Source organism: Rhamphochromis longiceps, linkage group LG12 (genome assembly GCF_057381845.1).
Source record: "Rhamphochromis longiceps isolate RC_006_pf linkage group LG12, R_longiceps_female_GT1.1, whole genome shotgun sequence".
NCBI lineage: Eukaryota > Metazoa > Chordata > Actinopteri > Cichliformes > Cichlidae > Rhamphochromis > Rhamphochromis longiceps.
In genome coordinates this window covers 34,810,194-35,031,870 of record NC_140568.1, presented here as the reverse complement: position 1 = coordinate 35,031,870, position 221,677 = coordinate 34,810,194, and the positions used below count along the sequence as shown (strand labels likewise).

The following is a 221,677-nucleotide window of genomic DNA, read 5'->3' as shown; positions in this document are numbered from 1 at the left end:
ACAAGTTAAAAAAAGAGACTTTTCCATTTGATTACATTTTGTATGATAGATTATGCAGAAAAAGTAGAATTGGACTGAAAGATCTATCGCTTTATCACCTCTTCGGGTTGTAAATCGTGTTTTTAAAAGGTAACTAAGTAACTAAGTAACTAAGTAATTAATTACTTTTGAAAATAAGTAATCAGTAAAGTAACGGGATTACTTTTGGGGGAAGTAATCAGTAATTAGTTACTGATTACTTTTTTCAAGTAACTTGACCAACACTGAAAGGGACACACACACACACACACCTTGTGATTGCTTTAGTTGCTAGCAGATTTCTGCGGACACTTGTAGTTCCCATGAAAACACTGACTTGTCTGTGAATGCTCACTACAAGCTGTGCAGTAGTAAAATTTGTGCAACAGTTCCTGCAGACAAGTCAGTTTTTTCCATGCAAACTTCTGGCAATGAGCAATCAAAAGGAAATTCTCACCAACTAGCGACTAGTGGATATCATTGTCATTGGGACCCAGCCCATCTAGGCCTCTGTGACTGAGGTGTCATTGACATAACCTAAGTTAGCATCATGTGGTTAGTGGACATGCGATTGCAAAACCTCAATCAAGAAAACTTTTACTTTATTACAGCTGACACAAGGACTCTATGAGGACTGACTCCCTTGTAGCCATTAGAGGAACTGCAACTGTGGGACTTGATTTTCACAGGAAAAACACAGCTGACTATGAGAGTGGGGCTTTTTTCTATCATTGTTTTTGTTCTTTTTTACCCTTTAAAATAGTTCAGTGATTCGGTCATGGAGCAGGCACTGGTGCACAGAATTTTTATAGATTTACTTAATTAAAGCCTCAGTGTTGGGCAATTGTTTTGCAGAAACAATAATCTAGCTTGGGTAACAGTAATGTAATAAAATGAAATGTAATATCTAACTGTGTGTTTAAACCAATGACTGTAGAAAATGTTTTCTACAGTCATTGGTTTAAACAATTACAAGTAAACTGAAACTAGTACAGCAAACAGTCTGCAGGACAAGCAGATTCTGCAGGGGTAACAGAGGCTGAATAAATCAGACTAAATCACCCATCTAAAATCACAAGACCAATGAAGGAAACAGATAATAAGCTCAACTAACAATTACAAGACAGCACACAACAAATCACAGCTATGTCTGGATCCACAATCAAAATTTTCAAAGAAAAATGCCACATTTTAAATAAAGTTTAACCCTCTTAAGACCCGATGTGGAGGACACCGCCAGTTATTCCTCACGATGTCATAATCCATTGTTTACTGATGTCTATCAGAGTAGCTTCCTTTGAACGAGGACTGGAGCACAATAGCTTTATTGCAAGGTGTCCCATTCTGTTAAGTGAGAAAAGGATGACCAGATGCTCTTGGAAAAGCAGATGTCCGATAGGTATCTCCTAATTACCAGAATGAGTCCTTTCGTTTGACAGCTTGTGTATTTTGTTGGTTTTTTCCCCCACTTGACCGATGCCATAACCAGAGCCATCAGGGGTATTTGGGTGCCTCTCCTTGACTCACACAACAGGAAAATATTGCCCATCTTATAGGAAACAGCTCCCGAGGACATTGATCGATGTAAATGGTATAACTGGAAGAAGAATAAGGAAACGTTTGTTCTAGCTGTCACCCCAGATACACTATATGCTTATCACAGTGCTATGTAGAAAAATACAAGCTCTTTGGAGATGTTTAACCTGCACGCTGTTCTCTCACCATCCCTAGAAACCCGGGTGTCACTAAGCTTGCCTTGCAGGTTCCCAAGGGTATTTATATTTTATCAGCCATTTAAGTATAATGTCTTAGTCATAAACTGTAACCTTGCTTTTATCAACTCCATACCTCATGGGATTTAGTTGCTGTTGACTATAAATAAAAATGAGGCTCACTCATTTCCCCACTTCTTTTAAAAAAGATTAAAAAAAAAAAAAAAAAGACAAACAGGACAATAAGTGTTTTCCTTTCATTGGTCCCCTGAACAGTACTCATGCAGTACAAGCCTTAACCACTCTTTCTCTGTGGTTGTGTTTGTATGTGAATGGATTTGAAGCTCAGGTTTATTTGATGCTGTTAATCTGCACTGACAGAGTGCAAAACAGAATTTGACCCATGTAATGTCCTTTTTAATCAGCGGTAATTGACATAGATAGCCCTTCATCACATCTGCATATGCCCTTGTCAACCAAACATGAAGCTTGTAGTTTGATTCCTGTGTGTCTCCATGTTTCCCTACAACTGCACCTTCATTGTGAAATAGTTATGAAGAAAGAAATGTTTCAATTGGGAACAACATGGGCAAAACGAACCCTCTAACTCTTATAGAAATCTCGCAGAACTGCTCTCTAAACATCTTCTGTTGCATATTAAGCTGTACTGCTCTCTTCAAGCTCCCTTTTTGGTTAGGCCTGCACAGTTATTTGAGAACTTTGTGCCACTGGATGGTTCAATTAATATACAGTAACCAGTTTCTCCTTTTACCCTCCAATCTCCTCCCTCCCCTGCTGAGGGGAAAAATGTGTCTCATTCCAATTTAATGCATGGCCAATTCCCACCTCGACAGAGGAGTAATTAAAATCTGAACGCAAAGCCCCATTCATCAGTGGAGATGACAGAGAGAAGAGAGGTGGGGGACCGAGGGCTCTGTGCTGTACCCTTGAATTTAGGAGTCCAAACTAGCTCGGGAAGAGTAGAGAAGTGAGCAGGAAGAAGCTGATGCTGATTTCTCCACACACGTGATTCATGTTGTTTTCAGTTCTGTACTCATTCCTGAAGCGACCACATGCCCAAAGCGTGCTTGTGCGTGAAAATGAATTTGTGCGCGCACATAAACATGTTATATTCCTCTGTAATTGGAGCTGTGCTTATGCTTCATCTTCCAGTACCTGCAGTGTTGTCGTCTCATTAGCGTAGCACCCAGGAGTTTAAAGCCCCGCCCATCATTTCAGTAATTTCTCCCCTTCCTTATTATGGATCCCCCACCTTTTTCACCCCATGGCAGATTTTCTGTTTTGACAGAAGCCCTGCTGGGCCTGCTTTACACACACACACACACACACACAGACACATACAAACACTCAGAGCACAAGCACTGCATGACCGTGACCCTCAGGGAGACCTGTGCATATCCACAATGTCCTACATGGGTGTGGGGACACCAGTGTGTGTGTGTCATTGTTTGCTGTCTGTGATTGCGCGTGTCGCCACCCAGCAGCTGTTTGCATGTTTTATCCTGCTGTCTATCTGCTCAAGGTTGGGGCCAGCTCTGGCGCCTTGGTGACATCACAAATCTTAAAAAGAAACTGCACAACAAAAATCTCCGGTAGTAGATTTTTCCATCATTTTTAATAAGACATGAAAAATCAAAGAGGACTCTATTCAACAGGAATTAAATTATGGGGGGAAATGTGCACTGCAGCTTTTTGATCCGCACAAATGTTTCCAAAAGAAAGATTTTAGATGCAGCCATGCAGTGTCTTCAGTCCCAGTGGTGGTGGCATATGTCCAAGGCTTTTACGCCACCCTTTCTCCCCCCTTCTCTCTGTCTGCTCCTTTTCTCTCTATCCTGCAGTGGACTGCACTTGAGCTTGAATGGTCAGAGCAGGATAGGCAGCTGCCTGGTCCCTGTGCACCAGAGAGAGGACAGGAGGGGAGAAGGGGGTGCACAGATTTTAATGAGATGCACAGTGTCAATGGCCACTCTCTCTGAAGAGGGCAAGAAGAAAAGGGTGCTCTCTTTTTCTCTCCACTCCCCTCTCCTCTGTGCCCCTTCCTTCCCTCTCTCTGTATCTCCTGCCCTCCTCCCCAGCTGGCGAGGGGCTTTGTTAGGCGCCAGATGATACCCCAGATGCCCCAGCCCAGCCGCCCCTTTTTAGCTACATTCACCAGCCTCCCCTCAGGTCAGAGGTCACCACCGGGCATCTGAATGGGTCTCCGTGGCAACAGTGGCCATGGTGGTTGAGAGAGTGGCAGAGGCTTTTTGTTGTTGACTGGTTATGGACAGTGCTGAATTAATCTGATCCAGGCTCTATGGGGAAAACTGAAATATGATTTGGGGCACGAAAAACAAACAAACAAACAAACAAACTAAAAGTCATTGTTTTGCTGCAAAGGCATCTTTATTCTTATTTAATGTGGAAATTTGTTTAGGTCGTAGCAGTTAAGTGGAAAAGGAGAGTAAGCTGAGTGTTTTGGAGAAGCCTTGCACATTTCATACCCAGCACCTAGCTGGTTGGGATGTACTAGAGTTTATATTCTGATGTTCCTATACACTGATCCTGTTCTAGCCCTCTGCTGGGTAAATATGCAACAGCATGATGCAGCTGCCCCAAGGCAACTAATAAAATGTAAAATGGGTCAATTAAAACCTAATTTTAATGACTGAAAAAATGCTGATTAATTCTGTTTTTACAGCCATGAAAGGTTTTTTTATTGCAGGGATCCCAGCTGACTGGAAATTCTTACAGATACTTGTGTGTGTGTGGTTTTGTTTTTGTTTTTGAACAAACCATACCATGACAGAAATTGCACAGAAATTTATTTTATGAGAAGAAAAGCTTCTGATAGGAGTTTTGCTTGTTTTGTGTTTTTTTGTTTTGTTTTAACAGTCAGAGGTAGGTTTACATCCTGAGTACAGTGAGTAGGTCGGTAGTATGTTTACGGCACAACTTATATGAAAGCACAAAGGCAAACTTTGATTTGCGAGTCATGGTTTGATATTTTGATATCAATACAGACCTCATAAAGAAGACAAACCTTTACATACCACAGATTTATTTATTTTTCTTTTTTATCTTCTTAAAGAAATGATTTAATCTGATTTTAAACTTTTACAGACAAAATGTGCCAGCTTCTCTCTGCTGTGACTCAAGTAGTTGTGCTGCAGTTCTTCTGTCGGTCACGCTGTCCAAACAGATCAAAGGTCACATGATAAGGAGTGGGTGAACACTGGTTTCCATTCAGCAGCCCAACAAATAGCGTTTAACACGTGGGCATCGAGAGAGAAAAAGAAGCTTTGGCTCCAGTGTGTGTCCTGACAGGCGTCTAGGTAGAGGAACTTTTTCAGCCACTGATTTGTTATGCAAATACGGTATTTTCTACTAAATACAGTGGAATATACCATTGTGATGGATTTAGTCTCACTGTGCGTGCTGGATGTGTGTGCATACACATGTATGTTTGTGTAAATGTTTGCTACCCACAGGGAAACAGTGACTCTGTGCTTTTCTTTAGTCATCACAACCTTAGATAACAAAACTGATCCGCGTCGGCAGCACAGACGAGAGGCTGCCCCTGCAAAATGCAGCCTCATAAAAAAAAAATGTGACCAATTACAAGGAGTTTTTTCCCCCTTCTGATAGTTTACTCAGCTGACAGTTTTAGTAGAAAGCTTAAGCACAAAAGTCTTTGCAATGAATGTTACCTTCAGGAAGGCTTTATAAATAAGTTCAGTTTTTTAAGAATGGCATTAAACAAACTGTAATTGTAGTTTGTTGTGTTTTTAGGAAGCTGTTCACTATTTTCCAAATATTCAGTTCTTGTATACTGCTGTACATGCAAGTGTAGGCGTGCAATCCAAAGATGGATTGGGAGGTTTGACATTAGCTTATTAATTGTAAACGGCAAAATTAGTGACTTAATATATATGCAAATTACAACATGTGCTATTAATAGACCAGCTGTCCATCATTGGGGAAACCTGCTTGCTGTCCTTTTAAACACCCATAATCTAAGCTAAGTCACGCAAACATCAGGGTGCAATGCATTTTGAAGTTGCACACAGAGATAATTATGAAAGCAGTTTTTCTCACCCCAGATAGATGGGAATAATATTGAAGTTTCTGACTAAACTCAATGGCTTTCATCTGTTTCTATTTCTTCTATTTCTTCAGTAATAATTTGGTCTCGAGGTCTGTGAAGTAGGTAATATGATCCAGTAATCCATTCGAAGCTACAACGAAGGGCAGATACTATAGTATTTATTGGAAATTTCAAGGATAAAAAAAAGTAATAATAAAAATTTAAAGAAATGTGACTTTAGTGTGGCACTGGTTTCACCCATGAAAAAAAAATGAATCAGCACTGCTATTCGCCACCCTGCAGCCACTATTCCTGATTAGCTCCAGCTTCTCATTAAAAGGCCTAACTGTCTGCTCTGGGCATTTGGACAAATAGCCCTTTCTACTCAACTCCACTCCTCACATCTGTGATGGCTGGAACAATTGAGAGAAGAGTTAAATATTGCAGAGCACATGGCAGGCATGCAGGGCTGCTGACGTTCAGGAGGCACGAATATGTCACAAGGAAGCCTTCAGAGCGATACAGAGCCACATCATCTGTCTGTTTAGAGACAGACAAAGGAAAACACATCACAGGGTTTTCACCAGTTAGAGGCTCATCCAGAAAACCACAATGTGTGGTCAATTTCTAACACGTGCTGACATTTTTATACCAATCACTCCATCACAAGTAGCAACCTAATGGCATTTAGCATCCACAGACTAAGACATTAACTCAACTGCACTTCATACTGTCAGCATCAAAATACATCCAGTGTGAAATCCGTATCTAATGCTCAAAGCATCGTTCTCTTTTTGTGATTTTCCCCATTTGCACACATAAAACAAACAAAACATTATTTGAATGAAAGACAGGTTGTGGGAAACAGATATGTGCCAGTCTGGTGTCATTTAGACACTTGCACTGAGTAATAGATGGACATTATGATGGCTCTTAGGTGCAAAATGCAACAATATAACACCAAATAAAACACAAAACAAAAAGCTAAAGACAACTTTTCACTAGCTTTTCTAAAGGGTCATTGAACATTTTGAAATCTTGTCTTTTCTGTTTTGCATTTGTTGTTTTTTCTGTCTTATTGTGTTTTCTATAATAATGTGTTAGGGCCACAATAAATGTGAAAAAAATAAATGAAAATAAACGAATGTAGATAGATAGATAGATAGATAGATAGATAGATAGATAGATAGATAGATAGATAGATAGATAGATAGATAGATAGATAGATAGATAGATAGATAGATAGATAGATAGATAGATAGATAGATAGATAGATAGATAGATAGATAGATAGATAGATAGATAGATAGATAGATAGATAGATAGATAGATAGATAGATAGATAGATAGATAGATAGATAGATATACATATATATACGTACAAAGATCCTAACTTTGAATCTCTTGTATGGTCAAGGTGTGTTGCAGTGATGCAGCAACATCAAAATTACATCAGTGTGTTCCTCTCCTGTGAATCAGTACACAATAAAATTTTAACCAAACAGAGTGTGACGAGTACACCAACATGTAACCATCAGCATCTTTTTTCCCACATTGAAATATGTAGACGTTTGATGAAAATCACTGCAAAAAAGTAGAAGAAAAAACTAAGCAAGTGTGTTGTCATGGGATCTTTGCCACAATCACTCACTGCATCTGACTGGTTGGTTCCAGCGTGTGCTGACCCTGAGCTGGTTCGGCTCGATCACTCCCACACAGCAAAATCTCCAGTGTTAAATTAACACTGGAGAGTGTCTATATGGGTCCACACCTCTGAGTGTTAAATACAACACTGTTGAGTGTTAAATTAACACTTTTGACAGTGTTATATGTTTAAAAGTAACCTAGTCAGTTTTGAAGATTAACAAAGACTAACACTGAGCAGTGCTGATTTTCTAACACTGGAATATTTCTAACATTTTGAGTTATTTTCCAGTGTTAGAAAATCAGCACTGCTCAGTGTTAGTCTTTGTTAATCTTCAAAACTGACTAGGTTACTTTTAAACATATAACACTGTCAGAAGTGTTAATTTAACACTCAACAGTGTTGTATTTAACACTCAGAGGTGTGGACCCATATAGACACTCTCCAGTGTTAATTTAACACTGGAGATTTTGCTGTGCATCTGGTAATGCAACCAGCAGCCCACTCCAAATGTACTCTAAGCTGCAGTCTATAAAGGCTGCCCGTTTAAAAGTTACATAAATAAGTCACATAAGCAGACTTGGCTGAAACTTCATTTCTAAACAGAAAATTTAGATTATTTTTCCAACTTCATCTTTTATTAGCTGTCGGACTATTGTTTTTGACGCATGTGTCCGATTATTCACCTAGAGCTGCTGTATGAATCTGAAGTAAAACCTTGGTGTATTAGAGTATTTCATACGCTCCATACAGCAGAAACAGGAGTGTACAAGTTCACCTCCATTTAAAGTCAAGCTGCTGTCAGAGGGCACCATGTTCTCCAAAAGCAGAATCTGTCAGTGCATCTCTAAATGCTTGAAGCACACTTGAGGTCACTTTTATTAGAGGGAAAAGGTTTGGTAGCATTCTTGTTAGTGTGTTATGACAGAAATCAGCAGTATCTTTTTGAGCAGCTCGAGAACTTGGACACAGATTAAATGATGCCAGTATGTGCTGCCCTCTGGTGGATATACAACCAACTGTTAAATCAGGGCTTTTTAACAGAAACGAATCACAGATCGTCCCGTGATCACAGTACTATTTGTTGGCCACAAAAGTGATGGTTTCATGATAAAGTGATTATCCAATACTGGGTATATAGCACGCCTGTCATCTATGATACATTCACTACATGGTGGTTAGTGTGTATCTGTGATCAGTAATACAAGGTCGTGGTCTGGACTTTGGACATTGCAAAACCTTGATTATTTTCTTTTTCAGCCGTTGTGTTGCTGGATATTTGATATGAGGTGTTTGTGCTGATATGCTGTTTGGCTTTCACCAGTTGATGTGCTGTGCAAATGGCCAAATGTCTTAACTTTGTTCTCATCTGTCCTACAAGAGGAGAATTTCTCAGATGTAACTTTGCAAATCTACGCTGTTTGTTTTTAGAGATACAGCTTATTTGGTTCCCAGGAGAAAATGTATTTGCTCGATCTTTTCGTAATTGTACTTTAATGAACAAATAACAGCTGCAGCTCTTGGGGTTTATGCAGTTTCTTTACTGGCCTTGGGACAAATCTGCTGGGACATCCACTCCTGGGAAGACTGTGGCATTGTGTAAGTACACCTCAATGTTCCAGACCAGCAAAATGCCAAAACATCTGGTTTAATAGAGGTGCTCACACTTACTTGTGATCAGTTAATTAAGTGCATTTTACCAGGAGCACCTAGCTGCTACTTACTCTCTTAATTCCCATGGAAGCAGTCAGTTTTTAACAGGACTGAATAGAGTTGTTTTCACACGACTGTATCACTCTGACTCACTTCCCCTGCTGTTGGCTTTGTCTGAATTATTTCTTCAGTGCAAGTTAATTAACTTCTGTTCACTTGATCCTCTCTTGCTTGATAAGTTCTACCTAAAGAAGTCATACTGTAGCAAATCTGAGCAGTCAAATTGCATGATAAATCAATTTAAATATAAATATTGGCATTTTGCACCAATATAATCATATACTGCTTAATATTTTGTTTCAACTTTACAGTACCACCAAGTGTAACGCCTTCTGTTCTGGTCAGTTTGTTTCACAAGGCATCAAGAAATACTGTGATAATTCTTTATTTGATTTCATATCTTATGCATTCTCATTCAAAAGGCATGAAGATAGAAAAGGAGACAGAAAATGGGTCATGGCTATAAATATATAAAGAGGCAAAATCTTTACAACCAGTAACAATACATGAAGGCTTACGCTGACCGTACAGAAATGGGGCACGGCACTGTGGATTGCTAAAATATCTTTGAACAAAAGCCACATTGGACACAGGCTACATGGTAGTTAACATTTAACTTCATGCAACTGCCCAACAATGAAGCTGTGCCTTACCTTCACAGACAAACAATAGAAAAGACTGACTTATAACCATTTATTACCCCTCCCCATTTGGCAATGCTAAATATACAAATCTCAGCCCCAGTGTTTCCCAGAACATGTGAGCATCATTTCTTCTGTTGAAAGTGGAAATATGAAAAATACATACAGTGTAACTCACGTCTATACAGTCAAGTCTCACTGTAAATACAAGTACCATGCCACAGATCAAAGTACTCTGACTGGTCCATTAAAAAGAGAAGCACAGTAGTACAGTCAAGTACGAGATGACAGAATAGGCCACAATGGTCAGAACTGAAACTGGTCTACTTTAGCTACTTTAAGTATCCAATTACATTTCAAACCCCACCTTAAAATCAACAGAAAGCACATTCACGGACATTATAAATTATTTAAATTTGGCACAAATGCTAATAAAGTATTTTACTTAACGTGCAGATTAACAAGCATTTTTTTTTCTAAGTACACAGAAGTCAAGATGCCAGTGCAATAGAATAATAATTAATAATATAATTGATTTTCACATGACATAATAAATAAGAGAAAATGCAATGTAAATGTAAAGCAAAGACATTTTTATAATTAAACAAGACGCTGAAACAAACACAAGGGACAGCAGCCAACAATCAGCAAAAACAGTGAGCCACAATCTTCATTGGTGAACATCATCAAAGGCACACACGCAAACTCACGCACGCACACACTATGTACCAGCCAATATATGCACATGCTTAGGCACAAATGTTTAATATGGGATCTGGTTTTGGTAATACTGGAGCATGTCGTAGGTCCTACTCCTGTTTAACACAAAGGGAAAAAAAGAAGGATGCAATCAGAACTCTATATATACATATTTTTTTCTTAAACATAGAAATAAAATCTACCAACCTGTTGCTGAGGAAGCAATTCTGGATGACTTTGATGATGAAAGATGCTGCATCTTTTTCACTCAACCCTGGGTTGAATCGCTGCCTAGATGAGGAAACAAGATTTTTAACAACAACAGCAACTAGCATTGAAGGTTCTAATCAGCTTATTCATATCAGCACGAAATGCAAAAACATTCTCACTCACTTGAGCAATTTGATGGTCTGTCCTCTGAAGCAGGGAAGACCCGTGTCCAGCATGAGCGTGACCAAGGAGACGACTGCATCCATGTAGGGCCTGATTCACCACAGAAACTCGTCTTAATGTTACATGTTACTATTCAAAGATCAGTTATTATTTTCTACAGCACTCACCTGACCGCCAGGTATCCCCTAACGCACATCTCCATGAACCACTTGAAGGGTGTCGCCTCCATTTTTCCACCCATGATCATCACCATTTCATCAGTTATCTTGATATCTGGCTCCCAGCCGAGGTTTCCACCGGGAGAACTTTCAAACATGAACCCAAAGTCTGGAAACAAATAAGCACACAGATGTAATTTCAATAAATTAATAGTTTTTTAAAAAAAAATAGGAGTTTGGTTGGGAAAAGATAATTTTATGTAAAATTTATACAACTATGAATATTCAGAAGAGTTTTCACAAACTGCAGTCAGAACTTTGGATGAAAGCCATCTTTTACATTTTTCTAAAGCATTTTTCTCTATGCCACACAGTAATTGCTTTTTATTGATGTATAAATGTTTGTAGAGCCTTAAAATTCTTTTAAGAATGATAAACTACTAAACAGCTGGACTTTCATCATAGATTAGTGAGACACAGTTCATGGGAAAAAACTGGCAATTTTACTTGAAAATCAAAAAAAGCAACCGAAATGACAGTTTCAATAAGAGAACCACACAGAGAAACACACTGAATACACACCAATGTGAATGAGGTGGCCCTGGCTGTCCAGCATGATGTTGCCATTGTGTCTGTCTTTTATTTGCAGCAGGAAGAGCAGCAAGCTGTAAGCTGCCATACTGCGAATGAAGTTGTACCGTGCCTGAAAGGACAAGAGTTGGAGGGAATATGAAAAAAATCTGTCAATAGGAAAATGGTCTTTTAACTGACAGATTACTAGAAAAAAAACTAAGATTCAGTATTTACCTTCTGGAAGGCTAGAGTGGATTCATCTCCGTACTGGTTCCTGAAATAGTCGTACATGCCAAAGTCTGTCTGTCGGCCCAGTTGGTCACGAGACTTGCAGTCAGGGATGCACTCAATCACTCCACACTGTGGCACAACATCGGAAAGAGGAGGAATAAGAGGAAGTATAGATTTGCACATTCAGTAGTTCATGTAAGGAAGGAGTTGGTGTGAACTTACTCCTGGAGCAGTGGCCACCACCCTGTACGGAAACACATAGAGGTCAAGGCCCACCATCTGGAAGATGTTCTTAAAGAGGCTGATGATCTGAAGGGCCAGCATGTCCTGTGAACACAAATCAGCAAATAGTAGAGAAAATTAAATCGGGCTAAAATAGAGATAGCAATGATAATTAGGGAGAGGTTAATTATCAGGAGTATGAAAGTGAGACCTGTCTGCAATCATCTCCAACTTTGAAGATGGCTGCCTGCCAACAGATCCTCTTTGCCTCCTCTTCACTCTTCCCCTCATCCACCGAATCGGAGCGACACAGTAGACCTGAGGGAGAAACGTTATGGCACACTTTTAATCTCAGCGCAACTTTAATAAATATTTGTACAGCAGTTTTAATGCACCTTAAAGATAAGCGTACATATCTAACAAACAAACACACAGTCAGACACATGATCGTACACTCATCCTTCAAACAGATTCACACACACACACAAGAGGCAAAAGAATAATGGGCGAAAGATTAAGGAAGAGCTAATTCTTAGAAATTAGTTTTCAGCAGTCATTTAAAACAAAGCACAAATGTATCTGAATCTATTAGATTTAACAAATATTACAATTATGTATAAAGAAAAGAGATATGAACCAAGGATTAAGCCCTGGGTGATTCCACATACGGGTGGTGCTGATGACGACGACATACAGTTGTTAATATGAATTCTGATGTGTCTGTCAGATAAGTGTGACGAGAACCACATGACCAGTTTCAGAAGCATTAAAACTACTCCCTATCCCCTGTTCACTCAGAAATTGTGTTTTGGTCCTTACTGCGCTCGAGCTTCATCATACAGAATAATGCCTGTTTAGAGTTTGAGTCTAAGATTTGCATCAATAACACAAATTATCTGAAAGCCAATCCCAGTCCAATAGATCTAACTAAAGGAAAATTAAAACCCTGCATTACACACTGAAGAGAGACTTTAAGTGATGCAGGACTAATCTTGTAACCAGTAAACACTTTATGATTGGAGGAACTTCAGTTAATTTGTAACAAGTTAACTGAAACACACATTGTTGTGCACAGCAGAGCAGCACATGTTTGAAAGAGCCCTTTAACATAACCAGTACCTTCTTTTTCCAGCTCAATGACTCCACACCTCTTAACTTTGAATTTGGCCAGGTAGGGAGCCTTGGCAGCACTAAACAAAAACACAAAGAGTAGAAGAGCATATTTTTACACTTTAACATTTCACTGTTTTATTTTAATTCTAAAAAAAAATGTAAAAGTTGGTTAGTATGCCCACCTCTGCATAGGAGTACCAGATTTGTAATCTATATCCAAAACTATGGCCTCTGGGTTACTGGGCAGATAACAGCCAGGCTGGACTTTGATCTGTGACATGGCTTCCAGACAGGCCCTCTTCCTCTCCTCTCCTTTGGGAAAGGGTCTGACAAGGACAAACAAAACAACTTAAACTCACAGAGTTACAACACTTGTAGGTCTATTACCTCTGTTACTTAGAAAAGCATGCATGGGTATCTCCATGAATGACTCCAGATCATATGTGACAGCCAGGCTCTGCTGTTAACCACAGAGGGGAGCTGCCAGGATAGAGTTTTGAAGTCAGGGGACAGACCCTTCTCCCCTGGCTTGTTGCAATTAGTGCTGTAATAAGGGCAGAGGGGAATTTCCCAACCTCTAGTGGCCTGACAAAACACTCTCTGTATCAAGGTTGTCAGAAAACAGCTCATCAGCTGCAGAGTGTACACACTAGTGGACAGGCGGTCGGGGGCTGGGGAAACACAGCATAGCCTGTTTTCCAAAATTAAGTATGATGGGAGTGACAGCGAAGCAACAAATAGACAAATAAATGAACAACAAAGGGATTTAAAGAGCAGAACACTGGAGCCAGAGGAAGGAACAAAGCTTCTTGGCTCATGGGAATAAGTGTTATCACTTCATGAACACTTTGCAGATTACCAAGAGGGCTTGGATCTTTTTAAACAGAAAGGCTCAACTCCAGCAGTTACTTTGAAATCTCTGAAAAAAGTCAGAACATTAACTTGATATTTTTCATCTTTTGTCTCAGGTGTTCATGAGTTTTGAGATTGAGGAACATAGTTAAGGACAAAAGAAGAAAAAATAACTTAAGGAAGCAACACTGTAGCAAAAGTTCACTTTGGAAACTCCCTAAAACGTAAACAACTTAAAATTCATAAAAGCACAGTGAAATAAATAGTGTTTTCATACTTTATAATGGCTGACACATTGGTTATTTCATTGAAGAAGTCAAACTCCCTCTGGTAGAAGTCTTTGGCCGGGCCAGACAGTGAATTGATGATCTCCTCCACCATCTGTTCCAACAGTTCTCCTATGTCAGCTGCAGGACAGAAGATCTTGAGTTTTTGCAACTGTAACAACATATTGCAATATTTACACTGAACATTTCACATCTGGTAGTTGCAGCAACCAAATGGTCACCCAGAGGTTGAACATGCAATACTTTCAATGGCAGATTGCCTGGTGAAGGTTGCCCAACCTCCAGACAAACCGGTGAAGGTTTGCAAATAACTTCCATGCCAACTGGTTGTATTCTGGTTATAATCCTATATAAAAGAAAGGCTATGCATTTATGTCATTTTGCAGTTAAATCATAATCCTGCAGCAATCTGCGAGGTTCTGTAGTTAATACGATAGCAAAAGATTTGTGGTTTCTGAAGATGTAACATGGGTAACCACTGTATTCTCATAAAGAGATTGCATGTGATTTCCAAGTTGACCCAAACTGACAGAAGACCGTCTTTATTAATGTTTTATCGCCATCTTGAGGCACCAAGATGCTTTGGAGAAAACATCAGACTGTGAGTGGTCACAGATGTGGTCTGGTCCATTTCAAAAGGCAACAAGATTATTGGTCATTGCACATGTTCTAGACCCACTGCTTTTTTTAGTGTGAGTGTGGCATAGTGAAGAAATAATGAAGGTGAGCATCTCACGATCTTTTTGGTTTCCTTCCTCATCCAGGTATATGTTCGTCTTCATGTTCCAGATGAACTGGTGAGCCAGCAGCTGAGACTTCTGAGCAGCCCACAGGATGTACTCTCTCACATAACCCATCTGCACCAGGATGCAAACAGGGAAATTCGATCATTTATTCATGTTACGAGGGCTCTGAATGTATTTGCTGACTCAGAAAATATGATAATTACCTTGTCATAACGAAGAGCTTGTACAATTTGAGGAATGTAAAACAAAATGGCATCCTAAAAAGAGAATAAAAACAAAAAGTAATTAACACTACACCAACAATTTAGCTTATTACAGTAAACTTCACTCAAACGTCATTTCTAATCATGTTTAAAGGAAAGGAAATTTGTAAGGGGAAATGAAGGTACTTTCCCAACCCTTTTTCATCAGATAACCTAAAAACCGTCTATCATGCATATAAATCTTCTTTAATATCAACATTAGAAATAAAATAAAACTATAAATTTTCTGTAAACTGCATCTGGACAACCATTAGCCCACCACTACTCAATTGTAACTGTAGCTACTGTATTTAAACTGTTATTCTTGAGGTTTTTTCAAACTGATAACATCATTTGTCGATCTATAGCAGCCATTACCAAAGTCGAGCCGTGGCCCACTTAAATCCAGAAAACCCCATGGGGCCCACCCAATCTTAATCTTCACTCTAATCAAAATACAACAGAAAGTGATGTGTTTCCTTAAAAAGGAACACAGGCGGTTGGCTATAAATTGCTAATGCAACCGAGTTATCTGCAAAGTGTTATGGCTAATGTGTGACCCACCTGCCACAGGGAGGTGGGTCACACATTTCACGAACCTCAATGAAAGAGCAGTAAATTTAGGTGAGAGTAATATCACAAACAACCTCCTATTACCCAAAAAACAATTTTTATTCACTTTTTATATAAATAAATGAATAAATGTTTATAAATCTACATACTTGTAATTTCTTCCTGAATTTCTCTTATTAATTTGTCCCACCAGGAGACCTCACCCCACGGTTTGGGAATCATTGATCCATACAATTAACTTACATGATCAACTAGCTATACATTTGTTCATCCTCCATTTAAATGTACTGTTTTCCACTGGAAGTTCAACTTCTACCACCATGTTTGCAGATGTGGAATTGTTATTTGAAGGCCCTGTCTCTCTCCTATAATTTCTATGGTTAACCTACACTGTTATCCCACACTTTAATAACTTATTTTAACTGTTTATCCGACCGTATTAACTGTTTTCAAGTTTAATTGTTTGCCGACAGTATCAGATGTTATTTTCAACTGTTAAACCAGTCCCATGAGATTTATGGCTAACTATCCACTCACTTTTTAACCATCTAGTTAACAGTTATGAATTTCCTGTCGCTGCTCATTTCAACACTTTATCCATTTCTGGTAGTCAAATCTTAACTTTTCTTGAATTAACTGTAACAGCTGGGTTCATCTTTACACCCATGTGAAAAAAATGAAAATAATTGTATATCTCTACACACGGGAGGAAAGGAGCGGAGCACTTTGACCCCATACTGGGCTGTGAGGGGATGAGGAGGGTACATGGACGAGAAGTAGGATAGTCCAGTTGGTGGATCTGCTGGAGCCCAGCACAGGATATGACTCAGCTCTGGAGAATCAGCATCAATTGTGTGCCATGTCACCAGAAACTGCAGAAAAACATCAAAAAGTATTAAAATTGAATCCACCCAAAGGTGGATTACTATGATAGGTCCCATATAATGTATCACAGAATCAGCCCTGATTGTGTGCTAACTAGCCACCAGAGGAAACTGTGTTTATTAGTTACTAAATTAACTGGAATAAACAAGTATGATCTGCCAAAGAGCATTATCTGCAAAATCACAGTGGTCATTGGGGAAAGCTGTGTTTTTCCTCCACTGCTCCTTCTTTAAACAGGTACAAGACTCATTAAGAGTTCAATCACGCAAAACTAAACACAAAGGACTGAAGAGGGCTGGAGGGAAAACGATTACTCAATAACACAATTTCTCATGTGACACTATAGCCACTTAAAAAAAAACACTAAGTGACAAACAAAAACTTTTTAGTTTGTTCATAAAATGTGTTAGTTTCATGATGACAGTTACTGTGTCAGTGGTACTTTGTTCTGGAGGTTTAAGCCTTTACTGAAAACCAGCTGAGTTACAGTACTTTAAACCATTCACTCTAAGTTTGTTCTTGCACACATGATGTTTGCGCGACACTAAAATAAAAGCATCATGAATTAAACCAAACAGACAATTGTCACAATCCACCTGGTGGTTTGTGAAGACAGGTGGTAGATCTCACCTTGACTGCCTCAGGAACGTCACACACAGCAGCTGGATCCATTCGCACTAAACGAGTCACCTCAGAGACAATAGCCTCTGTGTTTTTGAACCTGAAACAAAATAAATAAATAAAAATCAATAAATGGCTTATGTCTATCCATAAATGACACATGACACTTACCTTATTTCAACAACAAAATTATTTAAGTTGCTAAACAAGCCAAAGTCAGCCATCTGTTGCTGTCTCATGTTATTTTAAAGCAGTTTCATGGCCAATGAGTTTTTTTCCCTTGATGTTTTATTCATATTTTGATATTTAATTACCAATAACTAGATTTTTAATTTAGCAATGGTGAAGATGAGTGTCAGAGGTGACTTGCGACAGCAAGAAGTGCAAGAATGAAAGGGAAGAATTTACAAAAAAAAAAAAAAAACTGTTAGTGAAAACTGCCATCATGTACGGTTTGGAAACGATGGCACTGACAAAAATACAGAAAGCCAAGGTGAACATGTGATGTTAACATTTTCAGTGGGAGACCAAGATGGACAAGACTAAAAATGAGTCTCTCAGAGGGACGGCTCAGTTTAAGCATTTTAGAGACAAAGTCAGAAAGGCGATGCTGAGATGGTTTGGACATGTGCAGAGGAAGGATGGTGGATACACCAAACATTATTTTATTATTTCAGAATTTAAAACAAGATTTTTTTTTTAATTTATGCTTTTTACTTTAACTGTTTTCTGTTGAACACAAGCATTCAAGTTTTTCAAATTTTCAAATTAGACAGAATGTATTACATTTATGAAACAGGATGCAAAGCACTTTGATGTTCTGTGTACCTGGCAGGCAGCTGGAGGGCAAGGTAGGGTGCTATGCTCCACGCTAGATTGACGTTGTCCTTCCACTGTTTCTCCGTCAGACTGATGTATCTGGATCTCCAGTTAGCAATACTTGTCTCCACTGACTGTTCTGTAGTAATGGCAAGCTCTTGAGTGGATAAGGGATTGTACCATATTGTCAGCCGCTCAACCTCACTGGCCTGGAAAGAAACATACAAGTTTAGATCAGTTGGATTTCATGTAATTTGCATTATGAAGATTGTGAAACATAAAGTAGCTAAAGTAGAAGCCCAAATTAAAAAGATGACCTATTATGCTTATTTACATTTGTTATTATTGAACTCCACTTGAATGATTTCCAGTTCAATTTAACCCTTATTTATGTCATTCAAGTTTATTGTCTCCCTGAAACAAGTTCCTCAATGTTCAAGCCACTCTCCCTGCAAGTCAACTACTTCTTACTGGCTGCCCAGTCAGAGAGTTTGAAGAGCAGACAAGTGGAACTGCTGTGCCTGAACTGACCATATTAAGGCTACCCGCTGTCAGTGACATCATGCAGAACCAAGAGTAGAAAAAAAAGTCTAAAACCTGAGCTTATGGCTCATAGAGAATACTTGTATATACTCTGACTTCAGGATTTTTACATTTTATTCATGTTTAATATAATCATGCAGCACTGTAACAGAAAAAGCATAATAGGTCAACTTGCAACTATCTATTCATAAAAAGAAAAATATACTAAAGCATGCGCTTCACTTTATTGCCACATATTTGTGAATAATAATACTTGTTGAAATACCAGTAAAGCCAGAAGAAGAGTCCTGCGTTTCATGTAATACTTGTGCAGCTGGGTGCCTCTATTGCTTTTTTTAGACAGTCCTGAAATGTATAAAGAAAGAGTGGTGAAAAAGAAGTCACTGCATATATAATTTTAACACACTGCGTGTTTTACCTGATTTCTTGGATATGGTGGACATCCCTGAGGACAGAGGGTATGTGTTGATCCATCCCTGAGCGACCTGCTGCCTCTGACCCACTGCTACGTCGAGACTGCTTCGGCTGTCTGTCACTGCCACTACAGACAGGCTGTTCACAGACATGTCTTGGGGATCTGTGTAACAATAAATACCATCAGGCCCAGATCTAAACATCAAAACATAAACTTTAAGAAAATAATACTGATGACTGAAATCCTGTGACTGTTTTTTTCTGTTCAAAGCATCAGTATAACATCACAGAGTGATGACAATGGCTGTACAAAATAGTAATTCATTAATAATTACTGAAGTTATACCTGGAGGAACCAGCTGGTTGGCAGTCAGATATTTCTTGTCAGACTGCAGGCTGGCATAAAACTTGATCATTATACTGATGTCTTCTCTCAGCCTTTTATCTGTTTGAGTTGGAAATCTGGGAGCAACACTACACAGAAACAAACATAAAAATAAGTCATTAAACAGCTTTAAAGACACTAAACAGAGTTTTCTTTATCGCAAATAAAACTAGTTTAATTACCTGAAGTAATCAAAAGCTGTGGAATAGATTTTTTCTCGCAGTACGTTCCTGATGGTAGCATTTGTCACCACATCAGCATGCAGAAGATTAAGACCAAGAGTCAACAGCCTGAAATAAAGCAACAGTTTAGGATTATGCATATGGCGATGCTGCTGATAGATTAGAATAGAATAAAATAGAATAGAATTCAACTTCATTGTTATTGCACATGTTACAAGTACAAGCCAACGAAATGCAGTTTGCATCCATCCAGAAAGTGTTTTAGCAATAATATAGATTTAATACAGAATATAGATCTATTATAGGTATGTTACAACGTACACGGTATGAAGGTGTGTTCTGAGTATACTATAACTATAAGTATGTACAGGCTATAGCCGTAGTGAGTGTACAAGCTATGTACAGGCTATGAATAGGTTATACATGTAGTTAAAAATATGAAAACTATACAGATTGTAGATTACAATTGTCTATTTATACTCGCAATTGTATAACAGTTGTATTTGTAAACAAATACTATGATTGCCACAGTATTTCAAAGTAAACACCTGAATCTTGGTCCAATGGCAGCAATATGTTTGTTTATGCTGCTTTTGGATCCTCCTACATTCAAAGACAGAGATCGCTGTAAAATGGCGGTGAAAATCTCCACTTGGTCAGCACTGGAGTACTTGGCTATCTCGAACCTCTGCACCAGAAACTTGAAGAAAGAAAGAAAAAGAAAATGTTTATGTCTCCAACCTTTACCAGTTTGTAGAAACAAATAAGCTTTGTAGGTGATGAGATCCAAAATTCTTGGGCTGATCGACTCTTCCAGATGTAGCATATTAAAATAGATTTAAAAACTGATCAGTATTGACCTACAATATGCTGGACTCACTCAGCACCGTCTTTAATTAGATATCTATCCATTAAAAGTCAGGACAAGTGATGAAAAACATTCAGCAAAGAAACAGTTCAAAAGCAGCTAGATGGCCACATTACTTTTAAAAATGAACATTAAACAGCAAACAACACAATATTATTCTGTATAACTGACCTCTATCCAGAGGAAGTGAGGCACGACATCAGGAGCACAGGGTGTAGGTTGACTCTCCTCTGAGACAGCCAGAGGGCCAGCCTCGACCTTAGCCTCCAAGAATAAACCCATTTTCAGCTCTACTGTCATCTGCCAAGCTCCTGCCATTTCACGCATGAACTAAAAAGAAACATTAAAGATAATCAACTTAAACTAAACATGCATTCATGTAATTATTTAAACGATTTTAAGAGAAGTGACACATACTGGCACTTCCACCCCATTGTGCGCAGCCAGTAGCCATTCCCAGCAGGCAATGGCAGTTTCCATGCCATGTTCTGTAAACATCTTCAGAGGAGACCAACAAAGATGGTGCAAGAGCAGTGGATCGCAGTCTGAAAGCCAGACATAAAAACAAGAAAATTACTAATGAAAAGTGAACTTTATATAATAATTAAATGAATAAATAAATAACAGGCGTGATTTAAGAGAAGCAGAGCTGCTTACTTTTGGTAGTTATAAGGAGGGCAGCCATCTTGAACATGGCCTGGGTGAAGGCCTCGGGGTCTTTTTTATCTAGAGCACTGGTCATCTGATGGATCATCAACTTGTTGAGATCCGACTGGCTGTGAGTCGCCTCTGAGAACTGGATCATACCAGCCACCTAGACAGTACATAAAAAAGACAGGAGATAGCATCAGAGAGCAGAAGAGAATAGGAGTAGCTGTGCTTTTAAATATTCCCAGTATAGTTTACCTCTCCTGTGTACCGGTTTCGCAGATTGAGTGACGCCATGAAGTTGGAGTAGTCTTTTTTCACACATGCTGGTCTCTCTGTCAGCTGGGTGGTCTGAAGGGGGGAAAAAAAACACAATGTAACTGCCAAATAACTGCATGGAAACTATGGAAGCATGAGCGACAGCTTTAATGTCACACTTGGATATACTGAGGGTGTCATGCCTGAGGCCTTTTTCTCTGTATTTAGTGATCAGACCAACCTGAGGGAAAGCAGCCTATGGTTGGGCACATGGTGGAGGACAGTACCGGCATAACCAGTAAGCCAAATGGGCAACCAGCCAGCCAGCCAACCAACCCACCAGTCCATTGCAGGTAAGTAACCAGGTAACCAGCAAATCCGTACACAGGCCAAGCAACCAGGTAGGTAGTTCGGTGCAGTTTAATAAAGACAAAATACAACAAATGAAGCAAATGAAAAGACAGATATAGCAGAATGCAGGCCCAAAGAAAATATAAGAAATGCCTAGCAAGCAAAATAATGTCACACAGACTAGTAAGCATGCACACATGAACATAGACATCTACAAATTGTTTAAAAAGCAACTAAATAAAACACACAAGCTATATGTGCACAACAAAAAAAATCAACAAGGACCTTTTTCTGAATACAAACAAAAAGCCGACGTCTTTGGCAAAGCTGCTAAATTGCACATGGCATGTTAAAAAGCACTTTATGTTGGACAGCTGTTAATGAGCATTCAATCAACAAACCTGGGAGGCCATTTAGAATTAAACATTCTTAGTTTGCAGTTTGCTCCAAGTACAGTGTGTTACTAAAATGCTCTTTCTCCTGTCATCTACTGTGCTCTAAGAATTCTGACTACACATATCTTTGGTAGAACTGTGTCTTTGCACTAATTTGCATCTAAACTATATGTTAAAAAAAATACCGTATTGGTTTAGTGAATGTTATCTTTCTGCAGAATTGCTAAAATGCAGTAGATTCTATCTCACCATCAGTTTGGTTCATTTTGTCTACATTTATCTTGACATTTAGTTGGGGGTTAAATCCAATATTTACAGTATGATAACTGCGGTGATCAGAAGGATTTGTGTGAAGCCGTGGCTGTAAGTGTATCTGTGACTCACGCCTAGTGTAGTACTCTGTCTGTTGTAGCCTGCAAAGTGAAGTATGCTCTCTGTGGCCATTGCAAGGCCAGTGTGCTGTGACAGTCCTGACACCCAGATCTGATGCTTGTTCAGATACTCCTGCAAGAAAAATCGAAATAGCAGATATGACAAGAATCATTTACAGTCACTTATGCCTTGTTTACTCAAAGTAAACACTCCTTTTCAAAATGCAGAGGTAAAAGTTAATTGCTTGCTTAAAATAAATTAATAGTGGCCATCTATTAAATAAAAACTTAAAAGAAACTAACCTGTAGGTGGGACTTTGTGACCGAAGGAGCCCATTTCATTGCTTCTTTCAGGATCTCACCACAGCGAGCAGCAAAGTCTTTTACTATGCTCTAAAAGGAGTTGGGAAATAAAGGCATAGTGCTACTTTATTAAGAACAAGAGTGGCAATAATATTCAATATTTAGTATTTACTGTTATATTCACATAGATCATTGCAATGATGTTGTTTATTATATTGCTCTCTTTTTCTTTGCTTGTTTTCTCTTTTTTCTTTCTCAACAGGTGATCCAGGTGATTGATATGTGTATTTTTTGTCTGTTTGTTTTGTTGGTTTTTGTTTTTTTGCCCTTCATCACCGTTCCTCTTCCCCGCTGTTTTTCTTTCCCTACCTCTCTTTCTTTCTCCCTTTTCTTTCCCCCAGTCTGTCTGTCCCGTGTGTAGCAAGTGAAAATAAAATAAAATAAACAAAAATAAACAAAAGGTGAATCAAATAGACCGATACGGCAAGGCCGGGATGGTTCATTTGGTAAAGTAAATTCATTGGGCATCTTTCTTCTGATGGCAAAAAGAGTGGCGGACATTCACTGAGTAAAATAAATTCTAGCACAAACCAAATGCCACTTGTTTATTTAACTTCTACATTTTTTTAAGAGCCCAAACCTCAGTCCACCATTAAAATACAGTTTACACTTGATATGATAAAAAAGAACTCTCTCCCTACTATTGTTGAAGCCCATACTGTGCTGTCCTCTAGTGGTCAGAAGTGTAATAACAGCCCAAACTCACCTCTCTGGCTTCGTATGTGTCAGGAACAGTGATCCTGTATGGGGTGTCGGGAATGTCATAGTATGGCTGGTCCTTATGAATGTCCTAAAGTAAAGGAGAATACATTTTGTTCACATGAAGTCTATATTTGCATCTATTTAAACACTTCCATGAGATCTAACTTAAAACCTCTTTTATTCGACCACAGCACACCGACTTGCTGACTCTGCATTATGTTATCGGTACAGGGACCGAGAACCAGGCACTCAAACAGAGAACCTGGCACTCTGTCTATCACATCAACCCTCTCCTCATACTCACAGCACTTAGTGACAGAGAGAGTGTCTGCAAAATGTCCAACATGGTCTTTAACACACGACCGCTCCAGAGTAGATGAGGGAATCTGGTTCAGAAAGAAGGATGTAAAAATACTTAGAAAAAATGATAAGCGAGAAAAAAGCAGACAAGGTAACTAAATGATTTCTACTCACGTCTCAGCCAAACCAGAGAGGTATTTGTCTGCTACTCTGCGGATCCTCTTGTGGGTATGATTAAAGTTCACCAACAAGAATTGGGCATGACGCTCTAATTCTTCTTCGTGTTCTTTGGTCTTTGCCTGAAAACATTAGAAACAAAATGATTTTTTAAAATCTGAACTTAATTAAATGTTGCAAGCTCCACATATTTTACTATTTAAATACCCCCTACCTTCTCAGCCATCATCTGAAGGAAAACATCAAATACCTTGTCGCCAACACAAATGATGCACTGCATCATGCCTGCAAAAAAGGAAAACTGAGAAAATGGGTTCCATATATTAAAAAGACAACAGGATGATTAAATTGATTCGGGCACAAAGCTCTCACCAGATTTGTCTTTCTGGATGGCTTTGTCTTCAAAGTATCGAAACATGACCTGGAACCTATCAGGATCATTGGATCGCAGCATCCTGAGAGAGATAACAGGACGAAATTATATTTTTGCACATTTTGACCTCGCTTAAGCAATCAAAGTGAGAAAAGATAAGGAAATTAAGCTCATGCCAATAGAGCTGACCTCATGTATTCTAATCGGTAGACGGAGAGCAGGTATGTGGACATGGCAAAGTCTAGCTTGTTAATGAGGGCAGACCCTTCAGGAGGTGGGTCAAGGAGATTGCTGATGGTTGCCCGCAGTTCACTCAACTCCGCCTGGAGGAAAAAAAGATTTGAACACCTAAAGATTCATTCTGGTATTCCTTTAATTAAAAAAAAATAATCAAAACTATTTTGAACACTGTACCGGGGTGACTGTGTCGTTTTTCAGAGCCGAGTTGTACTGTAGCTCAGACCGCAGAGGTTCTCCACTGGGGAAGGTGAGAAGAGGAGACTTGGTAGCAATCTCACACACACCTTCATACCACTCCTCTGGCCAAAGCCCTAAAAAGACAAAATATATTTCAAGAAATACAGAAACATGTTGGTTTGCTGCTGTGAGCCTTTTTCATTCCACATATCAACACAGCTGTGGCAGATGTACCGGGACAAAAAAAAAAATAAGCTGAATCCATTTTGAACAGAATTTGGAACGTTTCTTTTATTTTTAGAATTTTACTTAATTTAACATCTATTACTGATCAGTTTCACTGATTTATCCTCAAAGTTTGTGCAACAACTTTGTTTTCAGAATCAGAATACTTTATTAATCTCTAAGGAAATTATACACAATCATGTTTAATAATTTTACTGTAAGCCAGCAATTTCATTCTAATTTATAACTGTTAATGTATTTCTTTTAATAACTTCTGACTACAATGTACTACTGACTATGCATCTATTACCTTTCCCTTCTAGATCTTGTTAAATTCTACTCAGTTCTTCACTCCACATACCCCTGGCTACTGCAGAAGCACCTCCTAGTACTTCTGGTTAGACACTGACACAGACCTATGAATCTTATGTTTATGGTGAATCTTAAAATTAAATTAAGTTTGTGACAATTGATCTATCTTTATATTTTTGGTATAAAATCTTCATGATTATTATATTTCTTGTAATTGTGCTTGTTTAAGTCTAAACCAACAACTACATGATCTATGTTTTATAAATGAAAGCTACAGATGCCTTGAGATTCCAAAACATCAGTGCTGAACAAGGCAAGGAGCCTCATCATGGGAGGAGCTTAACATATGAGCTTAGCATATGAAAATTACTTAATTCTTTGCTTACCTGATCCTTCCACAGCAAAACCCATGACCACTGAGTACAACCAGAAGTCCCTAAACAGCTTCTGGAGGCGGGGCTTGGCCTCTTTGATTGGTGGAAGCCTCCTGGTCAACTATGAGTCAAAAAAGCCAGACAAGACAGATAACAATGATTGATTTAGAGCAATTATCGCTTAAATCAATAATTTTATGCAAAAAGTGAATATAAAAAAAATCCCCCAAAATACTGGTACTTCCTTTGAGTACAAAAGGTTATTACACACTGGATATTATGCATACTAAAAAAGTGTAAGGCTTACAAATAAATTAACAGCTGCAAACAATGTGTTACTGAACTACAGGAGATTTAACTGTTAGTAAAATATATTCTTAACAAGTGAGCAGAATGGTGAAGAGTTAAAGGTTTGAGTCAGTCACAGGACGTTTTGGTCTGTTTGATCTGGTTTATTTGTTCAAGAGAAGCCCACATCAAAGTTCAGTGGTGTATTCAATTCTTTGCTCTTAGTCCTACAAACAGAAGCAACAGAAGACTTTACACCACGACTCGGTAAAGGTAAGACATTACCGTTATTATAGACAAACTGCTGTTATCATTAAAAAACTAGGTTAAATTTTTCAACAGCAAGCAAATTATTTCACATCTACAGATTTTTCAGCATCTAATTGAATCAAATCTATTTAAAGTGGTCGTGCTAAATATGCATTTCCTCTGCCTCAGCCATTAGGATGTGGGTCATCACTCTCATCTCAGCAGTCTGTCTGCTGGCTAGTCCATCTCGGGCTGGAATCAAAGATCTCAGCTCTCACTTCAGTGACCCCAAACCCGACCCCAGAGGCTTCGAAGCAGATGGCACAGTGGACATAGAGTCCCTACCCTTGGAGTACCACAAGGAAAACACTGTCACTAATGACCTATTTGATGGCTTTGAGGATGAAGATTATATTGATTTCGATAAGATCCTAGCAGCAGGCAGTGATGACTACATGTAAGAATTAGTGATTTTTTTTTTTTACTAGGGTGGATTGTTTAAATATGTTTTTGTAAAAATACTTAAAGTGTATATTAACTGAAGTTAGTTTACAACATAAACACTTGTACACTTGTGATATTTTTCTTGGTAGTGTTGATGATGTAACTGTGTATACACATCACCTATGGGACACATGAACAAACCACAATAAACAGTTACTTATTATTCTACTTTTAAATGTTTAGATGATGACTCTAAGCATGTCTTTCAGTGAAGGGGATGAGGTCGATGAGATCGCCACACCAGCCCCCGACATTGACATCTTTGCCGAACCCTCTGACCCAAAGATTCGGCGTGCCAGACTTCTGCGACTGTTCCACGGTCGTTCTCGCCTTCAGCGCCTCAACATGGTGAATGGCCGCTTTGGCTTTAACCTCTATCGAAGTCTTCGAAACAACGTCAACCAAACTGACAACATCCTGCTAGCACCCGCTGGGATCTCCATTGCCATGGGGATGATGTCTTTAGGAGCGAGATCTGAAACCCATGATCAGATCTACAAAGTTCTGGGATTCGCTGAGTTTGTCAACGCCAGTCATCACTATGACAACACAACGGTGCACAAGCTATTCAGGAAGCTGACACACAGGCTCTTCAGGAGGAACTTTGGCTACACATTGCGCTCTGTAAATGACGTCTACGTCAAGAACAGCATCTCTGTGAAAGATACTTTCCGTGCAGAGACAAAGAATTACTATTTTGCAGAGCCTCAGTCAGTGGACTTCAGAGACCCTGCATTTCTGGCTAAGGCAAACCAACGCATACAAAAGCTGACCAAAGGGCTGATTCGGGAACCACTGAAGAGTGTGGACCCAAATATGGTGCTGATGCTACTCAACTACCTGTACTTCAAAGGTGAGAAAAAAAAATATGACATGCTTTCAAAAGACCCCTATGATTTCAACATGGCTATTTGACTTGATTTGTTTGACTAAACAGGAACTTGGGAGCAAAAATTCCCTAAAGAAATGACTCACTATCGCAACTTCAGAGTTAATGAAAAAACAAATGTACGTGTGCCAATGATGACAAACAAGGGGAACTATCTAGCTGCTGCCGATCACGATTTAGACTGTGATATCCTACAGGTGGGTGGCCAATCTTTAACAAAAATGTTCTCCCAAACAGGGACGCGTAAACAGCACCACAAAAAGATCAAATTTCCTTTTTTCAGCTCCCATACACAGGAAACATCAGCATGCTCATCGCCTTGCCAAGGAAGCTCACTGGCATGAGGTCTTTGGAGCAGGAAATCTCTCCCACGGTTGTCAATAAGTGGCTCAAAAACATGACAAACAGGTCAGCAGCTGAGACATTCAATAATGTTTTTCAGTAGAGGATCTTTTAAAGCTACTGGTTTATGTGGAAAAGTGGGAAAAAAAGTTCAGATATTGTTGCGATTTAAAACGATTCAACTATGACAAACTTCTATGTCCCCTTCAGGACACGTGAGATTGTGCTACCTCGGTTTAAACTGGAGCAAAACTATGACTTGATTGAAAACATGAAGAAGATGGGCCTCACTGGCATGTTTGAGGAGACTGCCGATTTCTCTGGCATGACCTCTGAAAGAGTTTCCATGAACTGGGTGAGCAACACTAAATCGCTGACAAATAATCTTGATCTGTGATCCATTCAGTCACTTGGACATCTTATTAACAGCACGCAATACTTCCTTTCAAAGTAATGTACAGATTCTGATTTCTCTCTGTAGCTGAAGCACCAAGGAATCATCACTGTGAACGAAGAGGGAACAGAAGCTGCTGCTCTGACTCAGGTGGGCTTCATGCCGCTCTCCTCTCAGATTCGCTTCGTCATCGATCACCCCTTCCTCTTCCTGATCTACGAGCACCGCACGAACTGCCTTGTGTTCATGGGCCGGGTGGCCAATCCCTCCCAGAGCTAAACAAAAAGTTGTGTTGCACAGCTAAACTATTCATGACAAGCCTGCTTAGAATGACCGACTAGATTTGGTTGATTCTAGAAGTTGACATCAAGTAAAGAATTTTTCATGCGAGTATAGCCTCTAGCTGAACATTTAAAGTTCTCCCTTATATAATTCAAAGCACAGAGTGTCTCTGAATAACTCAATAAATTCTTATCAGTCTGTTAACGTTTTATCTTCTGCAATGACACTAATGTAGAAGCGTGCTCAGAAAACAGAATTATGAAAATGTTCTTACTCTAAGGCTGAAGTGAAACAGTCAATTCTGTGAATAAAGCTTAATCTTGTAAAATTACTTTTTTTTTTAACAAAAGGGGGGGTGCTCTAAAAAAGAAAATTTCAACTTTACTATTTAAATATTTAATATGTTAAGACCTAAAACTATTACTATTAATGGAAAGTACTAACTAGCACACAAGTGGAGGTCTATATATACACACTAAAAAAATACAAACTGAATAGATTGTATTATAATATTACAGTAGGCGCATAATGTTTGGGGGGGCTTAAAGCAGTAGCATTCAGCATTGAACTATAACACCGATGTCTGTACTGCAACTGACTTGGTAAATATTTGTTCATACAGTTAAAACCTAACTGACTAACACTTTGTATTCCCTTGCAAGAACTCAAACATTGATGTAGCTACCTCAGCTAACCTACGTATGGGTATTTTAACACTTACAAAAAGAGCCGTTAAAAGGAAACCCCCTATAACGGCTACTCACCACAGCAATGACTGGAATGAGGACTCCAAGATTTCCAGCACTACTTGATGCCTAGGGTGATAGAGAGAGCTATTAGCATGCCATCAATGTGGCTGTTACCAATTTCCTGTGGTGTTTGGATGTTTATGTCAGGAACCACGTACCTTTAGTGCGGGGCCCTTGTCAGAGGCCCTCTCGCTGGCTCTCTTTCCTTCAAGGCCCAGTTGAACAAACAGTTCTAAAAGGTTCACCAACAGTTCGTCCACAAGCTGCTCCCCCTGCAGGTTGGCTGCAATGTTGGCAAGTGCATTTATCACTGCCAGAGAGCAGTGCCTTGATGGGGAAACAACAGCACAGATGGAGGAAAAAGTTCAACACAGCTGCAGTACATATAGCCATAAATGTAACCAAGATAAACAAGCCTGTAATAACTAATCAGGCAGAAGTATAACATAGAAGTCTAGAACTGTAAGAACAAAGAAGAAGAATTTTTAAACACTGTTGCAGCCGCTGGTCACTCGTTGAAAAATGTGAGAGCAGATGCTGACCTGTAGCCATGATCTCTGTAGTCTTTGGTGGCTGAGTAGACCACTGAACTTGCTTTCACACTGATCTGCTGGAACAGATTCCACACCTCCTGGTAGATGTATTGCTACAAACAAAGAGACAAATAAAGACATGGTTAAAAGCTGGAATGTAAGAACCAGTTTTTAATAGTGGGAGAATGACAAGATAACACGGTGCTGCTTACAAAAGTTACAATTTCCTCAACAATAAACATTAGTGGTAATAAAATGCAAAAGATCTATATCAGTTGGGCATTTTTGGTGAGATCTATTTTCAGTACTTTTTTTTAAAATGTTGTTTGTCAGAATGAGGGCGGGCTTTTTCCAGAGCACCTGGTTACACTCCAGTGGAGTGTCATTAGTAATCTTGGAATCCTTTCTTAAAGCTTAAGTGCACTGAAGAAATAAACACCAGCTGACAAGTTTACAATAATTACGATGTGTCAGCATCTTCAGCAAAAGGAGCTCGAATTAACGCCTCTGTATTCCTCTACCACCAAATCAAGCTGCAGTTTACATCAGGGTAACCTCAATCGCCACTTCATTAGGTATACTTGTTCAACTTCCTGATAACATAAATATCTAGTCAGCCAATCACATGCCAGGAATTCAGTTAACTTAAGCATGTAGACACTGTCAAGATGGCCTGTTGACTGAGCATCAGAAAGGTGATTTAAGTGATTCAAACATGAAAAGGTTGTTAGCGCCAGACAGACTGATCTTGTTTCAGAAACTTCTGATCTACTGGGATTTTCCCCACACAGCCACCTCTAGGGTTTATCGAGAATGGTTGGGGGGGGGGGGGGGAGAATATATCCAGTGAGCAGCATTGCTCTGGGTGAAAATGTTTTATTCATGCCTGTGGTCAAAGGGGAATGGCCGGACTATTTTGAGCTGACAGGAAGGCAACAGTAATTCAAATAACCACTCTTCACCAACCAACGTATGCTGGAGACATTAAACCAGCACATTAAACCTTGAAGTAGGTGAGCTAAAACAGTAGAAGACCGCACAAGGTGCCATTTCTGTCAGTCACAAAGAGGACACTGAGGCTATAATTGGCACAGGCTAACTAAAGTTGGATACCAGAAGACTAGAAAAATGTTTCCTGATCTAAGGAGTCTCAGTTTCTGTTGTGATATTTGGATGATGTGATCAGAATATGGCACAAACAAAATGAAAGCTTCAGATCCTTCAGTCAGACTGGTGGTGGTGATGGCTTGTATCATAGATGTGCAGCCAACTAATCTTTTAATGGGTCAAAATCTCTGAGTAATGTTTTAAGCACCTTCTTGTATCTTTGCCACAAATAATTAAAGGCAGTTTTGAAGGTAAAAGGGGGACTAACCTGGTACTAGCATGGTGAACCTAATGAACGGGCTGATGAGTTTATATGTACTACACATTTTGTAGGCATTTAAGAGCGTGGGACCAAATATTATGTAAACAGCTCAGTAGCCCATCAAATAATAAGTATGGTCACAATCTCCTTTTCTGTCTGTGGTGTTGAATAAAGCCAAGTAAAGTGTCAAAAGTTGAATATTATAAAGCTGCAAAACAATCTTTGATCTTTTATGTAGAAATATTTACAGCTTAATCATTTTATCCTGACAGACATTGATTTGATATTTTGTGATAATTAGTATATGAATTCCTGAGTTGTCAGTCTTATGTTTAGTCCAAGTGTAAGGTTTGTGCCAATCTTAAAGGAATTCCCTCAAAGCGTTCCTGAGGTATAAATATGAAGGACAGGATGACATCAGGATAGACATACCAACCAAAAACATGTCCAACACCACCGCTGTCGTGGGTTGGCGTAGCAGCACAAAAAGGGTTACTTTTGTTAGTATTTATACTTTTGGTATATTTAAGCAATAGCAATTACCAGAAGCTAGCAGTATTGTTAGGGAACATAGATTTTGTTAGGGCAAGCAGTTCACCTATGGTTTAATTTGTTAGATAATTATTTACTCCTTTCCCTATATGCCCTGTCCACCATGAAGACATCTAAAAATTGGGAGCAAGTTTCTCTGCAATGTCTACATACATTTCCTGTAATGACCATACAGCCAAGCTGGTCTATGATGAGCACATCCAGCTGTGAAGGAGGCTGGCAGAACTTTTGCTGAAGGATCTGAAGAATGTGCTCCATGACTTTCGGAGTGTCTCTCAGAGCTACTGCAATGTGGCCAAGTGCTCGAATGGTGTGATCTGGAATTAGATGGGCATCCCTGGAAGAAATTAGATTATTTATTTTTAAAGCAGTTCATCAGGGTATCTGTGTCAAGGACTTGGATATCACTTGGGTGATTCTAAAGCCTAAAGTATTTTGTTTTTACTAGAAATGTTGCTCACTTGTCATTCTCCTGTGAAATGTATAGACGGTTTGAAAGACTAGCCAAGAAAGCCTCGACTATGACATTGTCCATTGTCAAACCAGCTTTCAGACATCTGAGAGAGAAAAGGACAAAAATGTAAAAACAGAAAGTTAAAAAAAAAACAGTTGAATTATTTTTTAAATCTCAGAGGAGCAGTGCTAGGTGTGTTTGTATCCAACCTGCAGATGTTGTCAATGGAAATATCTCTGAGCTGTTCGTACATGGAAGGCTGGTCTTTCCTGTTTGACAGTAAGTTGAAGGTGGACTGAGAGTGCTCATTGGTCACATTTATCCTAATTTCTCCTGTGCCTGAAAGAAGTGTATCAGCAGCACAAACACATAAATATTAGCGCAAACAGAATACAAGTTATAACACTATGTAAAACCAAGCCAAGTGTAAAATCTAAAGAGCGCATTTTGTAATTTATAAATTAAATGACTTGTCTATAAAAACACAGCACTCTGTGGTCAGGCAAAAATCTATACCCTGAATTACATTTACAACTGTTCTGAGTCTGTAGCCACTCATCAATGAACATGTCTAGGCACGACAGGCGCTGTTAACAATGACATTGTTATTGATGCATATTTGTCATTGTGCTCTTAGCAATATGACTCATTGATCTTTGCACCAACTGTGCTGTTCTTTGAATAAGATAGATGTGTGCTGGATGCTGTTTTCAAAGTGGCAATTGAAATATTAATTTCACTGTACTTTCACGCAGAAGTTGCAGGTTTACCGCAGCACAGTCATAGGAAACTTTGGTGCTATTAACCCGTGTTCAACTTAGAAAACGTCCTTTCTGTGTGAAGACTTGGTAGAGACTATGCTCTTTAAATTAAACTATATATATTTGCTGTGAAAAAAAATCCTAATTATGCTTCATGGTGTTTTTAGAGCAAAATTCTTATGAGGATAGGAGTTTTGAGTCTTAGCTCAGACGTGGATTTGAAGAAACCATTTTACACAGTAAGCACCTGTGTTGTACTGGCTGTGGTACTTGTAGAGTTTTATAAGAACAGGAGAAGGAACCACCAGGAAATCCTTGAGAGAGGTTGTGGCAGAGTGAGCAACTACTGGAAACCTTTCACACAGGCGACCCAGGCCCTGAAATGAAGTAGAAGACAGTCATAAAACCATTAAACCAATGCCCAGCACAGAAACAAAATGTCCAGAACCTTCTGTAACACTGTACTTTTCTACATTTGTATTAATATTATTATACCTGTAGGCAACAGATGAGCAGAGGCATATGAGCAATGATGACTTTACTGGAGGTTTTTGACTGCAGTTTCTCTGACAGTTTGGTACACAAATTCTCAGCTCCTGAAGAAAAAAAATATAACAGCATCAGCACCAGCAAACACATCCAGATCCCTCTGATTATGATGTCTGAATACACACTGTTCACTTTCTGCTGCAATCCATTACCTTGCTCATCTTTAACGGCCCACACCATAAGGTCCACGCATGCAGCGTTGGCTTGGCAACGAAGCTTGAGGGGGCTTTGTTCCCCTGGCAGCCCTCCAGTGTCATGAAGAACCCTCTGCAGCTCCGACTGACTGCTGCTAAACTGTTCCAGTACAAAATCGTGCACTTCCCGCACAAACGTTGGCTGCAGAGCTTTAAAAACATAAAGAGAGAATGAGTATTTGTAAAATAGTGTTCAGCACAAAATTGGCTGGCAAACAGAACAATAGCAACGGCAGGGCTGCCTGCTGTCAATGCATAATAAATACGCTCTCTTTGTTGTTTTACCTTTCATGTAATATAGTGTGTCCCGCAGCATTTTGAACACACACACATAGAGAGGGTCACTGAAGGTTTTGTAATAGAGGTTGATTCCAGGATTACACTTAACAACAAACAGAGGAGACATTGACAGAACAGATTACTTAACTGATAAGATCCTGTGTCTAACTTTGAATTTACCATTTACAATTCTGCACCGACAGCGGTCATATGCTTACCTCTATGACTTCTGTCATTGTGGCATCCAGAGTTTTCAAAAAGGACTCGGACACAAACTTCTTCACCTGCAAGCCAACATTGCACACAACTACTGTAAAGGCTCAAGATACATATACTGGATAAGAAGCAAAAGTAAAAGATTTAAAGGGTTGTAAGCGGTGTACGGGTAGTAGGCTACTGCACCATGGCAAGGAGCTGTCGGAGCAGATCCACAGGCACCTCCACCTCATTTTCTCCTTCCCCCAGGAAGAGTGGAGATACCGAGAAACTGGAGCTGACTGTAGAGAAATAGTAGTCAGGGTCGACTGTGTTGCTGTCTGGAAAATAGGCACCTGAAATCAGTGGGAGCAGAAGAATTATTAACAAAAACAAGTAGGATGAAATATGACTGTTTCCATTAGATCTCAGTGGGTACTATTTCAATAATATAGAATTAGTTCACTTTGGAAAATAAGGGTTTTTTTGTTGCACATTATTCTACTGAATCTACATTCCATAGCAACAATTAAACCTTTCTGTGTAACAGATTATGGCTTGTAATACTGCAGATTATAAGTGTAGAATTACTGAAATAAAACACTTTTTGAGTCTGTCCCAGACAGTTTACAAAAAACACATTCCCTGAGTTTGGAATGCAACATAGTTAACAGGAAATCTGTGGAAATACAGCAAATGTTACAAAACTCTTAATCTGACCACAAACAACGAATGAATTGGCATTTCCAAAATTATAGAGTAATACAGGATTGGAAATACTACTTCAGGCATAAAGCAATTAAAGGCCAATCTGGCATAACGTAGCAGCTATAAAACTCGGCATGAACCCAAACAAAAAAAGGCTAACTACAGTTACAATGTTTTTATAGTCTGGCTTATTACAAAGTTACAATATGGGGGATATTGCAGTTCACCCTAACAAACCTAAAAAAAAGTGCCCAGTTGTTACATAATGTTGACAGCTGATAATAATAAGCTGAGCTGAATTGCCAGACTAAACTAAAAACTAAGACACAAATATTTTTAAAGTAACTTCTGTTTCTTCAGTTTTACCTTCCAAGTAATGTGGACTAGGAGTTGTAGGAGAGCAGGGTGAGTGGCCTCCTGGATCTGTACTGATCTGTTTGAAAGCACATTACACAACTTTAATGGGTAACGAAACATACCACCATTATCACTGAATAATATGAATTAACAAAGCAAATAAAACTATGATTGCTCTGGATTGTCCCCTAATTATCCTGAACAAGCAAAACACGTCTGGAATCCGGCAACATGTACCGACCTGTGCAGATGAATCTAGGTTGGTCCCGGTGCGTCTGCGCAGAGTATCACTCTGGCACACTGTAAGAAGTGAGGACGGCAGAATAGAACGAAAGTCATTGAAGGATCTGCGCCGTACACCCTCTGTTTCCTCTGTAACGCATCGTGCCTGCGGAGAATCTTTGGGGAACAACTTGGATAACAGAGCTTCATCTGTGTGGCTGTAGCGGCCAAATGCCCGAGTCATGCCAAGCAGGCTGGGAACAATATACTTGCACAGGAAGACTGCAGACAAAAAAGAGCAGCGTTAAGGTTCTTTTTTTGTTTTAAAAGCTAAAGTCAGAATGTTTGTTGCATTTCTATCTATACCTTTGTCATGATTATCCGGTGTTTGGCACATATCCTGTAACGCCTGCATGACCTCCATTATAGTGTTCAAGATCTATAGTGAAAACAGTGCAAAAACAGTGAGTTAGCACTTAAATGCAATGCACCCCAACCCTGTGAATAATATAACGATTTATCACCACTTTTTAAACAGACCTCTTGTCTTGAGTCTGGATCCTTCTGAGCCACATCTGACAGAAGAGTCACTAGACAGAAGCTGAAGTTGTCTGCTACGGGGAGAAATTCTGAGGAGCAGAAAGTTACACAGACACAGTTGAATTGAATGCCTCATAAGGTTGAACAAAAGAAAAGAAATAATGATAAGCAGATTTGCCAAAAATGTAAACATCAAAATTAGAGCAACAGAGCGTTATGCTGAACAGAAACAGCAGTTCACAATATGCAATTCAAGTATAAATGAACCCATCTGTCTAGTGTAATATATCTCAACACAGTACAATTAATTAATAAGAATTGCTAGAAATTCTACTGCCACAAGTAAAAGGAGTCTATTGTAAAACTAAAAGCTTCACTATAAGAGGATTCTTCTTACCCTTTCCTTTCTTTCCTGAGCTTTCCTCGATCCATTGGACCCGTGGCAGCCCTCTCAGTAGGCTCAGCAAGTAAGAAACAAGTATGTCTTTGTGCTGCAGGAGTAAAACAAATCATTACACACCACAAACAACTGCACTCTGCAGCATAAAATCAGGACTTTTGCATGCCTGACAAGCACTGACGGATCAAAACAACGAGGTTATCTCACACAAGAAAATCTGGGTCAAAGAAAGTGTATCACAGCTTTAAAAATAAAAGTAAGGCATCCAGCACTATGCTGTCAAACAGAAGGGAAGCTTTCCCAACTGTGTCTAAGTGTGATGAGGTTAGAGGCTTACACGGCTAACTGCATGTCTAATCGCCAGATTAATCAGATTATGAGAATAAGCTTATCACAGGGATACATGTAGTCAGAGGAGAGCACAGGAGCAAACGTGGACTAATAGTTCTAATACAATATTACCATTGCTATACCTGTGAAACAGAGTTTGATAAGCAGTTAGGAAAATAGAAAATTAGTATTGTGTCAATATGCAATGCCAATACTTCACTATCTAATGAACTAAACTATGAAATCTTAAATCCACTGTATTACCAGAACAGCTTGAAGCGAAATGAAAACTGCTCAGCTTTTTACTGACATCCACCCACCTGTAAGCCAGATTCCACCAAAAACACAGCCAATGCAATAACAGCATCTCTGCGACGCACATCCAGAGTGAACACACCACGGACTTCCACTGGACACATACATTGCAGCTTCTGAACCTAAAAGGCCAAAAATAAATATTAAAGTAACAGTCCAGGCTGCTAATATTCACACATCAAGCTGATTTATCTCACTTGACAGCCCAGTGTGTTTGTGTCACACAGCATATGAAAACATAACACTACAGGATTAGACAATATGTCAAGTGTTAAAACCTGTTTGTATACTGAAAAACAAGCATGTGTTACCATCCATAAGTCAAAATTTTGGGGTTATTTTCTCAAGTATTAGCCTTAATGACTTGAAATTTCAAGTTATTTTCTAATACGTATAACTTACTAAGGAAAAGGTTTGAGATACCAAAAATTTAAAATTTTAGATAATTACCAAAGATTTGGACTTACAGATGGCAAAATACTTTTTTTCAGTGGCGGAAGCAAACTTCCAGATGTTTCAGAGTGAGTGTGTGGTTCAATGAGAGTAATATTTGTTAGTCTTACACTGTTCAATTAAGTTCTACTACACTAATAGAGAGAAATCCCCAACAATCAGACAACCCTCCTATGAGCAAGCAAAAGTAGCAAGGAAAAACTCCCTTTCAACAAAAATAAACCTCAAGAAGAACCAGACTCTGGGAAGGGCAGCCATCTGCCAAGACAGCTTGGGGTGGGGAGTGGGAAACAGGACAAAAGACACTGTGAAGGAGAGCCAGATATTAATAATAACTAAGGGTTAAAAGTAAAGGGAGATATAAACACAGGGAAAGTGAAAAGAAGAAGAAGAAGAAGAAGAAACAGTGCATCACGAGAAGCCTCCATCACCTTACCCTATTGCAACTAAGGGATGGCTCAGGGTCACCTGATCATCTACCGGAAGACATCTGGAATCTGTACACTGCTATGCACACTGTATAACCCAGCAAGCAAGCAAGATACAAGCATTTATGATATCTGATAAAGTGCCAGGCAGTTTCCTCCCTACAGCTCAAACACACAGTGGAACTGGGCATTACATAACATAACCCATGATAAAGTTACAACTCTTGGTGACAGCTTTTTGATAATGGCTTCATTTGTTCCCTTCTAACCCTTTACTTTCATTTACAAAATTTACCCATTGTTTTTTTGTTTTTCAAAATTAAAAACCTTTCCTATATTGGTAAGACCCAACTATCAATCTGCAACAGGTTTCCAACTATATAACACATGTAGGCGGATTTTGGTAGCAGTAAAGACAAACAGAGCAGCCTGTGAATGAACTCCTGTCTCAAAGATTTCTCTGTAAACCTGTTTGACTGCAGTGCCGATCAAGCTTGACCGCTCTGTCCGTCCGATGCAGTAACAGGCACCACACAGCGACGCCACTTTCCTCTGCACTGCCCACTTTTCTGATTCAGTGTTTTGGAGACCACTGCTCGCGTTTTAGAGATTTCTAACCACGGAGACTCGCACACAAGCACACGAGCATAACTGTTAAATGTTAGCTTGGTTGTCATGTCGTTGATCAAAATAAGCCACCGCCTGTGCGGAAGCGCAGCTACACCCTGAACAACCCTGCCACTGCTTCTAATTACTAACATGGTTAATTATTGCGTGTTTTGGAGCTCACGCTTGTTTTCTCACCTTTTCGACCGGTGCGGGGCGGTGAGCGGCTAAAGAGCGGGCCAGCGACAGGACTGTGTTAAAATAAAACCCCCTCGTACCACCTCCCATTACGGACATGTTTACCCCTACATTAAACCAGCGCAATTCATCGCTGAGAGGAAACAAGCGAGCGGGGCTGCCTGGGAGAGCCGCAGTACGGCAACTCAGCAGGGACATTTCTAACAGGGGCTCTTCGTTACCGCAGCAACTCACTCACAAAGGGCTTGAAATAGATCAAATTAAGCAAATGTATGGATTGTAGTTTTATTATTTACATTACAACCTGCGTGGGTTTTTATCAGTGAGTAACCCCAATATCGCCCTGGTGTGCGTTTCCTTTACGCAAGATCAGCTGTCGCGAAAGTGTGTGTGCAACGTCATCAAACGTGATAGGAAGAGTTCAGTCAGCTGATAGAGTAACAACATCGTCTGCCGCGGCTCCTGTGGTCAAAGGTTTGTCTGTTAAGTTAATCGTTACTGTGTCTTTTTTTATTATTTTACACTTTTAGACAGCATTTGTTCAATAAGAGAAAACTGCCTGTGGTGACTCTTGCGGATGTGTTCGTTTAGTTGACTGGCAGTTAAGCTAACGGTTGACTAGCAGACCAACACCCCGGCGATACATCAAACATTTCTTGACTTGCAATACTGTTTTATTTTTCTCCTCTTAATATAACACAGCAGGTATTGTTGCAGATGATTAATGTGAAATACGTTGACAAACCTAACTCTTGCTCGAATTACTTGTTGGACAACGTTGAAGTTAGCCGAAGCTAACACGCTGGAGCTTTCGTAATCGCACGAGTTCAGACAAGTTTCGAAATGAACAATTAACCTTCTTTTATCAACAAAAACGTACTGTTTTAATAAAACTAATTATTATCTAAATAGCAGATGTATTATGTTACGCATCGTTTAATTATTCAGCTATCCGATCCCAAAATATAATAAATAACGTTTCTTCCCGACGAGGTGCGATCTATCTATCGATCTATCCATTTTCCTCCGCCTATTCAGTTCATGGAATTCAACATGTTGTGCCAAAGAGTCTCCTATGTGTTAGCTCTGCATTTCTCCCTATGACTCCTGAGATGGGTTCCAGTCCACCGTATGACCCTGAATTTGATAACCAGAAGAAAATAGATGGAATGGCTAGATGTGTGTGCAGCTGATCTGCAGATGCCTGTCCTTAACTGAGCCTGGTTCTGCCGGAGGTCTCTTCCAGTAAAAATTGAGGGCAGGGGAGGGTAGGGGATCTCCTTTGGGTTATCTCTCTACTATTATAGGCTTTACCTTGCAATCCAAAGCACCTTGAGACAACTGTTGCTTTTGCGAATTTAGTTGAAGTCAAGATAAATAACACTCAGACTGTTTGAAGGATTTAATCAGTGAATAAGTGAACTTAAAAGATTATCAAGTTTTGGGAGACAATGTTTAAGAGGTGTAGTTGAGATGGTTTTGATATATGTGCAGAGGAGGGATATTAGATTCATTGGACAAAGCATGTTAAAGATGAAGCTGCCAGGCAAGAGGAAAAACAAGAAGACCATAGAGAAGATTCATAGATACAGCGAAGGAGGACATGCAGAGGGTTGGTGTGGCAGAAGAGGATGCCAGGGAGAGGGTCAGATTGTGGCAGATAATCTGTTTAGGGAACCCCTAAAGGGAGCAGCTGAAAAAAGCCAAAGATCATCAAGACTGGAACCAAATATATTATCTTTTATTAACCTGTTTATAGTTTGATTGTGTTCCAAGAAGTTGTTCCAGTTTTAAGCAATGTAAAATCCATTATTTACAGGTAACAAAAACTCCTTGTTGTGAAGAAAAGCTCATTCTTAAACTGCATGTAACTTGATGCTTATAGTCCTTTAGCTAAAATTACCAAAACATTTGTTTCTGCTCCACAGATGGCCTACCCTAAATCCCACAACCCGTTTGCAGATGATGATGATGAGGAGGATTTCAAGCCTAAAAGTAGGGGGTTTGATGACGAGCCAAGTGACAGTGGGTTGAGTGAAGCAGAGAGGAGGCAGAGATGCCTCCAGCAGGAAGTGATGCGTACAGCGCAGTCTGCTGTGGATAGCAGTTACCGCTCACTTGGCCTCATCTATGAATCGGAGAAGATGGGTGTGGAAACTGCAGAGGTATCTTAAATGAATAAGGTTCACACTACTATACAAAGAATTGACACTGTCTGTGAAAAGGTCATAGTCAACAAAGAGTTATTTTTAAAGGCCCCGTCTTCCCATACCTCATCCTGAATTAGTCTCTTCTTGTCTGCAGGAGCTGATGCGACAGGGTGAGGCTATAAAGAGGGCAGACAAGATGCTGGATAACATGGATCAAGACCTGAAGACCAGTCAAAGGCACATTAACAGTATTAAGAGTGTGTGGGGCGGCCTTGTCAATTATTTTAAGGGAACGCCAGAGACAAAGCCACCACCTGAGCAGCCAAAGGCCTACAAGGCCAGTGAAGGGTAAGTTTGTTTTTATTCTCTGTGTCAGTGAGGTGTGGTAGCATCATCCAGTTTCATTTCTGCATGTTTGAACTCCTAAACAAATCAAGGAGTTCTGTGATTTAGAGGACTTTCAATATATTAAAGATTGATATGCTGTTATGTGTAGGGACAAGTTATCATATTTTACAACAAAGCATGAAAACAGTTACTCTGAATTTGTGTTAAAGTAATGTTCACTTCTTTTAGAAGTTCAGGTAATTCATTTTTATTTTTTACTTTCATGCGTACAACTTGTTATTGACCGTCTCTCCCAAAATGTTTGAACAATTCTTATCTGACTTTCTCAGATTACAGACTGCCTTGTCCAGCAGCAGAGAAAATGAAGATAAGTACCAAGCTAGCCACCCCAACCTAAGAAAACTGGATACAGGAGGTAAGTGCTGGAACAAGAACCTCAGCATTACGGTATCTTCCCACCACTTACTGGCTCTCACTATTTCTTACTTCATTGTTTTAGGATTTGGAGCTACTGCATCAATAGATGATGGCTCATCTCAACAGAATGGATACCCTAAGAACAGATACCTGAAGGAGGCTCACCACACTCTTGACAAAAATTTGGGTAGGGAAATTCTGCACTTATTTAGTTACATACCACGTTTTTTTATATAAAGTTTGTCTGCTGTAATTGAACTGATGTCTTTTGTGAATGTCTTAGATGAGATGTGTGTAGGCTTGGGTAGACTGAAGAATCTTGGGCTTGGTCTGCAGTCTGAAATTGATGCTCAGGACGACTCCATTGATGCTCTGCTAAATAAAGTGGACAAAATGGATACAAAGATCCACAACACAAACCAACAGATGAAAAAACTGTAATAAACACTTGGATTCAACTCAAGGAAACCAAAACTGACCGCAGATCATCCTCTCACCTGGGCCTTCATTTTTTTTCTCCACCACCTTCTTTTAAAGGAAAGACTATTCACTGCTTGTTTTGGATGTCACTGTCTGTCTCTTTCTGCACTGGAGTTGTTTATTTTCTCTGTTAAGTTTCTCTCAAACTCTATCTGAATGTATGTAGTTGAACTTTCATTGATTCCATTCTGTTTTTATTGATCACCTTAGGTGTTTAATTGGCTGTTGGTTTGCTCATCATTCGTGCTGAACAAACAAATTCTGTTACAAATGAGGAAATTAATTTTAATGATTAAATATTCACTTAAAGGAGAGTAACTGGATCATTTTTTTGTGTGACATTCATATGTCAGTGCTAACTGTGATTCCTAGGCCTGCCACGCCACAATTATATTAAAAAAAAAAAAAAATACAAGCAAGCAGCTAGCCTAGCTCAAGTCACATTTGCCTTATGTGTAATTTGTATGTACAGTAGACTAGCTTTTGAAGCTGTGCCAAGTCCATGTCACCACTGGCACCGCTCACCATGTGAAGCTTCCCTCTGACATTTCTGAAATTTGTTTTTGAAGTTTATTCTTGTTTTTGAAGGATTTGATTAGCCTTATATAAATCCTGTGTATTTATGGTTATTCATTGAATGCTGCATTATTGGACAAATAATGTGAACAAGCTCATGTTAATATAAAAACTGTCACAGAAGGAATATAGCCCTTATACTACTTATTGTTGTATCTTCCATTTCTGACTAAAAGAACCACTTTTTTTTAAGTAAAACACAACGCTATTCTACTAAGATGATTAAAAATATGGTTTTATGGTTATAATGTCTTATTTTTGCCATGTTTATCATTTGTTGTAATCAAGTCTGCATAGCCAATAAAGCGTATAGAACAAGTCTGAGATGTCCTGTACATTGTTTGTTACAAGTGAAGCAGGAAGCCCAAAGCACCACAGAGGGGCGCCACATTCCCAGGAATTAATTTCTCTAGATTTTTGGGTAGTATGTGTCTTACTTTTGCATGGGCTGATAGCAAGAGAGAGATTTGGTTTGTTTTTTTGTTTTTCAGATCAAAGAAAGGATTTTGTTAGGAATTTACATACAATTCACAAATATAGTTATTTGTTTCCGTTTTCCTAATTTTGTCATGTGAGGATGTGTGAGAGTTTGTTGTATGGCTGTGTACCACTTGTGTCGTGCTCAGCCGTCTATTCATTATCATTCCTCTGTGTTAGACCAGCTGCTCCTACAGAGGCACCAAGCATTTATTAGGATAACTACTAATTACAGTACATGCATCCTGAAACCACATGCAGGCTATATACAAAGAAACAGAGGTACCAGCTACCCAAGGGCCCCAAGCTGACACTCTGCGCACATGTAGTGCACACATACAAACCAGTAAACAAAGCAAATGGAAGTGCTGGGTAAATGTGGCATCATTAGCACAAGACATGGGGAAGAAATCAAGAAACAAGGCAAGGAAAACACTATGAAACTTTGCAATTAAATGGAATAAATATTTTTGCATGTGCAGGATGAAATGTTGAAACAAAGTTTTATTATCATCAGGGCAATGTCAAATGTGAAGTTAAGATGGTCGTGCAGTAGCAGAAGAAGGGGCCTCAGGCCAAGTCCAGCGATGCCACCAGTAAACGGAAGTCACCTTTGGGTTCTTTCCCTTTACGCCCTACGCTGGGGCCAGGAGGGCTTTGAACAGCTGTCTTGTCAAAAGTAAACAGTGGCCATGCTGTGACAAAAGCCACCAGTGCTGGAATGCCCCCCTTTTCAGTGGCTGTAATCCCAGAACACACTGCTGTCGGAGCCCATCAGGCACCGGGCCAGAGATGGGCCTTCCTGCCCTTTGCAAAGCAGGTTAGCAGCAGTGGCAGAGCAGCACAGGGGATGCACTGGTCAGGCAGACAGCACTGCCGCTGTTGTAGTACGAGAAAATAAAGAGTTGTGCTGACGAAGGGGAGTTTAGTAGTGAGCTAGGATGAGGAATCAGGGAGGAGAGCAGAGAAAGGGGGAGGAAGGCTGGAGAGATTGATGGAGGAGGTGAAGTTCAAGTACTTCTGACATGAAGTAGCCATGCACTAGTTTTTTTAAGGAATCGATGTGTTGGAGTCTGGTTGTTTCACATCATTGAGAGCCAAACCAGCCTGAGCTTTTGTACATAAAGATTTACCTGTACATATGATGGCACTCATAATATTGGTCATGTTATGAGCATTCACCCTTGTAACAGTGCTAATTCATGCTTAGGTGGAGGCTGGAGCCTATCTGAGCTTCTACAGCATAACAGGTCTATCACAGGACCTAACATGCATGTCTGGGGACTAGGAGGAAGTCAGAGTAACTGGACAAAATCCATGCAAGCAAAGGGAGACCAAGCAAACTCCACACAGAGGAAATGGTTACAAATAAAGTTAGAATTATGGGGAACAAAGAAGCCTCTGATAATGTGGTTTAATTGGTATTATTTATGTGACATATGGTTGGAAAAAAATTAAAAACTGCCAAGAGTGACAAAAAGCACAAGCTTTGTAAACATGAAGAGTTGCAGCCTTTCAGAGTGAATCTCAAGGTTCATCCATCCCAGCTGTCATAGGGCGAGTCTCAAGGTTCAAACATCCCTTTCTCCATATACACTTAACTAGTCTATATATCACCTAAATGAGGAGGCAAACTGGCTATCAGAATATGCAATCCGCAAAACCAAACCAAATACCAGTATGAAGATACTTTTACATATGACGTAAGCTGCCACATCTGTCATGTTTCGTCTACACATAATTACACATAGTATATATACATATACACAAAATTCCCAGAATTTACATGACAAGAACATACCCCAAATTTCAGTAGAGTGTAACAACAAAACATGATTATACACATTAGTTGTCATTTTGTTTGTCGTCATCCCGTTTACAGCCCACGCAAAAATGCCAAGAATGCCAGAAAATATGTTAATGGACATGTTTGCGTTGAAATGGTGTGAAATGCTGCTTGTAAACTCAGGAATATACTTATCAGTGTCATGCTGATGCTAGTAGTTACTGCACAGGGGAGAAGTCAGATATGTTGTAGGTGTGTAAAGGAAAACAGTGGCAAGGATTTGCAAACTGAATGCAATGATGCAGTGAAATCCACACATCAATAGAAATACAATAGAGGGAGATATGGCGGTATAGTTTTCTTTATTTCACTAATGGACAGTGTACAGAAAATGCTGTGCTGCACTTATAAAATTACCACATGGTTTATAATAAATAAACACACAAACACAGACATGGGGGATGTAAAGAGAAAGTAACAGGTTTCCATAACATGACTGCACCTGCCTTCTTCTTAACCCAACAGCAAAAGAGATGCAGGAATTTATGCTGTGTCGTTTAACTCAAGAAGGTAAAGCTGTAGTTAGTCTGTATTTTATTTGAGGGAAAACACAGAGTCAACAGAGACAACAAAAACAGAACTGAAAAAAGTAAAGGAACTGTAGGGAGCGCTGGGAGGAGATTCGGTTAATTAAAAATATAGGAGTTGGCTGTTCACGATATTTATCTTGGATCATACTCTTCTGATAAAACTCCCCCGTGAGCAGGGCGAGTAATCATGAAGCATTTTTTAAGTCTTGGACACAAGACAGACAGAACCACAGTGAATTCGCTTATATGGCTCTTTTTCCTCTCCAGCAATATTAAGTCTAAACAGATGTGATTGATCTCCGCTATGAGTCATGTTACTGAAAACATCTGTGACTGACCACCAGAAGAGGCAGACATGAATGAGACTTGAAATCTAAGCACCTGAGAATCAGTACCTGATATTCAACTTTGCACTTTGGGATAAAAAAAGATACAACATCAAAATACTGAGCGAAGGATCCTAGTTTGGATATGACTTTGATGATCAGTTTTAGTATCTCCAAAACCACTGATGACTTAGGACTGTTTGGGGATAAATGACAGATGTCTGATGTTTACACTGTTGGATACAAATTATTGAAGCTATATAGACACATATACATTACATAAACCAATCATAAGTAGAAAATGTATAAAGCAAAATAATATATTTCTATATTTATACATTATGCATTAGAAAATGCACTTGTATTGATGGAGGTAGATAGCAAAGACTCAGAGGTAAAAAGGCAAATAGATGCTGTGCTTTAGAGGAGAATTACGTGGCTGTAAAATCAGACGTTAAATGCAAGAATTTATGTGTGCTTTAAGAGTTTATACAGTACAGAATATGAGGTGAAAGAAAAAAAAGTGGCAGGATGCTGCTAATATCCTTGAGTTACCCATCCAGTAATCTGGATTGGAGGGTCTGGCTTGGCTGGCAGGGCTGTCCTGCACTTGGCAGGATGCTGAGAGTAGCGTGCCGCCTCAAACAAAGAGGAAAGAGTTGTCAGAACACTGGCAGCGCTCAGAAGAAAACTGTCGAATCCAGGAACCGTGACAGCCCGCGACTGAAGCTGCTGACCAGAAGGTCCTAAAGAACAGAGGAGCCCATCAGGCATGTAACAAATTCCTTTTAACTTAAGCTTGAGTTAGGAATGTAATGGATGAACATATCTTCAGTTATCTTTAAGTTAGCTTGTTTACCTGGTGCCCCTTACACCATCGCCTCCACAGCGATCTGACTTTGCCATGGCATCACTTTGACACTCCACACAGACAGCAGTCTCTCTCATCAGTCGAGCGGTCCACAGTTTGAGTCTACATGCCGCACTAGCCTGTTTCACTTGCAGATGCACACAGTAACTGCAAGCAAGGGTAAAGAAAGGGAAAGAAGGTGTCAAAGTAGAAGACTCTGTTTACCTGCATTCATTATCAAGTCAAAAATATAATGCTCAAAGGCAAATAATATATTTGAGACTCAGAAACACATCAATGATCCAGTCAATCACATCATTCATGCTCACATATGAAACCAGAGCATTTCAAACAGAAAACACAGATGGAAAATGTTCAGATGAAGAAACAGGGGCATGTGCCAGTTTTAAGCTTTCCAGTTTCTGAAAAATATCCTGCTTTGTTTAAAGTTACACTAATGGTACAAACAAAGTATCTCTTCTTTGAATTAAGAGGTTTTACATATCAAGGCATAATAATCATCTGGTCCTTAGCTGGTCTTAAAATTAATTAAATACAACCTCAGGTGAATAAAATGTGACATATTACACTCTGTCTTTGTTTACTTAACAAAAATAAAAGCCAACATGCAGACGCACTGTGTGATAAACTTATAGCTTAACCCTTCACCCCAAGATCAGACTGTGCAATGCTCAGAGAAACTGCATCTCAGACTTTAAAGTTCTCAGTTAGAATGCTAAATGTTAAAACTCGTGACAATACAATCAGAAAAAGTCTGAAGAAATATGGATGGTTTGTAATGATTGACAGGGAAAAGCCTCTTCTCTCTAAAAGGAACGTGGCAGCATGGCTTAGTTTTGCAGAGTTGAGATGTTTTGCACATCTAAATGCAGCAAATCAGCACAAACACCTCATACCAACTCTCAAGATATTGCTGCTAAATATGCTTTCACAAACTATAAAATCGTTGGGTGTGCTTATTTTTCACATTTTGCTTCTTCTTCTTTGTCTTTTCACTTGGTGCTTTTTAAATAAATAATGACATGGAGTAATATCTCATGCATTGCTGTTTATCTGACACTGTTTTATTCCCTGATACTTAAAAAATTAAAATTCAAAAAGGTGTACTTTACTTTTATCGTGACTGTATCTGGTGACCCAAGTTTAATACTTTAATTACTTAACAAAGTAAAAATTTGCTGATAAGTAACACAAGTGATTCACTTGTGTCTTGATCGCCTGGATTATCCCATCATAATCACAGCTCAGTCTGCACAGTAAAAGGGACAAATAAAGCCTTGTTTTTCTGATAAATGGGTTAATTCCGCTATTTATTTTGCAGCTGATTCAGACAGGTGTGACAAAATATTACCCAAATTTGGGTGACTTGTCAAAGAAAACATGAAGTTTCCCTTTATTTCTTCCTCAGATTATTTCAGAAATATTTCAGAAAGTTGTAAATATGTATGAAATCCTTACTCTGTTTGCCTGTAAGACATAAAGTATATGTCTGCATGTCTGTAGTGGGATGTCTCTGCTTTGTTTCCTTAACTTTTCCACAGTGAAACCTTCTGTTAAATACTTGTTTTTTTGACTAAAATTTCTGTCTTAAAAATTGCAGACAGATATTATTTTCTTTTGCTGAGCTTTTACAAGCTAAATCTGCACAACAGCCTTGTGTTATGGTCCATCCTCCCTTATTTTATAATGACCTTGTCTTAATGTCCAGTCTCTAATATCCACTAATATCCAGATTTAAATATACATCCAAAGACAACTGATCATCATTTCACTGTTATCGCTGTTAACCCTCACTTCTTCAATTAATTTCAAAGACACCACTATTAATATACCAGATGTCTGTGTGAAATTGCTCTTACTCTGTAAAATTCATGCTGAATCAATGCCATTTATGAGTAATGCACTCCCAGTCCCCTGATGTTTTGTTTCAGTCAAAACAAAAGTATCCAATGTCCATTTTAATTACTGAGAAAAGCTGTAAGCTGTCAGGAAGCCAGCTCAGATTTTTTCCCAGAGAACATAATGAGAAGATTTGTAATCAGCTTAGATCAAAGATCAAATTTATACAGCGAAGGCTTTTCTTTTTAAATTGATTACGTCTGACTTATCAGGAAAGGTCAGCTCCTGATGCAAATATTCAATGACAGAGTTCATGTTACACACCCAAAGTAATTTTGAGGACGTGCTTGCTATAGCAACCTCAGTCTTTGCCAGTATTCCCTAATCTTTTGGTGCTCAGAGTTGACCTTTAAATAAAGGAAAAACTGGGGGAAAATATGGTATGAACCTGTTGTGAAATCCACCAGCCTTGGAGTTAGCGGAAGCAAGGAAAATGTTGAATAAGTGCCTTTATTCTTGAGTGAGATGCATCTGAAAGTTTGCTGGCAAGAAAAGAAAGGCTACTGTTTGTATAATTACGGTGATGGTATGAACTCAAATATGCATATTAAATATTTAATCAAAGGTTCTACAGCAGTGCTGACTGACCTGCCAACTATTTTGCAATTCACAAAAAAAACTGTTTAAAGAAGTTCCAGCTATAATCAATGCTGAAAAAATATTTCAGACACAACCAAAGCACTTGCAACTAAAATGTAGTTCAAGCTACTGAAAGTACATAAAAGATTTTATATTTTAATAAAATCTTTTATGTAATTTCTATGTAATAATTTCGCCAGACAAAGCCGTTAACCATGACTCACAGGCTAAAATAACTCAAGTAAATTACCAAACATTTAAAAAAGGGCATCTGTAATCACCTGCCACTGCCCCGACAAATCCTACACTAGAGACATGAAACAAAGCTGGTATCTTGCGGTTTGATATTAAGGACTTACCTGGCCTTCTCCTCCTTCATCAGCATGTGTGGTCTCCTCCAAGGGTCCTTGAAGTTCCTCTTGAAAGAATTAGGCAAGATTTTTGCGACTTCTGGAAGTCAGGTATAAGCACGGGCAGATGAGAATTAAAAAGAGGGCAAATAGGTCTAATAAGCTGTTGCATCCAGTAAAGATCATACTTATAAAGGCATCTACTGTTTAATCTGAGCAACTCAGCTCTAAGGTAAAGTGAGTTCAGCTTTCCTTGTAAGTTTTCAAAATGTTTTCCTGTCTTAAGGTTTTTTAATTACTTGGAAAAGTGCACAGCTGAAGACAGAATAGAAATATCCTTTATTATTCCTCAGTGGGGAAATTCAGTTGTTCCATCAGCAAAGTGACAGGCAGATGGAGCATGCAGACTCAAGATTAGTTTCTTACAGCAAAAGAAAGTTAACAGTTGTCCCAGATAATACCAAAGCGCTTGTTTAATTTGTAACAGTGCTAGTGAACTGAACTCTGTAACATACATAAATGCAGAAAAAGTCAGGCTGTCACCTTTCGCGGTGCTGCATATGGCGTTGTTTCCGAAGCATCCTCGACGTTGTTTGAGATCAGGACAGGGTGTACCTCCATTTCTAGGGGGAACAGATACTTGGCGACTCCTTTCCGTGCTACCAATTCCACATGAAGATGTGCATGATGACCAGGGACCCCATGATCCCACCACACAGTCAATGGCTGCTAGGGAATCAGAAAGCCATAGATTAGCTTAAGATTGCAGGAGTTAAATGGATTATAAAGTAATATTTCTTCATAGATTCTTCAGTGTTACTGGTTGTTTAATAAAGTTAGGGGATTCAAGGTGAGATTTACATTTATTTAAAAAGACTGAGGTGTTTAAGAAGAAAAATACCCTTCTTTCTGATATAGTAAAACAAGAGGTCTAATTATGAAAAAGAATTTATCTGTAGTCCAGAGGGAGCTGCAAACTTTCCCCTAATCTTTGCTGTCATGTACCATACAGCTTAAAGTGTAGCTGCAACAGATGCCCTGATATAGACTTTGATGCCAGTCCACTGAACATTTACTTGGGTAGGTAGGTGGCGAGTGACTGGGTCACTACCATGTACTTATTTCAGATCAGCCTAACCCCAGACTCAGGAAGTCTGGAACTGAGGTCAAATGTGGGGGGACCATTTAAATAAGAGGCTAATTTTGCATCCTGTTCTCTCTGGTTTCCCTCTACCCCACACTTACACGCAAACACACACACGGACGCCCGTGAACTCAGCACGCCACATAAACACAGCAGTTTTAGTAATCATACTTCCTGTTCAGTAGGCTGATTTAGTTAATTACATCAAGCAAAGAGGAAGCTGTATCACTTAGATGACTGCCTTGATCAAAGCCCCAAAACTCCAGCAGTAATCAAGAGCTTTTCAGCACAGAGATTAAATAGGAGCAGACATTTTAATAGTCTTGTTTTTACAAGGAAGGGCATACTTCACAAACACATAAACAAATCAGGTAAGTTCAACACAACAGTGAACAGCTGTAAGCATGTATACACCATAATATTTTTAGAAAGCCTGACATTTGTGGTTTAGAGCTTTTTCTGTTTTCATCCTTTAAAATAAAAGTTTGCGACAATAAGAGCAGGTGCACCCAGCTTGAAGCTTGTAGACGTTGGTGGTGAAATTACAGGGAATGGGCGGATAAATATACCATAACTGAATCTAATCCTCCCTCTTCATTTAATCTCCCTTACACTGTCTTTATAATAGACACTCACCCCACTATACAATGTCGTGAGTGAATAATTATGTGTGTGAACATGAGACAGAGAGAGAGAGAGAGGGAGAGAGTGCTTTCAAGATGCCGCCTGTTTGGTTCATTCCCATGGTCCTGTTGGGGGTTCGGAGAGGAGGGGGGGGGGGGGGGGGCAGCTGCCTCAGTGACACAGCCGATCCACAAAGCCACAGTGGAATCTCTGCATTCCTGCACATTAGTGCTGCCCACCTGACACTCGCCTTTCCCAGATCACCACACACAGCAAACAATTTCTGTCTGATAAATCATCCCACTTAAACCTCTTCTATCCTTTCCCTAAAATACACAGGCATGCTCATTTGCCTCTGTAAACGTGATGAGATACATGCACTTTCTTGAAAGATTACTCAGGGTGGGATGGCATTAGACACTACAACCGTATCAGCTTCCTACCCTTGCCTCCTCCACCTCTTCTTATCCTTGCTCCTGTCTTCTTGCCTTTCCTTCCCGCTGCTACATCCTCTGACGTTCACGGGCAGCTTTCATGCCGCTGTTTTCCTTTCTCATGGTGGGAAAAACACAAGCAAGGAGTCCAGTTGAGGTATTTGCTTCATAGCAGAGCGTGCAGTGAAATCAATAGGGTTGGCTAGTTCCCACACCCGGAGGAGAAACAGCTATTATCCCTGTGATCGACACCGACATACACATAAGCAGGACTAAGGCCCTGTCTGGGAGTCTCAGCCATTTGGGCTGATTTGCCAGAGGTCAGAAGGCAATTACCAAGCTGTGGTGGTCCCTCAGTCTGCTTCTGGCACAACCAGTGCAACAATTCCACCACCCACATGTCAACCCTGCTGACAGTCTGACAGCCTAACCCACATAGTCACTCTTGTCCCCTGTTTGCATTGTTAATGAGAAAGTCTTCAGTTCGAAAGCTTGCCACCACCTCTGACCTCTGACCCCAATACAGGAAACAAATGGCACTTGTTCCCAGCATGTTCAGCTTTTGTCTTTTGGAAAAGCTGATATTTTTAACAGAGTTTCTGAGATAGATTTTAGATGTGCGTTTTCTTATTTTTGGAGAGCAATTTAACTGCATTATTCTGTCCAGGTTAAATCTATTTTTGTAATTTAACTAATGATATTTCTCTATTTTCTGTTTTCATCAAGATTATTTTCACCAGTTTACCGTAAGTGTCATTAATATGGAAAACAGGGAAGTCGTCCGTTTCAGTGAACCAGCAGCACCACAGTACAAATCTGGTTGCTGTCAAAGTTTAAAGTGAAAGGACTTTGCTTGTCTATGACTAATTTTTCAGGCAGCAGGCAAAGCCTCAGACAGCATTAAACTAAACAGAACCAATGACCAATGATCCAACATAAGCACTTTTATCTCTCAACTTCTGCCAAACTCCAGTCACTCTTGTTTCAGTGGGATAATAGCCTTTTGGGATGGCATTCCTTTGCCTTTCCTTTTATTCTCCTTGAACTCTACCTCCATTTTAGGGTCTCAGACCTGCCTGCCCAATTTGCTTTATCTTCCACTCCTTTGATTACGTTGTCCCCCACTCTCCCTTGTTCTTCCCCCCCATCTGTCTCCTTTTTTTGGTTCTGAGCTTCACTCACTCACCCACCCCCTCCCTTTCCTTCCAGCCCCATCTCTTCTCTGATGAGACCCAGATGTCCAGCTGCTCTGGAGGACCACTGCACCTCAAAGCCTCCACGGTCACCCTCCCTTCCCTGTCTGGGCCTTGGTCCCATCAGACAAGCCTTATAATCTTCACCAAAACAGGAACCTCAAGCCTGTTAATAGGAGTTGAGAAGACTGGACTGAGCCCTAATAGCAGGTGAATGTTTCCTATATACAAGCAGGAAGGGCGGCCATCTGCTGCAAATGGCTGGGGTTGAGGGGAGAAAGACAGGACAAAGACATGCTGTGGAAAAGAGCCAGAGATTAATAATATCTAATGCTTAAATGCAGGAACTTGTATAAACACATAGTGTGTGAAAAAAAAGGTAAGTGAAGAAGAAAAACTATAACAAGAAAGAAAAAGAAGAATTACAGTTAGAGGCTTCACAGATAAGGCGATCTTTGTCTGTCTGTGAAACACGATTAAATTTTTCCTTTCAGGAATGGAAGCATTAACAAAGTTGAGTAGATTACTCGTGTAGTTGCTTCAACTGAGCTTCGGATTTGACATACACTAAAAAAAATGGAAGTGCTGACAAAAAATAAAGATTATCTTTGTATTTTTCGTCAAACAAAAAGGTTCTCTGTGTGAAAATGCTCACTATTTGCTCACCAACACCATTAGTCTGACAAAAACCTTGAAGCTGCAGAGGAAAGAAGTCTAGAAAAAGGGAATAATGTACTGAAATTACCTTGACCTTTACCTGATGATAGGTGGACAGAGTCAAACACAGCAATCAAACACTACAGACAGCCAAGGCAGGAGTTTCCCTTTGCAAGCCCCCTTCGATTTAGTGATATGCATATGCACCTTCATTTGTGCGTACAGTAAGTGAGTGAAAACTGTTAATGCCCTTCAAGCTCAGCAGTGTTTTCCTGTCAAGAAGAAACCAGATGCTGCACATCAGATTTGCAAAATGTAGCATGTGAGTGCCAAGAGGTGTTTAACATATTTGTCCCCAAAAAAAAAAAAATCCAACAGCTGGCCTGTTTAGTCTTCATTATGTAAAGACATTCCCTACTAGCAGAACAGAGAACATGTGGGATGCAAGGAAGAAAAAGAGGGAGTGAACTTAGGTGGAAAGAGGGAAACATTGTGGCATGACAACATACTGCACAGTGCCCTAGAGAAAATAAAGAGAAACAGAGAGGAGAGAGAGAGATGAATGATGAGCAAAAGTCTCATGTACCAAATGCAGAGGCTTTAATGTATTTTCCTGTTAGGGTGAGAACCACCAGAGGCTGCAGTAGAAGAGAGAAGCTGCCCCTTCTTGCTTCATACTGCCCCAAATGATCTCTAGAGTCAATGAAGAGGAATGGGAGCTTATCGTAATGGGAACCATAGAGTTAAGATTGAAACTGGTGTATGAAAATCACTTCTATAACAGGAGACAACATCAAAGTCCTTCTGGAAGCAAGTGTTACCACGCTTCAACCATCCTTTAATGCCTCTGAGACCTTATTTGGCAGTTGTTTGGGGGCATTATCCAGTTTAATTTCATACATGAATGGAATAAACAGAGAAATCTGACAAAACCAACTTAAAAGGTGTGTTGATTTTGACCAATACAAAGTATGTCTTTAAAAACTCATTTCCTCCTGGTAGTTAAATATCTATCACAATCTTTGCCAATGCAAAAACCTTTCAAAGATTTCAAATAAAGATTTGGCACGTCTCTATAAAATATAAGCAAATTTTCTGAGGTGCTGATGCCAGAAGCAAAAGCTCATTGTTCCTTGGTTCTTAATCTTACTGTGAGATGTTTTCCTTTCAGATAAACATTAATTAGTGAGAGGTTTAAACTTTTACTTTTGTTTGTGGCTAGAATAATAAAAAAAATGGTGGCCAACAGCTCGACCTGCTAAACCAGCCAAAAGATGCCTACAAGTAGTTTTTGCTGTGAGGTGTACATTTGGAAATTAATAGCCTGCAACTACTGAAGTTATATAAGCCAGACTGATGACCAAAACATGAAGTTCATAAAATAGAAAAATCATGTCAGCTTGCTATATGTTATAACAAGTTGATTTTGCTCAATCATTACTTTAACTTGTACAGTGTCCTTCTGTGTTTACACACAGTTCACACTCCTGTCAGATCCTTCATTTTAACAACATCTCTGAGTGTTTATATCCATGTTTTTTTCTGTGTCTGCTCTGATGTCACCCACTCAAAGCACTGTGTTGAGCTCCAGCAAACAGGAGGTAATTACAGCCTCCAATAGTGTCACACACAAACTGCTTGATGTGTTGCAGAGCTTCAGGATCAACTCTGAGTGTTAAGTGGGTGAGGACATATCAGGGGGCTAGGATGGAGCAGAGCCAAGCCTGACGATAAATGCTGTGTTTTTACTGTAAAGATTTTCAGATTGCATACAAAATGTTTATTGATCCATGTGGGTTCGTTCTTATGTTCAGACTGTGAAATAAAAATTAAAAAAAACTGCACAGGGCAGCTGTGAGCTGTGATAAGAGCTGAGATAAGAGGCTGTTACAATGATGGCTCCACACTAACCTGAGCTCATTTCCTGTTAACATTCAGCTTGTCAGACACATGGATCTGGTTTGTGAATGGCAAAATGATGTTTCTGAATGGCAATCTAGCTGATTGTTAAATTAAAAAGAAATCTGGGTCTGTTCACAAAGTGTTGCTTCCTCCCTTGCTTTCAAAAAGTCACATCTCTGGTTTTACAAACACTGTAGAGTTTATTTATTTAGTTAAAAAAAATCCACTTTCTAATGTTTCCATAACAATAAAAACAGCTTGGCATTGAGAGCAAAGCCAAAAGAAAAACTCATGTGTATGTTAATCTTAACTCTTTCATGTGCAATTTAAAGTAATATACTGATGTTTATGAATACTTTAGCTTATCTACCCCCATTTCAATTTCAGTCCAACATTTCCACCACACTGCAGTAAAGGACCACATCACTACAACAGTACTGTAAACAAAATAAAAGCAGACATGGCACTTACTGAGATGAATTGCTTCACTTGAGCATATTTAAAGACAAACAAACTCAAGTCTAATTCAGCCTAAATTTACAGAAACTCAATTGTTTAATTTAAAGTAAAGAATCCTGAAAATGCAAAAATGGCTTAAACCTAATGATGCAAAAGGACTAAAGATGCAATAGGGTAAATCAAAAAAGGAGAATTTTTTTTAAAGTAGAAGAAAAAAACCTCCCAATGTTTGGAAATAAGCAGTCCTCTCTTTTCTAAGCCCCTCCCACGTAACTAGAACCAGCATACGCAGGTGGCTGAAAAGGGGAGTTAATACTGACCTTTGGTTTCGCAATGCATTCAAAATTCTTCTCTCTACTTGTTTACTAATATGTCTTCATTCCTGAATAATCCTCTTCATCCTTCATGCTACTTTATGCCACCAGCCTGATCTGTTTTAAAGACATTGAGTGAAGTCTCCTGTCATGGCCTAGCTTTTCTAAAGCCTGACAATACAGCAAAGATGAAATGCTGGATCCTTATTCCATTTTAGATCCCTTGTATTACCATATGCTCCTTAGCTGAGCTTTAACCTGTACAAAAACTAGTGTAGCTCTGATAACGGCAGTATTACAGCTAAAATTGATTAGCAGGTGTTTATGGGCTCTTTATAGTAAACAGTGAGGTCTAATGAAGTGTATTACAACTGTCCTTGTGTTAGTTGTGTACACAGTTTTAAGTTAGTGATTGAAGTCTGGATGGGGCAGCCTATTCACATCACAGAACAGATAAAATACTCAAACCAGCTTGTATATAATAGTGGGATTGCTCCACAGTTTAAAAGCTCTTTTCCCTTTAGGACTGACCCCTCAAGTGTGCTTAAGAGGGTCACATTCTCAGGGTATTTATGCCAGAGAAATCTCTTTGTGAACTTGAGTAGTGCCAAATACTTCACTATAAGAGTTGCTTTTGTTACAGGTCAGAGTGTTTCCTGTCTGTCACATCTAAGACATAGCTCCACTGTAATTCTGACCATCTTTGGCAGTCTGTTTCCATGGTGTCTGTTCCCTCATTTGTCCATATATAGCAAAAGCCTGGTTGATGATGGGGGGTTGCCCACAAATACGTTTTAAGGAATAAGCAAATGAGTGTTTCTAATTTAAGGTCATTTTTCTGGCTTTAAGACGAAACTAATGTTGTTATGGTCTCTCAGACCACTTAATGTCCAGGCTGTGCAATGTGAAGCTGTGATGTGAAGGTCATGAGTCGAAGCTACAAATGTAAAACCACACAAGGCAGACAGTAGTCACCTCTCGCTGGTCACTTAAAACAAAGAGCCATATTGGGCATATTAAAAACAGCTACGTGTAGTATGTCTCACTCCCTACGTGTCACCTCAGTGGCAGCCACCCCTCCCCAAAACTAAACAACAATGAACAGCAGCAGTCATTGGATAGGATTCAAAACATATATACACTACATACCTTATTTCTTCCTCGCTCTTTGAGCTTTCAAACTTCAAATAGACAAAACTGCTGTTATCTGATATCAAATGTCAGCGAGCTCAACAGAGCAAACAACTCACCAGATATTTGGCAAACGCTCTGATAGTCCTCGCAACAGTCTCTTGTTTTCTGACAGTAGGTATCGCAGTAACACACTGTTTTCCTCCTGGAGTACTCAAAACATTCGTTGTTCCGGCCGGTGCAGCAGTTTGGGCTCTCTCGCTCCCTGCAGCCTGCTTCAGCCTGTGGAACAAATTCTCCGCAGAAAAATGCCAAAAATCCCCAAACGACAAAGCCAAGACGCGCTGAGCTCCATCCATACGCTCCCATGACGGAAATCTTTCTGGGACCACTTGCTCCACACACGCTGTTGCTGCTCTGTGCTGTTGTTGCCTTTTTTAAAAATAATAATAATAATCAAATAATGTTATTAAGGTGAAATTTGTATTTTCTATATAAAATCCAAGTGCAGCATGGTCCTGCTTGTGCAGAAAACGAGGTATCTTCTGTGTAAACGCCTGGACGAACAAGTGACGCGTAAAATTTAAGTGGAGTCGTGCGCGCTCACTAACTCCTCTTTTAGTGAGCAGGACACCGCCCCCAAGCTACTGTTCGGTACTTACAGACTTACAGCACCAACCTTGCGCTCTCTCTCTAGCTTGTGTGTGAGGTTTCAGATACATAAATAAATATATGAGTTTCAAAATATTTTGGCCCTCTGCTGCTGCCAAGATTACAGTGGAAAAGTAAAATAAGCCTCAATGAGGGCCTGTATAAGGTCTGGAATCAGACACATTTCAATAAAACAGCTGCATACACCTGAAATGAAAAATGCATGCTACGCGATTTCTGTTGCAGTGAGTGTAAATATTGTGTAACAGGTTTTTGTCCATATCAGCTCTTCCGATCACAAAATCGAATTCAGCACCACGGACAGCGGCCTGGTCATTTTAATGTTACGTTAAAACTAAACGAAAGAGAAATCAACATTCAGTCTGCAGCCACCGTGCAATTTGACGAGGTCCTTTTGAGCCGCAGCAACAAAATAATGTCCACTCATGCCGAAGAACTAAGTGCATCCATCCCGCTGAGAGAAAGACTGGAGAACAATGAAATTACTTTCTCTTCACTGGCTCTGGCTGGAGAAAAACAGCCATGGCGGATACTGTAAAAGCACAAATGCAAAGACAATAGCTTTCCTCCACTTTAGTTACGGTCACAAACGTATAGAAAATGCTGGATCTGCAACTCTTTGTCCTGCTTTTGAATCCAGCGGTATCTGATGTACAAATCTGTATGAAGTATTCTAAGGAGTTGCGAGTCCTTTTTGGAGCTTTGTTAATTATTCAAGCTCCATGTTCTAAAATTGCTTGTTTTAATGCATTGCTTTATAACCATGAAAAGATTCAAACATGTTTGCCCTCGAGAAATATTTAAGTAAAAAGTTGTGTGGGGGGCTGGGGTTAGGGGGGCAGTAGAGTGAGACATAAACTTGCGCTAATTCTTTGGAAATGTTTTTCATTAAACATACTCAGTTCGTTTAACCGCCTACAAGCTGCAAGTTGGCAACACAATCAAGCTACTCTCAAGAAACAATTTTTTTTTTTATTGTTTATTGCTCGTTGCCGAGCAGCAGAAAGGGAGAAGAAGAGGAAGACAGCGTTATGATGCCGCTCCTCATAAAGCCCTATTGTGCGCACTCGAAGGGGCTGGGAGGGGGGGAGGAGGGGGCGTTCTCGTCGGTGAAGTGTGTACGCGTGTTTGATAAACAGCGCCCCCTAGTGCTTAAAGCAGATGAAATGTGTAGTATACAGTACTTCAGTTCATTTCCTTTGAACTATATTCATGTATAATCACCAACTTGAATAATCTGTTTTTGTGATAAAGGTGCAAAGTTTAGTTTCTGTCAGGAAAAACAGCATTTGGCTGTCAATGTTTGTTTTAGGTTTGTTTTTGTTTTTTGTTTGTTTCTTTGTTGCCCTGAGAAAGAAATCAAATATCCACTGTGATTGAAAATGAGTGTGAATCTGTGTGGAGGCCATAAATGCAGGATGTGTAAGATAAACGTATACAATGATGAGAATGAATTACAGTAGAAACAGGAGAAAAAGAATTAATAAAATCAGAGAAAAATGTTTTTAGATCCTGAAATTAGGATAGCATTTAAAAGAAAAAAGAAAAAGGAAAAAGAAGGGAAAAACCAAAAAAAACATGAGACAGAAAATATCACAAGACTGCACAAATGACACAGGCTGTGTGTGAGAGAGAGACACATGAAACAAAACTAATCTTCAAAGTAACACAGGGAATAAACCAAAGACAAATACTAAACAGGGAGATCAGAAGGATCACAGTAGACATGAAAGAAACAGAGGAACAGTCATTAACAAGACATGAGAGAGAGAAAACTATCAGTAGACTAGTCATAAGGTAAAACCAGGAATCACAGACTCAAAAGCACATAAACTAACACTCACTCACAAAATACTGGAATAATAAAATAATAGTAGGTTTAACCTTGTTTTCTCAAGGTTAAAGAAACAAACAACTTAAAATTCTAACATAATAACAGAACTGAAACAAAAACCTAAAGTGAAGTTATTCACAAAATTTTCAAATCCCAGAAACACAAAACCCCAGGACCATGACAACGAGCCCAGAATTGGATTGTACATCACATTTGTTTAAAGTCAGCATTTCACACGTGCTCCTCTATTACCGTAAAATTGTGAGTGTAAAGGAATATCCTCAAGATGTTTGCACACAGCATGCATTCCTTCCACCTACTGATACTGAACAACATCTCTGGAGATGCTTTTATCACACTCCAAGGAGACCTTCGGTGTTTGCGCACACCAGTTCCTAGGCCTTTCTAATGTCACCCACTAAAAGCTCTTTGTTGAGTTTCAGCTAAGATGAGTTAATTACAGAGTGAGACAGAACATTTACAAACACCTTGATGTGCTGAAGGACTGCAGGATCTGGATCAAGTGATGTCCGGGAGTAAAGCGTGTGAGAAAATGTCAGGGTGCTTCGATGGAACTGAGCCAAGCCACAAGAATCTTTATACTGTAAAGATGTTGAGGTTGCACAAGGGGGAAGTCAAGGAATTATATCACAAACATCACAAACGCAACATTATGACCCAATTAATGGATTTATTACAGTACTGCATTAGATAGCTTCAAGTTTAGCTGGACTCTCCCAAAGAAGAAGAATTCCCCACAGTGAGTACTTTTTTTTTTTACTTTGTTGCTTGAGTTTTACTTATGAGTCCTTCTACTTCCTCATTCAAACTAAAAATTTCAAGTCATCTTCTGCAGAGAGCTGTGCATTCCTGAACCAGTGTTTTGAATAATGCGTGAGAGAGAGAGTAACGAAATGAGTAAGAAAGAGAGAGAGAGAAAGCATGGATAGTTACAGTTCACTGTACAGGCACAAGAGCCAAAACTAGAAGAACGAGTTCCTTGTTCGATTCCTCCCCTACCTGCCTGCCCCCCCCCCTTTGTCCTGATGTTATCTGCAGTGAGGAAAAGGGCAGAATAACAGTTAACGAGTGAGGAGGGCAACAAAAACAACCAGACTGCATGCTTCAATGTTTCAGATGTTTATTTTGATTTGTTTTCAAATCCCCCTACAACAAACAACTTTACATTAAAGCACAGACATTAAGTAAGGGACATTTATTGCACAAGCTTCATCAACATGACCCACACACACACGCACACAAACACACAATTCCATATACACAGCATTGGAATACACTGATTTATTATCACAGTATAATGTTCTCTTGGTTGCCTGGCAGTGGTGAACATGAGTACTTTGTCTAGCTGCGCAGAAAATACAGAATAATAATAATAATATTTTCATGAATATTAAATAAAAGACAATTTTGAGAATTACAATACTCGAACAGTGGTAACAACTAGAACAAGCAGACCCCTTGTTGTTATTATAAAAACATGTCCGGACCACACAGTTTTCTTGTATGATGATTAAAGAGCAGGTTAATTAAACATGAAATAAGCTATTGTCACACCTAAAAGGACAGAACAGGGTGAATGCCAGTCAAAAAACAACATTCATGAGTGTTTACAGAAACGTTAAAAATTAAGGTTTCTGGATTTGATGGCATGATGTTGGTTATGTAAACGTTAACCGTTTTAACCACCACAGAAATTACTGTCACCCTGGTGAAGCTGGATAGTGCATGAGGATACTGGTCAAGATGTTTTCGCCAACAAACACACCCGCAAAAGGCACATGGAGTTCAACTTTGAATGAAACATGGCACTGAAACAGAATGACGCTGGAAACTGAACAAACTGATTTCCAACAATCATCCAAAAATTTGTATAAGAAACAATTACTGCCCAGAAAAAAAAAAGTCACCACCTGGAATGAAGCAAATAGTTAGCATCCTTCCATTGGACAGATAGTGAAGTTTCAGATGGCAATAGATTGAACCCTAATTGATGCAGTGAGTAATTTCTCTTTCTTAAAGAATCGTGTGATATCCTGTGGTCGTGAACTTGATTTAATGCCACTTCAGGAGGATAACAATTTAACTCTGGAGCATTGTAAAAAATAAATAAATAAAAGGCATTTCGTCTGATGAGGTCCCTGTTCCAGAGTCATTGGTGCACTGGGGTAAGAAAAGAGGCGGATGAAGTGATGCATACATCATGGCGAATGCCTCGCACGGGGGCAGTGTTATGATCTGAGCAGTTTGAGTTTCAGCAGCATTACTTGCCCAAATAATGACGTCAGCACATGACCTGAACATCCTCCAGGTTTTTTCAGTAATGTTTGTTTCTTTCCTGATAGCACGGTCAGATTCCAAGATGACAATGCCAGGATTTGTCAGGCTCATATTGTGAAAGAGCAGGTCAGGGAACACAAATCATTGTTTTCACACATGACTTGGCCGCAGACTCATTGAGAATCTTTGTGATGTTCACAGTGGCCTGACACTGCTATCATCAAGATCCTGGCAAAAAAAAATTAAAAATTAAACCAACCCTGGATAGAAATAAATGCTGTGATATTCCATAAGCTTATCAAAACCATGCCCTGATGATTGCATGCTGTTATCAAAGCTAAAGCCGGTCCAATAAAATATTAGAATTTGTAATTTTTTTTATTTATTTATTTTTTTTAATTTGGCCGAGCAGTGTATTTAGCAGGAAAAAATAAATAAATAAAATAAAAAGTAAAACTGTATCTAATGTAAACAGAACAAAAATCCACACTGGGTGGAGTCAGGTTGGTAAAATATGACCCAGTTAGAAGTGTTGTTTCCACTAAAAGCAAAATAGAAGCCCGATGTTACTTTGTCTAAACAACTCATTGTGTCTTGTAGACTCACAGTGATCTTAAAAAAACCCCAAACATTTATACACCCGATAAAGAAAAAAAAAAAAAAACAACAACAGTGTGGCACAGATTAACAGCAAATATTCTCTTAATTCTCTATTTAATAATTCACTTCCAAAAATTATGTATCTCACAGTACATAGTCATAATATTTACTATTCTCTTAAGATAATTAGGTTACTTTTGCTTTCTTCTGAACAGACTTTCATAACACAATAGGTTTGACATTTGGCACAGGATTTAAAATATATAATATTCTGTAAGTTATCAATAAATTAAATTGAATCTACACTGTATAAAAATACATGGCAGGTTATAAACCAATTTTATTTAAGGCCCAACTATGGAAGTTGCTGCAGCTTGTGTGACTGCAAACTGCAACCAGTTGCACTCTGGCTCCTCTGGACTTTTAGAAGAGACAGAAAGCAACGCAAACTCAAGAAAATCCAGCCGGATATCTGCATATTTGCAGTAAAACAGCTGTGAATGACTACATATAATGCTCTTCCCTGACAGAGGCTTACAGAGAAAGTAAACCAGATAACTTAAAATAAAGGTGCTGCTGCTGGCGATGCTATTGGCCAGTATTTTATCTATATATTTATAAACTGGTGATGCATCTTTAGAATAAAGGTTCTTTTTATTATTATTTAATTATCATTTATCTTTCTTTTTCTTCAATCTTGTCAGGGAATGTTGATGCTGAGCATCACTTACACCAGGTGTAGGTGACGCCAGGCCCCCTTTTCTTCTTTTGTCTCCGAGTATATTGACTTCCTGCTCTGCATACAACACTAATCTAAGTTCAGCTCTCTTTTTCACCCCTTCTGCTGTTGGTTTCATGACACAAAAGAGGCCTGCTGAAGTCAGATCTATGTCTGATGCTTGTGAAGGAGGAAGTTGCCACCTTCGTCGTATGTCCAACCACCTATTCTGTTTTCCAGACCATATTCAGAACCTTTACGACCTCCTCATAGATGATGAAAACTATGGCCACATCAAGACATACACGGCCAAGCCGGGGAACTGTTCCTTTATAGAACCTGTAGAGGGATAAAGAAAGAGGGAGGAGTATGTAAGACATTAATTGTTTAGGGTGGAGCCATATTTATCTGCGGTTAGGGTTATATTTTCCAGTATTTTGATTAGTTTTTGTTTTTTTTAATCATTTGGCACATTCTTATTCTTAAAGTGTTTAAGTTTAGATTTTTTCATTCAAGTTCTTTAGAGTAATAAACTAAAGCCAAAAAGCATTTCTTATACAGTGTTGACAGTAGAATCTGTGAAATAAAGAAAGACACATTGTTTTTTTTAAAGCTGTGTTGTTTTAAATCAGCTGTGAAACCAACACTACAAGCCAAACCAAACGAAATAAAACATGGAGGTGTACTTACGCTGCCAACCCTTCATATCTCAAGATCTTCATGGCACAGTCCAGCGTGCTTTTATATTTATGTGCTTCTAGACCCTTTAGAAAAAGCAGAAGAGCATTAGTACATCTGTCCACGGGTTGCAAGTTCGTATTTGAAAACACAAGTAAGAAAAAGCGTGTGATTTGTAGCATCTGTTGCATTATGTACCTGCATCCTTGTCTTGATGACATCTAGTGGAGTGTTTCCAAATACACTGGCTGCTCCTGCTGTGGCTCCAAAGAGTCCAGTCACCAGTGGATTTATTGCTTTGTTGGGGTTATCACCTTATGAATGTGACAGAGCAGTATGAAGGGTGGGGTTAGCTCTAAATCAGAGTTAGTTCTAAACTCATTAACATGAAGGATACTAATGTGCTAATTAATTTCACATCATAAATATTAAAAGAAATACTCTATATATATATATCAATCTCCACACACTGTATTATTACTATGCAAAACAGCCTTTGGAAACCCAACTGGGGTTCAAAGAACTGCACAATGACCTACAATAACCCTTCAGACCATTTGCAGAGTTGGTCTCTTTTTATTAAATATTGTTTATAGTAATAACAAACCAGCTGTACTCGTGTACACGCACCTTTGTACCAGTTCTTGAGAGAAGTCATCACGAAAAATCGAATAGCCTGGTTGGAGCCTTGCTTCAAGACTGTTGCAGTTAGACCCTGATATGTCCCTCTTAATCCTGTTCAACCCGGAAGCCAGAGGATAAGTTAATAAATCCTTCTTCAATTAAATTAGACAGCACATTGAATAGAAAAGAACCTGAATACCACAGTCCAATCCCAATTTCCAACTTAAGGGCTAAGAACTAAAAGCCTCACAATCTTAACTGACATCACATCTCAGTGTTTCAGTATGAGAGGCTGTAAATGTTGTTGGAGGGGGAGGGCAGGGGGGCAGTCTGTCTGATGATTTACACAATGATATGAGAGTGAATATTGTTGTTGATGCTTGACCAGGGTCAGTGTTTCCCAGTGCATTACCCTAACCAACCAGCAGATGTCAGGTGAATGTCATGCATGAAGCCCACGTTTACCTTGAGCCCTGATCATCTCTCTGACTCCGTGGAAGAATCCCTTGTATTTGGGGTTGGCTGATGTCTGGTCATGAATGAATTTAACCTTGGGAGATTAAAGACACAAAAATACAGACGATACATTTTACAGATGTGGGAGTGAAAACTGAAGAGGTTTAGTGTAGTTCTCTTACAAAGAATATTTCTCTAAAAAGGTTGGTAACTTTAACCTTCAGTCAGTGGTTTTCAACTAGTTTTACTTCATAAGCCGAAGACACAATATGACAAAAATTATGATGAGAATAATTTATAAGTCATTCTTAACAATTCTTCATAGACTCTGATAAAATTGTTGCTATATCAAACTGTATACAAGCCACAGCCTGCACAGAATGTGGCACACATTATTTTATCTCAGTAATCTTTTAATAATCGCTGGAATCCAAAATTGCAGCCGAAATAGCCGCAGTCTCTCACAGGGCTAAAACAGTGAAGCAGAACACCGCACCCTCTCACATCCACACAACCAAACCTGTCTTTGAGCTGTGGGAGGAAATCCTCACAGACACAGCGACACACATGCACACTCCCCACAGAAAGGCCCCAGCAGACAAAAATTACAACCAGAAACCTTATTGAGGTTTTTCAGGTGATGTGAGCTCTAACTGCTGCACCATCATGCTGCCCACTTTCTGAAAACGGTCACATTTAACAAACGGTCCATTTAGACAACAGATTATGAACATCCCAAGATGTCCATCTTTGCACTGAAGTCCCTCTAACATGAAGTGATTTTAAAATGCACAAATATCTCTTATCCCATTTAGTAAAATTTCATTATTTGCAGTTCATAATTTATAGATTATAATTCACAGTGGACCTACAAAGGCACCAAACTATTGCACTTTATCTAAGTTTTTATACATTTTCATACATTGACACTGTTGCTCTCTCTATATTTGAGGGTCAGCTCAGATGAGCTTCAGTAACACACCTTGACTGTTTCCATTGGGCAGACCACCAGAACAGCCTCCATGACCCCGGCTCCAAGCCCACACAGCAGGCCTTTGGTGCTGTCCAGTCGACCGGACTCATCCTTGGCGTGGTTACTGAGGAACTCAAACACCCCAAACCTAACAAGTAGGAAAAAAGCCAGCAAAGAATTATGGGAAATGTAGACATAGGAGTGTCTGAGAAAAACAGACTGAATAACAAAGTTAATCTCATTTAATAATTACATGTGGGCAATCTTTGTGATTACACTGTGAACTGTGAAATAATTTCTTCTACAAATACTCAGATTATTTCAGTCTTTCACATGGCAACACTGCAAGTTCAAAGTTGGTTTAAGAAATTAAACTACCCACTGTAGTCACGTTTGTTTTTACTAAAATTGAGTAAACTAAATAAATTCAAATAGATAGTAATACTGCAGGCAAAGGTAAGGGTTTTCATGTCTCAGTGAGCACAGATGAAATTAGAAAGCTTCTTCCAACTCAGATTTTTGGAGAAAGCAAACTGCTGTAACAGCCTAATGTGTTCAGGCGTTTTATTTTATCGTCCTGCATCCTCATTAAAGATGAACCAATAAACTGCAGAGTCTCAGTAACCAATGTGTGACCAGCAACAGCTGCCATGGAAGCCAGCCCAGCTACAGAGAGGTGTGGTTTGTGTTTCTCTGCAAATGGTGTGCCAGCAAGTCCTTTGCAAGAAAGGTTATTTATAGATGGAATTGAATTGTGGCGGCGGGAGGACACTGCCTGGTACATTTAGCAAAGAGGAGGGGGAGCACAGACATTAGGTCTTGATGAATGCTTTGTTTTCCTCTCTTTTCTCAGTCTGCTTGAACCATTTACCTGCTGTTGTAACAGGTCTAAAAAATAAAAAAAAACTAGACTCGCTTCATCGGATTTTAGTTTTCTTCTCCATCTGCCGTTCTAACCAAGACTTACTTCTGCTCATTAACTCTCCACATCTGTTCCTGTCTCACTACTCGCACTGATTCAGATTGCTTTGAAAGACAGGCTCCCCACAATAAACTGAATCCTTAGCAGCACCTAACAGTACATAAACATAAATTCCTGTCTTTTCTCACACCATTTGCTGACTACAAACGCTGTTTTAGCTTAGGGCAAATTAAAAAATAAAGCTCTTCCGCACAGCATGCTAGAATGATGGCAGAGCACTTAATGACTAACCTTGTGAAACAAATGCTATTCATTAAAGTCTGCCGAGGAGAAATATGCTACTGTCAGGCTCTCTCCTTTGCCAATTTACTCTATAGCCTCTCCCCGACTCATTTAACAAGTGGACTAAACTTTACAGTCAGAATGTGACACATCGTTTGGCTGACATCCACAGTCACAGATGAGTCATCCTAGATAGTGGACTGCTGCCCAGTCTTCGTTAGGGGGTCGTTTTTATAGGGTCACTTTTTTCTGTCGAGAAGACGAAGGAAAGGAAAGGGAAGGGAGAAGAAAGAATGCTGATGCTGATATGGATGAAGAGCTAAGGAGAGACAAAGGTCAAAAGCTCTCTTGCATGTCCCTCTCTTACCTCCCTGACAACCTTCCAGCATACTCCATGGCACATGAGGGTGCACAGGCAATCAGTTAATGGAATGAGCGGGCTGGAAGAAAAGGAGTGATGGAAAAGACGAAGGGGAAAGAAGATGGAGGAAGTAAGAAAAAAAAAGGCAGGGGGTAGAAAAACTAAGCAGACCAAGCAGTGCTTAATAGAAAAGTGTCAAGGTATTCTCCATTAATCAAAACTAACTTTCCAAATCTCAGCAGTTTTTAATTTCTCATATTCATTTTTCTTTTTCTTTTTTTTTTAACTCAAGTATTTATTTTCTGCAGTATTTTGAAGTCACTGGTTTTCCCTCTGATCCTTTTAAATATACAGCTTTTGCAGATTTAATTATAACTATAATAATCATTATTATTAGACATTTAAAGGGGTAAGAATCTTAAATGAAAAAGACCAAAAGACATGTAGACAATGGAGACAAAGGCATTTCATACACATTTCTGTATAAAATGTGACCACTTGTATGCAGTTTTAATTTTCAAAGTAGGCTGATCTCAAGAGCAGAAATAGAAGATGACCTTACCCATCACAAAAAGTCAAAATATCCTTATCAGTTTGTTTAGTCTCTTCTATTTCAGTAGCAAGTAGAAAAAGCATTTTTGAAGGACCATTTATGTGTTTCAAATCTGCCTTTAATTTTGTCCTTTTTGTGATTTTATTAAGAATTTTTAATATTTTTTCTTTAGGGCTGACAAAGTATAAAAAAAGTTAAACAGCTGATTATAGTCAACAGCTAAATGGGTCACAAGCTTAAAAGATTCCTGGCCTAAATGTGTATACACCACAGAGAGCATGTTATACGAATGCTAATATGCAATGTGGCCATTTATAAAGATTTTTAAACTTCACTGCACAGTAGAAAGTGTCCAAAATCCATATATAAATGACATCATATTCCCTTATAACATTTCTATGGCAATAAACGGCTTTTCGCCACCCTGCCATATTCCCTCACAGAAAATTCTCCTTTGAGCTGAAACAAAACCATTCAGACTCACTCTTAAAATGATGCTAAAGGCTGATTGACACACACACAAACATATACACTGTGCATCAGCATAAACACACCCAAGTCTCCCTGTTTGTAACCCTATTGAGACCCTGTCGGAGTTTGAGTGGCATCTTTGCGCCGCCTGGCTGGGCCTGTCTCTCTATTGTACAGACACACGTTACCCTCCAGCATAACACACACACACACACACACACACACACACACACTTAGTTTTTTGTTCTTCATTTTAATCGTTTCCCCTCTCTCTTTTCTTTATTTTGTGTGTGTATACGTATGTATGTAGAACCATCTTTATGAGGATCAGTTTGAGTTTTAGAACAATGGAGTGAGGACACAGTGAGGAAGTGAAGATTTTTCATTTTCCCACACCCCTTCAAAGGGCTGTTTGAGGGTTAATACTTTCACTTTCAATCTCTGTCAGTCTGCCCCAGGGCAGCTGTGGCTACAACTGTAGCTTGCCTTCACCAGTGTGTGAATGTGAGAATGAATGAATAGTGGTATTGTAAAGCGCTTTGAGGGGTCCCGAAAAGCACTATGTAAAATGCAATCCATTATTATTATTATTATTATGATAAAAGGTAAGAGTTAGGTTTCTATTGGGTAAGGCACTAGGGAGTGTAATATGTCCATAAATGTTCTCACAAAAATAGCTACACAAATATGTGTGTGTGTGTGTGTGTGTGTGTGTGTGTGTGTGTGTGTGTGTGTGTGTTCACACTTGTCTGAAGATAAATGTCACTGCTACAAAAGAATAACATAATTATACTGAATGCTAGTGTGGCATTTATGCCTTGCCTTGTGGGTAATGGACTAGAATAATTGGAGTGTGTGAGTTAATGGTTTCAGGTAGAAGGGTTCCTTTCATTCCACGTTCCTTCAGTGCATTTATATTTGTACATATGTACTCTCTACCAGTTTGTGATTATTAGAATATAAGCATGCGATCTAAGATTTTAATCAACAAAGTTAAAAGCAAAAACTTTTTTAGAAAGCTTTGAGTTCAAGTGTCATTTCTGTCTGATATCAAGAAAAATGTCAATGAGAAGAAAGACGGGAAAAAGCTTTAAAAAAATGACACATGGGTTAAATTAAAATGATTCTTATTTTATGTTCTTATTATTATTTATAGAATGATGCAAGCAATCTGAGGAAAGGGTGTATCCCATACATAGCATAAAAGCTGGGTGTAGCTTCTAGGTCTAAAAAAATGAAGCCACTGAGCAAGTAACTTAAACCTCCATTCTATCTAATAGACAGCAGGGGTGATTCCTCACGTTGCAGGTTACTGTTGTATAGAAGTCTATGGGAAAACAGCCCTCAGCTCAGTTGCTCTGTAACCTCAGTAAACACTTTCCTGATGAATTTATGAGCTCAGTCTTTTGTTTCAGAAATGAAGATAGTCTCACTATGCTGTCAATCCACCCTTTGCTCGTCAGGTACTTTCAAAACACCATGACGAAAATGCTCTACCCTAGACCTCAAAACAGGACTTTCATAACAAATGGTCACCATGGCTACCTCTGCCTTTAATGCTGTGTACATGCTCAGTTAATTAACAAAGTGAAGGTATCTAAAATGTGTCCTCTAAAACAATTCCTTCACACTAACTGCTGTGTCATGTGAAAATAGATCTGCTGACCACACATCCTCCTAAAGACAATCAAAAAAGTTTTTTTTTAAAACAAACAAACAAAAAAACTGATTTTATACAATGATGATGAGGAAGAAAGGAGAACTAAGAGGGGCAGAAGGAGGAGGAGTATATACAGCATCACTGCGATTCCATTTTTGATTCCATTTTCTTACACCGTAACAAAGTAGAAGTGCAGTAAATCTGCAAGCAGCATTTACTGTGTTGTGACTGTGGACATTGCTCTTTACGTCAGCCATATTTTAACTTAATAAACTGAGAATATTACATCACAAATTATGCTCAAGCAAATGTATTTACCTTGCACATGACAGACCTCTGCTTTATAACATACCTGACAGCAGATTTGGGTATGGATCCATACAGCAGAGAGCTGAGACCTCTGTACAGCCCTTTGATACCGTGACTCTGTACTGTCTGTTTCACACAGTCACCTAAAGCAGGTACACAAGCAGCAAATATTATAGAATGAACATGATATGCATATTTGCATACAACACAGTTTGCTTTCTAATTTTCAAATATAAAAATTCTACAATTTGTCTGTTTTTCAGGCTGAGTGCATTAACCCTTTAGAGAATACACCAATACACTTGTCATTTACACCTCAATCATCAACATCACAAAAGAGCATGTAGCAACAGTAATTAAATATAACATATATATGCCGCAGATAGGCTGAACCTCAGCTGATATTTTCACAAAATCTGGTGTTTTACTTTAAGCTTTTTCCTGGCTCTTGGCTGCATCAGTCCAGCAATCAAAGTTCTCCAATGAAGCCAACTGAACAAGAAAAGCAGCAGCTGTCTTGAGTGCTCATTAGCACGGTCTCCAATCCTCAAATCCTCAAATGATATCCACAGATCTTGGGTGTGTTTGTGTACACTCGTATGCATGGATGGCGAGTGTGCATTGGTCTGATCTAAGTCATATAAACAAGCACAGTGACAGCCTGCCAGAATCACTAATGTACCTGGGGATGATGGGTAATTAGATAATGAGCTCCCGAGAGTGTTGCTTTTATTGGATTATTGTATGTTTTTTTTATCATTCTTTATGCTCTCTTGCTGCAGAAATACTGTTTATTTTATTAGGTTTTGCTGAAAATTTGAATAAAAGTAATAAAGAATACTGTTTTTGAGCCTGTAGTAGATGTCTGCCACCAGATTAAATCCTGCACTCCCTGGTCACTTCATTAGGTACACCATGCTAGTGTTTTGACTTGCTCAAATGCCACGAATAGAGTTGTGCTTCCAATTTTATAAATATTAACAAAAGCTTAACAGATTCAATAATAAACATAATGTCTGTAAGTACATATCATTGGTGTAAAGCAGTCCATTGATGGGTTGATGAAATGTGTTGCATGTAAAAAAACAAAAATTTAAATGATAACGCAACCAAAAAGAACCAGACAGGATGACATGGGCCGTGCATGCACTGTGGTCATAAAAGGACAGACATGGCCAGGCTGTTTTATGTAAAGCGTTCCATCATCTTTTGTCAACTACCCTAGATTAATCCCAGAAAGTTGATTTTGTGCATCTGGATGTTGAAACTGAAGAAGCCACTTGGATGACTGACGAAGAGTAACAGAATCAACTTTCTGGGATTTCCTTGCCTGGATGATTGAGCATGCATCGAGACATTTTTATCCCATATTAAATTCACATTGTAATTCGTGAGTCTGTTTTCCCCCAATTGAGTTATTGCTATCACTTCCTGTTTTATTCTGATCGTTACTCTTTTTCAGTGTGTAGTGTTTAGTTGTCTTTCTCCTCCTTATTTTCACCTGTCTCTCAATACCCTGCTGTGTCCACATATGCTAATTACCCTCATATTTCTGTTACTGCCCCTGTGTGTCTAACAGTTTTTGAAGTGCTATGAGTTTTGAGTTCCTCTAATCAGCCTAAATAAACGTTTGCCTTCTGTTTACATCTGCCTGCTGATGAGTCTGTCCTCTTCTCTCATAATTCATGTGACTCTTGGTTTGAACTTCAGGAGGTTGGCCATATTTACATGCTCAAATGCACTGAGCTGCTGCTATGTGATTAGCTAATTAGATGTTCACATTAATGTGTGACTGAACAAGCATATCCAATGAAGTGGCTGGTGAATGAATTCCACTCATTTTACACTATTCCACTCACTGCATACAAACCTATTCCTCTATATTTTGGTGGATTGGCCTTCTCATCCAGCTGTAACTGGGTCTTGACATACTCTGTGGGAAAGGTGATGCAGATCTCTATGCCACCTGCGATTCCACCTGGAAACACAAAAGAAATCAGACCCTATCATCATTCATTCAGAGAACATACAAGAACTGCCACAGACAAAAGTGGCACCAATTTAAAAGTGAACACTGAAGAAAGAAAACCAGCTGCTGTGTCTGTTTGGGTGCAGCCTTACTTAGACTGCTGCTCCCCTTAAGAATTACAAGGTACGCCATTACATCATGGATCATTACAGTGACTCCACAAATGGCTCTCCCTCCATAAACATTAAAAGCGCTGCTGTAGAGGGAGGAAGAGTAACGAGCTGGGCAAAAATGAATCAACTGTTCCTGTCTCAATGAAGAATGAATAAACTAGAAGGAGGTTGTGCAAGAAAATTCAGCTGCCACTTACACGTTTGACTATTTTCTTTACCTAAAGCATTAAATGAGTGTTTGGAGAAAGAAAAATAGGCAGAAAGAAAGCAAGAAAAGGGTGATTCTTAAGTGATTCTTGCAGGGTTTGGCCTGAAACCAGCCAAAGACAGTGAGTTACTGCAAGTAGATGAGGACAAGTGTTCAAAGCCAAAGAATAACACAGATGAGTCACAAGGAAAGGAGGAGGGATGGAGAGACGGTTGACATTATTAAATTATCCACGGCCTACAGGGAGGGGTTCCATTACCGAGGCCAAGACCCTCCATTAACTCAATGACACAGATGAACACACATGAACAGCGTGCACGAGAGGCACAAGCAAGTCACGGGTTTACACAGACACTTACAGAAATTAGTGCTTGAAAAAAAAATCTAATCAGAAATGAGAAACCTCTTACAGTAACACATCTAAATTTGAGCAAAGACCAAAACAATTTCCCCAAAGACCACAGGAATCCAACACAGTGAAAATCAAATCATCTCACTCAAAGTGAAGTACTGACGTCATACAAAGTGCAGGAAATGGACATTTTAAAATCAATATTGGGTGTGACGACCATTTGCCTTTAAAACAGCATCAACTTTTAGCATTAGTTGACTCACTCGTGCTGGGACACCAGGAAAATGTGAAGAAAGCATGTATTTTCACCACTATTTTTGACAACAAAATACATTTTAAGAATGCAAAATCATGACGTTTTCACGTTGATATATTGACCATAACAATGAGTAACATGAGGGTCCCCGTAATCAGATTCTGTAAATATGGGAGAAATATTTAGTGGGGAAACCTTCCTGGTTTCCAGTCTAGTTTCTAGCCTTTAGTTCAAGTACTATTCACCATTTATGTGCATGCTGTTGACCTTTGAGCTTCAAGTAGGTGCCTCTTAAAGAAAAACTTAGCAGCACATGTACTTTTTTCACAAACTTTGTGGTGTTTATGTTTCATTGAATCTACTCTTACATCCACATTTGCCTGGTACATGTCACTGAACCTTAAAAAAATAAAAGTAGACTGCAAGGTATCATCAACGTGTGCAGCAACATTGCACATGAGCCTAGGACTTCCAAGAAGCCCAGTCAGTCGTGGCTGATCTTGGCCCTTTTTCTGAGGAGCTCACGTTGCTTCTGTTTGACTTCAGACACAGTATACCAACACAAATGGCAAAGACTAAACCTTATCTGCCTCGGCTGCCACTGGCCTTTTAAATGACACACTAACTTTATAATAATCCTACTTTATTCTGGACTTCTACATTTTTAGTAAGTTTTCATGTTTCACTTGTTGTTTATTTAAGACTGCGTACTTGAAACCCTCTGTGCGACTTCTTCTGACTGTACAACAAATTGCCCATTAAGGTAGATAAAGGCACGTTTGGTCCTTGAATGTTTAATCCACCAACTATGAGTTAAACTTTTTATTAGCTTTAATATTTTATGTGCTTTTATAAACAATGACCCGGAAACAGGTGATTGTTAATTAACTTTTCAGCAACATATTTCATTATTAGCAATTTTCCATTTAGCTGCCCTTGATTCTCAGGAGTCTGCTAAGCCGAATGCCAATGTAGCTGCCCATGCTAAACCAAATTCTAACCTCATCTCTAAAATCAAGCATGACAAACTGTCCTCAGATCTGAAAGCCAAACACAAGATCACCACACACAGACAGACATACATTTTAATCAGGAGGCTCGTGAGCTGTAATGCTGCTAATCCTGCTGGAGTAGTAAGTAATCGTACGCCAGCTGAGGTGTAACAGAAATCACATGAGCTTTACAATACTCCATTCAGCGACATCCATCCTGATCCAGGATCAGTGGCCCAGTGTGTCTTGGATAGAAGACTAAACAATCAACATTATTCTTCTGCTTTGTGCCAAGACGTCTCTGCATGTAAAACCAACCAGCACTCACTCAGAACACAGCGACTCAGCAGCAGAGACAAACACAAGATCAATCCTCATCAGACACAGCGCCTGCGGAGGAGAAGCTGCCCGTTTGTCTCCTAGTCCATTTTGCAGCATATACCCAGTACTGAGGCACACACGTGCCTCTACACACATTTACAGATGACACCCTAAATGACTCCTGTGAGCTGCCAAAACTGGGATACATGAGAAAAATGGCCATTAATCTTTATCGTCCCGGGCTCGCTCTCCCTCTCCTGCTCTTAATTTTTCTCTCGGCAGCACCTTCCTTCCTCTCTCCTCATCCCCCCACTACTCTTCTTCACTCTGTGTCATAAAATCGATGCATCGATATGGATTTCTGACACTTAATATTACAAGAAAGAAAATTGAAAAGAGTAAGCTGAACCCAGAAGAGGGTAAAAAAAAAAAAAAAAAAAAAAAAATGGAGTCCCTGATACAAATATGCTTCTACAGACTGTTAAAAACTTAGACTAAACAGCAGTTTATTAAATCAGACACAGATGTGCCATTTCAAGGTAACACTGTCACTCTCTGGGCAGAGAAGATAAATTTATAACTTAATCAACACCTCTCCGATTTCACAGATGGGCCCTGCACAGTTGAATGCCTGCATAGCCAAAAATGTGTGAGACATAAATCTCAGAATTATATGCATATGAGGCAAGAATACACTTTTGTAACACTTTCAGGATTTCCCTGAAACTTTGGATCCTGGTTGCAGGAATCTCCTTCCATTCAGCTACACCGGTGCTGTGACTAGGCTCAATCAGCCATCTGGTTTCAAATTCATTCCAAATTAATTAATTCACACCAAATTAGAACTAGACCACAAACCAGACCAGACAGCCACCTGGTGCTGAAACATTTGCACATTTATAATTATTACAGCAATCCGCCCAGACACTGTTAGCTATACAGTTACCTTTTGCTTTCTTGCATTTTAGTTTTCCTGGTGTTGAAAAAAATAAGGATACAGTGTGTTATGTTGTGTGTTTTGCTCATCCAAGGTTGCATTTAAATGAATTTAAAACCTGAGATGTACCAATTTTTTTTTTTTTATTTTCTGATATTTACAATCTTAGAATTGAAAGGCAGTTTTCTTTTTTCACATGACTATGTATAAAAATCCTTACCAAAACACAGTCTGTTCACAATTATAGACGATAAAGAAAAGGGTTGCATCCATAGAAATGAAAAGATGGAATAGTTAAGGAAGGTTTCTTTTATATAAGAAATGTTGGCACACCCAAAGAGGTTTTGTGCTTTTTCCCCCCAGAGGGAAATCACCAAGATTGTAGTACAAATTTTTTCAGACATTTTGACAAGCGAACATCATTTCACTTGCAGAAATAATAAGATTTCTGTTAATTAATGTAGCACAGGCCTGCTATCTTTATTATATGTGGTACAATAGTGCTCAGTCACCTCCAAAGGTCCATTTAAGCCAGGAGAAACCCTTTAGGTGCTTATTGACTTATCGCTTAAATGACCCACCATTTCAACTCCACCTACTTTTGAACTCATTCTTTATGTACACATTGACCAACTGAGATTAACGAATGAAAAATCCACACATACACAAATTGACGTCCATTGTTTGTAGTACAGAGAGACACAGAGGAAGCCAGGTGAGAAGACAGCCAGGCAGCCAGCTGACAGGGAAGAGCAGCTTCTGAAATCCTGTCCTGTCTGCTATGGTGACCAATGAGCACCCAGCACATCTGGTGCACTAAAAAAAAAAAAAAAGAAGAAGGAAAAAAAAACAAAAAAAACTTCCTTTTTAGTTAGGAAGACCTGGCAATGTGGCATGTTTTACATATATGGGAAGTACCGTTTCTATCGGTATTTATATTTTTTTCACTAGCAGTATAGGGTTAGCTCTTCAGCCTGCTGCACTAAATCACTGATGCAGTAAAAGTTAAAGACAATAGAACACACCCAAAATAATCTGTGTCGGTCTGTGTGTTTTGCATCAAAATGTATTATTAATTCGGATGTTCTTCATCAGGATGGTTATCGGTTACTTCCAATTCTCTGGTGGGGAGAAAACACGGGAAAGAGTCTGAGGGAAAGATGTTCTTACGGTCAAATCTCCAGTCAACATGAAGAACGTAGCCAGAGGACTGATGCACTTCAAACAGGAGGTGTCATATTAGTAGTGCTGCGATATTTCTGTTTGACTTGCGCAAAAGATGAAAAGAATAATTCATCTGACGTCTGGCCTTTTAGGCTTCCTCTGTCCTGGATAACACTCTGTAATTCTCCACTGATGCTTAATTATATGAGGGGGATGTTGATTAATTTTACATAGGAGTCGATTCAACTGCCTAGAACCCTGCAGCATGAAGGCTGTACTCTTCTTTACATGAGCAGAGCAACTACGCACAGGTTGTTGTGACAAGCTGTACATCTGGAGACAAGGCTGAATTTGTATTAGTTATGTATTTATGTTGAATGACAACCAACTTTCAGCATCGGTTAAAGTAACGTTTGCAACAGTGTCAAAAAGGCATTAGGTTGTCTACGATGAAACAACTTCTCAACCAATCTTTGACCTCAGGAAACAGCTTCCTGATGAGTTTATGCTCTCACTTGTTTGATACAACACAATGCATGGCCCCAAATGGAGACAGAAAGGGGGATTGAAGGGGACGATCTTGGCTGTCTTTACATAGACTGCTAATTTCCTGCTGTATAAATGTTCTGTACTCTCTGATTTCTCAGTGATTCCCAGCCTTCATCTGTGATCCCTGGCCCCAATGTAGCTTTGATACTGAACTAATGGCTTTAAAATGGAAAGCAGTGTCAGAACAGCTTTGTCACTCTTTCATACAGAGTCTATGTTTACAACACATTTAGATCGTGTGTGTTCTGGCATCTTTACGCTCATTGTTTTATTTTATTGCTCTCTTTAGTGTGCCTTCCAGATGCAGGCAGCTATTTTTAAAAGCCCTGTACACAGCAAAGGACCAAGAGCAGACAAAAGTTATAGGTATCTCCACATACTGGAAAATTTTGCCACTAAGAGCCGGATATTTCCCTCAGGACCTGTCTGAGGAAATAGGATATGAAGGCCTTTAAATTATTGTTTTGAGCTAGCCATTTTTCATCAGGGTATTTTTGAACCCAACACATTAGTTGTAAATTAATTACCCTGCTATAATTAATATATCATATTTAACTTTGACACAAATTTATAGCAGCTTCATGTTGATGCTGAGTGATCTCTTTTTTTTTTTTTTTTTTTAACAATGTGGTACTAAATCAGATCTGCAAAAAAAATCAGAAACACAATGGCAAAAACAAAACGTGTAATATTAAGCTGACATTAAACTGGCGCTCTGTATTTTAAATTATTGCAATCTTTTTTCTGTGATGTTTATTCGCGTGAGCGGGAGTGCAAGCTGTTACAGTGGGGTGGCTGGGGGCTGAACAGACGAGTGCACTGTGAATTATTGTCTCGCCTCCTGGTACTCAGGGTCTGCAAGCAGCAACCACAATGGATGGGAGGGGACACTGTGTGTCGCCTGTGACGCGAGGAAACGGGGAGTAAGCCACAGTTTGATGAGCCCTCTGAGCCTGAGAGCAGACAGCCACTCAGAAACCTTAACTGGCTGCCCCGAGGCTGGAGCGAGAGTGATGGAGGAGAGGAGAAGAAAGGGGGAAAGGAGGAAATGTGATATTAAAACTATCAGAGAAATACCCAATCTATCTAGGAAAGCAAGAAAAAAAAAACTTCCTCATTCTTACTGCGGCTCTGAGTCCGCTTCGCCAGTACAAAAAGGTTATTAATAAAAGCTACAACAGCACATGAAATCACAACAGCCTGTAAACCAGGACCAGAGAGGCATTTAGATCGCTCTCTCCCTGAGGCTTCACACAGATAAAATTCTCCCTCCTGTCGTGTCTCAACTTCAGTCATCACCAGTGGCTGTGGAGAGAGGAGCTGAACAAACCAATGGGAGCAGAAAAGAGCTCAAAGAAAAGAAAAGAAAAAAAATAAATAAATACCCCGCTTCTCTCAACCAGACTATGCGGGCTCGCTAAGCCATTAAGCTTTGACCTTCTGCTTCTTGCTTTGTCTTCTTTTGAGCCTTTGGCCATTTATGTGAGTGACTTTCTCTGTGTACACAGACATACTGTTAACCAAGAAGGATACAAAGTAGCATTAGCATGGCAGAAAACCAAAAAGAAAACCTAGTTAGGACTGTTTAAACTATTATCTTTCCTTTTGGTATCTCACGTCAGAATCACACATTTTATATCTACTGCTGAGTCATCCTGTGACGCTCTGATGCACCTTCATTTCTAAACTGTAGACAGAGAATGATAAGTCGCTGGTTTCTACACAGGATGCACAAAGTTGAGACAGAATGCAACTGTGCGGCTGTTGCAAAACTAGACAGACAGGCCTGACTTGAGCTAAACAGCTAAGGGAGCAGGGTACAACACTGGGCCATATCCAGTCAATCAGGCTGCACAGGAGTGATGGGGGAAGGCAAAGATCTCACCACGACCTCTTTTCCATTTCTATGCAGCTGACAGGACATGAGATTTTTTTCCTCCTCCTCTTACTCCACCTCCCACCCTAACACAAAATCTTACACTATTTGGCTGTTTTTGAATTGACAGCTTCATTAGTCAGACTAGTGACACGATTCAAACTGATATAAATTAGCTTTAATGTGCACAGGAAAAAAATACCTAAATAGCCTTAAATGTGAATCAGAGGTTCCCAGTTCCCAGTTCCAAAATAGTTGGGAAGCTGTGTAATATCTATTTATTTATTTATAAGTGACTTATGTATGTATGTATGTATGTATGTATGTATGTATGTATGTATGTATGTATATATATGTATATATTGTACTATTCTTAGTTAGCGTATTGTCTGTCTTGTCTTAATGTTGGTTTAAAATGGAGCACTGTAATAAAAAATAATTTCCCCCAGGGATCAATAAAGTATTCTGATTCTGATTCTGATTCTGATATACAAAAAATACACAAAATGCAATGGTTTGCAAATCTCATTACCATATTAAACCCATAGTTTATTCACGGTAGAACATGAAAAAAGGTTTAAACTTACCATTTTAAGAAGAAACTAAGGTCATTTTGAATTTGATGGCAGCAACACATCCCCAAAAAAGTTGAGACAGTGCCAAATGCTCCAAAAGTTCTAAACTGATAAAAGGTCTGGACTGCAGGACTGCCCGCAGTTCAGCACCCAGGCTCTTCTAATATGAAGCCATGCTACTGTAATAGATCCAGTACAAGATTTAGCATCGTCTTGATGAAATTTGTATGTATGACCCCACGAAAGGGTATGTGGATGTGTCAATACCATTGCTAATACCTCTCAATGGTATTGATTCCTCTAATCAGAGAACAGTTTTCCACTTGTCCCCAGAGAAGACATAGCGTTTGTGGACCATGATCACATATAGCTTCTTCTTCTGCACGAAAGACCTTTAGGCGCCATTTGTGTTCACAGATAATGATTTCTGGAAGTGTTCCTGAGCTCATGAAGATCACAGGCACCCTCAGATTTTCGGCCTCGTCCCTTTCACACAGATTTCCCCAGATTCCCAGGATCTTCTAATAAGCACTGTAGATGACGAGATAATCAAATTCTTCACAGTTTTATATTACTCTGAAATTGTTACACAATTTCTAAGATACTCTTTTTTTTTAATCCAGTCTTTTACTGGCCTATTGTTAATTACTGCAAAATGTTTCTCCAGCTATTTCTTTGTATTGTCACTTAATTTACCAGCCTTTTGTGTAGCCAGTCACAACTTTTTGGAGGTGTGTTGCTTACATAAAGTTCAAAACGAGCTAATATTTTTCACAACATTCTAAGATATCTCATATTAAAGCTTTAACGTGTTTTCTATGTTCTACATTAACATTGCATTCTGTTCTTATTTACAATTTACACAATATCCCAACATTTTTGGAACTGAGGTTGTAACTTATCACATTTATATTTATTTAAAGTATTTAAAAAAAAAACAGCAGCTGGTGTTTTTAAATCTACAATCAAAAAGAATTCCTTCAGAACTATAAAACATTCAGTATGCGACAACTGCAGCAGCTCAGGGTTGAAAAATCAGTGTGAGTGCTGCCAAATATCAGCATGTAGCCTTAATACAGGAGCACCTCAGAGAGGCTTTTCATCAGCCGGAGCTGCTGCAGCCTGATCATCATCACACAGGGAGGTCGAGGGGTTTTGGAGGGGAGGGGGCAAAAGGAGACAACTCGGTACAACTCAAGTCTTGTTGAATAGTAAGTTCACCAGTTGATCTAGATATCAGTTGTTTGGAGATAATCAACCATTAATGGCCTTTTTTAAATTAGATGTTAAACCATAACTCCCAAAAAACTCAACATTGATTGATAAACCATTCAAATAATTGTCAGTTGCAAGTATTGAGTTAAAAAAAAAAATGACAGAATACATACAAAAGTAAAAAAAATGTGTAAATTTCTGAGTGCAAAACCTCAGGTGATGAGATCTGCTTAAAACGCCCCCCAAAAAGAGCAAAATGTAAATATGTACAGTTTCAAGAAGACTAGTGGTGTACTTTAATGAAGAACATACAGCCTGAAGCCATCTCTTGTGCTCTGATGGCCCACTGCACAAACCCGAGACTCTAAATGGCTCAAGTGTGCGTGGACGACTGCCCACTGCGCATTATGTTAAGTGCAGTGAAGGTGATCTTTAGATAAGTAGGATAAAAATCAAGTCAGTGCAGTGGGTCAAACTGACCTAACCATGACAGCACAGATGGATTTGATAGCACAGAAACACCGAAGAATAAAATCCTCCTTTTGTAGAAGATTCAAGCAGCACCAGATTAGAGTGGCTTAAGACATACAGGCTATAACTTTGTTTAAAGATCGTTTCCTTCAATCTTACGCTCTACTGCCTAAACTGAAGCTGGGACACATTAGTGCAACTCCACTTACTCACGTCCATGCAAGAAAACGTGTGACGTGTCATTTAAAAGGAAAGCTTTTATCGGAAATACAAACCAGTGTGGTACTCCTTTGGCTCATAATAACTTCTTCTAATCCCAACATAGTGACATTTCTGCAAACTGTAGCGCGTCTTTGCTCGCTGACTTTTTTAAACCTCCCTGGCTTCTGACTCGACAAAGTTTTGCTTCATAGCACAGCCAAGTAGAAAGAAAGAGGCGTGGATGCTTTCTTGAACTGTGACTAACACTAGAGTGGCATTGTGTCCATGTGAGACTTTTCCGTGTGGATTGTGATGCGCTTACCTGCCAGAATCGCTTTTCCCGGATGAGTTAATTTCGCTTTCCCAGCCGGTGCCGCTGCCGCCAGACACCGCGGTCTGTGAAAGGGGCTGATAAAAGTGCCTTTACCCTGCATAGTTACCAGATTAAACGCAGTAAAATTCTAAAAACAAAGCTTCCAGTCTAGTGTGGCTCGCAGTTTTTTCTTTTAGTTTTTGTTTTTTTTTTTCCTTTTCCAAATAGAGTATAGTAGCGCAACACCTGGGCGCCTTCAGTCTGAAGAGCTTTCCTGGATTCAGGTGGAGACTCCGGCGGATCTCTGTGTTGACAGTGGGCGGATACTGGAACTGTCAAGGAAGTTGGGATCTTCTATATCCAATAAATGTTATCTGTAACCATGGAAACCCCGTGTCACGACGATAGTACGTAAGAGAGCAAAGCAAGCCGGAAGCACAGAAAGGGGCGGATAAAGACTTGTGTCCGTGTATCCTGCTGAACTTTATAATGTCCAATTAAAGCGAATGAACTTCAACATCCGCCGAGCGGTCAGTGAACGTTACACCGGGTGTGTAGCTGTAGCTGTAAGAGCGCAAAGTGAGAGACCGGCCACTTTTCCCCCACACACAACAGCGAAAAAGGGCGGGGCACAGCCTCGCCTCACTGTTTTCCTCCAAACAGATGATTACAGCTGAGCGAGGAAAACAGAAATAGGCTAAATGAGTCCTTTGTTATTGTCTGCTGTGAAAATGGTGAGCATTTTTGACTTCGCCGGCTAGTTACAGGTCCAGATAGTCCAACCACACCCTCTCCAAACAAAGAGGCTCGGAGGCACAGACAGAAACCATCAGTCAGATAAATGACAGCTCGGTTACCAAAATGTCAGAGTCCAGCGGAGGATGGAAATTACAGTGTAGCAAAAAATGGATGTAAACCATGTTTAAAGGTGAAACTCCATACCCTCTTTTGCAAAACAACAAAACAGGGAGGGGAAGAGCCCTCCAGAGCAGTTAGGTTTTCCTGTTTTCCTCCATTTTTAAATCGGTTTAGTGTAAGTTACCTTTCAGAGTAGGTTCGTCCATTTTTGTATTTTTTAAAGCTTATGTTTTGTGTTAGTCTCTCCTTTTTGGATGTGACTTAAGCAGTTCAGAATAAACACTTTGAAGGTATTTACAGTGAACAAGCACGCGCACCAGTGCCTCTGCGAGCGTGCTGTGTTGATGAGAAGTAAACACATTTCCACTCATGCATTTTAATTCTATCCGTCCACTTTTTTCGTAGTCTAACTCTTAATTTTTGTTTGATTCAACTGAAATGTTTCACACCCAGTGTCTCCTGATGTAAAATAACAATGCACGAACACACACAGTGTGTAAACTTTATTCCTCTTTCTGTATGCAAGAATTGTGCAGATAAAATAAGCAACTGGTGTGCAGCTCAGATTATTTGCATTTTATCTTTGACAAATCCAGTGCCGGGACCACGACGGGCCAGAGCTCTGCTTATCACATGGGGACGTTGACATGAAATAAAGTCAATAACTCATCTTTTGTTACCTTGAGCAGCCTTACCTCAAGATTTTGGCATTTATTCATCTGCTGTTTTTGCATTTTGTCATTTTCTTACAAAAATCATTATGCTTTTTAAGACTACAACAACACACTATAGACAATACATATTCCATAATACTTTGATTAGTTAGGTATTTCAATATATTTAAATTATACACTGTTTTCAGTACAATAATGACACTTGAACCAGCCGGCACCAGGACGTGAGCTAACATTCCCCTGTTTTCATCTCGAGTGTGTTGGAGCTTCGCCACACTTTTGTTTGTTTTTTTTTCATTAGTTGGATCAGAAAGTTTCATCATACATAACTGTTTTTTTTTACTCAACATTAGTAATACTTCATATACTTGAGTGTAACATGAAAATTGTGCTCCTGGTTGCAGCATTATAGTTTGGCAGCACATGCACAGTCTACAATTCGCCTTTCCGTTTTCACCTGCTTTCTTTCAGCCTTTTTGCCACAACCGTTACCGAAACTCCAAAAAGTCGACTGATGAGATCAACCGCTCTGACCCAGCAAAAGGTTTGCAGCTGCAAAGGAGTGGAGATATCATTGAGTGTGTCTTGATTTTGGTGACGAAACCCCCAAAGGCTTTAGAGGCTACACGCATACTCCCACACACACATACGCACACAGAGACTGTAACCTCATAAAACAAGTGTTCTTAGTCCATAATACAGCAAACAATTTGTACCTGTTGTGAAAGGACAAATAAAACTATTGCACAGTAACTGTCTTTCTAATCAGAACATGAGACAGTTGCAAAATTAAACATGAACAAATGAGCCCGTTTTGCTGCCTCATCAGAATGTGTAAGGCTGTGACAGTGCTTTAGGAGTAAGGTACCCCTGAACTCTGCAGTAAAGTCTCTTCTTCAGTGCTAAAATTAAAAAGAAAGAAAAAAAAAAAAAACAGAAAAAAAAAAAGCTGCTCTATGGTTAATAAAGTCTACATGGAACAGCAACATGACAGAGTGGTTTGGCGCAACTAATGTTATCTTCAGTATGCTAATACCTCTAAGGAGCTGAGAGGTGACTTCATGCCGTGTAGATCAGTGATGCAGTTATAATGTCTGAGTGGAAAATACAACGGGGGGGGGGGGGGTCCGACAGACTTGATGCCACCCTTCTAAAGTGGGTGTGGAAAAACTAGAGACAAAGTTTCTATTGCAGTTTCTGTGAATTCACGTGGAGCCTCACTGGGAAATGAAGGCCCAGCGAAATTTCAGGAGGCTGTACGCCACCAGTCAGCCAGTTGAAACCCAGAGCAGCAGTGTGGTTCAGGGTGGGTGGATGTGTGTAGGGAAGAGGGGTGGAGGAGAAGGACGAGTTGGCGGATCTACATGCTGAAGCCGTAAGCGGGCTGAGCGGGGTAGCCTGCGGCAGCAGCGGGAGGGTAACCGTAGCCAGGATACGCTGGCTGGGTAGCCACTGGAGAAGGAGAGGCAGTCAACATCAGCTGCTGACCTGATCACATAAACAAAAACAAACACAGACAAAATAAAATTTTCCCCCGTCTTTATAAGAAAGTACACATGACTGGACTGTTTTGTTGAACTGCTAAATTTGTTTGTTCTATATCAAACAAAATTATGGGGCTTTTTTTTTTTTCCACTTAGGTTTTCTTTATGTGCTGCTCAATGAGCCTGTAATTCTTTTGGCGGTGTAAAGCTAATTACACAGCAACAGCTGCTGCTGGTTTCAGATAATAACAGAAAATGCAAGCGTGTCCACTTATTATGGGTAAACTAATCAGCTAGATTATATCATTGTAAAGTATAGCCCAAGCTTCATTTGGGGAAATCATTTACTTTATCCAGGAACAACAATGTTCATCCCTCAGTGAGCTGTTCTGCCTGTAAACCTACCGAACACCATCGGCTGAGGTTCTGTCACTTCCTCTTCAGTTTTTCTTTGGCTTTCGGCCTCCTCCAGTTTGTCCACCTGAGGGCAACAAAGAAGAGAGGACGGATTAGACATCACTCACACGCTTACTGTTGAAAGAAAGTCTGAGTTTATGGATTCTAGGTATCGTGCAGAAAGTATATAAGCTCAAGTTGGCTCAATCTGTTTTTCATATTTCATAGATTTTTGGCAAAAACTTTGCAAATTACAACATACACTCTAATACCTGAGCTTTAAAAATACACTAAGGCTTATCCCACATCAAATTAATAAACACTGACAAACACAAGCAGTTACAGAAGATATATGATCTTCATCTGTGAAAGACAAAACTACAATCACCACTTCACAGTGCAGCTAAAGGTGAGAAGATGCCATGCAGGTTTGGTGAGAATTTCTAATAAAGCTTGCAGTAAAAATGTTAAATGAAAATTTAAGGGTCAGTTTACCCAAATCACATTAAATAAAACCATTTAACCTTTTATCACATCTAGTAGCATCAAATGACTTGTGACACTCCTGCTATCACCCCAATCCAACAGGTTCTGCTCTGAGCTTTAATATACCATCTTTCATTCAAATACCATCTGTGACTCAAAGCTGTTGTTTATTTTTTATATTCACCAGTAAATAATTTGCCTTAAAAAAAAAAAAAAAAAGTCTTTACATGGTCTGCATCTTATGAATTCCAGATAACAATGAACAATGACAAATTTGGAAAGGTGCTAATTTTCTAAAAGCTAAGTGCTTTATGCACCAGGAAGAAAAGCAGATTAACATCAATCCAACAGAGCAGCAACAAATCCAAAATTGCATCACAACTCGACACCAGCAGGTTGATTTTATTTAATTTTGATATTTTATTTTAGTGATTTGTGTAAAATTGACCCTTTAAAAAGAAGAATTAAGGTAAGGTTTAAGGTTAAAGAAATATTTGAATACAAGGAGAGCAAAAGCTAAACAGTACGTTTCTAAATTCCAATTTTGTGCCATTAAAAAAGTGCTACAAGATTAAGTGGCAGTCACAACTTCAACGTGCACCTGATCACAGCTGCAAGCAGACCCTCCTGACTGAGTGTTTATCACTGCTGGCCTAAAAATCAAGCTAAGGGCTCGCAGGTCAAGCTCATCCTTGCCAGGCGTACAGTAATTGTGAATTGTTTGTAGCACTAATCCTAATCCCTAAGTGCAAAGGAGTAATCAGGCACTGTGCTTTAACTGTGGAGAAGGCTGAATACTGAAGGTTTATAATTGAAGCTCGGTCAGCGCAGAGTCATGTTGAGTCAGAATTAAAGAAATAAACATTTCTTAAAAAGTTGGGACAAAGGTGTAGAGAAAAGAACATGATATTTGCATATACAATGGTATCACTGGGGTAAGCTGCCTGTTTAACATGTATGTACTGAACTACTTCATGTGAGGCGGGGTTGGGATTTCTCTACCTGATTAGCTGCTCAAACTGGCTGTTAGATTCCACCCCAACCTGTTTGACCAGTACCAAAGGTTTACCTACAACAAACCTAAACTGAAAAATTAAAACTAACTGAAAAGACTTCCACAAACTGAGGAAAGGGCACTACATAACCTTTGAGGTTATTGTTTGCAGCCCTGCACTAATTTCAACAATAAAAACTAAAACAAAGTGACCTTTAGTTAGAAACATGGGGGTGCATCGAGCAAGTCTAAAGCCAAAGCAGCTTTTTCTCTGTGATTGTCTTCTTTTCTGGGCTTTCAAAAAGCCTCTGTCAGATGGAAAGATCACAGCGTTTCAAGGCTTTAAAAATGCCACTTGACACAAGATGCAGCCCCAAGAGAGAGAAAAGTTAGAGGTATCCGTTAGGCCAGGACAGGCTAATCCTGGTGCTGAAGAAGAAAAAAAATAAATAAATAAAAAAATAGTGTACAGGCCTTGGCTCCAGAGTTTTTGTTTTAGACTACATTTACCTTCTTGCACTTGACAGCTAGAAAACACTTTATAATCTACCAAACGTCCCTTTACTGCTGCATATTTACCCAAAATTAAGATGCAGACTATATACTCAATTATAATAGTCACTCTTAACTTTAACCAGTAAACATTATCCATTAAAAATTGTTATGTTTCATCTCTGTTGCATCAGATTTGCGTCAATGTCACTAAGTCATTATTATTTAGGCTCTAAAATACAATTTGGAATAAGAGGAGGTTAAAAATGTTCATTTCACCTGGTCTAACTCATATACTACTGCCACATTTAGCCAGATGTTTTATTAATGTTTTCACTGAAAAGTAGTTATGTGTCTATTTATTTTTATTTCTCATGAACTTGTGTCAAATGGCTAAAAACCAAGAGAAATAAATAACTAAGATTAGGGCTCACTGGAGGGAAACCTGCTTAATCTGAACATGTACTGGCACAAGTGGAACAAAAGCCTGCACACTACTACAGTTCTCCAGGACCAGACCTAGTTAGGCCAAATTCAATCTACAGTCCATGCTAGGTTCCTACATCAGAAACCTAAGAGATAAGTTACAGGAAAAACAGACAGACAGAACACAGAAGAGAATTTTTTTAAATAAAAAGGGCCAGAGACCGTCACCTTCGCTGCAAACTCATCAACCTGGAAAAGAACCCAAAGACATGACCTCACATATCTGCAGGTAGCACTGGCAAATATACTTAAAGGTCATTATGAAGATTTACATGTTTCACTCTGGCTTGTAGTGATTTTTTTTTTAAAAATCCATCTAGATCGTTTTGATGGTATTTGCATGGTTGTGGAAATACAAGCTGTGGTGACATCGTCGCTTGAAGGCTTGAATGTAACAGAACTAAATGACACTTTTAGTGTCTTGTGGTTCTTAAAGTGCCAAAAAAAATTTCATACGACAAACTCGACATTAACGCCTTTTCCCAGAAGTATTGACCTAGTTGCACAAAATAATTGCACAAATCTTGTTGTGAGCACTTTCATATAGGAAATTACCTTCTGCTGAGCAAACTACACCGGCTAATATAGATGGACAAACAGCACTGCAGGCCAGAGGGAAAAAAAAAAAAATGGGCTGAACTGTCCCTTTAAATATTATTACTTAAGGCCTTAGTCTCTGCCTTCTTGTCTCACCATATATGTTTGACCTGTTTCTCAGAAATCACAGACATATTACATCACCAACACCACATATTCTTCTTAAAATTACACAATAGTGAAATCTATTTTAGTGGTAAAGCTGACATCAAATAAACTCCTGGTGTTGATTGTCAGCACCAACCTTCGTGAGGTACTCTCTCATGACCTGGATAAAGTACGGCATGGCAAAGTCCATTATGTTGTGCCTCCAGGCCAGCTCCAGCACCACGTCAGGGTGCAGGAGATCATAGGAGGCAAACAGGCAGGCAGCAAAGCACTCCTTCCTGCCCTCCTCTAGGAACCACTGGAGTAAAGTCTCTGCCAGCTCAGCATCCTTAGACTCCGCTGCATACAGCATGGCATCCTAGAAGAGACAAAAATGTATCTCATTCACATGGCTGAGTGAAAGATAAAATCCTTTATCTTCAAGTGTGAGAAATTAGCCAAAAGAATCATTCCTGTGAAGTAAACAAACACTGCCATCTATAGGTACATTGAGGAAATGGAACCTTTTAAAAGTCGTCTGTATTTTTAAGAGCTTTTCTATTATTTTTTTCATTACCTTGTATAGCTTGTCCTTCTTGCAAAGCTCCACGCTCTGTCTCCAGCGGTTGTTGCCCTTATACAAATAAGCAGCAATACGCCTGAACTCAATCAGTTCATGCTTTTCTAACCTCTGAGCCAACCCGATGGTGTCAAAGTTGTCATAAGCATCAATGGAGGCTCTCAATCCCTGTGGATGATACACGGATAGAAATGCATTGCATTTGAGATCCAGAGGTAACAGCGTCCTGGGCACTGCTTCCTGTACCCATTTACACCAGTATGATGTCTATCCTCAATCCATAACTGGCTCTGTGGATTTCAACATAAAGAGACTGGTGCTGGTGTGAAAAAGCAGGCGTCATCACAGCAAAACAAAATTGCTACGTCTAAAATTGGAACCGCTGCTATCAGTGGCTACGAGAGGGGCTAGAAAATCACCTGCGATTTACAGCCAGGCCATAGGTTATATCCTTATGACTTTCTTTACACAGATATTACTCTTTTTTTTTTTAGCTTTGTAGCATTTGATTGCCATACTTGTTTGAATGTCTAAAAAAAAAAAAAAATTGTAAATAATGCTTACAACACAGTAAATAATACAAAAGCGACAAAAAATGGCAACAAATAGGTCACATATTTGAGCTCTTTGTGTTTTACATCACGTGTTGTGATCAATATAAGTCACAGAGCAGGCTGGCAAACCTGGTAGTCTTCCTCCTCTGTAAGCAGGTTGTTAAGAGCTTCATTGACAGACTTGTTATTGTGATTCTGCACAGACCTCAAGTAAGGCTTGACCAACTTCAGCTGGTTCATCTAAGAGAGAAAAAGCAACCCATGTCACACCATATCAGCAATGGGTCTAGTTTATTTAGAAAAACACATTTTATTTAATATATGTTTTAAAAAGTGAAGCTGGCCATGCTGGTTGTTACCTTGCTAAAAAAGATGACAGCCCGGCTGTGGTCCAACCGAGGAGACAAAATGGTCAGCAGATCATTCAGTAGGAGGGGTTTGTAATCCAGATAGAAGGATAGAGACTTATAGTAGAGCTCCACGTTGGCAACCTAAAGGATAAAAGAAAAAACACAAGAAGTGATCAATTGATCATGTAAGCAGTTTGTGAAAATAATAAACATTTGAAAATAGCCGTGTTTACCTTTGCAATAATATCTTTAAAAAGCCCTTCTTTCCATGCGTCAGTCGGATGAGTCATCATAGTGATGACAGCGTTGTCATACTCCTCGTATTTATCGTAAAGGAAAACCAACTCTGCCCATAAATGAGACTGCTCTGCAGCACGAAGAACCTGGTAGACAGAAAACATTCATTACTGTCAGAGATTTGTTTGGCTGGTCTAATAGATTTGATATATTTGAAGTAAAATGTCTTGAAGCTTTGAAAGGCTGACGTCAAATAGATGATTTATTTTTTATGTAACCTACTCTTTTTGAGAGGGAGGGGGGGAAAACACACACACACACACACACACACACACACACTCTGAGCCAAAAAAAAAAATAAAAATTCATATCAAAGCATAATTATTTTTTAACCATTTACCGGTATATAGATGTATTAATACACATCTTTTGAAATTAGCAAAATATTAAAATAAAATAGTATTTCATGCTTTTAACCATTTTTTAAAAAAGATATTTAAAGTTTTTAAAAGGTTATTTGAGTGCAAGATGACAAACAGTTGCATAAAGCTGGTAAATGAAAGTTTAATTGCTGCAAGTCACCAGAAATGTGTCAGTAAAGAACTAGCTGTAAAAGACAGAAAAACAAGTCAATTAATTTTCTGTCTGCCTCCTTTTTCATGGCGCTGATGAGAAGCAGAATGTTCACGGAGTAATGAATCAAAAGATTTCATGGCACACAAGCAACCTCTTTGATCCGACAAAAGAAAGAACAGTTTTGAAACGGGCAAACGCGCACACATAGTAACAGAAACACTACCTTTGGGATGTTGACTCTGGACCAGAAGAGCTCCAGGTGCTCCCTCATCTTCTGAGGTTTGAACTTTGAGTACAGGATGGCGAGCTCGGTGAACATACCCATATGGGCCCGCTCCAGACCCAAAGCAGCCTCGAGCAGAGCAATGAGTTCCTCAAAGTACCCGCGGTCCTGGTAGTAGCTGATAAGGTCCTCCAGCTCGTCAGCATGGATCACAATGTGAAGGCCGCAGATTTGTGCCAGACGAAACTCCTCGCCGTCCACGCATGCAAAACATACCTGAAAAGAAATTAATGCATGAAACTGGAGATAGCCAACGATAAACAGAGGACCACTTCTATCATTCATATCATCATATCCTGTGTTTTGCTACCTTTTCGTGTAATCCTCTAATCATCAAGAATCTGTCATTTTTTACATGAAGTGACTACATTAGAAACACTGAGGTGACCTGAATTAAAAGCTGTAACAATAACATAAAAACTGCAGCAAGAAAATCACTCAATTTCAATCTTATATCCACAGAAATAAAACAAAACTAATAATAAAATAAAAATTAAAAAAAGCTGTTAAATCAGCCCCTTAAGTAGTTTTATAAATCTTGTTTATGACAGGCTCAGACTGCTGGGTAGCCATAGTGCGTTTCTCTCCCTCACTTTCCTTTCTGTTTTTTTCCCCATGCATTTATAAGCACTATTTATATTTATATCCACTATTGCATGTCACTGACATTTTGTTTTGTCCTGTTTTTGTTTACCATCCATCTCTTTTGCTTGTAAGGAACCGTGTGATCATTGGGGCTTCTGTCTGTAATGTCACAAAAATAAAGCGCCTTGAAATGACTACTCTTGTAATTCGCCACTATATATTGATTCAGTTATGCTCAGTATAGAATTACGGCATTGTTTCCCCATGTCTTTTAAATTAATCAGACAAAGCGGAGACCTGTAATTATACTAGAAAATGTTTTTGCGCCTGTTACCTCCTTCCATGTCCGTGTGCTGTTGGCTTTCCTGGCGCTGTCCACAGCTGCCTGGTACTCTCCCAGGTGGACTAATGTGGATGCAAGTCGAGCAAAGTTGGACACATTGTTATACAAAAGTTTGGCTGCTTCGTACATACCCTCCTCATAACATCTATCGCCCACCTGGAGAGGTAGAGATCAGATGATGAATATATAGATAGCAATCATTTTCTGGCAAAGAGCAAAAAGCACATTCTGCAACAGCTACACATCTCTTTAACACTACAGCTGGAACTTTTGTTGTTGTTTTTTTTACCTGCTGTATGTGAGCATTGTTGGGCCCGCTGACAAATTCTTCCAGCTCAGCCAGACGGTTAGTTTTAGCTAAAGCAAAGATCAGCTCCGTTTCCACGTAAGACTCTCTGGCTTTCTTCCGAGCCATCTGTAGAAACTTCACCAAATCCTCCCAGTTATCTAGAAACAGCAACACACTACAGATCAGCTCAGACCCAAGACTGATAAACACCATTAGCATGTTTTACCTGTAAATCAAAAACGTACTGTTCTTGCTGGCTGCGTCGACCACCTCCATGTACGCTGACGGGTCAACGGCTTTTATGTATGAATCAATGGCTTCCTTGACCAGGTCTCTGTGCAGCTGGGCTCTTGCTAACTGACTCCACACTGCAGGCTCATTACAGCGCTCCGCAAACTCATAGGCACGGTCTAAGTTCCCTATGTGCTCTATCAGTACCTAGAGGGATACAAAATAAAAAATAAATAAACAAGAGATGGCTATATTCTATGAGCCAACATGAGATAAAACAATAGGACTAGCATTTTTAAGGCTCGTTCGTTTTCACTATTGTGCTAAATTCACAGTGATTAAGAGAAACTGATGAAACCTGCTATCATTGGCAAATGACTTTGTTAGTTTAGTTAAAGGGCTTACCCACAAGTACTTTTAATGGCCCGGATTTAGGAAAGGTAAATATCAATTCATTCATTAATCCATTGATTTTCTTAAATGTTTTTCTAACTTTGGTAGGAGGGCCCGGGAGATTATGCCAGTTCTTACAGGTCGAGAGATGAGGTATACCCTGACACATGAAATATAAACATCAAATGTCGCAACAAATTCTTTTACAAAAAGAAATGGAAATTTGTACTTAATTGAGTAAAATAAATGCACATATTAATGTACATTTTTACAGAGAAAAGGTTCTGTGATTAGTAACTTTAGCTTACTGTAACTTCGACCTCCAGAATCAGTGCAGTTTTAGCAGGATTAGGTTTGTTTTTACCTGTATGGCTGAGGTGTTCACATCAAACTTCTTGAAAATAGCAAACGCCTCTTCAAAGAGCTCGTTGCTGATAGCGATGTTTGCAATATCCGGAGCATCGTAGTTGTCTAGCCTGTTAATGTACTCCATCACACGAGTGCGATCTGCCTTGATGGCCGTCAAAATAAGCAAGTTCTGTAGGTTTCTGCAAAAAAAAAAAAAAAATGTTAGAAAAATGGTTGCACGTAAATGATCACCATGAATAAGCTGTGAGCCTGAAGTACCTGTGTTCACTGAAGACTGAATTATCAAGTACGATTTTCTCCAGAAGTTCAATCAGCTCATTGGGCAGGTCTGCAGTCATGAAGGCTTTCACTGTGACCGACACCTCCTCTGGGTCTTGGGTTTCTGACAGAGCTGTCTGCACCACCTGAGAGGAGGAAAATCGAAAATAAATGTTGAAAGAAAAAATATATATATACAATTCATGTTTGCGTGCTTTACTTTAAAAGAAGAGGTGGAGGATCCCATACCTGGTCGATGAGCTGTCTTCTAAAAGGATTGTTTTCTTCTAACACAGTCGCCCAAAGCTCTGGATCTTTCCGCCGTACCAGATATCGAGCCTCACTCTTAAATAATGAATTCTCATTGCACACCTGACATGAACAAATAGTTTAAAATGCATTCATCATAATTATTTAAACTATGACACTAAAGCCATACAATGTGATCTACATACTTTGATGAGGTCTAGATCACACTGCCCTCTCTCATAAGCCACACAGGCCAGGTGGGGGTCTCTCTTCTCACAGTAGCGTCCAACCACGGCGCTGTCATAGAACGGGTTCTCCTTCAGGAAGCGCTCGGGTGTGTTGTTGCTGTCAATGTAGATCTTGGCCAGGGCGTTATGGGTAGCTGGCTCTTCACATCCTTCATGGATACGAGACTCCAGCCATGGCAACAGAAGTTTCAACCTGATAGCAGAAACTGTACGCTAATATAAAGCTTCATTACATAATACCTAGGAGAAGCTTTTAAAATTCATTTCATGGCAAGGACTGGTAAAAGCACACATTACATTTCTAAGATGATGCTACAATGTAGCTTTTTCCTGTGATGTAATGCACAGCCAGAAGACTAGATGGCAGCATTGTCCACTCAGCAGGCCGATTGAGTCATGTTTTAGGGTTTCTCACTTCCACCTTTGTTGATACAGACTAAATAGCTTCATTATATGAGACAAAGTTATTCTGATGGTTGATGCTAAGGTATCGATGAAACACAATGACAACCTCAGAGAATCCACTCTAGAAATCACCTTTGGTGTTAAAATTAAAACATTAATTTCAACTTCATGTATGCATTAAACTAACAAGAATGCACTGAGCAAACACAAAGATAAATGTCTGTATATTTACATTCATGTATTCCACTCCTGTTTGTGAATGCTTAAGGATTTATAGGCATCAGCTAAGGAGATCATGATTCTTTACTATTGATTGCCTCAAGGTTTATTGGAAAAGAAACTATTTTCAAGTTAGTATTTGTTCTTTTCCTTCAATGACTTGAGGGGAAAACACACATAACTAAGTGGTTCAGCAGAACCGCAAACATGGCTTGCACTCTGATCTATCATTTAAACTCATTCCTACAGAAGTTAGATTTAACAGCTTTTATGTACCAGCATGATACCTGCGCATTAAAGGCCAGGTCATTTCAGAAGCTGCTATAAGAGATGACAGGAAATCGTTTTACCCTTTAGTCTTACCTGTTCCTTTTCTCTACCTCGTCCACCAGCTCATCAGTGGAAAACTGCCCTCTGACCACCATGATCAGGTTCTTAATAACATCCTCAGAACAATCCACATCCAATAAACCTCCAATCACCACTGGTAAACGACTGGGGTTGACCTGAAAGTAAGTGGGTAGGATTCAAAATAGAGAAGCATCATGCAGCTCGATAACGATAACTAGATAATAATCAGATTATGTATAAAGTCACCCGAACTGTAGATCTTACCTTCTGTACATAGATTTCAATGTATTTCTGCAGACTGTTGCGGTAAAGGTAGAGAACTAGGTCGTGGACAAAGTCAAAGCGATCACAAACAATGATAAGAGGAAGCTGGTCCGTTAGCTTTGCTTCCTAGAAGCAGAAGAAACATGAGGTTTATTATGAATTAACTCTGGAAGATGCTAATATCAGAAAAATGCGCTAGGGGATCTTTATACCTTGAGAAAGTTTTTAACCCTGTCTGGGTCGTAACAGTTGCTTTCTCTACAGATTCTCTCCACTTCTTTGATCTGGCCGGTCTTACAGGCAGCCTGGATGTATTTAAAGTGAACATCGGGCTCTTGGCTGAAATTCACAATCGACCCAAGGAAGTAAAACAAGCCTTGTAGAGATATGAGAGGGGAGAAACAACACGGTGGTTAAGTTAATCTAGTGTGAATTCAAACCTGCAGAAAATGAGGAAAAACCACTCCACCTACCTTCATAGCTCTTGAAGGATTCAAAAAGCTCCACTAATGCTTGAGTTCCCAGCTGTTCGTGATATTTAGATGCTACCTGGACACACAGCTGCAGGTTCTGCCTGATATTAGCCGACAGCATGGCCCTTAAACACTCTAAAGAGTCTTCAACTGACAAGGAGCCAAAAAAGTTCACCAGCCACTAAAAAGAAAAAAGAAAAAACGGGGAGAAAGTAAAGCAACATGTTGAGCACGGAGGAAAAAGGAGTCATTTCAGGAAGCATTTTCACACATTAAAGAGTAAAATGAAGCCGCTCCCAAGAGAGCAGTATACAGGCATCATTGCCCTTCTACAGGCATACCTCAGGGTTGAGCAGATGTGTGTGAACCACGGCTCGTTTGATATCGTACAGGTCAGTGTAGTGTTCAAGAGCTCTCTGTAGTAGTCCTGCCTTCTCACACAGCTGAGCAACATGGGCACGGTCATAGTGCGTGAACATCTGGTTCCCAAGGATTGCATCTGCTACCTAAAACAGCGCATACGCACACATGAGCAAACACATTGTATTTAACATTAGTAAAGAAAAGGTTGCAGGAGAGTCTGAACATTAACATTCACCTGGGGGGCGTGTATTAGGTTCATCTCAAGCAGACGTGTCTGCAAGTGACCTTCTGCTGGGCGGTTGTTCTTTAAAGCATCCAATAGGAAAGAGGTGCACTGCTGGATCAGACTACCCTCCATAAACACATCAACAATCTACCAAAGAGCATGAGAGAAAAGAGCAGTCAAAACACAAATAGCTAGACAAAGTTCTCTTTTTTTTTTAAATTTTATTTCAGACCATCTGTGAACAATGATTTGAGTTAGCATGCAAAGGCTTGAGTTGCACACTATTAAACACCACAGGCCCGGCAGCCAGATGTTTCTGTTTTGCAGATGTCCTTAAACATGAAACGCTCACATCCGAAAAGCAAAGGTCGCCTTAACACCATCACTTTTCATAAAGTCATCATCTTCCCTGTTTGAGATTAGGACAGAGCGGAGTGATGATGTGGCTTTAAAGGGAGGAGAGGGTGACTGACTCAGTGAATTCCTGGCATTGCTGCCACATCTGGAATAACACATATGTAGGCTCCCACACTGGGCACTTTGTGCGTTAGCGTGCATGTATAAGGCTAAACAGGCACATGCATTTTAAAGGGAGCACACAAGCAGGATGTCTCCAGTGAGAGAGGCGTTCACGTTTGTGCGGGTTTACCTGGTTGATGTTGGCCAGCGGTTCCTCATCCTGGACCAGCATCTGAGCAAACTGCAGACCCTGGTCTGGATTCACACGCATCACATTCCGCAGCAGAAACACCCAGTCTGGGGTATATCCCACCTACGCGAACGCAGAAGGATAAAAATGCACTTTCAAGCATCAATGCAATACTATAAACATACTGCATGCCTGCCATTTGTGCAATGCTCAAAATTTAAATGGAAACACAATAAGCCTTCCGATTACCTTTTTAGCATACAACACTATCTTCTGGAATTGGCCAGTCTCTGCAAAGCACTGAATGACCTTGTTGGGGACATTTGCTCTGAGGTACACACTAAGAGCGAGAGTGGGGTCAGAGGCCTTCACCAGGTCTCCCAGCTCCTCTGAGCACTCCAGCTACAACACAAGAGGAGGAAAGCTACTTCACTTACACTGGTCACTGTAAAATAAATAAAATAAATGTATATCTACAAATCTGCCTCATTTCTTTAATCCTCCAGTTATACCTTGTCCTCTTTCAGCCATTTCTCCAGTAGTTGCTTGCGGCCCTGTTGCAAGACAGGCCTGCACAGCTCCAGAGACTCAAACTTGTTGAGCTGGCCCTGGTCCAGAAGAATACCAAAGTACTGCAGCAGTGGAGAGGCTTGAGCCGGCTGGGCCGGGACGCTCTGAAACTTGCGGATGGTTTCTGCTGTTCGCAGGATACCCTGAGGCGAGGAAAGACATCAAAGAATGAAGGAATTATTAGTCGTAGAGTAAAAAACAAAACAAAAGCAGATTCCATGAAATGTTTTGAAGGAGAACTTCATGTTTATTGCAGTGTTTTCACATTAACATACACGGGATTCTTTTTGGGTTTCGTTTTTCAGTGCTGAATCACAGTGTGTGTAACTGTCATAGTTTTAAGCACCAACAGAAAAATATTTGACAATTTGATTCTGTGCAAATGCAAGACTCCTTGTGCAGTTCTCACCCACACCTGGTTCATATTAGCATAGGCAAGAATGACAAAATGGCAGCAGAGACAGGCGTACCTTGGGTGCTGATGCAGCAACCTTCGCAGCCTCTGAGTAACTTCCCTGGGCAAACAGAGTGTTGAACTTCCTAGCAAAAAGCTCCTCTGCCCCAGCAAGGTTTGACCTGACAGCTATCCTCAGGGCGAGATCAGGGTTCTGCAGCACGTTGGTGGCATAGTTTACAATATTCTCCTCTTCCACACATACTGACAAAACCTATAATAAAAAAGGAACAGATAATAATTAAGAACTGCACAGTAAAAATAACTAAACTTAAGAAATGTGTCCAGTTAACAGTCCAGTTTCTTAAGAATGTCTGCCAGGCATAGCTTGCCAAAACATTACAGTCATTACAGTCAATAAACATTTCACTTGGGAATTTGTTCTGCACACACTCACTGCCCGTTTGCTTCTCACCTGTCCCTTCTTATTGACACCAATGATTCCCGAAGTGGCTTCGTGAGGAGCGGTTACAAAGATGGTCTCAGCACTGATTCGGTTCATGTAAATACACACTCCAGACTCCAGGTCGTACAGGTGAATGTAACCATACTTTGTGATCAAGTATATTACGCCATGCTTACTACCAATCTGAGGAGAATAATTAGAAAGAGAAACATTCAGGAGTGACCCATAATGTGGTGAGCAGAGTACAGTAGAAGCAGCCTCATTTTCTTTACCTGCATAGCAACAGGAAAGTCTGTCTGGGCCTCTGGTGGGAAAAACACATCCACAGCTTTCTTAGCAAATGGCTGGTTTCCTGCAGCTGGCTGACCAACTTCGATGATGTGTAACTGGTAGAAGTAAACCAAGACAACAGTACAGCAAATGAGACCAAAAAGAACATCACAGTTGAGGATTTGTACATTAAATAAACTTTCCTGATGCTACCATATAGGAACTTCAATTTTAACCAAAAGGCATGACGCATAAAAGTTATTTCATAGGATTCTAACATAAACATTACTCTTTCAAGGCACTTCAAAGCAGTTTGCTCAGCAGCTAAAAACACAGATAGCATCATGGGTACATTCGAATGGCCTTCACCTTTCCCCCAGCCTGTGAGCGCACAGCAAAACAGAAGAGAGTGGAAGGTTTGGCATTTCCCTCCACTTTGAACTCCCCGAAGGCAGCAGCGTGGCCCTCGATGGGCTGGGACACTTTCCTGTCAACGGAGTACAGCTGCATTGCTCCGACCACACGGTTTTGCTGGAGGACAAGGAAAAAGGAAAAAAAAGGGTGGGGGAAAAAATTGATATGTTCAAGTCATTAAGGATCAAAGATACAGGTTTAAAATTCAGGCAGTGTGTTTGTATGTGTATGAACAAATGGTAGGTATTATCTGTGCATTTGGTTAGATGTGGGTAAACAAACTGTTTGCTTATTTGATTTACATATACATATAAAACAAGTTCACTTTGAAATATGTATGCATGTTGTCATACTTTGACATAGTCCTCTAGATCCAGACTCCTTTAGAAAAACAGAAAAAGAGTGGTGTATTGATTTTCTTATTGAGATTCAGCAAGTCAGCAAAAAAAGACATCTGTCCATCCATTTTTCTTTCACCTACTGAGGGGCAGGTCACAGGGTGCAGCAACCTAAGCAGAGAAGCCCAGACCTCCCTCTCCCCAACCGCCTCCTCCATCTCATTGAGGCGAGCAAAGAGATGTCATCTTTGCAGCATGTCCTACTCTTTGATCTCCTCCCACTATGACATGTCCAGAACACCTTGCCCAACAGAGGACAGAAAATATCCTAGTCTGATACCAGAACCACCTCAGCTTGATCCTTCAGACAAAACGTATTTCTTGTATTCTTCAGTTATTACCAAAAGCTTGTGACCATAGCTGAGGGTAGGGATGATCAACTGGTAAATGCTTCACTTTTACATTCAGCTCTGTTTACCACAACAGACCGGAATAGCATCCTCATCACCAATCCATCTGTCAGTCTCCTGCTCCCCTCACTTGTGAATAAGACTCAGAGATACATAGACTCCTTCACTTGGGACAGCAACTCTGACCTGGAATAGGCACTCTACCCTTTTCCAGCTGCAAACCATGACCGACTCTTTGTGTAAGAGAAGGATAAAATGCTGCGAGGCTGGTTACAGCAGAAATTTCTGGGAAGCTTAATTGTTAGAATTTCATGCCACTGTTCTCAGAATGTGTCTTTTATGTGTTCCTGGACTAAATTGTTTTTTCTTTTTAATGACATTATACACCCTTATTGGCATAATACAATGGCATAACCGCTTGATCTCTTTATCCTCCCCTTCAGTGAGCAAACAAATATGGGAAGTGATGAAGTTCCAAGTTTATTGGTTCCTGTAGAAAGTAGATGATCCAGTCATTGGTTAGGAATGCAGATTTTTTTTTTTTAAAGCTAATTCACTGTCGCACAATAGCTAAAGGTTTCAAAACTTAGTGTGGTAAAAACAATTCTTTTGCTTTCCAGTGTGTACCTGCTCACAGCCAAAACCTTCCAGCCCAGTGAAGAGAACAAAAGTTGACCTCAGATAAAGTGTTCTTTGTGTGATCTTTTGTCCAATAAGGCTATAAACAGGGATCGGAGAGATAAATATTCCTTTCACAGAAAATGTTTATATCATCTGTGCTTTCATACCTGTGCAGAAATCCCTATCAGCAGTAACCACTTCTGTTGTTCGTCAGTTCTGTAGTTAATGATCTGACATCCGGCCAGACTGGCGTGCCGATCGAATACTTTAGTCGGTTGGGAATCCCCCTCCATGCTCCAGTGATAGACGGCAGTATCTGTCACCAAAGCCACGGTGTTTACAGAGATCCACTTCCAGAACATGACCTCCTCTGACATGGTGTGAGCCTTCATCTTACTCTTCATCTCAATGTTGAAGATCTGCAGCGTCTTGGCAGCTGAGGGTCGGTAAAGAAACAGAGACGTGAGACGAAACAGGCAAGAAAGAAGTCGTCAAATAACTCCAAACAACAAATTAAATAGCTGTTCTGAGTAACACACAGACCGGCAGATGAACATGTCTGCCTCGAAATAGTTAGAAAATAAATAGAGCTACTTTTAATTGGAACTATTTATTCATTGAGGAAACGTTTTAATAGCTTGTTCTTTTGATTATTTCGAGTGGCGAAGACCTAGTTTCAGCCAAGACTTGATGATTTTCTTTAATGTAACTACTGTTCCGTGCTGTGAGCACCAGTGTAATGGGGAACCGAGGGAGATTTCTGACACGAGTGTTCAAAACTCATGTCAGAAATAAAGAGCAAATAAAAATTATATCTGAACTGCTCGATATTGTTCGGAAGCCAGGGAAGCACCACTCTTTACTGAGTGACCTGACCCGCAGCTACAGAAAGCAGACGGCAGCTTTTGAAAATGTCACAATTGACTAAACACAGATACAACCTCCATTTACCCAAAATACTTAATGAAAAACAAACAGGTGATGTAATGCATGACTCATGTAAATACTAGAGCTGCTGTACAAACTTGCAAACACAGAGCCTTTACGATACATAAATGGCATCCCTTATGTGCAGGAAGGAAAGATCTGAACATTGATTACGGCTGCTGGCACACGCTCACAGAGGCGAGCAAAGGTGCACAAAGAGTGCCCCGACTCCTCTCACTGTATAACATCTGATGATGCATACCACACATACACATCTACCAGCATACAAGTCATGCTAACACATGTGCAATTCTCATAAAAGTAGGGCATTTGCCAGAAGATTAGGCTGGAGTGTGGGTGTGCGTGTGATATTGAGGTGCCTTTCTTGTAGCCATCTGTGTTTTGATTGATCAGTGGTCGAAATAGATGTGCATAGTTAAAAGGGATACAGGGGATAGCTTTTATGAGAGAGACATGGCCAGTGTATCATCACAACAGCGTGCCAGACGGGTAGACAGACAGAAAGCAACTCACCGTCTGAGAAATGACAGAAAGCAAAGGAGAAAAAGCAAAGTGTCAATCAGGTAAGAATGAGAAGACAAAGATAGACCATAAGGAAAAGGGGCAAACAGGGAATACTGTGCTTAGAAGGAGGAGGGAGGGAGGAAGGGGGAGGAGGGAGAGAGAGAAGCATTATAAGCAAATCATCCTGATCAGCGCTTGTGTTTGTGCTCTAAGGGTTAGTTTCAGTGACAGGCGATCAATTTTCACAACCAATTTACTACACTGGGTAATAGATGTGAGTGCACTCGGCATATTTACAACATTGACAGGCATTAATCTTTGCTGCGACTTTCCCACAGCATTTCTAGTAAACGGCTAAATCTGTTAAAACTAGAAGCAAATAAACAGTGCAGAGGCCATGCAGACTTCATTCTGGGACTTTAAACAATAATAAAATACTTTGCGCTTAATATAGGGCCACCAGTAATAAAAGCCAACAGACTTTTTCTTTTGCCTCAGAACAATACAGTATTTCTCATCTATTGGCCACTGCTGCCTAAATGTGTTGTGTCATTTCTATATGCGTCGTCATCATCATACCTTTGAGGGCGATGACTTTGCTGGCGGGGTTCATGATGGCACTGTCGGCAGAAATCGGTCTCCTGATTGGGTTGGTGGGATCCGACATGTCCACAATCACCACCTGGTTCTGCTCGCCCACCTTCTCACGGATGCAGATGAACTTGTCCGACTCCATCGTCAGATAGCTGAACCCAATGTTGGCTGGGTTTACGCCCAGGTTCTGCAGCTAAAAAACAGTTTTGAGGAAATAAAAGTGAGAACCTTTAGCTTAATTATGTTACCCCATTTTACAGTGGTGGAGTATCATATAACGGTCAGTAAGCTAGTCAGTAGCTGGAAACAGATACAAGTACATTTCCAAGAAATGGCTAAACAGTTTATAAAAATGACAACACAGATGCAATCACATTTAAAGAAAGAGTATGACCACAGACATGTCTTCACATATACACAAAAACAAAAAGGGTAGGAGCTAATGATATATCAGAAGTATACCAGATGACAGAGCTGTAGCTAGTAGTATATATGTGTTTGTTTCACATTTCATCTAGATGAGCAGGAACCTGTACCCTGAAAACCCCCCAACACTTTTTAGTAAGCACTGTTAGTTAACTGGAAATTGTAGTTTAAAGTACTTTGAGTGGTCAGTACAACTAGAAAAGGCCTACATAAATGCAAATACACTGTAGTACATTAATTATTATAGACTATCATAGATAAGAGAAAATTGCATTCAGCTGGCAGACACATTTTGTATGTATATTTAGTATACACAGTATAGTACATTTTGTAATAAAAGTACTTAAAAATTAATTATTGGTCAGTGAGCCCATCCTCATTCACAGGCGAACAGCTGCAGCCAGTTTGTGAGAGATATGCATAAGGTGACACATAAAGCTATAAAACAGAACTGCATTTCATTCTCTTTATTTTAATTTTTACACAGCATCCCGACTTTTACAGAATTGGGGCTGTGAAAGCAAAACTCAGCCACAAGCACAATATTCCTGCTTTAATACTATGCTTTTGTTGCAACAACTTAAAATGTGGTGAGAAAATATATGTGGGAGCAGCTGCCATTTGCTTTTTAGGGGAAGAGAAAGTAGTGAGCGATGGATCATAACATGGACTTGATTAAAATAGCAGCAGGTCTGCTCAAGTTTTCCAGGGATACTCTTAAAGGTCGTTTTCCCATACAGGAGGTCTGGTCGGTGGTACATGGAGCCAGGGGACAAGCGTGGGCACGCAGCTGGATGTTAACTAAACAGAGCTTTATTTTACACAAGCTGACAATAATTTCCAGAATTTCCTATGATATAAATAGTAATGCTGTCATTGTACTTATCATTACATCTCTAATACTTAATTTTATTAAAGCTCGACTGGACCTTGACAGTGTATTTAATCATCACTTTAAGCAGCTAGCTGTAAATAAAGTTTAATTACCACTAAAAAAAAAAAAAAAAAAAAAAAAAAAAACTAAAAAAATAACAACAACAAGAGATTCACTAAAACCAAGAACACATTAGAAAATTTTAATAAAGCAAACCTAATGAGAACAAGTCAACACAACATCACACATTTGCCTCAAAACTAACAAACATGAAAAAGTCCAGTTTGGTTGAATAGAGGAATTACTGCACACATTGTCAAACTAACTGAACTGAGAGGACAGACAGAAACATGCACTCTCCCTCTGATGACTGAACTGACTGCATTATGCAGTCTGAGGCAAGCGGAAAGGAATCCTTCTGCTCATCACAAGGACTGTACTATCTCGCAGTTGGCTGATAGAGCAGGAAAACAAATCATGACCGCTGAGCCATTTAAATCATGTCATCTCCAAAACAGGAAGGATGCAGCAGTGTTCAGCCTGGGGTGATCAGAGGGGCTGCTTCCAAAGAAAAATAGAATTATCCTTAATTAATTATATCCAAAATATTTTTAGATTTTCACTTATACCAGGTGCTAGCTTTAGCATAGGCTACGCTTATCAGTATTTTCATGTGTACAGTGGTTAGTCACTTTTTTGGGGGGGGGACATGTAGTTATTACCAAACACAGTTGTTAGTTTTTTGCAGTTTTTTGGCTTCTTTTTAGATTTTGTTGTTGTTTTCGAGACCTACAGTCCTGTGACCAATCAAAAGACAGAACTAATGCAGACCACGAAATTCAGTTTCTTCCCTTAAAATGCTCTGCCAGGCCTTTACAGCAGCCACCTTCAGTTGCTTCTTCTTTGAGGATCTTTCTACCTTCAGTTTTGTATTTAACAACTGAAAATCTGCTCTGCTGGGTTGAGATCGAGTGACTCACTTGGTCACTGAAGAAGAATTTCATATTTCTTTGCCTTGAGGAACTCTTGGGTTGCTTTTGCAATATGCTTCAGGTCATTATCCATCTGCACCATGAAGTATCATCCAATCTGTTTTGCTGCATTTGAATGAATGTGAGCAGAGAGTATATCCCTATACAATTCACAATTCCTCCTGCTGTTTCTATCAGCAGTCACATCATCTAGTAACCCAGTTCCACTGCTAACCATACATGCCCATGCCATAACAATGCCTCCATCCTCGTGTTTGATAGAAAATGAGGTATGACTCCTCATTCTCCACACTTTTCTCTTCCCACTATTCTGGTACAAGTTCATCTTGGTTTCATTTTCATGTTCTCAAGCGTAACCAGTGTTTTGCACCTTTTTGTAAACCCTGTATTTCCATTCATGAAGACATGTTTTGATTGTAAATCTTAACAATGGTACCTCCATCAGCTTGAGAGTGCTCATGACTTGGTTAGATGTTGTGAAATTCTTGAGCTGGTCAGTGCGTTCATTCTTTTTAAGAATGTACCAGATTGTAAAACTTCAGGACAAATCAACAATGTCCAATCGTAAAATTTTGTGCAGCAAATCGTGTTGCCACACTCGAAATTGCATAAAGCAGGCAGCCTCACTTCATCCAAGGCCAGGGGCCGTAACAGTTTCTGATAGGCTTATTTTGGTTTTAGCAACATCTCTTTGGACTTCATATTAAGAGTTCCAGTGAAAAGCAACTACATGAAAGTTCAACATTTGTCTGCCTAATTTGTCATCTAATAATGAGGAAACTGACCTCACTTAATCAGGCACAAATTGAGCCTCTGAAAACTGGGCACCATGTATGAAAATGGCTGTAATTCTTAAACAGTTAATGCAACGCAAACCACAGCCAGATACATTCTGTTTGGGACAGCCAATCATAAGAAAGCTGCTTTGAAAGTAGAGAAACAGAGTTAAAGCAGCTTGTTTCATGCAAAGGATCACCTTTGGGGTTGTGCCAATGTCCAAGGAAAGTCCAAGAATAAAAATATGGAGCTGCAAATTAACATAATTCCCCTTTCACAACATTACAGAATCAACTTTAACTGAAGCATGTTTGCAGTTTATAATAAAGAGACAAATATTTCATTAAAGATCAATATTCAAGTGCTGCTTAACCGTGGAACAAGTTCTTTAAGCCAGAGAATTAATTAATTAATTATGCAGTTGGCATTTTTTAATGTTTATTGTCCCAATGATTAAATAATAAAGGATGAGAATAATAATATTTTCATTGTTTAAGGCATCTTGTAAAGGCCACAGAAAAGCCCTGGGGGAGGAATGGAGCCATATGCTGCATCTCTTCAAGACTGCCAAGACTATCTCTGGAAGCAGAGGGAAGGGAAGTTACAATAAAGATAATGGAGGAAAAGATAAGGTTGGGAGTGAAAGGAGGAGCTCAAGACACTGACCAATATCCTGTTGGCAACGAAGAGAGGGAGCAAACCATTGTAAATAAGAGAAGTCAGAGTGATGTATGTGCCTCCTGCGAGAAATGAAGAACAATGGCCAAGAGGTAGCAAGGTATGTTGATTCTAGTTCCAGTAACACAGGCCTCTGGCATTTTACAGTACGATTCAGGGTGGAGAGACCGGCTCGCTGTAAGAACACTCCCCCCCAGCTGATTCTTAGTCGAATATGCCAGACTAAAAACCCACTTCAGCTTCATCTTACTGTCTCCAGTGATCCATTTAAATACTAACCAGTGATACACTGCAGACTCCTCTAAGCAATCTTCGCTGCACACATGAGACAATAAAAACAACGTATTAATACGTTAATACCGCAATAACAAAAGGCAGGAGATCTTAACTGATGAAGCAGCATTGACGGTATTTGGTGAGTCATAGGATGGGTGGACATCTTGCTGAGGCACTGACACGTTGAATCAGCAGCTGATGGTTTTGGGCTCATGACGAGATTACACAAGCACTTTTTTTTTAATAAATCGAAGAATGTGTGGGGGGGGGGGGGGGGAGTGGAACTTGCTCGCAAAGCGCGTAGCCTTTATTTTAGGAAATCAGAGTTTGTTTTTTGTCTTGGTCTCTCCATCTTTCTCTCCTCTTGTCCCCTCCCCCAAAACCAGTCGCACCCTTCTTAACCCATGGTCTACCAGAGGGTTTCTTCCTGTTATCAGGGAGGTCTTCCTTCCTGCAGTCGCAAAGTGCTTGCTCATGTGGGATCATCAGATTGTTGGGATTTTCTCTCAATTTAGTTGGATCTTTACCTTGAAGTATAAAGTGCCTTGAGTAAAGTGTTAGTATGAATAGTGCCTATATAAATAAACCTAAAGTATATAGCTATGGCGATCATGAACACCTTAAAGTAGCAATGGATTCTATTAATATTCGAACTTCCAAGTCAGAATAAACACACAGATATTTATCTCTGATTCTAGTGTGGATTGTAGAACAATCCGCACTTGTAGTTAATCCAAATTTCAAAGTTCATGACCCATTTGAAATTACAGAAAGACACAATGTGAGTGTTGTATGTGTTGGATGACTGCTCTTTCAATGCATTCATGATCGAATTCCGGTGACTGAACACAGACGCTCAGCCTTGTCCCTGCCAGCCACTGCTGCGGTCACAGATGTGTCCTGTTAGACTCGCTTAGACTGTTCTGTCATCCTGCTTCCTATCCTGATGCAATTTGCCAGGCTTAAACGGGGGCCTGCTTACCTCAGTTGTCTATCAAACACATCCGGTGGTTTGACGTGGTGGCGTCATTTCATTAGTACAAATACAGCAGGTTCACTTCTCCCGACTCAGCTAGACAGGACAATTTTCAGGCACTTCAGAGCTGCGGGAAATCTTTGCACTTACACAAGCTGCTACAGTACGTAGGCTGCTGCACCGACAGCCAGCACAAGAGCCACAAAAGCTGTAAATGACTCTCGCCTTCATAATTCACCAGACCATTCTCAGTCCCTCATCTTTGTCTCCATCATAATCCACAGAACCCAACTCTGATCCACCAATTACTGCATTGATTTAAGGACAGATTCTGCCATGCTCATGCACAGTATGGTTCTAGAATCATAAAGCAAAGTAAAGAGAATTTACCCCACAGCTTAGTGACAGTGTGAGGTTAGGCAGGTAATCCATAGCTGGCTTTAACACTACAGAAACCCCAGTCCTCCATCTTATATGTCTGCACTAAACAGAGGAACATTAAAGCGATTTTTTTAATGCTCATTTATCTCAACATTAATCTGGTTGAAGGTTTGAACAGTAGGTGGGTGGAGCTGCACATTCACAGACCTCTTCTGAAACTTGTGCCATGTTATCAGCATTTAAATAGTATATGCATGACAGAAGATGAGAAAAAGCATAATCAGGCCCATTTAAACAACAGTTTTAATAGTCAGGATATTATGGCATTTGCTGTACTCTGTATATTATGCAAGTGCTAGCTCAACAAGCTGGTACCTCATCACAAATCTAAATCCATGTTACACTTGTGAACCTCGGCCCAGACTGCAGACACTGAGCTGTAAATACCAGGCCAAGGAAAGGGGAAAAAAAAAAAAAAAAAAAAAAAAAAAAAAAAAAAAAAAAGCTAAACAACTTGAGGCCCAAAGTCCTGGGTTTGCAAATTCCAAGCATTTTTCACTCTGCTGGAGCCACCTAGACTCACAGGAAGATACGACTGTAGCAGAGCTGGGATTTCACGGTAGAGGTGAAACATAAAGCTGCGGGCTGCTTATCGCCGTCTCAAGGCCTGATTTTCTTAAGACATGTATAAAGGGAAAGGTCTGTGCTGTTGTGAGCAATCTGGACTAATAACCAGACATTGCCAGGTACTGCACTGTGCTCCATCAGTGAGCAGCAGTGTACCGCTCCTGTCAGTGAGGAGAGGAGCCTGCTAGGCTGCACGCTCTTTTGGCTGGCAGTTTTTTAGTGGATAAAGGATCTTTGGCTGAGAAAGTGGGGCTACTGGCCAGAGGAAGGGAGCAGAGGGAGAGAGAAGGGGGGTTGGGACTCTGAGCTTTTATTTTTTTCTAGTGAAAGGCCATTTCACTGCCTGCTGTTACCATAACAACAGGCTACAGACCAGGGGAGGTGGAGGGGTGCATCGCAAAGTTTCTCTTCTGTCTGCAAGACACCAAGCACTGGGGCTGCTACGGGACAGCGATTAAAAATCCATAGCAGTGGAAAAAAAGGGGGGCATAGTGCAAATTGTTCCCCCACAGACGACTAAATCACTGGCTGCTTGTTTTCTTTTCTTGTCACAGATTGTAAAAGGGCATTTGTGTTGTGTGTGTGCACCCGCGTGCGTTTTCTCCACCAAGAGTCTGAGGGGCTTGAGTTCCTCTGATATATTGATGCAAATTGCTTTGAAGCTGTGCAGATGCTCCCTAAGACAAAACCAATACAATAAAATAAATAATCACCATGAGTTTTGAGACACATTAAATCAATATGATATTGACGCTGCATTATGGAACTAGATGTCATATTGCGTTTTGGTCATGGCAAGATATCAATCGAATGATGCGTTTCTGGTCTTACGGGCTTCATTACAACTGATTGAGCAGCCAGTTTCCAGAACTTATTCAACTGCCGAGTGAATCCAAACATAACCGCTTTTTACATCCCCCTGTACACCTACATCCAACGACCAAGATCTAAATAAAGCGCACAGTTTCATGTTGTTACTTGAAACACATTACGGTGATTTTTATCAGTTACGCCCAGCTGTGTGCAAAAGCTGGGCATTTTGAGAGACACTGGTTGGGATTTTTGCTCCTGAAACTGGGAGTATTTGGCTGCAGGACATGACAACAGCGTGGCAGCAACAAAGATTGAGAACAAGTGCCATTCATTTCTCAGATACAACGTAGCGCGAACAGCTGAGCTCAGTTGTCACAAAGTGTCAAAACACCGCAGTGAAAATGACAGCGTCGTTTATAACTTAAACGGGAAAAACTGCGGCGTATCCCCCAATACACACACACACACACACACACACGTACCGGTCCGCATTGGGGCTGTGTACGATCTGACTGTTCAATTTTTACAAGTCATCATCTGCCCGGCAGGAGAGAACTAGGCCTGTAGCTATATTGAGCACCACCCCGCAGCCCTTTTTCAGATTCCATTTAAATGCGACATGTGCTGTGTGCGTGCGGACCCACAAGGGCGAGGAGTGGCGCAAAAAGAAAGGAGCTGGGATTAAATTTAGGGCTTTCTGTATGTCTGCTTACCTGCAGATGCTCCTGAAATCGTATCGGCAGTATCTGAGCCATTTCTGGAGGGTTTCTCTGCCTGAAGAGTCCGCGAGGAAGGAAAGGGGAAGGGGACAACAAGAGGATAAAGGTGGTGTTCTTCTTTGTGTGCCCTAAATGCCCAAAAAGTCAAACTGATGGGCAGTAGTAGGTAGTCTGGGTGGCTTGCGTTGGTATCACACGAATCCACTGACTGCTCCCATTCAGTAGCCTCCCTTACACCAGTCCTGAATCAAAAACTCCGCACCTCCGCTAAGAAAACTAGTCCACTTCAACTACTACTGAGCCAAACCATCTCCTCCCTGAGCCTTGTAAGGATATGGGCAGTCTTAAAAGCCCGTGCTTACTTATTGAAACGGATAACTTCACATGTGACGCCCTACCCTTGGATTTTTTTTATTATTATTATTGTTTTCTCTGAGCTGTCAATGAATTCAGTTGAACGCGCATTTTGTACCCCTCCGCCGCAGCCCCTTCCCCCTTCCTTTCCACCAACTTCGAAATCAGGGCTCGTGACATGCGCCCCACCTTTGCATAATTACCACACAATCACACATATGCAGTCATCTTTCTATAAAGTGTGCTTCTGAATGGGTGATTAGAGGACTTCAAATCCTGCTTTTTTCCAAGCAGCTTTTTACGTCAGTGACCCTCTCCCATCATCACCGTGGTGCATGGAGTGCAGCAAGACATGCACAACTAAAAAGTACATTTCAGTATTATGTCAACATCAACAACCTTTCTGGCGTGTCATCAATGAGAATGAGTCTATGAGGGTGAGGAATAGAAAATGTGGTTTCTGCTTTATTTAAAAGTCAAACCATTTACACCATAATTTCTGGGTTTGTGGTTTCTTTGAAACATAGTTCCTTTGAAAAACAGCAAAGCCTCATTTACATTTCAGACCAGACATGAATCAGTATAATGTGCAGTAATATGAACATCATTTAAAATGCCTGTTCCAGAAGGGTAGTCTTGCTCCATGTAGTATTTACTAGTGACATATTAAAACTTAAAATGAGTAGCTTTGAAAAATATGAAAATAGTAATAGTAATAATAATAATAATAATAATAATAATAATAATACATCTTTTAAATGCAGATACCACATGTAAAAATTATGTGATTTTAGTCCAGTCCATGTATCAAAGTCTATGACATCCTAAAACTAAATGCAAAAATGACTGGGGGAAATTTTAATAGAAGTTATTGTTAGCTACTTTTCATTGACTGAAATGAATATTAGACCATGAACACAAGTTTGTCATACCAGCAGTCACCCTGTAGCAGAGCTTAAAGATTCAAATTACACTCACTGGGTCCAGGAAGTTATTTAGCAGACTTTACTTATTTATGCAAATATTTCTATTTGCAGTCCCACAAACATCTGTGTTTTTAGCCACTGCTGCAAGCTTTTGTGTGACATTACTAGACAACAAAGCATTTTAATTCCCTTAAAAACATTAGTCAGTCGGTCAAAATTAAAGAGCGCAGAAACATGATGATGCCTTGACTGATAAGCAAGGATATGAGTGTCATATGTAACTGCACCACGTATAGGTGCATTACATACATAGGCTAAAACATTGCATTGCATCTAATCCATGCAATGCAGGTAACTTCAGTGATTCATCTACAGGGAGTGCAGAATTATTAGGCAAATGAGTATTTTGTCCACATCATCCTCTTCATGCATGTTGTCTTACTCCAAGCTGTATAGGCTCGAAAGCCTACTACCAATTAAGCATATTAGGTGATGTGCATCTCTGTAATGAGAAGGGGTGTGGTCTAATGACATCAACACCCTATATCAGGTGTGCATAATTATTAGGCAACGTCCTTTCCTTTGGCAAAATGGGTCAAAAGAAGGACTTGACAGGCTCAGAAAAGTCAAAAATAGTGAGCTATCTTGCAGAGGGATGCAGCAGTCTCAAAATTGCAAAGCTTCTGAAGCGTGATCATCGAACAATCAAGTGTTTCATTCAAAATAGTCAACAGGGTCGCAAGAAGCGTGTGGAAAAACCAAGGCACAAAATAACTGCCCATGAACTGAGAAAAGTCAAGCGTGCAGCTGCCAAGATGCCACTTGCCACCAGTTTGGCCATATTTCAGAGCTGCAACATCACTGGAGTGCCCAAAAGCACAAGGTGTGCAATACTCAGAGACATGGCCAAGGTAAGAAAGGCTGAAAGACGACCACCACTGAACAAGACACACAAGCTGAAACGTCAAGACTGGGCCAAGAAATATCTCAAGACTGGTTTTTCTAAGGTTTTATGGACTGATGAAATGAGAGTGAGTCTTGATGGGCCAGATGGATGGGCCCGTGGCTGGATTGGTAAAGGGCAGAGAGCTCCAGTCCGACTCAGACGCCAGCAAGGTGGAGGTGGAGTACTGGTTTGGGCTGGTATCATCAAAGATGAGCTTGTGGGGTCTTTTCGGGTTGAGGATGGAGTCAAGCTCAACTCCCAGTCCTACTGCCAGTTTCTGGAAGACACCTTCTTCAAGCAGTGGTACAGGAAGAAGTCTGCATCCTTCAAGAAAAACATGATTTTCATGCAGGACAATGCTCCATCACACGCGTCCAAGTACTCCACAGCGTGGCTGGCAAGAAAGGGTATAAAAGAAGAAAAACTAATGACATGGCCTCCTTGTTCACCTGATCTGAACCCCATTGAGAACCTGTGGTCCATCATCAAATGTGAGATTTACAAGGAGGGAAAACAGTACACCTCTCTGAACAGTGTCTGGGAGGCTGTGGTTGCTGCTGCACGCAATGTTGATGGTGAACAGATCAAAACACAGACAGAATCCATGGATGGCAGGCTTTTGAGTGTCCTTGCAAAGAAAGGTGGCTATATTGGTCGCTGATTTGTTTTTGTTTTGTTTTTGAATGTCAGAAATGTATATTTGTGAATGTGGCGATGTTATATTGGTTTCACATGATAAAAATAAATTGAAATGGGTATATATTTGTTTTTTGTTAAGTTGCCTAATAATTATGCACAGTAATAGTCACCTGCACACACAGATATCCCCCTAAAATAGCTAAAACTAAAAACAAACTAAAAACTACTTCCAACAACATTCAGCTTTGATATTAATGAGTTTTTTGGGTTCATTGAGAACATTGTTGTTGTTCAATAATAAAATTATTCCTCAAAAATACAACTTGCCTAATATTTCTGTACTCCCTGTATAATGCAAATTGACACTTTTGTTGATAAATCACATACTAATTCTTCTTCTTTGTCTTCTTCTTTTGGCTGCTCTCTTTAGGGGTCGCCCCAGCGAATCATCTGCCTCTTTTCTTCCTCCCTGGTGCTCCATATTCCGCATCCTTTATCCAACATATCCACTATACCTCCTCTGCACACATCCAAACCATCTCAGTCTAGTCTCTCTAACCTTATCTCCAAACTACTGTCACGCTGATGTATTCATACCTAGTCTTATCCATTCTGTTCACACCCTTCTCCAAGGGTCTGCCACGTCCAGCTTGGCCTTCTGTGTTTTTATCAGTGCCACCATCTCCAAACAATACATAACACATCATATGAGGTCTCACCACCATATTTTATTCTTTCATCTACAATATTAGAAAGAAACACAAATTAGACAAAGATGTGTGAGCAAGCACCTGGTGAGTGTAGGAAGGAAAAACACTGTAAAAGCAGGAAGAACCTCCAGTCCAAAACCAGACTCAGGGAGGTTCTGCACACAGTTGGAGACAGAGTTTAATCATTGATAATGGTTAAATGCAATAGTGGTGTATAAGCACATTGAAAAAGAAAAGCTGCAAGTGAAGAAGAAAGTCTCAGTGCAACATGAAAAGACCCTCACCTCCACAAACACACACACACACACACACACACACACACACACACACACACACACACACACAGCAGGCCAAGTCTATTGCAGCATAACTAAGACATGGTTCAGGATCACCTGATCCAGCCCTAAATAAAACCTTTATTAAAAAAGAAAGTTTATTTTAGCTTTAAAAGTAGAGAGCAGCTGTCTCACGTATGCAAACTGGGAGCTGGGAGATTCATACAGTATCACAGTAATTGTTCTACCAGGTGGTTTTAGGGTTGGTTTTATGATTAATCCTCACAGGAAGCATGCAGCTCTCATACACCCACAGAAACCAGGATATACCACAAGCAAAGATTTTAAACATTCAGGTTTTTGAGTTTACTTAAAGGACTTCAAGTAACATCAGTCATTTGCAAAGTACTTAACTCTCTGAAAGAATAACATAAATCACAAAAACCGCAAATAAAGACTTATTTTCAGTTATGGGATCTAGGGCAAATCGTGGTTATTAAAGAGGAATAGTAAACATAGATAAGCGTATGAGGAAAATGATAAAATGTAAAGTTTTGGTCTGTTTTGCACAAATTACTACAACAATACACTGAAAAGGCAGAGTACACATAATATAATAGGTCAAAGTCATTAAAATAACCAAATGGAAAGACACAATTAAATTCAAACTTGTAGTGTATACAGATAGATAGATAGATAGATAGATAGATAGATAGATAGATAGATAGATAGATAGATAGATAGATAGATAGATAGGTAGATAGGTAGATAGATAGATAGATAGATAGATAGATAGATAGATAGATAGATAGATAGATAGATAGATAGATAGATAGATAGATAGATAGATATTAGCTGCATTCTGTGAAGCTCTTGAGACATTTTAATGCTTCATAACAGCAGAACTTTAGCTTTTGTATTTTTAAAAGTGATGACAGTAAGGCTAAACATCCTCACAGCTAGAGCCTACCATCAACAGTTACCTATTCATTACTATGACAATATGGTGCAAACAGGCACCGAAGTTGACGAGCTCTGAACTTCATGCTATCTTGAGGCAGTGTGTCACTGAGGATTTTTCGACCACTCGGTGCACTGAAAGTTACCCTGTCTCCTTTCCCTTATTTAAAATGAAAAAAAGTACTATGTGTTATAGATTCCATAAAGATGAAACTACATTTCTGGGATTGACACCCAGTAGCCCTGCAGTAAGTGATTGTGCCATTATCCTCATGATTCGTCTGAACAGGTTGTTTCAGTGTAGTTTTAAGTGCATACAGGGTGGGTTAAATGTGCTGTGTGCTTGGCCTGGCTCCTGCTGTCAATCAGCAGCAGTTGGTTATTCTTGTGGTAAGAAATCATTTCATCCAGGCTGTTGAAAGTCTAAGAGAAAGCAGAAGATAAAGAGAGAAGTGTGATTAAATTATGCCCGGAATTCTTCATAGGCTTCAGTAACTCCTGAATTTTTATATCCTGCTTTGTCTTTTCACCTCTTCGTTCTTTTTTCCTTCCTTTCCAAGGGCATAGGCTTTAGTTTCCACCAGGAAGCGAATGGGAACATTGTACACCTTCTGCTGGTAAAGCACGGCAAGGGTGTAGGGTTGGTGAGTGCTCTGGGCAGAGCTGTATCGGATGAGAAAGGCACCGTCCTGCAATAAGGAGAAAGGGAGGAGAAGAGGAAAATCTAATAAATAAAACTAGATGTAAAAGAACATCTTAGGAAACCTTGACAGATATGAAAGCATAGTCAAGCAGGCTACAACTAAAACTGATAAATGGATGAATCGTGGAATGAATAGGGGGAATGTAAAAAAACTCCACATGCATCAGGGAGAGTAAGTGGAGGAAATGGATAATAAATCACTGCCATGGAGCCCTGAAGCTGTCTGACTTAGGTTTAGCTTTCGTTTGAGTTTTATGTTTGAGTGTCAGCGAGACATATCATCATTATTTTTTTTTATATCACTTTAAAACTACCAGGTTTACCTTGTTGATTCTCTGTAAGAGATCCTCTGCTGTCTTTCTGTTGCAGTCACCAGCAAACCATTCTCTATCCTGAAACATAAACATACAGCAGATATATCAATAAGAGAATCAAACCCACTTTAATGCAGGATTGTTTATGTAGTATAATCACAACAACAGTCTCATGAAGTCACTTCAATACTGTAAGGTAAAAAACTGAAAGTATTCAAGGAGGGGCAGCCAATCAGCTGGGAGGTGAGGGGAAAGACACAAAAAGAAAGCGAGCATAGGGAGACAGAACAATGTGAAGTATAAGTGCATTTACTAACCTTCTCTACATGAGGACGAATTTGAACTATACTATTTACTAAATCATTACATTTCGTAGTAAATATTCTACTACATGAATGTGAGGTTTACCAGTCATTTCTCAAATTAAGATTTTCTGTCTAAAAATGTTTCTCATGCATCTCAAACATCTCAAACTTGGTTAAATGTTTGGTTCTTATATAACACTTCTCTACCTGCGCACCTATAAAACATGTCTCATATATCTATTGAAATTTGCTATGCGTAGATATTTGGGATTGTGTCTCCTTCGATAAGTGAATGTGTAAACCACTACACTAAGAATGATATACATATATAGAGAGGTTTTCTTTTCCTTAATAAGAGAAATTGTTTTGTTTTGTTTTTGGGGGTTTTTTTTGGGGGGGGGGGGGGGGGGGGGGGGGTCTTTTGAATTCAGGATTTTTGATTTTCACATCATTGTATAAGTACTTTTAGCTAAGTTACAGTTCACCTCTTACCTCCAGGCTGTTATGTCTGGTTACCCTCATACCACCATAGGAGGCTTAAAACACATAAAGATAAGTTGTTTGTCAAGCACAAGTTCATGGGAAATCTGTATTTGGCAACAGTCAAATGTTTTGTTGGTTGTTTTTTGTTTGTTTGTTTTGTTTTGTTTTTTCTTTTTTTAAGTATGATGAAAACTGTGTTTCGATTACATCAAAGTGCAAATATAAATATACTCAAAATGATCATCAGTCATCCCTTTGGATTTAATAGAGACTTAAAAAAGAAAACTGAGCTTACCCACAGGCTTAGTGTCTGGTATTGGGGGATTTGGAGGGCTGAAAAATAGAAAAGAAGGCTAACATTAGACACTAACTTTAATTCTGACATGCACACACTTGCAGGTCTTGTGGATGGGGGTCAGCTCTAGTGATAAGGTGTCAGGGTCAGGTGCTGTGCCAGAAAGTGATAATCCACCCAAAAAAGGCATTGCCTATATTTAAGGTGTAAATTATTTGTTGGCTTACAATCTGTGAAATACACATCAAGTATATCTATCATTAACGAGATAAAGGCATTCTGAGCCTATCACAGGTTAGAAGTCTATAAAGAAGTTCTAGAAGTTCTATAAAGATGTGTTTTTGTGTAGAAGGGAGTGGTTTGATTGTAATGTAGGTACAATAACCCAGTGTCATAACAATGCCTGTAAAATGTGTCATTTCTTTACGTTATATATAATCCCTTCATATACTACAGTCTACACTAACATAAGCAATGACATTACACTTAAAAAACACATCTGAAATTACTTTTTGGCACAACACTAAAGAAATGTCAAAAATTGCAGTTCCTTTAATGGCCACTTGAGGCTAGCACTAAAAGTGAGTGAATCCCTACAAATTCACAATGTAACAGCAGAAGCAAGCAGCGATTTCCTCATACAGAACAACTGTAAGAAAAGAATAATACTTTCTGCGAGTCCATTAGGGTCTCAGTGAAGTAAATTTCATCATCATACAATTATGGTGTTCCTGAATAACTTTGAAATTTGAGTTCCCAGTTGCAACTGAAAGTAAACAGTAGTAAAACCATAAAACGTTTGTGTATTTGTGACTCACTAAATAAGCCATATGCATGCTATGCTGTAATGCTAGTGACACATGAACAGCTCTACCTATCTTAAGAACCAAAGCAGACATAAAAGAAGTAAAACAAAATCACCAGACATGCATGTGAAGCTGACTTTGAAGGAAAAAACCACCCAATTAAGGTGTTCCCAGAATGTTTTAGTCGCAAGTTGTACAATATATACACAGTATATATAGATGCACAAATTCTTTGTATTTGTCAGCTCTTACCTGGCTTTAGGTTCCTTCAGGATTGCTGGCAGATGCGGCTTAGCACCAGGAATTGGTGGAGGGGGCTTTGCAAAAGTGGGACGTTTCTCTTCTGCCGAAGGACCTATAGAAGCAATGTATGTACTCCTTATATCTTTTGACTGTGAGCTGTCTGGATCTATTTAATTAGCAAGGAAGATGTGGTTCTGACCTCTTTTTCTGTCCTCTAATGGAGGCAAAACAAAATTCTGGAAAAAGGGAATAAATGTTACTGCTGTGTCATACCTGTAAGTTTAATTTCAGACACTGGAAATGGGAATATGGGGTAAGAATTTAAAACTCATCTTGTATCCTGACAGCTTACTTTAAATCAGGACCCAGCTTAGCATAAGAAAATTAAAGATGAAGCACAGAGATTAATAGACACACTCACAGACTTATCTCTGGGGATTGAAGGCTTCTTCCTGCAGACAGTGAGAGGGCTAATGTTTATTGCATATTTACTACCAGGACTTTAACACATAATTTCCCTATTATAAATACCATATTTGCATAAAAAAATGCACATGATTGTCTAGAATGCACAGCTATAAAGACATATTGTATCATAGCTTGCCTGCAAATAGGATGAAAGCTGCTTTGAAACAGAGTGAGATGAACTTACAAGGGTATTTGAGGAGGTGCCGGTGTCCTGGGAGACAGAGGCATCTTCATGGGCCCACGCGGGGGAGGAGAGCAAGCTGGAGAGAGGGGGGAAAGTAAAAGTAACTTCCGGTTTTCAAACACTTTCATATAAACTTGTAATCAATGCCTCAGAACTACTGCCTATGTAGTGTGTTTGAACTTACCTGCTTCTGGTTCTAAATAAAGGTCATCATCATCATCGTCCTGTAACGCAAACCAACAAATATGATATGCAAAGGGGCATTAACCTTCTCCATACAGAAGAAAACATCAAATTACATTCATGCAGCTGTGCAGGTATTATTGGCTTTTGGTATTAGTGACTTATCTAAGATTTAATGTTCATGTAAATGTTTATCTAGGCATGGTTAGCTCTGTTGCTTCACACTAAGACAGTCCGGAGTTTGACCCCACCATCTGACCGGGACCTTTCTGTGTGGACTTTGCATGTTCTCCCCATGTTTGTGTGCATTCTTTCTGGCTACTACAGAGAAACATGCAGTTAGTGGGTTTAGGTTATTTGGTGATTCTAAATTGCCTATGGGTGTGAATGTGCGTGCGAATGGCCGTGTCCTGTGACACACTGGCGACCTGTTCAGGGTGTACCCCGCCTCTTCCCCTATGGTAGCTGGGATAGGCTCCAGCCCCAGAATACCCATCCATCCAGAAGAAGATGCATGGGTATTGGTACATTTATGTAGTTGTTGGTGTAGCAAAAGACAACCGACTGCTTATAAAAGGCCCTTAAGAAACAACAGCCCCCTCTGAGTGCAGACATGTCGTGGGTGACTCCTTGCACCTCCCACACACACACTCAAACTGACACTCTTTTGTGTGTATATTATTACACATAAAAGAAAAAGAAAACATAATAATGTTTAAGTCACCGGTTCTTCAGTTGGATCCAGGTACACATCTGAAATGCAGAAAAAAAGACTAGTGATCTATGTTGCCATATCACAAATATACAGTGGTGATGCTTACCAGCATGTGCACACAGAATGAAGCACCTATTCAGTAAGTAATTAGAATAATCCTTAATCCTAAGACCCGAACTCTTCCACGGCATGCATTTTTAATTTCTCTTTGATATTTGGGCATATTGGGGCCCGATGAATGTAAAAACAAAGAATTATCAGATTTATTTTTTTTTACCTTATTTTTGTTTTTAAGAAAAATAAGAGCCACATCTGAGGATACTTATTTAAAATTTTGATAGAACAGTAGCAGTATAATGTCCTTGTAAGTGGATATCAGGCCCTTGCAGAGCAAAATTGAGTATTTTGGTCTAAATAAGCCAAAATGTGATGTCCACTTATGTGGACGCCAGGTAGGAGCTTAAGTTAGTCGTCTGTTTACGACACAGCACCAGCAATGAAAGTGACTACCACAAATCTATTTACCTATGTAACATACTTAAAATACGCAATATTCAAATGAAAAATAGGCCTGTTTACATTTTCAGATTTTTTTTTCTACTTCACTAAATATTAGCATCAACATCCTGGTCGTTTTCCCATTTTACACAGCAATCAGTGTCAGCTGAAGCCCTTCGTTTCCATAAGAGATGCATCAATACAAACTGGGGTGAGCAATGGAAAAACCCATTCTGCTTAAAAGCATTTTCCCAACCCAAAATTATTGAAAGAAAACACCGTATGTAATATGATTTATATAATACTGAGAAATATCTTTATATTTGAGTGAATGTATTTGAGTGTAGATTGAAAGGAAAAAAACTGAGATATTCATCATTTTGAAATGCAGAAGATTGTTCTGAGGCCTGCAGTTTTTGGGTTCTTGCATCTTATTTTGTAATGTTTAATATGCAGCTCAGTGGCACTACAGCAGGTGGCACTCTCCTCTTTGTTTTGCTCACAGCTCCAAATTATGTTGCTGCTGGAAACATCAAGCAGAGGCTACAAGTGTTTGGCAACCTGAGTTTATCAAGCAGCTTTTGGAAATACCACATGGCTAATAAACTCATAAACATAGTATAGTCTTCATTAATATTATTATTATTATTATTATAAGAAGTAGTAGTAGAAGCACCCATATCACCCCTTAAAGAATCTTCCTCACAGTCAGTTTTCACTCAGTTACACTCTGGTGCGCTCTTCCTTTAAAATAATATTTTGTGTTGGTGCTGATTACCTTCCTCTACAGGGACTGTCTGAAGCGGCATCTTCTTCCTCCCTGGCTTATCACTTCTAATGACCTCAGGTGCTGGAGAGAGATAAATGTATTTATGTGATTCATTAAAGTACACAAATGAAAGCGTAAAAATGTAGGGGGGAAAAAAAGGACTGATGAGATTTTAAAAATCATCAAACAGAGCTGAGTTACTTACGTTTGCTGATGGCATCCTGCCGTTGCGAAGGTTTCCGAATGAAAAAAACAGTTACAACATGGTAAAACATCTATGTTGACAGGCACAAAGAAATAGACCCTGAGCTTTTATTACCGAGGATTTGCTTGGTCTGGGTGGAGGTGCAACCTGCCTCGGTGTTACACCGGGTTTGGAAGTCCTCTCTGCAAAAAGCAGAAAGAATTTCAGGGGAAAAGACCGTGTTTCACTGTCTGCGGTATCTGTGCTGAAGTTTGCCAGACTCAGATGTTACCCAGATAAACGTTCTCCTCCACTGCTCTCGGTGGCACTTTGACAGCCGGTCGCTCACAGGGAGGAGCTTCATACATGTCGTTGTCATCATCCTGCCGTGAGAAAAGGTTGGTAATCTTAACAATATTAACAATTATTTCCAAACAAACTATAAAACTTTAATATTTTAGCAGTATGGCTGCCATGAGATAGACTGCTGTTCTGTTCAGTGTGTACCCTGCTCTAATATTGTAAAGCTATTTAGCTTTATCATGATAAAGCATTGCTGCGTATTGTTAATATTAAGACCGAGATGTCTGCTTGATTGTTCGTCAGCTCCCTTCACAATACGTATTGTTTTTGGCCTATTCAGTACTTAAATCCTGCCCCTAAAAATGCCCAAAACTTGAATGAAAAAGTACAAAAATTTAAGAACTTGTTCTCTTCCTACTTACAAATTCATCCTCCGGCCACCCAAATGCTGCATTGTTATCTGTAGGACACAAACATATATGAATGAACATAAGAGATGTACAAAAGGCATCAAAGCAGCTTTAATAAAGTGAAAACAAATCCCACCCGTCCTCCTAGGAGGAGTTGGAGGTCTGAAAGGAAGAAGGGAGAAAAGACATGGACAGAGAATACTTTAATACAATAAGCATTTAGCAGGAAAGAATGAGAATGAATGAGGTTTCTGTCTTGGTCATGATACTCACAGGTTCTTCAGTCTTCCAAAGAAACTCTGAAAAACACCAGAAACCACAGAAATTAGTGAACAAATACCCAGATTTCATGAGACGAGTAGATGCAGAGCGACAGAAACACAGATATTTAGCTGTCTCTATGTGACACAGCCCATTATTCTTAAACTGCATGCCTAATGATTTACTTTCAGTTACTTATCAGCTTCATCTGTCTGTCTGAATCAGTTTCCCTCTTTGGATAAGGTCACATAACAATGGAGCTTTATTTGGTGCAGAAAAGGAGACAAAAACACAGTACAAAATAGCACCTGAGGTATCACTGTATCATTTTACACAGGATGTAAATACTTCAAAATGTTTGTAGGGTATGTTTTTGTGGTGTAATTTACTCTCAGAGATATATTAATCTTTTATCTGCCAATATAATATATGAAAATACAGTAGGATAGGACACAGTTCTGTAAACAATCATATAAGAATATCTATCTTTTAAAACTTCCCAACATTAAATAAAAGACATAAAATTGTCTTTTTGTAATTACCTATAAGCGCTTTCACTGGCCAAGCATACACTGTTTTTTCTGTAGACATTAGATAATTATTATATGACATAATTTGCTTGATAATCTAAAGCTGTTTTTTCTTCTCTCCTGAAACGTGCCTCCTTTATTGTCCATAAAGCCCATGATTACAGAACACCTGCTGTATTCACTGTTTCCACCACCCTAAACATAAAGTCCCATAAAAAAGAAAGTTTTCACAGGGCAAGTATGAGCAGCTCTGTAAAAGCAGAAGTTTTGGCAACTTGTTTCTTTACAGTTTTCACGATTGTGTTAACACAATGTGACAATCTTCCCAGACATGGATGTCCCAGCAAATTCACTCCAAGGTCTGACTGTGCAAAGCTCAGAGAAATGGCCAAATCCCAGGAGCTACATCTGTGACTCAGCAGGTGTCAGTTTTCATGATAAATGCCAAAGTTTATAACAGTACTATCCTGTATCGCATCCTATGATGCACAGTGCCACATTTGGGAAACCAAACACAGCACATCAGCTCAAACAACTAACTGCTGCAAGTGTGATGATTTGGGTTTGAAGTGAGTTTCAAATTGCCGTGAACAGAGAGGGTGCTGACAAAAAAAGAAAAACAAACCTGCTGCAAAATCAACAACTTCAAATTCAACTGACATTTACAGCTCCCCACATGGACAAGCAAAATAAGTTTTTTTTGGTCACATTAGACAAAGATTTAGCAATTTGGCCACAATATTAGGAAGGACATAAAGGTGAGGCTTTCAAAACTAAGGACACTGTACCACACAATTTGTTGGAATAATAGAGAATGAATTCTTCAACTTCACTCCAAATCAAACAGCAGACAGTTAAAACTTGGTTAAGTTGGATGTTCCAGCAGGGCAATGATCCTCAAAACACAACAAAACTGGTTTTGGACTTGATAAAGCGGGCTAACATTGACCTTCTGATGGCAACCCATCTGAAAATTTGTGAGCAACACTTAAAAGCCAGGTCTGTGCCAGGAAGCCAGCTAGTGTAGATAGACTCTACCAATTCTGCCGTGAGGAGTGGTCAGCCTTCCAGACAGACTATGCTTGGTGATGGTTAACAAAAGTGTCTGGTTGGCGTCCAGCTTGATTTGGAACATTTAACCAAATACCAGCAGGGTCTATCAATATTTTTATACTTTTGACCCTGTGTGCATTAGAATAAATTGGACTTTTTGCATCCAATTCTTCTTTTTTTAACTGTGTATGTTATACAATCATTCCCACCTGAAAAAAGGAGCAGTTTTTAAAAAGCCAAAACTGCCATGACATTCATGTCCATGATGAGGGTATGTCAACTTTTCCCAACTGTATCCTCATGAATGATCTGTCTGGCTTTTGATTGCTTATTCAAAATAAGCTTTGAAACAAAAGTGTACTAACAATATTTGTGAAATTCAAGTTTATGTGTAGCTGTTTACAACTGAGGTTACAGAAGACGGTGGAATTCACTACAAAAGTAATATCAGGAAGTTGAGTTCGTCCCAGTGCATGAGGCAGCTGTAGAGGAAGTGCTGATGTAATGTAAATGATGATAAACAGGCAGGGAGAGATCACTTTCGGTCTGTACACACAACACGTCAGGAACCAGGTGTTTCAGTCCTGATAAATGGGGAGCAGGGGAAAGGTAATAAAAAAGGAGAAGTAAATCACTAGTCAGCTATTCACGACATTCTCTCTAATCCCAAGCATGTCTACATGTTAAGGCTGAGTTAGGTTACAGTGACAATGCTAAAGTTTGTCTTAAAATAAGAGCTGTGTTAAAACGCTACCTGTAGATGAGAAATTTTATAAAAAGCGGAGCATTTGAAAAAAGTGGTGTCAGAGTCTGTGGGAGTAAACAGGAGGAAAGAGGAAAAAGTCACGCAGCTGTGGAGCGAAATCTGATGCAAACAAGGACTAGACACGCATTATTCAAATAATACACTATTCATCTGTTATCACGAGCAATTATATTTGATAGGAATTAAAAAATACTTTTCATCTCAGAAACTATCTGCACAAACAGCTGCCATGAAATTTAACATTTGTTTAAGGTGGAAAGATTATGTTCTGCCTTTTCTCTACTAGTTATATTGCAGTCAAACATCAAAAGCTGGAGCTCGCCTTTGTGTTTAATGTTTGTTAATGTACAGGAGAATGTACCTGCAAGAACTGTTTGCTAAAAGCAAGAGGAACTTGAACCCTGTTGAATCACATGTGCAAAGAGACTTTTTGTGTTGCCAAAGTACTTCTGTAGCTCTATGTCATTTATACAGTATGAGCAGATTTTATGTTTAGACATAAAAGAGTTAAACGTGCAAAGATTTCAGTTCGAACGTCAGTCGGTGTCTCTACAAGAACCTCAGAGAGAGTTGGGAACGTCTCCACTAAACTGTACAAAAAGATCACAACAACAGTCGTTTAATTTCTCTCAAACCAGGAAGTGAAACTGAAGCGCAAATTAAAAATAGCACCAAACCCAAACTGTGATTCAGTGTTTGATCCAACAAAATCTAATAACTTCAGGAAACCATCAAGCAACACACAAACTTGTTTGATTTGCCAGAGGACATTTATTTGGTCGTTACAGATGCCTGCAGGTAAAAGTTTACCTTCAACTTGTCTCTAAACGCTAGTTTTCTGGGATATTTTCATTGTTTACCCTTTAAACTCTCATACAATCACATCTTTAAAATGATCTCTGCCGTCGTATCTTTCCCACAGTCCGAACTCCAAAGAAGAAATAAAGGTGAGCTAAAAATAACTACATGGAAGTTTTACAGTGGGCCTCGACAACACCTGCTCGCTTCCTTCTCACTCCACCCAAAGTTATCAGACCATAAACCAAAATATAACAAACTTAATTAAACAGTACTTTACCATTTTCACGACTTGGGGACCCGTCTCACAGCTCAAGTCATGAGGATATGTCTTTGTTTCGGTCCTTGGATGCAAATGCTTTATAGATTAAAAGCGTGTGAGCCAGAGACCGTGTGAATCAGCTCTAGCTGGACTCATTTGCATTTCCTACCTGTAACAGTAAGAGAGACAGCCTCACCTGCTGCTCAAATGTCTGCCTTTAACTGACCTCCTGCACAGCTTGAACATGGCTCCAAATTTCCCTACCTAACAGTCATATAACCAACTGAAATTGCTGATTTGTTGCAGGCAGCAAAGGACATTCTCTTTGTATGCTGTAAAAATAAAATATTAACACAGTATATATGTATTTAATGAAGCTATTACTCCTAACTAAATGATAGGACCTCGTTTAGCATGTGATGTTGAAGATACTTTTATTTACTTTATTGAACCTCCAGGAGACAAAATGCTGGCATCATAACTTTAGTGATGCCATTTCTTCTAGCACTATTATAAAAGAAAACTGTTGTGTTTTTTTAAACTAGGAAAGTGAAGGTTTAAATAATGCTTCGGTATGTTTTGATGAATCATCACTCACATTTGGTGTGTAGTAATACACTGGATTATTAAAATACAAATGCCTTTACATTGGTAAAAGTAACCTATACCTTGTAAGAGTAAAACATTACATTTGCTGCTCTAACATAATAAAATTGTTCCCAGTTTTGACAGTTTAAATGGATCTTTCAACCAGTTTTGTTACTTTTTCCATCACTTTATAATTTTATTATTGTCAAAGATCATTATTTCATTAGGAATACTTGAATTTCCATCTTCCAATATATGTTTGAATTTTGACTATGAACCTTTCTGACTGATAAATAATTGATTGGTAGGGTTAAAAAAAAGCCTTGTAAATCATTTTAAAGAGGATGTGATTTAGAAACAGGCAATGTTAGAGACATAAATTATCTCAACTCTTTATTAGGTGCACTTTGCTACTACTAAGACCCTCTTTTGCCTTCTGAAATGATTCAATTCTTGTGTCATAGATTCAACAAGGTGCTGGAAATGTTCCTTAGAGATTTTGGTCCATGTTTATGAGAATGAAACACACAGTTGCTGCAGATTTGTCGGTTGCACATGCATGATGTGAAGCTTCCATTTGACAGCATCCCAAAAGTTTTCTAATGGATTGAGATCTGGTTACTGTGGAGGGCATTCGAGTACAGTGAGCTCATGGTCATGCTCAAGAAACCAGTTTGAGAGTCTGAGCTTCATGACATGGTGTGTATCCTGATAAATGCAGCAACCAGCTGGGATTGGTAAACTATGGTCATAAGGAAATGGGCATGGTCAGCAACAATACTCAGGTGGGCTGTTGTGTTTAAAAAATTCTCAATTGGTACTAAAGAACACAAAGTGTGCCAAAGAAACAGCAGCAGCCTGAAACATTGATACAACGCAGGATGGATCCATGCTTTCATGTCGGTTGTGCCAAATTCTGACCCAGCTATCTGAATGTAGTTGAAACTCAGCAGACCAGCCACATTTTTCCAGGCTTCTACTGTCCCAGTTTAATGAGCCTGTTTCTACTTCCTAGTTGACAGGAGAGGTATCCAGTCCTGCTGTAACATTCCTGCGTTAAGGCTCCACGTTATACTTTCAGACATGCTCTTCTGCATACTTTGGTTGTAACAACTGTTTTTTTAGGTTATTTCTGCACTCTAGCCTTTGATCTCTGTTAACAAGGCATTTATATTGGGAGGACTGCCACTCACTGAGTTTCTCCTTTGTGGACCATTCTCTCAGCAGTTTATGAAATACTCAGACCAGCTGGTCAGTCACCAACAACTATGTCAAGTTCAAAGTCTCTTAAATCACCCATCCTAATGCTTGTTTTGAAGTTCAGCTAATAGTTTTGATCAGGTCTGCATGCTTAAATGCACTGAGCTGCTGTCCTGTGATTGGCCAGATCGATGTTTGTAGCCGTTGAACAGGTGTACCTGTTAGGGTGGCTGTCGTTATCTATAAATGAGACTGAACATACTTAATTTCCTCCAACAGAAAGAAAAAGATGAGCTTAAAATGATCTGATAAAATGATTTCAAATGTTATTTATTGACAATGGTATTACTGAATATGGTAGAAAGGCAATAACAATTATCAAGCAACAATAAATTATCAAGTGGCAATACAGGGATAAGTAACATATTTAGATTTCTACAAAATAATATAAAACAAACATGAACATTAACTTAATACAAAACTTCTAAAATCCAGATTCTCACAAAAGACATGAGTTTCTTACAGATTTGAGTTTTGCAGTCAATAAGCAGTATACAATATATAATATACATGTTACATACAAGTATGGGCTCAGCCCAGGTGCAGCTGAACTCTTCCTAAGACACAGTTTTCCTTCTCCCACAAGTTCAAATCTACAGCGCAACACAGCAGAGTGCCAAACTATTAAAATCTGCAAAAACAAGCAGAATCTGAACCAGCAGATTGTGGTTTGGATGAAGGCCCTTTTGTGAGCAAATGCAGAACATTTTGCATTAAACTAATTAAGTAAATGTATCTCTCAGCTATAAGACAAGTCCTCCTGACAAAGGACTTTAAAATGCCCTGTGGAGAAACATCCCCATGTGTTTCACTGTACTCTGCAAAGTAAAGGCCTGCTTTGAGTGAGGATTAAAAGTGCTTTTGATCTTAAGCGTGCCACTGTGTCATTTTTGTATAAACCAGCATAAAGTCAACCACAAAAAGCAGAGGGATATCCATATTTTTTCCTATTTATCTAGATAGGTTAACTGCCAGTGCTCAGGGGGGGAAACAGCTTTAAAACCTCCCAGAAAGAAGGTAAAAAATGTGTTTTCAGTTCATCTTTTCACTTTCACACTGAAGACTGTAACGAACATAAAACCCAGGAGCACAAAAACTCCCGATTGAGGTCTTTCGTGTGTGTCTCTGTAGAAATGGCCATTATCACATAAGCTTTCTGTCTGGTGGGATCTAGAGCCAGCCCTCAACAGTCCAGTGGGTGTCTCAGTCTATCAACTTAATGATAAACATATTTGTTCCACCCTCTGCGTTTAGTCTCCAGCATCTCATTTGCATCTTCTTTTGATTTAAACCGGGTTTGCTTTAACTATGTTGTTAATCCAGTCAATGTAATTGGTGACACGGGTGTAGACTCCAGGTTTATCTTTCTGCCCACACCCATCGCCCCAGCTGATCACACCCATCAGAGTCATCCTGTCATTGTATCTGCAGACAAGCGGGCCACCAGAGTCTCCCTGTAATTGAATCCAAGAAGCAAATTTAAGGGAAAGTGTAAAGAAAATAAAAGTTATAATGTTATGAGCATGATTTAACTGTGAGGATAAGTGTGGGTGTTCTCACCTTGCAGGCGTCGTCCAGGCCTCGAGTGTCACCAGCACACAGCATGTTTGAGGTAACTGTGCGTCCAGACAGCACCCCTGGGACACAGCGCTCTTTGGGCCACAGGCGAACATAACCTCTCTTAACACGGTCAGAATACTCTGGAGAAACTGTGAAGAGAGCGTTGCATTAGTTTAGATTGCCTATACTGTCCCCTGCTGCTCAGATACTTAAAATGACACCAACTTGTCTGTGCGATAAGTACAGTAGTAGCCATAAAAAATGAAAAAAAAAAGGCTATGATTTAGTTTTCTTACATTCTGCGTCTTTTCCGTAGCCTGAGATCTCACACTCAGTCCAGTCGGGCAGCACCAGCCCACGTTCGGGCAGACACGCCGGAAGAACTTCTGGAGAGTTTACAGCACAGATGCCAACGTCCGTCTTAAGTTTCAAAATGGCTGCAAGTGGAAAGTGACCAAAGGAAAGTCAAGGCAATGCACTGGGAAAATGTGGGATGAAGACTGAGAGTTGAGTTAAAGTTTTAACAAGCCTCTGCTGCCCACTTAAGCTTCCATATCATTACTGCTGGAGGAAAACAAGTTCACTAAAGCGTCTCATTCTGTTTTCATTATTAACATTGAAGTATGACTAAAGTAGCCTCAATTCTCCACACAAACAGTTTGACTAAGAGCTCTTTTTTTAGTCTGGCAATGATTGTGTGCTTATAAAGAGGACCTTGGTGCAGCTTTTCAGGTCATGTTCTTAAAATTAGACATTTTTGGCCCCTTTCACCCTACCTTCTTGCAGAAAGTTTGAAATACAGTCGGGAGGGGCTGCTGTGGCTCAGACTAAATCATACAAAGCCAAAAGCTCAAAGACATGACCAAAAGTTCAATTGTGTATTTGTGTCTCTGGATTAAGGTACAAGCGATACCTTTCTTTGTACCGACTATGAAATTAATCTTAAGTTTACGCACTGTATTGAAAACCTAATTTGGGCTATAGGTTTACACTGCTGTGTTTAAAAGTTTATTTTTAAACTTTTATATTAATAAATGAAAAGTTCGAAACAAAGATAAAAAAATATTGGATTATTGTTTCTGTTACAATGAAATGTTCACTCACCGATGTCATTGTCGTATGTTTCCTTGTCATATTTCTCGTGGATCCAGAGTTTCTCGACGCTGAAAATCTGCTCGCTGCTGGAGTTCTGTTTCCGAAACGTTCTCCCCAAAATGACTTGCAGTTTATTTACATCGTTTCTGAAAAGACAGAGCGCACTCGTTTGTTTGCTATATGGCAAACACGTTCGACTAGTGTTTAGTGTATGTGCGTGCATGTGTGAAAGCTGGAAGTCAGTGCTACCTTTCTTCAAAGCAGTGTGCAGCAGACAGGAGCCAGCAGGAATCAATGAGGATTCCTCCGCATAGATGAAAGTGCTTTTTGTGACGGGGTTGGTAAAAATTAATGGCCGCCTGCCACGGCTGCTCCGTGATTTCACTCGCTCTGCCTCCAAACATGCGGAACGATGGTTGGGATAAAGTGTTGTCTAAACGCTTGCCACATGTTCCTACAGAAGAGACAGGTTGGAGAATGATGGTTGAACGACAGTAGGATTAATCGACACCCAGAAGGAGGGACTTTTGGTTATGTCTGAGGTGTTTTCACTGGCTGTGAAGATATCCTACCTCTGTTATTGTTATTAGTGGTGGGAGCACGCGGGTCAAGAGTGGGCATAGGCGGACGTCTCGCTAAAGAAAGGAAAACTATGGTTATCCTCAGTCTCAATATTTAACTTCTGTCTTTGCTATCGCTGCCAAATGAACTCATTGATGTAAAGGAACTCACAGCATTTTGGTACGTCGCACAGCTCCCAGGTCAGAATCATATTTTTGTAGGTGTGACACCATGGACCTGCGTCATTGTCTGGATTTCTGTTGAATAAAAAAAGAGATTTTTTTTCTCATTTAAAAGTAGAACATCAAATGTACTGCAATTATAAGGAAGTTAAAATAGGTGCTGGCCTATGTACCTGCAAAAACTGTGGCTGCCCAGTCCCAGCTCCAATGCGTCCGTTCTCCAAGCATTGTACATCTTGCGCTTGACAGCGGGAGAGTCCCACGGGAGGCAGCGAGAGCCGCTCTTGGTGACAGATGCTGTGCCTCGGTATTGCTGGCCAGAGCCGAGCGCACATTCTCTGTGCTTATCTGCTCCAAAGAGCACATATGGACAGATGTATGTAAGCCCACATTTAATGGTATTTGATCTTTCTACATGTTAGGATTTTGTATATCTATACCTTCTGAACATCTGGGCAAAGAACAGAAGTCCCATTCAATCTGTGTGCCTTTATAGATGTAACACCAGGGAGAGCTGTCACCGTCAGGGTTCCTGACATAAGGAGAAACACAAAGACAATAAGGGAACATCTTCATAGCTTCCGTAAAAGGCTCGGATATTATGTTTTCCAGTCTACTCCAGTATTTGTTAACACCAGGCCACCAGCTTTCAAGACGAACAATCCTAGTCTTGTTATTTTTTATAGATAGCAAATGAAATATTCACGCAGACGCTCCAGCACAGGTACCTGCAGAAGTTGTGATTGCCCAGTCCAAGGCTGATGGCGTCTGTTTTTCGAGCCGTGAACCTCCTTCCTCTCAGAGATGTTGAGTTCCAGTTGATGCACTCTGCTCCTGATTGGCTGACACTCGCGGTGCCACGGTACCCATCACCCTGCCCCACAACACACTTCTCATTGGTGTCTGTTGGAGAGAGAAACAGACAGTGGTAGTCGCTAATTTATATATGAGACTGATATTAACGTAATAACTGGTCTGAGTAAGTTGTTCCGACATAATATGTCTTGTTCTTGTTTTTTTCAGGGGTTTTTTAGATTTGAAAAAGCTGTAGACTATTAAAAAGCTTTTGGATAAATTCTGAAAACATTGCTATTTCTTACATAAGGCTTTAAATTTGTGCCCTAATAGCATTTATATCGCTGTTTTCCAATTAGTGGTTTTAAAACAGTGACCAAACATAACCTATGATGATTGTAAATGCATCAGATTTATAGCCTGCCCATATTAACTCGTAGTTTTTTTCACTAAAATCATTTGCCTGTGACCGCTGAAGTTCAGATAATTATTCCACTGAGAGGGTGGAGTGTCCTTCAAGTGATTAAAAGTGGGCCACAGAAACAAAAACATTCATATCCCAGAATGTCTTTCCATCCTTTATGATCCTTATGTCTTCCCTCCAAACCACAGGCCCATGACACCAGTAGTATGAGTCACACAGTCAGACTGTGATCTTATCAAAAGTTACTAACAAGCTTTAATCAGACCACCAGTTTATGGACACACCCGAAGTCACTGCTGCTTTAAAAGCACAGTACAAATCAATCGCATGTGTTTTGCTCCAGCCTGTAGTGCTATTTGTCTATTTTAGGTTGTTTAGGTGTGACCTGTCCAGTATTGGAGACTCTGGTTATTGAAATGTTGCTTTGTCCTAAATATAAGTGACACTCGCCTTATGGGCCTCATAGCTGTAAACAAAAAAATCATCTGAAAAAGTCAGTGTCTCTTTCCAGAAATCGTGACTTTGTTGCTCATGAACATCTACAAATTTCATGTAAGACCTACACATTACACCTACAGGAGCTGCTGGGCCATGGAAACCCATGCCATGAAGCTCCTGGTGCACAGTTTTTATACTGATGTTAATACTGGAGGAGGTAGAAAACACCTGAATTTAAAGCCAACCTATAAACACTGATCATATAAACCATCGGTAGTGTCCATCTACCCATGATAAAAGGTGTATTCTTGTGACAGAAAGGAAGGAAATACTGAGTGCAACCACCCTTGGTTGAGCTGTGTTGCAGCTTCTTTGGTTTGGCAACCAAAATTAGTTATTACTATAAAGTTTTCACAACAAAGTTTGTGGATTTCTTTCCTTTTTTTATTTACCATCATTTGAGTCACCTAGGTCACCAAAAAACGATTACTGGCGAGTTTTATGTTGAAAACTTGGAGTGAACTCTTCTTTAACAGCTTTTTCATTGTTGCTTTTTTTTCTGTTCTGTAACTGTAAACTGAATATTTGTGGTTTGGGATTGTTAATTAGAAAGAATAAGATTTTTGGCACTTTTGAAATTGAAATGAAAACATAATGAAATTATATTAATTGTTATTTTTATATCTCTGGTCGTTCGCTAGCTGAAAACCCACGATTTAGGTGTTTAGGTGTTTCTTGAATACTCACTGATCTCACACTGAGCCCCAGTGAAGCCTCGGGGACACTGGCAGATGTAGTCTGAAGTGTACACAGCTTCCTTGCAGGTTCCTCCATTATAACACTGAGACACGTAGCAGTCTGGAAGAGGCAGACAGAGCGCCATTTAGTCAGCCACACGTCATCCACTAACAGTTTAAATAGTTAGTATATGATGGATGTGCCATGACCACTGCACAGATTGGGTTTGAGGCTTGTGTGTCATATACTACAGTGAAACATTGAGGATTATGCAAAAGTCTTTGTGCATGGTTCACCCGGACTTTCTTGTTACTTGTAGTAAATATCATCATAGTTTCTTTTTGAAACTTTTTATGTCAGGTCAAGGATTTCTCTGTAGAGCAGAAGTGGTTTCATGCCATCTGCAGTCCTCGTTTTCATTTATTATTTCAACATTTCCTAAAGGCCGACGCTTAGAATAACAGCTCTGCTGTCACTCCCAGTGGTATGAGCTCACAGATGTTGCAGTTTGGCAGACTGAAAATGTGGTTGTAATTTGACTGAGGGAGGGGTAATCAGCCTTCACAGAATTCGTCAGTGGGGGTGAAAGTACGCACGAGGGCATGTCTGGAGAATCTAGTTCAAATAATCTCAGACTAAACGACGCCCACTCAAAAACACAGAAAACCCAGCAGCTCTTCGTTTGGATGCACTGAAATAACAGGGATTTGGACACATAACCGAGGCAAGCCAACAAAAAATAATCATTTGAGGTTATAACAGCCCGTTAGAAGTGAACTGAAGTTATAATAGAAGGCAGAGGGCAGTGAGGGCAGGAAAGAAGACTGACAGACAGATAAACAAATAGTACATTTAAATTCTGCTCAATGGAAACAAAACACTGATTAGAAAAGTCAGTCAGACAGTCTCCTTGTGTTTGTGTGTATGTGCATCCATGTCACACTCACTGATTACGGGCACAATATGACAACGCGCTCGTCCTCCTAAATCACAACGGCAATACTCCACACGCTGCCCCTTCCATTGTAGCCAAGTGTCCCCAAAACTACGCACAGCAGACGTCTCACTATCCATGCAAAGTACTGAAAACACCACACAAACATAAGTATACAACCAATAAAATGATAGAAAACACAGAAAAACATAACTGTCATACTGTTAGAAACATAAAAACACAGGAGGGAGGAACACAAACACGTGGCTGACAGCAAAAAATGAAAAGACTGATGATTATGAAGAAGAAGTTGGTGTTATTAGAGGAGATGAACAAAAGTACAATGAGGCTCACAGGAGGTGTCAGTGGAAGGTGAAGACTTCTGGACATGAATAATCAAAAGCGTCCCTCTGGCTGGCTGCCTGTAAGGCTCACCTCTGTAAAAACGAGTCCCTCTCTTAGTGCGGAGAAGCTCCACCTGCAATAGAAAGGACCAGTAAAACATGGAGCAGACATGCATGGGAACTGGATGAACGGCTTCAGCCTCCAGCTCAAGCAACAGTCAGCGTATGAACTTTAAATTAGACAATTTAAAATAAAATGCTGATGAATGCTATCGCTAGTCAGTGGCACACTGTCATACAGCAAAAACACAAATTCAAACACATTAAACGGGCTAAATGTTTGCTCAAGTGGATAATAAACCACAGGAATTGGACTGTATTGAGATAAGCCCTTGTAAAATATGCAGGATTTTCAGTAGGTTGAAGACAGCTTAAGGTACTGTTCTGTAGTACTTACATTGTCCGCTAGGCAGCAGCAGAGAGCACAGAGGAGCACTATTAGTTGCAGTGACCTGGTCATGGTTTTTCCAGAGGTCTTCTGTTTGCTGGAGTGAGAAAACACATGCACATATTAGAAGCAGTTTTATATGGACATATGGATGGATCAGGGAATAAAACACAGACAAAGAATAGCATACATTGGCAGCTACGTGACTGTGTTTACAATGGTTTATGAGAAATATAAAAATTATGAATAGTCATTTCCTAAAGCTGTGAAATAGGTCATAAATAAAGACAAAACCGACTCCTTCTTTTTCCACTTTCTCTCAAAGTTAATATGTTCTTTGCATATCGAGACATTAACCATCGCTGTCATTGTCACTACGTACACACAGTGAAAACACTTGCAGCTGTGCAAAAACCGGAACAATTCAGATCACTTCAAATATTCGACATTCAGTCAGGTGACTGACTTGAAAGTGAGGTCATGTTCATGTTAATCTAAGCTTTTCTCCTTAATCTGTCACCAATACTAAGCCAACAATCACAGGAAAATGATGAACACTGGTCACCTCCTCCCAGCTGTACTGTAGGTCCTTCCTCCATCCCTAAGCTTGTTTCTGAGAGGAAAGGGTGGGGGGAGGTGGGGTAGCTGTGGGAACCTGGGGGTCATTCCTTGTTTCTTGAAGCCGAGCTGACTTCTTGACTCAGAGAGGAAGTTTTAGCAGCATTTGCAGAGCTGTCTCATAGGAAAGTGAATAAACTCAATGCTGACCTATATTCAGTTCACTTATTTTTACGTTCCTATGAGGCCATATCATCCTATTTATTTAAAAATTTACATACCAAAAAAGACTATTATCACTGTCTGTCATTTAATCTACTTCTTTCCCATTGGGAATAAACAGGACACAGATAAAGTCTTTAAAAAAACTAAAAAAAATGAAAGCGTGATCGCCACATCAAACAACACAGTCCAGACAGCCCTCGAGCGATGAAACGCAGCACACTAGAAAAACAGTTTCTGAACCATCCTGTGAGCTTTCCTGCTCTACCAGAGCAAAGCAGCAGCTGTGTGAGGACAAAGTGACTCAGAACTTCAAAGGGAAGTTCAAGGAAAAAACAAAAGACCAAGAAAAAGTAACTAAATTTATATTTCCTTTTTTTTGTTTGATATCCCACTTGCTCCATTTCTGTTATAGAAGAGTCTAATTATGCAGAAAAGTGGTAGAGAGGAGCATCTGTAGCTCCTCAATCAAGTGTGAGTAAACATGAGTCACAGAAGAAGGAGGGGTGAGTAGAAGCAGGAGTCGAAAGAAAGAAAAAAGGACAACACTGGACACAATTGACCTGAAAAGTTAAAAAATATCCATATAAAGAATTTCCAAGTGATTTTAAAATAGTCCAAAAAATCTCTGACATGAACAAGCATGCAAAGACCTAGACACATCTGCATACATTTTGCCCTCTCTTCTCTTTTGGCTTGTTCTTCACTGAATCACCTTCTGCGGTTGACTGAGCTAATAGAAAACTGCATTGTGTTTTCATATATCAGTATATATGAAACACCCACACACACACACACATACACGCACATACACGCACAAAGTGCTCAGGAACGTGGAGCTAATCAACACTCCCACACACAAAGATTTAGTGTTCATTCTCCTCATTGTTTGAACAAAGACTCCCTCCCAGAGTTTGACTATGAAAACACAAATTCACACACTCACCATTAAGAACGCAGGTCTCTTGGAGGCTGTTCTTGACTCTGACAAATAAAAACCCTGTTGTCCTGTGCTGTAACCCCCCAGTGGAACCTAACTGGCAGGGCGACAACAAAACACTACTTTCTTTTTTGTTTCCTTTGTGCAGCTGTTCAGCTCAGTGCAGTCGCCCCTCTTTCTCTCTCTGGCCCTGTCAGCTTAAAACATGTGTTTCCTGCTATAACACAACCAGCACAGGCCCCATGTATCTAGGAAACGGGCGTACATATCAACACACGCAAGCACGAAAACACTTGCCGACAAACACTCATCGGATGTTAACATATGTGCATCCACCCTTTCTAGTATATCTTTCATGCGGAGGCCCAATTGGGGGCCATAAAAAAACAACATTCCTTTGGTAATCTTACAGTACAACTATATGTTTTATATGGTCGGTTTTACAACTTTTAATGCATCTATGTGGATAATAATGCAGAAGCATGGACAAAAAGTCAGACATTTATCTGTCTGGCCTATTTTAATCTGTTTTTAACTAAAAAAGTGGCTATTTCAAAAGGAAAATATCTGATATGACTTAAATTTAATGTTGTAATAATAATAAAAGTGTAAAATATGGAATCTTATTACAGTATTCCAACTAATTACAGATATCTATGTAGTCTTTGGTCCACTTTGCAGTAGCAATGATCTTATAACAGTTTATAACCCTAGCTGATCTAAAACAGTATCCTAAGCAATAAATAGCAGTAAACTCTAAATGAGACACAATACAGCTTTCTGGCACTGAGAGGCTTAACACACTGGTCTGTTACACCCAGACTTTTAGTAGCTGAAACATGTACAACCAAGTATGCACTCTGTGGAGAGTGTGGTTCCCCCAGTTAGTGGGTCAGTTATGAATGGAAGAAATGAAAGCATTTTCAGAGTAGCAACAGTCAGACTGTGAGTCATAACAGCTGCTATGAGTTGCAGCACGTGAAAACAGCAAACATATGCAGCAGATGATAAGATGCACACAGACACAAACACACACATAGAGCAGTTATGTTCATGCTACTTTGGTGTTTTTAAGGAATCGGTCTTAAGTGCTGTCCACGGTCTCTGACATCAGATTTTTCAGCAAAAATTAGTAGCAACTGAGTTTAAAAAGGGTCAGGCATGCTTCTCTACTAGAGACAAAGCTGAAATGTTAAAGTTAGAGACTGTGAAGGAACAAAGTTTACACCTCTGTGTGAAATTCAAATTTCTAGTACTTTGAGCATGTTTGTGGTCACTCTTCTTATGCATTCTTTACTCGGGGGATTTCAGTCAAGCTTCAACAAAGCAGCTGTGATCTGGCTCCGTAAACTCCCACAGAACAGAGAGCAGCATTGTTGCCTTCCCTCTGTGTGCAATATGATACTTTGCAATCTTTATCGGAATGAAACCCAAGCTCCTAAAATGAAGAAATGCAGGTTATGGGAGCAGTTGCTGATGTTAGAAGTGGCGAGATAGTGGAATCTGAGACAGCTATGCAGGACAGGATGCAAGGATGAAGACCTCAGAAAGAAACCGAAGAAAGGCAAAAAAACGGTAGGGTGTTCTGGGGAATTAAATCCCAGAGGTCAGCAGAAAGAGAATGAATCCTCCTGAGTCACACCAGCTCGAGGTCTGCAGAGACACATGTAGGCATTGATGTATTTTACATCCAGTCTCGAGGCCATTGTGTGAAGTAAATGAAGGTTTGGTCAGAAAGGAAGACTACAGATATATAAGAAGGCTTAAAGCTGTAAGACCCCAGGTGCTGATCCTATGACTCACAAACATAAGTGTAAGGCAAAAATCCAGCTGACCACACTGCCAGGAAAGCAGATACCAGTTACAAACTCTACTTTCTCTCAGCACACAGCAGTACAGATTATCAGTGCGATGGAGAACATCAGCGCTGACAGATGCTAAGGAGGAGAACGCTCTCAAGGGCGCCAGCTCAGACGCAGATCCAGCTCATTAGCCACACTCGGCTTGGCTCAAGCTGGTACACAGAAACACATACTGAGGCATTGTGGAATCCAGCTTGATAATACACACACAGTCCAGCAGCAAAGCACGATATCACCATGTTTTAAAGAAGCTGTACAGCAATTTGTGTCAGTTTTGATTACGCAAATTGAAAAGTGCTGTATGTGATTTTAGACTCCCACCAAACTTAGCAGGTGGAGGAGGATGTAGAGAGCTGCTGAGGTCAGGGTGAGAAAAGTATGAGATGTTCCACATAAATGACTTCATAGGCTGCAAGATAGTTTTTTTTCCTCACACAGCTTACCCAAAACTTTTATGAGTGGTGCTGCAACGTGCATGACATTAAATAGACAAAGAAAAAAATCACACCTTAACCGACATCCTGTATTAGCTGAAACACTTGTTAGTACAGTTTTGGCTGTTTATGCTGTACTATTATTCTAATTGTTTTAATCTATGGCATTATATGCCAAGAGACACCTTAATATATCTCTATCACAAGACTACACACCAGTTAAAAAAATGTTCAGTTCCTTTTGATTGTTTTTTATAAAACATGATAATTAATTCCAATTGACACGTTTAGTTGGAACCGCGCAAAATCCCTGCAACACCATTATCATCATCACATAAAGCGGATCCAATTAACTGAATAACCTTTAATAATTACTGTTTCATAATAACGAGCGACAGGGAAACGTAGTAAAACGGAGTTTGTTGCAGGAGAATCCTCTGGTGCATGTAAACCTCCACCGCGGTGACATCTTAATACAAAGGAGGAAAAAAGCTCTTACCAGACACGAAATCTTCTGAAAGGATCTCTTCTCGTTGTCTTTGCAGTAACTCTGAGTGTTCTTGTATTTGCCGCTCTGACTGAGCTGGTTGTCCCTCCGCTCCAAGTTTATACCGAAGCGCTCCGGTCGGACCGGTGCTTCAGGGGAGCGGGCTGACGTCAGGGATGTCGGCTCCGGCCCGGATGATGCTTGATGATGCAGCCGGGTGGGCGGGACCATTCCAAGTTAACAAGTTTTATTCTAAGGTATTTGATGAGGAAATCTGCATTCGTCATTTCTTTCAACAGAAATACGCCCGTTTTATTGCATAAAATAGATCAATATAAACGACATGCTATTGTTTTCAAATGTATGCCTATTTATTATTTAAAGGAGAATCAAAATGCGTTTACATTTCAGGACAACACACATAAAATGTGTGTGTAACAGAAAGAGAGAGACATATGCACGTTATAAATGTTTTTAAACATTTTTAATTAGGGATGGGTATCGAAAACCGGTTCTTGTTGAGAACCGGTTCCCACTGTTTCAATTCCTTGGAATCGTTTGCCACTTTTAAAAACGATTCCCTTATCGATTCCAGTCGCCCCGAATGACGTCATCACGTTGAGTAGCGTCTTTTACCCAGTAGGAAACACGGCGCCTGAGCGGCACAAACGCTCAAAAGTTTGGTTACACTTTATGAGAAAGGATGACAACAGGGCAACGTGCAATACTTGCAAAGTAGAGATTTCATCAAAGGGAGGAAACACTACGAATATGCAAAAGCATTTGCTCACAAAACACGCGATTGCTTTCAACGAATGTCGTGTTTTTGATCCACTCCGGACTAGCGAAGCTCAACCCAGCAGCAGCGGTAGCGTTTCCACGTCCTCTCCCGTTAATACTGCAGGTAACTAATCAAATAGCATTGCATATTATGTTAGCGCGATTTACCTTATTACAAAACCTGCTATTACTGTGCGTTGCATTTAGATAACCATGATGAGAGACACAGAGTCTGGCTCAGATGCTGGCAGTTCTCGCTGCAGTCTACCGGTAGCGTCTCCTTTCAGGCCAGGATAGACGAATGTCACCCAGCAGTGTCTAAGTTTGTGGTCAAAGGCTTGCACCCATTTGCCACAGCAGATGCCCCCGATTTCACTTTGGTAAGTGAATGTGTTTAATTGTAGGCAGGACATTACTGGATATTCTTGTGTAATTGCTACAGAATAATTTATGTTAAACTTTGTTATTGCTACAGGAGAATATTTATTTTATTATTTAACATATACATTTTTTTTCCTGGGGACCCTGTGACACCCCATTGAAGAGCCGTAGGCTGTGGATCTCTTAAGATCTCACTGTTGGGTTTGTAAGGCCATGTTACTCTTCTCTTTGAACAAGATAGAATATCTTGTTCAAAGAGAAGATATAAAACACAGTTCTAAGCTAATCGACTTTAGTGTTCTCCTTTAAAAAAAAAAAAAGAATCGATAAGAGAATTGATAAAGAATCGAATCGTTAAACAGAATCGAAAATGGAATCGGAATCGTTAAAATCTTATCAATACCCATCCCTATTTTTAATAGATAGATGGCATATTTAAAGGATGTATGTTTACATATAGTGAATGCTATGCAAATGTGTTGCTACCGCGTTTTTATTATTATTATTATTATTATTTTATTATTTTATTTTAGTTGGAGTGCAACCAAACCGAACAAAAACTACTGAAGCTTTTAAGCAGACGTGTAAAGTGAAAAAAAACAACAAAACACTAGTAAACAGCTCATTCTTCGCACAGTAGGTCACCTCTGGGAGGCTGTGATGGGTTGTGGGTAGGGTTGCCAACTCCCTGAAAAATAAATAAGGGACACCTCGTGGCCAGGGCCGGGCGACCCAGTTGTCTTCACCCTTCCCAGTGTGGTGAATTTTCTAGCTCTTTTTTTGTGTGTGAAATTATTTTTTTAACCATTTGACTTGAAGTTGATTTAAGTAGATGCATATTCTATTCTTTGTGATATGAACACATGTGAAACAAATGATCATTTAGCCATTTATTTTTAGCTCAAAATGACAACATTAACACAGTAAAACAGGTCTCTTTCTTAAACAGAAGCCTGTCATGCTTAACTTTTGAGAATATAAGTAAATCTTTCTTTAAAAGCACTCTGTCCTGCTTAACTTAAAATAATAGAAAACAATAGAAAGAAAAATATTCTTGTAACAGTGCACATTTAGTGCATTTAGTACAATTGGCTTCAGTTGAGGTATTATTTCAGCTTTTCTAATGCTAATCAGCTGCTCCTGTTTGTAAACCCGCTTGTTCCCATGATTACGCATCATAACTCATCATCATTATTCATCTATGTATTACTTTTATGTATTAGTCATCTATTTGTTGTAATCATCTATCCTTGCAGTTGTTTATTACACAAAATAAATTATATTATCACACTTCTGGCCACATAGCGCTGATATTCACTGCACATGCCCATATTAACGTTTTCCAGCCAGGTGTTTTCCTTTTCCCATTCTTCCCTTTCTCTGAGGGGAACAAACATTGCTGCTCTAATGCTGGGCTCACACTGTGCGATTTTTGGCCCATTTTGAGCCGATTTTTGAGTGATCGGACCGATTTTGGCCTTCATCGTGCGTCGTGTAGTATACGTGGGGTAACGAGAAGTGATTAACACCTCACGACCAGCTCCCGATCATCAATCGCTCGTGAGGGTGTCACCACAGGCGCTCACACTGCTCACGCGCAAACGTAAACGTTGGTGAAAAAGACGGCGCAGCACGGCTGTGCAGCGTGTGATCTGGACACAAGCGATGGAGGCACAACTTGTAGAACTTTGGAAAGCTCATCCGAGCCTTTTCGATGTGGCATCACAAAATTATCACGACCACAACAACCGTGAAAATAGTTGGATTTACACTGCTGCTCAATCACAGCTGCCTGATCAGTGTTTTTCATTAGCAATTTAGCAAAGTTGATGGTGGTGGTGTGTCTGTGTGAGTGAAAGACAGAGAGAGCGAGCGACAGATTTTCTGTTATAACCTTCATGTTATGGAGGCACAGTGTGAGCACTCAGGTCGCATCAGAGCATCGGGCGGTATAGTGTGAGAGTACATCGTGACATACGAACTTCTAACCCCTGCGAGTCAATCGTGCAGTTTGAGCAGGAGCTGAATAACGTGACTGAAAAAAATCGCACAGTGTTTGCCCAGCTTTAGGTGTACTGTCATCCGAGACTTGCACCGCAGAGTCGGCGTTTGTTCCCCTGTTGGCCATGCTCCTTGTTGTGGTCATCTGTTGTCTTCCGGTATTTTCTCCGCAAGCGACCTTTCCTCGACCAATGAGATGAGCGGTAATCTGAATTGTCATACTCGAATTGTCATAAGTGTGCTGTCAGCTCATTGGTCACAAAGCAGGAGAGGGGCTGGGAATTATGTTTTCAAAGAAAGTGTTAATTCCATAAACATTTATAGACTACTTTTGATTCTCACTGTATTACGGGACAAAGTGCGTCCCTTATTAGCTCAATACGGGACGTGTACTTTTGTTTCGAAATACGGGACGATTCCGTATTTTAAGGGACGGTTGGCAACCCTAGTTGTGGGTGGTACTGTATCACTGTGGCTAACCACCTGGCACCAGGAGCCCTTTGTTACAACCACAATCCCCTTTATTCAACCCATCCCTTCCTCAGGAAATCAATCATTTAGCCTGAAAAGTAGCTCCATGTCGTTTTAAGAACACTTAAGGTTTTTATTTTCTTGGAATAATCCATGTTTATTGTTTTTATTGGCTGTTAAATCTACATTAAATTGCTGAAAATACAACAATTTGGGGTGTAATGGCTTAGGGGGGGAAGTTAGTTTGGCGTCTGTCCCACTTTGTCTTCATCTGTGTTGGATTACAATTAGCTCTCAAGTCTCATTAAGGAAAATTACAAACAAAGACACACTGAAAAAAATGCAATAGGGTGGTTGTTGAATCTGCGTAGAATTACTTCATATATCCAGCATGACTAATTTAAATTTCACATCTAAACATATTTTTGTCTTTTACTTTTCACATATTCTTTAAGAATATTCATTCTTTTAGAACAAATCATGTTGAAAAGAAACAAGTTAGTCGTGTTTTATCCTCAAGCTCCGCCCCCTGGAAAGGAAAAATCGGCTGCACTGTCCGCCATTTTTGTCTCTCGCTTTGGAAAATCTACTACCATCTGGAGTTTTACACTTGAAGGTAAATAGGATTTTAAAGCTAACACACCAGTGAGAAAGAGTGTAGACCCTTTATATATGTGGACTTTTACTGGGGTGTTGTCATTTTACAGGTATGTGGGCTGTTTATCGAAAACCATGAAAGGCCAATGTTAGCTAGCTCCAGTTAGCTAATGGTAACCGAAATTATGCGATAAGCAAATTAGTAATTAACATATATAATGTGAGTTAATATTGTTTGTATATTCTTTCAGTCTAAATTACCAGACTATTACAAACTTGCATCGGTGTCTGTAGTAAGTGGTGGTACCTGCAGTGTCTTAACCATTAAACAAGCTAATGTAGGGCTGGGATATGACTAGTTTGTTGAAACATGTCTGCTGCCAATGTGACTGCTCACACACGGTAACATTACCAGCACATAGCCACAGCCGCTAAAAACATGCTGAAAGGTCGATCTAGATTCTGTAGTCAGCAGCTGGAAGACTCAACACAGACCCAAGATTCAGTGTAACGGTTATCTAAATACTGTGTGTCCTGTTTGTAAGCCCAGAAAAAGAAATTAAATAAAATGACGACCTTGAGCTTCAAGCTAATGTAAGCGTAATGCTATAGCATAAAGCAACTAATGCAATGATGACGTTGTTAAATTAGTAAAAATACAGTAAATATATCCAACATGAATCAGTTATATTTTTGGTCTAAACATAATTAAGTCTCACGCCTTTCACTTGTTTTAGAAGGATGTTCAGTCTTTTAAAACCAGTCATATCAAAATAACAGAAAATAGTTACGTTTTCTGTTGAAACTCCACCCCCCAGGGCGTGTTCTGCGAGGGAAAATTCACTGTGGCGGTCCGCCATTTTTTGTCGTTGCTTCGTTTACGTTTGGTGCTGAGCTTTACTTTGTCGAGGTAAACTGAAAACTACATGTTTGAGAGGAAACGAAGAGAACATCCATTAGATGGGGAAGTTTTTCTCATGAATTGCTGTTGAGCAACATAATGTAAAAAACAAGTCATTCCTTAAGTTAACTAACGATAATGCTAGCTTAAGCTGCGGGACAATATTATGTGCATTAGCTTTTTTTCAGTGTGTGCCCAGTCACATCCGCTTGTTTTTTCTCAGTGAATACAGACTAACAAACTCGTGTCCATTTAGTTAACTGGTTGTACCTAAAATGTTTTAGTTAAACAGTTAAATAAGCTAGTTTGCCATGGGGTGGGCTCTGTTGGGGGGTGAAGATTTGCATATGTTATCTCACATTCTGTAAGGTAAATTTTCTGGAAAGGTCAAATTAACTAATTTAACTAAGTATTAATGAAAGACCTTGATGTGTATATGACAATAATAGATGTAGTTTCTGGGTCATTTGGCACAACTGCAAAATGGCCAGAAGGAGGCAACTGCTGTGGTTGCAAACAGGCTTTGGGTGGTATGGAAGTAAGGGCAACTATGGAACTGCTCAGCAACATGGGACCCATAGCTAATAAATAGTAATATGACAAAAAATAACAACTTTGTGTGGATGTAACCTTGTGAGATTTGAGATTTTGACAGCATTTTTATGTGACAACTTCTCTTTTTAGATAAATGCAGAGTTTAAGCGCATTACCACCATGCCACTGCAGTCCAGATTACTCTCGCAGATGGATGTGCTATCTGACAAACTCATAAAGGTCTTCAAAAGGCGAGGAGGACAAATAGGAAGAAGACTGCAGAACATTCTGGAGCCCACGGCCCAGGTAAGAAAAAAATAATTTGTGTATACACTCTAGGGAAAATAATAATTTTAACAAAATGCTGCTTGTCACTCTATGCCAGGAGTATGTTGAAAATCACCTGGGATTTTCACAATTTACCATGGGTGCGTTTTTTTTTTTTTTTTTTTTCTTCTTTTACCTGCATTAGAACTATGTGTGGAGTTCATAGTTGAACACCTCTCTATGCTCTGACAGTATTCTGCTTCTTTGCATGGAGATTTCACTTCATGCATTACCTTTTTAAGCATTCTGAGGACTCAAATCACATGCTGTAATGAATCCATTTTTGTTCACCTAATGTGTTAATGTTAACATTTTTTGGAATAGTGACACAGATTGAAAAAAGATTTGGTATAATGTTCTTTGACCAGTGTTCTGTTTAATTAAATTTTGGAATTCTGCATTTTCTAGGCCACAGATGAAGCCATTATCCAACGATCTAATAAGGAAACAACCATGGGAATTTACATCATAAAGTCAAGAGATGCCAATGGCAGCCCTGAGGACATCGGGATAGTCCTTGAAGGCCAGAGAGTCTGGCAGGATTTGGATAACTATACCCTAGCAGCTGCAATGCTGTTTGGACTAATGTACACTTTGAACCTCACCTACCCACTGGAAAATTATACCTTCGAGGTATTATAGAAACTGGTTATGGAGCTCAAAAGGAACAGCCTTTCAAAGAAGGCCCAGGTTCTCAGGGGCCTTTATTACTGCAGTTTTCACTTTTCAAGCCATGGCTCTTTTAGAAAAAAAATTCAAACTTTGAATGTCCATTTTTCTCAATGGAAATGGTGCCTTGCACCAATTTCACCAATTTGCAATTTTGTTCCCAAGGTGCACCACTACAAACAGATTGCATCGTCTAGTATTAGTGATTGTGATGTTTAGTGATAGAAGCAAGCCAATACTAATCAGTTTAGGTCTCTTGGTTGTGTGCCTGTGGGTTATAATGTTATTTTAAGTCTCTTCTTTGTGTCATTTTAATAATTACACCCCTGTTGCCATATTACCTTATGGCTCTTACATTTAAAAAACTATTTTTTACATAAGCGCGATGTCATAAGGCCCCACAATGTTGAATTCAGGTTCCAGCAGATAACTTTGAGGAATGTTGTGGAATGTTTTTCAAGAGATGCATTGTACAAATATGACTCATGTATATTTTGGAAGCCTGAATTGAAAGTCCATTTTTACAACTGTGTAGTATTTTCAAAAATACAGGTCATTGTTCAAAAATGTTTTGCTTATTTCTTTGATTGAGAGAAAGTGTACAGTACATACAGTAAGATCAGCCTTAATTTAGTTTTATTTATTGAACACTCAATTATATATTAGATTATATATTATATATTAGAAATTTGTTATAAAATAAAATAAGCTTACCATAAAATTGTCTTGTCAATATAACACATAGTAGTCCAATACAATTAACACAAAAAGTTCATGTCTGATAAACAAGTGGTTTCTATAAATATTTGACCGGAATGAAAAACATAACAACAACATAAAAAAGTCATGTTTGTGTTACCAGAAAAATGTGTGCAGGTATAACATAAAAAACTAAGGTTAACCAAACATAACTTAATTTCGTGCAACCGCTTACAATAATTTTTTTATGTTTATCCCACTGATTATTTTTTTCAGTGCACGCATTACAAGAACACAATCTACTACAGAGGAATAAGTTACATCAGGTCATGTTACAACACAAGACTCTTATCTCCTTGAAATTCTTATGAAACTGACCAATTAAGGCATTCTTCCTCTTTTGTGTTAAGTAATGAAAAAAAAAACGTACCTTTTTTCTTATTTTGTTTGTCCTTATTTACATTGTGCCATAAATGGTAAGGTATTTGTAAATCATGCAGAGTAATTGTAGCATCTGCACAAACCACTGTTTTAAACATTTTAGTTTGCTGTCTTAATGTGTGGGTAGATGTTTTTATAATTCCTGGAGCTCGGATGCTGCAAATCCACAATCAGGGTATCGAGTGTCACATAAAATGAATACGAGAAGGTTTCTCGGACACAGTTCACAGTTACTGATTTTCCTTGGCAGCAAACCTGAGATAGCGTGAAAAAGACGACTGTGCAAAACTTAGACGTGTTTTAGTACAAGTTTTTTTTTAAAAAAACGAAATAAAAACTGTAATATAGAAATATTCCAGCAGTTTTTTATTTTGTTTTTATGGCTGAAGCAAACAAAACATAACAAGGTAAACAGCTTTAACATAATCCGGTGGGCAAACATTTTGTGCATTCATGAGCTCTACCAGTGGGAACAAGATAGTTTACCTAATTTTGATCAGATTATTTGCTTTTTAAAATATTCTGAGGCACTCTGTGCTGATAGAAACCTTCAGTTACAAAATTTTACTTTTAACTAATGGTTACAAATGTTATTACATTTTAGCAAATATTAAAGAATACAAAATGTAACTTTGAACACATCAAAACTTACTTACTGTTAACTAGATATTAAATTTTTCACTTACCATGTTTTTTGTAAATATTAACCATGTACCTCAATTTTCTCTGACTTTCCAGTGTTTGTAGTTCAATAGACAAGGAATAATTTTAACAAGCTGAGGATACAGCTGTTTCTAAGCCAAGACAGACTTGCCTTAGAAGACTTCTATCTTCTTGTATGGGACGCAGCTGTGTCCCTGAGGTAACTAGGTGTAAGTTTAAATTTAATTGTCTGATGTTAGTGTTATGTCTCACTGATGACAGAAGTCAGAGGAGAATGGACAGATTGCTTCAAGCTGAAAGGAAGGCAACTGTAACTCATATAACAACTTGTTATAGCCAAGCTATGCCGAAGAGCATCTCTGAACAGACAGCATGTCCATTCTGGAAGCAGATGGGCTACAGCAGCAGAAGTTTTCACATTACTCCATGCAAAAACAACAGGTGATTAAACAGAAAAAAACATCATTGGTATACTCTGGAAACTCTGAAGTGCATCTTCTCCAAATATAACACCCGTTATATCAACAATGATGTTGCAAAGTCAGAACATGTGAAACACTGAGATGAACACTTTAACAAACGTCAACAAGCTGATTTTAACTGATCTAAAAATATCCAACTTTGCAATAGTAGGCCTGCCCCAACTGGATCACCCCAAAAATAGTAAAACCTGTAGTCTTATTGATATTAGCTGTTTTTAAATGATCTATACATTCTGTTTTGTCCTGTGATTAAACCGGCCCTGCATTGCTATTAATTATTTTGTTGTAATTATTCTTAGTTCTTGTTTTGTCGCTTTATGTCTATAAAAGGCGCTTTATGTATAAATATTACTTTTTTTGTCATTTATTTGCCTCACAGAATCTGAGCATCTGATTTGATTAAAGATCTACAAGGGCACGATCCAGACAGAAAAGAAACCAATGAAACTAAAGAGGGGCAGCCAAGAAGGAGACTTTCAGTAGGTTAATATGAGCTGTCAGGTCATGATGCAGATGAGAGGGGTGAGTCAAGCAGTTTGGGAAGTTTGATTCTACAGTAATGGTGCTGTACCCTTAGCAGTGATATCATATATACATTCATGCAGTGGTTCAGTGTTTACTGCCTCATAACAAGAATGTCCTGTATTTGAAACCAGGTTGTTTTTCTTGTGTCAGCGTGGGTTTCTCCCGCACTCCAAAGACATGCACAGAGTTAAGTTAATTGGAGATTCTAAATTTTTTTTTTTAATTTTTTTTTTTTTTTTTCTAAATGACATCAGAAACAGCAGTATGCGACATTACGTGATGGCAGAGCTTCAGTTCATCCTTTGTCATTTTTTTTTTTTTTTTTTTTTTAAATAAATAGGACAGGGGGAATGAATGAGAGAAAGAGGGGGAGAGAAAGAAAGAAAACCAAAGGGGAGAAGAGACGGTGAGAAGGGGGGGGAAGAGAGAGAGAAAAAAAAAGAACTCCTGGGTCACCTGTATGGAGAAAAAAAAACAAACAAAAAAAAAAAACAAACAGAGGAGACAGCAAACAACAAAGAGCAAGATAATAATAGAGAAAACAAAGCACCATCACAATAAACTAGCTAGTCATAGATATCAATATTTACTAAATAATAAACGATATTGTGCAGCACGCAAGATAGACAGCGCACAGTGTGCTTTGAGGCAGCAGCCAAGAAAGCTTTAGTCCGCGTCTGTGAATACCCATGTGTGCATACCTGTGTGGATCAGCATGCTTGCATTCCAAAGGTTTCTTCATGTAATGATCTGCTAGGGAGTGTGGGGGGGCCACAGCCCCGTCCTCCAGGGTGTGAAGCGGGTATGGAGGAGATCAAAACTCCAGACATCCAGAGGCCCCCAGAACACAAGAGACCATGGAGGACCAACAGAGGGGCAGACGCGCCACTGTTCCAGTAAGAGCTGAGGAGAGTCCCAGATGAGGGCTCGCCCAGCAGCCGCGGAGCAGAAGTCAGGGGGAGTTGCAGTGACGCGCCCGTGAGCTCCGCCGGCCCCCAGCTGTGCCTGAGTGACCGAGCCCCAGGCCGAGAGGCCGGGGGCACCCCACCTCCAAAGGGGCCCGAGCGAGCCCCAGGCCCCAGGCCCCGACAAGCGGCCGCCAAGGAGTGAGCCGGTGTGTACCCGGACGCCCACCCCCAGACACAAAGAACCACCAACACACCGACACCTGAGGGAGTCCGCCACCGGCAGGGGAGGTGGTGGTGGGTGGAGATAGGCCTCCAAACCTTGGAGGGCCTGAGGTGTCCCCAGAGAGGTGGCGTCTGATACCCAACCTGACATATAGACACAGACATACAGGCACACACAGACACAAACATCCATTCCCACCCTCATGCTCTCATATGCACTCACTCCACACTCAACCAACGTGGAGACAGACATAAAGAGACGCTGTACACACAATCACACTCCCCAAGCGTACTCTACAAACCGGGTCTAGGTACCCTTGCCCCTGGAGGGGGGAATTGCACCCAGACCCAGGTGGTGTTACCCTTTTCCCTGCGGTGGGGAGAGGCAGACCACCCCGACTCCGCAGCAGCAGAGAGGCCCCACACCCCAGACCGCAGTCGGACGGCCAACTCCTCCTACTAGCCCTCCCGCTCCAGCAGGCCGCAGAGAATGGGGGTGGGAGAAGACTCCAAACCTCCCTCCACCCGCTCATTGTAGTGTTGATGCATATGTGTTCTAAGGTGTAATTAAAACCCAGGAGGGCATGGAGCTACCTGCCAGAGAGCAGCAGGTAAGCGCATAGTCCCTCCTGCTAACCCTCAATGACTAAGTGTATTTAAAATTGAGAGGTGGGCAACGATGTCAGGGGTGAGGTATACACCCTGATGGTAATTTGGACTCCGTGATTGTGCCCACACCCAAGATCCTATATGTATGTGTAATGAGAGTGTGAATAATGTGAATGTCTAAGTTGTGGGATAAAATTGAGGCAGAGGCAGCCAGAAGGGGACGGGGGGGTAGCCTCCTCTGCACCCTGGTGACATACCCCCACTCCAAGGCCCTGCATGTGTGGGTGGTTGTGGAGGAGCGGGAAGAGGGAGGCAGCTGGAGATGGGGAGGGAAGGAAGGGAGGGGCAGGTAACCCCTCCCTGGGGCCAGCTCCCCCGCTGACCCCAGTAGGCACTCCCACCCTTCGCGACCCGCCAGGGAAGGGGGGCCCAGGCCCATCAGACCGGGCCCCAGTGCAGTAGCGCCCTCCGGCTCCACAGAGCCCTGGACAGTCCACCCAACCCCACCACAGAGAAAACTGCACCCACCCCACCATCCACACATCTTCCAGACTACATAAGACGGTAAACGCCCAGGCTGAGATCTTCCTCCACCTCTCCTGTATCTCCCCCTCCTGCAGAGAGTTCCTGAAGAGAAGAAAGCTCCTGCAAGATGTGACCATCCCCCCCACCAGTTGAAGAGCCCCCCAGGCGGCTCGACGCACCGGCGGCACCCTGCTCCAGGGCCGGGCCCCCATGCACCCACCCGCCCACAACCCCGGCAACACACCAACCAGGACCCAAGCCCCCGAGGCCCGGCCCGGGCCCCAGCCCAGAGACGGAGCGCTCCCAGAACCTCACGCCCATCCCGGACCCACCCAGGGGCAGCCAGGTTGCCAGGTCAGTAACCCACGTCCGTCAGCACAGACCCTCCCCTAGCCCCGCTGCACGCAGCCGCGAGGAAACAGTCACCTGAGAGCCAACAGAGCCCCCAACCGGACGTGACCGCTACCCCGGGTTGAGCCCCCCAAGGAAGATGCCTCCGGGGAACCCCCCGACGCCCTAAGCCTGTCCCTACCCCCTCACCAATCACAACAGTGAAGGCGGGACCAAACTATGACCCCCCCACCCCCACTAGGTGATGGAGCTGATAAAAGGGGCCCAGAGCAATTGATCTAATGTGGTGGCAGAGGCTGTGTCAAGACTAATGTAATCTAATAGATAATTTCTATATTGGTTAGAATTAAGATTATTTTTATTTTTCCAGTTCATGAGGACTGTTTTCTTGGCTATGCATAGGGCAGTGAAGATCATATGGGCTATATTCTTTTCTGAAGTGACATTATCTAAGCTGCCCAGTAGACACACTAAGGGGGAAGTTGGAATGTTACATTTCAGACACTTTGATAAGTCTTCACATATCTCGCGCCAAAACTTTTGCACTGGTGGACAGAACCAAAGAGCGTGGATGTAATTGTCTGGTGTATTGCCTTGACAGTGTGAGCAGTTGTTGGAAGATGTAAAGCCCATCTTGAACATCCGATGACCTGTATAGTGCACTCTATGAAGTATTTTTTATTGTATTAATTGCAGACTGGGATTTTTAATTAATTTAAAAGTTTTTAAGCAAATCTGAGACCAGAAGTTTTGGTCTAGGTTGACTGATAAATCTGCTTCCCACTTTGCAGTAGGAAGGGATATTGATTCATCTAATTTAGAAAGTGTTCTGTATATTTTAGATAATAATTTGGGGGATTTAAGAGTAAGAAAATGTGCCGCACTTAGTGGTGTTTGTAATTCAACTTGACTGAGGTTAAATTTCTTTTTTACTATGGATTTAATTTGTTGATATTCTAAAAACCTTGTCTTGTTGATCCCATATTGTTCAACTAGTCTGTCAAATGGAATAAATTCTGTTCCCTCTAATATATGTTCTAAGTATTTAATTCCTTTACAACTCCATTCTGGGAAATTAATCATATTATTGTTTTGTAATATGTCAGGGTTATTCCAGATAGGTGTACGTTTGCATGGGATTAATGAAGACTCCGTTATTTTTAGAAACTCCCACCATGCTGTTAGAGAAAAGCTGATGTTGATACTTTTAAAGCATTCATGTCTTTTGATGTTTGAGCTAATAAATGGTAGGTCTGAAATCTCTAGATCCTTGCATAGTGCCTGTTCAACATCTAGCCAGGGCTCAACTAAGAAGGTATGTTTTAACCATTCTGAGATGAACTGAAGCCTGTTGGCTAAGAAGTATTGGTGAAAATTAGGCAGATCTAATCCTCCTCTATCCTTGGTTCTTTGTAGCGTTTTTAAGCTAATACGCGGGGGTTTATCTTTCCAAAGGAATTTGGAAATATATGAATCCAGAGATCTGAACCAATCTTGTGATGGTTTGTTAGGGATCATCAAAAATAAGTAATTTATTTTTGGCAAGATCATCATTTTTATAGTGGCGACCCTTCCCATGAGTGATATGGGTAAAGATTTCCATCTAGTCAGATCGCCTTCTACTTTCTTTAGAAGTGGGATGTGGTTTAGTTTAGTTAAGTCTGAAAGCTTAGGAGAGACATTAATACCTAAATATTTAATATTTCCGGATTGCAGTGGGGCAGAGGAAGAATTATGGAAGGAGCAGTTAATGGGGAGAACTGTAGATTTTGGCCAGTTAATTGAATAATCTGAAACTCTTGAAAACCAGTTTATTAAAGTAATTACCTCAGAGAGGTTGGTTTGTGTGTTTTGCAGAAAAAGCAACACATCATCCGCATAGAGACTGATTTTATGTTCTATGTTCTTACATTTTATGCCCTTAATTGTTGTAGCCTGTCTAAATGCTGCTGCTAGAGGTTCGATAAAAATTGCAAAAAGTGAAGGGGAGAGTGGGCATCCCTGTCTGGTGCCCCTCAGGAGACAGAAGCTGGAGGATGTCTGGTCATTTGTTCTGATACGAGCCGTTGGGGAATTGTATAATATTCTTATCCAGTTTATGAAAGAGTTTCCAAAACCAAATTTGTGTAAAGTTGCGAATAAAAATTTCCAATTAACTCTGTCAAATGCTTTTTCTGCATCTAGAGATAATATTATGGTTTCGATGTTTTTATCGTATGAGTAGTCTATTAAATTAAGTAATCTACGAGTGTTTGTTGAGGAGTGCCGACCTTTAATGAAACCAGTTTGGTCAGGATGAATTAAGAGGGGGGTCATTTTCTCTAATCTCTTTGAGAGAGCTTTGCAGATTATTTTAAGGTCTACATTTAAAAGAGAAATTGGACGATAGCTTGAGGGAAATAAAGGGTCTTTGCCTGGTTTTAGCAGGAGACTAATGTTGGCAGAATTCATATTTGGTGGTAGTCTGCCCTTTTCCTCGATTTCCTGCAACATGCTGTGGAATACTGGTGCCAAAATTGTCCAGAATTCTTTGTAGAATTCTGCAGGGAAGCCGTCTGGACCTGGAGCCTTATTAGAGATTCTAAATTGAGCGCAGGTGTGAATGTGATAGCCCAGACAGATCCAGGTGTACTTATTTCTTGAATTATGACAGCTGGGATGGCATCGCCCACAAAAAAAGATGGCCATTGTTTTTGAAAGCGTTTGATCCGCAAGATTATTTCTCAGAAAGATTAGCTAGGTCACATTCTTTCTCGATGACCCCGTGTTTCATTTTTCTAGTTAAAGAGAGACACTAAAGTGACCTTTATGTGTACGGCTGTTTGGATGCCACATTGCTTATGTAGAAAGACACAAATGACGCCAAATTATTAATGTACATGACATAATATGATTTAGGGGTTACGATAATTCTTCACTTAAACATTTAAACTAACTTTTAAACTAAAATAATCAATTTTTAAAAAATGTAATAAGGGTTTTTTGGATTAATGTAGTATTTGTTTCTAAATTAAGTGACTTTCTACAATTATGAGTTTACACTTATGAGTTTCTTAATTTAATTTTGGGGAATTAAAGAAAATTTCCGTTTAATGGTGATCAAACTCATAATGTGTGGTTGAAAAGTGCATAAACCTACCAGCAGGACATAATCCGAGGACTTTCCCTACAAGTGGGCGGGGCTGTTTCTTCGTCAGGTTAACAGGAAATATCAGTATCAGGAAGTTGAGTGTTTGGAGATTTGTTGTGTCGCCAAAATTTGCTGCAGTAGTTTTTATTAAAGTTTTACTGATTGAAAGCTCGGATACACACAGTAAACCTGCCGTTCAAACACAAAAAAGGCGTGAAAACGCGTGAACGCTGCGTGTGGAGTCTAAGGTAGGACTCGGGAGTTGAAATGTTGACGCTTTTCTCCTTGAAAATAAAACACGAAGACTAGTTCCAGCTCATTTTATATGAACAGAGAAGTACAAAAGGAAAGTAAATTTTTGTGTGTCGGTGAATAATATTCTTATAATGAGTAAAAGGTCGGCGGTATATTTACTGTAAGTCAGTCGATGAAGCTTAAAACGAAACCCTTCAAGCATGTAGCGCCCCTGTAGTGTTTAATGGGCCTCTTAATAGTCTGCGACTATATGACAGTTAGTTTTCTTTATATACACGTAGCGGGCTTTTTTTTAATAAGCTAGACTCGCCTATAGGAATGTTTGTATGTATGTTTTGTCTGTTTTATTGCAGCTGCTGTAAAACATAAACTCAGTGTTTATGTAGTTTCACAGTTTGGAGAGCTTTTATTTCATCCATCAGACCCCTGCAGTCACATTTATAACAATACTGATAATACAACAAGTTCCCAATGAGATTTTGTTTTTCATTTTTTATAATAGGTTAATTAGCTTATGGGAATTCATACAGCTTTTTGTTACTTTTTTGCTGTTTAGAAGCCACCAACACTGTTGTTTCTGTTTCTGTATACATATGTTATCACCTACAGGACAAACACAGCATTTCTTTTCTTACTGTCCCTGACCAATAGGCAAGTTACTCATTTTACCAAATTAATGTTTTACTCTTGGACATTTTACTCTTACTCTTTGGACATTCGCTGCTTTTTCTCTCATTTTTAGTCTAGTCCTTGTACCTGATCATTTTCAGGGGAATGTTTGGTTTGTTAAGCCACTTAACAGTGACCTATGAATCATTCAAAAAGGCACCTAACCCAAAAATGAGCCAGTGTTTTGTTTACATATAACATAGCAAAGAACTAGCTTAAAATAGTATATTCAGACGCTAAAGGTCTTTTGCAAAAACACATTTGTTCCCATTCCTTTAGATGAATTTACAAACAAAACAAAACAAAAACAAGGGCATAAATGATGGAGATAAAATGTTTATATAATGTTTTTGCATCAACTGAGTGATTCCCAAACACCTATCAGTCAAAAGGTTGGCATATTCTGGCATAGTGTGCAGTGCGTTTGAGGAAACTGGACAAGTGGAAGACAAAAGATGAAGTGGCACGACTAAAACTCGTGTTTTTAGAAATGGGTAATATTCCAGCAAAGACCTGACACAGAAGCTGCGAGATGCATTCTGACCTTCAGTTGATCCATCTACTGTTCACTGAACCCTCATCAGAAATGGTCTCAGTGGAAGCGTGGCTATTCTTAAGGAAGGGAAATGGGGAGAAAAGGCTGAGGTATGCCAACACAAGAACTGAACTGAAAGTCAGTGGCAACAGCTCCAATGGAGTGATGAACCAGATCTGAAAATTCTGGTTCCAGTCATCATATAGAGTGTCTACAGCCATCTATAAAGCACGGTGGAGAGTCAGTCATGGTTCTGGGCTGCATTTAATGGAATTATGAACACAGACAAGTACTGTCAGACTTTGATCCATCACACTGTACCATCTGGAAAGAATCTAATTGTCTATGGCTTCATTTTTTTCAGTACTCCCAAACACTGCTAATGCTGGAAAGGCAGATCTGGGTAGAAAAACACAAGATAGGAAGCCATCGGTCGAGATACTTTCAAGCTTGTCAGAATCGTACAAACTGTTATGTTATTTTGTATCTCTATATGTGTTTGCATGTTTCACTTAAACAATGCACCTATTATCAGTTTTAAAAGGTATAAAGGTATAAATATAAAAGGTTCCTGTACAAACCAGAAAACACTGTAGGTCTCAGAGCTGAGAAGCTTCAAACAAGGCTTTTTTTAGGCATTTGTTCGAGACGAAGCAGTTAATTATTTGCTTGAGTACTGGTTGCGTGCTCAGACAAATGCATACTCCCATGACATTTTTCAGGCCAAACGTAACATTTTAGCCTTAGTAATGGGTCATGACGGATCCACTATTTTGTTGTTTTAGGTGTAGGTGAGGAGGTCATGAATCGAGTCCCCCTGCAGCAGCCGCAGAGCTGTGGGCCCTGGGAGCTGAAGGAGCGGCTCGGCACCGGGGGCTTTGGAAATGTCACAAGATGGCAAAACAAGGTATTCACTCCACATACTTCTAGCATACTGTTACATCTTTGAGAATCTTATATCTTTAGGACATAATAGACAGGAAAGAGGATGTTTGAATAACAAACTATTACACTGACAAGATAATTATACATGTCCTGCTGAAGTTTCTGGGAAGCCATCGGCTCTTACCTCTGCTGATCAAATTTTAAAGTTAAGGTTTTGTTTAGAGGGAAATAGTCATTTTAAAATGGAATCAGAAATGAAAGTTCACTTGTGTGTTTCCCTCTTTGTGTTTAGTAAAGATTTAAGATGAGGAAAACTTCCTCAACCTGCTGAGGCAAAGCTTCCTTGTTCCTCCTACAGCGAAAGCTCATGTAAACAGTATAATGACCGTGGAGGTGGATTAGCTGTAGGGTACAAATTAAACTCATCTTTTAGCTAATGTCTGTTTGTATTTCACTAAGATCACACTCGTGGAATTGCGTGAAAGAATGTATAAACAACTCTCACTGGATTATTTTGATACTACAGAACTCTTGAGGATAAAAATATTAGGTCCCCTATGAAATTCAAAGCTTTTTACTTTTTAAAAGAGTAAGGGATTTTCTAAACTTGCTAGTTTTCTTTAGAAATCATAATTTATTTCTATTTGAACACAAGAACTATTATTTCATAAAAAAACTAATTTATTATGGTCATGATTACCACCCTGAAAAATGTTTTAGCAAGCCATAGCACAAACCAGCGTTGTGCACTGTGGTGCTTTAACTTTGTAATGTTCAATTTACACACAATATCAAAACGTCAGCACGGGTTTAAGCTGTCACTTTGGAAAGCATCCTGCCAAAAACAAACGTAATCAGTCATCATCATAAGAATTGGTGATGCTCACAAAGCAGGAGATAGATACACAAAGCTATCACAGCGTTCCCAAGTTTAAATAACTGGAGTTAGAAGTATTTTCCCAAAATTTAACGAGACCAAACAGTTCAGAACAAGCCTGACAGAGGTTGGAAGTATAAGGTTTCAACAATTCTGGAAAGAAACTGAGTGAGAGATGTCTCCAAAGACCCCAGAACAACTGTGAAGACACTCCTGAATGACTTCGCCAGCTCAGGAATTATCGTCTGGAAGAAGATAATCAGTAGAACACTGCACAGGAATTGACTGTGAGGCTGTAGACCGCGACAAACTCAATTTGTCATCTTCAAGCCAGACTGACATGTGCTAAGGACAACCTGGAGAAAGATTATGACTAATGGAAGCTCAGAAAGTGTTATTTATAAAATATGGGTCTGATGAAAAGAATGAAGGTCTTTGAACTGAACAAAAGAGCATTTGGGATTTCACCTTCATGGGTTTTGTTCACTCCAGGAAGCTCTTCTTTGTGCACTCAGCCCATGTGAAATAGTGTCTATTGTAATGAAGTCACGGGATGAAACCATTTGAAAGTTACATCACTGAACAAGAGGGCACTCTGGGAACCTGACAACACCCAATTAGTGGCTCTTCCTTTTCCTATCTTTAAAATTGTACTTTAGCTGTGCTGTTGTATGACTCACATTTAATATCGTTGCATTTTTAAAGCTGGCTTTGAGCCAGGAAGTGATTTAATATAGTGTCTGCTCTGTGGTTTGCAAAGGTGTAATGATAGTTGTGTATTTTTCCATTGTTTTAGTCCAGTCCATCCATCTATTGTTTAACTGGTTATCCAACCAGGCTCACAGGCAGGCTAGCACCAGCTGACAGTGGGCATCCATACCTATGGCCAATTTGTGATTCTTTTACCCCATTTCCCCTTCAGTTTTTCATGTGACTACAATCCACAAAGGAGAGTTAAAATCATTTCTGTTGTGGTTTCATTATGAAAGATTTCAGCACTTCTCATTCATTAAATAAAGAGCTGTCCAATTCTCTGTTGGTGGCTGTAATTCAGGCTTTTATAATTGTTTTCCTGAAGCTGCACCTGTATTTTGCAAAATGTGTATTTAATAATATACACTCATTGGCCTCTTTATCAGTTGCACCTTGCTAGCTCTGGCTTGGACCCAATTTTGCCTTCAGAAATGTTTTATCTCTTCGCGGCATAGATTCAACAAGGTGCTGGAAACATTCCTCTTTTTAGTCTGTGTTGACATGATGGCATCATGCAGTTCCTGCAGATTTTTTTGGCTGCACATCCACGATCCACGTTCCATTCCGTCTCATCTGAAAGGTGATGTGGAGGCTGTGATGTGCTGCTTTTAGAGATGCTCTTCTGCATATCTTGTCTATGATGACTAGTTATTTCTGTAGGGCTCTAGAGTGTAACCAATATGGTCGCAAATGCGGCCAAATTTTTCAATGGTGCGACTAAAAAAAAATCTTAGGTCGCACCGGTGCGACCAACTGTTCGACTAACAAAAGAAAAAGAAATACTCCGCAACTCTGAAAGTCTCCGTGTGGTCAACAGCAGACACACATTATGCCTCTATTGTGGTCTAAACCAATCAAAAATAGTCAGGGGCGGGCCCTCTCTGATTGGTCGTGGTCCAGATATTCGTGTAGTCCATGTGTACGTTTGAAAGTGCAGGTTTAACATTGTCTACAATATTGCCAAAGAGTGCCAAAGCACTTTAAGCACAAGATTGTTAGTTAAACATTTACAAATCAGTATTGTCTGTATGGACAGCAATCCCCCCCCCCCCCCTCCAAAAAAGTGCATATGTAAAACTGCTGTGTTAAGCAATGCGGTTGAAACACCAGTTAAACCGTGGCAAAAAGTTAGTCTAGAGCCCTGTTCTGTCTCCTCAACATCACATTAACTAAGAATTTTGACCAGAAAACTGCTGCTCACTGGATATTTGTTCTTGTTCTCTGGAAAGTGGGAAAATTCAAGTAGATCAGCACTTCCTGAAATACTCAGACTTTCCCATGACAAATAAGTCACGACAAAGTCACTTAAATCGCCTTTCTTTCTCATTCTGATGCTCCATTTGAACTTCAGAAGTTCACCTTGACCACGTCTACATGCCTAAATACATTAGGGTGCTGCCATGTAATTGGCTTACTGGATATTTGCATAAATAAGGTGCTGAACAGGAGTATCTAACAGAGGGGCCAGTGCGTGTGTCTTCCATAAACGTATTTGTATGATTTATTTCCATTGCTGTTTACAATAATCAGTGAAGCATTCAAAAAAAGAAGTTTAGCATTGTAATCACAGTGCTAATCATCGGTGCCACTGCAAATTGACCTTTAGGAGGGAGAATGATTGAGGACTCTCGTGGCACTGCCGTTGTGATGATTCAACTTCTTCTGCAGGAAAGGTTATGTCTTCCTGCATTGGCGACAATACTGTTGGCTAATAATAGCTCATATGGGAAGTGAAACGCCTTCATGAGAAACGGGTAGGAAGAAGTTGTTTCTCATCATTTTAAGGGAAGTGATTTAATATAGTGTCTGCTCTGTGGTTTGCAAAGTTGTAATGATAGTTGTGTATTTTTCCATTGTTTTAGTCCAGTCCATCCATCTATTGTTTAACTGGTTATCCAACCAGGCTCACAGGCAGGCTAGGCCCAGCTGACGGTGGGCATCCATACCTATGACCAATTTGTGATTCTTTTACCCCATTTCCCCTCATTTTTTTTCTGTTTATCATAAAGTAGGAATGTCTGACCACTCTGTTTCTTGAATACAAAGTAGTCATGGTAAAATATATAATTAACATTGAAGATCGCACAAAGGATCGTTACGCTCATTTCCACTAGAGCAGCTTTGCATGATTCACACTTCAGATGAAGCTTTTTTCTGTCTTTTATTTGTATGTCCACTTTAACTCTGTAATGCCATGTGTATTATATTTGATACATGAGTTTTTGAGGCTCCTACATCATTATTGTGATTTTTATTTTTTAAATCTAATCCCAACAGCATCATATTATTATATCAATTGCAAGAAAAGCTGGATGGAGTAAATAATACAAGTGGATATAAATTATATGAATTAAAACTCATGTATCCAACTTGATATTAAATGTATTTTTTAAATTTGTTAGGTTCAATAAACACTCTAGTTGGACTTTAGTTTCAGGTTTAATGGTTCAGACTTTGTAGGTTTAATGTATTATCCTGATGTATTTATAATTTATTTTGCTTTTGTTACTCTTTTCTCTTTCCTTCTTTTCTGTCCTAACCGCCCTTTCTTTTTTTTCTTTTCCTTAAGCTTTTTGTCCCCGACATATGAACTCTGAACATTTCAGGAGAATCAGGTTGAGACATTGTCTGCAGTTGCTGTCTCTGACTTGCAGCACAAAGCAGGAAACTATCTGAGTCAGCCTCATTGCTATTATGGGAAATACTGTCTTTTGGCAAGGTTACTGCCAGGTTAGCGAATGTTGAGGCACTGCAGAGATTGTTTAACATCTCAAATGAATTGAGAACCTCTATTGGATATTGTGTAGACAAATAAAAGGCTAAAGTTCATGTGTGAAAACAGCTTTTCAGTGTAATGTCCTCTGAAATGATGGAAGTCTGACTTTGTGTCTGTCTGTTTTCAGGACACAGAGGAGCAGATTGCTATAAAGCAATGTCGGCAAGAGCTGAGTGACAGAAACAAGGAGAGATGGTGTCTGGAGATCCAGATCATGAAAAGGTCAGAAGCTGCATTTGAGATTATGTTGAGTGATTATCAGTATTATAACTCCATCCAAGTCCTATACAGAAACTATAACTCATTTAAAATGTGGTCAGTCACCTGTTCCCTTGCAACTACAGTTTTTTTTCCCCACCATTGCTTTTGGAAGTCCCAGTCTGACTTGCACTTGTGTGCAGAATGAGCAGCAAACTGTCAAGGAAGCTTCAAGAAAAAGTCTCTTTTTCCACAGTGATGCATCTCAGTTTGTGACACATCAGTTTTTAAGAAATTGGTGATTTTCCCGTGCAAACTGAAACAGTTTGCTGCGTTGGTTTAAGGCCGTTTTTGGCATGTTAGCCTGGTTCAGTCTGACATGTTGCCGTGACTCACTTTGGTACATTCCATGACAAACTGGGTGCTTATGAGTTTGACATTTGACTTTTATGTACCCATCTGTTTAACAAGTTTCTCAAAATATAAAAACCAATTTTGTGCCCTGAAATAGTAAAAATCACACATTAGATAATTAGAACAGCATGAAAGTGAGTTATTTTGGTGACTTTGGTTATTTCTGACGTCCTAGGTGCCACCTCCTCATTTTGCTCTGCTTTGGCAGTCATTCTCTTTCCACACCAGAAGCCATTCTGTTAATGGCTTCGGTTTTGGTGTCAGGTCCCTGGATGCCAGTTTATGCAGGGTTTGATTATGTTTTGAGATGTAAAGTGCATGTGCTTTTTGTCATTTGGTAGTGCAAACACACGCATAAAACCTCCCCCCCTTGTCTTACTTTAACAAGCGTGTTGTTTTCAGACAGACTCGGTCACAACCGCAACCCTTCCGTGCTCCCACGCTCAACTTGGGGAAAAAAACACTGGGTAGGGGACATGGCAACCTACCATTATATTATTACAGCTACTTAACACAGATTTGCACACGAACATCTACTGAAAGACACATCACTTTGTTTTTGAGTTATAATGTGTTTATACATCTGGTATTCTGTTGCTTTTGCAAATGCAGAATGTCTTTTTAAAACCAAGGAAAAAAAACATTTCCAAAATCTCATGCAGGCTTCATCCCACTCTTTCTCTCATTGTGTATTTTTTTTTCTAAACGTTTTCTCAAATTCAACAGTTTCCAGTTCATATGTTATAATAATAATAATAATAATAATAATAATAGCTTTATTTGTATAGCTTTAAAAATAACCCCCAAAAACTGTGCCTTACAGTTTGGATAAAACTATACATTAAACATAAGTTCACTTGCCCCAGCTGACAGACACACAGTCAAACGTACGTTCTTACATTCAGTCATACACACTCTACAGCCAGAAGTAAGGGATTAAAGATTACAGAAAAGCTAAGCTATAAAATGAGTCTTCAGCAGCTGTTTAAAACAAACTGCTGATTCAGGCTGACGCAGGCTGTTACAAAGTTTTGGTACGACAACTTCAAAAGTGTGGACCCCTCTAGCTTAGAAGAATGAAGAGGTTGTCTGCTGGAATAAATTCTCATGATGTCTGCTATCTGTGCAGGAGCTTGGCCATGTGGATTTATGTTATTAATACAATTTTAAAATTATTTCTAATTTCAGCTGGAAGCCATTGAAGACAAGTAAGAGTAGAGGTGATGTGACCACTGGCTTGTTTTTGTTAGCAGCCTAACAAAAGTGAAGAGTCAGTGACAGTAAATGAGTTGGGAGAACATTAAAGCATGTACTTTTTTGTGATGTTTCTTAGTTTAAAGAAACAAGACTGGATGAGCTTGGAGATGCTGGTTAAAAATAATACCAAGATTCTTAGATGCTTATTCGATATTGCTGGTGAGGAGGCTAGTATAATGACTGACCACATAAGAGAAGCTGAACACAAGAACCTCGGCTTTGTCACAGCTGAAGACACTCAGTCTTTAGTGACAGTAAAGCTGAGGTAGGAGAGGCTGCTGAGATTGTTAGCCTTGACAGAAAAGTATAGCTGTGTGTCATCAGCATAGCAATGATAGGAGATGCCTTTGAAGATGTTAAATAGATGGCCTAATGGTAACATAAATTAAAAGCAGAAATGATCCAAGGATTGAAGCTTGAAGGACTTCATATGAATCCTTGTATTCCCAGAAGCAGAAAACATCCTATATTAAAGAAATATAACTATACAGCTGAATGTATTTCGTTTTGTTTGATTATTTATTGCTTTAACTGAACACTTGCATACGTGTGAGGACTCATAATAACAGTCATTTATTATTTCAGTGATTGCTATCAGTCTTCTGCTATTCGAGTTCCTACAACACGGATTACATGCAGTACATCATTTTCTTGGTCAGTCTGATATCAGTTGGAGTCTGTTATCTTTACACTCTCCTTTGCTTTTTATATGTAATGAATACTTGAGTCAGAGGCAATCTGAAACACATTGTTTCAGTGACACATTATGAAACCACAAAGCTTCAGAAATGGCAAAGGAGGAAATTGAATCAGATCAAAAAGTAAGACTTTTAATGATCCAGAGATTGTGTGATATAAACAGTTTTGTTATTTTTAATGCAAGCCAAGTTTTAAACATTTTTCTAATAAAGTTTAAATGAAGAACAGCACAACATATGGTAGCGTAGAGTAACTCTGATGCCAGGCGTCTTCACTGCAATTCATACAAAAAACATAGAAAAGAATCAAAGAGTAAATAGTACAGTATCTATCTCAGTCAGTTATATGAAATTACAAAAGCATTGTTTGCATATATGAAATTTAGAGTACTCATGTATCAGCAATTGCATCATGTTTTGTGTTATATATTAAGTGATATAAGAGTTGTGGTGTGTTCTACTTCCAAGGTCCAACTGGGTCTGAGTGAGGTACATTTTGTCATCATAGGTTAAACACAGCACTTCATGCAGAAGTTTGTGAGACTTGTCCACACAGATGCTGAACTACAGTTTACAAGGATCCAAGCGCACTTGTTGTCCTCACAGAACTGTGTCTACAATCAAAAGCAATCATAATCCCAGCCTGTGGAGAAGATTTTTGTGTCTAATGTGGAAAAAGGTGGAGGCGAATGTTTTCTATGTAAGACACGATATGGTAAAAGAGCAGTTCCCAGGCAAAAAAAATGCAGAAACAACAAATTGTATTTTTTTAAGATATCACAATGCGTAACTTCCTTAGAAATAGCTGCCAAGAACCTGGAAATTAATCAGTGCAGTCAGTTGAAACATTGGAGCGTAATTCAAGATTAATCTCTGTGTATTTGCTTGGTTCTTACTGGATATTATTGGTGCAGTGATGCAAGACAGGGAGTTTATTCATGAAGTTAACTGCATGCTTGAATAGGCTGGGCTGAAATGGCTGCCAATGGCTGTCCAAGTCTGATGGGGAAAAATGTTAGGCTTTGGAAGTGGATGCAAGATAAAGACTAATATGTACCCAGGTGTTTTTGCGTTGTGCAGGGGGAAAAACTGAAAGCAGAAATGAGAGTTTCGTATGAGGAAAGGGAAGGATGTTCCGGAGCTCTCAAATGCAGAATTGAAGCCATTTACTCAGACACTGAACCCGACTTTAACGCACTTAACCAAAACCAAACCACTAGATTTGTGTCACCAAACATGGAAAAAGAAATGAAAAACTGCAAATCCATTAATTCAACTGGAAGCAAAATGGAAATAGCACTTAGTACAGAGTTAAATCTTTCAATGTTTGCTGAAACTTTTTTCACAAGTGTTTTTGAGATTGTTGATTAAATAGTGATTAAAAGTTTAGCATTTTATTATAGCTTAATTCTAATATCCCCTTTTACCAGTGACAGTTTCTAAAGAGATAGCATTAATAATGAGCAGAATTGAGTTTACCTTATTGGTGCCACCCTCCACAGCACTCCCAATTTCTCATGAAACCCCCTTGGGAAGATCAGTTGCCCTTCTCTGATTTGTCATTTTCTTTTGTCATCAGATCGGTTTCAGGAACATTTTAGCAAAAGATGATTTCTTGTGGTTAAAATGATAATGAATTATATTGCTATAATACATTGTACAGTTCTTCTAATTAGTTTTTCTCACTTAGGTTGGATCATGTCAATGTGGTTGCTGCCCGAGAAGTTCCTCAAGGAATGCAGAAACTGGTGGCCACCAATGATCTGCCGTTGCTGGCCATGGAGTACTGTCAGGGTGGAGATCTGAGAAAGGTAAAAGCCGGTTATGTTTGCGTGTGTATATGCATATACAGTCATGTGTAAAAGGAAGTACAGCCACTTTCAGGCCTAAGGTTTTACACGTCAGGATATAATCTGAGTCATCTGGTCCTTAGTGGGTCTTAAAGTTCAGATGAACAACAACACATCTCACACAGTACTGTGCAAAAGCCTGAGCCACCAGTGTTATGTACAGACATACACTGAAATGCAGTAAAAAAGGTAAAAAAAAATAGTTTTTACAACTCTAACAAGCCTGAAAGTCAATATTTGGTATGACTACATTTATGCTTCAACATACGTGTTTATGCAATACCTGCTAGTAATAAGTGCATGCATTTTGATTGACAAAGTTTTCTATGTGTAGACATAACACAGGCTGACATTGAATGGATTATAGGTCACTGTTAAGATGTCAGGTACAAGTGCTAGATTGATGAGGCATCAAAAAGTTACCAGTGTCCATAGTGAAACTGTGAAAGACTACGAAAGCCAAGAGGACAAGTCTGATTCCTTGGAAGCAAAATTTCAAGGAACGAGGGATGGCTCAAGACTATTGCACATTACTGAATTACATCCTGTCATTTATTAGTAGAAATGTAGAAGTTGTATGTGTAAAGAGAATGTAGCAAGAGTGGTGATCATTTTAGCTGGTTTTGCTACTGTGGAACCCGAGCACTTGCAGTCACTAAGTTTACAAGGAAGCCCTCTGTATACCAGATAATTCAACAATCAAATGGGAAGCCAACTTTCTGACAGAAATGATCCAAAGCCTAGCAGCAAATCTAAAACAGAGTGGCTATAAAAGAAAAGAATTAAGGTTTGCAAATGGCCCAGTCAAAGTCCAGGGGCCCGTTCTTCGTACCTCGCTAAGTAGGTTAGCCGGATTAGATTGTTGACGATTTCGCGTGATCCTGGATCAGTCGGTTCCCCGAAGCTCATCCGGGACTTGCTGTCATAGCAACAGAGCCGTAAGCGTAAACCTGCTCGGGAGCAGGTTTACTTTATGTAAACAGGATTAGATCGCGGCCACGCAGGTATGTCCGCTTCATTTATACGAAAGCAACAGCGATAAATAAATAACATCAATGTAACTGAAGATAATGCAGCACTTGATCCTTTTATTGATGTCACACAGATACATACAGGTCATTTCCTAAAAAAGGGAAATGTACTATTAACATTCTATTACATGTATGTGATTATTACAGATGTAATTCATATTTCAGAGTAGTAATTGTAAATTACTTCGTGTAATCAAGATGAGAGACCACGGCTATAAAAGCCAAGGTGGATTTGGGAAGCCTGTCGCAGCCATGTCCTGTCCGTTTACGCGAGCAACCCATTGCGGAAGGTGCAAGATTGATAAGGAGAGTCCTCAGAATTCAGCGTATATTGCGGGACAGACAGGATCCTTTAGCTCAGCGCGACAGTGTGCTCATTGAGAGATATCGATTTTCCCGTGAGGATATTATTTACTTAACCAACTTGTTGACGAGGGGGTGCAGGACCACCACCTGTCTTTTTTTGCTCTGCCCTTTTCTTGGTTGCTGTTATAAACAAACAAACAGATTATTTCAGGCTCTCTTTCCAAGAGACGAAAAGCAATATAAGTGATAAATATTACCATTCTGTAGAATATTCTTATATTTCACTTTTACTTGTTCCCATGTTCTAGTGGGTCCTGTTGTGGCTCTAATGTGAAAGAGGATATAATATAACAATATAATATAATGTAATATAATATTGGATAATATAGTGTAATATAATAAATCTACCCTACCGCCTACTGGTGTTGGCCAGAGGGGCCGATGGCGCAATATGGCAGCCTCGCTTCTGTCAGTCTGCCCCAGGGCAGCTGTGGCTACAACTGTAGCTGCCTCCACCAGTGTGTGAATGTGAGAGTGAATGAATAGTGGCATTGTAAAGCGCTTTGGGTGCCTTGAAAAGCGCTATATAAATCCAATATATTATTATTATTATTATTAAATTACTTACGAGTTTAATTTGTCAGCAACTTTCTGCCAGCCCTCTCTCCTTGCTTTTGCAGCCTTTGCAGTGTTCCCTTGCGTTCTGATTAAACTCTGAAACTCCTGAAATCCCTCACTCAGGAGTTCTTGCTCTGCTGCCGAAAAATACCGAGCCGAGCGCGCTCCTTCGACATTTTCGCCGACCAATCAGAGGGTTGCCGATCAATGTTTCTACTATCGATGCGTAGCCCCTTTTATGACACCCAGTGATGTCACATTACTGCGTCCAGCTGTACTAATCGTCAACAGCAGGTGTGTTCGGGGAACCGGATTAGCGAGCTCACGGTTAGCGCGATGATTTGATCTTGGATGTGTCATTTGATCTTGGATGTAGTAAGCGACGTACGAAGAACGGGCCCCTGATCTCAACCTGATTGAAGTGGTGCAACTTTCAGAGAGCAGAGAGCAAATGTTTGAAAACCTCAATGTACTAAAGCAAAATCTTTAAGGAAAGCAGGGCAGATTTCCTCCACAACAATCTGAGACCAATAAAGTCATACAGAAAACAGTGATTTCAGTCATGGGGTGTACTTAGTTTTCCACACACTGGTTCTTCAGTTTAGTGTTTGTTAAATAAATGAAGACTTAGTATATGTTATGTGTTGTTCATCTCAGGTTGTATTTACATATTTTCTTTAGATAAAACCTTGGAACTCAAATGGGTTGTACTTTCTGTTTCATATTACTTGATTTGATGTGGTTTAGGTCACTGGATTTGAGCCCGTAAACCTACATTTTAATAAAATTAAATAACTGTGAATGGTTATCTTAGGTTGGTAATATTTTTTCTCATTCTTAACATGAGGAAATATATGCTTGTCTTTTGAAATCTTTTGAGTCACATGTATGTATCAAGTTTAGAAATAATGCTAGTAGCACAAATTTAAAATGGCAAATGTAACAATTACTGTACATGTATGTTTTTGGGTTTTTTTTTTCTGTTTTAAGTCTGATTTATTTGGACCAACAGTTACTCAGCTGTTTGCTCTTCATTCTGTGGGATAAATCTGGTGCAGTTTTTAATTTGAAAACAACTGAGTGTTCACCCCGAGGCCAGCAGAAGAGGAAAATGCCAACCATTGCAAACCGCAGTGTCATAAAAATTTCAAAGCATCCCAGATGGTCGAAAACTAAGCAGATGGAGCGCAAAACTGCACCATCCTTTTTTGTCAGGCTTGACACAAGTTACCAGCAGCAAAGTGCTGTAAAATGATTTGTTTAAAAGAAAGAAAGAAATCTGCTTTTACTACCAAAATTGTGATTTGTACGTTTGCAAAAGGGCCTGAGAGCCTTTTGAAAAAGATTGGTGCTTATATGTCTGATCTCTTATAAAGATAATGTACTTAATGGACGGAAAGTAGTTTTTATAGAACGATAAAGAAGAAAACATTCATAAAAAGGACAGAGTAATGAATTCTTGCCTGTGTAAACTTGCGTTGCATTCTGCTCCCTGGTTCTTGTCACTGAGGTGTCGAGTGTCTGTTTTTGTGCTCTCTGCAGTATCTGAACATTCTGGAAAACTGCTGTGGAATGAGGGAGGGGTCCATTTTGATTCTGTTACGGGATATTTGTAAGTATTTGGTTTCACCGCCATCTCCATCATGACTACGCTAACCTTTTAAATTGTCAGTGTGAAAGACTGATAGATTAGCTGGGAGTGTGATCTGTTCTCTGTAGTAGGGAGGAAATGGTGCTGGTGAGTATCGTGATGTCATCACTGACTATAAACCGCCATCCTCTTAGTCACCGTGGCCCGAGATCATACTCATAGCAGGGCTTACGTCAACAATCAGACCCCCATGCTCTTTGGTTTAAACATTATACATGAATACTAACATCAACATGCACTCTGTGTTTGTCTCTGTATAAACGACTTTGAGCTAAGAAACAAATAATATGGATTAAAGATATCTCGAGTGCATATTTCACTCAAACACGTGCGCATAAGTGGACACAGACATACAGAAACTCCTTTTCCTGTGACCACTTTGTGGACATTTCCTGATAATGAGTGATCCACTTTAAACTGTTTCATGAGCGAAAGCAGTGGCCCAGTCATGTGTATCCACACCCACAAAGTCGCACTCACTCACACGCGCTAACATTTAGATGCCCCAAACTTATGTTCCGCTTCAGTCACCTCTTTTTGTTGACACACCCGCAGGTTAATCACCCAATTAAAAGTGATATTAGAGTTTCAGCTGCGCTGCCTGTTACGCTTTAATCTTTTACAGTTGATGTTTAAGACTTGATCAGGTGTTTCAAGACTAACTAATTAAATTGTTTATTAAACTATTTTATTGGTTTATTAAAAATAATGTTTTTATTGATCTTTGGTGGTTTAACTTCTCACTTTGCTGTAGTAAAGTATGAGTGTGTCCCAGTGTGGGTCACAGATTTCAGATCAAATCCACAGCATGTTCCACACATGCACTGCAGCCGTGAAGGTTATGACATTAGCAGATCTTATTGTCTGGCATTTTCTGAAGTTTATATATGAAACCCAGACTCTATATAATAGAGACAGCCGAGCCACCATTATGCCACCCATTGGTTTCAAGGCTACAGATTTTTAAGCTTAGCATTTTAGGTGGCTGCCATGTGGTTTTTGGTGCCAGATATGACTTTGTTTGGTAGAAAAACAAGGTTTTTTAGAGAGCTAAATAAATTGTACATCTAAAATTCACAGCTGCACATGCCTTCTTTTGGTGCCAAATTAGAGGTTAATTAATTATTAGAATTTGACTAACCAAATCTTCTTGGACGGGCTATACACCTGAGAATACAATTTTATCCATCCATCCATCCATCGTCATCCGCTTTGTCCGGGGTCGGGTCGCGGGGGCAGCAGCCTAAGCAAAGAGGCCCAGACCTCCCTCTCCCCAGCCACCTCCTCCAGCTTGTCCGGGGGAATACCAAGGCGTTCCCAGGCCAGCCGAGAGATATAATCTCTCCAGCGTGTCCTGGGTCTGCCCCGGGGCCTCCTCCCGGTGGGACATGCCTGGAACTCCTCACCCAGGAGGCGCCCAGGGGGCATCCTTGTCAGATGCCCGAACCACCTCAGCTGGCTCCTTTCAATGTGGAGCAGCAGCTGCTCTACTCTGAGCCCCTCCCGGATGGCCGACCTTCTCACCCTATCTCTAAGGGAGAGGCCAGCCACCCTTCGGAGGAAGCTCATTTCTGCCGCTTGTATCCGCGATCTCGTTCTTTCGGTCACTACCCACAGCTCGTGGCCATAGGTGAGGGTAGGGACGTAGATCGACCGGTAAATTGAGAGCTTCGCTTTTACACTCAGCTCCCTCTTCACCACGACGGACCGGTGCAACGTCCGCATTACTGCAGCTGCAGCCCCAATCCGTCTGTCGATCTCCGGCTCCCTTCTCCCATCACTCGCAAACAAGACCCCGAGATACTTGAACTCCTCCACTTGGGGCAGGAACTCAACCCGGAGTGGGCACTCCACCCTTTTCCGGCTGAGAACCATGGCCTCAGATTTGGAGGTGCTGATCCTCATTCCCGCTGCTTCACACTCGGCTGCGAACCGTTCCAGTGCGAGCTGGAGGCCTTCACCCGATGAAGCCAACAGAACCACATCATCTGCAAAAATCAGAGATGAGATTCTGAGGCCACCAAAGCGAAAGCCCTCCGCCACTTGGCTGCACCTAGAAATCCTGTCCATAAAAATTATGAACAGAACCGGAGACAAAGGGCAGCCCTGGCGAAGCCCATCACCCACCAGGAACGAGTCCGACTTATTGCCGGCAATGCGAACCAAGCTCTTGCAACGGTTGTATAGGGATCGAATGGCCCGTAGCAATGGGCCAGACACCCCATATTCCCGCAACACCTCCCACAGGACACCCCGAGGGACACGGTCGAATGCCTTCTCCAAGTCCACAAAACACATGTAGACTGGTTGGGCAAACTCCCATGCACCCTCAAGGAGTGCGAGGAAGGACGCTAGCATCAACTAGCTAGCCGGTCGTCACGGCAAAGCTACAAGAGCGTCTCTCAGCATGGGCCCGAAAAAAAGTTCTGTCAGCCGAGGAAGGAGACGATATTAAGAAGTCGCTGGAGTTTATGACAGAGGAGATTTCTACTGTCAAACTGCAGCAGAAAGCCATCCTGGACCTGGTCGAGGAAGTTAAGGCTCTCCGCATCCAGAACGCCGAGAAGGATCGGCGGCTGGCGTACCTGGAGAACAGAGTGGCGGATTTGGAGCAGTACACCCAGATGAACGATGTTATCATCACGGGGCTTCGCATCAAACCCCGGTCATACGCCCGGGCGGTCGCCACTGACAATGTAGGAGGGCCAGGAGAGGAAGATGTCAACTCCACGGAGCATCAAGTGGTTACCTTTCTACGGTCCAAAGGTGTGGAAGTGGATTATAACAACATTGAGGCTTGCCACCCTCTACCCCGAAAAAATGACAGTGACAAACCAGCCATCATTGTGAGATTTGCAAACAGAAAACAGCACTGTTAAAACAAGGAAAGAAACTGAAAGGATCCGATGTCTTCATGAACGAACATCTGATAAAAAGAAATGCGGACATTGCCAGGAAAGCACGTTACTTGAAGAAACAGGGAAAAATTCAAAATACATGGACCACCAACTGCAAAGTATTCATTAAACTCAATGGAACACCGGAACAAGCCAAAGTGTTGGTCATCAGAAATATGGAAGAGCTGGACAAATACTGAGGTCAACTTACTCTGGAGGTATGAATACACATGTGACGTGACACACAACACAACACATGGCACAGTCCAAAAGAACTTCATCTGCATCCGGCAACAATATCAACATAAGTCATTGGAATTCTCTTTATGATAATCTGGAACTGAGAACATTTCGATACACAGACCATAATGTTCTAGACTTAGAAAAGGATATAGACCCGGAAAATAATTTCTTCTACAACATCAGCTGTAACTGCTGCTACTTCACTGATGAACAGTTTAAGCACACCATCAACACGGAAAATAAATTATCAATAATCCATTTTAATAGCAGAAGTCTGTATGCCAACTTCAACAATATAAAGGAATATCTAAATGAGTTGACAAATCCATTTGGAATTATTGCCATTTCTGAAACATGGATCAATGCGGAGAAAGGAATGGACTTTGGACTGGAGGGATATGAAGTGAATTTTGTAAATAGAAGGAACAAGAGTGGAGGGGGAGTAGCTGTGTATGTGGATAAAAACCTAAACTACAAGGTGGTAGAAAGTATGACAACTGTAATTGATAATTTACTAGAATGTATAACAATTGAAATTTATAAGGAAAAAGAAAAAAATGTAATAATTAGCTGTATATATAGAACACCTGGCTCTAGTATTCAAGTATTTAATGACTTCATAGAGGAAATATTCTCTAAAACAAATCAAAAAGTTATGTTTATCTGTGGTGATTTTAATATTGACCTGTTGAATCCAAAAAAGCATAAAATGACAGACGAATTCCTAAACACTATGTACAGTTTGAGTTTACATCCTAAAATAACCAGGCCTAGCAGAATTACACCACATTGTGCCACCTTACTTGACAATATTTTCACTAACAATATGGAAAACAACATTGTGAGCGGAATATTAATTAATGACATCAGTGATCACCTACCAGTTTTTGCAGTTTATGACACTAATTATAAGAAAAATCAGCATGAAGAACAACTGAGATACAGACGTGTAAGGACTAGAGATGGCACAATACCACTTTTTTATGTCCGATACCGATACCGATATCATAAATTTGGATATCTGCCGATACCGATATGAATCCGATATAGTGTTTTTTAATCAACAAAACTGTTTTTTAAATATCTTGCTGCATTTTGTATAAGTTCATACTCAAGTTTAAAACAACAACTACACTAAAGCTATTCTGTTATACCTGTATGCAAAAAAAAATATTTCATAGTTCAGCAATACTGATCAATCTAATAAACTTAAACCTACACCATCCTCCCTATTCTGGTATTTTAAAGAGTACTTAGCATAAATATTAAGCAACCTAACTAATAGGGTTCCAACTCCCAGCAACAACAAAAATAAATAAATAAAAAATAGGGAACCACCCCTCACGCTCCACCTCATGATGCTTAATCGCCGTAATCAACCTTAATTTGATGCAGTGTGAAAAAAAAATGCACAGAAATCAATTATTTTTCAAGAAATATTAAATAGATTCAACATCTTTCTTCAACAGAATTGCAGACTGCACAGATGGTACCTTCCCAAAGGAAAAAGTACTATAGCTTACTAGGGTATATATATTAGACTTAATAGTTACTATATACAATAATGGACTTCTATTCATTTTGCATCAAATTAAAACTTTGGGTGTCAGATAATTATTTATTAAAAGCTAGACATTTTAAATGAGAATAAGAAAGAAAAGTATGTCTTTGTGCCCCCTTTTCCCTGTTAATGCCCTATCGGCCCCCCTGGCTAAACTTTGCTAGATCCGCCCCTGCACAGTTACCAGCCGTCAGCTACGTAGAAAAAGATCCTGGAGTAGAAAGTAAGATTAAATACATTCTAACAACAGCTGATCAAGCTTAAACGTGCTGCTGTTGTTCAGCTGCTGGTTTCCTCTTTCTGGTGCAAAGTGGGCCAAAAGCAAACTAGAGACACGGACTCGCGACAGAAAAGCCGATCAGCTGATCGTTAAGCAGTTTCATGATTGAAGTAGCAGCAAGAAGAGGCAGTCGTTTGTTAAGCTTAACGCAGGAATGCTTTACAAACATTCAGAGATGGACTTACACACTTGCTTTACTTCTCTCGGGATAACTTTGTCGGAGATGAAATGCCGGGTTGCTAGCGAAGCTCCAAATGCTATCCAGACCACCGACAGGTCCTGCATGCCACAGCCGCTCTATCACGTGATGCATACTGCTCCGACGTGCTAACGTTCTGAGGTGAGTTACGGCGTGTTGCAAGTTTTGTGAGGTGCTTTCGTGATATTTAATGGATCGGATTACATTTTTTATTTTTCTCCGATATCCGATCCAGTAATTTAGGTCGGTATCGGACCGATACCGATACGTAATATCGGATCGGTCCATCTCTAGTAAGGACAGAAGAAACTATGACTGCATTTAAGAACGATCTATTAAATCAGGACTGGGACAATGTGTACAAAGAAGCTGATATTGATATTGCATATGGCATATTTTTAAGAATATTCATGGAGTTGTACGATAAAAACTGTCCAACAATAAAATACAACAGAAAGCACAAATATTCAGATAGACCATGGCTCACTAAGGGTTTACAAAATGCATGTAAAAAGAAAAATACACTCTATAGGGAATACCTAAAACAAAGAACAAAAGATGCTGAAAATAAATATAAAAAATACAAAAATAAGTTGACCAATATTATACGTGTATGTAGAAAGGAGTATTATAGTAAAATATTGAACAACAATAAACATAATATGAAAGGAATATGGGATGTTTTAAACGGTATCATTAAAAATAATTCTGGACAACAAAGTTATCCTCAATACTTTATCGATAATGGCAATATTATGGAAAACACTGCTGATAAGGTCAACAGCTTTAATCATTATTTTGTAAATGTTGGACCAAAACTGGCAGAACAAATTCCTGAGTCACTGCCATCAGTAGAATGTAGTGAAAACCTGATTGATAGGAACCCTAACTCAATGTTCCTCACATCAGTGGAGGAAAAAGAAATAATTGACATTGTACACATGTGTAAATATAAAACATCTACTGATTGTAATGATATTGACATGAAAATCGTCAAGAAGGTCATTGAAGGAATTGTAGGACCTCTAACATATATTTGCAACTTATCATTTCAGACGGGAAAAGTGCCAAACAAAATGAAAATAGCTAAAGTTGTGCCGCTGTATAAAACTGGGGATAGACGCCACTTCACAAATTACAGGCCTGTTTCTTTACTACCACAATTCTCCAAAATCCTAGAAAACCTGTTTAATAAACGATTAGACAAATTCTTAGATAAATATAAATTACTCTCTGACAGTCAATATGGATTCAGATCAAAAAGATCAACATCTCTGGCATTAATCGAATCAATTGAGGAGATTACGAATGCTATAGATCAGAAACAGTATGCAGCTGGAGTATTTCTGGATCTCAAGAAAGCATTCGACACAATCAATCATGACATATTAATTAATAAACTGGAACGGTATGGGATTAGGGGGGTTGTACTGCAATGGGTGAAAAATTATTTAAGTGACCGGAAACAATTTGTGAAGCTGGGTGTCCATTCCTCATCATGCTTGGACATTGCTTGTGGTGTTCCACAAGGCTCTGTACTGGGTCCAAAATTATTTATTATTTATATAAATGATATTTGTAAGGCATCTGATATATTAAAATTAGTATTATTTGCAGATGACACAAATATTTTTTGTTCTGGGGGGAATCTAAAGGAGCTGCTGGATACAATTACTTCAGAAATGTGCAAAATTAAAAAATGGTTTAACAGGAACAAACTATCGCTAAATCTAAGTAAAACTAAAATTATCTTATTTGGGAATTCCCTTAGAAATGCACAAGTGCAGATTCATGTAGATGGTGTGGAAATTGAAAGAGTACTTGAACATAAGTTTCTTGGTGTGATTATAGATGATAAATTAAACTGGAAGTCTCATATAAATCATATACATAACAAAATTTCAAGAAGTGTCTCAATCTTGAGTAAAGTAAAACACATTCTGGACCACAAATCACTCCACATTCTCTATTGTTCCCTGATTGCACCGTATTTGAATTACTGTGCAGAGGTTTGGGGCAATACTTACAAATGTTCGCTATCATCAGTCTTTATATTACAAAAAAGGGCCATAAGGATAATCCATAAAACTGGTTACAGAGATCATACAAATCCACTATTCTTAAAATCAAAAATTCTAAAATTCACAGATCTGGTTCATTTTCTCACAGCACAAATTATATATAAAGCAATAAATAACCTGCTTCCTGACAATATTCTAAAAATGTTTTCTAAAAGGGAACGGGGATACAATTTGAGGGGGGAATTAAATTTAAAACATCCTCGTATCCGTACAACATTAAAGTTTTTGCATCTCTGTGTGTGGAGTGAAGCTGTGGAACAGACTAAGTAAAGATATGAAGCAATGTCCAAGCATGGCGCAGTTTAAAAAGCGGTTTAAGGATATGGTTTTTACAGGGTACAGGGAAAAGGTAGAGATTTGATAGGGTGTTCTTGTCTAATATTTTCATGTGTGTGCGCATGCACGGGTTTGTTGGTATATATATATATATATATATATGTGTATATATATATATAAAACACCCAGCACGCCCCTGCGGGCGGTTTATCCTTCAAGCTCGGGTCCTCTACCAGAGGCCTGGGAGCTTGAGGGTCCTGCGCAGTATCTTAGCTGTTCCCAGGACTGCGCTCTTCTGGACAGAGATCTCCGATGTTGTTCCCGGGATCTGCTGGAGCCACTCGCCTAGCTTGGGAGTCACCGCACCTAGTGCTCCGATTACCACGGGGACCACCGTTACCTTCACCCTCCACATCCTCTCGAGCTCTTCTCTGAGCCCTTGGTATTTCTCCAGCTTCTCGTGTTCCTTCTTCCTGATATTGCTGTCATTCGGAACCGCTACATCGATCACTACGGCCGTCTTCTTCTGTTTGTCTACCACCACTATGTCCGGTTGGTTAGCCACCACCATTTTGTCCGTCTGTATCTGGAAGTCCCACAGGATCTTAGCTCGGTCATTCTCCACCACCCTTGGGGGCATCTCCCATTTTGACCTCGGGACTTCCAGGTTATACTCGGCACAGATGTTCCTGTACACTATGCCGGCCACTTGGTTATGGCGTTCCATGTATGCCTTGCCTGCTAGCATCTTGCACCCTGCTGTTATGTGCTGGATTGTCTCTGGGGCATCTTTACACAGCCTGCACCTGGGGTCTTGCCTGGTGTGATAGACCCCAGCCTCTATGGATCTTGTACTCAGAGCTTGTTCTTGTGCTGCCATGATTAGTGCCTCTGTGCTGTCTTTCAGTCCAGCTTTGTCCAGCCACTGGTAGGATTTCTGGATATCAGCCACCTCCTCTATCTGCCGGTGGTACATACCGTGCAGGGGCCTGTCCTTCCATGATGGTTCCTCGTCTCCCTCCTCTTTCTTGGGTTTCTGCTGCCTGAGGTATTCACTGAGCACTCGGTCAGTTGGGGCCATCTTCCCAATGTATTCTTGGATGTTCGTTGTCTCATCCTGGACTGTGGTGCTGACACTCACCAGTCCCCGGCCCCCTTCCTTCCGCTTAGCGTACAGCCTCAGGGTGCTGGATTTGGGGTGAAACCCTCCATGCATGGTAAGGAGCTTTCTTGTCTTTATGTCAGTGGCTTCTATCTCCTCCTTTGGCCAGCCTATTACCCCAGCAGGGTACCTGATCACGGGCAGGGCGTACGTGTTGATGGCCCGGATCTTGTTCTTACCATTCAGCTGACTCCTCAGGACTTGCCTGACCCTCTGCAGGTACTTGGTGGTTGCAGCTTTTCTAGCGGCCTCTTCATGGTTCCCATTCGCCTGTGGGATCCCCAAGTACTTGTAACTGTCCTCTATGTCTGCAATGTTGCCTTCTGGTAGTTCAATCCCCTCAGTTCTGACTACCTTCCCTCTCTTTGTTACCATCCGACTACACTTCTCCAGTCCGAACGACATTCCAATGTCATTGCTGTATAGCCTGGTAGTGTGGATCAGTGAATCGATGTCGCGTTCACTCTTGGCATACAGCTTGATGTCATCCATGTACAGGAGGTGGCTGACAACTGCTCCGTTCCGTAGTCGGTATCCGTAGCCAGTCTTGTTAATGATCTCACTGAGGGGGTTCAGGCCTATGCAGAACAGCAGTGGGGACAGAGCATCTCCTTGGTAGATCCCGCACTTGATGGTGACTTGTGCTATGGGCTTGGAGTTGGCCTCTAGTGTTGTACGCCACATCCCCATTGAGTTCCTGATGAAGGCTCTTAGGGTCCCATTGATCTTGTACAATTCTAGGCATTCCAGTATCCAGCTGTGGGGCATTGAGTCATAGGCCTTCTTGTAATCAATCCAGGCAGTGCACAGGTTTGATTACAAGAACCTATATATATATATATAATTGTAGGTTGTGTATCCTTCAGGTGTTAATGGGGTTATTGAAAATGTGTATATGTGCGTATGTGTGTATATACGTATGTATGGATAGATAGAAACATATATGTGTATATATTTTTAAAAAAAAAATTACATATAACATATAATGTAATTGCAAGGAGGTATTTCTGTAGTCTATTGATACTAGATAGTGGAAAAGGGGTGGGATTAAATAAGCTTATGCTTCTTCCTGCTCCTTTTTGAACATGGACGTTATTTGGAGTTGTGGTTGCTCGTTTTCCTTTTGTTTGCTTTGTTCATTTGTCTCTTTTAATTCTATTTTTTTTTATACTTTTTCAACATGTTCAAAATAAAGATTCAATCAATCAATCAATCAAGTATCCTGGAGAGGATAAAGAGCTGGTCCAGTGTTCCGCGACCAGGACGAAAACCGCATTGTTCCTCCTGTATCCGAGGTTCGACTAACGGACGAACTCTCCTTTCCAGCACCCTGGCATAGACTTTCCCAGGGAGGCTGAGGAGTGTGATCCCCCTGTAGTTGGAACACACCCTCCGGTCCCCTTTCTTAAAGATGGGGACCACCACCCCGGTCTGCCAGTCCACAGGTACTGCCCCTGATCTCCACGCAACATTGCAGAGGCGTGTCAACCAGGACAGCCCTACAACGTCCAGAGCCTTCAGGAACTCGGGGCGGACCTCATCAACACCAGGGGCTCTGCCACCAAGGAGTTGTTTAACTGCCTCAGTGACCTCGCCCCCGGAAATTGGCGGGTCATTCCCCTCATCCCCAGACTCTGCTTCCTCCTCGGAAGACGTGTCAGTGGGATTAAGGAGGTCCTTGAAGTATTCCTTCCACCGCCTGACAATTTTCTCAGTCGACGTCAGCAGCGCTCCGCCAGCACTATACACAGTGCAGGTAGAGCACCGCTTTCCCCTCCTGAGACGTCTGACGGTTTGCCAGAATCTCTTCAAGGCAGTCCGAAAGTCTTTTTCCATGGCCTCTCCGAACTCCTCCCACACCCGAGTTTTTGCTTCAGCCACTGCCCGAGCCGCATTCCGCTTGGCCTGTCGATACCTGTCGGCTGCCTCCGGAGTCCCACAGGCTAACCAAGCCCGATAGGACTCCTTCTTCAGCCTGGTGGCTCCCTTCACCTCTGGTGTCCACCATTTGGTTCGGGGATTACCACCACGGCAGGCACCCACCACCTTGCGGCCGCAGCTCAATGCAGCAGCTTCGGCAATGGAGACGCTGAACATGGTCCATTCGGACTCAATGTCCCCGGTCTCCCTCGGAATGCTGTTGAAGCTCTGCCGGAGGTGTGCGTTGAAGATCTCGCGGACTGGGGCCTCTGCTAGACGTTCCCAGCACACCCTCACTACGCGTTTAGGTGCACCAGGTCTGTCCAGCGTCCTCCCCCGCCAACTGATCCAACTCACCACCAGGTGGTGATCAGTTGACAGCTCAGCCCCTCTCTTTACCCGAGTGTCCAGAACATATGGTCGCAGGTCTGCTGATACGATTACAAAATCGATCATCGACCTACGGCCTAGAGCGTCCTGGTGCCACGTGCACTTATGGACACTCTTATGTTCGAACAGGGTGTTCGTTATGGCCAAACTGTGGTTAGCACAGAAGTCCAATAACAGAGCACCGCTCGGGTTCAGATCAGGGAGGCCGTTCCTCCCAATCACGCCCCTCCAGGTCTCGCTGTCGTTACCCACGTGAGCATTGAAGTCTCCCAGCAGGACAACAGAGTCTCCAGGTGGAGCACCCTCCAGCATCCCCCCCCCCCCCCCAGGGACTCTAAGAAGGCTGGGTACTCTGAACTGCCACTCGGCGCATAAGCGCAGATGACAGTCAGGACCCGTTCCCCGACCCTAAGGCGCAGGGAACAAACCCTCTCGTCCACCGGGAAAAACCCCAACGTACCGGCAGCAAGCCGAGGGGATATTAGGATACCCACCCCAGCCCGCCGCCTCTCACCAGGGGCAACTCCAGACTGAGACAGAGTCCAGCCCCTCTCCAGGAGACTGGTTCCAGAGCCCAAGCCATGCGTAGAGGTGAGCCCGACTATATCTAGCCGGTACCTCTCAACCTCACGCACTAACTCAGGCTCCTTCCCCACCAGAGAGGTGACATTCCATGTCCCTATTGCCAGTCTTGGCAGCCAGGGGTCAGTCCGCCAGGGCCTCCGCTCCTGGCCGCCACCCGACACACAATGCACCCGACCCCTATGGCGCCTCCTGCGGGTGGTGGGCCTGCGGGAGGATGGGCCCATGTCTCCTCTTCGGGCTGTGCCCGGCCGGGCCCCATGGACTAAGGCCCGGCCACCAGACGCTCGCCCTCGGGCACCCTCCCCGGGCCTGGTTCCAGGGCGGGGCCCCGGTAACCCTATCCCGGGCAGGGTAAACTGTTCCCTCGGTGTCCTTTTCATAAGGGTCTTATGAATCGCTCTTTGTCTGGTCCCTCACCCAGGGCCAATTTGCCATGGGAGACCCTACCAGGGGGCAAAAGCCCCCAGACAACATAGCCCCTGGGATCCCTGGGACACACAAACCCCTCCAATACAATTTTACTTGTTCAATAACTCCAATGAAAATCTCCCAAAAAGGCACTAGCTCTAAGTTACCCACAAAAGTAAGACCAAGGGGAAAGAAGATAAAGTCGCTTTTGGAACCAACCTCACCAAACGTTACTCCTCGCTTCACTTTTCAGTCCTGGAGGTTGTTGTGTAGTGAAGAAAACTGCATATCAGCAGGGCGTGTGTAGGAATGAAATTCACTAGAACTTTTCCACTAAAGAGGAAAGTAGCTTTTAGGAAGTTTGCATTACGTAAAAATAATGTGCCTCAAACCCAGTCCCAGGGGGTCACAGGCTAGTGTACTCCCAGTGCTGGTCCCAAGCCCAGATAAATGGGAGGACCATGTCAGGAAGTGGAAGAATCTGTACCAGGTCATATAAGGAGATTCATTCGCGGTGGAAACCCCTCGGGGAAATAAAGGTACTTTGGGCTGCTCCCTTATGTACACAGTTTGGACCTCAGCACCTGAGAAACACAGTTTTGTGATTGGAATTATCTGTTATCACTTTTCATATGCACAAGTATGAATATACACTTTTAATGTCTTTAATATAATAATGTTAATTGACGTAATACCAACTAAAAGCCTTTCAGTTTTCATTATAGTTCTGTCTTCCATACAGCACTGTACTCTTACATATAAAAGTGAACCATGAGCCTCTGATAAACTTACTAACATTCCTCTATATCGTCACGTGCTGTGCTTTTTTCCATCAGCTGTAATGCATGCAACTACAGTTTTACATTCTTACTTAATTGTGACTGTTGTTGCTTTTTGTCCCACAGCTTCAGCTTTAACCTACCTCCATAAGAAGAGGATCATTCACAGGGATCTGAAACCAGAAAACATTGTGCTGCAGCAGGGAGAGAAGAGAGTGAGTTAAAGACCCAGTGAAGCCCTTTGGTGGGATAAATACACCCAAACCACATTAAAGAGGCTTTTTGCCTCTATGTGGTTTGTATTGAATTAGTACAAAACACTTGCCTCTGTTATGTGCATTTATCCTTGTACTGAATATTTAATGTGGAAAGTCCATTTTTATACTTGAACTTGGAGTTACAAGGAACCTTTGGGATCGCCCTACTGCTTAGCTTCCTCTACGGGCCTCTCTTTTATTTTGTCCATTATGTAATAAATCATTGCTTGTTATCCTCCTCCGCCTCTGCAAAAGGGTACAGGAAAGTCAAGAATGTTATATAACCGAGGGCAGACATATTAAAGATGTTATAGATGCATGTTTATGCAAAGACTATTGTTTATAGAATCCAAGCCAAATTTAAGTTGGCTCGGATTCTGTTAAGTTTATAGATTTGCATGAACACTTGTTTTCCTCATGCATGGTAGAGAAACTGTAAAATTGGAATACAGGCTTGGTTTATGGCTTGGAAGTTATTAAGGTACAAGTTGTTGATTTTTCTCACTCATGTAGTCACTCAGCATTTAAAGGAACATTTCAGCATTTTGGGAAATATATTTATATTCTTTCTGTCAGAGAGTTAGATGAGGAGTTTAATGCTGCACTCATATCTTTGTATTAAATATGACGCCAGCTGGCTCATAATACTAGAAATGAGGGGAAACGGGAACCCTAGCTCTGTTGGATACTAAGAAAATCACCACTAACGATCATGTTATACATTGTTGATCCCAAAAGATATACAGTATCAACATTAATTTGCAGTTCTGTGAAGGTTGCATGACTATTTCTCAGATTTGAGCACTTATCAGACAGCTGCATATGAATGTGCTAATGATGCAAAAAAAAAAGCTTAATAACTTTCATTAAACCTTGAGTGGAGCTATCATGCTTTTCCCTTTTGTTTGGCATACATGTACTGTTACATTGGTGGACGCTGGTGTTAAACATGGGCAAATGAAATTATGAAGTCAGTGTCTGTAAAAGTAATCTCTGTGATCTGAACACTCCATTTTGCTCTGTAATACAAGAAAGAGAGGGTATACCTTTATTATGGACCATGTCAGGCCCACCCACCTACATCCTGTTTAAACCTTCTGTTTTTAAGGAAGCAGTGAATGAACAAAAGGTTTGCCTTAAATGTTTCAAACAGTGGATGATCTGTTTACGATAAAGAAGTGTTATTTTGAACTGTGAATCATACAAAGGAACTCTACAAGAGTTCAAGAATAAAACGTATGTAGCCGTCTGTCTGTAATTTTAAGAACAAATGATTCTAACTAATAACACTTTTCTTCTTTCCCCTCACTCCTAATCTCAGTTGATCCACAAGATTATAGATCTCGGCTATGCTAAAGAGTTGGACCAGAGCAGTCTTTGCACATCATTTGTGGGAACCCTGCAGTACTTAGTAAGTACTAACAGCTAAAACTGTTACAGCACCCTCCTCATCACATTAGCTGAACCTTAATGCTTTTTCTTTCACTTCTTTCAGGCTCCAGAGCTCATAGAAAGGCAGAGGTACACGGTCACTGTGGACTACTGGAGCTTTGGGACTTTGGTGTTTGAGTGTATCGCAGGATTTCGGCCTTTCCTGCCAACGTGGCAACCTGTTCCCTGGTATTGCCACATTTGAAATGCTCCTATATCTGAAGTTGTCATTTGTTCTATATTTGCATCAGTTAAAATAAGAAAGCGTCCAGAAAATGTTCACTATTTCAGCTTAATATATATAATATGACCAATTAATCTCAAATCAAAAGAAAAAGAACTTGGAAACAATGGAAGGAAATTTTAAAACAACAAACCTGCAGAACCAGCCTATCATTCCTTTTTAGTCTTTATTTCGGCAGTCTGGGTCCATACTCGAGCTTAATAACTTAAACAATGTTGTTATCTAGGGTTAAGCAATGATAAGCTTTGTTGCAGATAAATATTATTTTTCCGTAACAAGATTTTAACACAGTGAATATAAAAATAAGTAACAGTTGTCCAAGAATTGCAGGATGTCACTTGTGCCAATACCAGTGCGGCTTGTTTCTCACTCTTGCGATGAATGAATAACATGAAACTCTAGGGATGTCTGCTAAATAGAGAGGAAAAATACTCTTCCCATTGCTGGAAAACCTAAGTGTTAGTGTCCAGTTGCAACCAAAGTGAAGATAAAATAGAAAAAGTACTGCACTTTTAAGAGAATAAAATATTAAACTAAATTGTATACAATTGATTTTTATGTTTTAGGCACAACAAACTCAGGCAGAAGTTGGACAATATTATTATTGTCTACGAGGACCTCACTGGGGACGTCCGCTTTTCCGAACACATCCCTCAGCCCAACAACCTCAACAGGTATGTTCATACAGGACAGACACATGAAAGTGCTGGATTTAAACTCATGTATCTCAGTCTAATGCAATAACTGTTTGGCAGTCTGTTATTAGAGAAGATGGAGAGGTGGCTGAAGCTGATGTTAAAGTGGTCTCCTCAGGAGAGAGGCAAAGACCCCAGTGCTACCCCCAGCGACTGCTTCTCCCAGCTGGAGCTCTTATTGCAAATCAAGGTTAACAGAGAAATTAATTGATTTATTTGACTGATTTATACAACAGTGTCCCTGCATTACATAAATAACCTCAGGGACTCATAATAGTGCTATAATTAAAGGAAACTTCTGCTCAAATTTTACAGGATGTGAATCTTTAAAAAAATAATACTACTAATAATAAATTTATGTAACATTCACTTGTTTAGTCTTATGCTTTTGGATCTCCTCTGTTCCCTCAGCTGGTTCATGTCTTGAACATGTCGTCTGCAAAGATTCTCACTTATTCAGTATCCGATGATGAGACGGTGGCCAACCTGCAGCTAAGAATAGAAAAGGACAGCAACATCCCTGCAGCCAATCAGGAGCTGCTGCTCGAGGCGGGGTTGGCCTTGGAGCCTCATGCGTTGGCCACACAGTGCGCCGTAGATTACGCAGTAATTTCCAACAAAACAAAAACACACTCCTTTCACAGAATATTCTACATGTGACTATGAAAATGTATTGATTTGTTGCTTTTGTTAATGTTTGTCTTTAGGAGATAGATGGGAGAAGAACAGACTTTCCTCTGGTTTTCCTCTTTGATCGTTCCTCTTGTGTTTATGAACCTCAGTTTGCTCCCCGAACTCTCCCTGAAAATATCCGCTTTGTCCGTAAGTCCAAAGATAAAACCTATTTTATCTTATGATATGATTGTGATTGTGTCATTTCTGTTGCTTTCACTTTGTTTCAATTTTACAACCACTCATATGTGAGTCTATCCTTCTGTCTCTCTTTTTTTCCTCTCTTTTTTCCTAGAAACTGACCCTAACTACGTTCTGGCTTACAGCCCTCTGAGGAGGACTTGTGGCCAAGCGTGGCACACCATCCGCTCTCTCAAGGAAGACTGGCAAAGACTGCAGCAGGGGCAGAAAGCTGCCATGTAAGATGTACACCAGCGCACATGCAAATCTCGTAAACATGCTTCTATTTATTTAAAAAAAAAAACATCTTATCCTTTTTCTTTCAGCATGAGCCTGCTGAGACACAACTCTTCACTGTCCAAACAGAAGAATGAGATGGTGTCCATGTACCAGAGACTCATTGCCAAACTGGATTTTTTTACCACCAGCCTTCACATAGACATGGATAAATACCAGGAGCAGACAGCCACAGGGATCGGTACTGTTACAATATTATGTTGGTAGATAGTAGCAACTTTACACTGCCACTACCAGGACTGCATTAATCTATCCTTAAAGATGCACCTTCTTTTTTAACTCTCTTTATGAACAGTCAGATTTAAGATAAGGAATGTATTATAATTACTAGCAGAAATGCTATAACTGGTATTGGTCAATAGAACATTGACATTATATTTTTATTTATTTACAATTATTTATAATTGATACTTTCAGACAGCTAATAAATATAAGTATCTGATAATGTGAATTTATAGTAAGAATAGACCGTGGATTCATACATTGTCAGATATATCATCCTTACATGTTCTTTCACTTAAGCTATTCAGGATAAGCATATCCCAGCTGTCATGGGACAAAAGGCAGAGTACACCCAGTCTTCTGCAGGCCTGCAGACTGTGCCATTGCACTGATAGAAACAACCATGGTGGTGCACCACCATGCTCTGTTAGGCTAAAGATACTAGACGTTACTGCTGTTTGACTGATTAGCACCTCTTCGGAGGTTTTTTTTTCCAAAAACACGAAATTGTCCACTTATACTTGTGACAAGTTTTTACAATCCACATAAAGGTTTTGTTATCCAGTTAATTTCTGTTGAATACAGGTAGTGGAAATAAGCTTCATACATACAGGGCGTGCCCTTAGGGAGCTCGGTCATTCAAGAAGGGCTTAGATTAAAGCTAATACTCCTCCACATCGAAAGGCGGTTGGGGGTGAGGTGTTTCAGGCGTGTCTGGGAGAAGTCCTGGGACAGAGCTGGATTGGAAACAACTCAATGTCCCCAGGTAGTGATACCCGGTTTAGCGGCAGAAAATGAATGGAAAGATAAAATTGACCAGTCAACAACTAATGAGAGCATAAACATCCAGAAATTTAGTTTCAGTTATTTGACTTTAACAGGAATTAAATTAATATTTTGGACAACAGTGGTTAATTGTTGTAACACAGCAGAATTTTTTTACTTGTAATTTCAGGGTTTTGTTGGGAACACGATGATCATATTGGAATGTTGTGGGGATGTGTCCCCTTCAGTGTGCGTATCCATTGCATGTATTGAACCTGGAGCTTGGTGGTGTCTATAAATGTCTCACTGTCTCCAAAGAGATATTATCAGTGAGATATTATGCAGACACGTTACACTTGTAATGAAAGCTGAGTTTAAGGATCGGTATACTCCGACCCATGAGTACTCTATGCTTAAGTAATCATGCAATAATGTAGTACAGAGTATTCAGGGCTGGGAATGTCAGTATTCTGGCGTCACAGCGGGTGTGAGATAGTCTGCAGTTATTTATGGCTTAATTTGGTTGTCTGTGGCTTTTACCTCAGGGGGAAACATTTATCCAAACTTGTCTGTCTAGAACAATGCAGTTTGCCACTAACTAATGACTAATGTCTTCTTACATTTTTTAGCATCAGACAAACTGCTGGGTGTGTGGAGAGAGATGGAGCAAACTGCTGTCAGCTGTGGTCAGGTAGATTTGACTTTTTCTCTCTGTGCATGTGTGCATAAAGAGTATTTATGTGTGTTTCAATAAGACTGAAACGTGTGGCTGTTTCTAGGTTAAGGTGAGTGAGTTGGAGGAGGAAATGATGCAGCTGCAGCCAGACATAGTGGATGTGCAGCGGCAGCCATGGAGGAGTGGAGAAGCCTTGGATACACTGTAAGTTTGAACCAAGCTTTATTGTAAAAAGAAATACATAAAAATAACAAAAGTGACTTCTCTGTGATCTTGTATCCTGCTCTCCTCCCCTCTTTGTTCCTCAGTGAAGGAAAAGCCATGGAGCTGTTCCGAAAACTCAGAGAGAAGCCCAGAGGTTTGGACTATTCATGCTTCAGTTCACTTTTTATTTAACAGCGGTCACAGCATCTCCTTGTGAAAATAAACCTCCTTTGACATTGTTTCAGTTTTCTTCCTTTTCCTTCCACAGACCAGAGGTGTTCAGGAGACAGTCAGGAGGTGGTGCGTCTAGTGGTTCAGGCTGTGCAGTTCTATGAGAAGAAGCTCAGAGATTTCTACACACACCTCAGGTAGTCAAACACATTTCTAAATCATTAAACAATATGCACTGGTGAGCTTTCATTTGGAAACTTTTGCTGTTAAACTCAAGATCCATTATTTGGTGTTGAAGAGCAAAGTTGGTATCAGTTTTCAAGGATACTCATCATCAGGCTGGGAAAACACAAAGGCATTCCCAAGCCAGCTGAGCAATATAATCTCTCCAGGGTGCTGTGTGTTTGGTTCCCCTCCTTGTGGGACATGCCCAGAACACCTCACCAAGGAGGCATCCTTGTCGGATGCCCGAAACACCACAACTGGCTCCTTCTGATGTGGAGGAGTGGTGGTTCTAGTCTGAGCCCCTTCCAGATGGCCGAACTCGTCACCCTATCCCTAAGGGAGAGGCCAGGCACTCTTCAGAGAAAGCTCATTTCCGCCCCTTGTATCCGCAATCTGGTTCTTTCGGTTACCTCGAGCTGACAACCCTAGGTGAGGGTAGGGATGTAGATTGACCAGAAAATCGAAAAGGCTTTGCTTTCACGCTTAGCTCTTACTTCACCACGACGTACCAATACAGTGTCCACATCACTCCAGCCAAAGCACCAATCTCCCACTCCTATTTTTTCCAAAAATATTCTGCATTACTTTACATAATCCCAACCATTGGTGGCTGTCAAACTGGACCCATGCAAAAGTACAGATGAAATAATGTTTAATGATGAATCAGTACTGTGAAGCCTTCTGGTGCTATGGCAGTCACTATGTTTCCATGAAGCCCAACACTACGACCAGAATTCTAGCAGAATAAAAATGTTCCACAAACTCAGCTCAATGAGAAAAAATGATGTCAAAGTGATCAAAATTTACAGTTTATGAAAACTGGTTTCAAACCTTAAACCTTTTTATAAACCAATCAGAAGAATAGCTGTTTCATGTGAGGAAAAACTGATTACACTCAAGCTGTTTTGCTTGTGCACATAAATGGGGATGTGTGCCAAGCGTGGCAGCTTCTCAGTTTAATTTGAATACAAACTCTCGCGTAATTAAAGAATCAACAGGAGCTCAGCAGTGACACCTACTGTGCTGAACAGCTGATACACATAAATATTTGGGGTATTAATCAAGCAAAAAGACAAATACACTACATATTCGTCATTTTCATGCATGCTCTATGTTCCAGTTATATGTGTCAGCACGTTAGCTACACGGGTGCTTCACCTTCAAATTCTGTTTTTATGTGTTATGCAGTAAGACTGCACTGTGCCGCCAGCGTGTGATGGAGTTACTGCCAAAGGTGGAGGGCGTGGTCCAGAAAATGGCGGAAAGCGAACAAGTGCTGATGAGTCTGCAGGAGAGACGACAGAGGGAGCTGTGGAACCTGCTCAAAGTCGCCTGTGTGAGCAAAAATGACCTGTTCACAAACACAAAGACACTTCCAATTCTGATCATAAGATAAGATAAGATAACTCTTTATTGTCATTGCACAGTCATACATAGTACAGTAGTACAATGAAATTGGAAAACTGTCCTACGTCGGCACTACATATAACACAACACGACACGATATGACACATCACAACGCAACAAACAACACAACACAGTATATTAACGTAGTATAAAAAAGAAGAATAAGTGTATGTGTATTGCACACTGTTATTATTGCACAATAATTATTATTGCACCTTGTTATAAATATAAATATTATTATTGTTATTGTTTTAAACATTGTTACCTCCCCCCTAAAAAAGTCCAGGGAGGCAGCCAGTCAGGTCAGCTATTTGCATTGATCAGGGCTATTGCCCTGTTGTAAAAGCTGTCCTTGAGTCTATTTGTTCGGGACCTCAGCAGCCTGAACCTCCTGCCAGACGGCAGCAGCTTAAACACCCGGTGTCCTGGGTGTGTGCAGTCCCGTAGGATGCTGCGTGCCCTCTTGAGACAGCGAGTGCTGTACAGGTCCTTCAGGGAGGAAGAGGATGTCCAATGATTTTTTTGGGCCATATTGATGACCCTCTGAGGGCAGGGATAGCTCCGTAGGTAGAGTGGTTGCCCCATGATCGGAAGGTCGGGGGTTCGATTCCCCTTAACAGCTACCCTGAGGTACCCCTGAGCAAGGTATCGTCCCTACACACTGCTCCCCGGGCGCCCAATGGCTGCCCACTGCTTCACTGAGTGAATGGGTTAAATGCAGAGAGCAATTTCCCCACGGGGCTCAATAAAGTACAATAATGTACACACTTTCTTCTTCTTCTTCTTCTCTGGAGTGCCTTTCTGTGTGCTGTGGTGCAGCTGGAGAACCACACACCGATGCAATATGTCAGCACACTTTCAATGGAGCAGCGGTAGAAGACGGTCAGCAGCTCCTTCTTCGGGTCAATTTTTCTGAGGATTCTCAGAAAGTGGAGACGCTGTTGGGCCTTGTTAGATTTGTATTGTTGATTGTCATTTATGCTTAGAAATATTTACTTATATATGCTTAGAGTTTTGTAATTAGTTGTAGATTGGTAGAGGTTTTGATCCTTGATAGTCTGCAAACTTTGTGTGTATTAGACAGCACTTTGGGAGCATGAGAGGTCATACCGTGTCTTATTATTTTATGGTAGGATTAACGTAGTTGCGTCTGTTCTAGTCTAAGTGCTCTTTGTTTAGATGAACTGCAGGACTTCCTCACCGTGTTATCTAGGATGAACCATCTAGGGTGAGGGGGAGGCTACCCTCTTCCTGACCAAGGATGTTTGACCCTTTGATCAGCAGTCCACACACACACACACACACACACACACACACACACACACACACACACACACACACAGGCAAGGTACTCTTTGTGTATGTAGACGTCATATGTTAATGAACTTATGCATATTCATGTAACCTCAATAAAAGGACAGTGATACGGGAGAACGGACGAGAGCTACTGGGGTCAAGCGAAGGAACGGCGTTTGTCCGGTTCTCTCCCGTGCACGAGTACCATGAAGAAGTTTGCCTACTTGTGTCTTGCTTAGCAGTGTAATTATATTGTCTTCAACGTTCCAGCGGATGGGTTCAAGCTACAAACCTAACAGGCCTTCTTTAAGACCGCAGAGGTGATAGAGCTCCATTGGAGGTCTGTGTCTATGTGCACACCCAGAAACTTGAAACTGGAGACCCTTTCCACGCACTCCCCGTTGATGCTGACAGGCTGCAGCTCGGACTTCCTCCTTCTGAAGTCAACTACCAGTTCTTTTGTCTTGGTGGTATTGAGGTCCAGGTTGTTGTCTACACACCAATCTGACAGCCTCTGAACTTCAGCTCTGTACGCAGTCTCATCTCCCCCTGAGATGAGCCCCACCACGGTGGTATCATCTGCAAACTTGATGACTGTGTTGTCTGGGTGGGAACTAACACAGTCATGTGTGTACAGAGTGTACAGTAGGGGACTCAGTACACTCACATACATATAGACTCATATACACTCAGCAGCCGCTTCATTAGGTGCACTTTGCTAAAGCTGATTTAGAATTACATTTTGAGAAACACTGGAGATTTTGGTCCATGTTGACATGAAAGCGTCACACACACAGAGTTGATGCAGATTTGTCAGCTCCTCATGATCCGTGATGTGAATCTGGAATTCTGAGATTTTATTATGTTCAGTAAATAAATTTGAAATGATTTGAGCTTTGTGATATGATGCATTATCCTGTCTGAAACAACATACTCAGGTAGACTGTGGCATTTAAACAATGCTCTGCTGATGCTGTGCCAAGATAATATCCCAACACCGTTACCCCACCAACAGCACCAGCAAGCCTGACACATTCAAAGTTCCTTAAATCACCGTTCTTATTCATTCTGATGCTCAGTTTAAACTTCAGTAGGTTGTCTTACACAAGCCTAAATGCAATGAGTTGCTGCCGTGTGATTGGCTGCGACTTATTTATGTTAACGTCAGTTGAATAGTTGTACTTAACAAAGTAAGCACACAAAATACAATTTGCTTACAGTTGTAGCCAGTAGTATATGTGTAATTTCTGTCTACTGTGATTATCAAGAGTGTTACATTTACTTTATCAGCTAATATTGACTAAAGTCCATCATCTTGTCTTACATAGAGTAAAGTTCGCAGTCCAGTGAGTGGGAGTCCTGATGGATTACGTACCCCGTCGTCAGTACTCACTCCCAGACACAGCTTACAACAACTGTGAGTGCACTCTCTCTCTCTCTCACTCACACACACACACACGTGAGTACTGGGATGTGAGGGTAGGCGTCCATTCAGACCCTAAAATTAATGATTGTAATATTGTTGAGGTGGTGTAGGCTTACGTTTATTTTTACATGCCTATACATGATGACTAACCAAAAGAATTTTAAACTAATTATATATTGTGGGATTTTGTTTAAAGACAACTTTTCAGAACATCTCAGATAGCACAGACACATAACAGGAATCCTAACAAAGTCGTCAGAGGAATGCATGAATAACTTTGGGTGTGTTTGCAGTGATGAGTCTCTTGTGGAGGAGAGCAGGACATTTGAGAGCCGCCTTCAGAGTTTGCTGCACGACACCATCCAGGAATCTGAGAGCAGTATGGAGGTGTGCAAACAGATGCATAGCAGCTGCATGGAAGTGTTTTGTGATTATTATTTTTTTTTAATTTTTTTATTGTTTAACTAAAACAATTGCCTTTTGTTTTTGTCCTAGATGCTGAGGGAGTGGACGTGGCTGCGTGGAGGCCAGGATTTCTCCAGTGACCTCTCATAAACTGAGTTTCCATCTTTGCAGATATGTAGTACTCTGCTGCCTCTGTGTGGATGGGCTGTCAAATTACACGTGGGATGTATGACGACAGTCTGAAGTGAACGTGTAGCAGTTTAAAAAAAAAATCAGTGAGATCGCTAACACCTTATTGGCTTTGTGAAAAAGAATAATTAAATCTATGTTCAGGATTAATGTCAGAGAGATTAATTGGAGTGTCATCTTTCATCTTAAACAGAACATTCTGGCTGTAATTCCAGTAAAGATTAAAATCTTAATCTCATATTACATATTTGTACATTCCTATAGGCTTATGGTTTATGAAGCACCTTGCACAGTTCTGACCCAATATCTGCATACAGCATGATTATTGTAAATAATCTTTTGCTGGATTTGTAAGACGATCTCTTTCTTAGTTTAAGAACTAATTTTGTTTCATCGTGATTGTTGGTCTTTGGAAACCACAGATGTTATTCTTAACAAATGTGTGCCTTGAGCTGCGTGTTCATATCTGGAACACTACTTTTTATTGCAGGTTTTATTTGGTTTAAGGGTGTGATTTAGAATTGAAAAGAGGTCTGTTTTAACCGTTTGCTCAGTAACTGTATGAATGTGTTTTTAAACCCACTTATGAATGCATGGGGAAATGAGGAATATCTTCAATAAGAGGAACATGTATCAAATGCAGCACAGTCCAGTATGCCACGAATAACTGCAAGTGTTTTGTTTATACTGTTGAATTGTTTTGACATGCTGGGTATGGCAATATTTTATACATTTTTTTAATCATTACCTTGAAACAATGAAAAAGAAGTTAAATGTGTGAATTTATCAAAACTGTGAATTACCACAAAACTAACATATTACTCTGGTCTGGTGTTTTGGCCTCATCGCAATTGTTTCCACATTTTTCTTCTCGTTTTCATCTTAAGCCCAACAATTAAAGGTAGTACTGTAAAGATCACACAAGGTGATGCTTATTATCAAGTATCTCGGAATTATTTTGTGTACAGACTTTATGCTGTTAAGATTGTAAAAATGTCAAACAAAATTAAATCTTGACTCTGGTAAGCAGGTTTAATGTGACCTGGTGTTTTCTTTGCTTCATTTCCAAATAATTTGTTTGGACACGAGGACGCTGATGGCCTTGACTGTTTTATTGCGATTAAGAAAAATAATATACAGAATTAGTGCTTGTAGTACTCTGCCATCCCATGATTCATTAGGCTGTAGAACTTTTAGCAGCAATAATTTGTAACCTAGTAATGCGGGTATTCCATCTTACTTCCTTTAGTAATCTTTTTCTATACAATTGTCTCACTCACATTCTTGAGGAACTGAGGTTTGCAAAACATTTGTTTTTGCACAGCTCTCTGTGCATAGATCTCTACTTTGACTCTTTTAAATCATTGTCTCCTTGAATGACTATTTCAGCCAAGCTTTGGCTCTCAGAGGTTCTCACGTGTGACTCTAGAATACTTTGTTAGACACAGGTTTATTCAACTTGACTGCACCTCAAGCTCAATTCATCACCCTCCAACTGCTGTGCTCGACAGTTATGAGGCGTTTGTGTTGATATGTTGCGTTTCGTTTTCCCCAAATGTAGTGTTGTGGGCAAACATCTCCACTTTGGTCTTACTGGTCCAAAGGATATTGTTCTAGGAGTCTTGTGGTCTGTTCTGAAGTCACTTTGCAAACTTATGTGCCACCAAGAGCAGAGGATACAGGGCTGCAGAGTACTGTGAAAACAATTTTTCACATGACTAACATCAGTAGGGTGGGGGGGGGGAAAAAAAGAAAAAAAAAAAACAAACAAAAAAAACAAAACAAGAAACCAAGCCAAAACCCACTACAAATCTGTTTTTAAAGTCTTTATTTCATTCAATAAAGCCAGTTTGAGGTCCTAACTGATGGCTAACTTCCTATACAAAGCACAGCACAGGTAAAGTGAAATGTAGTGCTCAAGGTTTAACAGTTACAGGACATAAAACATGACAAAACAAAGAGGTCATATAGAGATCCTAATTTTTTGACCAAACAAAACCTGAAAACAAAACTTTTAGGTAACCAAGGGCTCACAGTGTTTAACTGTTTTATTTAGGTGGAAACAAAAGCAATCCACTCAGACACATGACCCGTTTTTTCCTGCTTATTTCTCTCTAGCCTCTATTGCATCAGTTGTAAATATGACAATGAAAAGTCTAAAATAAAAAAATAAAATAAATAAAATAAAAAAAAAACCTTAGCATTTAAAGCGTGCAACAAAACTACAATATACCAAAACAAGCACCCTCTAACAATCTCACTGATGTCTAAATCCTAGAGTATCTGAACAAAACCTGCCTGAATAACACAGAATGACAGGGTGCTTCAGACATGCTATTAAAAGTGCACTTTGTCTGGCCAAAGCAGCCGAGAAGTAGCACAGTATTTAGAGAATGGGGTATTTGAATAAACTGGCTGCGAGACTGTATGCAGTACTCTGGTAATATATGCTAAAAACTGATGTGTGGGTCATGTCAATAACACTGTGAAATCCTTGCTTTAGAATTACAGTACTAGAGGTCTTAGAGGCTGTTTGGAGTTTCAGGGTTAAGGCCAAAGTGTGTGTGTGTCTCAGAGGGAAGATTTGTTGATGCGTTGCTGAGTGGGGCCATAGTGGTGTAGTCTTCTCCTTTGTTTGCTTTCCTCTCCTCTTGCCAGTCCTGTTCAATCCTTACGCCTCCAGCTCGAAACCGAGGCCGATTTTGTGTCCACCGGCGTTCACGTTCTTCCCGTCGATCAGAGCAGAGAGGGTGAGCTTCACTCCTGCAGGAAAGAGCGTCACATTGTATCATGTAACCATACAGATGCTCTTTAGGCTGTTATCACAGAATACATGTTTTTTTTTGTTTTGTTTTTTTAAAGAAGTCAAACGGCTAACCTGGCCTGAGTGTTTGTGTGTATCCAACTCCAACGAGACAGGCGTTGTTAACCTTGGCCTGTGAGGAGAAACAGATCATCAGGTGAGTTAGTCATAAACACTGTATGGAGTAGGTTACATAATATGGAGTTTATCATAAATATGAATATCAATCAGCCTCAGGCTGTAAGATAATGATGTTTGAGAAGCACACAGCTGTAGGGATGACTCAGTAGGCAGCTGGTTCCACATTCAAATATTTGAACAACTATTGAATGGCTGCTCATAAAAAGAATGGTATCCAGTGACTTCCTCCAGCATGCATTTTAGAGTTGTATAAATCTCTTGATGATTCTGGGACGGGTTAAAACACGTTTATCCTTTTTGTCATTGAACTTTTTTGGTAAAAAATAAGTATGGATCGTAATTTTTTTTTGTTAATTGTAACTTATTAACAACAATATAAACATTTTTTGTGAGCCTGGTGTGATCAACCAACAGATGAAGACTTTAAGCGGCACCCCTTTGCTCACAGAAAAGCAAGGATGCAGTAAATAAATAAATAAATGCATTTAGGTAAATCCATGAGTTAATTCATGCTAATAAAAATCTGTTCAGTGGTCTTTGTGATTATCAAAATATCTGAAGTCTAGCAGGAGGTATCTTTAGAGCATTCACATTTTGCTTAATCATATCCCTATTCCCTAAAAAATCCCTTATTTTATTGTCAAATATCATTTATTTCAACTCAGCTTACTGAGTTTGCTTCTTAACTCATTATTTACACAGTCCACCCAATGCTTATATAATAAATACAATTTTATTTGCATAGCACCTTTCAAGATTTAAAAAAAAAAAAAAAAAAAAAAAAAAAAAAAAGGATCACAAAAAGCTTCAGACCTTCTCAGACCACTAAGTCCACAGATCTCAAGCTCAAAGGATAGAGTTCCAGAGTCTGGACACCACCGTTACAAAAGCTCTGTCACCTTTCGTTTTCAGCCTCATATGCTTACTACCCAATATTATTGTGCCAAAACAGTAACTACCATAGTGGGCATACTGCAACACATGCATTCATAAATTTTCTTAGCTGCTGGAGCATATCACAGCTGTCACTGAGCACATGGCAGAGTACAACCAGTCTGCAGGGCCAACGCAGAAACAGACAACCACTTACACCTTCAGCCAATTTAGCAACACCAACTAAACTAACATGCATGTCTTTGGACTGTCGAAGGAAGCTGGAATATCCAGAGACAACGCATGCACAGACATAAATAACAGGGAATCTCAATAGAGAACCTCCCAAGCTAGACAGCAGATTTGAACCCACAACCTTTTTGTTATGCAGATCTAACCACTGCAGCACTGTGCCACCCCTGAGTACAGTTGTACATTTAACTCAAACCTCCAGCAGAGTCCCACAAAAGTTATAGCGTGATTAGCTAGCAGTGAAAATGTATCATTTATTTATGTATGTTAGACGTGTGCAGGATGTTTTGTCAGTTCTCACAGAGAGGGATGCATCCTTATCCAGCTGGTATTTGGCTCCAAGTCCAAAGCGTGTGTTATTGCTGCCTGCTGTCCAGGCTAGGTTGACTGCTGTTTCCAGGTTGCTGTTCACCTTTTGGTAAATGGAGCCACCGAACTCCGTGCCATCATTACTGAAATACAACACCAAACAATTTAAGAACTGAGGGGAAAAAACAAAAACAACAAAACCCCTAAACTTTGTGCTATGCTGTAGTGACTCACACGCTGGTATGAAGTTGGAAGTCACCAGTCTTGTATCCAAGGGCAAAGTTGTTCTTGACGAGTTTAGATTTGGCAGTGTCGAAAGCCATCTGGTAACCAGCCAGCCAGCCCTCGAAGCCAAGCACAGCCGCTGTGTGGACAGTGGGGCCGGCCATGTCGAAGTCCAGGTCACAGCCCACATTCACAAAGTCCCGCTTGTAGCTGGTCTTCAGTTTGGCACTCTTCTTGCTAAAGATCGTAATTATTAGACACATGTCCTATTGAGAACATTTATTAAAAACCCTGAGAACAACAGAGCGTTACTCTTACCCAGTGTTCGGCACAAATGACGTGTCCAGACCGAGCTTCAGGCCGTTGGCCAGCTACAGACAGACAGAAGACTTAATACATTAAGTACTGAAGTATTAGCCACCACATATTATTAAACCTTTCCTTATTTTCTGTCATACGTATATGTTTTAAAGAGGTAGGTACTTATCACCATCATCCAAACACTCAAAACTATGTTTTTTTTCCTACTCTTTGATGTCAATGAGAGCAGATGTCTATAATATTATCATCACAGACACAAAGCTTTAATCGTGAGCCACACACTTGCTATCCAAATTTCTTGTCATGAGGAGCAACCCATCAGTAATAATAATATTATTTTTTCTTAAAAAATAAAAATATAATTCTGGCAGCTCAGCCTCCCAGTAGATGCACCTATGGTATGAATTTCAAAATTTGCCTAGTTCTTAAGATATCACATTCACAATATTTTCAGAAAACATGACCTCTGACCTCTAACCTTGAGGCAGAGGTCAATGAGATTTAAACACATCTGAGGTTTTTAGTAGATACACCAATGCTATTTTGCTCCCCCCCCCCCCAATAAATAAAATTCCTGTTTGTTTGACTTCACCTGGTCCTCCAACGTGATTTCTGTTGTAAGAGTGTTGTCAGTGTTCCACTTCTGGTTGAAGGTGAGCCCCAGATCTTTCATTTTGTACTTTGTCTCCAGGTGGCCTCCAGACCTCCCTGTATCTGTGTTGTTGGAGCCAGAAGTGGTGAACTCCTGTAGGAGAGACGGATCGAGTAATGAGGGGAAGATGGAAGATGAGGTGGAAGGGAAAGTAGAAAGAGACATCAGAGCACAGCTAAAGACACTAGAGGCCGGGGGGAAACGGAGACAGGGATAACAAGCATTACGTTTTTGGCTTTTCCTCTGCCAAACAATCCCTCACAGGGTTGCATGACTGGTTATTCAAATAAATAAATAAATAAAAATCTAGACCTTTAAGATGGAGAAGTGAGCTGGGAAGGTAAACTGAGGACTGTGAGGGAGAGGCTGGTCATGAGTGTTTAACGATCAGTGCTATTACAGCTGCGGTTGGGGTAATGCTGTCACTTAGGTGAGCCGTTACTGCAAAGAAATAGTTGGCAGAAAGCCTGCACACAAACACACACTGCTATCACTCTTGCACCCTGCAGTGCACCTGTGTTTAATGATTACATATGCACACACACTCACTCTCCCACTCTTACCATCTGACAGGAGCATCCAAAGAAGAAGCAGAGAAAAGAGAAAACAGAGGAAGTTAGGGAAAACCACAGTCTACATGTGACAGTTTGACTGCTTGCTGGGAAAATGAAAACCAGAGCTACAAAAAGTAAAAGTGGATGTCTTTTCAGTGCTTTTTGAGTGAGGCTTAAAGCTGGATCAGATTTGGAAAACTATGCAAGAGCTCATTTGTGGTTTTACTATGGTAACCGGTTTATGGCAACACAGATACATGGCACGTTTTGGTGAAACTCTTTCCCTTCGTGACAGAACATGCTGCTTCAGAGGAGAGAGTAAGGAATAAACTCATTCGACAGAGTGTTTCTCTGCTGACTCTGTATGTAGAGGCACGTCAGGCACTCTGACATGAAGACCTCCAAAGCCGTGAGTCAGACCTTTGCTCTACATCTAAGTGCTTAGAAAGACGTTTGAAACTAAATTTAAACGCATCCAGTGACAACAGTAATACTTACAACTCCACTTTGAGACTTGGTCTTAACATCTAGCTTCAATATTCCATAGCCTGTGGAAAAGAAATTAGGATATTTAAAAAAAATATATATATATACACATATATATTACAAGGAAGGGCAGTAAAAATAATCTCTTTGCACTGGCCAGAAGAACAATAGACACCTGCAGCACAGAGCACACAAAGCATTCTCTGAAAATCAGTCCTGCACCATAGTTTGAGCCCAAACAGCTTCAGTATGATAGCAACAGAAGAGCAGCAGTTACATATGCATGTTAAGTAGATTTCTTCACTTACCGAAGCCTTTACTGAAGATGTCTTTGGCAGATTTTCCCAGATCCGAGTATGCAGGAGGGACAGCCATTGTGCCTGAGGAAAGAAATGTACCAATAGTTTAATCACAGCAGTGACACACATACACCCACACATGTGCACTTTTTATGTAAAGAGATATTCCAGCAATTTAGAAATACACTTTTACAACACTGGTGAAATTGCAAGATTTAAGAGTCTGTCCAGCAGAGCACTAAATATGCACATTTCCAGCTTTCCAGTTTGGGTTAAAGTACAAATCTGTTGGATCACACATTTGCCTTTCATATCTCAACCTCTGAAACATTTGTGCCATGTAGAATAGCACAATATGAGCTTTCAATCGTTACTGAAGCACATATTGTGGAGTTTTTCAACAAAGATTAAATGGATACAGAAACAATAGCAGAGTGTCCCTTTAAAAAATTAAAAATAAAATAAATCAAGATGCTAACACAAAATGAATTTTAAAGCTCTGCACTGGAAGCTGTGCTTTGCAATGCAAATAGCACTTCTGAGGCCACACACACGCTGACAGCACCGCCAACAGCATTTTCGATCAACCATCTACTCACCAACAATCATTACACATCAATACAAGCCAGTAGGGGGGCTGTCTGGGTGCTGGTTATAGCCCCTCTCCTCCCCCTCTATCTTCCACAGAAACCCTATTGATTGCCTAGCAGCAGTACATGAGCAAGCAGCAGAGGTTGTTAAACCAATGAAACTGTTTCCCTAGTTTAGGAGGACAGTATACAAGTCTTATTTTTGCAATAGCTGTTGCAGAATGAACAAAAATAGCATCATTACTGGGAACAAATATCAACATAGCATATTTTTTTTGCAGACTGCGGCCAGGTCACTGCAGCAGAGCCAGCACAAGCAGTGGCTGGTTTGGTTAGTCAGCAACTACCACTCCTGCACACCACTGCACTGCACTGTAGTGTAGTGTTTCAGAGGCATCAGTGTCCCCTGGGTCAGTGTGCACGTGTCTGCGAAGAAGACAGCCTTGGCATTGACTTATATCCTATAAGTGTTTAATAAGTGTTTAATATTTTACTACCAGCACACCTTTTTGTGGCTCCTGCACCCCTCACCTAACTGGTCTCTTCTACAGAAGATGGGAAATGCAGCTAACACGTGCATGACTGAGCCACTGCAGACAGATCAAATACTGTCACTTGGGGGGAAAAAAGGGGGAAAAAAAAAAAAGAAAAAAAAAAAAAAAGATAACTGAAAGCAGATGAAAACCGCTTAGACACAAAGACCCCTTCTCTCCCTGTAATGAAACCAACATGCAATCCAGGGACCCTGATGATAATCCATCTGTGTTTTTACATGTAACCCCCAACACCACTCACCATGTCCCTTTGGTGCGTGGCTCTGACACGTCACACAGTGGTCTTTGTTTTCTGCATGTTTGCCTTTTCCTGGCATGTCCTGCTGCAGTACAATCCCAACATTCTGTGCCATGACTCTTCAGAGGGAGAAGTAAAAGCAGGGACAATGGGAAACTTTTGGCAAGAAGTCCTTCGCCACTTTAATTAACAGCATCATCACACAATACAAACTCTTGTTTGAAAGTGGTTCACAACATGTTACAGCTACTGTAGCCATACCTAACTTATGTAAACCAGAGCACTCTGTGCACTGCATGCAAACCTGGCCTGTGTGTAGACGTGAAAAGACCTTTTGAAATACTTTTTCCTCCATCCCGCACACAAAAGTACAGAAAAACAGAACAAATCATGAAAGTAAATCACATTGATAAATATGCACTTTAATGCCAGGTTCCTTAAAGTCTGGCGCATCACCTACAGAGATTTATATTTACAATAACCCCTCTCCAAATCCAAATGGGGAAAAGATGCTTAAACAGATGAACTCAATGTGTGCACCAAAGCCCAGTTGAAAAAAGTGTGAATAATGCAAAGCAACTTAACAGAGTCCGGGGGGAATAGCAAATGCAGTAGGCACCAACTTTTCTTTTAGGCTGATATGGCCAACTTTGTGATAATCCAATAGGAAAAGTCTTTTTTTTTGGTGTTATGTGACAAATGAATGTTCAATATTCACTCATTCTCCTCTAGCTTTCTAATATTTTCATTGTGTCCTTTTTTTTAATAGATCAAGGCAAGAGTAACCCAAGTTTAAGTGTTCATTAAGGCGTTTGTCACATAGATATAAAATAAGTTCAGAGATAAGCGGGTGTTAAACACAGGGTGCTTGGTTTATGTAAACATGTAATTTGTTGTTGTTCTGGTTTACGTGCTGAAAATGGGGTTTTTTTTGTGTATGTTGTGTTAGACTTGTACATAGTTAAACATATATGGATCAAATAATGCTGAATTCTGGATATGGATTTGTAAGCAATGAAATTTGAAATAAGGGGGAAGGAACAGGAAAAGTGTAAACTTCATCCGACTCCTTTTCGAACATACATTCTGTAGAAATAGATATATACATGAAAACTTGATGATTTTTAAGTTTTGTTTTTTCCTCTTGTTATTTCAATTATATTTGCATGTTGGAAATAAAATATCTATTTTCTATCAACCCCCGAGTTAAAACGTTGACTCTTAAACTAAAAAAAAACCTCTCCAACTTTTGGATAAATAAAGCTTGCGTTAGGGCTGCACGATTTTGCATAAAATGAGAATCACGATTTTTTTGGCTTAGAATTGAGATCACGATTCTCTCACGATTTTCTTTTCAATATAAATATTTATTGCACTTATTAACTGCACATCAACTTCGTAACAGTTGAAACTGAACATAAAAACAATAAATAAACATAAAAACAACAAATGTCTGACGTTTTGTTGCTGCCGCAAAATGTTGTACTGCTTGAAATTCCGTCTCCACCATTGCTCGACACTGCGTGTATAGAGCAGGTAGTGCAACAATAGAAAAATAGTTGCGGGATGGCACTGTGCAGCGTTTGTCTAGGGTGTTGATTATTTTCCTAAATCCCTCGTTTTGCACAGTGTTGATCGGAGCCATATCTTTGGTCAGGTGATAAGTGATAGCCTCCGTAATTTCTTTGTGCCTGCGGGAGTTCGACGGGTATAGGGAAGCGCTGTATAAGGTTCCCGTTATTGATGTTTGGGTGGTTGTCCGGGACGGATTTTCTCCTGTCACTTTGCTCTCCGTTGTTTTTTCCCTGCTAATTTTAGCATCACACGGCATAGCTTCTGTATCACGTGGTATAAGGCTCCACCCTTGTCATTTGTTGAGCAGGAAGAGTGAGCGCTTGATTTCATGCAGATTACGTCCCGGATCAAAATGCAGTACAATCGTCGTCATCTTTTTTTTTTTCTTTTTTTTTTTTTTAAAAAATCGTTGTCATTTGGAAATGAGATCGCACATAAGTATGAATCGAGATCGCGATTTTCTAACGATTAATCGTGCAGCCCTAGCTTGCGTTATCTTAAGATTGTATTATGTGAAAATGATGACAAATCCATCACCTGTGGTCTCAATATTCATTTCCCAGACACTCAGCAACTACATGCAATTCCCAATCTGTCTTTGTCATTCCACCCGACAGACAATCCTTCTCCACTCTCTATCCCCTCACCCCCCCCACCCCACTTAGTTTCCTCACCAAGTCGCAGCTCTAAATTTAGCCCATGTGAACATGACACTGAATTACATGTGACTTGGCTTTTAACATGTGTCCTCCTCCAGGTTCAGCCTATTAAGATCCCTATTTTTTTTTAAGTACCAGCACAGTGTGTTTATGCACAAACACCTGCCACTCATCGTATTACTTACAATGCGCATACGTAATTATATGCAAGCTGTAGCCAGGTGATAGACTGGAGTAAGCGCAAAGGTCAAGATGACCCCACATAAATGACATGGACGTATTTGAACACAAACAAAATGTTAAATGACTTAAAAATCCATAGAACTGTCCAACGCAACATGCTTTTAGTACATACTGCTCAATTTGCGAGCAGCACAAATTCCCAATGTTTATAATAATAATAATAATAATAATAATAATAATAATAATAGATTGCATTTATATAGCACTTTTCGAGACCCTCAAAGCACTTTACAATTGCACTATTCAGTCACTCTCACATTGACACACTGGTGGAGGCAAGCTACAGTTGTAGCCACAGCTGACTTGGGACAGACTGACAGAAGCGAGGCTGCCATATCGAGCCATCGGCCCCTCTGGTCATCACCAGTAGGCGGTAGATGAAGTGTCTTGGTCAAGGACACAACGACCAAGACTGACAGAGCATGGGATCGAATCGGTAACCTTCCGGTTACAAGATGAACCTCCCAACGACCTAAACCACAGTCGCCCCGATGTTGCACAGCTGACTAATTTGAGTATTGTTTCTTCTCTTAAATACACTGTGAAATATAAAAACATCTAAATATCTAATCTGAGTCCAGATTAACTGTGGAGAAGAGCAACTTATATATATTACATATGTTTAACCCCTCAAGTTGAACTGGCATCATCTGCAGGATTAAATGAAAGGAATAATTCTGACATTCGCATCCAATAACAAGCCATAAAAGGGTGTCAAATATGCAATTAGGCAGTTGCACAACTCTAGCATAGCGTACAGATAACCAAACCAAGAGTGTGTGTGTGTGTGTGTGTACCATAATGTAGGGAATGTTTGTGAGAGATAAGGTGAAGTGCAGTGAAGTTATAGCTTAAACGTAAAGTGAAATATGCAGCTCTGTCCTGCATTAGAGTCACTTTTAATGGGTGTTTTAATGTGTACAGTGACAACAAAAAGACTTCTGCTGTGTGTAAGCATGTGTTTATAAGTAGCCTTAGTTTATACAATGCTTGCATCATCCAATAGGGCCTTAATAAACCTTTTTACAGTGACACAATAAGGTATTTAAAGGCCATCTTTATAGTTTCCAGCAGTGCTTTTCACTATCTAGTTAACAACTTAAGTTAAATACATCACTAGACTTTGCACCAGCTCCTGCTACATGTGCTGCAGAAAGTGCTGAGATAGGTGTGAACCACGTTTTCTGAACTACTCTGCTAAACACACCATGTGAGGACACCATTTCTAAATTAACCCAGTTATGCTTTTTATTTCTACATAACACACACCGATGCCAATAACAATGAACAGCAATGATTATCAAAATATCGGCTGATAGCACTTTCACTGATTGCTTTATCCAAATAACCTAATAAAACTGTGTCTCTCTAGGCCATTGGCAAGGATAAGATTCTATAATTGAACAGGAAGGAAAGTCTGAACAACAAGTTACAATCAATGACAAAAGATAGCGGTGCTAGTTGTTAATGTTCTTTTGTGTTTCTCAACAAACACACAGATAAGACGTTTAAAATAGATTTATGGTCTCCCGTCCCCCGGTCCTTAGCGAACATGCTCATGGCCAGATGCGTCCACCCTTTCATATACATCTCCTTTTTTTTGTTTTTTTAAAAAGCACAATCTCTACTTTAAGTTGTGTATTTCAAATGTTGCAGCACAACAGTGCAATAAATCGCACTTATTATCGCTCATAAAAATTTGTTTTGTTGTTTTCGCTGCATGCCGTCAACACTCGTGGTAAGTTTTGGGAAGAGGGCTAAACTTCAGTTTTTCGAGGATGTTTTATGATAGTTAATTTTGGCTAACTATGGGAACACACAGGCCCGAACTGGCATTAAAACCTTGGCATAGCCGTCTGCGGTGGCTACTCCTACCCATGTGTGACTCATATCTCACTAAAAATCAAGCGGTTGTTGACAACAACTACCAATGCAGGAAAAAAATCGCAAAACAGTACCTTAAAAATAAAATATAATAAGGGACTTGCAAAAGAATCTTGCTTAGCTTACCTTTAGTTTTGTAGCGGAGTGTTGCAGAGTTTCAAAGGACTGCTCACTGCAGCGGAGCACAGTGAAGAAAAAAGCAGAGGGAACCAGACTGAGCAGGCGCAGGTCAGACCTCCAGCAGAGGGCGGGGCCGTTGTGCAAGTGACGTTGGGCACCAAATCTCTCTTTTATTATAAAATGTTTGCAATATGCACATTGTGTCCATGACGCACACAGGCCTAATCATTCATTAGAGAATAAATTAATGCCCAGCAGCATTTGAAATAGAGAAAAATATGTTGATATGTTGAAAAATGTAACTAAGAGGTCTGAGAGGTTAGTAATTCCAGTGTATATAAGAGTCTAAAAATATTTAAACACGGCCATCTTCATACATTAAGAGAAAATGGAGGGGAGAAAGGATATATAATGCCTGAGAGAGAATAGACAATAATTTAGAGATTTCAGTGTAAATGTACCAGCTCACAGAAATAGAGGGACTTTGGTTGGAAGAATCTGATAAGATTTAATGCTTTATTACACCTCTCTCAGAAATAACGCGATACTTCAACCCCACTCCCCACCCACCCTTTCTGCTGAAACCCAAAATCCAAAACCCAAAGTACAAACTGCTACGATGTTTTGTTTTGTTTTTCCTTTTATTAAAGACTATTGGACACATGGTGATCTGTGTGGTCTTTAATTGTGAAATTCCCTGAGAAAGTACGATTATATGTTTCTGAGTATATACCTTCAGAATGGAGATCTGGGTGCTAAAAATACTGTTACTGAGAAATGGATATTATTACAGGAGAACCCAGTGCACATGGACGGAACTCACAAAGGGCATGTATAAAATGGAGATCACAACAAAACGTTTCATTTATCCATCCAAATAATTTGTTTTATACTGGCGAAATTTAGTCTGTTCTTGGCAATTATTATTATAACAATAATAATAATGAAAACATCTAAAAAAGAAATAGGGAAGAAAATCATGTCATATTTGGTGAAAACGGCATGTGGCTTTATTATAGTACTCTGTTTATATAAGTGTATACTATATTAGAAAATTAGGGTTGCTACACTGAATAATTGTTTCTATAATTCCACAAACACTAACCTTTCATATTTTTGTTAAAGTTCATGGACTCCAGTAACAAAGAAATGTGGTAAACATACTCTCAGTACAAGTACCTTAGTGAAAAGTTTTATTCACTGTAGTGCTGGAAAAAAGGGGAGAATAATAACTGTGAAACTGCTATATTTACTAGAAGTGCACTCTGGAGTCAATGACAATGACCTCTACCTAATGTCCCCTTCGAATGATTGGGTTTATAAACCCTGAGTTAAGCATGTCAGGCAAACTGGGTACCTCCTGTGTACTTAGGCTGCACGCTCTGACAGACATTTGGTCATATTTATATTTATTTTTGCATTAGCTAAGATTAGGGGGATTGTTAAGATTTGAGTGTAGCTCGATAATTAATTAGAAGAGAGTACTGCTGATCCTGAAAGACAACACGCAGGGTCACTATACCTCCTTATACAAAGCGACAGGATTAAAGGTTTAAAACTGCAGAAACCATTGGATTTAGAGGTTTTAGTTCTGATTACAGTTACTATTGTGTTTTAAGAAGCCCAGCGCTTTGTATTTGTCTTATTCTTTCAGGAATTTGATCGCTGTATACGCTTTTCGATTAATAATATTTGCCCGGCAGCTCTATTTCTGTGTGCGCCTGCTCCGTTGCCATGGTGAGGAGTACTGCAACAAGTGCCGGCGTCATCAGCGTGCGTGAAAACAATCAACTGATAAACAACAGGGGACAGAGGTAAATAGATTACCGTCTCTTCTTTAGCCTAAATGGAGCTGGTTGCAGCGACGTTAAGATTACCTGCAAGTTATTCGTGACTAAACACGTGTGTGTTTTGTATCTTATCCTGAATACGTCGAAAGAAAAGGTGTTGAGGAGATAACTTTACAACGAGGTAATTAACATAGCAATAGTTAGCCTTTAGCAAGCCCTGAAACAGAGGAAGAACATGTATTTCCACTACTATATTCTGAAGAATCACTGTATTCCGATCAGCTGAATTAGGTACAGAAGCTGCTCTTCTGTATAGTCTATATGAGTTGGGTTAATTACTTTTTATTAGAAAGGTGCAGGCCAAATTAAATCAGCAGTCTTACGTGTTTTTAAGTAACATTAGCAAATAATTCACATCGTCTTTTTCAGATGTGTGAGGGACCTTCGTCTATATCTGGGCCAATTCCCCCGGATCCTTCTCTGTTTCCCCAGTACTACAAGCGACCAGCTTCAGGTGGGGTGCAGCCACGTGACTGTGGTGTAATATTTTTTTTTTTCACACAATCCTTTATTTAGATATTGCAGCATTGAGATATGAGTTGGGGGGTTGTGATAGAAGGATGGCAACTAAAGTGAAAAGGGAAGTTTATAAGATAGTAATGAGACCTGCTGTGATTTGTACTTTGAAGATGGTGGCACTAACAAAAAGACAGGAGGCCAAGTTCGAGGGTGCACAGCTGAAGATGTTTGTTTATTAGAAATGAGTCCATCAGAGGGTCAGCTCAGGCTGAATGGTTTGGAGACAAAGTTAAAGAGCCATAGGGTGAGTTGGTCTGGATAAACCAATATTTTTGGTTTATCCAGACCAAATAACCATGAAAATTGGACTTAAGAAAAGAAAACTAAAAAATCTATAATTATGATCAAAATTAAATACACAGTGGATTTTTAGTGCATGTTTTCTAGGACAGGAATGGCACTGAAACTAATAAAAACTAAACTGAAATGACCAGGCCCACTTTGGATATTAAAATTTCAGTAATTTCAAATAAACTAAAATGGAAAGCTAAATATTTATAATTAAAGGCTTAAAGCTACCCAAAATACTTAAAAACTGCAACAAATATTAAACTCTAATAATTCTAGCTCAAGTTTATTTTATTTTTCTCTTCTCCTCAAGCTCGGGGTCGTTTAGAGGGAAACCACGATGGTACTTTGGCCCTGCTTTCAGGGCCCCTTGCTCCAGATCCTGTGTTGTACCCAGGTTGCTACAGTGCTCGTACCCCAGCACAACACCCCCGCATCAGCCCCAATGCTACCCATATCCTGGAACGAGGTCAGAAAGGGGTTGTAGGGGAATTACTAAAAATAGACAGTATTTCTATCTCTCCTGTTCCAAAACAGAGTAAGTGGGGTTTTTTTTTTAAACTACTAGTTATTAAGATTGAACACTGATGTATTAGCTTTTGGTATTTTTTAGCATCTTATTATAGAAAGCATGAAAATAATGAATTTGAATCATTGCATTTGTTAAAAGAAAATTAAGACAGCCTTTCTTACCCTCAGAACAACGAGTGATGCATGATTTTGGTAAAGAGAACGTCCGTCGACTGCGAGAGATCCAGAAACGTTGCAAAGAGCAGGAGGCTGAGAGAGCACAATCACGTGCTGTTCCAGTTAAAGCTCTTTGGACCGCCTCAAAATACCAGAATGTCCCATCGAGGGTGATGGCTCAGCTGCAGGCAAGAAGCATATCTGTGAAAGATGCCCATCCGTGAGCACTTCATTTTTCCTCATTAGGTTTTGACCAGTCTGTTTCTTTTGTGAAGGTTTCCAGTCCAAGTGTTAAGCCACAGTGTCAAAACTTTCTGAAGGCGCATTCCTATGGTGGGTCTGCTTCCCCACAAAGGCCACAGTCCAAAACTTCACGTGTAGCTGAGCAGCGTCGGGCCTCCTGCAACTCTACACAGGACCTGGACTTGCAAGTGAGAATTGCTAAAGTTTTATTGGAAGTTCACATCTACATTTTAAACATGCTTCTAGAGATTGTTTAAATTGCAGTTACAGGTTCAAGGTCAGACAATAGACTTCATAAAACATAATGCCCGGACTGCAGGAAAAACTGTGATTCGGCGGTCCCAGTCACTGACAAACCTCAGAGATAAGCCTGTACCCAGTGCAGTCAAGGGCCAGGTTCCTCAATAGTGAGTGTTATTGAAACCTTCAGTGTCAGTGTGCTTAATGCTCATGATATTTCACCACTAGATACTTTTGACTTTTCTGACACCCTTGGTTTTTTTTTCTCTGCCCTTTGACATTGACACTAATATAGCCTTCAGGAAAGGAAGGAGCAGTGGCGTAAAGAGAAAGAAGAAAGGAGGAGGAATACTCCTGATCCTACGGTCCCAACTGGACACACCTTGATGCCTGAGAATGAGAGACAGGAGACTCTGAAGTCCCTAAAAGAGAGTATGATTCCTCCCTTACATTCATACATGTAGATAACTGCCACGGGAATGCCCGTGATCTCTAAAGATATTACACAGTGCTTTTAACTTGGCAGTGTTGTGTGTGTGTACTGCTTGTACATTAGTCCTAAAATCTAGTAATGGGATGTGGTGGCTGAGCCTTTGGAGTGTGTGTTGAGAAATCCAGGAAGTCTTTTATGAAGCGTGTATCAAGGCTTAGTTGTTGTTGGATCACCACCTTTAAGTTGCAGAAACAATTTTGTTTCTAGTAAAATTCTTTTCTTGGTTTGATTTTTCGTCAGCGATTGTTTCGCCCAGTCCAAACAATCTGGACTATAAATATGGCAAACTAATCCACTGCTGTAGGAAAAAAAAGACTGGGCTGTCAGTCTGTTGAAAAGCCTATTATTTCTTCCTCCGGTGCTCAGCCATCCATCATAATAACAGCAGCTTAGTAAGTACAGTAAATAGTACAGAATGAACATCAGTATTTGCCTCACTAATTATGTGTTTCTGACATTTTTTTTTTCTTCAGCCCACCGCTCCCTGGTGACCGAGCTGCTCTCCCTGCCTCTCAAAGCTGACAGTCTGAGTATTCGCTCACGCCGGGCCCAACTTGACTGTAGGCTTTCTGAAATTGAAGAAGCCATAAAAATTTTCTCCAGAGACAGAGTTTTTGTAAAAATAGATTCCTAACACACGAGGAAAGGAGGGAAGGAAGTGGCTAAGTAAATGTGTTGCTTTATTGAGATTAACTTTCATTTTTTAGTTGCATTAGGTAACATTACGCTGATTGTTGTGAAATTTTTATTTTTTCAAATGTGATTAAATCATTTTGTAAGCTTATTACAAAATACAAAAAACAAAATATTATTGAAGTGATACGATTCTTACGTGAAACTTGTCCTTTATACATGCTGCTCACTTGTATGTAGAAAAGAGAGGCAGATATTGTCCAAACTTACTATCGGAGCATCTTTAGGTGTCATTTGCTGAGATGTCATTTCTTTTGTATGGATGTGCTAATGACTTATGATTGTGACTGCTAATAATTTATAATAAAGAACATTTTTGTGAAGTTATTGTGTTTGTACTTACATCATTTTTGTAACGTGGAATATTAAAACCTACCAAACAATACACTACAGCTTTTTTTTTAAGTTAATTTGATTTCATGAATAAATAGAGAAACACACTAGAACTCAGTAAATTTTGATTGTTCCGTTTCATTTTGTGTCACATTTATACTATAATTATACTAGTTGAAGCAGATGTGAACGCCGTGGCTAACGATGACGGTTTACGCACGCCCCGCCCCCTCTACATTATCGTTCATTGTTTGGCGTGAGAGCTAGCCTAAGTCAACCTGCTAGTAGGAGGCTAGCTGGAAATAAAACGAGCTTCAGGCTCTTGTGCCTACATAAACGCTCATATATCTTTCCAGCGTTTATTTGAGAGACTGTCAGATTCAAAATGAGCAAGAGGAAAGCGCCACAGGAGTCGCTAAATGAGGGAATAACAGACTTTCTCGTCGGTACGTAAGAGATTTTTGAACTCAGCTAACCGTAGCTAGCATGGAAGTTGGGTTCTGTTATTGAATAAAAATACCCACCGTGCTGGTAAACTAACTTTGCACGAGTAGCGGGTATCAAAATATTTTAAATATGGAGTTGTAGTTGTTGGATCTAGTTATCTGGATTACTTACACGTGTGATTTGGTTCGCTCGCTATCTGCCTTGCCATTTAAATGCCTTCTACCTTCAGCTGAATTGGCAGAAGATTAAACTAGCATGAGGGAAATGTGAAGTCTTGCATTGTCCTAACACTGCCTCTGTTTCCAGAATTGGCCAACTACGAGAAAAATGTCAACAGAGCAATACACAAATACAATGCATACAGGTAAGTTCATAATTATGTGAAAACCTGTCCCAGTCACTGGTCTTCATAAAACAAGCGTTTCAAGTGTATTACGTCCACTCAGCCATCAATGATGGTGTTAGTACAACGCCCCCATATTAAAGATTACAGCGTTTATATGACTAAGAATAGACTCATGCTAAAAGAAACATTTTATTGAATTAGAATTTCTTTAAAACACTTAGAGTTAAGAGAAATAACTATTTTTTTTCCTTTTTTTTTTAGTTGCTAAAAACTACATTATTAGAGTGAACCCCACATGATCGGATATGCAGCACTTCACAGGAAGAACCCCCTTTTAACAGGGGGACCTCCAAAAAGACCTCCAGTAGAACTAGGTTCGGGGAGCCTGTCTGTAGTGACCTGTTTACAACAACAGGAACTTGGAGGTGGTAAAAAAGGAATCATAACATGCATTAGTGGTATATAACACATAAAGTGTTAAAAGAGGTTAACTGAATCATGGGAAGCTCCAGAGCAGGCCTTGTCGTTATCAAAAAGGAAGTTTTATAGTGGAGAGGGTGACTGTCTCTTCAGTAATAAACTGGAAGCTGATTCCACTGGAAAGGGGCTGATGGCTGAAGTCTTTACAACTTTGTTATTTAGGGTCCAGTAAGCCAAGTAAGCCTCCAGTCCGAGAGTGAAGGACTCTGCTGAAATAATAGGCTAGAGTCCAGTCATTCAGGACTTAAAAGGATTTTAAATTTGATTTTGTATTTAGCAGGTAGCCAATTAAGATAAACTATAATAGGAGAAGTATGATCTAGTGTTCTAGTCCACCAGAAAAGCATCGAGTGCAGGATAAACTTTCTGGATTTATGATTAGGTTTTTGCTGTATGCTGTATCACTGGCTTGGTGTACATGATACATTGTTAATTTAATATACAATACACTAAGTAGAATAGCATTGTCATGTTTACACTTATGATCTAAAAGAAATTAACCTAAAGAAAAAGTGGCCTAATTCAATTTTACATATGTTTTTTGCTAAGACTTACATGGTCCCTTTTTTCTGTGCTTAGGAAAGCAGCATCTACGATTTCTAAGTACCCTCACAAAATCAAAAATGGAGAAGAGGCCAAGAAACTGGTATGTATGTATGTATATGTTGTCATAGGCAGACTGATAGATAAAAAATATAAATGAAAGAAATATCTTCTTTCTTAACAAAAGAATTGGCATATAGGACAGCAGATTTCTCTTTGCATGTTGTCAAATCAGAGATCATCTTTGATCCTCTCCATGTGCTTTAAAATCTGTGACTTTCACTGTCACAATGACATTGTTAAACCTGGCAGCACCCCCGTCATTATTTATCTTGTCTACCACTAATGTGCTCATGCTGCTGTTTATGTGATGGCCTCTGTTGTAGCCTGTTTGTCAACAGCTTCTCTGCACATCTTACATAATCACTGCAGATCACACTGCTGAGCAGCAGCCTCATGATTGTTGTCACATTTCAACAGGATGGTGTTGGAGCTAAAATAGCAGAGAAGATTGATGAGTTTCTGCAAACTGGCAAACTTAGGAAACTGGAAAAGGTGAGTCTAAGAATGTGAGATCACATTACTGATGTCACACTGTAAAAATATTTTTTTAATAGTTATTTTTATGTATATGTACTGAGTTATTACACTGACTGATGCGCTACATTTATATCTTCCAACAGATCCGAAACGATGACACTAGCTCTTCCATCAATTTCCTCACCAGAGTTACTGGAATTGGGTATGTTGTTTGGATGTTCAGTCTGTACTTATGATAAAAAAAATTATATGTTCATATTCAGAATTAAAATATACCAAGTATATTATTCACTTTCTGTTGTAACATTGTATGTGCTTTATGTTCACTTCAGACCTGCTGCTGCAAGGAAGTTTGTTGAAGAAGGGGTGAAGACTTTAGAAGGTTTGTGTAGCATTTGCCTCAAATTAAAATTGATACATATTTTGTGTGGTTAGTATAATTTTTTCTTTTTTTAGCTTAGTGCCGTGAGCAGGCAACCACACGCCACATGGCTAGAACGCAGCAGGCAAGGTTCAAGCTGACCTGTGGCCCTTTGCTGCATTTCTTTCTCTCTAATTTCCTGTCCTCTCTACTTACAATCCAGAAAAAAAGGCAAAGACCAAAAAATAAGTAAATATAGAATAAATTTCAATGAGAAGGATTCTTGATTTTGTTTTTTTGTTTGTTTTTTAGATTTGAAAAAGATCGAGCGCAAGCTAAACCATCATCAACAGATTGGCCTGAAGTAAGTGTGACTAAATGTTCTCCAGATGTTGTCTTGTAGGTTCTTGGTCATCCAGATCATGGTTTGATGTATTTTAAATATTTTGAAAAAATGTTTCAGATATTAAAGTTGTTTTTTGCTGTCTTTAGGTACTTTGAAGAGTTTGAGAAAAGGATTCCAAGAGCTGAAATGGAAAAGATGGAGGTGATCAAGATTTTTATATTTCTAATATCTTTACATGCTTTTTTTTCATACAGACTGCCCTTACACTGTGATTTCTTGTATTTACCCAGACTCTTATTCTTGGAGAGTTGGAGAAAGTTGATCAAGAATATATTGGAACAATCTGTGGAAGCTACAGGAGAGGTATTCTTATCAAGTTACTGGTCCATAGGTTTTAGGTTGCAATACCACTTGAGCCTTTTTAATACTGTTCATAACTTCCAGGTGCTGCATCGAGTGGTGATATTGATATTTTGCTGACCCATCCAAACTACACCTCTCAGACTGAGAAGCAGGTAAGACTTAACTCCATCACTCAGTTTAATTACAGGGTGACATGTCTTTTTAATCTTATTTTTTCTTCTGTTTCTGTTTTGCAGCCAAAACTCCTTCATGCTGTGGTTGAGCATTTGGAGTCCATCGGGTTTGTGACTGACACACTGTCCAAAGGAGACACCAAGTTCATGGTGAGGCATCTTGTTTATTTTCTGTCTTACTGAAGGAGGTACTGATTTGTAATGTAGTTAGTACTGTAACTGCACCCAGTCGCTGTAGCGCATGACTGTGGTCATGATGTTTTGGATCTTGTTTTTCTAGGGAGTCTGCCAGCTGCAGCAGAATGATGAGGATGACGAGGAATACCTTCACAGACGTATTGACATTAGGTGCCCTTCTTTAAATTGGTCATTTACATTTGAAACATTTATACAGGCTCATGGGATTCATTTTGTTGCTTCAGGATTCTTTGTCAAGATTATGTGTAATCATAATTAAGCACTATGCTCTTATGTTTAATTTTGTGTATTTATGGGATCTATTTGTGATGCTGTAATTAAAACAATGCCAGTACTGTTTTTCAAGTACCAGGCATTCCCAGTTATTCAGCACAGACAGTAAAGAGGCAACCCTATTTTTGTATTTGATATTTTAACATGTAGTTTGTTCCTGCTCACTGACAGTCTTTTATTTATTCTCAAAGGTTAATTCCCAAGGATCAGTACTACTGTGGAGTTTTGTATTTTACTGGCAGTGACATCTTCAACAAAAATATGAGGACCCACGCACTGGAGAAGGGCTTCACTCTCAACGAGTACACTATACGACCACTGGGGGTCACTGGTGAGTGTTAGTTCCAAAAAAACAACAACAACGACTAAAACAACAGGAAAAAAACGGAATTTCCTGAACTCTTCTCTAGCTCTGAGCAACATATATATCATTCATCACCAACCAGTGATTCATACTATAAGCTTTTAACATGAGCTGTTTTCCTTTGTGCTTCTGTTGTAGGTATGGCAGGGGAGCCTCTGTTGGTGGATAGTGAGAAAGACATCTTTGATTACATCCAGTACAAATACAGAGAGCCGAAGGATCGCAGCGAGTGAAGCAAAGGACAGCTTTACAGTTAGATCTGGAATTAAAGCCACAATTCTCCTAAAAGAAAAGAACTAAAAAAAATAAATGTTTCCTGGTGTGTTACTCTTATCCCTGCTTAGCCATGACATTTATAGAAAATAATGTGAAACAATTTTAATTTGTTTTAATTTTCTTCCCCAGTCATGATATTATGATATAAACATGACAATGCTTTGAAAGAAAAATTACCTGAGGTTTAATTCTTCACAGTCAGGCATTTGCATCAGTTTTTAAACAGATTTTTAAAATCATCTTCATTAGTAATTTATTATGTCTTTATTTTACCTCATATGTACCTTTTAATTTTTGATAAGCCAAAAAAAGGATAATGACCTGCAAGAAGTAATTACTGTTGACTGGCTCCTGTTACATTTGTTCAGCATCACAAACGATGAAGACTGTGGTCATCAGAGCATTCCCCTCGACAACAGTGCTCTTTAACACTTTGCTTTAGTTGTGCAAGGTTTTTAAATTATAGTTTTTTATATATTATTGTATTTTTGTTTTCTACTTTGGGCAGACCAATTGGAAATTATAAGGGAACATGCAAGGAATTTATGATTCACAGGCTAGGCTGGTTATTTACAAATACAACTGGTTTGGGACAAAATTGGCATTGAAATCTTTTGACAAATTAGTTGTTTTGGTGGGGTTTTCGTTTGTATATTTGTTTTACTCCATTGCTGTGTGACTGCACTGGTAGAGTTGAGTAATCTATTTTGTGTGAAACAAATCTATGTAGTGAAGGTTACCACAATCATATCTTCAACGCTTTGTTTTTGAAAGGGGATAGACTAAAGATGCAAAACTTGAATATTTGAATTAAGATAAAACTTAACAACTTACAATATGTTTTACATGTTTACGCAAACGTGTCAGAAAATATTTAAGAAAAAAAGGATCTGTGAGGTTAATGCAAATTGTTCATTTTCTGTATGTATGAGTGTAGTAAATGCAATACAAAAACCATATTTGTATTTTTATTTATTTATATTTATTATAACATTTAAAATCTAATGTAAATCACTAGGTAATAGTTCATATACCATATTCATGACATAACCCTTGGGATATAAGCTGAAAGCCATATTTTCAACGATTATGGTTTGTTTACTGCAGGCAACTTTTTCCAGGTACGTCGCATTTACCAAAAACTGTTTCTATGGGCTATTTGTGTTCGTTTGTTTTTCCCCCTTATATACAACAGGTTTGTTTTTGTTTTTTTGTTTGTTTTTATTTCGTAGGTTTTAAGTTAAATTATGTTAATGTAAATATGAGTGAATAATTTAGAGATATATTATTTTTCTTATGCTACTCTGGCATTAAAAATAATGTCGTAACGACGATAAGACGACTAGAAAGAAATTTCAAGTACTCTGGCATTAAGTTTTTTGGTTTGTTTTTTATTTCTCTTACAAAACAATTAATTTAAACGACAGAAAAATACAACTTTTTAACTTAATTGTGAATTTTTTTTGTAAAAGAGGTAAATTAATTTGTTGTACATCCTAATAGTGGTATAAGTTATTTACAACGATTGCCACGGCAACAGCAGCAACCGCAAGGCATGATGGGTTGAAATAAAATGCAAGCAGAAATACCAGCAAGATAGGCCCGAGTCAGCCAATGATGGCGCTTTGTGCATTAATATCAGCCAATCGGAACTCGTCGAGCCAGCAGTCTCTTACTGCTACACACCCACGTTACTTTTGTGTCAACCACTTCGCGGGAGTTGTCACTTCAGGAGCGGTCATCTCTTTAAAACTAGAGAAACAGTATACGAGAGACTAGTAGGTAAATCAACCAATTCGCATGCAGAAATTTGATTTTAATTAAATATCTTGCAAATGTTACTGAAGCCGTGATGTTTGCGTGTAACGTTAACTGATGTTTGTTCCTTTTTTCTTATTCGGGATGAATGATCAGCTAGTTATGGTGCTTGAGCTAATTAACGCATCATCATCGCTTGTGCATGTGGCCATGTGTTTGCTAGGAAACCACTCTCCTGTTGACACCTTACTTCAGATTAAGTACTGTTTTTGACAAACGTTACGTTTTAACGGGAGCTGTGGATGTATTATTTTGATAACTTATGCACCGAAGTAGATAGCGACAGGCGTCCATTCTCACTGTTTTCTAACGTAGGGCAGTTGAAGCAATGTGGTTTAATTTGTGCAGTCTGATTTCACAGGCTTGTGGCTGAAATCTCGGAAAATGTGAGACTATATAATCGCAATGTCCTGCGTATCCATAGAAACTACGCAGAGCGCGCGTCCAGCGAGCCTGCAGCTGATTGAAGTTATGCAACACTCGTAGAAAAAGCTAGCTCAAATATTATGTATCAGGTATTATGTAATACCGGCGTCGTCACTAAAATAGGCGTTTTTCCCCTTCTTATTCTGTCGCTAGTCTTGAAGCAGTTAAAGGCTTGAGTCAGACAATGATGAGGACTCTTAGGATGCTCAGGCTCTCCAGTCAGCGGTATTGTGTGCGTGCCAGTGTGCCTGTGAGGATGATGAATTCACCGCTGTGTTTTGGTTTCCCAGGGCAACCATGTCTGACAGAAAGGCAGTGATCAAAAATGCCGACATGTCGGAGGACATGCAGCAGGACGCCGTGGAGTGTGCCACTCAGGCCCTGGAGAAGTACAATATCGAGAAAGACATCGCTGCATATATTAAAAAGGTAAAGCTAAACAGAAAACATTTTTAAAAAGCACAAACTAGGCTGTACTTAAGCATGCAGGCAAAATCTGGAAGACTGAGGCTATTTTTGCACTCAACCATCCTGTGCATCATTGCAAGTTACATACCCTGCCTGGTATTTGCAATTGTTTCCTCTCTTCCTGAGGAAACCTGTTCCTCTCGAACTGTCTGTCCTTCAGAAGCCTCATGCCCACATTCTTTAGCTCTGTGGTGTAGGGAAAGAAACCAATATCATAAGGAATTTGGGATCAGTGATTTCTTGCAGCTCTTTTTGTATATGTTTGTATCTGACCAGATATTTTACCTTGAATGGGTGGAAAATGTCATCTAAACTTAGCTGTCACACTAGGCCACCCAGTGTATTTCTCCAAATTCAGTGCTTTCCGTTACCCCTGCCCAATGATTGGGGGGGGAGGCTTAAATTGGATTTCTTGATTATTATTTTTTTTAAAGAATAATCTGAAAATATGGTTCATGATCTGGTCAGATAATTTTTACTACAATGTAATCAGTGCAAGAAAGCTTCACCTGTTTGAGAGGGGGGAAAAAAACAAGACTTTTGACCATCACCTTGTCTTATATAGGATTTGCAGGCATTGTCTTACCCGCTTAACATTTGTGCACTTTTTTTAAAAAAAAATTTTTTTTATTTTTTGTTCCACTCAGGAGTTTGACAAGAAGTATAACCCAACCTGGCACTGCATCGTTGGGAGGAACTTTGGCAGTTACGTGACTCATGAGACGAAGCATTTCATTTACTTCTACTTGGGTCAGGTGGCCATTCTGCTGTTTAAGTCTGGCTGAGAGGGGAGGGGAAAGCGTTTTCCCGACACCAGCTGACCATATACAATACGGACTGACTCCACAAAAGGCACTTATCATTCCTTGGCAAGGGGCCGCTGCCTTTTTCTGTGCTGCTTTCTACTTTGTTGTTTTTGAAGATTTAAAACAAAAAAAACAAACTAAAAACTAAAACGTGGCCATGTTAAAGAGATGAAACACTTGTATTTATTTTTGTCTTGTTACATTAGACATGTCATTTTTTTAATTAAAGTATAGCTGTTAAGCTGTTTGGGTCCAATGCCTGCTGTGGTCATTTCACTCAATTTCAGTTTTCAGATTGGTTAATGTGACTATCTTGCATACTGAGGCCACATCTATAACCCCGCCATCAACAAGATGATCATGACTTGTGCCACTCCCAGTCTCTTTCCAGGATGGTGTAATGGGGTTACATTTGTACAGGATGAGCAGTTTCCAATCTGTGCTTCCTCAGGTCTTGATATGACAAAGCGTCTTTCAGTTCATTAAATCCATTAAATGATGAGTCACAGGGTTCTGTTCCAATGCATTATCCTTGGATAAAGCGGGAAAACATTGCATATATATCCATTACTATTCAGGTGACGCCTAGCTTTAATCATAAAGCCAGATGTTTCAAATTGAAGTACATGTGTTTTTAGGGTTTTATTCTAAATTGACACAAAAGTGAGGCTATTGTACTAAGTCATAAAAAGTCTTAGAAATGTCTACATTTACTTTAAGTAACATTACCTTGACCGCACCCATGACTTTGATCATTATGTCCTCAAATGTTCATATGTAGAATTGCTTTTTAACATTTGTTCAGCATCCCAAACAGAGCCTTCAGCTCTCTCTTCTGTGGAACCAACTTAGTTTGGAATTAGAAAGACAAACACCATCTTTACTTTTTAGATTAGGCTTAAAACGTATCTTCTTCATAAAGCTCTTAGTATGGCTTAATCAGTTGATCCTGAATCCTCCCTTTTCATTGACCTCTTTGTCCTTCCACTCACCTGGTAGCTCACAGGTGTCAAACTCCAGGCCTTTAGGGTCTGTGTCCTGCAGGTTTTAGACGTGTCCTTGATCCAACACAGCTGATTTAAATGGTAAAATCACCTCCTCAACATGTCTCGAAGTTCCCCAGAGGCCTGGTAATGAACTAATCATTTGATTCAAATGTGTTGAGATCTAAAACCTGTACGACACCAGCCCTTGTGGTCTGGAGTTTCCACACCCCTGTAGGCTCAAGCTTCAAATTCTGGTGAGTTGCAGGTGAAGATTTTTTCCTGGTCAGGAGAGCAACCAGAAGATTGAAGGAGGGGTGTATCATATACAAGACAGGGTGAATAGTTTGGAGAACATAAGAGGCAAGACATTAATGCCAGGAGAGAGAGAATATATTGTTAAATTTGTGCCAAACATGAGACCAAGGAGGATGAAAAGTGCACGCAAAACAAAAAGGCAAAAGGCTATATGGAGAGATTATCCACTGTAGTGACCCCTTAAGAGTACAGCTAGAACACTTCTCTGCTCATCCATATCATCTTGATCTCACCTCATAGCCAATCAACATGAGTTGTCCATAGGTTGAACTCACCCCTAATCCTATTCATCAACCTCATCTCCTGTCTTCAGTGTTTGTTTCAGTCTCCAAACCACAAACATAGCTGGCCTCAACCACCTTGGTAAACATTCGCTTTCATTGTTGCTACTATGTTTTTAAAATCACATCACTTCTGATACTTCTCCACCCTTTGTTGCTT

General features: G+C 39.9%; 14 protein-coding genes across 27 annotated transcripts; 7 read left to right on the top strand and 7 right to left on the bottom strand.

Moving 5' to 3' along the window:
* Positions 1–9,552: 9,552 nt before the first annotated feature.
* pi4kab (phosphatidylinositol 4-kinase, catalytic, alpha b) lies at positions 9,553–39,243 on the bottom strand. 3 transcript variants are annotated; one of them, XM_085426038.1, is made up of 56 exons: positions 39,032–39,152; positions 38,236–38,315; positions 37,352–37,468; positions 36,699–36,792; positions 36,302–36,390; positions 36,128–36,200; positions 35,781–36,043; positions 35,549–35,615; positions 34,682–34,830; positions 34,498–34,563; positions 34,286–34,382; positions 33,959–34,150; positions 33,753–33,853; positions 33,505–33,634; positions 32,706–32,835; positions 32,504–32,599; positions 32,196–32,379; positions 30,131–30,234; positions 29,747–29,915; positions 29,604–29,654; positions 25,904–26,012; positions 24,978–25,114; positions 24,753–24,886; positions 24,563–24,645; positions 24,405–24,475; positions 24,188–24,312; positions 24,018–24,099; positions 23,718–23,801; positions 22,952–23,041; positions 22,662–22,781; positions 21,773–21,787; positions 21,532–21,624; positions 21,283–21,439; positions 21,043–21,170; positions 20,797–20,955; positions 20,306–20,457; positions 19,758–19,865; positions 19,537–19,664; positions 19,195–19,353; positions 19,042–19,121; positions 18,243–18,442; positions 17,424–17,514; positions 16,613–16,780; positions 15,297–15,350; positions 15,084–15,204; positions 14,338–14,467; positions 13,391–13,534; positions 13,215–13,285; positions 12,307–12,413; positions 12,096–12,200; positions 11,877–12,002; positions 11,652–11,772; positions 11,079–11,238; positions 10,912–11,001; positions 10,726–10,809; positions 9,553–10,634 (listed from the first exon to the last, which is right to left on the bottom strand). In XM_085426038.1, exons 3-56 carry the CDS (start codon positions 37,448–37,450, stop codon positions 10,583–10,585), a joined length of 6,192 nt encoding a protein of 2,063 aa, XP_085282164.1. In that variant the 5' UTR covers positions 37,451–37,468; positions 38,236–38,315; positions 39,032–39,152; the 3' UTR covers positions 9,553–10,582. The 3 variants fall into 3 exon arrangements, with proteins under 3 accessions (XP_085282164.1, XP_085282162.1, XP_085282163.1); XM_085426036.1 differs by lacking the exon at positions 38,236–38,315 and having other exon boundaries at positions 39,032–39,243; XM_085426037.1 differs by lacking the exons at positions 21,773–21,787; positions 38,236–38,315 and having other exon boundaries at positions 39,032–39,243.
* Positions 26,391–29,166, top strand: serpind1 (serpin peptidase inhibitor, clade D (heparin cofactor), member 1). The gene is made up of 7 exons (XM_085426040.1): positions 26,391–26,452; positions 26,618–26,885; positions 27,142–27,785; positions 27,870–28,018; positions 28,105–28,229; positions 28,374–28,518; positions 28,645–29,166. Exons 2-7 carry the CDS (start codon positions 26,626–26,628, stop codon positions 28,834–28,836), a joined length of 1,515 nt encoding a protein of 504 aa, XP_085282166.1. The 5' UTR covers positions 26,391–26,452; positions 26,618–26,625; the 3' UTR covers positions 28,837–29,166.
* A 121-nt stretch (positions 39,244–39,364) lies between the features above and the next one.
* Positions 39,365–42,841, top strand: snap29 (synaptosome associated protein 29). Its single transcript, XM_085426041.1, has 6 exons — positions 39,365–39,505; positions 40,960–41,196; positions 41,336–41,529; positions 41,859–41,944; positions 42,029–42,133; positions 42,230–42,841. The coding sequence occupies exons 2-6, from the start codon at positions 40,960–40,962 to the stop codon at positions 42,385–42,387; spliced, it is 780 nt and encodes a 259-aa protein (XP_085282167.1). The 5' UTR covers positions 39,365–39,505; the 3' UTR covers positions 42,388–42,841.
* Positions 42,842–45,005: 2,164 nt separating this feature from the next.
* LOC146657728 (somatomedin-B and thrombospondin type-1 domain-containing protein) lies at positions 45,006–58,354 on the bottom strand. Of its 2 annotated transcripts, none has more exons than XM_085426035.1 (5): positions 57,858–58,354; positions 50,424–50,606; positions 49,890–49,980; positions 47,041–47,199; positions 45,006–46,927 (listed from the first exon to the last, which is right to left on the bottom strand). In XM_085426035.1, exons 1-5 carry the CDS (start codon positions 58,105–58,107, stop codon positions 46,822–46,824), a joined length of 789 nt encoding a protein of 262 aa, XP_085282161.1. In that variant the 5' UTR covers positions 58,108–58,354; the 3' UTR covers positions 45,006–46,821. The 2 variants fall into 2 exon arrangements, with proteins under 2 accessions (XP_085282161.1, XP_085282159.1); XM_085426033.1 differs by having other exon boundaries at positions 45,008–46,927; positions 50,424–50,609; positions 57,858–58,353.
* A 3,014-nt stretch (positions 58,355–61,368) lies between these two features.
* On the bottom strand, positions 61,369–83,480 carry LOC146657727 (tricarboxylate transport protein B, mitochondrial). The gene is made up of 9 exons (XM_085426032.1): positions 82,731–83,480; positions 73,020–73,127; positions 71,193–71,292; positions 66,601–66,739; positions 65,628–65,712; positions 65,169–65,273; positions 64,737–64,852; positions 64,551–64,624; positions 61,369–64,199 (listed from the first exon to the last, which is right to left on the bottom strand). The coding sequence occupies exons 1-9, from the start codon at positions 82,840–82,842 to the stop codon at positions 64,085–64,087; spliced, it is 954 nt and encodes a 317-aa protein (XP_085282158.1). The 5' UTR covers positions 82,843–83,480; the 3' UTR covers positions 61,369–64,084.
* A 1,638-nt stretch (positions 83,481–85,118) lies between these two features.
* Positions 85,119–111,094, bottom strand: cltcl1 (clathrin, heavy chain-like 1). Of its 3 annotated transcripts, none has more exons than XM_085426029.1 (32): positions 110,833–111,094; positions 103,285–103,492; positions 101,421–101,689; positions 99,840–100,001; positions 99,473–99,586; positions 99,210–99,383; positions 98,811–99,008; positions 98,283–98,483; positions 98,020–98,172; positions 97,771–97,893; positions 97,131–97,268; positions 96,874–97,038; positions 96,533–96,713; positions 96,272–96,435; positions 96,060–96,185; positions 95,808–95,950; positions 94,779–95,013; positions 94,573–94,695; positions 94,324–94,469; positions 94,061–94,244; positions 93,318–93,510; positions 93,073–93,230; positions 92,775–92,939; positions 91,796–92,071; positions 90,993–91,142; positions 90,769–90,900; positions 90,539–90,649; positions 89,853–90,023; positions 89,433–89,654; positions 88,754–88,780; positions 86,143–86,218; positions 85,119–85,741 (listed from the first exon to the last, which is right to left on the bottom strand). In XM_085426029.1, exons 1-32 carry the CDS (start codon positions 110,872–110,874, stop codon positions 85,614–85,616), a joined length of 5,058 nt encoding a protein of 1,685 aa, XP_085282155.1. In that variant the 5' UTR covers positions 110,875–111,094; the 3' UTR covers positions 85,119–85,613. The 3 variants fall into 3 exon arrangements, with proteins under 3 accessions (XP_085282155.1, XP_085282156.1, XP_085282157.1); XM_085426030.1 differs by having other exon boundaries at positions 88,760–88,780; XM_085426031.1 differs by lacking the exon at positions 88,754–88,780.
* A 4,403-nt stretch (positions 111,095–115,497) lies between these two features.
* Positions 115,498–122,858, bottom strand: LOC146657725 (SH2 domain-containing protein 6; the record flags this gene model as incomplete). The annotated part of the gene is made up of 18 exons (XM_085426788.1): positions 115,498–116,071; positions 116,179–116,337; positions 116,675–116,743; positions 117,463–117,506; positions 117,749–117,786; positions 118,807–118,909; positions 118,997–119,033; positions 119,219–119,249; positions 119,450–119,525; positions 119,634–119,673; positions 120,357–120,385; positions 121,624–121,695; positions 121,820–121,835; positions 121,934–122,001; positions 122,091–122,181; positions 122,524–122,561; positions 122,648–122,673; positions 122,785–122,858. Coding segments are annotated over 18 exons (1,128 nt in total), but the record flags the coding sequence as incomplete, so codon positions are not given.
* A 5,463-nt stretch (positions 122,859–128,321) lies between these two features.
* Positions 128,322–140,226, bottom strand: plat (plasminogen activator, tissue). 5 transcript variants are annotated; one of them, XM_085426024.1, is made up of 15 exons: positions 140,064–140,226; positions 135,558–135,645; positions 135,111–135,234; positions 134,770–134,904; positions 133,832–133,942; positions 132,156–132,330; positions 131,868–131,959; positions 131,601–131,775; positions 131,417–131,502; positions 131,257–131,319; positions 130,934–131,138; positions 130,694–130,830; positions 129,886–130,026; positions 129,590–129,738; positions 128,322–129,483 (listed from the first exon to the last, which is right to left on the bottom strand). In XM_085426024.1, the coding sequence occupies exons 2-15, from the start codon at positions 135,618–135,620 to the stop codon at positions 129,316–129,318; spliced, it is 1,824 nt and encodes a 607-aa protein (XP_085282150.1). In that variant the 5' UTR covers positions 135,621–135,645; positions 140,064–140,226; the 3' UTR covers positions 128,322–129,315. The 5 variants fall into 5 exon arrangements, with proteins under 5 accessions (XP_085282150.1, XP_085282152.1, XP_085282151.1 ...); XM_085426026.1 differs by having other exon boundaries at positions 135,192–135,234; positions 140,064–140,225; XM_085426025.1 differs by lacking the exon at positions 140,064–140,226 and adding an exon at positions 137,275–137,560.
* Positions 140,227–140,571: 345 nt separating this feature from the next.
* Positions 140,572–147,279, top strand: LOC146657723 (uncharacterized). Its single transcript, XM_085427024.1, has 4 exons — positions 140,572–140,955; positions 141,039–141,211; positions 145,867–146,022; positions 146,452–147,279. Exons 1-4 carry the CDS (start codon positions 140,745–140,747, stop codon positions 146,683–146,685), a joined length of 774 nt encoding a protein of 257 aa, XP_085283150.1. The 5' UTR covers positions 140,572–140,744; the 3' UTR covers positions 146,686–147,279.
* Positions 147,280–155,340: 8,061 nt separating this feature from the next.
* Positions 155,341–194,619, top strand: ikbkb (inhibitor of nuclear factor kappa B kinase subunit beta). Its single transcript, XM_085426021.1, has 22 exons — positions 155,341–155,515; positions 157,512–157,633; positions 162,145–162,239; positions 166,275–166,395; positions 169,932–170,001; positions 182,948–183,036; positions 184,400–184,489; positions 184,574–184,698; positions 185,320–185,427; positions 185,509–185,638; positions 185,860–186,054; positions 186,156–186,270; positions 186,416–186,539; positions 186,627–186,778; positions 188,214–188,275; positions 188,364–188,464; positions 188,569–188,618; positions 188,733–188,832; positions 190,049–190,196; positions 192,892–192,980; positions 193,283–193,376; positions 193,485–194,619. Exons 2-22 carry the CDS (start codon positions 157,529–157,531, stop codon positions 193,542–193,544), a joined length of 2,223 nt encoding a protein of 740 aa, XP_085282147.1. The 5' UTR covers positions 155,341–155,515; positions 157,512–157,528; the 3' UTR covers positions 193,545–194,619.
* Positions 194,620–195,399: 780 nt separating this feature from the next.
* vdac3 (voltage-dependent anion channel 3) lies at positions 195,400–206,453 on the bottom strand. Of its 2 annotated transcripts, XM_085426022.1 has the most exons (10): positions 206,368–206,435; positions 201,884–201,999; positions 200,508–200,579; positions 200,212–200,261; positions 199,100–199,252; positions 198,505–198,557; positions 198,196–198,423; positions 197,954–198,104; positions 196,462–196,519; positions 195,400–196,346 (listed from the first exon to the last, which is right to left on the bottom strand). In XM_085426022.1, exons 2-10 carry the CDS (start codon positions 201,993–201,995, stop codon positions 196,255–196,257), a joined length of 969 nt encoding a protein of 322 aa, XP_085282148.1. In that variant the 5' UTR covers positions 201,996–201,999; positions 206,368–206,435; the 3' UTR covers positions 195,400–196,254. The 2 variants fall into 2 exon arrangements, with proteins under 2 accessions (XP_085282148.1, XP_085282149.1); XM_085426023.1 differs by lacking the exon at positions 201,884–201,999 and having other exon boundaries at positions 206,368–206,453.
* Positions 206,454–208,059: 1,606 nt separating this feature from the next.
* On the top strand, positions 208,060–211,750 carry enkd1 (enkurin domain containing 1). 3 transcript variants are annotated; one of them, XM_085427022.1, is made up of 8 exons: positions 208,060–208,175; positions 208,581–208,665; positions 209,332–209,556; positions 209,718–209,893; positions 209,981–210,136; positions 210,213–210,355; positions 210,484–210,620; positions 211,155–211,746. In XM_085427022.1, the coding sequence occupies exons 2-8, from the start codon at positions 208,581–208,583 to the stop codon at positions 211,313–211,315; spliced, it is 1,083 nt and encodes a 360-aa protein (XP_085283148.1). In that variant the 5' UTR covers positions 208,060–208,175; the 3' UTR covers positions 211,316–211,746. The 3 variants fall into 3 exon arrangements, with proteins under 3 accessions (XP_085283148.1, XP_085283149.1, XP_085283147.1); XM_085427023.1 differs by having other exon boundaries at positions 208,132–208,332; positions 209,332–209,487; positions 211,155–211,750; XM_085427021.1 differs by having other exon boundaries at positions 208,134–208,332.
* A 208-nt stretch (positions 211,751–211,958) lies between these two features.
* On the top strand, positions 211,959–217,374 carry polb (polymerase (DNA directed), beta). Its single transcript, XM_085426019.1, has 14 exons — positions 211,959–212,153; positions 212,461–212,518; positions 213,560–213,626; positions 214,004–214,078; positions 214,207–214,265; positions 214,396–214,445; positions 214,737–214,788; positions 214,917–214,971; positions 215,061–215,133; positions 215,215–215,285; positions 215,370–215,456; positions 215,587–215,654; positions 215,969–216,108; positions 216,280–217,374. The coding sequence occupies exons 1-14, from the start codon at positions 212,093–212,095 to the stop codon at positions 216,372–216,374; spliced, it is 1,011 nt and encodes a 336-aa protein (XP_085282145.1). The 5' UTR covers positions 211,959–212,092; the 3' UTR covers positions 216,375–217,374.
* Positions 217,375–218,072: 698 nt separating this feature from the next.
* dynll1 (dynein, light chain, LC8-type 1) lies at positions 218,073–220,191 on the top strand. Of its 2 annotated transcripts, none has more exons than XM_085426017.1 (3): positions 218,073–218,199; positions 218,952–219,090; positions 219,777–220,191. In XM_085426017.1, exons 2-3 carry the CDS (start codon positions 218,959–218,961, stop codon positions 219,912–219,914), a joined length of 270 nt encoding a protein of 89 aa, XP_085282143.1. In that variant the 5' UTR covers positions 218,073–218,199; positions 218,952–218,958; the 3' UTR covers positions 219,915–220,191. The 2 variants fall into 2 exon arrangements, with proteins under 2 accessions (XP_085282143.1, XP_085282144.1); XM_085426018.1 differs by having other exon boundaries at positions 218,078–218,195.
* Positions 220,192–221,677: the final 1,486 nt, after the last annotated feature.

Excerpts from the sequence above, each read along its gene's own strand:
- serpind1 (XM_085426040.1), top strand. The coding sequence starts at position 26,626 with ATGTGGGTCATCACTCTCATCTCAGCAGTCTGTCTGCTGGCTAGTCCA. Across the intron at positions 26,886-27,141 it reads GCAGGCAGTGATGACTACAT|TGAAGGGGATGAGGTCGATG; the intron begins GTAAGAATTAGT and ends CATGTCTTTCAG. Across the intron at positions 28,519-28,644 it reads AAAGAGTTTCCATGAACTGG|CTGAAGCACCAAGGAATCAT; the intron begins GTGAGCAACACT and ends TTCTCTCTGTAG.
- pi4kab (XM_085426036.1), bottom strand. The coding sequence starts at position 39,229 with ATGTCCCTGCTGAGTTGCCGTACTGCGGCTCTCCCAGGCAGCCCCGCT. Across the intron at positions 37,469-39,031 it reads GCCCCGCACCGGTCGAAAAG|GTTCAGAAGCTGCAATGTAT; the intron begins GTGAGAAAACAA and ends TTGGCCTTTTAG. Across the intron at positions 32,600-32,705 it reads TCCATTGACAACATCTGCAG|ATGTCTGAAAGCTGGTTTGA; the intron begins GTTGGATACAAA and ends TTTCTCTCTCAG.
- snap29 (XM_085426041.1), top strand. The coding sequence starts at position 40,960 with ATGGCCTACCCTAAATCCCACAACCCGTTTGCAGATGATGATGATGAG. Across the intron at positions 41,197-41,335 it reads TGGGTGTGGAAACTGCAGAG|GAGCTGATGCGACAGGGTGA; the intron begins GTATCTTAAATG and ends TCTTGTCTGCAG. Across the intron at positions 41,945-42,028 it reads AAGAAAACTGGATACAGGAG|GATTTGGAGCTACTGCATCA; the intron begins GTAAGTGCTGGA and ends TCATTGTTTTAG.
- LOC146657728 (XM_085426033.1), bottom strand. The coding sequence starts at position 58,107 with ATGGGAGCGTATGGATGGAGCTCAGCGCGTCTTGGCTTTGTCGTTTGG. Across the intron at positions 47,200-49,889 it reads ATGAAGGAGGAGAAGGCCAG|TTACTGTGTGCATCTGCAAG; the intron begins GTAAGTCCTTAA and ends CCTTGCTTGCAG. Across the intron at positions 46,928-47,040 it reads GATGGTGTAAGGGGCACCAG|GACCTTCTGGTCAGCAGCTT; the intron begins GTAAACAAGCTA and ends TCTGTTCTTTAG.
- LOC146657727 (XM_085426032.1), bottom strand. The coding sequence starts at position 82,842 with ATGCAGGGTAAAGGCACTTTTATCAGCCCCTTTCACAGACCGCGGTGT. Across the intron at positions 73,128-82,730 it reads GGGAAAAGCGATTCTGGCAG|GTGGAATCGCAGGTGGCATA; the intron begins GTAAGCGCATCA and ends TTGTGTTTCCAG. Across the intron at positions 64,200-64,550 it reads AGATATGAAGGGTTGGCAGC|GTTCTATAAAGGAACAGTTC; the intron begins GTAAGTACACCT and ends ATCCCTCTACAG.
- cltcl1 (XM_085426029.1), bottom strand. The coding sequence starts at position 110,874 with ATGGCTCAGATACTGCCGATACGATTTCAGGAGCATCTGCAG. Across the intron at positions 92,940-93,072 it reads ACAATGCTCACATACAGCAG|GTGGGCGATAGATGTTATGA; the intron begins GTAAAAAAAACA and ends CTACCTCTCCAG. Across the intron at positions 86,219-88,753 it reads AGTTTGCAGCGAAGGTGACG|GTGGACAAACTGGAGGAGGC; the intron begins GTCTCTGGCCCT and ends TGTTGCCCTCAG.
- plat (XM_085426024.1), bottom strand. The coding sequence starts at position 135,620 with ATGACCAGGTCACTGCAACTAATAGTGCTCCTCTGTGCTCTCTGCTGC. Across the intron at positions 131,320-131,416 it reads GTGCGACGTACCAAAATGCT|CGAGACGTCCGCCTATGCCC; the intron begins GTGAGTTCCTTT and ends TCCTTTCTTTAG. Across the intron at positions 129,484-129,589 it reads GCCTGGACGACGCCTGCAAG|GGAGACTCTGGTGGCCCGCT; the intron begins GTGAGAACACCC and ends ATTCAATTACAG.
- LOC146657723 (XM_085427024.1), top strand. The coding sequence starts at position 140,745 with ATGAGAAAGGATGACAACAGGGCAACGTGCAATACTTGCAAAGTAGAG. Across the intron at positions 141,212-145,866 it reads ATGCCCCCGATTTCACTTTG|ATAAATGCAGAGTTTAAGCG; the intron begins GTAAGTGAATGT and ends TTCTCTTTTTAG. Across the intron at positions 146,023-146,451 it reads TTCTGGAGCCCACGGCCCAG|GCCACAGATGAAGCCATTAT; the intron begins GTAAGAAAAAAA and ends TGCATTTTCTAG.
- ikbkb (XM_085426021.1), top strand. The coding sequence starts at position 157,529 with ATGAATCGAGTCCCCCTGCAGCAGCCGCAGAGCTGTGGGCCCTGGGAG. Across the intron at positions 186,271-186,415 it reads TGAAAATATCCGCTTTGTCC|AAACTGACCCTAACTACGTT; the intron begins GTAAGTCCAAAG and ends CTTTTTTCCTAG. Across the intron at positions 188,276-188,363 it reads CTGCTGTCAGCTGTGGTCAG|GTTAAGGTGAGTGAGTTGGA; the intron begins GTAGATTTGACT and ends GGCTGTTTCTAG.
- vdac3 (XM_085426022.1), bottom strand. The coding sequence starts at position 201,995 with ATGGCACAGAATGTTGGGATTGTACTGCAGCAGGACATGCCAGGAAAA. Across the intron at positions 200,262-200,507 it reads CATCTTCAGTAAAGGCTTCG|GCTATGGAATATTGAAGCTA; the intron begins GTAAGTGAAGAA and ends TCTTTTCCACAG. Across the intron at positions 198,558-199,099 it reads AAATCACGTTGGAGGACCAG|CTGGCCAACGGCCTGAAGCT; the intron begins GTGAAGTCAAAC and ends GTCTGTCTGTAG.
- enkd1 (XM_085427022.1), top strand. The coding sequence starts at position 208,581 with ATGTGTGAGGGACCTTCGTCTATATCTGGGCCAATTCCCCCGGATCCT. Across the intron at positions 208,666-209,331 it reads CTACAAGCGACCAGCTTCAG|CTCGGGGTCGTTTAGAGGGA; the intron begins GTGGGGTGCAGC and ends CTTCTCCTCAAG. Across the intron at positions 210,621-211,154 it reads TCTGAAGTCCCTAAAAGAGA|CCCACCGCTCCCTGGTGACC; the intron begins GTATGATTCCTC and ends TTTTTTCTTCAG.
- polb (XM_085426019.1), top strand. The coding sequence starts at position 212,093 with ATGAGCAAGAGGAAAGCGCCACAGGAGTCGCTAAATGAGGGAATAACA. Across the intron at positions 214,972-215,060 it reads CTGAAATGGAAAAGATGGAG|ACTCTTATTCTTGGAGAGTT; the intron begins GTGATCAAGATT and ends GTATTTACCCAG. Across the intron at positions 216,109-216,279 it reads ACGACCACTGGGGGTCACTG|GTATGGCAGGGGAGCCTCTG; the intron begins GTGAGTGTTAGT and ends CTTCTGTTGTAG.
- dynll1 (XM_085426017.1), top strand. The coding sequence starts at position 218,959 with ATGTCTGACAGAAAGGCAGTGATCAAAAATGCCGACATGTCGGAGGAC. Across the intron at positions 219,091-219,776 it reads TCGCTGCATATATTAAAAAG|GAGTTTGACAAGAAGTATAA; the intron begins GTAAAGCTAAAC and ends TGTTCCACTCAG.